Source organism: Lonchura striata, chromosome 1, assembly GCF_046129695.1.
Source record: "Lonchura striata isolate bLonStr1 chromosome 1, bLonStr1.mat, whole genome shotgun sequence".
NCBI lineage: Eukaryota > Metazoa > Chordata > Aves > Passeriformes > Estrildidae > Lonchura > Lonchura striata.
Window position 1 is genome coordinate 17554899 of NC_134603.1, and position 288358 is coordinate 17843256.

Below are 288358 nucleotides of genomic sequence, written 5' to 3' on the forward strand. Positions count from 1 at the left end.
GTCATCCTCATACCTAACTTACTTCTGGACGAGTGCAGTCCTTCATTGTACCTCCCTGTCTACTGAAGAGGCACCATTCAAATTCAGTACACTGAAGAAGGACTACAATCAATTGCACAACATAAAAAGGAAAGCTGAGAAAACATGGAGTCCCATTTGTTAGCTTTATGACAACACAGCTTGGTTGTATCTTTGTGTGCTTCCAGTACATAGGGGAAAAAAAAAGGTAAAGAGAGTAAATAAGTGTTCCTTCTCTCCCTGCTTCCTTCAAACAAATGAACAATTAGGTAAATAAAATTTTTCCCTAAGGCACCATAAGGCAACCTAGAGCTCTGGCTGTGATGGAGCAGTTTATCTAAACACAGTGTAATGATAATTATGAGTGTATAAAGAATTTGCAAAAATAACCTGTTCTATTTCTTTTAATATCAAGACAGAAATGTATGTGCATACATGCAAAGCTACACATATTTGCATAAAACCCCTAAAATAACCAAGCCTTTCATGTATTACAGGATAAAAATATTTAATTAAATCTTTAAGGTTTTCAAAAATATGATTAATTGTATAATACAAATTGTGTTACAATTTTTCCACATGGTGGTTATATAGCCCTGGAAGACCCCTAGCTACAAACATCATATAAATGATGCCAAGTATTATTTTTTTGGATATTATTTATTGTTAAACTTTCACTATAGTGTTTGAGTTAATTTAATGTATTTCTTTTTGTGTATTTTCTAACTAATTCAAGAGAACACAGTTGTCTCCTCCCATTTCAGAAACAGATGATAGCTTGCTACATTACAGGAACAAAAATGAATAGAAATAAGCTGATAAAAATGAACTTGCATTGTTAAGTTTCACCTAGCAGGATGACCTAGCACTACAAGAGAAATAATTCATGACTTGGATTGCATTTATTACTGTAAAATGTATTAGCGCCTCAGATGCTTTTAGATGTCATGAGACATAAGAATGTATCATTATATAAATATACGTGTGCATATCAGCAAAATATCCATAATTTGCAATAAAAAGATAGAAATTTCCTTTCTTACTAAGACAGTTGAAACCCTTGACTGAATTATAAGCTATGCATATATTAACTGGAGGTTAAAATGTTTCAAGCCAGCTGTGTATTAAACCAGGACACTAAATTTCCCAACAAATGAAATTTGATCACCTATTAAACAAATTTTGTGTAATTTTTGAGACATTGTCTCAAACTTCAATATGAAACTCATTGAGGGAAGATAACTAGAGTAAAATCTGTGAAATATGAAAATATTCTCAATGTTTATTTATAATAAGCTTTATTAGCAAAAAAAGAAGTCTCTCATTTTTTATTCAGGATAAGTAGGAATGCCCAAGCACCTTCCTTAAGGGTAGTGGGGTTTTGCACTGTCTTTTGCAATAGATTCTGGATATGTTGCAACACTTGGATCATGTACAATGCTCTGGTGGAAGGCCTCAGGAAAGAGCCTGAGGGCATTTTAGGGTACTTTAATGGTTTTATACACCTTTTAAGACATCAGAGCTGCCTCTCACATCTGCAGTTGAGTCAGTTATGTCCCATCACACCTTTCCCTGGGAGGAGAGAGGAGGAATTTTGCATCTAAGCACTTGTGCAGGGGAGGAAAACAACCATGATAAAAGGTGTCATCCCACTCTGCAGAATTTGCCTCTTGTCAAACATGGCCCCTTCTGTCTTGTGGGAATTGCCAACACACACCCAAAAATTTACCTCTTACCCCTCAGGGATGCAAACCTGACCTCAGCAAAGCCCCCTGGCACCTCCACAATTGTTTTGAGTCATTAACCACTAAGAATGCAGCCTCTCAGAAGGTGGAGGAGTGGCTTGGTGGGCACCTGGCAACCAACCAAGGTAAAACATTCCACATACATAAAATGAGTCAAAGTAATTAATTACTTTGATACTATTAGCAAAACAATAAACGAGCATTTGGCTTTAAACTTCTTGGTCTGTAGTTTCATTGGCAGACTTTGAAAAGTGAAAGCAAAATGAAACAAAATATCTAAAGTTATCTACATAACTATTTTGACAATATAAACCCATCAGACTACTTTTTATCAGATCTCAAGCTTGAATATTGAGGTTGATTGAGACACTAGTCAGAACTGCTTTTAATTATTTATTATTATTTAATAATTTAATTATCATGTTGTTCAGAACCAGTTCTTTCCTTTTTGTGTTTGAGACTTTTTTATAAGAAAGAGGTCCTCTTCTTCTGATAAATAAATAATAAAAAACAAATAATAATAATTATTTCCACACTGATCAGCTTTTGCTGGCCAGGTTCTATTTAGAAAAACTCCGTACCTCACCTGTTCATATTATTTTCCTAAAACTTTGAAGGTGACTAAATTTAGTTTTTGCTTTATAACTATGGAGACAAGGCCATCTGAACAGAAACTACTTTGTAAAGACAGTTATATAATAATTTAAAAACTGTGTTAAAGATGGTTATATAATAATGTAAAACTCTAGCAATGAGTTTATGAGAGAATAACAAAGACAATACAATGGGCTGCAGTGGGACAGTGAGATAATATTTATCAGCATGTCAGGAGGCAGTCTGAGCATATAGATCACCTCACCTTTTAAGATCTCTTTTAAAGGTCACCACAGGAAAATTTTGATGAGGAATTTGAAGGAACATGATGCTGCACCTTTGTAGCTGTTAACCGAAATAAAGAACAAAGGTATTTAATCTAAAAGTGGCCACATCTAAAATGTGTGCTACAGATTTTGTCTTGGACTCTTTTCTTGTGAGATTAACAGATGGTAAATGGGCCAAGTTGTTGCAAAGAAATCAAGTTATTTGTGCTGGATATTAAAAACAGGTAGTAATTTTCCACCTTTTAATCTTTCAGAGGCATTTTTTCCACAAAATTATTGTTTGTACAAATGGGCCTATAGTAGGGCCCATGATGAAAAACAGCAAGAAGGAACTTAGGCTATTGACTCTTCCAAAACCCACTCTCCTGGTAGGACAGTGTCTTATTAATAATTAAATAAGTCATCTTTACTTAAAAAAACCCAAAACCAATTAGTTTAGATTTCGTTGCCTAGGAAATCTGGCAGTGCTATAATACTTGAGGTTACTAGATGAAATACAGATGAAATCCTGTAAAAAGGCACATTACAAGCATGTATGAGGTGATCAGTTGTTACTGTCAAAAAACTTTTTCATTTTTTTGTACTTTTTATGTTGAGCTCTTACTCTTATGTGATGTTTTCTTTTTTTTTCTATAAATTTAAAAGCTTTCATAGCTCAGAAAAATAACTAATTTACTATGATACACCAGGTTAAATATCAATTATTATAATTCTTTATTAGTACAATAAAACATTCAATGTTTTGAAGCTTTGTGCCATCCAAACCAGTAGAAGGACCTAGTTCATGCCTGATTGAGCAAAATTTACATTATGCACCCTAAAAATTATCCAAGGAGCTAAGTAGGTATTGAGTAAGTAACTCTCCCACCAAGTCTGAATAATGAGACCAGCTGCAGTTGGAATGTTTTCTGCTTTGAGGAGATCCTAGGTGTCAAACTTAATACTGGCACATGTACTCCTATTATCCATACTTAGCCCAGGGAAAAATATTTCTGAAAAGTTTTTCTGTGAATGCATCTTTTAAAATTTTAATGAGGGAGAATCCCAGTGTTCCCAGTGTAGGATCCATCTTTGAAAAACAGTTCAATTGAGCTGGGTAGAAATATATTTTATAAATAATTTCCAAGGAGTCAAGACTACCTGCAATTTAGGACACATTCTACATTATTTTAAATGTCTAGGACTATCTTATCTCCAAGGAAAACAATAAGAATTTATGTGTTACCAGGTGGCTGGGAAAGAACATAAAAACAATTTAAATATAGGGTAGTAATTGGCACTCACTGGCACACACTCCATAGTCTCACAATCTTCTTCAACAGGAGATTGCATGCATCCTGGAATGATGAATTGATATACCTATTTTCTATGAATTGGTCTAATCAGTGACCTAATCAAAATTTCAGTCTTCAATACGAGATTCTGGCACAGAATCTCCTTCTTTAATTATGTACTGTGTGAATAATTTTTTTTGTTTGATTATTCCACAGGGTGCCCAACATTTTTTTTGACAAAGAGTAATCATTTCTATATTCACTCTCTCCATACAAATAATGATTTTTTAGATGTGTAGCTTAACCTTTACTTCATTTTTTAAAAAATCCTTTACTGCGTAGTTTATTTTCCCATTGCAGTTATTTCACATCTCAAATCACTTATTTTTTTTGTTCTTTGATTATTTCTACAAACCAATACTATTAACTCCTTTCAAGAACACAAGGCAAAAAAAAAAAAAGTAAAATTTGAGTGTGAGTGATTTACATAGATTTACATAGCTTATTTTATCCACAGTTAATTTCATAGTAATTTATAGTAATATGTTTGTCTTTTTGAAATTCAGCAATGTTTGACTATATATATATTCAGAAAGCTATGATTCTAAAGTGCTAATGTTTTTCTAACTCATAATAGTTTAGGAACTATCTTTGTGCATATGCACAATTACTTTGTTGAAAAATAGGGAATAGTGGTCTGTGGGATTGTCCCATTCCCCTCCCCCACATTTCTTTTTTTTTTTCAATTTGATTTACCTGTCTCTCAATATCAGGAAATTCTTCCAGATCTTGTGTTTTGGTTCTCCTGTAACATGCTATACCAGCATATTTCAATACTCACTGATCACTTTTTCTTCTGAATGATTGAGGTTAAAAGAATATTGGAACTTGTAGAAATAGATGTAGTGGTTTGTAGTCAGAATATTTTTCTTTCTTTTTAAATTAAAAAAAAAAAAAAAACACTTTTACTTATAAATTAACTTATCATTAATTTAGAGGTTGCAGAGTTTTCTACCATCCCTGGTTGAAAATTTGTATTTGTATTCTTATGTGTGTGTAAGTAAGCAATCTAATCTATAATTTAAATGTGAGTACTATGCAAAAAATTCTAATAAAACCTTCATGGAAACAATAAATTAAAGGGCTTATGCCAAGCAAATTTTTGTGCCAAGATATGGACAGAGTTTTAAAATTATTAAAAATTATGGAATTTAATCTTAAATTAGATTTGATTATATAGTCATGTGTGGTCCTAAGAGAAACAGACTGCTCTAATATAACAGGAGTATTCATGAAAACAGGTTTGTTTTCTGTGCATAAATCATGTTTATAAATAATGTAATTAAATCATATTCTATTTGAAAATCCTAGAATTCTCTATCATGGCAATATTGTACTTTGTATAGAGCAAATTTTTACTTCATGTTACTATTCACTAACAAGAGGTAATCTTAAAACAGCTGAATAAATATTGTATTTTCCTCAAAAAAATATGACACATTTTTCTTGAACATTCCAGATCACAAAGTGGTGTCTTTTATTCTTGCTATGTAGTTGATACAAAGAACAGGGACCAAAGTAAAAAAGAAGAGTTATTATTTTCAATGTTTTCTAAATAACTCAGAGCAAATAGGATAAAGAACAGATGTTATCTATGTCAGTAATATAACAGCACTAATTAAGTTTAGCATCCTTAGAAATGTTGTCTTAGCCCTACTTAAAACTAAACAAACCGATTATGCTTGGCTCAGAAAATAGACAACTTGTTTTATAATAAAAAAAGAAACTAAAGCAGCAATCTGTTCAGGTGAAAACATTTCAGCAGTCATGGATGATCAGCCTTAACACAGGCAGCCCAGGACTACCTGAAGGAGTTGTTACTTTTGCTTGTTTCCTGATAGCTATTTTTCTGGCCAAATAAAACTGGCAGAGCAGACAGACTTAAATGACTTCCAGTTTAGAATTGAATAAAGATTACTTGAGCTTTTCATCAATCAAAAGTGAAAATTTTAGATCAGCTCTATTTGTGCTGAGGTAATTTTTCACCTGTCTCTAAACAGATTGTATTTCATGTTCATCCAAAATATATCTTATTCAGTCATAAACAGTCATATCCCATTTTCAATTTTCTCTCTTCATTCTATTAAAAAACATCTCAAACATAAAAATATATTTCGTTGGGGAATATTGATATTCATGCAAAGTCAGATTTCCATTAGTGAAAAAAAGCCACAAAAAAACCCCAAAAACAACAACAACAACAACAAAAAAAAAAAAAAAAAAAAAACTCGAAAGAAAAGCCAACCAATTTCTTCAAAAATTTAATGACCATTTTTACCTCTGTGTCTTTACAATACAGGATGAAAAAGCAGTGTTCTATCTGATACTGTTTTTTTTCTTTTTCTTTTTAAATTTTGTTCTAATTGACTAATGTTGATCAATGGCATAGAATTAGATCTGAAGTTGACTGTTCTTTGAACTGACAGAAGAATTATCAACTATGAATAATGAAACATGAATAATACTAAGTCTGTTTATGATAATTTATGAAGTCTCAATAATTCCATGTAAAACTGATAGGATAAGCCTGAAGGAGGCAATATCTTTTTTCTCCTTGCTGTTATAGTGAGAAAACACAGATCTGAGAAAAAAATTTTACTATAATAAAAATAATGGATAAAAGTAACTTATTAGCTTAAAATGAAGGATTAGAATGGATGGCTGCCCTGAAAAACATGCAGAATATCTTTAGGCATCAACACAAAATATGAAATAAAGGAAGAGATGATTGTACAGATTAATCTGGATGTTAAATTGGTATATCTGTGACTGAGACATTCTCATATCCATTCTTCTTTTCCCTGAAACACTCTGGATCTGAGAGGAAACAAATGAAAATAGAGGAGGTTTTTTTACAAAGAAAAAAAAAACAAAACAAAACAATTAGAAATATTAATTTACTTTGACATAAACATGAAAAAATTGTTCTGAGAATGAAACAACAATTCCAACAATTATGGAAATTGCTTCGAAGAATTTAGATCAAAATGTGCCTTTGTAGAAGCAAATCAGAACAGTTAAAATTGGAAGAGACCAGAGTGGGTCATCAGGTCCAAGCTCTCCTAGAGTACATTCCACAGGATTTTGTCCAGACAGATCTTGAATACCTCCAGAGAGAGTAAGAGAGAAAGAAAGGGAGATCTACAACCACCCTGGACAATCTCTTCCAATGTGTGGCCACCTGCACAATAAAGAAGTTCTTCCTCATAATCAGGTGGAACTTCCCAAAACAAAAAAGGGTTTTCCTATTATTTTATCTAACTACATACCTCATTCATAATCTTAAACTACTGACATATTTTTATACATTGCCAATGAGGTTTTTACTGAAAAATATAGCAACTCTCCCCCCACCATCAACAACTGAACTATATTTTACATCATGCTGCAAGATGAGTATATTTATTTCATTTCAGTGGCTGGTCATATTTCAGAGTTTGTCAATTCAAGCATATAATGCAAATAAGAAAATGTTTATTACAAGTCTTATTGGGAAATTGCGTCAATAAAATAAATTCCTAATAAAAACAAGAATTTGTCTGAAGATTAAAAATTAACTACTGCTGTATATAAGAAACAGAAAAAAACTTGTGTTTAATAACAGACTCTATGTAGTTGGCAAAGGTGTCACTTTGTCATCCTGGCTGGATTCTCCCAGTCTTGCTTCCGGGTCAGCAAAGCCCTAGATTTCTCCTGGGTGGCATCTTGCATGTATAGCCACCCCTGAATCTGTAGAGAAGCATTCAGTGTCTCTGCTTGCTGATCCCTCCTTCCCCTGAGAACCAAGGTATTGCTGCAAGAGGGAAGGCAGCAGCCCCCATCCCCCCTGGGGCTTGCTCAGCCCTTAGCACTGCAGCCAAGAACAGGCTGAAGCAACCTCAGGTAAGTCAGTGGAGATGCAAAGATTTGGAAAGATAAATCTATCCATTGGAGGATTTCAGGAGGTTTTATTATACATTTTCTGATAGATTAGTTGGAGTTGTTTGTATTTTGTTTTGTTCTAAGCTGTTATTTAGTTTTTCTTAAAACCTCTGAAGTCTGTGGGCATCCTAGTGCCTTTCATCTGGAATCTGAGAAAGAAAATGGTAAGCTCCATTAAAGGTTTAGACTGTTTTACTTTACTCCATCCCTGGAATGATTTTAAGACCTCCAAATATAAAACACGTAAGATTAGTTTCATACTTTGTTCATATTTATTTTTTACAGTATTTGAATACAAATTTTAACTTTTCTTTCTTCATCCTTCATAACAAGAGGAACGTTTTATGGGAAAAATTCAAAATTAGAATATGTAAGTAGTAATGTCTAACTATAGTTATCACTTCTGGGTTTATTCTATAATTCTTGGACATCCTAGTAGGTCATTCTCTCCATGACAGATTATTACTTGTGTTACTTTCATGGTTTGGAAAATAGTAGACAAAAATATTTTAGAATGTCTATTTTAGGTATAAAGTACAGGAGATGCGCAGTTTTGAAGAAGTTATTTTTCATCTCTGTGTTTGTGCTCCAAATTGAGGTTGAATATAGCTTGTCCTTTTGATTTATATGCTTTTACATATAAAAAGTTACAGCTGTATACATAGGGACAGAATTAGGTCCACTGGGTTATTACTATACATTGAAAAAAAAAGCAGAAAATCTGCTGGTATTGCAGTCGTCCTAATTTAAAACCTGTTACAAGGGGAAGGTAAGATCCATTTATGGACTTTAACTATATTCTTCTGAAGAAGAATCTTCATTTTTGTCTCTGATGTCATTTAAAGGGCAAGGTGAGAACATATTGAAAGAAAATCATGTATCCTCATTCCTTCAAATAAACATAATGAACTTTTCGTGAAATTTGAAGTAATACGCTTTTCATTAAGTGTTTCATATTGTGTAGTTTTCATCATGTGACTCAGCAATGGGAATAGAATTGTTACTAATGGACAGATACACATTATATCTCTATATAAATGTAAAGTCAAAAAGCTTAAAAACTCGAAGTGTTAGTTTTACTTGAAACATGTCATAGAAGATCATGTGCTGGAATCATGCCACCTTAATTTGAAAAATTAATTCCATAAGCTTATATTTTTGAGGAATTGGAGAAATATTAATTTTCTTTTGTTTTTCCTATCTTAATATCTTAATGACTTTAAAGAATAAATAATTATATAATAGTTTTCACGTGTGAGACTAAAAGGAAATGGAATAGTCTCCAAGGTCAGGCTAATGCAGAAGAAGGAATAAGCAAAGCACAGTTGACAACTAAGCAGGAAAACATGCTTTAGCCACAAGTCAGATCAAATTGTCAAAAAAGAAAACCAAATTTGAATAAAGAAAAAGAAAGTGTTGGCCTATATACACAACCAAGTTACATAAAAATAAATAGACCTTATATCACATGAAGAAATAAAAAGTGAAAATCAATTCTTACAATAAAATATCACAGCTGCACACTAATGAACACATTCCAAAGTGATGGCAAATGCACTCCATGGAATCCTAGCACTTCAAGCAAATTTAAAAAAAAAAAATAAATAAATAACAAAAAGATAAATGAGAGAAAAAACAAAACATTAATGAGAACTCAAGACAAGCTAGTTCTAAGAATAGCACAATATGATTTACTGTATTTACTTTTAATGATTAAAATACAGATAAAAAGGATAGAGTTCCTGCTCTTTTTTTCCATCCCACAAATGACAAAAAACAAGACTGGAAAATTCAGTCTTAAGATGTCTGACTTCATTTCAGATCCCTGAGGAAGTTCTCACAAGTAGACATACCCTCTTTCACATCACATTTTAACCTTAACTAATGAGAACTTGTACTTGAAACTAGAAAAAAGAAATAATCAAATCTCCTTATGTATAGGGAACTCATAAGTAATATAAGCGTATTTTCCAATTTTTCTTGTATTTGCTTCAGAAGAGGCATTTGTCCCCAATAAAGTCTGCAAAAAAAAATAATGCAACAATCCTCTGTCAAATATTGATATGACAGTAGGAAACAAATAACTGATTAACCAAGAACACAATACTCTAGTGACGAATTACTTTATCAGATGATTTTATTAAGCATGTTTATCAAATAACCACACCCTATTACTACCACATCTAGACAGTAAGGTCAATAATTTATGTCCTACTCCAGAAGATAAATGATTTTGCAATCAGACAGTAAGAGAAAAGACCAAAATTTCCCCCAATAAATAAGATAAAAAATATTAAAAAAATATTAATATTATTTATAACTTGATTGAATGTGTATTAAAATGTGTAGTTATCAAGAAGTAGGTATAGAATTTATTTCTGTGTCTAATGTACTTTTTTCTATGGTGCATGTTAAATGAAAGAGGAGAAGTTTCACATATAATTTTTTAACTCAAGTGTTAGATTAGATAATGCTTAGATAGATTAGATAATAGACTATAAAATATTAGAAAACCATAATATTAACAAAAAACACCCCAAAAAAGATAACCAATATTCAAACTGTAACAGATAGTGTTGATTTATTTTCATTTATACTGGGCTTAATTTTGTAAATTCTTGAACAATTCTCTTCAGAAAAAGAAGACAAACCCTTCTAAAATGAAGGAAAAAATCTTTAGATATCTGAGATCAAGTATCTAACTGTGCTTGGAATCACTTCTACTGAAACTAATAAGACCATACATATTTGCCATAAATAAATAAATAAGGAAATAAAAAAGAGAAGGGGCATGTGCATGGCTGAGTAGATTTGGGTTTAAGAACTATTGTCAACATGCAAACAAAGCTATGTACTTCTATATTTAACATTGTCTCTTCTACTGAGCAACAGTTGCTTTAGAGATTACTTCTTAGGGAAAGATTAGGCTAAGAGGATTAGTCACCATGGCTCTAGTTTTTAGTATACATATTTGATAAGATTTCCTATGCACTTCCTCCTATGTTACAACTTAAATTGTATCATTTTATTTCTGCAGTAGAAAGTAAAATTAATAACTGCCAAAATTTACAATACTTCTAAAGCAGAATATAGCCTCCCATTCAAAAAACTAGCCATTCAGAGCTTACTTGCCAAGTTTTCTGTGTTTATATCTGATAAATGTTTATCTTAACAGGCAATGAAAGGAAGAATAAGGAAAAAATATTTCTCACATAGACATCTTGAATCTGAAGATAAAAATATGGAACATAACTGAAGATGGAATATCCTCATCTTCTGTCATCAAAAAGAAGGTCTTCTACTTCCTCTTGTACTCACAGGTCTTACAGCAGAACTTTCAGGTATTGAAGTGAAAAGTAGATCTTTGTTTCAATAGGTAGCCTTGTTCATATACCTCATCCTGTCCTACTGCAAAGAACATCAGATAGGGATTCTCCTTTGTAACACACCATAGGTATTGTGTATATGTGGTTATCACCATAAATTCTTAAACAAATAAATAATCCAAAGCCCCTGACCAAACTGGCAAAAAAACCCAACAAAACTCATTTAAAGCTGCCTTTAAGTCAAACATTGAATAAAATCACAACTTTATTTTATGATTCTATACATGGGTGTTCTCATTTCTTTTGACATTACGTGAGACGATCAACAAAAAGCTTTTGTTGTCTGTAATTGTCCATTTCAGAGCAATATTGAACTGAACATTTTTCCAAAACCCTAGTCACCTATTACATGCTTGAAATATTTCTAGTTGATAAGTGTTTTTTTCTTATTACTTCTTTTAATGTATTGAATAGAATAATTGAAAGAGGTAACGTTTTTTCATTTTTGAGGATTGGTCTTTTACATTCATAAATAAGGAAGTTTCAGTTATGCTATCACTTAAGTTAATTTACCTTCCTTTTGAAAGAGTACAGCTATATTTAACTGATACAAAAGAGGAGTGAGAACATCATAATGAAGATTCTATAATTTTTTCTATTGATTTTGATGGAACCTTTTTCAAGCCAGTATGAAGTGAGACATTGCGGGAAATGTATGAAAGTCCCCAGTTTAACTTCCCAGAAGTGGGTTTATCATTATATTTGTACTAGTGAAGAAACATTAACAGTTTTATGAAACCCTAATCTTGAAAAACTATAAGTAGAACAAATTAAAAATCATGAATGTGAGAGGTTTCTTTTATTTACAATTTATTATTTTATCTGCTAGATGCACTAATGTTTACTTTTCAAGTTTGACTAAAGGGACTAGAAACGTACTGGTTTTAAAATAGAAAGCTTAAATTCTCATAAAAAGATATCAAATCCTGACAGAGTCATCAGGGGTAAAAAAAAAAAAATGCTGCTAAGATTAGAAATAAACTGAGCTGAAGCACTAAATGCAGCAACACTGGAGAAGCAAATGAAATTAGATCACCCATCTCTGAAAAAATTCTATGAACCATCATGAGTTTCAATATATTATAGACATCTGAAACCTTTATCAACTGCTTTTCTATATACATTTCCTAATATGATAGTTAACTATAAATTTGAATACTGAATTTCCTGAGTCCCTTAGTGACTCTTGTATGTTGCTTGTTCATGTAGAAGACAGCAGTTGATTAATCGGTATAAAAATATTCAGGCATGTCAAACATGGCCATTTTGCCAATAAATTTCAATAAGTGAAAAAAAAATCAAAAAATATATGTTTACTGGATTAAGTATAAAGCAGAAGAAACCCTATAGTAGGGTTTCTTTTACTTCAGTTGCAGATTCTGAGTTATGAGGAAGAAACACTTTTTACTATATGACAGTAATCCAGTTGTACAGTGTGTTATTATAAAGTACCAATGGATAATATGAGACTATTTAATAATTTGAAGTTTTGTCTATATATCAACTAAGAAAACTATACCAAAACTACCATTAAGTACTTAGGTTTCTAAAAGTTCTGGCAAAATTAAAGAAAAGTAGAGGACTAATTTCTTCTATATGAGAACTTCTGGGTATAATGCAGTTTGATTTATTAATTAAACATGCATTTAAAAACATGTCCATGTGTATATCCATCCTATCCTAAATGAGCACTAACCTACTTTCCTTTTCAACATGTTAAACTTTGCAAGTCTCTATAAGACTTGTACTTCTCAGCATTTCAAATGTAAAAAAATGTAAAATCAGAAACAGATCCCCAGCTCTGTATTAAATTTTATGTATAAGAAATATTAGAATGAAATAAAATACTCTTCTCCCCCACTAATTTGAATAATAGAATTAATAAATACTATAGGCAAAACTTGTCAAAACTTTCATTCTCAGTTTCAGTTTTCAAATTCACCATGAAAAAGAAATTAAATCAGGGCTGGTTTAGTAATAAGCCAGTATGCTAAAACATTTCTTGAGCAGTACAAAAAATAAATATACATAATTCTATATTTGGTTCAAATGGAATTGTTTGTCAACCATGGGGGTTCTTTTGAAAATACAACAGCCATACTTTCATGCTGGCCTGAAGTGTCCAATATAGGATGTGGAAGTGACAAGAATTTAAATATATGGTGGGCCATTGCATTTCTTGATGATAGAAGATGGTGAGACTTCATGATTCTTTTCCTTAGTCCCCTACCTCATGCACATTCATAATTTATTTGCATACCATATGTTGAAACTTTGAATAGGTGTCAAAGGTTTCACTACAATGTTTCAAATTTAAGGTTTTGCTTGTAAGCTGAAATGATCTACACAACCTGTTTAATACTAAATTAAATAGAAAAAAAATATGGAAAATTATATTATAGCCAAATTGTTTTGCATATTTCCTAAAAGTTATGTGCCCAATGCATATAAAGCAAAAGGTAATGGAACATGAAGTTGTGCATGAGTCAGCAGTGTGTCTCGGTGTCCAAGAAATTCAATGGCATCTTGACCAATCGGATCCTTTATCAAGAATAGTGCAGCCAGTAAGACCAGGGAAGTGATCACCCCCTGTACTCAGCACTCAACACTGGGGACACACCTGGAATGCTGCATTCAGTTCTGGGCCCCTTAGTTAAAAAGGACATTGACGTGCTGGATTGTGTCCAGAAAAACGTTACAAGGTTTGTGATGGGTCTAGGAAACGTGTCATATGAGCTGATGGAGCTGGGTTCATTGTCTAGAGTAGAGGATGCCCAGGAGGAACCTCTTTATACTCTACAAGTACCTCAAAAGGAGGTGACACCTCACCTGTAGTGAGGTGGGGGGCTGGTCTCTACTGCTGTGTCTGCAGTGACAAGACCAGAGGAAATGGTCTTAAGCTGAGACAGGGTAGATTCAGAGTAGATGTCAGAAAAAAATTCACTGTTAGGGTGCTCAGGCATTGAAACAGGTTGCTCAGAGAGATGGTGGAGCCATCATCCATGGAGGTGCTTAAGAGGTGTGTGGGTCTGGCAGTGGGTCATCTGGTTAAGTGGTTTGGGGTGATACTGCTGGGTTTATAGTGGTAGTGCTGGGTGGATGGTTGGTCTCTTTCAAACGATGACTTTATGATTCCATGAAATACATCTGCTCTTATTCATCAATATATTTTAGATCTGCTTCCATATTGCATTAGCAAAATGAAGATATTTTAATTTATTGGGCCACTTCTGTATATTCTGGGGTTTTTTTGTTTAAAAATCCCTCTTTCTCATTATGCTGCAAATAGTAAAATACACTGAGTTTAATAAAAACTGTTTATTTTTTAATAGTTTTAATAGTTTTATTTTTTCATTTCACAAAATATAAATATAAAACTTTCTATAATATTCTAGATTTAATTTGACTCAGTGTGTCTAAAAGATTAGAACTTCAGTGAAATAGAAGTAAAATACACTCTTAAGGGAATAAAAAACCTCAGCATTCCCCACACACTCACTGAAACGTACAAACAAGGAGATATTTCTCTCTAGTGCTTAATCCACAGTATCAGAGAAAGCAGCAAACCATATGATATTACTTTAGTTTTTTCCTGTCAGAAGCTTTATTCCTGAAGCAAAGGCTGTATCAATTAGATGGATTATTTTTATCTTGAGATTCTTTAACTGGCTTCAAGCAAATTGTAATATTTTCCCTCTGTTCTCTTTGTCTGCACAGAGCCTCACCCATGGGAGGCCGTCCTTCATGAGCATCTCCAACGTCAGCAATTCCTATGGGCTGTATTTGTTTATGAACTGCTTCAGCATGAGTCCCCCACAGGGTCACAAGTCCTGCCAGCAAACCTGCTCCATGGTGGGCTCCTCTATGCACAGGGCCACAGGTGCTGCCAGGAGCCGGAGGGTTTCCCTCAGATTCACAGCCTCCTTTGGGACCATCCTTCTGCTGTGGTGTGGGGTGCTCCAGGGTCTGCAGGTGGTTCTCTGCTTCACTGTGCATATCCCGGGGCTGCAGGGCCACAGCTGCCACTCCGTGGTGTGCGCTTCAGGCTGGAGAGAAATCTCTGCTCAGGGCCTGGAGAACCACGTCCCCCTCCTTTCTCATGGATCTTGGTCTCTGCAGAGCAGTTTCTCTCACATATTCTCTGTCTCCAGATGCTCTGTCCCAGAGGCTCCACCGCCACCACTGATGGGCTCATCATTGATTAACAACAGATCTGTCTTGGGCACAACTGGCATTGAGATGCTATACATAGGGGAAGCTTTCAGCAACTTTTTACAAAAACCAACTTCCATCCCACCCATTACCAAAACCTTGCCATGGAAACTCACTCAGTATACTTTCAAACAATTATCCTTTTCTTCACTTTTTTCTATAAAAATAATTTTTAATTGCTTCATTAGAACTGCATAAGAAATACTTTTAGGAAATATGACTAATAGACTCATTCAGCCAAGCTAGAAATCTCCTGGAGTTCACTGGAATAGAATTTTCCTCTTTTTTAAAGTACTGAAATTCTGATGAGAATGTGTAGATGGGTAAAAGGTGATTTTCATAGATACTGAGAATTTTTTGCTCTCTCATTGGTGATGAATCACACTATGAGGAAGACCTGAAGAATTGCAATTTATAGAGACAGAGGAAAGTTAGAAGTAACATGAATTCAAACACAAGAAATGTTAAACTCTATAAAAAGAAATACCCATGTCTTAAAAGAGCATGAATATCCAAAGGAAAAAATTCAAACTGTGTCAGAATATGCACTGAATTGTGTATATCCTTTGAGTGGTTAGACATAGGAAAAAATTAAAGAAAAAAGAGAGAGAGGGGTAAAATTTGTTCTTTTTTTGCTTACAGCTGTAATACTAGACAGTCTTAAATGGAGTTGACTAACATTAACAGAAACAAATTTAGTTTATTATTGCAAGTATCATTTTATTCTGTGTGTTGGTTTTGAGTGGCTTGGTTTTGTTAGTGGGGGGGGCTACAGGGGTGGCTTCTGAGAGAAGCTACTAGAAGCTTCCAGCATGTCCAGCAGAGTCAGTCCTTGGTGACTCCAAAGATGGATGTGACACTGGCTGAGACTAGGCCAATTAGAACTGGTAGTAAAACCTCTGTGATAACAGATTTAAGGAAAAAAAAAATACAAAACATTGTTGCCCAGTTTTAATCACAGCCAGAGAAAAGTGGAGTGAGAACATGTGAGAAGGACAACTATGCAGACACCCAGGTCTTTGAGAAGAAGGGCAGGAGGTGCCCCAGGCACTGGAGCGGAGATTCCCCTGCAGGCTGTGGTGCAGACCATGGTGAAACAGCTGTGCCCCTGCAGCCCGTGGGGATCCACGGGGGATGCAGAAATCCACCCGCAGCCCGTGGGGATCCATGGGGGATGCAGAGATCCACCCGCAGCCTGTGGGGATCCATGGGGGGTGCAGAAATCCACCCACAGCCCATGGGGATCCACGGGGGATGCAGAGATCCACCCACAGCCCGTGGGGATCCATGGGAGATGCAGAGATCCATCTGCAGCCCATGAGAATCCATGGGGGATGCAGAAATCCACCCACAGCCCATGGGGATCCACGGGGGATGCAGAGATCCACCCACAGCCCGTGGGGATCCATGGGGGATGCAGAAATCCACCCACAGCCTGTTGGAGAGCCCCACACTGGAGTAGGTGGATGCCTGGAGGAGGCTGTGATCCTGTGGGACGCTCATGGAGAGAGGGGTCCTGCTGCCCTGTTGGAGCAGCCTGTCCTTGGAGGACTGCACCCCAGAGTGGCCCACACTGAACTGTCTGAGGATTACTGTTGCCTGTGAGATGGGCTTACACTGGAGAAGTTCACAGAGAGCTTTCTCCTGTGAGAGGGACCCCACGGTGCAGCAGGGGAAGGATTCCTCTCCCTGAGCATCAGGAGAAGCCTTGAGTGATGAACATATAATCCTCATTCCCCACCTCCTAGGGCTGCTGGAGTAGGAGGTAGAGCTGGAAGGAGGGAGGATGGGAGGAAGGTGTTTTCAAGGTTTCATTTTACCACACATTATCCTGCTCTGATTTTGTTAGTGTAATAAATTCACTCCCTATTTCTAAGTTGAGCCTATTTTGTCCTTGACAGTATTTGATGAGTGATCTCCCCTGGTCCTTATCTCAATCCATTAATATTAAATTCACAAAATCACTTTTTTTTTTCCTCTGCCCAGCTGCAGAGGGGAGTGAGTGAGTGGCTTTCACGGGTACCTGGCATTTGGCCAGTGTCTACCCACACCACTTGGTTTTGTTAATATGCAAGAAATTATTTCAAGTATCCGACCATGAATATAATGGAAAATCAAAAGTGGTTTTATGTCTACTTTCTGAAACTTTCCTTTATGTTTACAATTTGCCAAGTGGTTTTTGGGTTTCTTTATTGTAGTGTTTCAATAAGTCAAAGAAACTCTTTGGCTGAATGAGTTTTTAGGTAAATAGGAAGGGAAAAAACCCAAACAATCTGGAAACAATGTCAAATCAGTGGTAATAAGAATAACCTATTCTTGGCAAAGTTAGAATTATATTTTTTTTCATAGTTAAGAATGATTCATTTAAGTTTTCTAATACTTAGGATATCAATTGGAATTACTTGGGCTGACCTTTTTTGTAGGGGTGAATGCTTGCCTACACAAAACAAAATTTCACTTTGACTCTTGATACCTATGTCTTAGTATATTTCTTCCAAAGCTGAAAAACTTTTGACTGAATTTATCAAACCAGGTTTTGGGAGTGTTGCTAACATCATAAGTGTCTCCAAATCTACACAGGGAATAAGAAACAAGCAAGGAGACAAGTGGAGCAAAACTACTTTGTAGAATAGCTGTTCTGTATAACAGACCCTAAGATGTTTTTCTTCATACCACACAGACTGGAGAAATGGAGCACAAATTCTTCTTTTAGTCTTTTTGTTTGTTGCTTTGTTTGTTTGTTTTTCTGTATGCTTGTGTTTTCTACCAAAAGAAGCTAGAACTGTAAAGGGACATTGCACCCAATTTCTTGAGACAACCAAGAGATTTCTGGGGATGTGAAATTGGCATAAGCATCTGCACAGACACAACCTTTTAGATCTTGCTATCCTTCCCCTCAATTTTTTCATTATCTCCCTTACTTTGAGTGAAATTCACTCAAGATGTCCCAGAAACCCAGATGTAGCATGCAATTTCAGAAGCATATCTTATACAAATGGGAAAGCAAGCACATGCATAGCAGTATGTCTGCAATTAATACATATTGTGGGAAATGTCCCTGTAATGGCATTATGGAGGTTGCAGCATGGAGAAGCATGACTGGATTTATTTGAGCACTAATCCAAGAATATAGTCTGTAAGAGTTCTGTGGCCTGCATATCCTACTACAGCATATACAACCATCCAGTTAGCACTGCCTTGTTGTAATGAACTGTAATTAATATTGTAATGAAAGTTAAAGAATGTCACATTCCACAGGTGAGTTTGCTTTGCTAGATGGAAATCTCTGGATATGTGTGGCTTATATGGGGTTTGTACTGTATTCAGATGGACCAATTCAGATAGAAATATTTTATCCTTCAATTTCAAAACATGTCCTCTGCTTATCAGTATCAATTTACAGCTTGAGATTCTTCTTGCTTGACTGTCTGTTGTAACATAGGAGTAAATTGGCAACTTTATTGGCAGGCTCTGAAAAATGAAGTGATTATAGTCTTGACAGAGCATTCTGGAAAATGCTGCACTTTCTGTTGTTGATGTGGGAGATTTTGTGCTCTGGGACTACCAAACTAGCATGCTTTAAAACCAGTCACTTCAGTTCATCTGACTGTATTATAAAGAGATATCTGTGAAACACAAAATTATAATCTCAGAAGAATGATAAGATATTAAACAGAAATATTTCAATAACTTAGATATTTTACAACAATAATTTACTTCTAATCATCTTGAAAAAATTTTCAGATACTTATCTATAAAAATAAATTCTAAAACTTGAAAACAAATTCTGTGTCATTGTCAATCATATAGTGTAGCTAGTGATGAGGTTATACATTTTCATGAGTGCAGAAAAGACTTCTAGTGTTTCTTATAAACCAAGAAGTAAATGAATGAGGGAAGGAAAATTAGAGATAATGCATATAAAGCCATTTTAGATTGTTCTACAGGAAGGACAGTCAAAACAAACAGGAAATTACAGGGTTTTAAATGTTAAGATTGGATATGATATTAATACAGGTTTTGAAATCAATAACTGTTGTTCTATAAGTCAGAACTAAAAAAATATGATCAACAGATGTATAATAATTGAAAAACAGAGATACCATTTACTGAATATAAAAGGTTGCATTATTTTTTGTTTTCTATGAGACAGATCTGCCAGGAAGATTTTGGAGTTCTCAGCTGTATTCTTTCCAAATACAGAACACAAGAAAAGTAGAATAGACTGTTAGCCTGCCAGATTACATTTATTTGTGGAAAAAGAAGAAATATAGAAAATGTGGAAATGTGGAAATGTGGAAAAAGAGTGACACTAGGTATTATGTCATGTTAACTGGTTAGATATGTTTTTGGAGAGTATTTAGATATTTTGATAAGAGATCCCTAAGATATACTGCATCATTCCAAGGAATGTATTTTCTGTTCTTTGTACCTAAACTAGTACAAAACTCTCAGTTACTTCTAGGACAAGAGAAAATGGCCTCAAGTTGCACCCAGTGGAGGTTTAGATTGGCCATTAGGAAAAAATTGTCCACTGAAAGGGTTGCCAAACCCTAGAACAAGCTGCTAAGGGAAGTGGTTGAGTCACCATCCCTGGAGGTATGCAAAAACTTTCAGTGGTGAATTTGGCAATGCTGGCTTAAGGGTTGGTCTTTTCCAAATGAAATTATTCATGATCCAATGATCTCATCTGGAAGCATAACTTATTTGCATAATAGCACTGAGAATTTTATTTTTCTAGAGCTCTCTTAGGAGTGTTGACAGCATCTGCTATGCTATAGGTTTGCCAGAGACAAATTTTATCAAGTCTAACATGGTGCTGCAATAAAAGACCAAGGTAGGCATGGTCTCTGAAGCCCAAGAAGCCAAAAAGGCAACATTTTTTACCTGTCTTCAGACAGTTAGTTTTACAACACCATTATATCACTTAGTAGCTATCATTAAAGGAAAACAACAAAACCACTTCTTAGGTCACGTCAGGTTACTGTCCTCAATGATCATAATAATACATTTGAATTTTATTAGACATTATTTTTTAAACAAATCTCCTGCTTTATGAAATAGTCATTTCCTGGATGGATCAATACAGTAAAGATAGGGAAATATACACTGCTTTTTATATTATCATTGGTCAAATGTTTATTTTCTGAATTTCAGTAACATACCATCTATTAAGGATAATTTAAACTATTTTATAATTTTTTACCTTATTCAGTTTTGCATATAAAATTACTTCAAATATATGTGAAAATTTAAAGTCCCAAAGTTGAGTCAGACTTTGCTTGGATTGTCACTCCTTGGAGCCACCAGTCTCAGGTATTACCATCCAGAGTCCCTCATTTTCCTATTCATCCATATGTATCTTCCCCAATTTCACATACTTCTTCCACCTCCATGATATTTTCTCTAGTCAGTAGCTTCACCACTTTTTTTCTAGGTCCCTTCTTTCCAGGGCCATTTCTTTTTGGTGAACACTTATCTTAAGCATTTGTTCCTGGCTTTCCTAATCTATCCAGGCAGTTTTTATGTGCACAATGTATGATCAGTTTCCCAGGTGGAGTTTCTGATTCATGTCTCTTCATTATTTGGAAGATTCAGGAAAAGATACTTGATTTGTCATTATTTATATATTTTTTTCTAAATTCAGTCTTAGTGAATTTTAAACTGGGAAAGGAGAGAAATCCTGCACCCAGGGAGGAACACTAATATGTGCTGGGTGGCAGTTGTATGGAAAGCAAATTGTCAGAAAAAGACCTCGAAGTCCCACTGATCATGTTGAACGTGAGCAAGCAGTGTACCCTTGCAGCCAAGAAGACTCATGGGATCCTGGTCTCCATTAGGAAAAGTGTTGCCACTGGGTTCAATGAGGTGATCCTTTCCCTCGTCTCAGTACAGTGAGGCTGCACCTGGGGTAGTATGTCCAGTTCTTGGCTCCTCAGTCCAAGACAGGCCCATAGGAGAGAGTGGAACCACTAAGATGACTGGGGTACTGCAGCATGTCTCAAATGATGAAAGATCGAGAAAGCTGGGACTGTCCAACCTGGAGAAGGCTTGGAGGGAGCACCTTATAAATATTTGAAGGGAGGGTGCAGAAAAGGTCAGCTAGGCTCTTTTCAGTGGTGCTCAGTGACAGCAAAGGGCATAAATTGAAATACAGGAGGTTCCCTCTGAACATCACAAAATACAGTGGCAGTGACTGATCTCTGACACTCATTAACAGAGGTGTTGTGGAGTTTCCCTCCTTTGAGGTATTTAAAAGCCATCTAGACATGATCCTGGACAATCAGCTCTACATGGTCTTGCTTTAGAAGAGGAGTTGGACAGGTTGACCTTCAGAAGTCTCTTTTAGCATCACTATTTTGTGGCTCTATGATTCTGTGATTTTTCATAATGGCTTTGTGTTTAAAGCTTAATCTATTTTAATTTGAAAAAGAAAAGTAATGTTATTGCATTTTCTATTAAAAAAAAGAGAATAAAAATACTGCAGAAAACAATTCTGAAGCCTTAGGGACAAAAATAGCAAGGACTTTTTTTAAGTTTACTCATTCTTGCAAAGTTTTAGAAAAGATTTTCTAATCAATATTTTAAATAAAAGCCACTGAGATTAAAGGAGAATATTTTAGCTTCCTTAATGTCCAAACTTGTTTCAAGAATCTCAGAATTTATTTTTAAAATTTGGAAAGACCTATGTAGCACTGAAGAGAGAGACTGAGAATATTAGGACTGTTTAAATTATTATATCTGATTAAATTAGAGGGTGAAAGCATTTCCAAAATTTACCATTCATGTTGGAAGGAAAACAAACAAATCAAAGTCTCAGGTATATAGCCTTGGAGAGATCAAACTGACGTGTCTACTCTGAAGCATATTTCATTATTGTCAGACACTGTAAGAAATAGGAAATGAGGAAGACTCTATGCCTTCATCACTCTTTAGCTGGTCTGCTGAGGTGGTGAGGTAGATTATGAAACTGTAGCTTGAGTTTTACAATAGACTCTTGACTCGGTGTATTATAGATGATCCCTGAATGCTCCGTTACTTGACTAATTAATAATTAATAATTCTAAGAAGAAATTGTATCCTACAGGCAAAGTCTCTCATTGAGAAGCTCTCATGGAATTAAACATTTTGATAATTCAGTGTATTCTAAAAAATAACATTTTCTTAGGAAAGTTTCCAACTACCTGCCTAAAACTTACACAGGAGATTTTTTAATTATTATTTGGTCTAGAAAAAAATGAAACACAACAACATAGGAACTGTTCTAAATATTTTTATCTTATATTTTTGTACTTGAAAGAAATCTTAGTCAAAAATCTAGAAAGGCCAGAAAAATAAAAATTACCTAAAAAGAAGACAGGAGTATTTGTCAGCCTCATGAATCATAGCTTTGAAGAAAATAAGGCAGAATTCAGAACTGTATGTTATTTGTGTTTTTCTTTTTCACTGATCTGGAATTCCATTTTTTATTTTCATCTTAATGAAAATAAAAAGTAGTCTTGTATGTGTAAATTGATATAATGCTTGCAAATTTTGACACAGAAATTAAGTAGGGTATGCAAATGCACTTATGAAGAATGAAGATATACTCAACACATTATCACAGAGGGCATTTAAAAAATAGCTATTAGAGTAGCCTTTATTGTCCCATTTGCATTTTCTTATTTTAGGTACTGGGAAATTCTTTCCCACTTTTAGGAGGGAGGTTGGTCCTACAGCCATCCTATCCTGAGACAACAGATCCAGACAAGAAATTCTTTCCAAAACATAAATTATTTCATGCCCTATTACTTCGTAAAATAAGACAAAACACTGACATCTCTTCAGGAAAAGAAGAAGCATTTTTCTGAAGTGTAGAAATAAGGCAAGTCTTTGCTTCCTGAGCAAACATTTTTAGTCTGGAAAGTCAGTGAGTTAGAGTTTCATGAAGATGTAAATTGACTTCCATTCAATATCCTGAATTTCTTTAAAAGGAAGGTTCAGATGTGGAAAAGTCTGTGAAGACAGCTCATTACTATTAGCTTCTTAAAATCTAAAAGTTTCCTTTGAAGAATATAACGTGAAGAATTATTAAAATATTTCATTTTCTTCATCCAGACTTATTTATTATATATTTCTTCATACATGCACAGTCTTTCTGTAGAGACATTTATAGAAGAAGATGGCACAGAGGTACACTGCAAGTTTTTTGCTGCTTCAGGGATGAGTAACAGATGAATTCTGAGAGTGCAACATTTTTCATAAAATCAACAGAAGACTTCAACTGTCAGTTGTTGAACTACAAGATTTAGTAGAATGGGTTAGGAGCCATCATCTGCTGACAGGTCATAGCACCTTTTCAGTTGCCAATATATTTTAGAGCTTTTATGTGCTGTAGCATCTTCTGCAGAGTTGTCAAAAAATGCTAATGCCTGAGCACAGCTCAGGTCACGTAATCTCTACCTCTCATCTTTGTCAAATGAGCCATATACTCTAGCACAGATAAGAAATGTTGAAAAACTAAACCATAAAAAATTCAGATGGGTGATTCATATTTCTGAAGTGCTTTACTACCATCAACAAAAAGGGAGCTCCTCCAGACTGATCATTTCTCAGTATACTGCTACCACTACAGTGTAGAGGCAAAGCTTCCAGTTAAAATAAGCCTGAAGATCTTTTTCTGACACAGTTAAGCTGTACTTCTAAAAAAGAAGCCAAAAGAGTAGAACAAATCTTCAGTGCTCTATTGCCCAAATTTCCCTCTCCTGCAGCCTTTGGCAGCTTTACTTTCAGAAACTTTCATACCTGTATCACATAAGAATGATTGAGTTCAGCATTCAACCAAGATTTTGCATAGTCAATATCCAAAAGTGATTTGTATCTGTGACCATCTTAACATCCTGAAAAAGAAATTCTTGGCTTCTGAATCAGCTAACTACTTTCACAAAAATGTTCTTTCTATGTGAAAACGGATCAAATTTAGTTGAAATCTAGAATGATTTAACAATAATGTCATTGCACACTGTTGTATGATTCAGCATACAGATTTTTTTTTTTGTGAGCTGTACCTAGTGTGTACTTAGTAAGTACTTAGGTGTGTACAAGGGTACAAAGAAACAGCATTAACTTTCTATAAGTTTTTTGCCTAATATGTGTAGAAGTTCCCTATATTCTTTAGTTTTCTATTTTCTAAAAGCAATTCTACATACCTGCAAAGCAAGCAAATAAAGTTTCCATCTCTAGAGACTTTCATAAAACTCCACAGTACAAGTATGGACAGATCTCATTCCTTCAACCTTGCTTGCTCAGCTACCTAACCAAGTAATAATTATGATTAAACAACCTGCTGCAAAGAGTTTTGCTGGGTTTTGGTTTTTCTTTTCTTTTTTGAAAAAGTATCAATTCCCTGAATAACAAATATCTAACCAGAAGTTAGTTATAGTGAACAAGAGAAAGACATAATAGGGTGCCAAAGATTCTAAGGGTTAAAGAAGCCAAAAGATGGGGGAAGATCAAGTTTTTGGTAGTTTTCCCTCTGTGGAACTCTCAATCCTCTGCTAAGTGCCTGAAATTCTTCACTACTTGTTGTTTGCTGTATATGGAAATTTGCTACTGATGCAAGTCATATGACAATCATTTTAAGAATTCAAAAAATTGTGGTGGCATTCTAATATCTTTTGATAAATAGTAAAATGTTTTGTAGAATGTGTGTGTATGTATGATAATGGATTTCCTTACACATTTCTTCAGCTTCTCATTTTATCAGAAAAACAATTGTGTGAATTCCCCAGAAGGGGATTTGAAAAATATTTTAGAAGCTAAATTCAAAATTATTATAACATATATATATGTGTGTACAAAAATGTATTATAAATTACAGTCCATGCTTATCACACCAAATAGAAATTATGAAGCTGATTTCATTTTTCCATACATATATACATATATGTCTGCATATATATATGCACATGGAGGATTGTGTTGTGTCTAAGTGTAAATCCTTAATTATTTTCATTTTAGTAAGGCTAAATAATCTGCTGAAAGGCAGTTTCATTGCATTTCTTTTTGTAGAGTTCTAATTAATTATCTTATTACTGACTTTCTTGAAGAAAAAGATCAGTTGTTAAAGCATGATTGAAGCATAAGGAGAAATGATAAATTTTGAATTAATACATTGTTCAGGATGTTTATGTCCTTTCAAAGTTAATAAATGAAAATCAATCCAAGTTCCATTGTTAAGCAGCTATTTTCCACCCTCAACTGAGCAGCAAATACTTTAGTCAGTAATAATACAAAAACCAATAACATTTTTAAGTGTTAAATTAGACAAGTAGCTTTTCAATTTAGTCACAAAGCTAGAGAGTGATATTTTACATTAGAATGAAAAAAAAAAATTCTTCTCAGTCTGAGAAATCTCAAGAGTCAAGGAAAAAGACATGGGTTCAAGACTAAAAGGTCAAGAGAATGGATACTGACAGAGCTTCCACTAAGAGATGGGTTGGATTTCTCAGTTGGATATTACAGCCCCAAATTATATGACACATGCTGGCATTTTTTTTATTTTGCTTTTCTTGCAAGACTAAATTGACTTTTTAATTTAAAATTATAAATTAAAAATGCATAATAATATTAAGTATTATCTATTCTGTTCTCCACTTATGTGGAACAAGAACAAATGTTTAACTTCTTTGAATAGGTCATGAGATTAGAGCTGGTTAAAAAGTATTGACAGAAATGCAATACTTCAGGGAAATACTAAATCATAACCATATTTCATATGGAAATCAAGAAACCAAATAATTCAGTTTCCTAAGTCTTCCAAATAAATTTAGAGTGATTTTCCCAGGCTCCTACAACTCATTTTACAAATTTCTGCTGCTCCCCATCTGCTGAGTTGTTTGTCTCTCCAATCCTGTGCACACCACAGCTGTTCTTCCCGTGAACCAGCCAAAAAGACTGCAGCACTGGTGAGCAAAGTAACAGAGGTCCCAGGGAGGCAGACAGCAGCATACCCAGGTGTCAGGGCACAAGCTTGACCAGGTTTTTGGGCCAATATTTAGTTAAAAGCATTCCACAGGTGAAAGTTTCAAGGTTTCTTTTGCCACTGTCTCTTTTTTCTCCTGGTCTGCAGAGTTGACAAAGCACCTCCCAAGCTTTCCAGATGGCTGGAGCAATTCCCTTCCAATGCAGCTGCCCACCTCCCTGCCAGGCTCCCTGGACTACCAACATCCCAGGAAGGCAGAAGTAGTTCTCCTGGTAGCAGCTATGCTCTATCAGCAGCTCTAGAAACTACTGTCAGTGCCCCCCTTGCTGACTCATAGAGCTCACTTAGCTAATGTGCTGGTTTGCAGAAACCTTGTAAGGAAGCCATTCATTAAAGAACAGTTGGAGAAATTTGGAAACTCAGTGCAATTCTGTGGAATTTCAGTTCCACTAAACAAAACCCAATATTTTCTAACTTTTCATTGTTTGAATTAGATTGCGGCCATTTGTAAATGTTATACATATTTTGCAGGTCAGACATTTTGTTTCTTAGGCAGCTTATGCAAGCAGAAACTTATTAATGGTTTTGCAGAGCTCTCCTAGGGAGAAAAATAAAAAGAAAAAAACTTCAAAGTTACAGCCCATTTTTTTAGTAGAAGTTATGTAATTAGCTCCTTGCACTGATGAGAGTTACTTTTTTTCATTAGATTCACTTAATGATAATTATGCTCCTTTTTATCAGAAATTCTGGTATGGATTAAGATAAACATCCTAATCCTCACATTTATATTTTCTTCTATCCTCTTCTAGACAATACTTTTGTCTACAAGTCTCACTCTGTTGACATTAAGTAGGATTTACTGTTACTAATACTGATTACCACTGTGTGGTTACTGATACTTTTCCTCTCCCCCCTGGGCTATCAAACTGCTGGATATTCCAATTTTTGCCAGGGGTCTTAGAAGCATTAGCTATACTACTCCAACTGTGAAGCCTCAAGTCTGATGCACTCCGGTCTTAAGTTTAAGTGCCTATATAACTTTATTTAATTAGTTGTCTGAACTCTGTCAACTATCCTAACCTGTCTTTTTATCTGCTACACTTAGTACTGTAACTTCTTTCTGGGAGAGACACCCAGCTGCTTTATCTAGCCATCACTAATCATGAGGTGGTTTCTACAGCCAAGTGGATACATCTAGGGACCATAAACATCTGCTCAAGCATTCTGATAAGCTCAGCCCCTCTTTCCCTGTATTGATTATGACTACTGATAACATTTGCTGAGACGAGTGCTGTGGGCAATAATTTGTCCCAGAGCTCATAGGAGATACAAGTGCAAGATTCACCTTATTGCTTGTACATTAAAGTCTTAATTATTGAATATCTTCCCACTTCGTCCCTCTATTGTTTCCAGTCTTTGTGTTCTCTTGCTAGTCCTTATTATTTCCTACTTCTTCACAAATTGTACTCAATTTAAAGAGACAATAACTTCCTTGGAGTCTTTAGAGTATTTAGCTAAACCCTTTCAATAATTTTTGGAACAAAATAAGGCTGTTAATATTTTAACTTTTAATAGTATGCGTATCCCTAGTTAGTTTCCCAGGATACACTTAGTTTTCATTGTTCCATGCTCACTTGTTTAATTGATTCACTGCTTCACTGACATGACAATGGTCATAGACAGAAACTCCAACAATCCCCTTGTGTCTGAGAAATGAATATATCACTGTATACTTTTGTCTAGTAAAAGAAATGTTCTAACAGAATTTGTATAGCTTTTGTGCAAAATTTTAGGTGATAAAAACCCCACAATATTCAGGCCATGATACTGTAACAAAGATCACAAATTTTATTTTTTGGACTTGCTCCAGAAGTTCCATGTCTCTCTTATTTTGGGGACACCAGAGCCAGCTGCAACACTCCAGGTGGGGTGTCACAAAAGCAGAGTAGAGGGACAGGATCACCTCCCCTGATGTATTGGCCATGTTCCTGTTGATGCATCCCAGAATACAGTTGGCTTTCTGGGCTGCAAGTGCACATTGCCAGCTCCTGTCATTTTCTGTCAACCAAAAGACAACCAAGAAACTAAAAGACAGAGTCAGTAACAATTCTGTGACCCTGGGTCACAAATTGAGCTGCTGAAGCAGAAAGAATATGGGGTACCTAGCAGCACTAGAACACTTTCAGTTCACTAAGTTAGGTGTTAGTCACTCAAGCTAAAATATGAAAGTACAGGCTCCATTTTTCTTGCCTTAGTTTGAAAAATATAGGTAGGAATGCAGAAAGGAAAGAAACAAATAGTTGTATTCTGTTAGCAGCTTGCTGGAAGGTCAAGACAATGGGTAAAGACATTTGGTTATATATCCTATTTAATAGTAAAATATATTTTGTTTCTTTGAGATTATAATACTGTTTAATAGCTGCAGTGTTGTAGTTGACGAGCAAACTGATTTCAATTGATTTCTTTTTGTCTTAAATGCTTGGATGATTTCCTTGCCTAGTTTTATTTTTTTCTTGTGCAGGTGTAAATTGTTTTTTTTTTCAAAATTAGTATGATAAATTTCCAGCTCTGATTAGGAATATTTTATATTTACCCTAAAGAAAAAGAAAACAGGATTCCAATAAGAGTAAAATAACACAGAATCAGGGCCTTCTGGGATACAATGAATTGTAGGACAATTAAGGTCTAATGCTGCACATTATACATGGAAATTGACTCTTTACTAATCTCTCCATGCTTCCAATTAACTAGCTGAACAATGTAAAGAATCCTCTGGAATGAAAAATACAATTTTTTACAAAATTACTGATCTTCCATCAGAAATTAAATAATCATGTCAGTTCACAACATGTTATGGACCTATGAGTAGAAATGCAATAACAGAGAAAACTGATTCCCCAGGTTTCTTCATGAGAAAGGCCAGAATACAGGCAGAAAATGGGCATAAAATCCCCCAGTGACATAAAGTTTTAATCTTAAAGAATTTTCAAGGAAATGATGGAATTTGGCACATTAAATCTATGTCCTGTGCCTTGCCTGTTCTAAAGGACAATTCACTATTGCTATCAGGACACACACACAGAATCTTCTGGCCTAGAGGCTGTCTACAGGCAATCTGAAGACTGATTCCCTTTTTCCACAAAACAGATAAATAACCTGTGATATCACAAATATTTATAATTTCTATATTTTTCTAAGTAGTACCATCTGAGATGAGACTATCTTAATCTAAGAGCACTAAGATATTCTGGTTCTGATTACAATACTGCCTAAATATAAGAAAGCATGAAATATAGTGGGAGATACCACTCACCCTTAAATGACATCTCACGAAGCCAATTCAATTTACTTTGGAGGTTAACCTTCACCTGTGCTAGAGACAAGCTGAGTAAGTCTAAGTCACACTGATTACACAACTAAATATCTGTTGACTATAATGGGAGCTTAAACAGGCAGCTTACCTGCACATGTGGAAACATGGATTTTATTGTCTTAATGTAACATCCCAGAATGGACTTCTGGCAAGGCAAGAAAAGAAAAAACATGCACTTTTTTTTTTTTACCTGACATCACATGATGATTAAGTGTAAAATTAAGAAATTTATTTATATATTAATATATTATATTTATTTCTATTACTTTTATTTTGTTTTATTTAATAATTTATTTGTTCAATACAACTACAACCTTTCATAATTTACTGTAATAGTGCTGAATGCCACTTTGAACGTTTGTCCTGCATTTTTTCATTAAATGAATTAAAGCATAGAAAGCCCATTTTTCGAAGCTACTAAACTGAAACCGCACTAGTAGCTCACAGCAGATTTGAGTAAGATTCTATATCTAAACCCCAATAATTTTCTCACTCTTTTGAAATAATAGTGAAACTAGTACAGGATGTCAAAGGAGAAGTATGGAAACGAGAGAAAATCTATCCTCTAAGGCCTCTGTACTATTTTTATTTCTTTCTGCCAGGGGCTGCAATCAAACAATACACAATGAATATTCATCATGAAGCTGAGTAATCAATTCTATTATTTGCTTTTATACACTTCACAAAACTAAGTTCAGCAGAGAAAGACACATCTGGTTGGATGCTGAAGCAAAGTCTCTCTGACTCTTTCACTTCCAGAATGCTGATGGAGACAGTATTCAGGAAATGAAACATTCCTCAAGTGTTCAAAAACTAACATGAAGGACCATTTTAGCTGTTGTAAATAACTTACTTTTTTTTTTTTTTTTTTTTTTTGCTGACAGCAATATAAATGTGTATATTTATGTTATCAAATGTATGATCCTTAATAATTTGCTTTAAGAGGGACTAAGTTTCATTCTATATGTGGAATATTCTCTCTATAAATCTCCCTGATTTACATAATAATATAAATATAAATCTATATAATAATATAAATCTCCCTGATTTACATAATCTTCAAGTTATTTTTATTTACACTTTCATGTTACTCTTACAAAACAGCTATCACTTCAATGAAAATTTATATGAATTAAACCTTGGAAGGTTTATGAAAAAAAAAGAGTTTAGTAAAAGGTTATATATAAACTGTGTTTCAGTCTGGTGAGAAGCTGAAAGACAGAAAGAGATAATTTTGTTTTATTCCTAGGTTGCATCATTGCTACTATGTGAATGACTTCTTTTTCATGTTCTTGTAGCTGTGAATAAAACTGTCTTGGGAAATCATCTTAAACATTTTGCTTATCCAAATGTACAAAAACTTCTCAAACCTTCTTAGAACTTTACAGGTCTAATGGGACTAGAAATCTTTCAAAATGTTATTTTCCACCTGTGTTCTCTAACTTTTAGAATATTAATCCAAATCCCCATGTGCTTCCATTGCTGCAATGCCAGTGTAATTTTAAAAGCTTTCAATTCAGCATGATTTTCAGTATAAGCTTCCCTCACTGTTTTATGGTATTCACAGTAATAAAGGCAATTTCTGTGGCCCCTTTGTTTAATAGAAAACAGGTATTATTAATTCATGATCTGTAATACTAAGCTGGAACCTTATAAACTCACAACAGAAAAGACCAGTGTTAACAAATAGTTACACTAAAATTATTAGGTGATTCATAACAGTGCATATAGAATTTGATTGGTATTTCCTCCTACAGATAAGGCATCACAGAACACAACTAAGAATACTTAGAAACATCACCTCCACAATTTAAGAATGATTCATGGCATTCTTTTTTTTCTGGAAACAACTTCTGAATATAAATGTCTTAATTTCTGCTTAATCAGCAAACAGTTCTGCAACACACACACACACAATGTTATAGACAGTTTTCAAGTTAATCTCTTAATGAACTCATGTACCTTTGTAGAAAAATCTAGAAAACAATTTGTTGAAAGAAACAATTTAAGTAGTAATATGAATTTCAGAAGAAAATTAATTTCTAAGAATTGACTTTTGTGTTCCCATCACAGAAGTTTGTTTCCTTGTTTGTTTTTCTCCTTTCTTTGAATGCAGACCACTCTTACATGTTCTTAACTTTGGCAGCGGTTACTTTGCAGATGTTTTCAAAATGTGAGCAATGCAGTGTAACCAGTATTTCTCTGTAAGCTTGTCAATAAAATATATGAAATTGGTAGATGGGGAAGAAAGAAAATAGGCAACAGAGACTACATGCTCTGGTTTATTGAGTGGAGTGGGAGCTGTTTTAAAAAAAAACCAAAACAAAACAGATTTTTTTGTGCTAATTTTTCAAGTTTCTCTCTCCTACCAACAGGGAAATACAAAAGTTATTGGAAATGCTATCTCTTGAACAATTGACATGCATTTAGAGTTTAGTCCCCACAGGTAAGTAAGAGATATTTGAGCCTTTTCTCCCATTTTTTATATAGGCAGTGAAATTGTGTGATCAAGACCAAAAGTAATCTTTAACAACATAATACAAAGGATGTAGGCAATTTGGCTCAGTATCAGATAAACATTTACTTTGAGAATCCATGAAAATCAGAGAAATTGCTATTTGTGAGTCTTGGCCCTGGATGTGCTTAATCAGCCAGAATTTTCTATTAATGACTTCTGAATAGTCGTGACAAAACTAATTACTTTAAAGAGTTTTGGCAGGATAAGACATGACATTTTATAATGGTAAATAATATCTCTCCTTCTCAATATGGATCACTGCTGTGCTATGTGCAGTGCATACAAAAAAGGAATGGGCTATGTGTTAAGTTCATCAATTAAGAATCCTAATGAAAGAGTTTTTCACAGTTCTGAGCTCTTCTAGTTATTCTTAACAAGAAATGTATAGGATTGATCTCATAGTCTCATGTTTGGGGATTTTTGCTTCTTTTGTGGCTGGATCTTTTCTTGTTTAGTTAGTTTTTAACTAAAGTAGAGGTGAATTCAAGGAGAACAAAAATGGATTAGAGAATAAAGCACTGTTCAGGATTTTTTGCAAAACGATTACAGGCTGTTCATCTTAGCTTTACCTCTCATTTGGGTCCAAATTCTTCAAGGTCATCTTCTTTGCTTTTAAATGCGACATAAATCAGATTATTAGCCTTGGTATACAAACACATTCCTGAGGATTAGAAAAAAGCATATGGATTGTTTTCCTTAAATCCTCAGTGATTTTTCTCCCTGCCTGTAGTTAAAGGATACCAGCATTTCCTTTATATTATCTAGTCATATTTTAGATTTGAGAGGGGAGTAACCACAAAGGAAAAGGCAGAATTTGAATGGATTTGCAATTTATTATGGTATGACTTTACATTTCCAAGCTATGGAATATTATATATTAAAGAACAGCTATGATAAAAATTATTATTATCCAAATAATTTTTTTTATAAGAACCACAAGTGCTGAGTTCCCTTCCTTGGATTTAAATTGTTATAACATGTTATTTCCTCTTTTGTAATGATAATGGGCATAAAGCAATTTTCATGCTAGAATAATAAAACATTTTAGAACTATACACAGGATATAATTGATGTGAGATAATATAATGTTCTACCAATGTAAATATAGGGAAACCTTTTGTAGGCTGCCATGTAGGTTCCAAGCTAGCCAAAATAAAAGACTTCAACACTTACAGTACTCTTCTTTTGTATTTGTACCTAGAAGAGTGTTGATAACACCACAGTGTCTTGGCTGGTGCTGAGCTGTACTCACAGAGCATCAAGGCTGTGACTCCAACAGCCCCTCCCTGACAAAGAGAGGCTGGGGGTGGAGTGGAGGATGGGAAGGGACACTGCTGAGACAGCTTACCCCAACTGGCCAAAGGGATATTTCATACCTATGAAATCTGCTGTCAGATGTCATACCTAGGACATCTGCTCAGCAATAAAAGACGCAAGAGGGGAAAATGTTATACAGGTGTTTCTTACAAAACAGCCCTAAAGATCCCCTCATTTCCCTTAGCTTCTTTTCAATTACATCCATTGCTTATGTATGATTTTCTTTTTCCTTAGAATTAAATTCATTTGTTCATTTTTTTTGCTAGGTTTTTCAGAAGAGTTTCTACTTCAAAAACAGTCCAAGACACATATAATAGATTCAGCAATATTTAAGTATCTGTCTTCTGAAATCAGTCAAAACTTAGAAGTCTAGGTTGTCCTAATATGATACTTTCAGCAGACTACCTTTATTTTGTGTCTTTCTTAGGAAAAGATGTCTTGACTTGTGTCTGATTGTTCTAAAGTTCTACTCAAATTTATTATTTTGTTGTAGAAGAACATTCAAAATAAAAAATAGCACTACTAAATTCAATGTTGCTGTAATTTTCCCCATTAAAAGGCAGTGTTTTGCCACTGGCCTTTGGAATGTCTAACTATCAACTATTATTAAAAGATCAGTCAATTGCTTGAAATTTATTATGAAAGCATTTTCCAGATGGCATTGTTAATTTAATTTGACATTAGATGTACTTCAGGGTGAGGTAATTAAACTTTGCATGCTATTGACACTGGTTAGTCACATGTATACTTAATTTTCTTTGATAATTTTTATAACTAAATATAACAGTATTTAAACAGTTCTACATATTTAAGACAAGCCCCATTTTTCATTTCACGAATTCTTTTTTCACTTGAATACAAACTCAACTCAAAAGCATTGAATTTACAGTTTTAAACTGGTTCTTTGTTATGTTGTCTAAATGCAAGCTGTCTGATAAAACTTGCTATGGGCCTTCTGACCTAGAACTGTGTCTACATTAAAAAAATAAAAGAAACAAAAATCAAAGAAAAAAAATTATCTGGAAGAGGAAATCTGAGCCTTTCTCATTTTTAGATCCTGGCCCACAAAACAAGACCTTCTGTCCTTTATTTTGCCTGAAGATTTCTTGCATTCTGAAAAGTCTTCCTTTAACATTACAGAATATCACTAAAGATCATTATCTTTCTGATTTGCTTACAAACATGAAAAGTGTTTCCTGATATAATATTTCACATATATTTTCTTCGTCTGAGAGTGACATTGTCTATGACACTGTATGAGAGAATCAAGGATTCATATCAATTTTAGCAACATGAAGGTTGAGTCCTCCTCTAAGCAGTGTTCCTTGGTTCACAAATCCCAGTGGAATGAGAAGAGGACAATGTTTTCTACCCCTCATGCCCAGCAGTAGAACAGGGAACCTCATTCTTCCATGAAACACAGAGGTCACTTCTTCCAGTCCTCTTGTGTTACATTGGAAATCTGTGCCAGGAGTGCCAAGTTAAGCCCATCTGTGGAATCCCAGGTGAAAGAGAGCTGGAAGTACTAGATCCTGTTTGTAAAGAAAGGAATAAATTGAACAAACTAACTTTTGTTCATAAGAGATGTAGCTAGGATGTAGATGTCTTGTTTGTATTGTCCACAGATAAAATGTGAATCTGAAGTGTAATTGCTTTTTAAAGGTAGCACTTCTCTTAACATTTAATAGGTACTATAGTTTATATTCAAAATATTCTGCTCATAAATAATAGTATAAATCTTGCACTGCCTCCTAAGGCCTTTTCTAGTAATTTAAGGGAAAAACTGAAGTACATATTGAATAATCTCACTTTCCCTTCTTTATTTTATTAAAAACTATTTTTCTTCAATTTTTTTTTACTTTATTTTCTGCCTTCTGTGGTTATGTTTGGAGAAGCCCTTATTTATGCTGGAAATTCTCACCACAGTTCTATTTTAGTATAGTTTATTTCTCAAGTTATCCTAAAAAAATGCTCTCACTTATTTTTACAGCTGTCTCATTTTTCTTCTTCCCAAGACTTAGATATGTAATTACAAAATAAAGTTCTATGAAAAGGTACTTGTATTTTAACACCAGTCAAGTACTAGGACAAAAATTAAGTCCATCCCAGGCAAAAGCAGGAGAACAACGTAAAAGAATTATAAATGTTGGGCATTGATATAATACAGCCTACAGTAAATGGTGATGGCAAATACTATTTTAATCTCAGTATAATAACAAAGTAAGGAAGTTATATTGTGTAATTTTGTGGAGACAAATCAGTTGCACATAATGAAACCAATCACAATTTAACAGATCTAGGGATTACGCATTCATAACATCACAACTCTCTTCCCCAACAAATTGGTAGGTATGAATGAATATTCATGTAGTGAATATAAAAGCTCTTTTATTTCCAATTAGAAATCTACAGGTAAGAAGTTGTCCAGTGTAAACTAAAAAATTATTTTTATTTCACTAGGGGTAATTTAAAAAAAAAAAAAAAAAAAAAAAAAAAAAAAACAAACCGCAAACCAAACCCTGTTTTTCTGTAACTTGTAAATTTTAAATTTTCTGAACACTGCACTTGCAGTTTTTAATCAGGAAGAGAAATCTTTTTCTGTGATATTTTAATAATGTCATAATAGTTAAAATTCTACCAGACTTTCAATTGTACATCTCAAATTTCATCTGTTTTTTACTTGGCTCTAGGTTTTTTTTCTCCACTCTAAGTCATATTCTGCCAGGACATAACTCTGGGATGTTCATATGCAGAAATTATAGGTAATAATCTCTTTTGATGTTATGAATGAAAATTTAATTTTCAGTTTAACAGAGATTTAGTTTATGTTTTTAGATGGGATGCATTTTCATAAATTTTTTACCATAGCTGTTGTTCCAGTGATCAGTGACCATGAACATTAACACAATTTTCCCATTGTAATTCTAATATTAAAACACAAAGAATTTCAGTAGGACTAAAAACCCAAATACAGTCAAATAATTTATTAGTATATCAGTAAATTTCATACATTTGCATGCTCACTTTGTCTTGATTTCCTGATGACTCCTCCTGATTAAGGACAAAATAATTTAAAACTTGCCAAAACTTTGTTTTAGTGACACTGACTAGTAGTTGCGAGGAAGTTCACACTCATGGGATGAGCTTTCTGAAACATTTCCTTAGAAAAAGTGCTCACACATTGGACAGCCTCATACACTGGCAGGCCTGAATCAGTTGAGTTTGCAGTGCTCATCTTCTCTTTTAGGGGTGATAATGGCCAGGAATAGTTGAAGAGAAAAATGCTTTTGTGCTATGTATAAGAATAAATTAAACATTAATCTGAGTATAAATTACTTTAAGATTACTTAGACAATCTCTCCAATGTTTTGCTTATCAGAAGTTTCTTATCTGGCTTTTAATTAATCTGATGATTCTCCTCCCTGAAATTTCAGTTCAGTTCAAATTTTGGTTCACTACCATGACATAGTAGTGATGTTTAGTTTCTGATTCTGTGTACTCTCATTTAATCTTTAAACACAGATCACAGAATCACGGAATAAGCTCCATTGGAAGGAACGCTCAAGGGTCGTTGAGTCCTGCATTGGACCATAACCAAGATTCACACCATGTGCCTGAGAGTATTGTCCAAATGTTTCTCTAAGTGTCTCAGGCTTGGTGCTGTGATCACTTCCATGGTGAGGCTGTTCCAGTGCCCAGCCACCCCCTGGGGTGAAAAACATTTTTCTAATATCCAACCTAAACCTCCCCTGGAGAAAATTCAAACCATTCCCTCAGGACCTGTCACTGCTCACCACAGAGAAGAGATCAATTATTTACCACAGATTGCTTCTTACTTCAACAGTTGTAAACAGAACAGCAGTTCTATTAGAAACATGACTAAAAAGCAATTAAAATAACTTACTGTGCAGGTGTGTACTAGGTAAATAATACCTTTTTATCAAGATCACCTTTTTAATAGATACAGAATTTAAATCTTCTGTCAAAAAACTCTTCCACAAAAGTGTACTCCAGAAAACTATAAAGAATTAAGAGTGCAATTCAAATGCAAGCACAATTATTAAGTTTAGAAAGGGATTTTATGAAATTAGTTTTGCGACCCTACTGGTAACATCAGAGAAAAAAATTACTAAGACTGGAATACATGAGGTATGTCAAGGATTTTCCCATTCCAATATTTTGGATCTACATGTTTTACACCAATCAAATTTTGAACTAAGGAAGATCAGACTCAAATCTCAACTAGGAAATTCAAGTGTTTTAACTGAAGGTTTAATACTTTTATCCTTCCTGATTATGAGTGGTATGGCATCTCCAGCCTAGATCATTCACTTTGTGTATGTAGTCATCTGCTGGCTTGGCCCTTTCCTGGGAAGACCAGTCCTTTTCATGAACCATACCCTGGCAAAGATCCCAAGCACTGTGTGGATCTGCAACTCAACTTCCCTACTTTAAAAAAGCTATGCTGCTGAGTTATCAAATTATCTCTGGAAACTGTGTTGCCTCCTTTGGAAGATAAGAGATCTTTGATAAGCAGTTGTGATTATAATGAATATCAAAGTATATATATATTTGTACATGTATATATGTGTGTATTTACTTACATATGTGTAGATAATATGCAGTGATCATTACTGTGATTCTTAATTTTTAGTAATTCATTCAAACACAATAAATGTATAGGAAATGTCTTGGTAAAGATATTTTAGTAGGGAAAATGAATCTCACCTGCTAGAAAAGCTAAAATAAAACAGCAAGCATAATATGAAGCACATAGAAAATGTTCCAGCAATTCTGGCTGGAACTTAAGAAAAGAATCAGTTTAAGTGTGCACACCAAGATGTGTGTGAGCTTAAGCACGAAGTTTTAGAGGATTTAGAAGAGAGTGACAGAGAATTAAATTTTGGGAAGTGGGCAAAGACTTCTAGCAGTGAGATTTGCTGGCATGCATGCTGATCTTCCCAAGCACACAATATTCAGAAACCATTCTCTATACCTGTTCCTTACTTGGAAGTCTGGTCAGATTAACTATGAACTAAAGTTTATGCTCTCAAGCAGCCCCGGAGCTTAGCTTCCAGCAATCCTTTATAGTTAGCACATTAGTCATCTTCAACTGGAGATGAACTTGAAAAATAGCTGAAATATCTTCCAAATACCAGCGAGACGTAGAACTGCCACAGGTTCTACTCATGGGAAAATGTCACTATGTCTCCTAATCAACATTTTATTTCAGCTGAATCTTTTCTGACAACAATGTTTCTGAGAACAGTATTCAGGCATGATATGAGAAACTCAATAGCATCTCACTGCAGGTGTATAGGTTATGCCATGTCATATGTGACCTCAGCCAGCCAAGTGCAACATTTTCATCCTGTGCCTCTCTTTCATAATTTCCAACTTTCTCCAAATGGTTTTGATCTTTCTCTAAATTCCACTTCTTTAGACAGAAATAGTTTTTAGACTTACCTTATCAGTACCCCAATGCATTTGCATGCCAGAAAGAAATAGCATAAAAATAAATTCTATTCCTCAGTGACAGGAAAATATTTTATTTTTATTAGTTTTGACAGGACTTAGTTTGCCATAGGTAATACACATTTAAATACTGTATTTTATTAGCGCATCACAACATGCTACAATGAATTACAATTTGTCACGTAGTATTAATATTATGTTTTATCTGACAGGGCATTGCTTCTATCTAAACACACCAAGAAGTTAGCAAACTTACAGGAATTTTATGTGTTTTTTGCATCTTCTGCTCTTAAAAGTTGACTTGTTGGTCAACTGAACAGATAACTGTTAATGTATGTTTTGGCACCAAGTAGTAAAATCTATTGACTGAAATTTTAGCTTTTTTTTTCTCTGGCTTTTAAAAATTCAATTATTAACAAGCTTTAATGCAACATAGAAACTCCAACATACAGAATCCTCTAGTGGCCTAATCCTGTGCCATTTAAGTAATTAGGGACTTTCACTACCTTCAGCTTTTTGTTCCCTATCTATAAAAGTGCTCAAACTCAACTGCACTTCGATGTATGAAGTGCAATGTATTCTAAAGAGAGTTTGTTCTGTTTGTTTCATGGAGTACCATGATGAGATTGCACTGCTAACTGAAATCTTGTGCATACTGAGGAAAAGGAATTATGAAGGATAAATTAGACATATTTTCAGGAAATGATGGAACCACACTGATCTTATGATTCCTTATACAGTCATTTGCATATTTGAAACAGAGGTAAAATCTCATGAGTTTTATAAGAAATGATTAGTCTATGCAAATATTTATTACAGCATGCATGGGACAGACAAGTATCCAGCAGTATTAGATATTTCTCATTTTAACCTAATAAAAACAGAATTTAAAAAAGTGAAAATAAAAAGTTTTGAAAATAAAAAGTACTAAGAACGTCATTGATTAACATGTGATTAGACACACAATTGAACATTTAAATACTTGCTTAACAAAATCTTTTTTCATAGGTGCAGTTTTCTGATGCTTTAGTAAGAGCTTTAATGAATATATACTTTACAAAATGTGCACCTAGACATGAACTCTGATTCAGAATTATATATTATTTTGTTGCAAGTAGTTGCAATCTAATTAACTACTCCTCAGTATTTCCTATTACCACTTGTTACTAAGGGTTTCATATTGATTTACAATAAAATTTTCCCAGAAAACATTAAATGCACATAAACTATGCATATTGATTTTCTATAAATTATATATATTAAAATCTATACATATAAAGAACATAAAAACGTAATTCTGTCATTCATGAAAATGCCATCAGAATCAAAGCAATTTCACCTGTCTCCATCTAAATAAAAAACTCTTTACATTCATTTTAAGGGATCTTTTTTCATTATGATGCATTATGAATGTCTTGACCCAACACCTAACTGATCTCCACCACCACTATTAAGGTCACAGAAAACTACTAAAGTTCTTTCAGAATAATTTTTGAAGAATGGATTTGACAAATGTTTACCAAGATATATGTCTAAGTGATTTTGTATCAATCTGAATGCCTTGTCAACATTAATTTAATAATTTCATCATGTTCTCTTTTATATTCATGGGGGTATTAAAACCCTGGGTTATTTTTTTTTTCTTGTTAGTGTGATGGGTTGACTTTGGCTGCTAAGTGCCCACTGAGCCACTCTCTGACTCCCCCTCCCCTGCAGGACAGCAGAGAAAATAGGATCAAAAACTCATGGATTAAGATAAAGTCAGTTTAATGAAGAAAAGCAAAGCTACATGAAGAAGTGAAGCAAGGCAAGAAGATTTATTATTTATGTTTAGTGCTCATGCAATATCTAATGTCCAGCCAGTTCCTGGGGAGTAGACACTCTATATGTACCTTGTCATGTTTTATTAGCAAACTGACTAAATCACAGATGTTACTCAGGATTTCTTACATGTTATTCAATGTTTTCTACTTGAATAAAACCTAAATGTTGCAACTTTATTGCTAAAGGGGAAAGGAAAAGAATAAGCCTACCATAATAACCAAAGGAAAAGGGCCTTAAGTCAAAATAATTTTTGTTTTATTATTTTTTATTTTATTTTGAAGGCATATTTTCACTTTTTTTCTATTAACTCTAATCCAAAAAACCCCTTACTTTAGATAGCTGAGGAGTACAAAAATGTCCTATTTCATAAGGCACTGTGAAGCCTTTTTAAAATTAAATTAGGCTAATACAGTACTAGACCTAAAGGTCAAAAATTAATATGTATATATTTCAATACACATAAAATAAACATGAGAAGACTATATAAAGTATCCTCCCCATATTCAATCTGAAACAATTATCCCTAGGAGGAAAGGTGCAAGAATGTTTTTGGGGATTTTTGTATATTTAGGTTGAAAATATAAATATTATAAATTAATTGAGTTTTGTGATTATATTTTTCCCTCTTTTTAAAAAAATAAAAAATATCTTTCATTAAAAGCAAATGTTTATTGGAAGGAAAATCATATAAATAAGATTATACCAGAATATCAGGTACAGCAAAGTCTTGTGGCTCCCAAACAAGTAGGGGGCCATTTGTAAGAATAGTTAATAAACAACTATCACAGAATAGTTAATAAACAATTGACACAGTTAATAACAGCAAAACACACACACACACCTTTCTCATCTGGCTTGCTAACTTTGAGAGAAGAACTTTATACAGAGTTTCTGCTGAGAACCAGAACAATTTTTTGATGCCAGGAATTTACAGAAGCAGTTGTCCTGTGTTTATTTCACATGAATTAAGAAGAATTGATTGATGAAGTGCTTGTTGAGGGTAGCCCTGACTTCAGCTCCTATGAGAAAATGCTGTTTGAGACCCTGAGAAAAATGAGCAAGAAAAATGAGCAAGAAAAAACAACAGATCTACAACCACAAGCCTCTGGAGAGAATCCCAGTTTGTTTAGTGCTCTGCTTGGTGACATCCTGTGGGAGACTGTCCTGAAAAGAAAAATGGCACCAGAGAGCTGGTTGACCTCCAGGGACTATGTCCTCAAAACAAAGATTCATTCTGTCATGCAGGTGAGGCAGAAGGTCGGTGCAGATAAACCAGGAACTCCTGACTGAGCTCAGATGCAGAAAGGAGGTGCAAGGAGGGGTGGAGGCAAGTAGTGGCCACTTGAGTGGTACCAAAGAGACGTTGCTTGTATGTGCTGGGTTGGCGATCCAAAAGCCAAAGCAGCATGAGAGTTAGCACTCAGAAAAGATGTCAAGGGCAGGAGGACAAGCTTATAGAACTTCACTGGCAGGAAAAGGAATGTTGAGTGCACTGCTGTCAACTGCTTACTGGGGAGAGGACCTAGTGATGGTAGACATAGAGAAAGATGAGATACTCAATGGGGTTTTTTGAAAGCTTTATTCCTAGGTCTTTGTGGAAGTCAAAGCCAAGGCTGAGTGAGAGATCACTTGACCCACTTGGTCTGACACAAGCCCACAGCACAGGATGGTTTCCAGTTGCAGGTGCTGATGGAGCTGGCTGATGTCTTTACACCTTTTTCATAAAAGGAAAGAAAGAGTGTGTGGGGAAACTACAGTCTAGGCAGTCACATCTCAGTTTCTGAAATTCAGGTCCAGGCAGTCATGAGATCTGAAATGAGTAATCTGGAGAATTTCGCTGACACTGGTAGCATTTTTGAGATAATTTGAAATTGCTTTTAAAAGGTTTATGTATCAGGCTTTAAGACCTGAATAAGTCATAAAATGCACAAAACCATAAATCAGCTACTTATGTATCAATTAATAGGTCATTGGCACCAGCAGTGACCCTCCCCATCTTGAGTTTTCTATTAATCTTTTCTCTAATTTCTGTTTAGATTTGAGTAATTGGTCTAGCACTGAATGTCTTCTTTTTCAGAAAACTAAAAATTATCTATCATGTAATAGATTTTCAGATAAGAAATAATTTTCATTTGGATAACTGAAAAGTAATTTATTTTGCAAAACCAGATTTTTTTTCATATCTATTCTGTGTCCAATGAAATCCCAATCAATTTGGGTACATTTTTATTTTGTCTTATATAGCTTTACTTAAAAAGAAAGGAAAAAAAAATGTTGCCTTAAATCCATGAAATGTTGATCTGGCACAAAAGTTTCCTTTTTATTTTGCTATCTGTCAGCTTATCTAGAACACCTGACAGTGCTTGGCCTCTGACACAGTCATATATAACATGATGAATTTGTATGTAACACATTGTTTCTTGGATATGCACTTGATAGTCATCTTATAAAAGATCAAATTACTTCAGATTTTTTTAAAGCACTAAAGAAATTGCCTTCAAATTTTATACACAGCAAATAATGTAAAGATATTTACATAAATACATAAAACTGATGCTCCTATAAAATTCACAATGTTAACAGCAGTTATGTTTATTGAGACTGATGATTTTATAACTGAGATTGTTTAAGCTATGAGTGCTAATTTCAATTTAGAAGGTTCAATTAAACAAAAAAAATCAAATCTTTATTACTTTTAAAAAGGGAGTTTTAGTTTTAGTTCAGGTTGACAGACCTCTACTGAATCCCATTCTGTTCTTTATCAGATCCCTTGGTCTATACTTAACCTGCTAAAGAGGAAAAAAGAATCAAAGCAAGAACTCACTAGGCAGAACCTCTTGAGGTAGAGTCCAAACCAATTCATAAGGGAAATCAACACTCCATTTCTATATAGATATAAAAAACCCCCAACCAACCAACCAATCAACCAACCAACCAGAATAACCCCAAACATACCAAAGAAAACCCTCTGAACTGATGTGTGTGATTTTATTGTGTTCTTTGATGCAATATTTTTTATATTTTTTATATATTTTTATAAATTTAGAAACTACAGCTAGCAGCTTCCTGAGGCCAATGACATGGTGTTTCTTTGGTGAAGAGTTCAAGGGAATGAAGATGAGATAAGCTTTATTACTCCTTGTTTATGAAAACTCAAGGAACTCCAGGATGCACAACATCTGCTCAGAAGGACTGCTTGCACAGCAGGTATTGCTTTTCCTAGGTCTGGGAACAGGGGACTTGGCATGTATGTGAGGACAGATGCCTCACTCTGCTTGTCATACACTGTGTAGATCAATTCTGAATAACCTGAATGTGCAGGGACGGGTTCATATGGGGAACTAGTTACTTCTCACACTTAATTGGGCAGAGAGAATTGCCATATAGGACAGGAAAATTGACCATTTTCCTACAGGACAGCACTGTCTCAATGGAATAGCATAATTATTTTACATGGACTGATAGCAATAGGACAACAGGGGGAAATTTTAAACTAAAAAGAGCCATTAGGATTAGATGTTATCAAGAAATTCTGTGCTATGATGGTGCTGATGCCCTGTTCCCTAAGTGTTCAAAGCCACACTGGCTGGGGCTTTAAGCAACCTGATCTAGTGGGAGGTGTCCCTGGGTATGGCAGGGACTTGAACTAGATTATATTTATGATTCCTTCTAAACCAAGCCATTCTATGATTCAATGCATCTATGATGCACTCCTTCATGCCCCAAAATGTGCATGCCTGCTTGGATATAAATACAAATCTTTTTATAACCAGTGTTTCCCTCCCCCTTCCCCTTCCCCTTCCTATTTTCCTAGTCAAATCATTACCCATTTAACTGACCCACCAGTGAGTGTTAGTTCTGGTAAACTAATCTGCCAGACTGATCTTGAACACCTTTCAATGAACCTTCATTCATTAAGGTGTCTTACTGGTTCAATGGACTGGTGGCATAAATAATAGACTGTTAATTTTCCCTCTGTGTTTGTGCAGCTTAAAATCTGGGGGTCTCAGTCTCTCAAAAATAATTATTAATCTAGGAAAATGTAATTAATACATTAGTATTTCTTGAACCTCTGAAATGTTTTCTTTTTAGAATCAAAACACTCCATCAAAACATTTTCACTTCATTCTGTTCACTTTAAGCAGATTCTGAGACATCTGAGCTCATGCCATCAGATTTTCCACTGTTGATGCATACACAGTCCTAGCTAAGAAAAATGTCACCTGGATTCTCTTTGACTCATGAACTCATTTAGTAAAAGGTTTGTGAGCTCTGTGTCTCAGTGCATAAAGCAGCAACTCATTGCATAATTGTTCATTACTGCTACTGGTCTCTAATTTTAACAGAGTGCAGATTTTAATTACAGAGGAATAGCTGCTGCCCTGCTTGGTTTTTCTAGCTGGTTGCATGGCAAAGTTTTGTTGAAGGATATAGGAAGATATATTGAAATCTAAAACATTTATTCTTACAGAAACTTTTGATGAGAAAGCTTATGAATCTCACTCTGCTCATTTAATATTTGCCCAAAACAAATAAAATATTTCCTTAATGTATTCCTCAGTTTCTCTAAGAATAGTTTATAAAATATCTGACATGTAAAAGAGCCCAAATTTCTGAATGTTATTTTTAAGACTGATAGGTATTTACATTACATTCTCTGCTCTTGTAAATTGTATGAAGTGAACAAGGTAATCATCTGCCCTCTATTTTTAATAGTATATTTCATTTAAATATTTTCTTGTAGCTATACCGAAAAGGTGAATCAGCCAGTGAAAACTCTATATAAAATGACAAACAATGTCTTCTGACTTTGCTTCTGGTATTCAGCCTGGGGAACAAAACTACTAGACCAGGTTGCTCAAAGCCCAATCCAAACTGGCCTTGAAAACTTCCATGGATGGGGCATCCATATCTTCTCTGGGCAACCTGTTCCAGTGCCTCACCACCCTCACAGCAAATATTTTTTCCTAATATCTAATAAAATTCTATCTTCTTTCAGTTTAAAGTCAATCCCCCTTGTCGTATCATTACAAACTCTTGTCAAAAGCCCCTTTGCCACTCTCTTGCAGGCCTCCTTCAAGTACTGGAAGATGCTCTAACATCTCCCCAGAGCCTTCTCTTCTCCAGGCTGAACAACACCAACACCCCCAGACTGTCCTCATAGAAGTGCTCCAGCCCTCTGACCCTCTTCTGCCCCTCCTCTGAACTCATTTCAACAGTCCTTCTTATTTTGGGTCTCCCCCACACTCGGGCTCAGCAGCCTGTTCTCAGGATGATCTGAATGTCATAAGGCTCTACACTGCTGTAATACTGCTGTACACTTGTAGTAGAGCTAAAAAGAGATGTGAATTTATTTAGGTTTGGACCACTATCTGGATGAGAGCTTCAGAAAAAAAAAACTACCATAAAGTTCCCTTAAAAATGAAATTTCTTCAAGTTTCATCATGAGACTCTGGTTTAAGGACTGAAGAGATTTTGAACAGAAAATTTCATGAATATTCACTGTCCTAAATTTCCTGGGTTAACCCTGCTGAACAAAATTTCATTAATAATATAATTAAGAACATGCTTTGTGTAACTAATCAGCTATCAGCAACCAGTATTTTTGCCATAGCATTGCAATGATTTCCCTTATGATTTTTTTTTTTTTAAGAAATATCTTTCACCTTTGTTGAAATGTAAAACATTATTTGAAAAAGTATCTGTAGTTTATCTGGATCTGGAGGGACTGTGAATGGAAGTATCCTTAGCACTAAATCTTTTAATATTTTGGTGCCTAAAGCTTATCAAAAGGTCCTGAAAGAAAATAAAAAAAAAAAAAAAAAGAGAAAAAAAAACCCTAGAAATCCCTGAAAATGCATCCTTATATAAACCTCCTTAGATATTTTTCCACATGAAGAAACACCTAATCTATAATTACAATGAAAGAAAGGGATGCCACACTCTGTGCACCTGCATTGATTCCTGATGTTTCATTAGGATTTCTTCCAGACAACCTGAAAAACAAGTGTACCAAAACCAATCATTCAACTGATGTCCTAGTAATACAAAAGGATCTGAGATTACTTAATATTTCATAAGACTTTGCCTTGTGATCAAATGCTCTGATGTCAATGGCACCATCCATACATGGAAGATAAATATAGAGAAGGTTTTTGAGAAATATGATATTGAATACCAGTGCAATAAACATTCTGTTTACATATATCTTAACTGGACAAGAAGAATAGATTCTGGTTTGTACTATATAGACAAAAAATAAGCCTTTAATCAGTTGGTTTATGTTAAGCACCCAACAAATTTCTACTCAGCTAAAGATATACATGCATTCTGATTTAGGCATCAGATGAGATGACATCATTCTTTAGGACAAGGACCATTTCCTCAAATGTTTCCTGAAATAGGTCCAAGCAAAAAGAGAAAGAAAGATATGCAGAGATACAGCAGAAGGAGTTAAGCAAGAGATCTTAAGAGGTCTGAACATTCCATTAACTAAGATCTTTTCCCAGAAAAACAAATAAAATTGGCAAATCTTTCCACTTCTGCTGTAGTCTGAGAGAATTTTTTTTTAAAATGGCAGGATAATGTGCCTTAAATATTTCTCTTTAAGATGCTGACAAAAATAGTAAAGGACTGCTTCAAAATACTGGTAATCATAAAGACTTGCAAGAGGAAAAACATATACTTGAGAAGTCCAGAAAACCGATTTACTTGTTTTTATATGACATCTGTTCCAGTGATATCAGTGATTTTAATTAAAAGTGTATCACAAAGTTCTGTAAAATGACTGCCCGTGGGTTACAAGAATCTATAATACTTATTTCAAAATATTTTACCACTTTTGTTTTTAGATGTCTTCTTTTGTTTTCAGAAGCTCTGCTTTAGAAGAGTCTTTTATTTTGAACCTTACTGTCTCATTAGGAACCAGAGCTGATAATCCTCGGTGTACAACACATTTCCAGAAGACCTATAATTATGTTACTGAAAGAGGATAGAGAGGCTTCTATAATTGTTCTGCATCAACATTCAGTGCTGCAAAACACTAACAAATAAAAGATTTGAGTTTGCTATGGGGTTTACTGCAAGTAGAGTTTGGAAACACAATGTAGATTTTTCTGGCTTACTATTTTATGACATGTTGTTGCAATTAGTAGTAACCATTGAAATGCTTAACCAAAGCAGACCCCTGTAACACTTTAGAAAAGTCTTCATGGTTTAGAATAAGGAGATGGTTTTCTGCATGCAAATTAAGAAGGAAAGGCCAGGTGAAAGAGTGAGCATGAAAGAAGTGGAATTGGTTTTCCGGGCCAGAGCACAGCCATAAAGCAGAGCAGGGTAAGTATTTTGGTATATTTAGGGTCTTTCATTATTATCCTTACTCTGGAGTTAGATGTCTAGTCGACTTCACTGAGAACTGAAGCCTGGTACATTAAATAGTCTTGACTGATCACATCATTGACTCATCTTTTCCTCTAAGCTTGCCTTTTGCATCTGAGTTGATCTTCTCTATCACTTACTGATGGTATGCCTGCCTTTCCTGATGTATGAGCTGACAGACAGATAGAGATTCTGAAAGTTCCTTAGCAAAATCTACCTTTATTTTTAGTGAAAATATTAGCTGACAGAAACAAAGGAAGGTTTGTGCATCATGAAATATTTCATATTAAATAAAAACATAAACATATCAGTGGCACTAAGATGTTTTGTAACTGAATTCTGAGAGCCAATGTTGAAATATTTCAGGTTTCCCTCTCTTTAGACTTGGATTTCTCTCTCCCAGGTTTGGTACTCCTGACAATGTTGGTTTTGCACGGCCTGGTTTTTGGTAGCTGGGGGCCACAGAAGTGCCTTCTATGAGAAGCTTCTGGAAGCTTCCCCCATGTCCAGCAGAGCCAATCCCTGATGGCTCTGAAGATGGACAAGTTGCTGGCTGAGGCTGGGCCAAGTAGAGATGATGGTAACTCCTCTGTGATAACGTATTTAAGAAGAAAATCAAACCAACTTGGTGGTACAGTTTTAATTCCAGCCAGAGAAGAATAGAAGGTGAGAACATGTGAAGGAAAACAACATGGAGACACCCAGGTCAGTGAGAAGGAGGGGCAGGAGGTGCTCCGGGCACTGGAGCCGAGATTGCCCTGCAGGCTGTGGTGCGGACCATGGTGAAACAGCTGTGCCCCTGTGCACCCAGTCATCATTGGGTGATGAACTGAACAAAACCCCCACGCCCTGTTTCCCTGTGCTGTCAGTGGGAAGGAGGTAGGGGTTGGGGAAAAATGTGTTCTTTAAGGATTTATTTTACTTTTCATTAACTTCCTCTGATTTTGTTGGTAATAAACTCACTTTGTATCTCTAAGATAAGCCTCCTTTGGCCTTGGAGTGTTTTCTTCCTGTTCTTATCTCAACTCATGAAACCTTCATCACACTTTTCTCCCCTCTGCTGAGTTGTGGCAGGGGAGAGTGAGAGAGTGACTTTCATGGGTGCCTGGGGTCTGGCCCGTGTCAAACCAGGACACTGAGCTAACCCCCAGGCTGCTGCCAGACACTGCCTGGGGGGTGCTGCTGTACTGCTGACAAAGACCAAAACTGTCAATTTGTAGTTGAGCAAATGATAAAAATAATGGTGTATCAGCACATTTCCTTAGCCTATTTAGTTTACTGTTGCACATATTTCCAAGCAGCCTTCTGTAGGGAAAACAGTGCAGAGATACATGAGCTGGCATAAATTTACTGGGAAAAAAAGCAACCAACAACATATGGAATGCCTTTTTTGGATAAGGCAGAGATATAGCAGAAATAAATTTTGATTAATTAAACTCTTTTTAAAAAATAATGCATAGTGGTCCAGACACTGTGCTGCACTGGTGTATGCAAGTACTTCTTTTGGACTGTAGTCAGCCAATAAAGCAGGGTGTTTTTAAGGTCTCACCTAGCATTCCTCACCACACTGGCATTGACTCGTTTAGATGTGGAACATTATCGATTTGCTTTTCTTCCCTGACAATGGTTTCATGGAAAAGATGGAAAAACTGATTTGTTTATTGGAAAAAAACTTGGGTTTTTTTTGCACAGATACCTGTGCAGTGTGAAAGTGATTGAGTGGGCCATTCCAACTAGTACATTAGCAACACATTACAGGATTAAGGAAAATAAAACCAAATGAAATATGGACATGCAGATAAGACTAAATAACCAAAGTAGGGCAAGTCTTTCATTTTTATGTTGTTTGGTGTAATTCAGGTCATAATGGTATTGATTTAATGCTAGTAAATTATTTTAGCATTACTACAAAGTGAAGTTGCATTATCATATTTTCTTCTTCCATTTCTATTACACACAAACCTTCAATAATTGCTGATTCATCTAGAAGAGTTAAGAACTGAAAGATCAGAACCGAAAAGATATTGATTATGGATTTTTCTTCTCATCTTGGAGATTCAAACTAAATTGGGTTCTGACGAGTAAGCTGAGTAGTATAGGAAACTTCCCTTATCATCTAAATCAGCTTTGCAAGCGTATATGTATAAGCAATTTCTCAGTACCATGATATTACAGTTGCCTACAAATAGGAAGAGAAATTGCATTTAATATGGTATGCTCTAAAGCAATGTAAATGGATCAATAATTAAGTTCCAGAATTTCTAACTGTGAAGAATGCTGTTCTCTTCAATCTTTACCTAGTAAATAGCAGTACTCAGAGGCTTTGAAGCATAATCTACTATGTGGACAGAAGTCAGTAATATATCCAAAAGCCATACTTTCGTTCTTTACACTTGGAACAAAGGAATACCAATATCAAAACATTCTGTTCTTAACAGAATTTTCCATGGTACCTTGTAACTTGAACAGTATATTTAGTGTGACTTCCATAAGAAAAGTCCAATAAAGAATTGTAAGAGCAGCCTTATTTAGGTCACCAAAGGACTGAGAAATTAATCAAACAAAGTTATTTTCTGTTAGTGTTGGCTCAGCAGCAAAATGACACAAAGGCACATCCACACACTCTACTAAAGCTTAATTCATTTGGATACTTGTGATCAAAGGCTTTGAATGATTACAAAGAAATGTCAAGGTTGTGACATTGTGACTAGAATAAATCAGACAGAAAAATAGGACAGAAAAGAAACCAAAAGGAGAACCCCAAAAACAAAATTACATTTCCAAAATTGCTTTTTCCAAGAGGTAAAAAAAAGAAACCTACTTATTTTTCCCCCCAGAAAATGAATTTTCTGAACTATGAAACAAAAGAGTTCCTCTCATTTTTTCTTTCAGGCTTTGTGTGACTGTCACAGTGCAATGGTGGCACCTATTGGTCTAAGATATTTATGAAAATCACACTCTGCAAAGGGCATTTTTTTCTAAATTAATACAGTTCACTCTCTTTCTACATGCTGGGAGCAGCACTAGAATGACAATTTCTGCATTGAGGTGACAGCATGATTCATGGTAATAACTCTGAATTTAGTAATTTCTGATTCATGATTCTTCCCACATGTTGTGGCTATATTCTTCAATTGAAGCAACTGCAACTGAGCTGATCATTTAACAGGGAGTGGGTCTATCAGTTCCCTCCAGAATAACTGGATGGGTGCTCCCTTCTGTGCATGAGTCATTTTTCTGATGTTTCCTCAGAAGACAGAATAAATAAGGGGAGTGTACATGGGAGAATAGGTAATGAGACTCCTGTGTGAATCAAGCTGTGCAAAATGGGGTTTGCTGCTTCTTAATCTGTCAGACAGAAAAGTACAAAGAAAAAGCTGAGGTGGTGTGAGGAAATGACAGGCACAGAGGACAGATGTAGGTTCACAGCTGTCCCTGAGCACACTATCCTGAGCAGAGGTGCTAAGTAAGCACATTGGCGACCTGCAGTTATTTAAGCAAGTATGCAATATGTAGGCAAAAAAAGATTTATTCTCTTTCCTCCAACTTTCTTTTCCCCTGTATTTTCTCCTTAGGATAAAGAGTTTCTCAGAAAAAAAAAAAAAAACAACAGTGACAAACTGAGTTTGTTTTCACTACAAATGTAAGTGATAAATAGTTGAGAATTATAACAGTGATTCAAATAACAAACTAAAAATACAGCAACATATTCTGCTTTGAAGAAGAAATTAATCTCAACAGTAGCTGCCTTCTCATTCCTTGCTTACCCTGCCTTGCTTGTCCTTCCCTCTCTTGCCTTTGCCTTTCTCCTGAATCACTGTAATAAAACTCCAGTATATATTTAATCTTTTTTATAAAGATAAAATAAACTGAATCAGGGTTATTTTTATAGAAAAGTATTTGCAATTTAGGTAATTTTTTTAATTTTAATTCTGTTTTAAAATTAGAGAGTCAACATTTTTCATAAGCTGAGGCCACTACGACTTATTACTGTCTCAGGTAATAATAGCATTCATAGTTAATTCAGAAAGGGATCTTAGTTAAAATATAAATGCTGCACAGGCAAATCTCCAAGAAGCAGAATGGGTAAAATGAAGCGTAAGAGAATCTTTTTGAGACACACCATAATAGAATTTCAGAGCAAAAGTAAAAGGACAAAATAAAACCTTACACAGCAGAATAAAGGGGAAGATTAGAAGTATAATACGGCCTTCAAAAAGTGGAAGTCATCTCCAAACCATGTAAGGAATGGAAAAAAGAAATTTCTGACAAGTAAATAGTAAAACTGTAAAAAATGAGGCCAGAAGATGTAGGAGGAATGTGAAAACTACTAATAAAATCTTCTTCACAGCTCTGTAAGAAACACTTGAGAGAAATTGAGGGCACATGAGTAATTGGTGAAAACGACCATTCAAGGAAATTGGTGAGAAAAACTAAAATCCTTCTTCACCTTGGAGTTTAATACAAACAAGTCAAAGGCAATTTCTTTCCAGAGGCTTTGTTTGTAATGCCATCTTAAGAAATAATATCTTCCTGAAGGTGAGGGTGAGTAAACTGAAAAGTTGGACCAAGCACTATTTAAAAATATAATCAACCTATTTACTCTTGTTCAATAAATACTGTGGACAACAGGAATGGAAGGTCATGCATGCAAATTTTTTAAATTTCTCTGAAGAAGAACTGGAAAATAGAGGGAAAAAAGTGGGATTTTAATAGGAAAATCAGAAAAGTATATAATAAACAGAGAAGACAGTTACATGAAATAGAATCTTTAGAATCTACAAATATTTATTCTAAAAATATTTAGAAAAATATAGGGTTTTTTATTAATTCAAAAATTATTTAGACATTTGAGACATTCAATGAGAATTTAAAGAAGGAATGAAGATGATATTACCATTTCTGGAAAGAATTATTGGAAGTTCTTGTTAAATATTAATCCTCTACATTTTTGGTAAAATTTCAGATTCTTTAAGTAGAGTATAGAAAATATATTCTGATGTCTAAAGCCATGGTATCACCTTAAAATATGCACAAGATGAAACAACGTGGTAAGGTTTTTCAGTAATACAGAATACTTTAAATGTACAGAAAAACAGGATTCTTCAGCTCAAGAAGGAAGTGATTTAGACTCACAAGGTACTATAAAGTTGTAAATAAAAATGAGAAATTAAGAAATAAAAAATAATTTGCTATTTATTGTAGCAGAAACTTAATCTTGAATGAGAAACCAAGTATAAAATAAAAAGTAATAATAAGCATGAGTTTTAACATAATTAAAAAAATACATTATTTTTTCCCTGATAATATTTTGAATACCATAAAAAATACTGATTTGATTCTTACATGCAAGTTATTTTCTGTGCTCCAGAGAGAAAGGAAATCATTATAATTTTTTTATGTATAAATTTTTGCATGAATATGAATTTTTGGTTAGTGCCTAAAACCACATCAGGATGATACACTAGCATTTCAATCACTAGAATTTCTATTGTGCTGAGATTAATGAAACTGTTCTAATCAGCATAAATGTACACCTATTTTTCATGATTATTGACATCAGCTTTAATTTTCTGGGCTTTCCATATTTCAGTGGTTGACTTATATAAAGTTCAGTATTAAAATCAGGGCATATAAACATTTGTTTGAAATGCTCTGGCTTCCTGGTGGCACATACTGGTAATTTCCTGAATTCATACTTTTTGGCCATATCTACTCAGTCTCCATTATGACTGAAGCCTTTGCACTTTTTACATCACATTGTCTGTCAACTCTTAAATATATAATTTGCAATATAATTTTACAGAAAGATGATTCAGTCAAAATTATGGCAAACTTTAAAAACTCGTTTGATTTACTATTAGGTTGGCATGTGTTTAAATCTCCTCAAAAAGTTTAAAATTCTCATTTTCCACAGGAATTTAGTATTTGAAGGTATCACTTGGTCACAAAATTCCCTGTCTCTGAAGACAATCATAACAAGTCATTCCCTTCATAAAATGAACTGAAGCAAAATAAAATTTTGTTTCAAGGGTGTTTGGTATTTTTCCAAAAATATGCTACTTCTTGAGAGATCTATATACAGTTCAGGAGTCCCAGCTATTTTAACATTTTGGTTTTCTAGGCTAAACTCACTGTATGAAAAATCTACAGGTACATATAAATCAGTCTCATTCCCCAATGAAATAGATCACATACAATACATAAAAAAAAAATAAATTGGAAGACTCATGTTTCACTTACCGTGTTCGTATTTCACTACAATGAAGAGCAAATGAACTTCAGTGTGAAAAGAAATCTAATAATCTCAAAATATACACTCTTATCTAGTGGATAGCTTTTATTAGCTACAGATTAGGCAAGGGCCAATATAAGCAGTGTTCAAAGGATTCACTTCTGTCATATGAACCGGTGTTAGTATTCCGTGGGTTTATGAACTTCTAGTAAATTTAAAAAATAATGTTATGTATTTCCCTTTATTCTGAGAATGATCCTTAAGAAGCATAAGCATTCTTCTTTTTTCCATAATATTTTGAACAGATGTGTTTAGTATTGGATCATTCTCTCAGGCACATGGTGTAAGTCTTGGGCCTGTCTCATGTAGGGCCAGGAGTTGGACTTAGATGATCCTTGTGGGTCCCTTCCAACTCAGCATATTCTGTGATTCTGCTAAATAATGAATCAGTCCGTGAAATACCACAGATATCGTTTTGGTCCATTTGATATTCAAACTGACTTGTATTAGACAATGTAAAGGTATGAATTAGAAAACATCTAAATTTTACATCAAAGTATGACTTTGCATCTTTTACTAGTTAAGTCCTCTTAACATCAAGAATATGCTTCTCCTTCCTTTCCAATGACCATCTCATTATAAGAACTAAATAAAAATTGCAAGTAAAAAGCATGTGTAGCATGGCTATATCTTTATTTTGTTCTCTTATTCTCTGATATATTTACTTATGAGAGCAACTCCTTTTTTGTGGTGGTTGTATTGCAAATCTTTTTTTTTTTTTTTTTTTTTAAGGAAGACAAAATGTGTAATTATGCCTTCCTTGCTGTCTTCAAAGATATGTAATGCAGTTTTCTTTTCTTTTTCTTTAATTAGTTTGTAATTCCATCCCTTAAAATCAGTGTATAATGTTTGACTTTTGTTTAAACTCTAAGGATTTCTTGGCCACATTGAATAATATTACATGCCGCCTTGTGGTTCTATTAGTGAATCTACTTTTTTTTTTTGCGAGTCTTGGTAATGTGTATAAATTGTGTAGCATCTGGGACAGAAATAGGAACATATTTGGTTCCAGAACTGTGCTGATAACACAAACAATACAAAGACCTCAGACATGGTCTTGGTCTTGTACCAGACAATGTATTATTATATGGGTTCAAGAGTAGTCTAGTTCTGGTTCCCATTTTTTTTTTTTTTAATACAGTAACCTCAATTTTTTTTTTTTAAATAGTACCATCTATACAAAAAAAAATTACATTCTGCAGAATATTTGTTAATCAGAGTGAAGAAGTCAAAATTTCTCAGTATTGACTAAAACAGAATAAACATTTTGGAAATATTCTTTTAGCATGAAACATTTAATGCTGAAACCTTTTATATATTTAAATGAACAAAGACACAGTGATGAAAAAATTTTCCACTAAGGTACAAGACCTATTTTGTAACAGAAACACTCCCTGCTTGTTGACTGTTAAATTAAAGTAAATCTATTTAATTTATTATATTTTAATTTCATTTGTTCCAGTTACTGGATTATATATATATTTCACATTTTATTACTAATGTAAAACATTATATTAACGTTATCAGAAACAATTCTAATGTAATTGCATTCTAAGCTTCTCCAGCTTGTCAGGGATAAGACGTATTACAGACACTAATGATATCACTTTAACATTCTTTAAATATTCTTCCATATGTTTTTTAATCTTCTGAATTTATGAAGACTATACATATTTTAAAAATTTTATTTACAACAATGAAGTGTATTTTAAAATCTAATTCTCTTAATAACCTTATTCTGATAGCGCTCTATTTTATAATATTACTAAAACAGATACAATACCTAAAATATTATCATCAAATCAATTATTATTTTAACTGTTGCTCATATGAACACAGTGTCACTACACAACCACCTTATAATGAACTTTGGTATTAACAATTAATTGTTATCTTTTCAATATACATTTTAAATTAACAAACTAACTGCATTTGTCAAAAACATAAACCTTTTCTCATGTAGCTACCATATATTTCTGTCCAAGGTCATACATTTGTTTCTGCCATAAGCAACTAATAGGACTTAGGCAAGTAATTAAAAAATATAATTGGTTTATGCTTGTGTAGCCATTTGTATCCATTATGCTGAAAGCTTTCATATAAGCCATACATCAAAATATAAATATATTCAAAATCTATTAATGAAACCAAATTCAAATATACAAAAGGAGTTACTATGTCTTTCTAGTTATTCCTTAATAATAGGAATTAAAATATTGAAAATCAATATAAAAATGAACAAGACAATGTTACTTCTTTTATGGAAGGCTTAACCTGAAAACCTTGCTTTTTTATTTTATTAGATTTTTTTGCCTATCCACCATAGGTTTGAGATTGTCACATTCTCACTTCTTAAAACAACTTTTTTCAGAAGGCTATCACACAGTCTCAATATACATGCGATGTTATCAGCACAGTTCTGGAACCAAAATGGTCTGGATACATTTCTGATTTTCTGCTTTACATACTGTTCTCATACACTTAAATAACAATTTCTATAGACAACCTTTCTTTCTCTTTTACATTCAACTTCTTTGCTCTACCTATCAAACAAGATTGTCTCTATAGTGGCACATCTCTAGGCTGAGATTTTTAATCTATGAAAGCTCCTGATTACTTCTTTCTGTAGATATTGGTCTTGGAATTATAATACTTTAATTCTGCAAAAATTATTTTTTCTATTAAGGTTAAATTTATATTTACCAGCCTTTCAAAAAGACTCTTTTCTTGCTGCACCACAAGGTGCCATTTTGTACTCAACTTGCTGCAGAGAAGACAAGAGAGATTATCATAGTGTTGCCTAAATTTTAATCTCTAAAAGTGAGGTTATTACTATTGCAAGTAGCTATTGTTCTTTGTATGAAAATGTAAAATTCCATACATGTGCTACCAAATCAGTCCTGTGAACTTTGGGATCTTTCAACAGTCAAGCTATACCACTGAAAGAAAAGGAAAATAAATATGACTACTATATATTTTTAATATATAGTGTTTTTCCATAAAGTAAGAATGCCTCTGTGATTTCTTGCTTTAAAAGACCTAAAATTGATTTTTATAATTATGTTTGAAGACATTGAATTGAAAAATGGCACAAAATAGTTTTGAATCCATGTATTTTTAATATGCCTATCTCTAGAATCTAAAGATTAGAAGGAAAATTGCAGTGATTAAACCTAATTTTCACAGTCTGACAAACATGTGAAATGGAATAATTTTATCTTTCTGTCTATCTTGTTATTTGTTTTAACTGCCACAATATATTCTTTTGATAAGCATAAGGTCCAATTCCACCACAATTACTTAAGTATTACACAAAGAAAACTCCACTTAAAAAAATTGCATTCTGGTCAAAGGCTTTAAGACTTTACTTCAGTTGTTGGGATTTCCATTAAAAATATAGTTGATAACTCCTCTCCTCACCCCCAAGATTTGGATTTTCTTTAAACCTTTCAATATTTTCATTTAAAAACAGATGAAGGTTATGAATAAATTTAAAAGCAGAAAGATGTTGTATACGCAGCCACTTTGTTATTTACCACAACCCAATCATACCTCTGTGATGAAATATAGCCATGAATTAGCAAAAGTTAACAACAGCTTTCTACCAATTTAATGCAAACAATAGTGTAAATAATCTAAAAAAAACCCAACCAACTTTGGTTTGGACAGAATATAGTAATAAAGAAATGTTAACATCTCCAATAAGCATATGGGATGAATAGGATAATAATTTTATAATTTTCTCTGTGTGAAGTCAATTGCACCAACTTTGTGTCTTCCTCTCCCTGACCTTAGGTGGCCATCTGATCCTGACTCACAGGGAGAGCCACAGCAGCACCATTGCTGTTTACAGCACTTGGACTTAGCATGATCAAATCAACGTTTTCTTGGCTGTACTTTTCCTCCTAATGATCTTATTAGACTGTGATTAATAATCACTCCAGGGAAGTCGTTGAAACCGTGTCATCAGCATTACTTAAACCTTGTACTCTTCTTAATCATTTTTATTATACCATTGTCTATAAACTCAGGCTAAGATTGGAAATCCCATTGTACTGAGTGCATGGTTAAGTGAAATCCTTGCCTTGAAGAACCTAACATCTAGTTAGATTAGGCAGCTGTGGCAACAATGTTCAAAATGTTGCAACCATTTTTAAAGCCTGACAGAGTTTTTCACCAGTACCACCTCAGGCTTGAACATAAAAAGCCATAAAATAGCAGGACCAGGAATTTCAAAGAAGTATCAGGCTTGTCCACAAAATAGAAAATGGGGTCCTGAAGTGGGATAAATTAGAGTCTAGAAGCCTATAATCACAATTCTTACCCTCTCCTTTTTGATGCTTGCTGCTATTTTCATCTCCAGGAGAATTTGTTTTCTTGACATAAAGCAAATAATGCTTTAACTAACTCTATAATTTAGAAAGACTGACAAGTTTAAGCAATTCTATAAATTAGACACAAACCTGAGGTCATCATAAATAATGCATGGTGTAGTTCTGTCCAAATGCAACCTAAATCCTTACACACACATTTGAAAAGAATCCATATAATGCTTGTATGGTACAAGCATTATTAAAGACACAAAAGACATTGAAACACTGACAACATTTTTTTTAGTGGCTTATCTATTTAGGCAAATTTAACCCCTGGCTCACCGGAGTGTAGAAGGGTCATGCAGTCACACTGACCTGAAAACTCTTAGTTAAATATTCTATACAGTCCATCTCAGTGAGCTCCTCAGTGCTGAGTCACAATACACTCACAGACATTATGTGGAACTACGTATACCACGCTTATCACTGTAGTACCAAACTTGCTTGCAGAGGAGCACTAAGCACTGTGAGAAGTTAATTTCAGGTATGTTTTTTCCTTCTATTTGTCCTTCACTCAAAAAGAAACTTCTATGTGCAGTAGTGTAATAAGGTTTAGTAGCATTATATAATTGTGAGAGACAATGTCAGAGAATGGGGGTAGAGGGTGAACTTTCTTTAGCTCTCTACAGACAGAAGGGTGAAAACATGAATATGCAAGCATTTTCATCTACTTGCTTGAAAAAGGAGAATAAAGTGTACACACCTATAGATTATGCATAATTTACACACAACTCATAAAATATACATAGTATCAATGTATCATCATTTTAATTCTGTATTACTTAACATTGCATATTGCTTTCATCATTATACACTAAGTTGAATTTTCTATGTACTGTTTGTACATTATTATCATCTTACTACATTTAGTATTACATTTCTCTATATGGAGATCAAAGGATTTAGGAAGACCTCATATGACACTCTTCAATTAAACAGAGATATTGCATAGTGGGCTGGGACAGAAGACCAGAATTAGTGTACAGGAGCAGTCTATGCAGCAGAAAGCACTTGTGAGACTTGTAATCAGCCATTTCAGCAATTAAAAATACAGCAAAGCACTCACCCTTTTCAGGCTCCATGGAGAATTTAAACTTCAAACTTTTTTCAGAGTTCAGTTAAGTAAACTACAGTGAGAAAGTCATAAAAGAGAAGATCAAAGAATATTCTTTTTGGCAAGACCTAAAATACATTCATTTTCATCCACGGAAATCTTATGTAGGCTATGATTCTTGTACATTGTTCTCTATTGTTGAAACTATATAAGCTTCAAATTAATTATGAAATATATAAAGATTAAGAAAGAACAGAAGTACACCCTGGTTATCATGAATATCTAGATCCCAATGCAAACATCCTATGACTTTTTATATTTATAATAAAAATCCAAACACTTAAAGAGCTACTCCAAAACATAAATTCAGTAAAATACAGTTCAGTAAACTCTAATAACTGGATACAAAGAAAAATCTTAGGGGGGGTGGGGGAGGGAACCACATTTGTGGCTTTGTCTCTCTCCCTCTCTCACCATTCTACTCTATTTCTAATTAGGAATAAATAAAATTAATTTACCTATGTCAAATTTGTTTTGCCTGGGATTGTAACAAGCAAACAAGATCCCTGTCCTTTTCCCAGTCTAGGAGTTGTTTCATCCTATTTTCTCATCTTGTCCTGTAAGAGAGGAGCGAGAGAGCAACTTCTTAGGGGTCTGGTAGCCAGCCAAGGTAACTTATAAGAAAAGAAAATCTTTATTGGATGTATAGAATGGAATCCGAGAAAGAGCAAAAAGACATGAGACAGAGGATGAAACACTGCCTCATCTTGGAAAAAGAATATGGAATGAATTCATAAGTATAAAGCAGTTTTGTTTATCAATTGGAATCAAATCTTTAAAGCGACTGCTAAAAAAAGATAATTAATACCAAAATTTATGTACACCACACTGCATTCTGAATTTGCCATAAGTATAGAGTTCTTATATTTGAAAAAGAAAAAAAAAGAATAAATATACTAATTGCAAATAAAATGTAATGAAATATAAAAAATATGTGACTACATACATGAAATAGTTTATTCATATCTCAATTGTGTCCCAGTTTATCCTGAAATTCATAAAATGAATATGAGAAACAATAAATTCCATCTTCTTAAAGAGTCATAAGTTAGATCTTCAGACTTCTCTTGTCATGACTTTTGGATTTTTAAATAGTAATAAATACATGCAGTAAACTTGATATTTTTAAAAGGTAGCTTCAAAATAAACCATTTGGAAACAATAGGAAATGCCTTAGATTTTTCCTGGTACTTCTTTTTGATATTGAAGGCATAAGTCTATATGAAACAACATGAAAGACACAGCAAAAAGAGTTAATGGAATGCTCACAGCTTAAAGACATAATTCTACATATTCATAAATGCATTTGGAAAATGCATGTATTTTAAATATGAAACTGCAGATTAAAACATTCATAGACAGCATTATATAAAGTTGTCAAATGCAAATCTTTAAATCATGAAATTCTGAGTAACAACTCACATTTAGAAGTTTCTCATGATTTTGTCTTTAAATTTTTGATTTAATGCAAAAAAATTTGACATTGGCACCATGCTAGCGCCCCCATGAAAATGCAACCTATCAATTGAATGCTGTGAAACGCAGTCGAGAACAGAGCAAAGCAGGCCAAACTTAATAACAAGGGGAAAACTTTATTACACTACTACTTATACTATAAAAGAAAAAAGGAAGAGAAAAAAAAAAAACACACACAAAATTCAAAATTAAAACCTTTCAAAACATTCCTCCTCCCACCACATAACTCCAACAAACCACAGCAAGACACATTTGGACCCTTAACCAAGACTTCACCCTTCCACATAATCAATATTGAGTCCATCAGGGGAGAGAGGAGTCCTCCCCCTTGCACCACAAACCCCCAGGAAACCCAGCTGCCACCTCTTGTGTTTCCATGTCACACATGGCACTGCCCAGACACACCGACCAGTGTGACACTCTGCTCTCCATGGTCACAGTGCTCTCACCACAGTGCATGGACAGAGACTGCTTATAGGGCTCCCTTAAGGATGCTTTGCCAAGGACCAACAGGAACAACAGTCCAGTGTCTCATTTTGGGACTACAGTCCCCCCCATTTTCCCCTGGGGCCAGGGGTCCAAGAACAGAGATTGTCTTCTCTTCTTCTCTGAGGACGGAGGGCATCCTCACACCTTCCTCAGCTTTTTTCTGTTCATTCCTGAACTGGTAGTTGCTGAAGGAGTTTCTTGGTTCACCATTGCATCCCCCTAAAATACAGTCTCTCTTGGAGGAAGGATTGATTCCATCTATGCCTAATAAGAAGACTCCAGCCAACAGCCACTCCATCATCTCCCCCCAACCTTCTTTCCCTAACATCTGAGGTCCCAGGCTGTCTCTCTTTCCTTCAAACTGAGGAGGAGTACTATTTCACAAAGCCTTCATTTCACAGGAAAAAGTTAAAAGTCCCGGACGCCCCAGACAGCTGAAATCTCTCGGCCCAGGACTCCGTCTCCCGTCTCCCATGTTGGGCATTTTTCCCCCGCCATTCTCCTTCTCCTCTGCCGGCAAACTTCCAGGTGTCTGCAGACTCTCTATCTCTTTCCCTCTAGGCTGGGGGGGGGGAACAAAGACATCTCAGACGTTCTCCACCCTTCCGTCCACAGGAGCTGGCCCAGCTCGGCTCCTGATCCTTCACCCCCTGGCCTACCTCCCCAGGCCTCATGGCTCCCCTTCCCCACCCAGCTCGTGGCTGGGCAGGTGAGGTCTGTACCCTCCGATGACCAGAACCAGAGAGAGCGAGTTCTCCTGGGAATTCCGCTTTTAACTCCCCTGTGTTCTCAGAGGTGTGTCCACCTTCAATTGGTCACCCCAAGTGTCAGTATCCAAACCTGACCCCTGACTGGATTGACCTCTTCCTTCCAAAAAAATTATTTTTCCGTGTCAAACCATGACAATTATTTAGTTAGAAAAAGTAATGAATCTTAATCTGAATGAGTACTATTTGAATTACTTGTTTTATTCCAGTTATTTGACACAAGAAAATTAAAGGGAAAGCACCTGAAAAAGCCACAAAATTAATTTTTGATGGTAGAAGCAAGATCCTTTAATAAATCTGATTTGAGCAAAATCCTTTACTAACATTACCAAAAACAAGTAGTGGAACAACCCAAAAACAAGTAGTGCAAGAGCAGCATATGGTAAAAAAATTAATAACCTTGAATTTATAAAATTTAAATTATTATTAAGAAATTTGTGTTTCTGTGATTTTGCTATTTTAGCCTTTATATTCTTGTTGCTTTCACTGCTCTTAATTCTAGTTAATAGATAACTTTGCTCTAATAAAATAAGATAGATATTATAGAAAATCTATGGAGTAACTCCAAAGTCACACACTCCAAAAGTATCCACCTACAGAACTTACTAGTGAACTACTTACCTAAGAAATTTATATTAATATACATTGTTAAACAAGCTGAGCTTTGAGTTATCCTTTAACTAGTGATGGATTAAATGTTTAACAGTAGTTGAAACGGTAAAATGAAAAACTGGGGCTTCACAACAAGAAAGGAGGCTATGGGAAACCTTTATGCTGCAACGTATATAAACCCTGTAAGGTTTTTGTTTCTTTGGACATTCTTGATGAATAAATGGCTGCTTGTCCCCAGTACTGGCTAACCTGTTGAAGTTTGAATCTTTTGTTTCTCTTCTTTGACTCAGTAGTCTGAAGAAATGGTTTCTGATTTTCCTATATGTCAAAGAAAATAATAATCTCATTGCCTGCAGGAGCACTGCAATTCGATGTAGTCTTTTTCTTTGTGAAAAATGGCTTTTTATGAAGCAACAGACAAAAGCTCTTTCAGGATTTAGGTTATTATATTTTCCAAGTTTTAAATAAAAATATCAAGAAATGGAAGAATGCTTGCTTTGGTAGCTTAGTGCAGCTACTGGATACTATCCAGTGAGCAATATTCTCTTTTAGAGAAACAAAAATAAAGGTTTCCTCCTTGCAGTGAGTCTACTGAAAAGAATTCTGTTATAACTGATCTAAAATATGAGAAACAGTACTAAAAATATTTTTCCAAGGCAATACCTCTAACCACCCTCTAAATTAGAAAAATAAGCTGTTCAGTCTTGTCTAGAATATTTTTATATAAGTCCCATCAGTCTCTGAAGTCATTATTTCAGAGTAATTGACCTCAGTCAATTAGATAAATGCATGCCAATAACCAATATGATAGAATAACACATTTATGATTGTGTGGGAACGTGACTGAGGGTAAAAACATAATGGTACAAAAGTTACAGGAAAAAATAAAATTGCTGCTCCCTGGAAGGAACAGGATCAGCACACCCAACATCCCATACACAATAAAATCTAAATGGGACCAAATGGAGGGTGGAACAGAGTGGAGACACTGTTGCCAGGCTCTGTTGAAACCCTTGCAGAGGGAGCTTGGTGGTACTTCATAGATCATAAGCCACAGAGCAGCTGAAAACCAAGGGTGACAAAGGAAGATGTTCTGTTCTTGAATCAGCAAGTCACTGGTGAAGTCGCTCTCCTTGGACTGACACATGAGCCGATCCCAAGGTTGTCTCAGGTACCATGCTGGGACAGCCACCCCTAGGTACAGCCACCCCTCTTTGAGTGTGATGCACAACTAAAGCCACTCATGCTCCACACAAACACATCTTCAAACCTTAATCTGTTACAACTTGATTAATAAAGAATGTTGTTCAGCAAACTGCTTGTGTGAGTCCATCAAGGGTGCTGGCAGTCCCTGGAAGAATGTAAAGGTGTGGAGACCCAGGTGGGGATTTCTCTGTTTGGTGTGTGACCCTGAGGAAGTCAGATGAAGAATCCTCTGATCTAGTGAACTGCTCAGTGAAGGGTCCCTGTAATGGGACAATGACACACTGGCTGGGAAAAAGGGTCTCAGCTTTTCTGGGGTGCTGAATGACAAATCGAACACAGAGGGTTTGAGTAAATCTCCACTTTTCATGTGACAGATGGTATCTCACACATGACAGCTTAACAAATGAATTTAAATGTTGCTTTCAGTTTCAGTTGAATAAAATCAAAACTATTATTTTAAAATTAATTCAGAATGAGCTTGCTGATATTCATAAATACTATTTTGAATGCTTTTAAAATGTATTTTTTAATATATTCAGGGATTCAAACATAGGTATATCAGTCTATGCATGTTCTTCACTGACAATTACTGTACTATGTTTGCTACTTTTCAGTTAAAAGTAGGACTGAGGCTTTCAGGAAGACAGTTCATTAAACCAGAAAGAAAGTTGTAATATTTTCTTTTCTATCCTGCTTATAATCCAAATACAATTTCTAGAAATGAAATACTGGTGGGTTTTGATCTACAATACAGTGCAACTTTAATTAAGTGGTACACATTCTAAATAAGGAAAACAGTTTTATCTCCTGACATTTCAAATGAGAAAATCCTATCACAGGAATAATGAAGCACAGCAATTTTAGATATGTATTTATTTTATTCTTGATCTTCAAAGTCTTATTTCATTAGCCTGCTTGATATTTCAAACTATTCTTCCAGACTGTATATAACTTAAATAAGAACATATATTTATGATAGATAAAGATGTCATCATTCACTTTACTTTATCTCATCCATTGAGAAACTTTATTTTAATGTGATTATATTAAATTCCAGGCCAGCTGACATTTATGCTTTGGTATAGTGAATGCAACCTCTGATTTTGGAGATAAGTCACATTTAAAATAGCTTTCCAATTAGACTATGTAAAATTCAGCTGACACGCAATAATTTATTACAGCTGCCACCAATTAATTAAAGAAAAGGAATACTGGAGTTGATGAAAGTTTTTCCAAATTATCTGTGACATTATCTCAATTTTTTCAGAGAAAATATCAGGGCTCAGTATTCATCTATTTCTTGCAGTGCAAGCTACGACCATGTTTTTTCTCCATGGACTGACTCACTGTCTCCATCTTAGTCTGGTAAGACTGTGTAAAGGATTTAACATCTAGGATTTTAAAAATAATGTCCATTTTTTCTCAAGTACCATAAGCATTCATGTTCTTCCAGTTTCTAATTATGTTTCACTTCACTAGCTTGAACAAGTAATATCTGTGATGGATTTTGTATTTTCTTCCTTTTTATTTTTGCTATCTACACCTTTATGATTGTATTCTATTGTCTGATTTGAGTATTTATCATTCCTGAATTCCATTTATTTTGAAATACTTTTCTAAAATCTATTTTTTTTTTCAATATGGAGTGAATTCTTTGTCCTAATCATGAATAAGCCTTACTATTTAATTTGCTTATTTATAAAAAATGTCCCAGAACAGAAGCCACAGCAATAGTATGTTGTTCTCAATCTTCAAGCAGATATTGACTTTCAAAAGTATTGGACTGTCAGTGAGTAATCTAAGATGATCTTCTCCATCAGAGAAGATGCTCATGCTCTAAACATGTTGCATCTGTATTTTAGGTAACATTTATATAAAACTGACAATACAGCATTTAAAAATTTTAATTTTTTCATGCACAAAAAAAAGTACATTTTATCTTATCATAATAAAAGATATTTTCTAGACTGGGTTTATGCAGGTCATTACTTTATTGGAGGTTTTTAAAACACCTTTCCTTATCCCCACAAAATAGCTGCTTCCTTCCCTCATTCTTTCTCTCATGTTTGTATAGTAGTGGCAAAAAAAAACCTGCTAGAGCTACCATTTTTAATTAACATAAAAAAGTATTTCTATTCTTTCAGGACTGTCTTTTGATTCAAATACATTTAGAGATGATGAGAGGTACCTTTTATAAATCCCTCTTGGGAGGTTATGTGCTCAAGTCATGTTTACTTTAAAGAGATTTGTTTGTGTAACTCCCTATACACCATTTTGAAGATCTGCTTCTTGGAATATGACATTACATTTTATTTGATAGATGTGAAGTCTGGTAAGAATAGCAGAGTGAATTTTGTTGCTTGCTTGTCCTTCAGCTCAAAATTAGCATTTTGAAAATTATTTAACTTAGACTAATAGGCACATAAGAACTGACACTACATAGGCTTTCTAATGCCAGTATTAAAATATTATCATATTTATGAAGCAGTGCTATTTATGATAGCAGTGGAGGTTTGGGATTTTTTAGTACTATGATAAATAATTAATTTTTTTCTTAAATTTATTTTCTTATTTTTTTCCTCAAATTTGTAAGTTTCTGTTATACAAAGAGGAAAAATAAAGAGGTATTACAGATGAAAAAAATATTACATTTAAGAGGAGCTTTGCTGGTAATATATGTGGTTTATATATTTCTACTTCATATAACTCCAACAGATTCTCAAGCCAGGAAACAAATAATCCTCTATTTATAGTCAAAAGGGAAAAATTACAGTGTATCAATTTAGGGTCATCCTGCCCTGGGTCATACTCAAAATAAGAGCAATTCCTGTAATAAACAAAATGTCTTTATGATGCATTTATCTATATAGATATATAGGTAAATATGTAATCTTATCATTACCTGAAACTTAGTCCATCTAAAGAAAATGTGAAGGCTACATCTGAAGTCAACAGGGACAACTGTCTCCTACAGGTTGTACCAAAAGTTTGTTTCTTAATGAAAGGAGGGATTCAAACCATAACCTCTAAATTGATGACACTTCTCAGCATTTTGGGTTGGCTAATTTTGCTGCTTTGTCACTCTTTGGTTATCCTGTTTTTCATATATTTTTTCCACTTTTTAAAGTTACCTTTTCTGTAATCACAAATCATATTGATATTTAATGAAAAAATGCACTGGAAAAATTATTAGGGTGATTAACTTATTAAAACAACTACTCTTTAAGATGAAAAAGCACAACTACTCCATCTTTCTTATTTTTTCCTTATTAATATCTCTATTCATTGAGAAAATACAGATAAAATTTCATTCTTTCAGGAGAGAAAAATAAAAGAAGAATTAATTAGACCAAAATGCAAGTAATTTACAGCTAAATTCATAACAACTTCAAAGGAAATCAGAGTAAGAATTGCTTATTCTACAAGGAAAGATTTTGGAGAGGATAGTGGGAGTTGCATCAGTTTGTTCTGAACAAAAACACTAGTTATAGTTACAACATCTCTGTTAGTATTTTTGATTGATTTTTCCAATTTTTAAATTCAGTCAAGTTTTTTTTATTTGATATAATGAGGTAAAATAAGGAAGAAAAATATTAATGGGATAAATTAGATTATAATCTTTGTGCAACCCTTTGTTTTAATGGTTTGGCTGTTCTGGTAAATACTCATGAACCTTCAAAAACCACTCTTAATTTGCTCATTTTAGAAATATCTGAATAAACACAATGTACTGTTGTTGAGAAAAGCTTAACCACTGCAGCTAGTAGCATCTCTTGTTTAGCATCATATTTGAATTTCTTTCCATTTCTAGTACTGAACAGAAACCCAAGATTCATCCAAAGAAAACAACCTGACAGGAGGCTACTAAAAGCAAAAAACACTGAAGAGCTTTGCTGAAAGTTCTTCATCATGTTCTATCACTGGCAATTCTTGACTCTTAATCCGCCACAATTTTATATTAATAGTGTTATTCTGTAAACTGTGTTGAATCTTTCATGGGCACAAGCAGTCACTGGCAGTAGGTAACACACTCCAAGTGGGAAGACCCAGTGAGGAGTCTCCTTTATGCTGCTGGTGTGTCCCTGGCTCAGCCAGTCTCACCACCCTCTGATCCAGGGCTTTCAGTGAAGGCTCCTGTAATGGACACTGGCAGACTGGCTGGGCACAAGGGCCTCAGCTTTCCTGCAACACTGACAGACAAATAGATTCTAAGTTGTGGAAATCTCCTCTTTTCATGTAACACTGATCCAAGGGACCAGCCAAGAAGAAAATATTTGCAAGGCACTCTGAGTTGAAGGGGAAGAGAATTTACCCACATGGGCATAAACCATATTGTTCCATATTCCCTCAGGCCCAGTGAATGCAGCCTGACCTTTCCCAGTATGTGGGATTAAAGTCAGATTTAGCTGAATTGGAGTGTTTATACATAGACATCTGCACAGAGACATAAACACAGGTGAGTGAAGTTAAATTCAGGTTATGCCATACTCATTCGTGAATTTACATTGTGATACAGTCAGAGGACTGAAACATTAATCAGTACGTGTAAGACCCAAGTTGCAACAAAGAAACATTTTTATTTTATATAACATATTACATTTCGTAAAACTTCAATATTTTGTCCTTAAAACCAACCCAACATTTTCAGAGATTCGAGATTTTCTCCTAAGGAACATAGAGATCTAAATTTTGTGAAAGTTCTGATGTCAAACTCTCAGAAATCATTAAGACCTTAAAGACTCAAGAGACAAAAATCAATGCTTGAGATTTTAGAGGGAAGGAAAAAGTAATTTAGAACTTTCTTCTGTCTTCTTGAGAAGAGATAAACATAATAGCTAAGCAAAGTCTGAGAGCTGCTGGGTGCTTTCCCTTTCAAGCTTTCCTTTTTCTGTTCTATTATTGTATTTTGGCCTCTAAGTGGAATTAAAATTATACTTGTGCATTATTTTGGAGGACATTTTTGCCTCATTAAGGTCTACCACTTTGTATCTGTACTTATTTTAGCTAGATGCTAAATGTTGCATAATGTATGACACATGACACTTTTACTTAACAATTTACTTAACAATTAAGCTTGTAGGAACTTAGATATGTCATTAAACGCAATTTATTTTTTTCGCTTGAAATATTTTCACCCATCTAGATTATCTACTTAGGAAGTTCTTGGTGTTCAAAATGTTAAATTTATTAGTGTCAGTTTTGGTTAACTTGTAGAATATAAAATAGCAATTAAACCAGAAAGAGAGTAGTTATCAACATTTCTGACGTGTATGTGGTGACCTGTGTGATGCTCTATCACTTGTCAAAATGGCACTTGTTTTGTGCTATAGACAATAGAGAATATAGACTAATCTATAAAATCACAGAATCTCATAGTAGTTTGAATTGAAGAAGACCTTTAAAGGTCATCTATTCCAATTTTCCTGAATTGAGCAGGTGTAGTTTTCTTAGCGGGACAAAATCCACCCATTTTCATATCTAGATTAAAACTTCTGTTTTTCCTCTTGTTCACAAGTTATTCCATAATTGTCTGCCTCAGAACTCCTAGCATTATCTTTTGGGAGTATTTGGACCACTGTTTTGTTTTTTGTGCTTTATAAATATTAATATTTATACAATAAATTCTGTCATTTATATGGGTACTATTACTATTATGTAAAATTAATTCCTATACATGGTGTTTCAAACTAGATAGATAGATAGACAGATGATAGATAGACAGACAGATGATACATAGATAGATATATAGATATATAAATAGATAGATAGATAGATAGATGATAGATAGATTAAATAGATAGATAGCTAGATAGATGGATGAGCCATTTTAGATAACTGGGCTAAATATTTTCTTTGGGAGAACCTAGATTCTGAGCTCAGTTCTATGCAGGCTAATGACAAACATGTATGGTAATTATGTTATTTATGTTACTGAGACTGTGCTATGCCAAGATATTGCAATCAAAAACTTGTGGTCCAAGGCATATTTTCTGTGCCATGAACATGTTTTCCTGCTGCATTTTGTTGTTTCCAGACATATTTCCTCTCATTTTAGACTGGTAAACCCTGTTTTTTGTTGTTCTTAAGGCTAAACTATGGAAAAGATCAGTTATTCAAATTCTCTCAGGAAGGTACTTTTGCTAGTCATTCATTGTTGTTTGAGACTTGGTATCTTCAGGTTTTACTAGCATATCCACAGCACCCTAACTGCCTATTTAATACAATAGGGTAAGACATATATTGCAGACTATGTATAGCAAACTATATGCACATAAGTCAGTTAAGACACAGAAAAACAGCTGTCAGACACATTATAAAGTCTAATATATAAAGTTTTTACACTGTAAAGGGCAAGTGGTTTTTCTCATCTTCCTTCTATATAGAAACCAAATTAAATTACTGTACTGTAATTTCTTTGTCAGTTACACACTTTTGTCCACATAAAGTGAGTTCTAGATATAAGTTCACATTCCCAAAAATACCTTAAACAGAGAAAAAATATAAACATTCAACCTCTGTAGCACAGGTTATAGCATGATTATAGTATTCCAGTGTGGAGTTGCGTTTTTAGATTTTATTATATTCTTATTCTGTAATGGTTTGTTCTTATGTACCCCCGCATCCTATGTGGTTTCTCCCTGGGTTTTCCCGCTCTATCTCATGTGTCAGTCACCTAAAAACTGCTTAGACATTCCCCTGTCCCCGCCCAGGTGCCTTGTCCGTCACTCGGTGTCCCTTCCCCTGCCTCTAGAAGCTTCCATCCAGGGCGCCAGGTGATTGGATGAGGACCTGGGCCCCTCCCCAGTCTATCCCTCACTGGTTCCCTCATATGTGGATCCCCACAAGAGCCACTCCCTAATGTCTCCCCGTTGGCTGGTTGGTTCCCCTCCCTCCCTGTATATAACTTGTTGCAGGCACCTCTCCAGTGCTGTTGTTGGCTGGCTAAGTCCGATTGCTGTTGGACCCTTCTGGGTCACAGTAAACTTTGAAGTTTAGCCCCCAGCAAGAGTCTCTCCTTCTTCAACACCGTTGGGATCTGCAGCACCCTCAGAACCCACAAAGCACTCTCCAAAGCCCATCTGGGTGCAACGGAGGGTGCTTCTTGCTGCCCTACTTGCCCCATCGAAAAGCTAGCTGAGGCTATGGGGCTGAGGAATTTGGGCCAAGGATTTGGGGTGAGGACACGGCATTCCAGATACCAGAGACAGAAGTAAGATCCCTGTGTTCACCCGCTATTGACGCCGCGCCCTGTGGCAGAAGAAGGGAGCAGCGCTGGCTGTGAGCGAGCCCAGCCCTGCTCTCCCCGGGTCAGCAGTGACCGGCTACACTCCCTCACCCACAGTCGGGGGACCGAGGCAGAAAAAGAAGGAAGAACCCTTTGCTTGCATCTTGGCACAATCTTTTTTCTTCCCCACGCAGGGGACAGCGGCACAGGTGATGCACAGGTGATGCAGTGTCATGACTCGAAGTAAAGGCAAGGCAAAAGGCACGAAGTAGCAAAACCGGCAGCTCTTAAGCAACAAATCAAGGGCTAGATAGGAGGACTATGGGGTGGATATGTGTAAACATAAAACCAATAGGGAAGGAGAAAGTGCATACATAATGTACCGATGAGTGAAAGAAAATATCATAACTGATGGGGAAGCTTCCAGATAAATGGGTGTAGCAAATAATGACAGACAAGCTGCAGGGGCAGGATTTGGAAGATAGGCAGAGAAGGGTCTGGAAATGAGGGAGATATACTCCACGACTGACATGGGCAAAGGCAGGAAAACAAGTGGAAAACAATTTTGGGGAGAGAGTATTAGGAAAACTGAACAGGGGTAAATAGGAACAAACCATTACAATGATTTTAAATAATTTCTTAAACTTCAAAATCCCACTACTACACACTATCAATAAAATAATGATCTCCACACTATCTGCTAGTCTGCAACACATGGTGCTGGAAGGAAGATCCCATGAGTACAGAGCCTCCGGCTCTGCCCCTGTCCTCTACCTTTCCCTGAGCACATTAAGTGCAATGTTTTTCTTTTCATTGCTCTCCTTTTATCTACTCTTCTAAACCTCTTTGTTCCTCTGTTTGGTTTTCATCTACCCTGAACTCCTGCTGTGGTACTGAATGCTGATGAAGCAATAACTTATTCCTACTCAGAAGGTTATTTTTCAGCTGTATTTCTTAGCAAAACATAGCTATCCTGCATTTGTACAGGGAATCTCTGCATCCATAATAAGAGCAACTAACTCAGCTGTTTGCAAGTACCCTGGATGTGTGAGGAATTGCAGGCGTGGATCAATACCGCAACACAGACAGGCTGATAATGTGACATCCTTTCAACTTGTCACTGATTCTGACTCTCTTCCTGCTGCTCAGTCACAGCTTTGTCATTGTCACTATGCGGGGACATTCCCAATCCCATCTCTCCTCTGTTGGTTTCTCAAACAGTCTGTTGACATTTCCAATTCTTTTCCTTGACCTGAGCTGCCACTTTCAACAGAAATGTATGGTCAGTTACATTAGCTCAAGTTTTTTCAGGTTTTGTTTTCAGAACTGGAAGGAAAAATAATAAAAACCCTAGGACTGAAGTTGCCTTTTGGGGTCACTGAATCCACTTCCCTCCACTTAATGGGACTTGATGACCACAGCAGAGGTGGTCATGTGCATGCTCACATTTGTACCATGAAAGCACAGTATGAAACAACTTTTAACAGTCAGAAAAATAATAAAACACTTAATCAGAGAAAACAATATTGTATTTTGTCAAAGGAAGAAAAAATATCAGGAAATAAAATCTTCTGAGGAAAGATTACAGTTTTTAAACTCATCTCTATTTTTCATCTTAAATGAGAGAATATGAAGGTAGAAGTGCTGAATTTGAACAAAGAAAATAATATAGACATGATGTGTATCTCCATTAAAAGGGACAAAGGTCAAATTTCTTTCACAAGTTTCTTAAGAATTTAGTTTGAAAGAACACAAAATAACTCAAAAAAGATTTTTTAAATTTTTGTTTGGTATCTCTTCTAGAGAATGGCAATAGACAGACTATCTAGATTCTGCATTGCTGTGTAGTATTCTATCACTTCTAAATTATGTTTGAAATCTTTCAAAACAAAAGCTACTTTTTCTTAGTTCCATAATAATTTCTTCTCTGACTGATAAAGATAAAAAAGTGGTTTTTTTCCCCATAGACAGTGTAGACCTCTTGGTTCCCCTTTCCATTTTACAATATTTCATAATGATCCACCTTCTAGAACATACACAAGATGCATTCAGCAATTTTTTCCATCACTGTAACACTTGACAGAATATAGACTGAAAAACAGTTCAGAGAAGGTGAAAGTGATGCTGATCAATCGTTGGAAGCAGCTTGACGAAGTGGGAAAACTGAAGGTTTTTTAAATTGTGTAGTGAGCCATCACAACGCTGCTGATATTCTATGCAGGTACTGACTTTGTCTGCAGAACTGAAAGTTTATTTTTTCTGTAAGAGATACAAACTACTAGGACTACCAGATCTGCTAGTGCTATTGCAACATCAGAGAAGAACATGAAATATATTTATATAAAAATATATGGCTAGTAGCTGAAGATAAGGTTCTTATTCTATTTATTCACATAATATAGAACTTCTGCTTGTAAACCAGATAACTTTATGGAAAAATACACAGGATTTAGCAAGGAAACAGCATAAATTTACAGAAATACTATTTTCCTTACAAAGAGGATTTTATTTGTTCAAAAATGCTGTACATGTAATTCTTATTATAAAAATTTATAAAGAGTTCAATTTTCCCATAAATATCATTTGAACCTAAAGGCAAGTGTAGAGTGATTGCAGCAGGGATGTTTTTTTTTGTTTGGTTGGTTTTTTCTTTGTTTTTGTTTTTTTTTTTTTTTTTTTTTTTCCAGGAAGTGTTTTACAACTGTCTCTTTGGCTTTCATCTGTTCACCTTTAGCTGTGATGCTGTTGTCTAGGTATTCAAGGTGCTTGCTGCTTTGGGAGTAATATCTTGTCATGTAAGACACCCTGGGAATTAGCATCTGCACCAAACAAAGACCAAGGACTGAAGAGAGGTTGCTGTTGATAACCAAAAGGCAGTTCTGCCACTCTCCTGTTAGGCATTGTTTCAATTGTATACCTAGCACCCCCTTACTCTGATTATTTCAATGGACTACTTCTTAGGAGGGTTTTACATAAAGGGTTCACAGATCTTTTATTTCAGACAGGAACAGCAGAGATTTGAGAGCATCTCTGGGCCTGAACCCAATCTCCCAAAAAGTACCAGGAAAATGGAGTAATTGTAAAAGATCTGAAGGGGTAGATCATTGTTTCAGTTTACACTAAGACCACAGCAGGTGCACACACTACAGCCCACAGGAGGCTGCTCATCTGGGTAAGCACATCCTGTAATTCCCTCCCACCTGCCATATCCAAACCCCAACTGCTGCCAGTACTTGAGGATTCACCAAGGAAACTTTGGAAAGTAAAGAATCAATGGTGTTACTACTGTTCAGATGAAAGCATTCTTTGATCCAAAAGACTGGATCCAACAGCACTATATTTTCTGTGAGTTTCTCTAGAAGCCCTTTAAGAATAATAAAGCAGAAAGATGTTTTACCATTCTGTGACTTTAAAGACGAGGAACAGTTTAAGGTGTTATTTCAAATCCAAGTGTTGGCATTTGGATTTTAAATACTCTATGGGTTTTGGGGGGTTTATCTCTTTAATACATTTTATAACTGCAATAGATTGACCTTGGCTGATTGCCAGATGTGCACCCAGGTATCCTTAACCCACTTCGCAATTGGAGTTCCCTGAAAATTGGGTGGAAAACTCATTTCTATAATGAGCAAAACAGGTTTGACATGGGGAAAAATTAGTTTATTACCAGTTAAAAAGAGAGTTAGACAGTGAGAAATGAAGGCACAACAGTATGGTCTCCCTTCCAAGCAACACAGAGGGAGTGGGTGCTACAGCCAGTCTGTAATAACAGTTCCTTTCAGCTACTTTCTCCTCAGACTTTTTCCCGTGCTAAAGCATACACCCTCTTCATGGGCTGCAGTCCTTTTCTACTCCAATGTGGGGACTGCTAGGCTGCAACTTCCTTTAGAATTTATCTAGCTGCTCCAGTGGGAGATTCTCCATGGTCTGGAGTGTGGATATCTGCTAAACTGTGGTCTCTGCTTGAGCACCTGGAACATCTCCTCTTCTTTCTCTAACCTCAGTGTTAGCAGGATTGTTTGTTCCACTTTGTCCTCTTCCTTGCTGTGCAGTGGTTTTTATCATGTCTTACATAAATTCTCCAAGAGAAACCACAGACTCCTCTGCCAAGCTCAGCTGTGTCCTGCAGTGAGTCCATTTTGGAGCCATCTGGAACTGACTGTCCAGCACAGAGAAATCTCTGGCTTCTGCTCACAGAGGCCCTCCCCACATCTCCCATTACCAAAACCTTGTCACTTACATTAAACACCAAGAAGTTATTAGATAAATTATGTTTATTACAAATATATAGAGTCACACATACACTGTTCCAAACCATACTGTGACTTCTGCACTTCTCAAGTTGGTTACAATTGATGAGTTTAACACAAAAGAAAAATTAAGAGTAGAGACAGCTGCAGGGACTGACCAGTGAATTGTGATATTTACTTTTTAAAAATTATTTTCTATTTTCCCTGTATTTTTAGGTTAATATAAAAGAAGGCCAGTTCATGAAGAATAGAGTGGCCTAGCACAGACATCTTTTAAAAGCCAATAAATTTAATCAGTTAAAAGCTGGAGGTGGTCCAGACCTAATATCAAGATGTTTGTGTCTTTTTTGTTTGTTTGTTCTGTTTTGTTTTGTTAGTATTACACTTAGGTATTGATCTGGAACAAACTCCAATAAAAGTACAAGAAGGTAAATTGTGTTCTCATTGGAAATATAAAGCAATGATTACAGCATTGTACTGACACCGTATGAAGCAAACACTCACACTTAGCAGGGAACCAGCCAGTGTGTCAGTGGGAAGTTAAAGATTATAGGAAATTATTGCGGACCTGATAGGGATAGAATCCTAGAATGTATGTTTTTTTTATCCTATTAGAAAAATAGAACAATAGAAATTCTATTCCATATTTACATTAGAAGATAGGAATGCACAGAAAAAACTAGAAATAATGCTTGGCTGAGAATCCATATGAGCATGCCGGTGGGAGAGAACAAAGTGCTCTCTCCATGGTCTGGGGAATAGATCAAGGGCAATTGACTCAAGGGTTGCAAGCACAAATGGGTCTGAAAACCCTCCTGCAGTAGCACCAAGCCTATTTCTTTCACCCTGGTCCTTTTGCTTTGCAGGTGAATTCACAGGTCTGTGAGTGCAAGCACCAGCAGAAGGATGGACAGGGAGCAGCATTTGGGAGGACAGGACCAAAAGCAAGTCTTGAGATGAGTGGCTGAGGGAATTGCTGGTGTTTAGCCTGGAGAAGAGGAGGCTGAATAAAAACGGTATCACTCTCTACGACTACATAAATGTTGGTCCTGGAGGTCCTGGGGGATTGGTCTCTTCTTCCTAGTAACAAGGAACAGGACAAGAAGAAGCACCTCAATTTGTGCCAGGGGAGGTTTAGGCTGGATATTAGGAAAAAAATTCTTCACCAAAAGGCTTTCAGAGCCTTGGAAGAGGCTGCACAGGGAAGTAGATGAGACACCATCGCTGGAGGTGTTTGAAAGACATGCAGAGGTATTGCTTAGAGACATTGGCTGGTGTTGAACTTGTTTAATGGTTAACAGCTGGACTTAATGATCTTGGAAGTCTTTTCCAGCCTAAATGACTCTATAATTCTATGACCTGAATATTTTTTTTTGCTGTGGATTATTAAAATACTTCTCCACTTCTGCTGTTGTATACACAAACTTTGTCCCAGAGCCCTCTTCTGCTTTAAAAGAGCACACAAATGTAGGAGTAATCTATAAACAGTGGAAGGAGTTTTTCAAGAATGGACAGGATATTAATGTGACAGAGCTTCTGATAATCATATATTGTACTATTTGGTTAAGTGGTACAGTTAAGTGCCTCCCCACCAAAAAAAAGTACATAACACTATATTTGTTCTCTTAGCCTGATATTCAAGAATTCTGGAAATGTCCCTTCTCACATTGCTTTTACTCTGAAAGAAAAGAAATATTTTAGTTCAGGAAAAAAGTGAGCTTGTAAGGTGAATTAATATGCAAAAAAATGTTGTGGGAATCTGCAACATTGCAAATTTCTATCCAAATTGTCAATGAAGTGATGGTTTGGCTTTTAGTGATATTAGTAAAATGGCATGAAGAGCTGTATAACCATTTAACTTTATTAGCTATCATAATTACAAATATTTTATAGGTAATGTAAGGGATGGCAAAAAACTTTAAGAGGCTATCTTACTTGCCCATGTCACATTCATACACACATTTTAAGTCATGCTCCTTAATCTCCAAATATTTGATTTTCTTTCAACTTTTCAGGAGTCTAAGCACCATCAGGTGATTGTCACAAAAACGTGACCACTTTAAATTCTTGCTGCTGACAGCATGAATCAGGAAAGCAACATAGATGGTTTACTCTACCATGCCAAGAATCATTATTCAGCAAGATCTCTTCCTTTAATTTCTGACAAGATCAGCAGAACTTAAACAGATATTAGAATACTAGTACAGTCTACACCATTTCTATTAATAGCATTGCCATTTTCTAAAGAATGAATAAGAGCCAATTTACATATATATTTATTCACATATCTATATATTAGCTGTAACAGAAACCTGGGATTTTTTCACATGTCATGTCTCATTCATTTTAGTAATGTGGTGTCAGTACACTGCCAACATTTACAGCAAAAATGTTGCAGATGGTATGTTTAAAATAGAACTGGCAAATTCACTTGCTTCACCTGACATGCACTGAAGTGGTGTTATACTTTATGGAAAAACTGAAAATGTTATTCTAGATTAGGCTAAAATAAATTGGATTAACTCCTCAAATGTGATAATATATATTTTTAGCCATCTGAGGACTTGGAAAGTTATTTCACTTGGGAAAATTAAGGGAGAATTGGACATGTACTTTCTATGGCAATATAAGTATTTTTTTATTTTAAGTTGAAAGAAAACAAACAAATAAATTCTAACTTTAATGTAAAGTTGTGGCTGAGGGGAGTTACAGGTAGGTGAATTTAAAATTATGATTTATTTCACAGGTCAGAAAACTGGTTGTGTAGATGCATCTGCTGCAATTTTGCAAGCTGTTCTTTTAATAGACCTCTGTTAGCAAGGGACTACACATGAGAAGTTAATTCAGTCACAGCCACTGAATGCTTGATTATTTTTTTTTTTTTACTGACATTGAACAATATCAACTGATGTACTGATGATGTAGAGTAGTCTGAGACTAGGCAGTGGAAGAATAATGGACTCTAAAGCACTGTTTCAGGCTAATTTAAATCAATAATAGGATGATAAAGCTTTTACATTCAAGCATCATTTTTCTTACCATAAATATGATAAATATGTTACTGATGTATGAAAGTGTTTTGGTTTCTTATTAACTGAAAAATGAGAGTCTAGTTTTACAGTTATAGATAGGGATCAGGTATATGCTTGTCCTGGTATAGAGTTGCACAGCACAATAGTAACATAGCTAGCACATACATCATTATTTCCGGTAATGTAAAAAATTACTGAAGTAGAATTTTTCTATAATCAATTACTATTACTATAAAAGAGCTGGGGAAAAATCAACAAGGAATTTTGTAAAATCTCCTGATTTAAGTACGCAAGAATATTTTAAAGTTAAGGACTTGCAAATTAAATTCTCTTTTCTTTGCACATCCCTAATCAAATTGTTGCCAAATTTTAGAAACCCTTTAAACAAGGAAAAGAGTCATGTTTTAAAAGGAGACACTGTTTATTCTGTGCAGGGTGCAAGGTGAAAGTTTTCAAAAAATCAAGAACAACAGAGAGCAAAAAGCAAAAGAACTTATACATTAAAAATTACATAAATCTACCTAATACAGAGTTACCACCTACCTAGTTATCTAGCTCATGTAACATTATTCAGTACTTGTTATTGCACATGTCTGTTCTCCTTTGCTTGTCTCTGGTGATCATCTGGGCAGGTGACCCTTACTCAGTTTCAAGCAAATTTGAGCCAGGACCTGTAAAACACAAGATTCTATACCAAGTATGATGTGATTTTTGGAGCCTCATCTAAAACAATTGCCAAGCAGGACAAAGTACAAAAGGTTTCCATAAGCATTAAGCAACACCTATTTAACACACCTGATAAGATCTCTTAACATTCAAAAGTGGGGTTAAGGGTGAGAATGATACCATCACCTTATAATTACAACAAAGATCAAAAGAAGGGACAGAGAATTCTGCTTATAATCAATAAAATCAATTGCTTTGGTTTCTCTTTGTTGTCTTCTGTTGCTGTTCACTCTGCTTCTCACTCCAGCACTGCCAGGCCACATCAAAACTCATAGGTGCAGCTGCTCAGTGATGAGCCACTCATGCCTGGCTGATATAACCCACCACCAGGTGCATAATTGACATTCTTGTGAATAGATCTCTTGGAGCAGATTAGTGTAAAATTACACTGAATCAATGATGTTTATATATATATCTGTGAGAGCTTTATTTTAGAACAATTTGCTTGCACAAGAAAAGGTATGTTGCCATTTTTGTTATTATCTATAGAAATGAAAAATTATAAGAGTATAAAGATATCACTTAAGTAAATATATAAGGAAAAGGTAGAAAGAGAAAGATTAAGAATAGATAGCAGATGGGAAAGACATCACCATCCATGGATCCAGCAATGAGAATTGGTTGTTACAGTTTCTACAGCTGGTGTTCAGAATGTTAGTCTCATTCCTGATCCAACAGGAGTGGGGAAGGTCATACAACATAATGTTCAATGTGTCCAGGTGGAAGCAGCCAGGTACCTCCCTTGGGGCAGAGGGGGTTTACAGTATTTGATATAGCACTGGATCACAGGCGGCATTCTGATGGATGGCCCCAGAAATGAGTCTGGGTGTACCTCAGGGGTCTTTGATGGTTTATAACACCTTCTAAGACATGACAAATGCCTCTCACACAAGCCAGCATAGTTTAGTGAGTTATGTCACATCTGAAGGGATTAATACCTCCAGGCCTATGTATGAATGTGAATGCCTGGACACCTTTTCCAGAGGGTGTAGCAGGGAGCTTTTACACCTGAGCCAGTTGTGTAAAGAAGGACATTAGCATGATAAAGTATTATCCCACCTCCAGGATTTGCTTCTTGCCAGCTTTACCTGGCTCACAACTCAGCCTTTTGCTAATTAAATGTTTGATGAGGCCATCTTCAGTGGTGGAGGTCTTCATCTGGCCTGTTCTCATTCTGATCAGAGGTTTTGCCACCACACACTCAAAAACTCTCCTCCTCCCCTTGGTTTGGATATGTGTGTGTACAAACCTGGCCTCAGCAAAGCACCTGCTGCTTCTGCAAGTAGCTGATTGCTTGAGTCATTAACCCTTGTCATTCCAGTCTCTCCTTGACCCATAGTTTGTCCCTTGCATGCCTCCCCCAGGTCAGATACTCCCTTGCCTGGACAGAAGCTGGATCTGGCCCTGGGGCCATTCTACTTGCTTGGCTGTCCAGGCAATATGATAGCTGCTTGGCTGTCCAGGCAATATGATAGCTTGGCATCATGGCTCTCAGCAGCTGCTGACAAAACCAGCTGTGACACCACAGTTCTGGTCAGTAAGTCATTATATGTTGTATCACACATTCTTCTGTTCCTTATTCTACTCTATCACACATCCTGAATGCAATTTTAAATGTTTATCTGTACACTAAATGTGTATTGATATTCTCATTGTTAGCAGCAACACATTTTGCAATCATTCAACATATCTTTAGATTATGTAGCTTTTGATTTCTCCTTTTATATACTTTCTTCACATAACACTGGTGTTTTCTACAGACGATATGCTTTGGTGTCAGTTACCTAACATAACTAGTTCCATACTATTTCAGTTGCACAGCTACAATGATTTGAGATCAATTCTTTCAGGCTGGCATAACATTTCATTATCTTGGAAAATAATTTTGATTTGCTTTTGAAAAGAGATTTTTTTAGAGTCCTTTTCCCCTTTAAAACAAATAAATAAATGAAGCAGTGCCTCTACTAATGCAGATGTGCTAAATATGGGTCTGTATGTATTAAATAACTAGCTACAAACAGAAGTATGCTATTTTGAAATGTTATTAAAACTGCTTTAAGTTGTCTTCATTCATTGTTGATACAGGAAGAAAAATATGGTTTTATGGTTTTATTCTGAATTCTAGGAAATTTTGAACATTGAGGGTTTTGAGATTCTCTGTGTCTCTCTCCTTAAAGACCTGTGAATCTTCATTAAGTGTTAGTTACTCCCTTTTGTGCCATGTAGTGTTTACTTGTCCTTTCAAAGCACTTTTGCCTTCCTAATATCAAGATCATTTCTATGACTCTGGTAAAAGGTCACTTTTGATCTACAGTTGATCTTATTTAAAGAGGAGCTTAGAACCATAAAGTCTTTACAATGCCAAAGGGAACACCATTTGTTTCAGGAAATTCACATTTAAAAGTGTAAATGCAGTTTAAAGATCTGAATTTTAAGCACACAGGAGAGAGAAGTTTTGTATAACTGCATCCAATCTTCTTTGTGAGTAAAAAAAATGCACCTATTTTACCTATAGTCGTTTTTGCGTTCTTTTATTTTGTATCAATAAGTATTGAAAGCATTTTGGGCTTTTTTCATAAGACAAACATAAATGAAATGTTTTCTAAAAAAAAAAAAAAAAAAAGAGTATACTGCTCTATCACCTACTCTTTATTTGCTTTTAAAATCCTCAGACTGTTAGCTTGAGCTGTAATTCAAGGAAATGTCAAGGAAAAATATTATATGAACTATTAATTTCTTTGTCTGTATTCAATTAAGGATGTCTTGAGTAATCTAACTATAGGAAGTATTTTTTTATTGTAAAATAATGTCCTTCAAGGTGAAGCCTGAATTAATTAGGAATATAATCAAGTTTTATACCTTTTTCACTATTCAGTCTGTAACTCTCTTAGGCTCTACAAACAATTCATTATAATTCAGCAATATGATATAAAAGGTCTTGAAGGCTGTTGAGTTATTTTATTCACCTCCACTATCTTTTAAAGTAAATTCATGTTCATAAAACCTAACAAGTTTCTTACTGTCTCGAATGAAATTCTTCTGACAGTTATTTTAAGAAGAGCTAAAAATGCAATATTAATTTAAAAAATTAAGATCTAATAAAAAAATGGAAAAATCATAGAATGCATAAACATTTGATAAATTAATGTAAACAGCCTTAATGTGGATGAAGAAATAAAAGTTATGCAACATTTCCCTTTTCTTTATGTTGGCATGAATTTAGATCTAATTAACTAATTATGGATTATACTGGATCATATTGATTTTTTCCCCAATTAATACTACTTTAGAGTTAGACAATACTTCAACCATTCCCATTTTAAAAATTACTTGGCTCCTGAAATTTGGATTCAGTGGAAAGTGAAACAGGAAAATTAAAACTTACTCTTCCATTTAACCTTTTTGGACACTAGGAAAAAATCATATCTGATCAGAACATTCTATAGAAAGTGGTTATAATGAACAGTGATATTTTCCCAAAAGGCCTCATTGTTTTATAGCATACCTGATTGTGGTCATTGGCAAAAATACAAAACAAAACAAAAGCAAAAAACTCAAACAAATTGATGATTCCAATGGATATGTTCTGTCTGTCTTATGTGATACTTTGAAACCCCCAGTTTTCTTTAGCCTAAAAGACAAGTCTAGCCCCAGAGCCTGAGAACTGAAGGTCTGATTAGGAGCTTCCAACACTAAAAATCTTACAATTTTATTTTACAACAGCTATTCACTCTAGGAGAGTAACAGAAAATACAGCAGTAGCAGCCTGTATATTCTCAGGTATGAGAAACTTCAAGTCATCAGTGATTCCCTTTGCCTTCTGTGCAATCAGAAACTTCACACCTAAGAGAGGTCAACAGCCTTGCCACAGCTTCTTGGTTAATTGGCAAATTTCCTACTTTTGCCACATCCTTACAGGCTATCTAATGTGAGCTACTGACAAATTTCTGAACAGGAGCAGGGAATCCTGATAATATCCCCTCCTAGGATTGTGAGGCATGCTCAGCTCTCAAAGTTAATTTTAGGGTGTCTGGAGACTCTTATGTATTCAGATGCACTGGCTATATTTGACTTGTGTTTGAAAGCTACTGTTACTTTAAAATAAGAGGAGTTTTTACAGAAATTACAGGATTGGAAGAGCTTTTGTGCTGAGATTTTTTTTTTCTTACATTTGATATGAACATCATGATAAATATATTGCTTTCCCCTTTTGCTTGACCAAATTTATTCATTGATAAATTTAAATAAAATAAAGTATGTATGTTATACTGAATGCATTAACTATTAAAAAACTCCAGCTTCAGTTCAGGATTCTTACAGAAACCACACTTATGCATGTATGGTGTGTATGTATGTGTTATCTGAGGAACTTTGCATTCATCTTTCACTTCTGAATTTTTAATCTTGGTAAATTTCAAATCCAGTTCAGTTTCTTAGAGGAGTAATGATTTCACAGATATAAATTTCCCATATATTTTGAGAAAGTAGTTGACTAATTAATGACGAAAATAGACCCCATAGAAAAAATAATTTTTTAGGTACCTGAAAAAACTCAAGTTGAACTTATTACTGACCAGAGTGAATTTCCAGGAAGAAAAACACCGCATCTGCCAGCCTAGATGAGAAAAACACTAAAGCCAAACCTTCCATTTGCAATGCAATTCTTCACTTCTTAATATGCCTTTTCAAACTGAGCACAGGGTTTCAGAAATGTCTTCAGTTTTGTGACCAATGACAAGACTTGGGGCAACAGCATGAAGCTGAGTCAGGAGAGGTTTAGGTGGGACATCAGGAGAAGGTTCCTCACCCAGATGGTGTTTGGACACTGGAACAGCTCCCCAGGGAAGTGGTCACAGCACCAAGCTTGAAAGAGCTCTCAGATAAATGGTGTGTCTCCTGGGGATGGTGCTCTGCAGGGCTGGGAGTTGAATTCAGTCACCCTGATGGGTCCTTTCTAACTCAGGATATTCCATGATTCTGTGTGGCTGTGAAATGTAACTGAGAACACCACTTAGATCTGACTTGTAGCACCTCATGTAATCTATTTTGGAAAAACTGGAAACTTCATTTCTATCAAGAATAGAAGATGTTTGGCCAAAAATGATTAATGCTGTAAAAGAAATAGTACCAGAATAATGAGCACTGGGATTCCTAACTGCTACACCTTCCTCTAGGGAAAAAAAAAAAAAAAAAAAAAAAAAAAGAAATACCTTTCCCTCTCATGTCCTGCCAGGACAACTCTAACTCTGCCATTGCCTTGGTATTTCCAGCCTCAAACTTCCTCTTGAAGATCATGTTTTCATTTTTTTCTTTAAATATTAGTAACGTCACCAACATTTCTTTTGTCTACACATTAAGTATTTATCTTAAATTCATTTAGAACATTCTTTATTGTACTTTTGTATACTTTGCTAAACACCAAGATGTTTTATTATGATGATCATAATGCACAGAAATTAAACACTTTGATATACTTATAAAAGAAATACATTTTAGTAATAAGATTTTGTCCAAACCCTTTCAGAGTTCCACAGAAATTCCAATCTCTCAGGGACTGTTACTTCCAAAAGAAAAATTTTCAGGAAAAAAGTAGTGAAAGTAAAAAGGTTGAGAGAAGAAAATTGAAATTAAAAGACAAGAAAAGTCTTTAATTCTGTGATTTATAGATATAAAAGATGAGATGTGTGTAAAAAACACAAAAGCTAAACATTCTAATTCCAAAACATTTCAGAGATCTTATCAAAATACAATGCACAGGCCTTACTTAAACAATTCACCTTTTCTTGCTCAGATGGACTAAGGCAATAAAAGGTGTGACATGATCCTTAATTGCTTCAATTTACTTGAATTTCTTATGTTAAAATAAATTAGCTCTGTTTCTAGCTCAAGTTCTCAGAGAAGTTAATTTGAGTAACAAATTATCTTCACAGAAATTCCCAGTGCTTACAGGTAACTTAGATTTGTATATGGGTCTTTTTTTTAATGGGAAAATTTTCCAGACTATTCTGTGAAATACTTTAATCAATTTGCGTATTGCAATTTAAGATTATGTCCTCTACCCCATTATTTCAAAAGGCCACTTGTTTATGACTGTGTGTATACAAGGCACCATTACTGTTACAGTAACTATTAATAATAGTATTTAATCCCATTCAATTTTATGAGTGGAACATTTCTACTAGGCTTTGGCTATCATGCAGGTCTGATCAGCAAGTACTAAAATCATCTTTGTATTTATTTTTGCATTATTGTCCTGTGCTTAGACATTTCCCTCCCCCTACTTCTTCACTTAATTTGTTTATCTTAGAGACTGTTTTACAAAGTAAGTCAGTAATTTCACAATTCTCACTGATCTCGTCTATTAATGGGCCTGCTGTATAATTTTATTTTCATCTACTTTTTTTCCCCAGTTTATTAATAGATTTTTATGCAGTTGGGTATCTGCAAAGCTGTGCAAAATTAGATGACTTTGCTGAATCAAAATGGTATTGTAAAGGACTACTTATAAGTGCAGGACCCTGTTCATAGTTTTGGGAAATGTGTGGGTATTGATGTGAAAACCAAAATAGATATGTTGAAAACCCATATATGAAGCTTCTGAGGGCATTTCTAGAGCCAGGCAAAACATTCCTCAACACTTTCTCTCAAACACAACCAACAACACCACAAAGAACAGTAGCTCTAAAGACAGACACTCCACTGCTGGATATCTATTGAATGATGTGTCTGCTACCACCATCCATTCTCCTGACAATGTACTAGGAATTTGATGCACTGCCTGAAAACCCTCCAGGAAATCTGAGAGGGTTAATTCTTAAATCACATATTTGACGTCTACAGGAGGTGTTGTTTACCCTTCTGGTGAATCTTACCTGGCTTTCTTGCTTGGAGAAGTTCAACACCTCTGCATTCAGCAAATAATTTTCTTTTAAGACTGAAAGATGATTTATGTGTTTCAAATGTTTTACTCAAGCAACAGTTGGAGAAGCATTAGTTTCTTGAGAAGCTGAATTTATCTGATTAAGGCTTTTAAATTTTTATGATGCAAAGGCAAATTTAGTCATCAAGAAGGTCAAAAAATGTCATCAACATTCCAAGTCCTTCAAGGAAATAATGTGTTTAAATTCTATTTTGTTCTATGCTCTGAAAAAAAATTAAAATAACCAGTACTCTGACTAAATTGAATAAGCCTAAACAAATAATCCAAGGTAGTATTCTGCATGATAAGAGCAATTGGCTGCATCATGGTGTAACCTCTGGAATTGTTTCACTCTTTAAATGTAACTTTTATGGGCTTTTTGAACATTAGGCATAGATGGTAAGTCATATAGCTCTGGGAGGTCTTATGAAGCCCCTGTATGAAACAGTCATATTGTTTCAATTATGAAAATGGAGAGTTTATGAACAATAAACAAATTCATTTCAGAAAATATAAAGCTTTTTAGGAAGTAGTGGTAGCTGTTACCAGTGTAAATAAATATAAAGCACTTATCTGTAAAGTTTACATTTTTGTAGATCACACTTTATAACTCCAAGTTTACTGCTCTGTCTTTTGTAGAAAAAGTATAGGCTGTGCACAGCTAAAATTAACAGAATGTAAAAGTATGGAGGTTTTTCTTGATTTGATTGTCTGGGTTTTAAACTTGTTATGTTATAGAGAATTACAGAATGTTATGTACATGTTCTTTAGACAACTGGCCTCAGTTTTACCTACCTCTCATTTATTCTGGAAGATAAATCAAATAATCTGGGGGGAGAAAAGATAATATGGGGGCAGGAAAATGTCTCTTTGCCAATCCAATATAAGTGTTGAAGAATGTCTGCAGCCCAATATAAGAGAGAGGAAAATGGAATTAAAATAACATTAGCTAGATTATATAAAAACACTAGTAGAGACAGAAAAAAGATATTTCATGAGATATTTTAAAATCCTAGTGCTTGCAATCAAAGAAATTTTATAATTGTAATTTTGTTACTATTAAGAAAATTAAACATAAATTACAAATTTTTTAGGCAAATTCTGCTAGACTTAAATAATTAATGACTTCAGAGAACAACAGTTACTTCAATGAAAGGCAGTAAATAGAAATAAATAATATATAAAAAGGGTAAGCTGCACTAGAAAGAGTTCTACATGGATTTCACCTATAAATATGAAATCTCTAAAACTTTAATACTTCCATCAAAACTCCTGAAATGTTTTCTTTCTTGTTTTTCTATTTTCTTTGCTTACAAAAAAATGGAAGATGAAAGGAAGCCATCTTTATAGAAAATTAGTACTTACCATGCAGAGTAATAAGTTTGTGCATTGACAAAACCATGTTAATCAGCTTAATATTGTCCATAGACATAAAATATTAATATAGAATAATATAATGCATTAAAACCAAGGTGTTACTAGAACTACTTGCATATCTTCATTAAGTCCCTTTTTCTTGCTCATTTAGCAAAATAAAAAATTACTTAGAAAGTGAAGCCATCAGGTATTTGTATGCATCCCACATATCCAAACTTCACTTGCTAATGAACTAATGATATTTAACCTGCTCTTTTAGTTACCTTGCCTTTAGGTAGGCATCCAGCTTTTCTAGTGATTTATCTTCCTAGCTCTCCACGATGTCCTGCTGCTACAATGCTGCCTCCTGCTATCACAGGGAATGCACAGAAGCTCTTCCACCTCTCTGAAGATAATTACAGGATTTCAGTCTCCAGAGCAACTAATCAATGTTCTACTAGTTTTCTGAAGAACTCAATTATCTTTAAAAAAAATTAAAAAAGGAAAAATAATTGAAAAGTATAAAAAAGAAGTCTCATTTTATGCAGTCATTTCAAATATCTATACATTTAAAATAACCAGTTTAATAATTCTGGAAAAGCTAATATTGAATATAACGGATTGTTACAGAAAACACTGTGGTTTTCTTAATTGTTTATTACTGCACCGTATGATATAAAATTCCAGACCAACAATATATCTTGATTGTTGTATCTCTCTTATTCAGAAAAAGTCCTATCATTACCTAATTTTTAAATATTAAAATGCAACTCCAAATATTAGTGCTATATCCCCTGCTACAAAATCTGTTCACATTTTTCCTATATATAAAATACCAAATTAAGATATGCTGATTTACCCATTTCCATATAATCACAAGTTTAGTATCTTCCACTATGCATATTTACATGAGTATAGTACTGTAGTGCTTAAGTTCCTGTATAAACACAAGCTAATGCTCAATGCTGGCAGCACCAAATATTACCAATGTCTGTAGAAAACAGATTATTTCAGCTGACTAAACCAGGGATATCCTCTTTCCAGGCCAAAATTTTGAATGGAGCAGAAAATGTAGAATTAAATGAAGCAAAATCATTATATTAGATAAGGCAAGGAAATGCCTCCCGTTCTTGCTTTCCTTATGGATTATCGAATCAGGAATAGCGATGTGCTCTCTTCTCTTTTTCCTTCTCTATTTTTGTGTTATATTTGAGGCAAATCATATCTATTCTATTTATGGCATCAGTGGATATGGGGAATAAGGTGACTAGGTTTGTCTTGGAGGGGACATTGTCAGTTATGGGAAGAGGAGAAATAATGAGGATACTGTGATTTACTCTGTTAGCAAAAGAGACCCTCTGGCTCTCAGATGATCTTAGAAGCCAAAAGTTCCCCAGTTCTGTCGGAAAGGAGCTAAGTAATACAGGTGAAATGGCCAAACTGCTAATGGACATGGTGGAAGATTGTACTTGATAATTTTGGAGGTCTTTTCCAACTCCTGTGATTCTATGTCTTGTCCACCCGCCTGAAGTAAAAAGTGAAAAGTAAATTGTAAAACTGCAATAGATCAAACTTCAGCAAAATTTGTTACAGTTGATGATTCAGTCAGGGATCCATTCAACTGCCTAAAGGAAGATTTCCATGCTGTTTGTGTTTCCCTAAATATCTGAAACAGTTGCATGGGACTCAAATATGGGAAATTCAGTGTTATGGTTTAATACTGGCACAATGCTAGTGCCTTTATGAAAATATAATTTTCTAATTGAATGCTGTGAAACGCGATTGAGAACAGAGTAAAGCAGGCCCAAGCTTAATAACAAGGGAAAAAAAAAAACTTTATTAAGTTCTTATTATTATACTATTATAAAAGGAAAGATAAAAAAAAAAGAAATACATACAAAATTAAAAATTAAAACCTTCTAAAGCATTCTTCTTCTTACTACCCAATTTTAACAAACTACAGCTAGACACAATCTGGATTGTAATTAGGTTTCTGCCTTCTAGACAATTGATACTCAGTCCATCAAGGGAGAGAGGAGCCCCTCCTGTACCACAGACCTTCTAAGAAACACAGCTGCCACATCTTGTGCTTCCATGTCACACATGGCACCACCCAGAGAAAAAAGTTTGCTAATGGTGACCCTCTTCTTTCTACGTACAGTGGTCTTACTACTAATGCATGGATATACAGACTGCTTTTAGGATTTTTCTTTTCAAGGATGCCCTGCCAAGATGGGAAAAAACTAATAGTTCTGTTTTTTATTTTTGGGACCACAGCCCCCCCCCCCCCCCCCCCCATTTTCCCCTGCGGCCGAGGGTCTAAGAACAGAGATCTTCTTCTCTTCTTCTTCTCTAAAGACAGGGGGCACTACCACAAACTTCTCTAACTTTTATCTGTTTGCTCTACTTCTGTCCTTTCTTAGCTGAAGCAGGTCTCTTTGGCTCACCAGCATCCTTCTAAAATACAGTCTCTCTCTTGGAGGAGAAGATCAGTTCAGTCTGTGGCTACTAAGAAAAAGTCCAGCCTAAAGCCACTCTATCATCTCTTCTCACCTAGAATTTCTCCTTCTAACATCCCAGGGTCTAAGCTGTCTCTCTTCCTCTCTTTCAAACCGAGGAGGAGAAAAATTTCACAAGGCTTTCATTTCTCAGGAAGGGTTAAAAGTCCCAACTCCCAGGGATGGTTCACTGCCCATGCTCCAGCTTCCACAGGCAGCTGGGCACCTTGTGGCCCCCCTCGCTCTTCTCCTTCCCCACGGTGAACTGCCGACAAACCTGCCGCTGTCTCTTTTTCTCTCTCAAGAGAGAGAGACTCTGGGGGGGAACGGAGACATCCCAGATTTCTCCACCCTTCCATCTGCAGGGGGTTCCAGTCCCTCCACCCTTGGGCCCACCTCCGTCAGGCCATGGACCTTCCCCTCCCCACCCAGCCATGGCCGGGCAGGGGAGAGGCTGCACTGTGGCTGAGCGGAACCAAAGAGAGCGAGTTCCCCTGGGAATTCTGCTTTTAACCCCTCTGTGTTCTCAGAGGCATGTCTACTTTCAATTGGTCAATATCTAAATTGACCTCTTCCTTCCAGAAAAGATTCTTTTTCTGTGTCAAACCATGACATTCAGATAATTTCAGAGATTAAACAGGATACCTGGGTCATCTCCAAGCAGGATAAATGTTTCCAATCAGGCAAGGGAATCAAGTCCTTAATGCTTAATTGTATGTCTTATAAATCAAGAATTTCAATGGTCTTTTCACACCATCCCCCAGATTCTGAGTCTCCAATTTAAAATATAAATACTATTCCTCTTTTATTACATCAACTTTATATCCAAAACCTCACCAAGTTTGTGTTGAAAACATATTCTCTTCTGCGTTCCATTCCATATACATCAGCACTGTGACTTATATACTTGCTACCTTGGGGGAAGAAATGCTTTTCCTTAGAACACACTTGATTTTAAAAATCTAACTTCAGGCAACTAAATTGTAATTTAAAAAATAATCTCAGTGAAATTTTCTATAACCCATCCCCAAGATACAAACTAGAAGATTCCAATAAGGAATTATTTGAAAAAGTTATTTGAAAAAGGCAGAAACAGATTAGACCCTAAAAATTTTTGTGGAAGAAACCAAGCTTTTTGCAAATTACACAGGTCAAGATATAGAATTGTTTAAATTGAACATTTCGTTACTCCCAAAACTACCTTGTGGACAAAATAAGCACAACAAATACTTGCAGCAGGCAGGATTTTCCCAGGATTCTTGTCAGGAAATGTACTAAGTTCATGGTTCCTCCTCAGTTTTTGTCTTTTTTTAGTGCCCCATGCCTTGCTTCCTTCTTACTGGCTCCCAGCCCTGCTTGTGATGCCACCTTGCCCAGCTCCAGGGGACGTAATGTGTGACTGCCTGTCCTATGGTGACTGCCAAGTTATCTGACTTTATTTATCTGTGACCATCACAGGGGTTCAGCTCAGGCCAGACAATGACCCTGTGGCCAACAGTTTGGTGTTAGAGCAAGCTGGCCCAGGGAGGCTCTGCCACAAGACAAGCACTGCCCTGGCAGCCCAAGTTGATGCCTGCTGCCATTTTAGAGTGTCAGACTTCATTTGCTGGTTTTGGTTACAAATTTGGCCTTGATTTTTCTTTAAATATAGAGCTCTCTGTGTCCAGTTTAATGATGTGTCTCTGAAGGCACATCAACAATAACAAATGTTGGTGCTGCCTGTATGTATTTGCACTGTTCTGACAGAAACTTCATTTTGTAGAAGACTGAACTGATTGCTGACCCCTTCTGTAGTGCTCTGCTGCCTCTCTATTCCTGCCTGCATTGAGCACTTTCTTCTCTAGAAGGATTATTTAAGCCTAACTTGTTACTCATTCTCTTTTTCAAACCAATGGTTTGAGAGTGATTTCAGTATCAACACCACAATGCTGCAGATTAATGAAATGCACAACATTTATTATTGGCCTGTTCACACACAACATGTAGGCTTGTCTGTGGGATACAGATGGCCACACATGTTGAGCTTTAATAATAACACACAAGAATGCAGTGAACTGAGCTATCATATTTATGAGAGGTCCTTTCTCTCTGTTAGACATTTTGAAGGCTTGTGATCATTTAGAATTTTACTAAGAAAGAAACAAGGAAGGATGTGCAAAAACATGTTGTAGAGCAGCTTGTTATTAAAGGTGATGTAAATAGATGCTGTGAAAAGAATATGCATTGCTCTTGAATTTTTAAAATTGCACGCTTATATATATTCATCTTACAAAATGGAGGAAAAGAGATTAAGGAAACTAATGTTTTCCAAGTCAAGTTTCATTTTTTAAAATAATTTGTGAATTCTGTCAATATATATAGAGCAATAAATGAAAATGCCTTGTGCTCTTGCTAATCTGGAATGATGCAAAACCTTGAGAAAAGAGTACAGTATAGTTATTTATATAAAGAATTATATAGAGAAAAGGGGAGGTACTTTATATAATTTATATAGAGAAAATGGGAGGTATTTTACTGAAAGAATGAGCAGCTATTATATAATTTATTGATCAACTATAAATAATTGTTGGTAAGTATTATTACTTTTTTAACCTCTGACATGACCTTAGTTTATGAAAATGTCTGCTGGTCTCCCCTTCTGATACTACTACTGGTCACACAACAAAATAAGAAGCATACTGAAGAAGATAAAAAAGACATGTAGATAGAAATTTAGCATATGCTGATTCCTATATGATATGGATATTAAACTGAGATAGAGTGAGGATCCCTTTTCCTTGAAAATTCCCTAAATAATTTTTCTAACTCTGCTGAAGTAAGAACAGCTCTGTATACATGAGTAAGTGAAGAAGCAAGACAGTGTCTGCCCTGGCTCTCCAAGTAAGCAAAATCCTGAAGATGGAAGTTTGAGGCTGGTCACTTCCAGCATCAATAGGAATGTTTCTGCCTGACTTACCAGCAGTCCTGGTTTACCTGGAGAGGTACCAGTTGACTGTAGGTAGCAAATATAAGGTTGTGGGAATAGTGCCAAAAACTTGCATCTTAACCAAGATTAGAAGAGAATGTTGACCCTAGAGGCTTTGCTAATCTGTCCATGTGATTGAAGGTGCTGTGGGAAAAACTATTTTGGTGGAAAACCCACCATACGTGTGTGTGGCTTATTGTGATCAAATATAATCAAATGCATGGAATGCTTGAGACGCTTTGTGTGTTACTAAATTAGCAGAGGCCCTAGGGACCAATCAGAAGGCACTGGTTTATCTGTAATGAAATTAAAATAGGGGGGAGCTTGCATGGGAAAAAGGAAGAGAAAAAACAACACCTGGAGAGCTCAAAACTATACCACTGCATCACTGTGTCTTTTTTCCCATCATCAACACATTTATTTTTTAACCTTAGAATTTTCTATCTCATCCCCAACATAAGATCCATTTACAGAAGGGTTCTAAGGAGAATCCAGGGAACTACAGGCCTTCCAGCCTGACCTTGCTGCTGGGGAAGGTCATGGAGCTGGTCATCTTGTCTGCCATCACATGGCACATACCAAGGAAACCAAGGGAGCAGGCCAAGCCAGAGTGCATTTATGAAACACAGGTCGTGCTTGGCCCACTTGAAATTAAATAAAAATAAACATTTCTTCATAACCAGAATTGTAACAGGGTGCCCAGGAAAGTGGTGGAGTCACTATCCCTGGAAATGTTAAAAAAATGTGTGTATATGACACATGAGGACATGGCTTAGTGGTGCTAGGTTGATGCTGGACGTTATGATCTTAGAGGTCTTTTCCAAACTTAAAGATTCAATAATTCTGAGACTCCATGACCAATGTGTAAAATTACTCTGAATTACCAATGGTAAAAGAAATTTAATTAGGTCGCCATTATGAATGCTTTACAAGGTTTTTTTAATCAAGACAATATCAATGAAAATATTCTTCAATACATTGGAAAAAGAATAAAAAAATCCCAACAAAATAACAAGCCAAACTTAAAAAATAATTTATAACAAAGATCTAAGGAAGATACCAGTATTGCTACAAGGTAAAATAGAGAGTCAGGATATATCAGTGGGTTTAATTCTATAGGCTTTTGCACATTGTTGTGTTCCATGTGCTGTGGTATTTTTAAAATATGTAACTATTTTACTTCGACATTCAGGTATTGTATTTGGCATCATTGAAATCAGCTGCAAGCTTTTTACAAGCTCTTTTTCAATAAAATCAAATTAAAATAAATTAAACACAAGGACATCGAATACAGGACAGACCTCCAGACTAGGGATTCCCTTTTGGAAAGAGTGCCATTGGAATATCAAGCCTCATCTATCAAAGCAATAAAGATTGCACTGGCCATAAAGAAATGCAAAAATGTCTCACACCACTAATTAAACAAATATTGTGCAAAACTTAGTGGGGATAATTTCTAACTGATGGAGAAAAAAACCCCAATCCTAAACTAAGACAGCAAGTCCTGGATCCAAGCTTGCCATAATTACTATGAATGAACTACTGGAGTTAAGATAGTTAGCTTTGCAAACACTATTTTAGTATATAACTGTTGTTTAAAAAACATTAATAGATTTTTCATTCCTTTGCTAATACTGGAGAAAACATGAATTTTCTATGTTAATCCTGTCTGTGGTCACATGTCATAAGTGATATATTGTAATGGAAAAGTTATCAGTCAAAGGCAGCAAGCAAGACTTCTGTATTAGACATCAGAAAGTAAACTTCGCTCTGTTAAAAAAAAGGATAAATGAGAAGGACTATACGAGAGGTCTAGCAAAAACATATGTCCTGGGAAGATTGTGTGGGTAATGATTATTGTTTCTCTTTTCCAGTATCAGCAGTGGATAAAAGAAGCATGAAAGGTAATCGAAAGCTGCACTCACAAAAAGTCAAAGGACTTGAGATGTCAGGTGACTGAGCTGTGGACCTCAGTGCTAATAGAACTGGCTCTGAAGGAAAGAAAGCTGAGCAACTTTTTGAGGGTTACTAAATGCATAGAAATTGAGTCTCGGACAAGTAAGCCTCAACTGAAACAGGTCAAAAACTGGGGGAGTTTTCAAGGGATTTTTCATATGTGCTTACTCTATTCTTAAATTCTTGTCTAGATATGCACTTTTGGCCATCATCAAATGCTCTTCTAGATTGACCTTTACCCAGTAAAACTGTACTTATTTCTTGTGTATTTATGACGAACAAATGTGATTGCTCTGTGTGGTCCTGCAGTGAAATTATTTTATGCAATTCTTGGCTATCTAAACAGTGGAGGATTGCAATGTGGTAAAAACAGCAGGGATTCTGCGCTTGAACACTGTTGCAGAAGCACTATATATGCATATATATGTAAGAAAAATAGATTGCAAAAGTGAAAAGTCAGAAAAGAATGTATGAAAATCTTTATAGTAATGGATTAAAGAAACTCAGGTGATCCAGGAACAAGATAAAGAAGTCTTCTGACCACTGTCAGCATGTATACATACCAACAGGAAAGATCTTTGATGAGTACTTGTACTGGTTTTATCTGAGATGGAGTTAAATTTCCTCATGTTAGAGCTAGTGGCCTAGTGTGGGTTCTCTGCTTGTTTCTTCTACTTCTGTTGAGGTCGGGATCGAAGGCACATGTGATAGTGTTTCATGTTCAGACTCGGTTGTTTATTATTTCTTATCAGTGAAACAGCCCCACAGCCATAAGTTCTGTAGTCTTTCATTAGTAAGATACAAAATGGCTAACTATTGTTTGTTACAAGGTCTTTTAAAACTAAACTACCCAATTAATAAATGACACCTAGATTATTTTCCCTTTTAACCCAATAACTGATCCCTCAAAGCCTGCAATGTGGACTTTTCTGTCCAATCACAAAATATGTCCAATCAGAAACCACCCAAACCCATGAAGAAAAAGGAAGAAGGCATAAAACAACAACCTTCCTCCACCCTAAAACCTCCATCTTGCTTCATATTTATTTCTATACTCTAAAACCTCAAACTCTAAGTTTTTCACCCTGTGATACTGCACACTTCTAACCAACTACATACTGTAATCCTAGTGCTATTAATCAATTTTGGAAGTCTTCTCCACAGCCTCAGGTCAAATGCAGCACTCTCTTGCAAGTCTGTTCATTTCAGCACAAGAAAGTTTAAAATTCTCAGCATCCAGGGTTCCAAGAGGCTAGGTTCTGCCTTGTGCTGGAGACAGTGTTGATAATTCAGAGATGTATTCGTTATTGTTGAGCAGTGCACAGAGTAAAGACTTTTGCTTCTCACCTCATCCTACAGCAGGTAGGCTGGGGGTGAATGAGATGTTTAGAGAGGACACAGTCAGTGCAGTTGACCCCAACTGACCAAAGAGATATTCCATAACACATGGCATCATGGTCAGCATAAAAATTTGGAGATTTGGAGGCTTTCTAGGCATTGATCTGTTGGTAGTGAGACATTGTTTTCATTTCCATCACTTGTCTTAGAACCACAGAATCATAGAATCATTTAGGTTGGAAAACACCTCCAAGATCATTGAGTCCAACCTTTGATCACCACCTTGCCAACAATGGCACTATGTGCCACAACCAGCCATTCCTTGAATGCCTCCAGGGATGGTGACTCTGCCACATCCTTGGGTACTTCATCCCAACATTTGACTACCCTTTCCACAAAGAAATTCTTTCTGATGTCCAACCTAAACCTCCCCTGGAGCAGCTTGAGTCCATTTTCTCTCCTATTACTAGCTGCCTGGGAGAAGAGGCCAACCCTCAATTTACTATGACCTCCCTTCAGATAGTCTTTCTTGGGTTACGTTACATCTCTCTTTCCTATTTTCCTTTTCATGACAATATTATTACTATTGCTGTTGTTATTAATATATTTTAATTAAATAAATTTAATGAAATAAAACCCACTTTAGAGTGGGTTGAGCAAGTGGCTGTGTGGTACCTAGCTGCCAGCTGGAGTTAAACCAAGACAGTACTAACCTGTTAGTGAATTATCCTCCTCAACTGAAGCACAGCACAAAGCACTAGCTATCTGCCTTGCTAGCTAGTCTTCTGAGACATTAAATATGATCTGTACAGAGACTGTGCAATTACTCTGTATCAAAACTATTAGTTAATTTAACTTCTTTCTAGTTTAAATCATACATATTGTTCAGAAAATAATATATTTCCAGTAAAATGGATTTGGCCAGGCATCAAAAAGCCTTTATTTGTGAAATTTAAATTAAATATGTTAATGTGTTATAAAGGTACAGGAAAAGACAAACTTTGAAAACATGAGAAACAGAGGAGGGAATTGTCAGAATTCTGGTACAAACTTTAAACATATATTTACACTTTCAAAGAACAACTTCTGATTTTAAAAATAATCTCAGAACTGAATTATATTGATATGTTTAAGTTCTTTCACTTTCTAGTCAGTTTGTAAATGTGTGTAGGTTGCTATAAACAAAATCTATGGTATGTAACCCTCTGCGGGTTAATTAACAGATATATGTTAATATCTTGTGATTGGGAGAAATGTAATTTAAAAGAAAAAGAAAATAGCAGTCAGTGCAAAGATGATGCATACCATTATTTATAGAAAATAGTATCACTATTCACTTCTTACTAAAGAGAAGCTACTGTATTTTTTCATTCCAGAAGTAAAACCACTGTATTTTACAATTCAATCTAATGTAATTAAATCCTCCTATCTATACATTGAAACTGCCTATTTATAAGTAGAAGAATTAGTAGAGAAATACATATTTAGAAAGAAACAAATGTGTTAAAAATATAAGTATGCTGAGCCTTACAAAAGACATAAAGGAAATAAATAGTTGGAATAAACATTTAACTTTTGTTCCAAAGCACAACTTAACTTTCTTTGCTCACAAACTGTGTTCTTGATAAGAACAATAAATCTCTTTAGATGGGAGACAAAGTTAATTTTTAAAACTATGCAATTCAATATGGAGCTACCTTGTAAATTACTTGCCTGACAGAACTGAGAAAGGTAAGGTATTTCTTGTAAAAAAAATGGAAACATGAGTAGGATGCATGAGACAATCAGGGGATAATTGTGTAAGAGCTTGTGGGTGGAGACAGTTTAACCAGTATAACAAAAGCTGTGTGTTTAAGCAAAGGAATTAATTCACCCCTTCCCGCGGGCAAGCAGGTGTCCAGACATCCTCAAGAAATCAAGATTACTTGGGAATCACTGAATCGCAAAATCAAGTCCAACTTATCACCCAACACCACCCTGTCCACTAGACCATGTCACTTGGTGCCATGTCCAGTCTTTCCTTACACACCTCCATGTACAGTGACTCCACCACCTCCCTGTGCAGTCCATTTCAATATCTAATTACTCTTCCTCTGAAAAAAATCTTCTTTAAATGTCCCCTGTGCAGCTTGTATCCTCTTGTCCTATTGCTTGTTTCCTGGGAGAAGAGGCTGACCTCCACCTGGCTACACCCTCCTTTCAGGTAGGTGTAGAGAGCAATAAGGTCACTCCTGAGACTCCTCCAGGAAGAGAAATGTCATAGCAGTACATGTCCTCCCTCTTACTTCTTCTACCTCCAGATTTATGTTTTATATTTTGAGTGTGACAGCAGATGGTCTGGGATATCCCTAGGATCATTTGGTGTCATCTGTCCTGGCTGTTTCCCCTCCAAACATATAATTCAGAAAACATGAAGCATAATGTTCATTATTTTTAAAATCCTTTTTATCATTTGTCCCTTTCAGTAAATTTTGATGGTCTACTAGGTATGTAGAGACCAGATGACTACGGAATAAATGTGGGGTGTGGGCAGACAACTTGAAAAGAGGTTGTCTGCAATATAAGACCATATATGCTTATAATAATAGAAAAAGCCTGATTCGGCTTCCCTGGAAGAATCTTCTCTCCCACAAGAATTGAGTTACATCTTCAGCCATCATAGATCTTATTCATAAGGGCAAATTTGGAGAGAAAAGTATAAATTAATCACGAGTGAGGATTTTAGGACTGACTTCAGTAAAAGAGACAGCAATCATCTAGACTACACTATTATCTAAATGCAGCAATCTGGAAAAACAGTGTCATGACAATCTTATTATGGGCAGACATTAAATTAATCTAGTTGAAATTTTATGCAGGAAGAATAATTTTAGTGAAGAATGAAGAATCTTCTCTTGCATACCAGTACCAATACAAAAATAAACTAAGAGTGACTTAACCTGTCAGAAAAGTGTTAGTCAAAGTATCGTGGAATAACTGTTGTCCAATAAGCATTAGTGTTCAGACTTACAGGAGTAATGAAGAAAAATAACTAAGTTTGCTCATGGCAGGATTTTTAAAATTCTTTATCTTATGGTTTGTTTGTTTTAAGTTTGTAGCTCTTTGTGTCTGTGCTTACTGAAACTCAGCTACTGTCATGGACAACACTCAAACACAAAAATTTTCTTGTGAGATTGGTACAAAGCTTGGTGGGTAATAGATGGGGACAAATAGGTATTTTGAGTAACTGGGAAAACAACACCCCAATACAAACCCAAACTAGTTTATGTCTCAGATGACCATGTGTGTAGTTGTGGATAAACAGTTCTTAATATAGATTCACCAGAAAAAAATGTAGATTTCTAATGAACAATTATTTCACCATTTGCACATAGCCAGATGTGGCTGGTCCCACCTGCCATGACAAACACAGCTGAGCCCTTCAGCCAAGCTGGTGGTGATTCTGTGGTAAGACATTTTTATAAAGGCAAAATACCAGGAAGGTCATGCATGAAGGAGGGGGTGGAGGTGCTTCAGGCACAAGGGCAGCAGGTCCCCAGTGGTCCAGGTGAGGACCACACTGGGGCAGCTCTAGCCCATGGAGCTCAGTACACCTGAGCAGGTGGATCTTGCCTGAAAAAATAACTCCCATGAAGAATCCATGCTGGAGCAGGTATTACTTAAGGACCACAGCTGGTGAAGGACCACAGCTGGTGAAGGACCATTTGCAGCACGTTGCATCAGCTTTATCCTGAAGAAGGGCTCCCAACTGGAACAGGATAACAGCCTGAAGAAGGAGAGATTATTTGTTATGAACTGAATGCAATGCCCATTCTTCAACCACCCTCCACCTCTCAGGGAGGATGAGGTGGCAGAGAGTAAGAAATTAAATGGTGAAGAAAAGCTTGAGGGGAAAACAAATGTCTAGAGGAAGGTGCCTTCGCCTTCCAAATCTAGTTGTCAATAAATTAAATTAATTTTCATGATGTCTAGACTGTTCTTCCCTAATGGTAGAAGCATTAATTGATCTCCATATATTTATCTCAGTTACTGACTTTTTAAATTTTATTTTCTCCTCTTGCTCCTCTCTTACTGCAGAAAGGGAGTAAGAATCACTGGGTGGATATCTGGCAGCCAGTGAAGGCAAATCTAGCATAGTAGCATATGAAAATATGGTAGGGTAAGTAATCCTTAAAAGCATTTGGAAATAAATACAGTAAAAAATTACATTTTTTTTAAACCATTTCTTTATAGATTTCACTGTGTATGTGTAGTACTTGCAGGCCTGTTTTCACCCTCACAAGACCTTTCTGACCTTATGTTTCTTATTTACCTGTTACTCTATTAAATAGTCCATATATTTTTAAGTTTCAATGCAGCATGCTCAATTAATTAGCCATTATATGGGTATCAGAAATGGGTAGAAAACAAGCTTGAGTGACCTATGGTAGCTAATTCTTCAGTTTAGGATATCTGAGGGCAAAATGGTGACCTGTACTCTGGGAATTGTTTTACGTCCCAGATAAACTATGTTTTCCTCCAATTAAAATGTATAGCAACTATCTTGTTTATTCAGACATGTGTTCAGAATACATGTAAAAAATATTTTTCTTTTACTTTACATCATCCTGCATATTTGAATGTAAAGTAACAGCACAAGAGAAATCACCTGTTTTCAAAGAATCTACCATTCCTATCATAGTGAGTGGGTTATTCTGTAGGTAATGACTAAACAGATTAAAAAGACAGCAGGAAGTTTTTTGCCAACATCTTTATTAAAGGCAAGAGAATTCATATAGCTTATTCCACTTACTCAAAGTACTCAAACATTGTGCAATTAGCAAGGGAATGTACCAGGGGATACAATTCTGGTTTCATTATGTAATTTTTTCTTCCTTTACTTAGCATCTAAGTAAATTTAAAGATTATAGAAAGGGTTCTTAACACCAACACTCGATACAGAGGTTCAAGATATGTCTATCTCAAATAGCACTAGCTAACTTAATAATAAATAAAACCCCTAATTCCTTTAAAATAGCACTTCATCCACTGTTTACCCAAAGTGGCTAACAAAGTGGCTATAAGATTTTACAATTAAAGGTTATACATTCCTTTTTCCCTGAAAATTTATTAATTTTAATTGGATATTAATAAGAGAGAGAAGCATGTATCCATGAAGTACTTCAAAGATCATATTGATTTCATATTTTATACAAAAAACATCTTCCAGTTTTCCTAAGAGGCCAGACTTTGTGCCTTTAAAATATATAAAGTAATTTTAATAAGAGAATAAAAATACTTATTCTTTACTACAATAATAAAACAAAGTGTAATTTAACAAAGAAAACATTCAATTAGAATGTGGTGGGTTGACCTTGGCATATTTCGAACCACAAATAGACCATCATACCTAGTGGGTGGTGTACCTTGACTCAGAGGTCTAATTCTGAAGGGAAAAGACAGGCAGTTTCAACTATTGGCTAGTAGAAATAGAGTTACAGCTCCAGTCTTAAGCCTTTTTACTTACTCTCTGTCTGATAGTTAGTTCATGATGCAAAAAGGTATTTCTTACAGTATGAGTTTATTTAAAATATAGGTATACAAATTAGGTATAAGATTTGGCAGAATACCATCTTCTCCAAAAACCTGAAGTAACAGACACATAATATAAGGATATTGTGTGGTCTGTGTTTATTTCTTATGTACAATTTTGCTTCACAGATGAGTAAAGTTCTGCCTCAAAAATCTGCAGAGGAACCTTCAAACCTGAATCATTCAGTCATTAACAAAATATTCACACTTTTTTTTTTTCAGAAATAAGCTGTAACTTCATGGCTGGTTTAGGATACTATATGTAATTACACTAAAGAAAACAGTTTTGTACTTTCATGTTTGCTGTTTCATCTCTTTTGCAACAATATTGTTCTTGTACGCAGCATTTTTCTCTTTAAATGAAAATTTGTTTCTAAAAATTCTAAAGCTACCGTTTTGTGTTTTACAAACTTGGTCTTTATTACTGCCACTAGGAGAACAAAACTAGGTTTCATTAGCATTTTTCCTGGCAAGGACCTTCAAACAGCAGTTGAAAGAAACTGGTAGAGTAGGTATGTACAGGTGTATAATATAAGATAAAACACAGCAAACAATAGGATCTTACTGACACTGATCTGGTGCAGCTCTCATTAATGGACCTGTTACTTTCCCTATATTTTTTTTAGTCCATCCCTATTTTAACAAAAAAATGAAATCATTCTCCAATTTATATGGCCAGAATAAAGTAAATCTTAAATTGTGACACTGAATTCTCTAAACCATAAATTATTAAGGGAAAAAAAATTGTCTAGAAGAACAGATTCTAAAGACATCCAATGCAAGAACATATCTAATATCTGCTGCTGAAAAACAATAAATTACTAGCAAATTATAATGGGGTAAAAGATGTTTTTGGTTTCTTCCAGATTTTTACTAAAGACATCATTTTCAACCAATGTACTGAAAACTTTTAGGGAAAAATTAAAACAAATAAAATTAGAAACAGCATGAAAACAGTGGTCATTGAGGCTGAGGAATATAAAATTTTGTCTCACATTTTCAGAATGGAATTATCTTACACTGTATAATAAAACACGATCAATGATGCTAAAGTTCTAGGAAAAATTACTGATAAAACTTAGTTTGCAGCTGAAGGATGAGACTCAAAAAATTGGTTTTCATAACATACCTAATTTTCTAGAGTTTCTGGCTCTAAATACATGCTAAGTGCACAACAGGCAGAAAAAAAACCACCAAAGAAATAGCAAATATTGATCACTATCAGAAAGGAAGACTTTTTTTGGAGGACATGCCATATTTGAAGTTCCTAAATATTTGTAAGTGCAGGATCACTTGAAGGTAAACACTTAAGTTTTATTTCCTTTAAAATACAGTACAAAAAGCTTCAGAGAAACACAGAAAAGCTGAGTGTACATGTTTTGATGTTGCATGACTGTTTAGCACATACTTACCATACCAAACAGGCTGCTCATCTTGCTCAGAGCTGTTGCAGTGTTTAACCTTATTTGCACCTTGTCTCATTAAGGAGTCTCTGTGATGTCTGTAAACCATTTCTGCAGCATGTGAGAAATCAGTTAGCAGGCAGCTTGTGAAGTTTCATACATATGTTTCACATCTGAAGAAAGAGCAAGGCAAAGCTCTTTTCCACCACTTTCTTTTCCCCATGCTTCTCTGCTGTCTTGTACTGATGTTTGGAGCACACACAGCCTTGCAGATGGGAAAGGGACAACATTTCACTAACCAAAAGGCCCGTCTTGACAGGCTTTTTTCAGCCATGTTATCTTTACATTTGCTATAATGTTTTTCATAAATGCATGCACATACACATATATTTGCATATTCATCTCACATTCTTAAAGCAGTTCAGGTGATTTTCCTACTATGCCTTAACATCAGGAACACTGATTTCTTATTGGAAAAAGAAAGTGCCTCTAGTAGCCTTAAGACTGCATTAGTTTTATCTATCTGTAAATGTATTATGGACTCTCAGGATAAATAGTGGCCTTAAATCACTTTTAATGGAAAGTTTCATTAAGAGAAGGAAGTAAAAAGTATATTATTTTAAAATATTTTATAAATAAATGTTAGTGCTTATTATTTTTCTTAAATATTTATCATACACTGAATGAAAATAAGTAAATACAAAAATGATACATCATTATCTTGTAAAATTTTCTATATCAAGGTATGAGAAATGCAAATCTTGCTTCCTGACTTGTGTTTATCCAAAAGATTGGACTAGGACAGGAGTCTTGTATACATTTCAAGTGAAGATGCAACCTGGTCTAGTGGAAGGTTCCCTGACTATGACAGGGCAGTTGGAACTGGATGATCTTTAAAGTCCCTTCCAACCCAAACCATTCTAAGATTCCGTGAAGATGTATAAATACTTTCAACTAATTAAAAATGAAATACTATCATTGTGAGGGCAGGTCATAATTGAAATTTACATATGTGTATCCAGCTATTTTCCCTTAATCTTTTCCAATTTAGTAATAAAGATTCCCCCTTATGCCTTCTCTCCTGCATTTTCTCTTAAAGCCTTGGAATCATGTGCACCACTTGTTTAATTTGCAACCAAGAACATCTTAAAATATATTATAAAGCCAGTGAACTTCTGGTTCTGTAATGATTTCTGTATCTTCACAGTTTTTAAGTAGTTTCTCTGTTCAAAGTCATATATTTGAGAAGACAAATTTGCCACCAGTAACAAAAGCTACAAAGGAGTGAATTATATATAATTTTTGAAGAATATATTTCAACTTTTCTTTGCAAATGTTCTAGGGTTTTGAGGAGAAATTCTTGTGTCAGAAATCACTGAAGAAGAAAGGTGAAAGACAATTTTATCTACTATACACCTGTTCTTTAAAGCCAACAGAAAAACTAACTTTGCAATATTCTTTTTTTTTTTTATATAGTTTGAGGATATGTTTATCTGTGCATGACCTGTAAAATACAATAAGTACTGAACCACAAAAGGCTTACAGGTGATCTGAAATGTCAGTGCTCACTGTAAAAAGCTGGAAAAAACCCAAAACCAACACAGTAGTGAGTGATTAGGAGAATAAAAAGAACAGCAATATAAAATTTTTCACAAGATGAAATTTCTAGTCATACAGAAAAGGGATCAGTTTAGAATATTGCCATTCAGAAAATAAATCTTGAAACATAACAGTTAGTTTTAAAAAATGACAGTTTAATACACAGAAATGTTAAACATAACCTAAAAAATTAAAAACTATTCTACAATCTTAAAAATTAAAGAATGCACAGAGAAGGACATGAAAATATGCAATATTTTTCATGTGAATACAGATTAGTAGTCTAGAAGTTTTTACTTTGGCAAACATAAGAAGCAGAAGATACAACATAGGTCTTTTTTTTTTCAATTAAAAAAAAATGCTGTGATGGCCCATTTTTTTTCATAATTCAAAGATTATCAGGCAGCCAGTAAAATCAGGGAGAGCACTGGAACAAAAGGAAACATTTTCCAAAAAACATCTAATTAATTATGGAATTCATTTGACATAAAATATTCTGGGGATCAAACATGTAAATGTATCCAAAATCAATCAAAATTTTAAATGGAAAAGTTTTCTCTCTTGTTATTTAACAGGATGGTCCAAGTCCTGCCATTGCTGAGACCTTTAAGGAAATGATGAAAGTTTTTATTTTTACATATTTTGCTACTGCATTTTTCCCTAAATGTCTTCAAATGGCTTTCAGGCAGAAGGCCTGAATCATCTTTGGCTTGACCCATAAATCAACTAAATTCTATTAAATTCTTATTTTATTTTTTGCCCTTTTATGTCAAAGATATATGATGAAAATTTCTTAACTCTTTTAGAAGCTTCATTGCAGAGTCTAAGGTTACTTATCAAAATTTAAAATGACTTAATAATAATTAGAGTCTATTTTTTTCTTTTTTTTTTACATTAGGCATATTAACTTAATACTATATTTTAATTATTAAGAAAAGAAAAAAATATTTCCACAGAACTTCCAAAAGATAAGTGGAATAGAATAAATGAATGCTTATTGTATTTTTTTTCTCAATAATAGTTGTATAAAAAGACCTTAATTTGTAGCTACATCTATACATGTGGAATAACACTGACTTCAAATAACTCTTTTTAAGTAAAAAAATATAAGCAACTTCTTTTGGTTATAATAGTTATTTGTTATTTGCTTACTGAGAAAGTATGATTAATTGTAAAATTCACTTTATTTTTCAAATTAATTAAATTTGAGACTGTAATTTAAAAATACAAAAGATAATCAAAGTTTTTAGTGTTCTGCTTCACATTTTAATGATATTTTTGTGTCACAAACAATTATGGGTCTCACTCCTCATGCTGAACCACAGGACGAAATGCTGATGAGGTAGTACAATGTAGAGTCATTCATTGTGACTGCAACACCTCTCAGAAAGTACCATATTTAGAAAGATATTGAGCTTTCCAGAATATTTTTCCATGCAGATTAATTAAACTGCAAATTGACTTTGGCTTCCAATTTTATATATATGCAAATGTAAGGAAAGAGAACAATAAACATGGAAGTGAAAAGAAATTTTTTTGTATAATTTTATGTGCATATGTATCCCTATCCCTTGTCTTCTGCATGCAGTACCTGAATATCTCAGAAGCCATAAAATTGAGAGTAAAAAGTAATGGAAAATCCAGGATAAGTAATTTTATCCTCTATATGGAACCAATATATATCTACACCGTATTTAATACATGTCTGGAGATTTTTTTAAGAGTTGCTGCGATCTCGAGTATGCAAAATGAGCTTTTCACTTCACAAAAGTCAATATTTCAATTCAAATGCAAAATGACGTTCAGAGAAATCCATTGTGACCAATTAATTAGGTTTAGTTAAAGTCTACTGCCTTTCTCTTGCTAGTACAGAGAATGATGAGACATCACTGAATAAATAGGTGAGTGTCAGATAAGAATGACATAGATGTTAAATGAATTCACAACAAAAAAACAAACCTTTCCAAGGATACAAAAACTCTACTGATGCAATGAGTTAATTTGAAGCTGTATTTGTTACAAGACTGCATTTGTACTCTAAAATTATATAAGAGAAAATAAATATCAAAAATAAAACAAAACAAAAATTTACCTTTCCAGTGAGTAAACTTTCTAAGGATTATTTTGAGGAAAGTAAACAGGAACAGCTCATCTAAAATATGATTAAAAAAACCATTGTCAGTCCAACTTCTTCACATGAGTATTAACTATATAAATGATAACTTAAAAAAACTTCCAAATACATGTAAACGCTTTTTACTAGAATAGATCTTTTGCAGCTCAGTGTTCAGAAAGGCATTATAATTTGCTAATATATATATAACACAATATTCTCTTGGTACTGAGAACAATAAAGTATATCAGCACTTCAGTAACCATAAAAAACAGCCAGAATGACATTTCAGGGAGATTTGGCATATAACGTAAAAATGAAAGCAGAAATCACTATTCATATATTTGCTAAATGGAAGCAGTATTAAACTTTCACATCCTTTGGAGCAGAAATCACATGAGGATGTCATTGATTGATTTACTCGTGTTTTCTGGACAAGCAAAGAAGAAATTATATTGTCATGGCACCCTAAAACTCTTCTGATATTGTTATTCAAGAGTTAAAAATTATATACCCATACAAAAAGATTGAGAATATATTCTTCCAGTAAATGATTTAAAGTAAGGATGAAAAGTGAGAAACCATCCCTTCATAATCTGTCACTGACAAGGTAGCAGAACTGGGCCTTTTAGCATTAAAGTCAGGCAGTAATGGGCAGGAGGGTGAGGGGCAGGCAGTAGAAATGGGCCTAGAGATTATTTTCTGGATACAGGAGACTGCACAGCATTGAGAAGATTTCTTGCCTGTAACAGATTGAGCCTCCTGTTTAATGACAGATATATTTGTCTTTAATGACAGATATATTTGTCTCTACAAGCAGAAGATAATAAGGTGAAATGTACAAGTACTTATAGAAAACTGTAAGTATCTTCAGTTTTTAGAAATTTTAGGTTGAACCAATAAGCCAATAAATTTATCTCCCATTGAAAGCTAAATCCAGCAGTCCTTTCTTTGAAAAATTTTGCCCAGAAGACTTGACACAGAACTGAGCTGATTCTCTTACTCTACAGTTCAGTCACTGACATGTAAAAGAATGATAAACTCATACTACAATTTCTTTACATTCTTAGGAAAAAAGTAATGGACAATCTGCAGTAAGACTCTGGACCTGGATTTGGATCTGTAATAAACAGATCAAAGCCTGCTTAAATATGTTGTGATTATTTACATAATTATGTGTTCAGCCATGCCTTGGTGGTAAAATCACAGCAACTTGTGAGGCTTGGTAAGCTAATTTGGTTTGTATGTCCATCTATTTATTTGATTCTGTCCTCAGGACTGCTCTACCAGTAAAATTATTTTAATAATCTAGAAGAAGCAATTTATTCCTAATAGCAGCTATAAAGTATCTTAATAAATATTGCCAAGTATTAGAAAGTCTGAGTCATTACTGAGAATAACTTTGTGTGACCTATGGTAGCAACTTTTAATTAAACTCTCTCCATATTAACAAAATTATCTTGCACCATATTTCTGCCCATATTTTATTTTAATGACTTGTATGAATCATGTTATGCAAATTTATTAGAGATGAAACTTGTAAAGACTAATGAAATGTTCTAACCAATTTTTTTTTTTTTCTGTCTTCTTGCATTAAGGTGATGCCTAAGTCTTCTGCTTTCCATGCTGAACAACCACAAGTCTATCAGTCTTACTCTTTTAGACTACTTTGCTGCATTTGCAAAGGCAAAAAATAAAGTGCAAATGCAGAAAAAAAAAAAATGAGACCTTCAGCTATTCAGAAGAAATATCTGAGGTGAAAGAAATGGCACAGGAAATGTAAAAATGGGATTTCAGATCACCTGAAGTTCATGCACTGCCTGTATCTAAATCTGCAGCTTGTCTCATTCCAGACCAATACAAATATCACTTGGAACTTGTCTTGCAACCATTCCCAGACAGCTTTAAGCCTCATGGAGCAGCCTGATGAGAGAAAAGAAATTTGATCTTGAGGAATTTGAAAAATGTGAAAGATTTCTAAGAAATTTAACACAAATGAGGAGAGTAGACAGAGTGCAAGCATTAACTTACTGAGGTGCTGAAGATAATTTTAATGCACATCACCCTTCCACAAGTTCCAGAATGGGAGGCAGGGTCAAACAGGTTCTGCCCCATAGTGACACATAGTGGTATGGTCATCTTTGTATAGTCAGATAGGGTACAGAGTGATCCTGATAAACTTGATCCATTCAACACCACCACCAAATATGACTATGTTGGGAATTTCTTCTTCAGGATCAAATCAAGTGATACAGGTTCAAGGAGGAACTTAGATTTCAAGAAATCTGAAAACAGTTTTATGCACATCAAGTAGGATAAATAAAAAAATACTTTTTTTAAAGTACATGAGAAATGAGTTTGTAAAGTGCCATAAAATGTTTCCTTGTAATATATACCTGAATCTCTTCTGCAAAAGTACTGAGAGATTTAGAAAATGGTGGCCCAAGTGCACAAAGTAGTGGTAAAGTAAAAAGGCAAAAGGGAAAGATGTCTCTTCTTTGGAGACTATGATGTCTTCCCTTTCAGTGGTGAAAAGCTTTCATTAATAGTTTTTTAATAATAACTGCTGTTCCTTAGCATAGCAAAACATGTTTAATGCCTCTGGTGCTAGTCCTTTGTGTATCACTCTGCCAATAATTTCTCACCATGAGATCTTACACAGGGGAACTAAAAATATTTAACTAACTTTTCCAAGGTTACCAAGCAACACATACATAGTGAAAATTAAAAGTAAGGAAGAAAAGCAATTCAAAATATTTTTAATACAAAATTTGAATGGGTAATGTTGACCTTTTTACCTAGTCAAGTGCACTGTTGTAAGTAATTCAGTGTTGTCATCCATCATTTTGAAGCTTCATATTTTCATACACTATCATTTGCAAAAATTAGTAATTGTTCTATAAAAGTGTGTTTTTTTTTCTTAAAGCTTATTTTTAAAATATTGAATATATTTCTGAAGTATATTCTCCTTGGAGCTGCATTAAGAGATGAAACTTTAAATTTAATATAAAACCATAAATGTATGCAAACCAGAAAATTATTCTCACACTTAAAACTCTTCTTTTTTTTTAACAAAAGACTATGAAAAAACCCATGTACTCAAACTAACCTGTGGAATATTCTTGAAGGATTAGTGATTATTTCCCTCAAATTATCCCTGAAATTCTCATGAGATAGTCACAGAAGCTGCATGAGAAAGCACATCAATTTTAAGAAATTTATATTTAAGGAAGTTAAAAAAAATACATAAGTATGCATAACTGAAGGGTGAATTTCCCCAGTGAGCATAATTTAGAAGAAAGTATAGTCATCATAGAAACTTTATTCTTTCAGCCCCCAGACAGACACCTTTCTGTCAGAGATGTTCTCTGTACTTATAACCAGGAAAGGTAACAGCCATCTTTAACCTACTTACAAGACAATGAGCTTTCAATTTCCCAAAAGCACATTCCAAAGTCCTTTAAAACAATCCTTCAGCCAAAATTAAAGAGGAGGCATGGGGGAACACTAGAACTACAAACACCCATGAGAAGTGACCTGAGGAACAAGCCTCCAATTAGTGAAAACGGGCACAGGTCCCTGAACAGCTGAGCCTTCTCACCCCAAATCCCCTCACACCAGAGGGTGAGCACAGACCCACCTGTCACAACCTACTTTGAGTAAACTCAGCTGTTAAACTCAGGTTTATCAGCTTCGAGTAAACTCAAGTTGATAAACCCCAGCCTATTGTGCACTACACTCAACCCCCAGCAAATATATCTCAAATTATTTTTGAAGTTACTGAGAGAAAGAAACAGCACTCCAGTTAAATTTAACCTTTTCCATGTGAAGACCTTACTAGCAAGACCTTACTTAACTTATGTGTGGAGCACTGAGGTCACCCCTCTCCAGAGGGGATCTGGCCTTGGGAGTGACCATGACACCATGGTCATGCTCCCACTGGAGTTATTAAAGGCTCTGCTACTGGTTTTACACAACATCAAAAATGTGCTCTCGATAAAGAGTTATGTTGTCTACAGTTCAATGAAAACATCTAGGTAAACTGCAGCTGAATATATGTGTGTTTTCCAGATCAGTTCAGTCACCAATTGCGTATTTTCAAGGCATCAGGTTATACACTGAAATATTTGATGTTTACACCAGAGCAAATAGCACAATTTGTTGAGTACTCAAATAATTTTTAAATATTTTATCATCTATCCAGTATAGAAAATCTGAGCAATTCAAAATGCAAATCTCCATGAAACCAGAATCTGAATTAGTCCTAATGGTGGATATTCAGCAGTTTGCTTAACTCCATATTATAACCACATCTTTAGGAAATACACTCAGCTAATGAAGATAAATATAAGAGCTGCATCTTTTCCAATTAAATGATAGTTTCTACTTAATTTTATCATCTGTACAAAGAATCACCTCTCTATAGCAAGGTTTGGCTGTCAAAAAAAAAATCAGCTTTTGTCACAACAAAGGTTAGAAAAAGACATCATATTGCTGTAATTAAAATGAGCTGTGCTTATGTGAGTCTAAGGGTGTTTGAACAATCTCATTTTCCATTTGTTTGTGGTACCTAAGTGAAGTGATAATTAGCTAGGAAATATACAGAAATAAAACTAATCCAGGAAAAGCTTCCATACACAAGGGACACCTTGTATCAGGCTTTATCACTATCACTCACTGTGGTCAAATATTTAACTACAAAATGCCAAATTCTAAAATACATGAGTGACCTTGAACAAACTGTCTTGTCTGGCTAGAATTTTCACCCTGAAAGAATGCTCCTGCAGCTGGAAAAAACATTTGCCCCAAATACATATATTGATACCATGAATCAAGCACTAATATCGCAAAAATATGTTAACTAAGTCTAAAAAAATCATCAGGATTTCAATGGTGTCTTATTCCTCAGCTGATAAGAAAATAAAAGTATTAAGAGAAAAATAGTCAATAAAAATACCTAGAAAGGGACACTTTCATGTTCTATACAAACATCACTAGTTGTTAGTAAGTGCAACAAAGATGATCGTAGTGGAATGTCATATATTCTTCTCCTAAACTTTATAATGAATGCCTAATTATTGCAATGAGAGATAGATTGAAAATATTTATAAGAAGATGACTCTCTGGATGTCTTTTTTGACTAATTTGGGTTGTATCACAGAACTGAAACTCACTGTTCATTTTTAACCCATTTGAGAGCAAGTTAATTAACAAGCCCTGGTTAAGATGAGAATTCTCTACAGCTGCCACAATGAACATATTAGGATGTATAGACACAGACATACAGGCACACACACATATAAAACTGGAGTAAATAATTAAAGCTAAGTTTAATCAAATATGAAAAAAAAAATCCCTCTGAAGAACTTAAACCTTTTGGGACTAAGTTTTGCTTTTGTGCAGAAAGCAATCACTGTCAGAATAAAGTTGGTTTTTATATAGATTGTCTTGAAGGTTTTCTAGCATGTTTAACCTCAATTATAATTTCTTTTGGAATAGTTAAATTTTTTGCAATTAAAGCCATTAGCTCATGATGCTCAGGGGAACACAGTATTATTTCTTTTAAAACTTAATTTCTACTGTAATAAATGTAATCTTTCCCAGGAATTTTACAAAATTTGTTGTAATAAAAAAACTGATTGTTTTTAAAAGCATTTTTATATCACTGTGATGATTTACATTACATTTTAATAATTGTCTCCCTAAGTAAGAAAACTACATCTATTCAGAAACATGGTTTCTTAGTTTTCTTGACTTTCTTTGTTGGCAGCTAATCAATCAGCTACGTTGCAAACTGCTAATTTCTGGCTGGCTGGAAAAAAAAATTCCTCTCTTTCAGTTCTATCTTTTCTTTTCTTGATATTAAACCAAAGAACTTCCAATAAGAACCCATATTTTTTCCCCTTTTTTTTATATATGCTATCTTTATAGTAGAGTTGCTTTTATGTCTACTTACAGATGACCCACTTATGCAAAACTATCACAAAGTTGTTATTCATGTTAAAATGGGCTGATTGTATAATGACATTTCTTGGTTTTCTCTTCATTTAGTCATTTTATATTATTAATATTCATCTTTTTGTTCTGAAACAAAGAATAGTTAATGCATTCAGTGTTTCCTTATTTTGTGGGTTGGGAGATCATGTCAGTTCTTTTGTGCTGCTTGACAGATTCCTTTCCCTCTTTTATCTTTAATTTAAAGATCACTTAACAACACATGTCAGTTTTGCAAGCCTGAGGTCAATGACCCTTTTTTAATTGCACTGAAAGTATTCATACAATGAATACTTTCAGTGCAGTTAAATAATAAGTTTTCATACAATGCTCCAGAAACTGGGTCTCAAGGTTGCTATTGTTTCTTTTACATTTTTCAATAGGAATAAGGCCTATATTTTTCCCAATCCAATTTCCATTTCAACTATTATTATCATCATTATTATTTGTAGATTTTAAAATCACAGTTATTTCAGTATTTGATTACTTGAGAATATTTGAGTTTTCATTTAATGTTGATGGATTATCTTCAAAAGTCCTTATATGTAAATATTGCTAAAGCCCTTACAGTGATGTTGTCTGATTTTATTATGAAACTGAAAAGGTATGGTTGTCTGTTTAAGAGATAAAGTACAGTGCACCAGGAATTCCTAAACCCATTATGAAAGAAGGAATAAAATACTCTGTCTAGAATTATTAAAATCTAGCATTTTTAAACTTTTTATATATCTCAGTTCAGTATAACTGCAAATTAAATACTAGAACTAGTTTGGTCTTTCTTTAAAGTATTTTTCATGAAAGGATGCATGACAATGACAATTAGATTGAAGTAATTGAAAAGTTCCTGGCCCAAACCAACTCTGTGAATGTGAAACACAAGAATTGTGGTAGACAGCAGTATAACCATGGACAAAATAATTTAAACACAATTGCAGAGGAATCTATGTTGTGCTCCTTGTTTCAAAGTTTCCAAGTTTTCCTCAAGTGAACATGACAGTTTGCTGGGGGATCACTCTACAAAAAGCTGGAATCAGAAAGTCATGTAAACAGTGACAAAATAAAGATAACACTCAATTTCTTTCAATGTTTGCCATAAAAAGCCCAGATAAATAAGGACTGAAATGAAAACAAACAAAAAAAACAAACCTTTTAATGAATAGAACACTTCCAGCAGTCTAAATTATTATTTTCAGTGACTGTGTGAAGGAAAAATGAGGAATCAATTAAACTGTAAGAATTGTGCTAAACTTCCATCTAATAAGTGACCATAAAAGATAAACAACCTAAACATAATGTATTACTACCTAATTTCAGGTCGTAAGGAAGGTCATATTTTTTCCTAATTGCAAACAACAGTTTTACAGTTACATCTGTAGTCATCAATCAGAATGACCAAACACAGGAGTGACAAGGGTCTCTAGAGGATGCCAGTGCAGTGCTTATGTACTTCTAGGTAGAAGGATCCCTCAAGTGAGTCAAGGGTGAACATCCAGCAACAGGAAATGAAAAATGACTTGTCAAGATGAAGTCAAAGCAGGACAACAGAGAAGCAAGGCCTGACAGAGTGTAGTGGCAATGACTGCAGGATTTGTTCCTGCATGAATTAGGAAAGAGAAAAAAAAAGAAAAAGAAAAAGAAAAAGAAAAAGAAAAAGAAAAAGAAAAAGAAAAAGAAAAAGAAAAAGAAAAAGAAAAAGAAAAAGAAAAAGAAAAAGAAAAAGAAAAAAAAAGAAAAAGAAAAAAAAAGAAAGAAAAAGGAAAAAACTATCTGTCAATCACAGTAGGGAAGTGTTTGGGCATTTTCCAAATAAGGCAGATTTTTTGCTATCTTATTCTCATTTTAATTGCCAATAAATTAAATTAATTTCTCAAGAAGAGTCTGGTTTGTGCATGTCGATATTCGGTGAGTGATCTCCCTGTCCTTATCTTTACCCATGAGCTTTTCATCTTATTTTCTCCTTGTGTTCTGCTGAGGAAGAAGTCTGAGGGGGCAGCCTGGAGGACACCTGTCAGCCAGCCAAGCTGTACCCATTACATCTGAGAAATCAACACAGAAAAGACTGTTTGCCCTTTTAGCTTGATGTTCAAATCTAAATTAATTAAATTCAGAACCAATTAGTAAATCTGAATAGGGACAGTTTATATATGGCAAATTATGTTATTTGTGCCTTATGGATTCTTAAAGAGCATTAAGCCAACTCTACAAACAGCAATTTAATATAAGTTTTGAAAAGACAAAATTTTTTTCTCTTTTATTTAGTGTGAGCTTTTGAATTACAGCTGGTCTTGTTGATTGTTATCAGCCATGTCACCCTGTTTCATGACCTGTGAATAGTTCAATAGCTTATGTCAGGATATGAAAACACCTTGGCTTGAAAGGTTTGGAATGGAAGGGTTTTATCCACTTACATCATCTCAAAATCCAGAGATAAAGTGACAGTATACAAACTAAAAAATAATAGCTTTGAAGTACCTTTTTAAAGAATCTATTCCTTTTAGTAATGGGATTTTTTTCACTCTCATCTTGTGTTTTATTATATGTCACCTGAGAAAACCACATTCATTCCAGATCCCTAAAGAAAGACTTCTATTGGCACTTGAAAACTGTTGCACCACTAGTTCTCTGAACAATAATATTTTCAGACTTCTTTTATGGTTTTTTATCTTAATTAGATGAAGCATCTTAAATACAGCATGCTTTTCTTACCAAACTGAAGCAAATTTTGTGCTGTTTCTTTGAATCATAGGGTTCAGCTACCTAGACAGGAAAGATTTCTTTCCCAGCAGTACTCTCTAACTGGCAGACAAGATCCTTCAGCAGTTTGTAATAGTAGATCTGGAGCTGCTTTGGTCAGTCATTTGCTTATGCAGCTGATAACTCTTTTGTCTTCTCTAACCTCAAGGAAATATTTTTTTTTTTAATCATTCATTCTTGTGTCCTAGAAGGTACCTTCCTTCCATGTGGCAGCTACATGGATTGGATAGGTGATTATAAAATACGTCTAAAAGCCTATGATATTAGTAATATCAATCAGAGAAAGGCTGTGAATATTAATTTTCAGATCCTCAGAAAAATTAATAGAACTAGATAACAGATATTCTTAGAAATGAAATGCTTTTCTTAAAAGGATTCCCCAGATTTGGACCAACACCATACATCTCCCTATAGGTCTCAATTTGAGTATTTTCTGAAAGCATGGTGTGGTCAAAATATTGCTATGGACAAGCAGAAAAGTAACTACATACAACTGATGCCAAGAATGTATTAATAGTCTAATCAAAATATTTATGGCATAACTAAAACACAAAAAAGTTTATTATTAGGTCAGGTACAGAGATACTAACACTCACAGAGGAAATAATTTGGTCAATATGTATTTGCCTAACAAGATTACATTTCAAAGTTGTTATGCAATAAAAACTGGGGGGTTTGACAGCTCTCCTTTTCCTCTGCTGTGTTTATCACTATGTTTACACTGCTCCCTCAAGTCCTAAGGCTGAGGGATTCTGTCTTGGAATGCCAGGGAAGGGTAACAGTGAGCTGTCATCAGCTGGAAGCCTTCACAGGGAGATTAGCTGTGGGTGTTCCTTCTTCACTTTGCAAGGATTAGCAAGATGTTCATGCTTCCTTCTCATCACCCTAATGTTCCCTTGAGGTCCTATTTTTCTTCTGACATGCTTTGTTCCCTGTCTGCACTAGACCGTAACTCATTTTGCTTTTGATTTTGTTAGGTATCATATGTTGAATATGATTTAGATGTTGGTTATGTATCTTTTGTGTTGCACCCACAACTGAGAGTGTTTTTATTAACTCGGTTTTGTATCCACAATTCACCACTGATTGGTGAATTGCCAAAAGCCTTGACATCTCAGGTATCTTTTAATTATTTTCCTGTTATATGTTGAATGAGCTTTATGTGTTTATTCTCTGTCAGTTGCATACAGTAACTGTTGCTCCTACTATATTACTCCTACTCCTATTGTATGCAAATTATTTGTAGTAAGCATCAAGCATAAAGTAATACCATTTTAAGGAAAAAAGTAGATAAAACCCACATAGATATTAGCTGTTACAGGTAAGCAAACTAAAATGAGCTCAGGCCAAGAAGTCCAGACTAGATGAGCTCCTGCACTGTCAAGTAAACACATACAATACAACAAGCTAGGGGGCCTATATTGATAATAACAAAAAATTCTAGTTACCAGGCTACATTATGTCAGGTTTCTGTTCTAGAAAAGAATACTATCTCAAAAGCAACCTTGGATGAGCAGGCAGCTGTCCAGTGCTTAGTTGCCTGCTGGCGTTAAACCATGACATAGCTATAATTGTGCTTTCCAATTGCTGGTACCCTGTGAAATTATTCAAGCAGTTGAACTTCCTGGATAGAAATATGTTATACTTGTGTTAAGCATATTGTGAATAAAAACAGGGGAAATAACTTTATTTCAAAAAGTCATGAGCAATTCTATCTCCTAGAAATCCAGTAGGTAGATTAGATAATGGAATGTTACATTTGCCCATTCTGTTTAATGGGTGATTTATGGAAGAAGAATAACAATTTCAAACACATTTCTCTGTTGGCTAGGAAATGATTAAAAAAAAAGGCAATAGTAAAATGATATAATTTTGTAAAAAATAAAATATAAATATATGATGCATACTCTAAGCTCTCAGTGTGCATAGAGACATGGTTATATTTTATTATCACTAGACTCGTTGCAAATAAAAAAATTATTACACTTTTTAAATGTTTCAGCTATAATATTTGACATCATAATCTGATGTAGTTAATTCTAAAGGATAGTTTTCCATCCACCCAAAAGTCTATTTATTATTTTTACACTATATATAAGCAAAATATGTGCTAATTCACTTTTATGCATACACATAACTTTAACTAGTTTAGTTTACTGTTATTTATATTTGTCCTTGCCTTCTAAAGTTAAAAAGTTTGAATTTAGAGATTTCTCCTAGCACAGTATGTTTTACGGTATGCTTTAGACTATGCATGAACTCTCTTTGCAAAATCATAAACAACTGTGTTGGTTAGCTTATTTACTTCAGACTGTAATTAGAAAAGATAACCATGTGTAGCCTATCTTCAAATTATCAACAGTGTGAAATTATCAAAACATGATTTTCCCTGAGCTATGAATGACATTTCATAATATGCGTGTTACTAGATCTCTGCATATCCTTACTTAGAAACATAGTGTTAATGTATGAAAACCAAGAGCCAAACATAACCAGTAACACAGATTTAAATATATGCAGTAATATAAAGTAATATGATTTATGTCATAGGTCCTTATTAGTTCTTAGTCAGCAGAAGTTTCTAAAAACATAGTTTATCAAAATTTATATTTAAGTTCATGTCATAGAAGAGATATGACACAAGGCATTCTTCTAATGTAAAATTACAGCAGTGTCTGAAGAAGATTATTTCAATTACTGGGAGAGGTAAAATTATAATTCTCAAATTTCTCTAAGTTTACATCTTCAAATATATTTTATAAATCCAACAATTTTCAGACATTTTTTCACATACCTGTGTTACTCATTCAGCTATTCTGAAGCTAAGACAACATGCAACACAAGCAGTAGTTAAAAACTGCCTGGGTAAGGTTGCTTTTCCAGGTTTATTGACAGATGTATGGGATGACCCTCAAGGCTGACTATGGGGTTTGTCACTTGTGACTGATGTAGCCATTCTGTGCTTATGCTGATAAAACCTTTATTCAACTTTTTACTTTCATGCATTTTTTCTTACCATGTATAAAACCAATGTATCTTTTTGACCAGCTGTCATTCCATTTAGGTAAGACAAATTTTTTGTGCTTCAGCTTTCCATGAAAAAAAAAAAAAGAAGAAAAAAACCAATAGGTAAAAGGAATTATTTGTTCCTTAGAAATTCCAGTTACCAAGAGTGGATGACACACTGTTGAAAGAATTACCCATTGCTGAAACTTGTCACTGTATGACATGTGTTATTCCCAAACATTTTCATGTGAAGTGTCCCACTAAGAAATACCAGGATTATATCTTAAAAATTACTCTGAATACTTCAAGGCATGGCATACCTAGTAATGTATTATTCACACAGGTATTTGAAGCTGTCAGATATTCTTGTAACAATGATATTGTTAGCAAACTAAAGCTGCTTTTCTGTGACTAAGACTGCAAGATATAAATAAATTTGACAGGCCAATGGGGACTTTTGTCTCTGCAAATTTGTGATGTGAATCATCCAGAAATCCAGTCTGCATCTTTTTTTCAAACATCCATCAAAGCTAAATAATGTCACAAAAGAGTTTATTTTGGAAACCTATAATGCATTCTCTGAAAGAATTAAAGACTTAAAAATCTATGTACTCCAATCTTTGCATATCCTTAAATACAGCTATTTTGAAATGCACGACCTGATGTGATTTTATAATTTTTAATTAAAAAATAAAATTCAAGAGTCATGTCAACACTTTCACTAGTTACTAACTCTGAGGTGAGAAAATTACTCCCAAACCTTAAACATGGTGATACTGCTTATATATTTATGTATCATAGCTTCCCTGAGGCTTAATTTGTGCTGAGATAAAACTCTATGAGTGTTCCACGGACAGATGAGAATGAAGAGAGAAGAGTCTGCATAGCGAGGTTGGTTTATTCTGGGAGATAAGAAACCTGTCAAAGAATCCAGATGACTTACTTTTGGATGATGAACATAGGCCTGCAGATCAGATATTTTCTAAATTATATATATATAATGTGGGAAAGAACATCTTTAGCTTACCAATATTCTGATAAATAATTTATCTTGCAACTGAAAAGCTTCTTTATCCCACAAGCTTCTAAACATTCTTCTTACTAACATGGTTTCAGTACTGCTGGCTGAATGCTCTGTAGATAAATATAAAATTTTAAACATTTCCTTTTAATTTTCTTTTTAAATGCTGGTTTAAATTTGTTTTTCAACCAGAAGGCATTCTAAAACTTAACCCAAAGAAAATGTAAGTTTATAATTCAAATATTGCTTGAGGGATCCTTTTGTCAGAGAAGGAGACAGTAGAGAAGGAAACCTTTGAAGCAAGAGAAATTCATGTTATTAAATAATGATATTTTATGTCTTGCATCTGCCGAATAATTTATCTCAGCAGAAGATAAGTAAAAATGCTCAAACTTAACAAACAATCAGGACTGTCCTTTGATAAGTTCCATTGAAATGTTCTCAGGAAAAAAAAAATTAATAGAATTGTCTGAATCAGTCACCAACACTGATGTCCACTACAGAACCTAAAGAAAAGAGTAAAGTACAATTTCTTTATTTTTCCTTTTTCTTTTTTCTTTCATTTTAAATACATTTCAGGATTTTGCTCTCTTGTTTCTGTGCCTTAGCAAACCATGGACATCAAATATTTTAGGTTTACTACTGAGGACCAGAAATTACTCTAGTATAAAGGCTGAGGGGAAATTCATGGTACCTGACGATGACAATACATGATGAAGATGACAATATATGATGAAGAAGATGTGTCAACCACCCATTTCCAGATTCATTAAAAAACACGAAAGCTACAGGGACTCTCCTCCACTGTAATCCATACTTTAGTAAATAACATTATGACTTCTCTTATCATTTAACTTATTACTTAAAAGTTCCCTTCTAATAACTGAGAAACAATGTAATAAAAGTATAAAGAGTATGGACAGGTGTAGATTGATATCAGGTCACTTCATGCAAGTGAAAGAATAAAGTGATTGAAGCAAAAGCACAAAGCAATTCAATGCCAATATTGAACCTCTCAAGACCTCAATCCTCATACAATATTAAAGTGAATCCAAGACAATTTCTGCCAAGAATTTCAGCTAATGAGTTAGATTGCTATCCAATTAGATGCCAAGGCATTGTTAACTGGAAATGTTTTACCCAAGCACTGCATTTTCTATCTGACTCTGACAGTTGGGCATGTTCTTTGGATTTTAGATTAGCTGAGGAAGTTAAGGAATCATGGCTTTTAAATACAGATATTTTAAATACAGATATTCCTTAAATGGGAAAGTTAGTTATTTAAACTAACTTTCCCATTCTGAAATATATCAAATAACTATTATACAGATAACTATTCATACAACTTTATTGCATATGAATATATTTCAATATTAAAATTAAACCACTAGGTAAAATGAAATATCAAAAATTTAGATGTAGTATACTCAGATAACAATAGTTTTTGCCATAATTAAAATATAAAGAAAAATAGTAAAAGTTCAAAAGTTCAAACTGTCATAATGCTGTAAAAAACGCTGATTATCATCAATACATTATCAGCAAGAGTTTATGTTGGTATTTTATTTACAGGTGAAAATTCTGACATTTATAATGAAATTATGGCTGTTAAGTTATTCTAATAAAATCTGTTTCTTCTATACAAATTTAACAGTGGGAGCTACAACAAAAATTTGAAAATTATTCCATTTCTCTGAGATTTTTTTCTTTCACAGAAATAATAAAAAAATTCATAGTTGAAAAAATCATAGTCCATTAGTGCAATAGACCTTCCAAATTAACTGTTTGGCCATTTTCCCTTAATAGTGAACCCTAGTCTTTTATGTATCATTAATCTCAAAAGAATAATTTGCATAACCCAACTTCACCTTAAAAAAAACCTCACAGTGATTCAAACAAAATCACCTAGAACTGTTTTTTAACAGCTTTTACTTTGTCTGAAGTCAAAGAATGAATTTTTGTTTTAACATGATGTGGGGTTATTCTTCTAAATACCTTAATTCTTATCACAAAGTACAAACATCAGGAAACTGACATTTGGAGAACATCAAACTCATTTAAATCTGTCAAAATTAATTCCCATATATTAATAAAGGGTCTACTTCTTTCATCTTAGGACTTAGAAGGCTACATAGTGTTCAACTACTGTCATCTGAATAATTACTAAAGTTTCTGAAAAAGCTAACATATTTGTCCATAGATAAACCTGGTAGAGGGGAATAAAGTAGACAAAATATAAATGTTACTTCCAATCTTTAAAACGTCTAATGCTAAGTAAGGAAGATATGGGTCAAAGCAAGAAGGCTAACCATTGCATTTTTTTAGAGAAAGAAAAGACATTTCATTACCAGTCTGCACACAGAACAGTGATCGACTTGAAATAATTTCATAATGCCAGCATTATTAAAAAGAAACATTTTCACCAAAGCTGGTGTCAAAGAGACTGGCAATATATATTCAAATTCCATTGAGATCAATCTTCACATTCATTCATCAGATACAGGCCCTTGAAGAAAGAAAGCACTCTATGAGATTTTAGGTATAATAGTGATGATTTATAACAGGAAATAATTAAACATTAGTGTAATTTGTGACATTGTTGAACTAAATTAGCAAAATTTAATTTTAAAATTTTAAACAGTCTTGATTTGTCAGTCTTCTAAACACTCCCAAAAACACATATGTTTATTTCTGCATCTGATATATGTAAATGTGTATAAATTAATATTCAGCTTTAATAGTTTTCAATCAAGTGACAGCCATATGATGCAACATTTAAAATAATCATCTTCAAGTGTATATCATAATTTTTTTTAATAAGAAAGGATAACTTTTGCTTTGCATCTGTGTTTATTTTATCTAACAACTGTTCACAGAGAATTTTTTACCCCATCTAAAAATTATACTTAAATAACATTTTTCTCTATCCATAGTGTCATCTTTACTCGTTTGTTTGTTTTACATAGGTCTAGCAATCTATAGGGAACTCATCACCCCACATGGAAGTAGGAAAATATTTCAATTATAATTTAGTTCAATTATCTGTATTTTATTGCACTCATAAGAAATATTTAAGGAAGAAAAAACAAAAGCCACAGGATCCACTCTGAATCAATAATTTTTCCTAACAACAGGTCTTACAAATTTTTCCTTCAGGCTAATCTCAGTTTCTAAAACTTGATGCAATTGGTTTTTGTATTACACTGAGTTAAATGCATCACACTTCATGCTTCATTTACCTGCTCTGTGACTGTAGCCTATATAATAAACACAAAGCTGCATACTAACAATTCTGTCTGAAGAAATTAATTATCTGCATTATTTTCTTCTAGAATCTCCCTTCCTTATCATAGAATCATAGAAAAATTTAGGCTGGAAAAGATCTCTAAATTCATTGAGTCCAGCTGTTAACGCAGCACTCCCAAGTCCACCACTAAACTGCAAGTGCCACATCTACCCCTCTTCCAAATACCTCCAGAGATGGTGACTCAACAACTTCCCCAAGCAGCCTATTCCAGTGTTTAACTACTCTTTCAGCAAGGAAATTTTTCCTAACATCCCACCTAAATCTGCAATGGTGTAACCTGAAGCCGTTTTCTCTTGTCTTATCTTGTTACTTGGGAGATGAGACTGACCCCCACCACCTCACTACAACTTAGTCTCAGGTAATTGTAGAGAGTGATGCGATCCGTGCTTACAATGGATTAGGCCACAGGAAAATGCTGTGAATGCTGTATAGTCTGAAGCCATTGTACTGATAAGATTAGGGTTAGTGGGAACCCTTTAACCTGTAAGTAAATTCTTGATTGAGATGAGAAAATTATTTATTTTGTTATTGTTTCCCTTTATAGTTCACGATTGGTTTATTTTCTTGTGCAAGGTAAAATTCCATCATCTCTCTTCATGCAAAGCAGTGCAGTCTAATAATGTTCATTCCTGCACTACATCAGAAACATATTCATATGGTAATCCATTGAATCTATTAAACTTAAAATCATGATATATTTACTTGCTCAGTGCTGGGCTAGGCAACACAACAAAGAGATCTAGTAAGTACAGCAGCACTAATCTGATGGAGGAAAGAAACTGCAACATCAAATATCTGTTGCAGAGAATGCATATTGCCCAGTCTCTCTCAAGTAAATATCATGGATTCAATCAAGACTTGTAGGCCTATTAACATAAGCAATATGTTTAGACAAGTTCATTTAAATTTCTTCACAAATGGTTATATTATATAATAATTCATAAATATATGGCCTTAAGATCTGCAGAATGTTCAGATTTCCCATCTATACATATTACAACTAAATTATTTAAAAGAATTAATTGAAAAGTTTAGTTTAAAACTAGCATAACATTTCAACCAATAAACATGAGGATATGCAGAATAGATTCCCTAGGCATCTATCTTTACCACTGACCCATGAATGATATGTTGAATAATAATTACAGATTTTTTTTCAGCATGCAATCCCATTGGGCTCTCTCTAGAACCTAGATCTGACCCCTAAAGGGTACATACAATAATAATTTAAATATGTATTACATAATAACATGTATACTTTGTAGAACTTACCTGGAAATGTTTATTAATACAAACAGAGAAAGAACTCGTATTAACCTTAACTTGGTGAGGAAAAATACTATCTATAAGAAAAAAAGCCAAAACAAACAAAACAATCTCTCTGATATGTTAGAAAGTAAACATGTTTTAAAGAAGATAATTAAAAGTTTGTTGATCATCCTGCTTCCAGTTCAGTGAATTAAGACTTTGCAAAAAAACTCCAAACAAATGATAATTTATTTATGAATGTAAATATATATTACAGAATCACAGAATGAGCAAGGTTGGAGGGACCACAGTGGCTCATGTGGTTTAACATCTCTGCACAAGCAGGGTCATGCCAGAGCACATGGCACAAAATTGCATCCAGATGGCTCTTGAATATCACCAGTGAGGGAGACTCTGCAAGCTCTGGACAATCTGTTCTAGTTCATGGTCACCTGCACAGTAAAAAGTTCTTCCTCATATTCAGGCAGAACTTCCTGTGCATCAATTTCTGCCCATTGCTTCTTGTCATACTGCTTGGCACCACCATGAAGAGCCTGGATCCATCCTCTGACACTCTCCCTTCAGAAGCCTCATGCAGTGATAACGATCCCTTTCAGTTGTCTCTCCTTGAAGCTGAACTGGCCCAGCTCCCTCAGCCTGTCCTTGTAAGAGAAATGCTCCAGTCCTTAATCATCACTGTCACCCTCCTCTGGACCCTCTCCAGGATCTCCAGGTCTCTCTCCTACTGAAGACCAGAACTGGACACAGCACTCCAGATGTGCCTCACTAGGGCTGAGCAGAGGGGCAGGATCACCTCCCTTGAACTGCTGGCAATGTTCTTCCTAGTGCACCCCAAGATACCATTGGCCTTCATGGCCACAAGGGCACACCAGCTTTTTGTATAATATTTATTATTACTGAAACCAAAAAGCCACCCAAAATTGTCTTCGCAGTATGTCGCAAACATTTCAAAGGAGATTTTGTTAAGGAGAAAGGGAAAATATTCTGTTTTGTTAAGGAAAATATTGCCAAATAAAAGCAGCATGGTAAAGTTTCTTGTTCTACATATAATCTTTGTGCAAGATGCAGTGTGCATGAGAGAAAAATAAATGTGAATAGCCCTTTGGTAATTTCATATTCTTCTGTTTGAGCTGCATAGTGCTTAAGCAAATCCTGGTTTCTGGAACAGAAGCAAAAAGAAAAAGTAGATAGAACAAGTGGAATGTGAAGTGAGTCTTCTAATAGCAAGAATTGATTCATTGCAAGAAAGTCGAAGTCTTTCCTATGCAGTGAGTATGTATTAAAACCTAGAAGATTTTACCTGTGATTCCCGAATAGACTGGTGAAACAAAGAGGAAACATCCACACTTCTTTATTAGCTACTCTTATATGGCAGGTGCTAGAGAATTAGATTGTAGTGAATGAGGTATAAAATCTGCATTTGTTATGCCTTCTTTGATGAGTATTCTAAGCCTCTTACTGGACTTTATTATATAATATGGCCTGATTGTGGCAGCAGCTCTCTGGCCACAGAGAGCAGGCACAGGCTTTCCCAGGCATTTTCCTGGAGAAGGCTGTGAGAAAATCAGAGAAAAGAATAAGAAACAATTCATATCTCCACTTGTTTCACCTAGTGTTGTGCACATGTGGAATGTGTCATGGATTTGTTTACCAAAGGGTGATTTCTTAATTGGGCACTGGATAGTGTTTGGGTTGATTGACCAGTTAGGTAAAAGCTGTATGGGACTGGCTGTAAGGGTTACTGAGTTTGTGAATAAATATAGTATAATATAGTACAAGATGATGTAATAAAGCAATTGATCAGCCTTCTGCAACCATGGAGTCAATGCTCATTATTATCCAGCTGGGGCTTGTGGTGACACTTATGGCATCACAAATTGTGCAAGTCACATATATTTGTTCTCTCACCAGTTGGAAGCTGGGGATGTATATGTATTTTATTATGTTATATTAATAGGTAACACAATAAAAAGACATATGCAAATACATATATATCAATATCAGGTTTTATGGATACCTGGTGAGTTTCATAATTTAGCTTGGTAAAGATGACATATAAGGAGATCCTGGAAATGTTTACAACTTCCAAGCTTATCCAAAAACTAATTGTTATGCCAAAGATAGACAAAACTTGGCTCTACCTATTTAACACCTCTTCTGTACAGAACAATGTCTGACCAAAAACCTCCTGAATTTAACAGAATGACTCTGAACTGTGGTGAAAGCTCTGCATGGTTAGGCTGACTTACAGTGTTCTGGTCTGTGATCTGAACAACCATTAGGAAATCAATCATCCAAAGCAGAGACAAATGGGTAAAGAAATGGGTATTACTTCATACTGTACTGAATTTGATCCTGAGGAGAAAGCTGTACTCACAGTAATGAATAATGTCAGGGGTTAAGAGCAAGACATTTAATTTTTACTTGGTTCAATTTTAATCTGTTTCATGGAGATATTAACACTACCACACTTAATATTGAACTCCTTAAAATACTGGAAAGGCATTAAATTAACTTTATTTAAAAGGAGTTTCTGGAATGTTATGATTAATCTCTCTATGCCCACCACACATCATTTTTTACAAACTAGGAGAAATAATTCCTCCTGCAGACATAAAAAAAAATTACATAGTGACTTGACACATGCTACAATTGGTTTCCCTGTTTTCATTCCTAAGAATTTTCTTTTCTTGTAAAATACAGTAATTTTTATTTGTTTCTGGCCATTTGCTAACATACAGTTGCTAACATGGGGGAAGCTTCCAGAAGCTTTCCACCCCTGTGACCGCCCACCCCCCCCCCCCCATTTCCAGAAACCAGGCTGTGCAAAACCAATTCACATGCATCTTAAAATCTCAAGATTTTAAAATTTTCCATTTAACAACCAGTACATATCATTTTATTCTCAGAATATTATTATTTATCAAAACCTGAAATCATATAATTTAGAATACCATTTGATCTTCCTTAAATACAACAAGATATGCTACCTTATTTGCATGTTTTCCACCTGCTTGGAAAAAATTTAGCTGTTATTTTTTGGATCTTACTTAGAAACATGCTAAAATAATACAAATACATTTCTTACATTCTGTTTTATTCATGTGAGTGATCAAAAAAATTCAGTTATCACACTCTTCAGAACTCCATAATTATTTTTAAATCTGAGCTCTTTTATGATTTGATTTTTTAAACTCAGTTTTTAGTTTATGAAGAGTATAAAAACATTCTTCATAAGGAAAGAAATACCTAGATATAAATAGGCTATTATCGGTTTTGTTGTGTAAAGTATAATCTTACAAAGAGATTGAAAACAACCTCTTCGTTGTTGGCCAGAGCTAGATCTCCTGTGTCTGAGTAACCAGCATATTCCTAAATAAAGGTTAACCACAGCAAGGAAACCTCAGTGTCTCATGTGAAAGGTCTGATTTTGCTAGCACCTCTTTTCCTTTTCTAGGCAGGTCTCCAAAATTGAGCTCTTATATGATTTGATGCTATATTCTCCTTTTACACCTGAGACAGAGTTCAGACCCAGCTAAGTATCAATCACTTGGTCTTGCATGTGATAGCTTTAAGTGTATGCAAAATCACAACTCTGAAGACTCTGAATTATTTTTACCTTGAAAACAGACACATAAATTGCTTAACAGATAGGCAGGGGTTTTCAACATTATGATGCTGGGTTTGGGCATCATTTATCTAAATATTTGGCATTTGGATACTAAAATATTTTACTGGACAAAAATATTTTAGAAAAAAAATAGGGCAAGAAACTGGCCCTTGTATTGAAGATTCACTGTTATGGAAGCATAGGACTGGGGAGAAATATGCTATTTTTCATTAACCATAACGCCATCACTGGGGACCTCTACGACATTTTTAGTACTCTAAGCAAAAAATTATATACCTTACTCAGGAATGCAGAATTGGTGCCAGGAAGTCTTACCCTGCTTTTCAGCAGCAGACTTGCTGAAAATACTCAGCAAATAACTTGGTTCACCAAACAAGAAAACAAGAGCCCTTTCAATGATAAGAAGCATTTTCATGCCAGGAAGCAGAGTTACTACTACAGACTTGGTAGTCAATATTCAAATATTAAATAACTTCAGAAATATTAATTTAATTAATAAAAATAAATGTTCCTATTAAAAATCCACAAACATTTTCTACACCTTTTCCACCTTTTATCCAAGACTGCTTTCTTACCAAAACCATCAAAGTTTTTGTCCAGCTGCTACAGTGTAATAGACCATATATCAGCTGTACCCATTTCTTCCCATGTGATTTACATGAACTGTAATTCCCAGATAATGTAAATATTGACTCTGATTACTAAGGAAATTGTCACTTATGTTATATCACAGTACGTCTCACCTTTTGTGACACTTACAAAAATTAAAATGTTCTAAAAATTAGATCATAATATGTTCTACCATTCCTGTTATGAAGTACTCCAAAATGGGCTAATTATTAGCTCTGTAAAATGTTTTACTAAATTTCTCAATGTGCTCAAATCACCTTTCATGCTGGAAAAAAAGTTCAGAGGCCACTTGCGCAAAAAAAAAGTCTGTATATCACTTCTTTTAACAAATTTAATTATTGGGGTGGTACACCTGCCCACCTGTTTAAGTCATGTTAAATTCCAGTTGTCATCATAATGACAAAATCTTTTTCTTATGAATAGCAGTGACTTTTAAAAATCTCTTCATTGGTATTTTATTGTAAGCTCAAAACCAAGAGCAAAATATAACTTGGTTGCAAGTATATATTTCCCTTAAATTTAGCTTTTCTTAAGGTATTCAAAGTGGCACTTTTAAAAGACATGTCAAGGTTTGAAACTCAAAAAGGCCACAGTGCCTGATTTGGTGCTACATTCACAGAATAGCTCTTTGGGCTAAATCAGAACCTTTACTAAAATGAAAATATTTTTTTTCCTTTGTAAACACATGATTGACTGGCATATCTGTTACTGAGCAAGTCCTCAATTAATTTGCAAGAAGGCACCATACCAGTCCAGGAGATGAGTAGTAGCCCTGGCAGGATAAACAGTATGCAAGAGTATGTGTAAAGGCATGATTCCCAGCTTGAAATGCTTCTTTACTCATGATTAAGAGGTTGTGTAATCACTAGCCTAGCTCCAAGACCAATTAGCATTGAAAAAAAACATCCACTGTTCAGCCACATATGGTGAGCTTATGACCTTGGTGAATTAAATGGATTAGTGTGCGGTTTCATTCTATGAGCTAAACCTCAGCTTTATCACACTGCATTCAGCTGAAAACAATTCCAGAATAAATCAATAAAAGGTCATTTGTTAGACTAGAGCTTACTCTTAGCAGGAAGCCATGTGAAAGACTTAAGCAAAGAAAATTTATTCATGTATCCCTTCAAATAAGCATAGGTGACTTAGAGACCCTAATCTTCTGGCCATTTATGCAACACTTCCAAATAAAAATTTTTACTTAAAATTACTGAACCATAATGAATGGTGCATTTTTCCATTCCAAAAACCTGTTCTAGGACAGAAGCCTCAATCTTCTCGGAACCTCAGTTAAGCACATGGGGCTTTGTAGGAACTTGCTGATATACTCACAAATGCCATTTCTGGGGTTTTTTGAGAATGATTATCTCCTTTTTTTTGTTCTCTTTTTTCCCCCCATTTTGTTGTATTCTGTTTGAGGACTCTGGCACAAAGCTGAATAATCTTAGGCTAGCTGAGCTGCTGCATGTATCTAAGGGTTCTGAATGAAAATGAGGTGGAATGTACTGACTTGCATATGAATCATTAACATATAAGTAGCTACATTTTCTTGCAAATTTGTGTGACAGCTAACATGCACAAAGTTAGCAGGTATAGTTCAGCTAATTCTTATTAGTGTCTCTGCCAGATACTTAAGCTCTTATTGATTGAATCTTTTCTATAAGGGTTGATGATTTCATCTAAGAAAGATGACAATGAATGGTCTCTTGGAGGATGGGTAAATTTATTCCTTCATATCTTTCATGTTCTACAGGAGGAACTTTTAGCCAGCAATCATAGGCTGTCTGTGACTTTTTGTGCCTGCTTTTGAAATAATTATTCTCAGGAATAGTCCTCGAGCCAGGGGAGAAGCACAGCAGATCTGGTAGCAGCTGCAGCCTATCCATGGATGATATTTTCCATGGGCCCTACTTATATCTGGGTATCACTGCACTCAGGTAAATGGTACTCAGCTGCCTCAAGGCCCCACTACAGGGCAGGAAAAGGGCTATGGTGGTTTGCAGTCATCCTATGATGGTACAAGATATTAAAAGTCCTAACCCATCCAAGATATTAAAAGTCCTAACCCATCTCAAACAGGAGGATGTCATCATAGAATGATGTGGACATGAATTTATTCTCCAAAAATATGCCTGTTTTAACAGAATTTCAGTTAAAATAATCAAGAAAAGTGCATAATTAATGCTGACAATACAGGACAAATGACAAAATTGCTAGCAATGATCCATATCATTACTACTTGTGAGCTCAAGCAGCAAAGTTAGTTTCTTTTTTACAGGTTAACTGTACTAGAAGTAATAGCCATGGGAGGGACTTTATTGGCTACCTTATCATTTACCAAGTGATTTAAGTTAGAAGGTAATTTTGAGCAGAGTGGGTGGAAGTCACTTTAACTGTTTTGGTGGCAGACGATGGCAGGAATATCATCATCAGTATCCTTTTTAAAGCAGTAGATAGAAACTGTGCAATGAGAGAATAGTAGATAAATGTGAGTGGATTAAGTTCTAGAGAGCATTGAAAAGATACATAAGAAACAGTTTCACTAAAAGGTCTCAGAAGTCTGCTGAATGTCACTTCAGTGAGCAAAGGTAAAGTTCTTAGTTGAACCCAAAATCCAGCAATGACAATGCACTTCTGAAGACCTTATAGGACATTACACCAGGCCCTTAGGAAAAGTCTGCTCAATGGCCAGAGAAAATATTAAAATAGACTGCAGAAGGAGTTATTAACTTCATGAGATAATGAAAATGCTATACCACTTAAATTTGCTATCTGAGAAAAACCCCAACTATTCTGATGTAATTTTAGCTGTAAATTAAAAAGATACTTGTTTTCTAAAGCACATTCTACTAGAAGTTCATTAAAATGTCCTGGAAAGGCTGAATTTCATTTTTTGCTCAGGCAGAACTGAGAAAACCATCCTTCAGGTCCTTAATGTTTTATGACCTACCTCTATCTGCTGGAATGTTTTTCAAGCTGTTTTCAATTATTTTGATGAATTAGCTTTTATAAATCTACTTATGCAAAAAGTGTAATTTCATCATGTTTTTTAGCTGTTTTGAACTTAGGGGTGTTCTATTTCTGTCATTCTAGTAGTTATAGACACTTTTAAATTTATTAACATCTGGTGCCAATTCTTTGTTCAGAAATTATGTATGACAATTGAAAGTCCCTAGGCATCCCACAGAAGCTGAAGTGTAGGAGATTGATTTTGGAGTATGCAAAACTATAGTTATTAAAACTGTCAGAAGACGGGGATATATTACTTAGATGCCAATAAGACCTCAGCTTCTTCCCTGCTGTATGTGTCCCCAACTCACAGAGTATTAACAACTTAGCTGACTCCTCCTCTCGCCATAGCAGGTAGAGCTTATTTAGACTAGAGCCACTAGAGAGTGTGACTGCAGCCGCAGCACAGAAGATTTTTCTCACGGGGCCTGTCTGTAAAGTTGTTCAAACTCTCAAGTCACGTCAGTTTTGGCCTGTACAACTGTTGCATTGAGAGTATAGACATTTGGCAGAAAATAAATTCCCTTGTGTTCTGGCTGGTCCTCAGAGAGCAGAGGGGCCAGATGCATCTGGACCTAATTTCTGATTGGAATCAATTTGGCGCTGTAAGCACAGTCAGGTTCAATAAGTATTTTCATGATCACAGACTCCTGAATAATGCAATTTATTGATGCAACAGTCTATAGATTCTTGTTGGATTGCCATATGAATAACTATACCTACAGGATATAAGTGCATGGTGCTATGTGCAAGGGTTTGCTCTGACACAGTCAGAGGTGCAAACTTTACAAAAGAATTGTCACTGCTTAGGAGTGGAGAGAGGAGCAAGCCCATCGACTTGTCTGCAAGGTGATTGCATTCTCTTCCACTGCCACGAAGGATTTCAAATGCCAGATTTATACTTTTAGAAGAAGTGGAGATGAGTCTGTTGTCAAATATCCTGTTGTTGCCATCATAAATGGTTTTAAGGACAGATAGTGAGGAATACGGAGAGGTACAAAGAGGTTACAAAGGCTGTGGATCTTGCACAAGGCTGGAGTGGAACAGTAATGTATTGGTAACACTCACTCTTTCACCTGGCTGATTTCAGTGATTGGTCATCTGGCCTTCAGCCTGATAACCTGCCATCCCCTCGCTGTGCCTCATGCCCATGGTACTCCCTGCACCACAAATCTCATGGCACATCTCATGGCTTTAGCCTCATTCCCACAACATCACTCCAGTTTATTTCAGAGCTGTGTGATCACCACAGCATACAGACCCTACTTCTGAGGGTATATTAGAATTTCAGAAATTGGTTTAATTCTGAAGGAAAACATAATTATCTTTCTTTCTCTCTTTTTCTTTCTTTCTGTATATACATAGGTTTATTTATACACATGCATGTCTGTATGAACATTTTGTCAAGAAAAGAAGTTTTACTTTCAATATATTAGTATATTAAAAAAAAGAATTTCAAATATTTCAAAATATTTTTTTAAAAAATACTCTTTTTTTCAAGGTAACGTTTTTTTTTTTTTTAATCGATCAGAAAAAATTCCTTGACATATGAAAGACATGTACTGCACTTACCAAACAGTCTTCCTAAAATTTTTAGAGTATACTATAGTTGATTGATCAGCCACCTTTGTAGCACTTGTTAAGAATATCATTAAGAATAGTAAATGATGGAATAACTAAAATACTTCTCAATCAAAGCAAGACTCCTGGTAAAGTTGCTGTTAGAACTGTCTTTTTCAATGGCTGTAATTTTTTGCCAGAAAACATGTCTTAAATTAAATGGACTTCTAGACATCAAATATAGTTTACTCTAATGTAGTCTGCCTACATTATACAGAAACGTAACTTTCAGGATTCATATCATACACTGTATTAGTGGGCAACAAGCAAACTGGTGCTCAGATTAACAAGTTGGGATATTGCAGTCCTCATTCAGTCCTTTCCTCATTGAGTATCTTTTCATGAAGGATAAATGGGGATTTTAATTTCAATTTTTACATGAGTGTCATTTTAGCTAGGGAAAAAAACCCAAAAAATAACAATGAAGCAAAACATCTGGTTAACTCATTCTTTTCATCTGTTTGTGCACTGTCAGAGTGTTCAAGCAATAATGCAAATTTTTATAGTGTTTAGAAAATAACTCCTCCTGAGTTGGGAGAAATATTTTTACAAAATTTTATTCAAAGAACAGATTAATTAATTTTTGTTTGGGGTTTTGTGTTGAATTCTTCTGGGTTTCTGTAACTATAAAATTCAGTAAGCTATACATCCCAAACTTTAGCATTTTTTCTTGTGGATAACTGTTAGCTGATAACATTGTAAATTCAGTTTTGTCCTTGCCTACACTGCTTTAAAAGTTTTGATCAACACCAAGTTAGTTAACATTCCTCCAAAGGTTGTACTCTAGTAGCATAAATTCTTGCAGGTCTTTACAAACATTGTGAAGATACAAAGAACAGAGAATAATTCCTCCTAACATTTGGGGAATGTTGATGTGATAAATGACTGTCAAAACTTAATGGGTCTTACAAAAGCTATCTTCACGTGTGTGCTGGATTTTAAATGAAAAATTTATTTTGACATTATTTATAACCATTGTTATTAGCTTCCAAAAATACTTCTCAGCTATTTTTTAATAAGAATGCTGTCTGAAAGTTTTACAAACTTTTAAAATATATATTTGTTCAGAGATCCTTGAAAGAAGACATAGTGTAAACATCTTAAAGTTACTTTGATTTCTTTCTTTTTAGAAATTATATGGTGATGAGAGCAGAGAGTAGAAATAATTTTCAATAATACACTTTGCCTGCTAGTAAATAAATAGCCTTATAATCCCAAGATAATTTTTGTGACCCAAAGCTACAGCACTAATGCACACACTTAAAAAAGGTGATGGTTCACTGTATTACTTTGTGACAAGAGAATATGACCCCTCCTGAAACAAACTGTAATCATCTATAGACTGGAATGGATTAGCATAAAAAGTTTGTTGTCAGTTATGAATAATGTATATGCTTTTGAATTAATCCTTTTCATAAAAAGTTCATAAGGGATAATAAAATAATTCTTCACTACATTCCTTTTTCTTAACATTTCATAGTGTTAACCACTCTTTGCACAGATGTTTCCTCCTCAATAGTGCTTCTTATTATGACAGCATAAGTATAAAAGCCATATGGAGAATTAGAAAATAATGATCTAATTAGTTTGTAGTGCATTTTGTTTCAAATTCCTTATATTGTAATAAAAGTACTTAATTTGAGTGGTGAGGCTAGTTCCTCGAGGGTAGGGAGGCTCTACAGGGAAAACTTGACAGAATCACTGTGCTGAAGACAACTGCTGAGGTTCAGTAAGGCCCACTGCTGGGTCCTGCACTGGGGTTACAGCAGTCCCATGAAGCGCTATGGGCTGGGGAAGAGTGGCTTGAGATCTGCTTGGCAGAAAGGAACTTGGGGGTGATGTTTGACAGCTGGCTCAGTAAGAGCCAGCAGTGTGCCTGGGTGGCCAAGAAGCCCAATGGCATCTGGGCCTCTATCAGGAATAGTGCAGCCAGCAGGGCCAGGGAAGCGCTCGCCCTCTGTACTCGGGACTGGGGAGGGCACACCCGGAGCGCTGCGTTCAGTTTTGGGCCCCTCAGTTTAAAAAGACATGGAGATACTGAAGCCTATCCAGCAAAGGGGAAAAAGGCTCCTGGATGATCTAGGAGACACATCTTATGAGGAATGGCTGCAGGAGATGGGTTTGTTTAGTCTCAAGAAGAGGATGCTCAGGAAGGAGCTCATCACTCTTCAAGTAGCAGAGAAGAGTTTGTAGTGAGGTCAGTCTCTTCTGCTGTCCTGCAGTGAGAGGACCAGAGAAAATAGCCTTAAAATGAGATAGGAGAGATTCAGATTAGGTATCAGAAAAAAGTTTTCACTGTTAGGGTGGTCAGGAACTGGAACAGGTTTGCCAGAGAGGTAGTGGAGTCACCATCCCTGGAAGTGTTTGATCCATCTGATTTTTGCTGTTTTGGGTGTTGTGGTTTAGTGGTTTAGGGATTACAGTGGTAATGCTGGATTGATGTTTGGACTTAATTATCTTAAGGACCTCTTTCAACCTTGATGATGTGATGATGTTTTTTTCAAATCCACTCAGTGTTTGGGGTCTTTTTTCTTGCTGAAAACCAAAGTAAGTATTTATCATCTACATTACTGAGACATTTATTCATTGCATTGATTCAATTGGAAGGACATATTTAATTTCATGATTAACTTCCAGATCAAATGATTCCACAAAAACAATGATCTGTCTGTATTAGACTGACCAGTAAAAATCCATAAATTAACAACAGAGCAAAAACCATGGTGGGTTTGATTTTTTTTTATTTTTTTTTTATTTTTTTTTAATATATATAGCTTTCACATTGATGAAGTTGACCGCAGTACATATGACATAAGGAATAAATCCTTACAGAAATAATGATAAGTCTGCTACTGCATCAAAAAATAATGGTTGGACAAGTGATTAAGTATGTACAGCTTTTGAAGGCAAGTGTTTTGAAACATAATGGCATAGATACAATATAGCTGGGGTGGGGGGTGGGGACGTAGATGTTATTGAACTGAAAAGGTGCAAGTACAAGCAATTTTTTTTTCCTCTTCACAGTGAAAGTTAAGTGTAAGTACAAAGCCAACAGCACTGGGAAACAAATAACTGATTTGATATCTGAGATCTTGAATGTAAAAAACATTAATCTTTGAAAGTATACTTGACACTTATTCCTGTACAGCTGAAGAAGAATTATGTGTTTTACTTCTGGGGCAGGATCATTTAATGTGACATCCAGACAATTTTATTTTATTTATAACTTCTGTGGAGAAACTTCTGAGAAAAAGGTCTGCATGTTTGTGTTGTATTTTTTAAACACCACAACAATACAAAAAATAAAACTGAGAATGCATTAGTGTTCAAATACTGAAAAGAAAACAGCATTATCTTGGGGGAAAAGCGAATGCTTCATTTCAGAAAACAGACATCAAAATTTCTCACCGTTATTTCTGGAATGGATGTTTTCCTTGAGATTTACTATGCCCTCTCAAAGGCATAGTAAATCTCAAGGAAAACTTTCCATTTCTGTGTCTGGTGTCCAGCCTATAAGCAAACACACTAACATGCATGATAAAAGTTTCTTCACCAACACAGAGTTACAAGGTCACTCATTCTAAATCCTTACCACCATCTCTCTCTGCTACCTAATAAATGAGAAAAACAACAAAGCAAGGAAGAAAATAAGGAATGTCTCACAATTTGCATAACACTTTCCCAATGCCTGACAGTGAAGTGCTGAAGAATATATTTCATTATTAAATCAGTGGGCAGAAAGAACAGAAACTATTGTGATAATATTGCAGATATTATGAAAAAAACATTCTGTTACTGGTCTTTTGTGAAAGGGCATATTTGAAGCTACATAAGTTCCTCATCCAGGACAGAATGCCTTCAGCAACCAGTCTCATTCTGAAAACACCTGTATAGAGGAACACAATCTTGATATTATTATGTCACATGAAAGTGAGCTATCCTTGAACCCTTTATGTTTGTTCAATCTGCTAATGCCCCAGGAAAGCCAAAACCCCTGTGACCTATCCACCTGTCAGTATCCTGTTATGGGGACTCCACTGATAGTCCACTCTATCTGGGGGCAATTTGATTGACTTGTTCAAGCACACGTACCAATAGTACATCAGAGCCTAATCTTTTATTACAATTTTGAAAGAGAGACTCCTTAACAGATCTTGCCACTTTTGCTGAGTATGTTATTGACTGCTTATGACTACTAGGGCCCTTGCAGGACTTAGGGAAAACAGTTTACAGAATAACTCACCTAATTAATAGACACTCTGATAATAGAAAATTGTAGCAGGATAAGGTTTGAAAATTGACATTGATAGTAACTGACTTTGCAGTCAGTTATTTAAATGTATTTAAAGCAATATACAGACAAGCTCTAATTACCAATGAAAGTAGCTTGAGATAATAGAACATGCATAGAGTTTCTTACCACATATGCATCCCTACAAGGGAAAAGAAATGCTCAGCCTGTCATCTGAGCCCAGAAGCTAGAGTGGAATAGTCTCTAACTTTTCCCCATCCTTAACTTACCTTTATGCCATTTCTTTGTGTTTAGGTATAGCTTGAGTGACTATAGTCCTATACCTGTGTTACTGCTAAGTAGAAAAATCTGTCACTTCTCTGCTAAAGATATAGTTAATGAAATATAGAGCACACACCCACTGACGAGTGTTTGTACCTTGGAGGTGGGTAGCGTTGGGATGGAGGCATATGTTAATATTAAAATTGGATTATAATGAAGAAATTTTATTTGCAGGAAAATATTTTGCCACAATTACTGATTCATCAGGACATCTCCTATCTGCCTTGGTTGGCAGGTTCTACGCAGTTTATCAGCCACAGTTATGCCATCAAGTTCCAATCCCTGTAAGGATTTCAACAGAGCATGGCTGCAGTGTATCCACTCTGCTCCACCCTCTGTTCCATCCTTCTTACCATGTGCTTAAGGGTGCAGGTTGTGTTGCATGTGGAATCATTGTGCCAAATGCCAAATGCAGTCCATGCAGGAAGTAGCAACTTCAGTTCACCTGTTCACTCCCTATTATCTGTAACGTTATATTCACATTATGTTAGAATGTGAATATAACTTTGCAGATTTCACTAATTTCACCCCCAGTCATCTTCCCACAGCAAGTCTCTGTTTTGCAGATTGTACTTGCAGAGAATTTGTAGTCTGCATTTTTGAAAAACTCGGTAACAAAATATGTTTAACATTCCTCGTTGCAAGGAGACTGTTTAAAAAGCTCTAAAATGATATTTTAGTTTATAGGTTATTTATTGTCAACAAGTTTAGTACTTCAAAACATTTTTCAATACTCCTCTAACAGAGACATATTTTACCATATCATCACAAAATCATTACTCAGTTTTGCATCTCTTTTATTTGAATTCTACATTCTGAAAGAATAGCATGTAAAGAAACCACCTATTTTTGAGAGAAGCGGTGGGACCAATTTAATAAGTGATGGTAGAAATACAGTCAGGAAAAAAATAGAGATGATTCAGCTTGGAAAAGTACAAGGTAATACATCTGGGGAGAAATAACAAAATACAAAATCAAATTCTGTAGAGGAGTACTGTGGATAATTAGAATGCTCAGAAAGACATAAGGACAGTATTATATATATATTATATTACTCTTATTATATATAAGTATTATACAGCAAATCTTTTAAACTTTTTGCATTGAATTAACATAATCAATAAAACAAATATTTTTCCCATATCTGCAAAGTTCAGGAAATGTTTTTTGAGTCTTAATATAGTCTAGTGACAACATACATTCCCAAAATAGTCCTCAGAGAAGCATTTCTGTGATGCAGAGAGCAGTGACATAGACATTGACATTACGCTCTTAACTTTACAGGCTTCTCACATGCAAAAAACAAACAAACAAACAAACAAAAACGATGTCTGGCATCACAATTCCACCAAAGTGGCAACTGTTCAGAAGATACTTTTATCACATACATCACTGGCTGCCTGGATAAGAACATCACAAGTTTTCTGTGGCTTTTAACCAGAGCTGAAAGTGTGGAATAAGCCAACACTAAGGGTGAATGGAATAGGCTATCCAAAGGTTTAACCCCCAAGACATCTACCTGCAAAATGACAAACTCTTAGAAGAGGAATAGTTTTGCACCTGTATTTCCCATATGGTGTTCAGTATTTTTCCACATGTTCTTCATCTTTCTGCAGTATGCTAGCATAGGAGCACATCTGAATCTTCCTCAGAATCTTGCTTTCAATAGATCATTCTTTTCTAAAAAAGAAAAATTTAATGTAAATTCCTGAACAACTTTGCTTTTAAGCTGTTTATATACACAGTAGTATTATGTAGGAAATACATCTTTCTGACAAAATTCTGACATAGGAATAAAACTTTTTCTCCAATAATGGCATGGACATGTATCTTACTATTAAGTGCTGACCAGAGGACCATTTTAGCCACCTTCTCCACCTCCTTTGGTAAATCTCCTCTGACATCTGCATCACTTTCCTAGATGAATATGATTATGGAAGCCATTTAACTTATGTAATATTTTAGGAAATTTAAGGTCTGATTTTAGACATGGACAACACATGGTTATTATTTTTCTTGGTTATATTTTTTCATTAAATTAGTATTAGTTTTCTTATACACTGTCAGGATCCCTTTACCATGGATACTGTGCAAGGATATTTTGCTAAAATTGACAAATGTGGATGTACATAAGCATTAACAGTTTTCACTTAGTTATCTCATTAGTATAGTGAGAATTCAAAACACTTTAATCTGAATGAACAATAAATTTTATCCCAAATCAAAATCACATAGATATACAGTCATGGTTTTATGTGAAAGAAAAAAAAAAGCAGAACTTGATTTTTTTTATTTGATGTACTATTTTAGTTTATTGTTTTGTTTTATGTGATTATATAAATTCTGAAATTTGAAAAGGCTCAATTACTTACAAGTAGAAACTAATGAATATTTGGACACATTAAATACACATAAATAGTTTCTCTATCAGTTGAAGCACATAATGTTCACCATTTTCATGCAACAGTTTTTTGGATAATTTACCACTTTTGCAATTGGCTATATATTAATAATTTCGACATAACCTTGAGGGAGGCAGAAGTGACATGTGGGCAAACAGAGAAAACTTCAAAATTAGTGTCACAGCATCAGGATACCATAACAGCATGACACAGCTAAAATACAATGAATGCCAAATCTCATATCTGAACTCATATCTTTTTGTAACATAAAAATTTACAGTAATATGGATAAAAATACATCTTACTAAATATGATTATTAAATACATATATTTTATGTAATAATATTTTTATTTAATTATCATGCATGCATATGTTTCTGAACTGAAACTAAATTTTAATTGCTTAAAGACAGGCTTGAAAATATTGAAAGAAAAACAGCCGTCTTACCAAACAAAAAGAACTGTACTGCAAATATAGATTGTGTGAAAAAGAAGATGAAGACACAAAACTCCTAAAGGAGAAATCAATACTATTGATACTATAATAAATGGAATGGCAACATTATCCCATTAACAGACAAATTTCCAACAACTTACTACCTAGGAAGTTTATTAATATCAATATTCTCCAAACTTGATTTTTCGAACAGCATTTTCTTGTGATGAATGAGGCAGCTTTCGCTGAGTCTAAGAAAGTTTTATATTTAATAAAAGAGGAAGAAATACAAAAAGAGGCATAATAAAATAATATAGAGGTTAAATTACCTGGAGACACTGAGGTATATGCATCATAACATTGCCTTCTAGATATAGGAAAAGTCAAAAGAAACAGACTCTATAAGGAATAATTCTTTAAAAGATATCAGCACTGAACATATACTTTCAGTGGATAAAAATTAGTCTGAAGCAGACCAAATCAATATTATTTTAATTAGTAAGAAGATACTAATCTCAAAAATGAGATAGATAAGTGTAGAAGAAAGAAAAAGAAGAAAAAAAAAATTTCTGTGTATTGAACCCAATTTGCTGGCCATTTTTCTGCAGCAAAATTTTCACTGATTCCAGCAATTGTTTTGATATAATGAGAATTGCAGCCTATCCTAATATCCAAGAGAGTGACATGAGAAATAAGGAAAGCTGCAACTCCAAGCTCACAGAGTACAAGAAGGGAGATATGAAGCCTTTCCACTTTCAAATTGCTGTTATCACTCCTTTGCTGGGACAGCTTGCTTGCTCTTTTCTAATCTGCTGTTTTCAGACATAATTAGATTCTACTTTTGTTTAATTAAAAACATGTAAAAAGATACACAGAAATGTAATTCAATATATTCAGTCTCATCTGCTTTAAGTAAATCTCAATTAAAATAGTTGGCTCTGATATCCAATTTTAAGCATTATGTCTTCAGTAGATATTGTGATTTACCCTTGTGTTCATTCTTTGCTGTATTCTTCTGAAGCTGAAACATAAAAACTAGTTTATTAGTCTAACTGAACATTTTATCACCAGACATTTCTGTCAAAGCAAATGTTTTTCATGGTTTAGTGATTTCAAGTTTACTAATGCTTATGAGTCATTTAAACCCCAATTGAAACTTGGAAAAAAGTACAATCATAACTCAATATTTGAAAGATATTTTGATATGCTGCATAAAGAAATAAAACATTTAAAACATGCAGGCTGCATACAACCCATGTAACAATGAATCTGCTTAATTTTTTCCATTATCTCAGACTTCTTTTCTTGAATATGCATTTTCATAGAAGACTCTGTGAAAACTTTGCCAAAAGCCCCCTTCACACCAATTATTCAAAAGGCATCTTTACTGTTCATGTCATCTGGAAGAGAAGTCAAATGTCCACTAAGTTGACAGTATCATTACCTAGTTAACTGTGACACAAAAGTGTAATTGGGAGAGGTCTCTTAAGCTCAGAAAAATCATGGTATATCCCTACTTTTCCAGCAATTACAAAAAGCCTTCGAAGCATAGATGGCTCTCTTTAGATAGCATTTCATATTTGCTTTCCCTGAAAGTAAACCCTAAATAAAACTAACAGAGCAATGGCATCCTGGTAGACTAATTGAATGAAAAATCTCCTGTTCTCTGATAATGATAGCTAGCTGGGAGCCATGCTAGAGCACTGCTATCTTTTAAGTCTTCTTTTTCCAAGATCAATATTGCTGCTTTTTAACACTTACTTTTAATTATCAGAGAAGGAAAAAAACTTGTTCCAATTCAACAGCAGAGGTCCCCTCTTAGTCATTCTCCTCAAGGCCAAAGAGGCCCAGCTCCCTCAGCCTTTCCTTACAGGAGGGATGCTCCAGTCCCCTGATGATCTTTGTCACCCTCCACTGGACCCGCTCCAGGGGTTCCACGTCTCCTGTGCTGAGGGGTGCAGTCCCAGACACAGCATTCCAGGTGCAGCCTCACTATTGCTGGTCATACTGGAAGAGCTCATGGAAGGTGTCTCAGTTACAGTGGAATACAGTCATGACAGATGTAATCTGAACAGTTCAATTCAGTGAAATGGTGGGTGCCAAGACTCATTTTTCTCTACTGATTAGCATTGTCCTCTATGGCAAAATTAGAAGTTATATATCTGGCCTGACTTACCTACACAGGTGTACTCTGATGAAAGATAACTTAGGCACTATTTTATGCTAGTCATATGCTCTGATTTATTTTTATAGCTTGATTAGTTGTTCTCTATGAATTGAATTATTAACAATTTAAAACCTCTTAAAATTTTTACTGTCAGGTTTACAGTAGACAGGTAAATACATTTTATGTATGCAATATTTAAGCTTTCAAAGATCATAATTTTGGTAGTTTACAGGGAGGAGAATACTAACACTATTTCAAACATTAGCATTGAAACACTGTTGTATAAATGTTGCTAATCAGCCACCTAATTCTTTGGGAGTTTCACCATTTACTCAGTAAGTTCAGCATTGCTTCCAAGGACTTTGTGCACAAATATAGAATTCTGTGCTGCACCCATGACCTGTAATCTCTGGCTTATTTTTGTATTCTTTTTCTGCTAACTTCATTGATATCTGCAATAAATAGGCATAGACAAGGTGCAAACAGATATGATGCAAAATTTTCAAATAATGCTTTTGTACCCAAAACATCTTTAACCATCTCTTCAGGTTGTATGAAGCTTTTTTTAGTAATATTGCCATCATCAGATAAGAATAACAGGAAATATTTTTTAAGGATTTATGGAACAAAACTACAGTGGAAAAGTGTAACTTGATAGAGACAGAACAAATTAACATACCTGAAATATGTTTGTGCATGAACAAACTGGTCATGGAAAAATATCAATGGATATGTAGCAATTGAAGATAAGTAACACACTAAATTGGTACCTTTCACAACTGTTAATTCCCTGTGAGTGACAAAATTTAGCCAGTGGTTTCTTATGAATATACAGGCAAAAGGAAAAGTGATGTCATAATGGCAAGTTTATCATTATTAATCTGTCAATGATAAATATTTTTTCTTCACACTTTTTGTAGAAAAGGCAAGTGATATAAATATTATTTCTCATGAATATACAGACAAAAGGAAAAGTGATGTCATAATGGCAAGTTTATTATTATTAATCTGTCAATTATAAATATTTTTTCTTCACATTTTTTGTAGAAAAGATAAGTGATATAAATATTGCCCAAGGTTTGGTCAGAAATGTTTCTTGTCACAAAATCAGATACATTTCAAAATCTTGTCAATCAGGTTGAAACCTAATGGGCTTTACATCAACCAGCTCCATGTGGATATCTTAGATAATTTAGGCAGCTTTAAATGTTACTGGATGTGTCTTCCTGGGAAACTGATCTGAGTCCTTGCTGTCTGACAATTTATCACTTAATTTTAAACTTTAGCCCTTTCCAATATTTTGTTACCTTTTTAAAAGGATGTGCTTCTTGTTCAAACATTAATGCTGTTCAGAGTCTCTTTCCTAATTGAATTGCTTTTTGTCTCAGCTTTGGAGGCAGCTAACAAAGCTCAGCTGGAGGTTAAGGTCAACCTCATCATTTGTCATTCCTCAATTTTACGGAAGTTGAATTCTATTAAAGGGACCTTCTCTTGTCTACTCCCTCTAAAAGAAAAGGAAAACTGTCAAATCAATCTTTACTTGAAGCAAGTTCGAGGGGATTATTGTATTATTTCCTAATTTCTAAACTCCTCCTCCAACCTCCACCCCTCCCCCTCCAATGTAGAAACATACTCAGATATGGGTGTAAAAGCTGAAGAAAAAAGTGACAGACCTGGATGTTCTAAGTGTTTCCAACCCATCTTCCTCTGTGTAAAACTAGTCCTCCTTCCTATTGTACAGTGGCTTTAAAATCTTTTGTTAGAGAAGCTCTGAAGAAATGATTTCATTCTTGAAGTGTTCATTTTAACATATTGACTTCTTTATTGAAAAAACTTTTGCTGCTAAAGTGCTTGAATATCTAAAAAACAGATCATACTTGTCTTGTAATTAAATTAAAGTTTAACAATATTAAACATTAATAGAGAGCTTGTATTTTTATTTTGTATAATTTTCTCCCATTTTAAAAAAAAGTGTTTCTTTCTGTAAAATTACTTAATTGGAAGTAAAGCACAGAAACATACAGTTCTACAATAAGACCAGCAATGCCTAATGAATCTGGTAATATAAATCTCTCTGTTAATAGATGAAAAACCTCTTTAGTTGTAACAAGCCTTTAAAAATGAGATAAACTTGCTAAAATAACTTATTATAGAAAACATAATAAAAATAATATGTTGTGCTTAATGCTAGTAAAGCCTTCCTATCTCAAAGCAAATTAATAAAACCTATTCTGCTCAGCAATAAGGTCAGAAAAATAGATATCTCCAATTTGCTGTCAACATTGCAACCTTAGACAACAAACTGCTGAACAGCCAGGAATATAATATTGGAATATTTATGTTTCATGTAAGCAAATTCTGCAACACTATGTTCTTGGTATAAATTTTTTGTAGAAATAACAAGTACATGGCAGTACCTCAAATTCTGGTGTAAGAAAATAATTTTGCAGAACATTACAATAAAGAAGGAACTCGATACATACTGTAAAATATTTGTCAAAAATATCTGGTGTTCTGCTTACTGCATCTCACAGGGTATCACTGTGCTGAGCCCTTTTGGTGGTACCCCAGTCTGACCAAGGACACTATGGAAGTGTAAGCTGTGGACACTGAATGTCATTGTTCACATCACTAGAAAATGGCAGCTGGTTGTGCGCTGGGCTCGAGTGCCACTTATCCTCAGTAAGTTCTCCAAGGAGACCAAGCTGTGTGGTGCAGCTGACAGGCTGGAGGGAAGGGATGCCATCCAGAGGGACCTGGAGAGCCTTAAGAGGTGGGCCCATGGGGTCACCTGGTTGCAGCCTTCCAGTAGGTGAAGCGAACCTACAACAAAGCTGGAGAGCAAGGGCAGGTAGTGATAGGATGAGGTGAAATAGCTTTAAATTGAAAGATTGTAGGTTTAGACTAGATTTTAGGAATAAATTCTTTACTGTGCAGTTAGTGAGACACTAGAACAGGTTGCTCAGAGATGTTTTGGATGTCCCATTCCTGGAAGAGTCCAAAGTCAAGCTGGATGGGACTTAGAATAACCTGCTCTACCCGAAGGTGTCTTTTCCCATGGTAAAGGCCTGGAATTAGATGATCTTTAAAGCCTCTTTCAAACTAAAACACTCTGTGATTCTATGATAAGCTCTGTCCCAGCTTGCAGTGAATGTCTGTTACTTTCGGTCTAGACTTAAGGGTAACATAATTGCTCAATGAAAACATGTAAATTTTCTCTGATGTGATGCAGTCATCATGTTATGTATTGCTCAGTAAATAAATGTTTTTTTGATAGTAAGTTTAATCATCTGCTCTGATGTCTTTGATTAAAAGAGTCTATCAGTAATTCAGTGTGAAAAAAAAATCAATATATTTTGTCATCCTAGTGTAACTGATTCACCTAAACACAAAAGAAATGTCTGAATTTATTTACCTTAAGAAGGGGAGCACATAGTCAAAGAACAGTGACTCATGCAGTTTTCCCCATCTCCATTCCCCTCCTCCAATGCAGTTTCTTTACTGACTTTAATGAAATGCATCTGCACTCCTTCTTTCACTAGCCTTTCTTTCAATCACCCTTCCTTTCAATTGCCCTTTCTTTCAATAACCTCATTACTTTCTTTTTTCAAATTTTAGAACATTTTCAGAGTTTATAATCTCCTTGTAAGCTTTTTACAAACAATAATGGATTTTTATACCTGGGATTTTTTTCCAAATTAACTATTTTTTAAATTGTATATTTAAAAAATAAGGAATTTGATCTGTAAGAGGATGCCAAATAACAAACAAATAAAACCAAAAGGAAAGTGATTAACAGCACCAGGATTTATGCTACTTAAATTTTATCTTTCACTGAAAGACAATCAAGTAATTATATTACAGTTCTATAGTTCCCACACTCTTAACATATTCTTTTTTATCTAGACCTCTACAATGTCTACCATACAGTTTTCCAACTGTGACTAAAGTTTAATTACTACTGCAAAATTCCTGCTGAGTTTGTAATGTTAATCTTGAAGAGTTTAGTTTTATTTGTTAAATTCACTAACACTTCGTCTTTATGAGTGTCAAAGACCCCCTACAAGAAGTGGGAAGGGAATATTAACAAGAATCTTGAAACATACTTTACCATACCTAATGACCTCAGGTATCTCAGTCTGTAATGTGGAAAAAAAAAATGAAAACCTGTCTACTCATTATATTACAAAATATCACAACAGCCACCAATTTACATTCATTGATTACTCAGAGTCACAATTTTAAAGCACTGTGTTTGTCTCAATTTTAATGTTTTTAATTACTTTGTAAATCTACACTGAATTCAGCACATTGTTTGGGATATTGGCAAGTTTATCAGAATTATCTATAGCTTGTGGGCATCTGTGTTCTTTAATCAGCAGATTAGATCTCTAGTGACCAAAACCACTTTTGGCAGCTAAAAGGAAGAATTCTCTGGTGGACTGTGGTTGTTTTTAAATAAGTGAAACACTGCTAGCCTTTGGTATGTTCTAAACAGGTCACAAAAGTACAAATGTTTCCTTGCCAGATTTCCAATTAGACTGCAACCTGAACACACAGCAGTGTAAACCAGATTTGCTAAATAAAACCAACATATCACCATGTAGGTGGCTTGTGACAGACAATATGCACCTGCTCATACTAATCAGGGCTCTCTTCCCACAAACATGCAATAAATCTGTGGCTACTCATCATTCACAGTGTGTCCATGAATAAAAAAAATAAACATTTAGCTGATTACTTATTACTTTCAGCAAAAATCAAATATTTTTAAGCTTTATAATGTAAAAAATAAAGCTTTTGAAAAAGATAAGACATTTTCTTAAAATTAAACTCTGAAATTCTTTTTCTAAATAGCAATTTTAAATTAATTTTCTTGGACCACTATTAACATGGTATGATAGTATTTTGCTACATTCAGTTTTTGCACTTGCATATTCCTTGTTAAGTAAGGTGTAAGCAGTTTAATATCTTCTGGATACTCAATTTACACTAAATATTTAGTTCAAGTATGAGAACCTTGCAAGTTGAAGACTGATGACATGTATTTCGAATGGAAACTCTGGAGATATCGAACTGTTTCTCACCTGTCATTTCTCCTAAAAGAAGACCGAAGTAAATCCAACTAATTTTCAGATTTCTGTGTGATTTGATTGAAGATCTTTCTTCATATCAGCTTTCTTGCCCTTCTTCTCCATAGTTAGTGTCTTCTGCTAGCTTATCTGAATCTATGGGGTTTTCCCCATTCCCACACATCTGCCTCTTCATACGTCACACTTCATTTGGTCACTTCATTTTTGGTACCTTTCTAGATTCCAGCTAAGCCCAGTATTTTGTAATTTTCTCATCTGGACTTGGATCACAGAATCAGTAAGGCTGAAAGGGACCACTGGAGGTCATCTAACCCAACCTCCCTGCTCAAGCAGGGTTCCCTAGATCATTTCACTCAGAATTGTGTCTGGATTGTTTTCAAATAGCTCCAGAGAAGGAAACTTCACAACCTCCTTAGGCAGCCTGTTTCAGTAGTTTGTCATCTGTAAATCATAATGAATTTCAAAACCTGCATGTCTCAGTACACCCAGTGATTTTTTCTATGGCAGCTGGAGAACATTGGAGAACTACTCATAATTAATATAAATACACACATATTTTACTTCAAGATATTTTTCAGTTTTATTCTTTGTCTTTTCATTTGTTCAGGTAATTACTTCAGCTGAAGTCTATTACAGGCAGTTTATAGCATGTTCTGTGACCTTTGATTTAGCAAAAAGCTTCTGAGGTTTGCTGTTATTTCTGATGGTCCTCAGTTGTGCCTAAATTAATATCAAATAGTCATGGCTTGGTTTATTAGAGAAACATTGACAGTCAGACTGAGTCCTAGCAGTTTATTTCAAAGCATGCTGTGATTTATTGAAGACATTGCCTAACTTAAGGAGAGACATGCCCCTATAACCTGTTTATATAATTTTCTTTTTGCAGTCACTGCTGATGGATCAGCAGGACATGACAGCAAAGGCAGTTATTTGTCTCAGCTGCCTACAGTTTTGTCCTTTCTTTAGCACAGTGATGGCAAGTTCTACCATAGGTTTGTTTTTCTTTTATTCTCCAATTCTCCAAAAACACATTCAATTCACATCAAGGCTTTAAATGGGGTAATATTCCCCTTAAATCAATTGTCAATAAACATAATTTCTGGAAGAGCACTAGCGATATTTTCAATGCTACATACATTATGAGTGGTAATATGTAGTTTTCCATATATTAGTTTTCATTAGAACCTGAACAACAATGAATTGAGGTGCAAGTTAAACTGACACAGTTCACAGTAAAATTATACGTTTGGCTATGTAGAGTTCCTTTATGTGCAAATAGTTAAGGCACAAACTGAGAGTATAGTAGGATATGGAATCCTGTGATACCATAGAGTTTTCCCCACCTAGGCTGATAGAGAAGGCTTAACCCATGGTGATCTACAGCACTACTGCCAGTCTTCATCAGATTGCCTCCCCCATTGGCCAGTTGATACTGCCCACCCCAATTATTCATCCCTACAGGTTGCTGCCCTTTGCCCTGCCCTTTGCCCACCCCTGTGCCAATGACTGCGTCCCTGTCATGGTTGCTGACTCCATTCTTAAGTCCTGCAGATCACATGGTTTTTTTATGTTTTGATTCTGGTCCCTTTGGTCTGATGGATGCAATAAAACCTTGCTGGAATATATAATGCAAAGATCCTTCCTGTTTTTCCTCCACTGAGCTCTCTGTGCTGTGTGCAATGTGCATGGACTTGAAATGGCTGTTCTTGTGGCCTTACTCTGAGTGGCCTTCGAAGGAGATATTTCAAAGAAGGTTGCAGCAATTCTACCACCCTACCATGCTGCAACAGTAGAACTGTATTCACTATACTGTCTATCTGTTAAATTCCTAGTACCCAAATGAATTGTCTCAGACATCATATTGTAGAGTATTTGGAAGGCATTTCACTATTTTTCTCACTTGAGGCTGTTTTAATTTAAATATTTATTTTAAATATTAATCAATCTAGTGAAAGAGAATGTAAATGGTGCTAATATCACACTCTCGGTTTTTTTTCTAAGACTTGAGTTCTGAGTTTTTTCCCTACATCAAAAACTTGAATGGGGGGTTTTAGATGACTATTCTACATCTACAATCTGACAGGTATTTATCAGAGGAAACTTTCTGATACGTGTACAGAATTTTTAAACTGGGATAACAGGTCTCCAGATAAGGCCATAGGGAGGTGAGCTATATCAGCACACACCATCCAGACTACCCACTGCATATGAAAACACCGGGCTTATTATGAATGCATGACACAGTCATTCTGCCATTAGTAGGTCTGATGCTTCTCAAAAGTGCCAGATGTCCAACACATTCCCAAAAGACTGCACACATGCACAGCTGACTTGCAAAAAGTATGTTTTCCTAGTTCAGTATTTCCTTAAGAATTTCCTTCAATGTACTTGCCTTAAAATCTGTTTCATCTTTTATACAGAGAAAGTCTTTGGCAGTATCTGCTGCAATGCAAGTTTAAGTACTTCACACAACATGAATCAATGCCAGCAGGAAAATCTGTGAAAACCACTTATCTAGAAATCAAGGGGATTCATGACAAGTTTGATATTCATGAAAGCATAGTAAAGAACTATATCTAGGACTTCTACAGCCTAGGATATTTCTATACATATTTAACTTATATAAAAGTCTTGTTAACTGGGCCATTCTTTTTAACCATTAAAAGATATTACAAAGGAAATTATGTGACACAGAATCTGTAAATAACTTGTGATTTACTAAACACAATTTTTTTTTTCTAGAAAATATTCCAAAAATACTTTATAGATCTATAAAACAGTGAGTTTTTGGTAGGAAGTTATACTCTTTGAAAGTTTGAGAGATATATACCAAATTTCTTGTAACTAATAAAAAAATCTTTCTCAATCTCAGGGAAATTCTGTTGCTTGATCTGTAATAAAATGCTGGACCCTGGAGCTGCCTTCTCTATATACTGTTGCTTCATAGGTAGCCTGTAGATGGAAAGTACAGATTTGTCTCAGCAAAAGTGACATATTTTATTGCACTTACACATGCAATATATGGGTCCTTAAAAAGTGTGCTCCATTAGTATCTGAGACTGTCCCTGCGCCCTAATGCAGGTACCAAGCCAGACCAGTCTTTTGTGTAATTCAGATCTTGTCATCCTCTGCAGACATTGGGAACGTGGGCACAGTGCTACTCTGCAAGATCACTATTAATATATGCTTTAATTCACAAGCATTTACAGGAATAAATGTAAATATTTTTTAGTATTTTTTAGTATTTTTAAATCTTTGAAATTTTAAAAATACTGAACTTCAGTTTTGAAAGCTCTACTTAAACTTCTACATCTTGAAGGATTTCTGAATCTTTACAGAATCTTATGTGTCTGTAATTTTTGCCTCATGTAAGAAAATTGTGAAATTACATGGCAATTTCCCAGACCACAGATCAGAACAGTAGCACAGTAGAGCAGAACTATTATTTGAAGAGAACAAAAAGCTAAAGAGAGGTGCAGTAAATTAAACTAAATAACAAATTATAATTGATTTCTTGTTTCCTGAAAAAAATCTTCCAAAATTTCAAATTACAGTAATTTTCTATACAACTGTTCTCACTACAGTTTATAAAACTGCTAATTGTATTTATGGGTCTTGGCTGAATATAATTAACTCAGCTAAGGAACATTTTGATTAAATTAATCATAATAAAAAATTTATTTTATAACACTGGCATCTGAAAATCATCACATTTTTAATTAATACATTTTGTTGCTTTTACTTGCAAATGCTGAATTATGTCACAATTGAATTTTATCTCTTCAGTTAGTATTATACACAATATTGATAATGTAGCAAATTCAGATAACACCTACTTATAAAATACAGTTATATACCAATTTCTTTGTGAAGGTTGTACATCTTCCCCTAAGACAACAAATGCTCTCACTCGTATGCTACATAAACCAGAGAAATGAGAAATGAAACACTGGATTTAAAACAGCTTTAGGACAAAAGATCCTGAGGTACTTGAGAGTTGAAAGCAGAAACTCTCACAACCACATTGTGGCGCATCATTTTGACAGTTCAAACATAACAGACATGTTCCAGTTTTTCAAGCCCTTGAACCAAAACGAAGAGGAATTCAGTGGTCTGTAGGCATCCATTTGCTACTCATGCACATGAAGGACAAAAATAAGGATGGACCACAAAACTGAGAGGGAACTTCTGTCCTTAAACTGAGCTTTGGGCTGCAGATGGAGTATGTTGTCCCTTGAGAATCCTAGGATTCCTTCTGTTAACCATGGGCTTCACCTGCAATGCCTGAAGGTGTCTCCCCTTGCCCCCAGCTGCGGTGGGAGGAAATTTTATGTCTCTCAGATGCCAGCAATGGGCAGCTGACTTGGATGCTCCTGAGCATCAAAAATGGTGTTGGAGTTTGTGGGTAACCAAGTCAAGTTTCATCAGTTAGCACAGGTTTGTCAATATATGCAAAGTAATTTTTCCAGGAACCAGTTCATGGGGGTTCTGGTCTTTTTTCCTTGATTTAATTATGTTCTGAACTAGAAATTAATCTCAACAATCTGGACCTCTACTGAAGGATTAAAGAGTACATAGAAGTTTTTTGTTTCATTTAATAGTTCCTTATGCCCTCAGAGCTGCCTGGAAGTGGGAAGAGGTCAACTGAACATCTGTGATTCTCAGTCAAACATGGTCAGTCAAACATGTCCAAATTTTATGTGTTATCAAAATCAGTAGATTGCTGTTGCTGACACTGAGGTTCTATTTCTTTTTTTTTTTTATTTCAGAGAATAAAAAGTCTGAATTGTGCATCTTTAAATGAAAACTTTTCCTCCTCTCTATTCCATAGCAAGGAGGTAACAAAAAAGAAAGAAATTGGTCATACTGTCAGAAAACCTGCATTTCATATATAGAGCAATCCTGAGCACAGCTAAGTCAAGCACATTTGTCTTTCCATTTTTTTCCCTTGCTCTCCAGCTCCAGGGAAATACTGTCAAGTTCACAAGAGTTAAATGGCCACCAAACCATAATGTGGCTTATCAATCTCAGTGACAGCACTGCAAGGGATCAAGAATGTTTCATGCTTAGTGCCACAACATCTTCAAAATCAATGTGCATGTCTGAAGAGACAGATTTAGAGTCAAGTCAGGAGAGTACTGAAATTCCTTTATGGATGTACATGAAGCATATACACATTATAGGTTTCCTTCCATTACATTTCATTAGAATCATGTAACTCTAAATAAATATTTTAGAATGAGAGATTTTACATTATTTTCTTACATTCTCACAGATACTTTAAGGTAGGTTTATACTCTTTTTGCTTGCCTTTGGATTAATTGCTATGCAACTTTCAAAATCAAGGTTATGCTATAAAAAAAGAGCAAAGTAATCACAAATATCTTTAATAGGCACATCTCTGTTAAAAGCCAATATACAATTTAAAATATTTTATTTATGATTTGTTTTTTCTTTCATTACAATTTTTATTATTTTTGTTTATTTTTATAAATATGTTGAATGTATGTCTACATATATATATATATATATATACACACATGTATATGTATGCAAGTATTTTCCTTTCACAGAATCACAGAACGTGTCAGGTTGGAAAGGACCACGGTGGCCTGTCTGTTCCAACCTCCCTGCTCAAGCAGGGTCATCCCAGAGCACATGGCACAGGACTGCATCCAGAGGGATCTTGAATATTTCCAGTGAGGGAGATTCTAAAGCCGCTCTTGGCAAACTGTTCCAGTGCATGGACACTGCACATTAAAGAAGTTCTTTCTCATGTTCAGGTGGAACTTCCTGGGCATTGGTTTCTGCACATTGCTTCTTGTCCTATTGCTTGGCTCCACTAAGAAGAGCCTGGATCTATCCTTGGACATCCTTCCTTCAGATATTTATAGACATTGATGAGATCCCTTCTCCAAAGTCTCAAGACTGAACAGTCCCAGCTGCCTCAGCCTGTCCTCATAAGAGAGATTCTCCAGACTCTTCGCCAGCTTAGTAGCTCTCTGCTGGACCTGGTCCAGAATCTCCAGGTCTCTTTTTTTCACTGAGGAGCCCAAAACTGGATGTGCCACACCATGGCTGAGTAGAGGGGCAGGATCACCTGCCTCAGCCTGTTTTGACCTTCTTGGCCACACAGGCACACTGCTGGGCTCGTGGTCAGTTTGTTTTCCACCAGGATCCCCAGGTCCTTCTCCACAGAGCCACATCCCAGCAGGTCAGCCCTGAGACTGTACTGGTCCACATTCCAACTGAAGTTGCTCCTCCCCAGGTGCAGGACCCTGCACTTGCCTTTATTGATTTTCACACAGTTTTTCTCTGTGATCGCTCCAGCCTATCAAGGGCTGCACATCCTGGGATATTGGCCACTTCTCCCACTGATGACTCACATATCATCAGTGAACTTGCTGAGTAGGCATCTGCCCCTTCATCCAAGGCATTGATGGGTCATTTCCATTATGAATTAGCAATTCACTTGCTAACTTGAAGTGAAATCCAGGTTAGCTTCAGATGATGAAAATCTCCAGTGTAAATTCACCTTCTTGTAATTCAAGAAGGATTAAAAATATTTGCAACAGCAGATGAATGAGTGTAGTGTTAATATACATATTTAAAATTAAAGATTTATGCTAGGGGACTATAGCTGATTTTTTTATATATGAAGACTTCATATATAGGTTGTACTTTTTAAGCCTATGATAGTTTGAAAAATAGGTTTGATTTCTTTTATAACAATATAGCACACTTTATTTTTAGCCTCACAGCATCTCAATGTATAAAACAGAAAGAAAATGTTCTTTCACAATCAGTCTTTTGTTCTTTGTCAAAGTGTTACAAAAAATATTCCTTTTGTTTTCACCCAATTCAAAAGAAACCAATTAATAAGAAAACAATTAATTCCATAGATTATGTAGTATGGAATGATAAATTTTAGGATCATAGAATCGTAGAATATCCTGAGATGAAAGAGACCCATAAGGATAATAAGTCCAAATCTTTGCTTCTCACAAGACTATCTAAAACTAAACCACGCAACTAAGAGCATCATCCAAATGCTCCTCAGTCACTGAATTTCTTGTTTGGCATCTAATCCTCTAAACATTTTAGATTCAGTCAAATATCCTGGATTATCTGTTCCTGTCTTCATTTTGTTCTACTTAAAACTTCCCTAAGATTTAAAAATTAAGCTTTAATATGCATTTTCTATATGAACTATACATAATGCATCAAGTCATTAGGCACTTAAATCTAAATTAAACTGCTACATGTGATGGTTGTATGGAACTTTCTTTGTACAGGTAGGTAGCTGTAGCAATTAAGATCTCCCAGAGAATGTGTGCTGCTGTAAACATGCAAATTCACTCATGCATCTGAGCAATGTGGGCAGAGGAGTGCTGTTTAGCTAAAGGTATCCAAGGATATAGTTCTGTCTTTGGACCTAATCTGCTGTATTTAACTGTAGGAAGGGGGATTTCTACTCTGCCTTTCTTTTGCCACATCTTTTTGCAAACTCTTGAGACTGCTCTTTTCACAAGTGCTTTTACAATGAGTTGGATGCAGGGAAGCAAACAAGAAAGCCAAGGAGGTGGGGGAAATGAGCCAGCCAGCATCTGTCAGACATCCACATTTAGTTTATATAAGGCATTATAAGAAACCACATAAATTAATGAAACAGAAAGAAATTCCAACACAGCCATCACAGGAAAAACAAAGAAACAACCGGTACAGTGAGAATATATCCCAAAAATATAAATAACAGAAAAAGTCTAGAAAAATGGCTCTTGGGAGTGACAGCTTTTTGAAAGCACTTTTATTATATGCAGACAAATTGTTCTGTGGTTCATTTCTCCAGAGCTTAGATAAAGAGGATTTTGCATTTTCCTTTACAACTAGTCAGCTGCATCAAAGAAAAATATAACCAATTATCACTTTCTTCACTTAGATGAAACAAATATGTACCCAAAACTCCTGAGAAACTTAACTGCTTTCTTAAACATATGCAAAAGTTGTTGCTAGTGAGATGAATGAATTTAGAATATGTACAATAGATTTTTCACTTATTTTTATTCATCATTTCATGTTATTTTTTTTTAAATACCAGTCTTATCCATTCTTTTCTTTTTTTCCTTTTTGCTGTTTTCTGTTTGTTTGCATTTTGTTTTGTGTTTTTTTAGTTTTCTTTGGTTCTTGGTCAAGCATAGATAGAATCATAAAATCATACAATCATAGAATGTTAAGGGGTTGAAACACACTTTAAATATCTAGTCCCAAACCTCCCTGCCATGGGCAGGAACACTTCTCACTAGACCAGGCTGCTCAAGGTCTTATTCAGCCTGGCTCTGATCATTCCCAGGGTTGGAGCATTCACACCCTTCCTCAGCAACCTATTACACTGTCTAACCCTCTTCCTATTATCTAAAATATATTTCCTCTCTTTCAATTTTTACTCATTACTCCTTGTCTTATCACTACAGTTCCTAACAAAAAGTCCTTCTCAGGCTCCTCTGATGGCCCCCTTCAGATTCTGGAAAGCTGCTATGAGGTCTCCACACAGTCTTTACTTCTCCAGGCTGAGTTCCTCAACTTTCTCAGCCTGTCTTCCTAGGATAGGTGCTCCAGTTCTCTGATCATCTTCATGGAACTCCTCTGGACTTGTTCCAACAGTTGTATATAATTCTTATGTTGGGAAAGGCACTTCACCACCTTTGTTTCCCTCTTTTAGATGCTCTCTAAAAGATTAATTTTTTTCTTATATTGTGGTGCCCAAATCTGCCCCAGCACTCAAGGTGAGGCTGCCCCAGTGCAGAGCAGAGAAGGACGATTGCCTGGCTGGAAATGCCTTATGCTCCCCAGGGCAATGTTGGCTCTCCTGCTTACCAGGGAACTGCTGCCTCATGTTCAATTTGCCATCAATCAAGATCCCAGTTCCTTTCCATGGCACTGCTTTCCAGCATCTCATTCTGTCCACACATCTCAGAATGTCCATGCATCCCAGGTTGCCCCATCCCAGGTGAAGAATCCAGCACTTTCCCTTGCTGAATTTCATGTGCTTGGTGGTTGTACAGGCCTCTAACTTGTCTCTCTACAGGACCTCTCTGCCTTTGAGGGAGCCAACAGCTTCTCACAGCATTCTATCATCTGTGAACTGGCTCAGTATCCCTTCCAGCCCCAGGTCTATGAAAATGTTGAAGATCTCAGGGCCCAAGATGAAGCCCTACAGAATTCCACTGGTTACAGGTCACCAGTGTGATATCACTGTAACCCTTTTGTGCCTCACATTTGAGGCAGCTGTTCACTCATCACATGTTTATCCAGCTGTGTGCTGGACACTTTGTCCAGAAGGAGACTGTGAGAGACAGTGTTGAAAGCTTTACTGAAATTCAAAAAAGATGACATTAACTGGCTTCCCTTGATCAAGTATGTGGGTTTTATAAACAGGATTTTCCCCTCATGAAGCCCTGCTGGCTGTGACCATCGACTGCATTGTGTTTTAGGTGTTTTTCAATACCTCCCAGAGGTATTATCTTTTCCATAACTTTGTCAGGCACTGAAGTGAGACTGACAATCTTGTAGTTTCCAGGGTCCTTTTCCTGACCTTCTTGAAAACTGGGACAAGATTTGCCAGCTTTCAGTCAGCTGGGAATTCTCCAGGTTCCCAAGGCTGCTTCTTCCAGGTGGGGTCTCACAAGACCAGAGCAGAGGAATCACTTCCTTCGTCCTGCTGGCCACACTCCTTTTGATGCAGCCCAGGATCCTCTTGGCTCTCTGGGCTTCAAGCACATACTGCTGATTCATGTTGAGTTTTTCATTAATGCTCACCCCAAGTCTTCTCCACATGGAGAAAGACTATTATGCCTTTATTATGCTATGTAAATAATTTTCTTCAAGAGATATTTCAATTTTTATATTTTTATTATATTTTCATTATAAAATTCTAAATATTTTCTACTGTCTTATACTTAATCTATAAGACATTTGAATTTTAATTTGAGTTTATTCATAATGTTATTCATAATTTAATAGCAAACATAGTCAGTTTGATCCTAACATATATTTGTTCCAGATTGCAACTGAATTTAAAGTTCACAATGATATTCTTAAAATGAGGAAGACATCCCCAAGGTTGTTCAAATTTAAACAATAAAGTGTATGTTGTCATGAAATTATTGTGTGTTTGTATACGTGTTTGCTGTCAAGGTTAAAGTTTTAGCTTCGGTTCTCTTTGTAATTGCATTATTCTATTCTATTGACTGAAGATTGTGATAACTGAAAAAAACCCTAGAACCCAAATGTCATTCAGTGTTGCATGCAATCCAGAGAAACCACAGAAATTTAACAAATACCTGTCCAAACCCGTTTTGATAAGTACCAACGTCAAGGTTGGTTGGTATGGAACACAGTATAATATGTGTTTGTTTGGTCAAGCTTTCAACTCATATCTGGCTACATTAAAGTCTATAGTGACAGCATAGTCCAAAGTAAGTGAAAACCTTTCCAATTTCTTAAATAAATATAAGTAGTTCTGTTTTTTAAGATTTTGATACAATTTGCTTAAATGTAAACAAATTTTTTATATGAAGGGATTTAATATCTGAATATGGGCATGCTAGGTGTTGATCCCAATTCAGCCTCACTAAAAGTCTACAAATACCACTAGTATAAAAGATTTCCTTTAAAAAGGAATCAAGCATTACAACAATCAAAATAAATATCAAATTCTAATTACATAGCAGAAATACATCAAAACAAGGCTTCGGCTAGCAGACCAACATAAGTTAACATAATTTTGCCACTTTTAAAAAAGCATATATTGACTTACTTTTCAAAAATCAGAATATTATTAGAAAACATATTTTTTATCAAGATCACAGAAATGACACTGGAGCAGATAGATGCTACATTAAACAATATATACAAATTGAACAGTTATTTTAAAACACCTGAAACTTTAGATTCACAGTAGAAACCAGAATAATGGGATAATTCCAGAGAAGTTCACTTCTGTAAATTAAATCAGAAGACCACATTTTCATCTCAAGTTCTTTACATACTGAAGAAAGTCCCCAAAATTCATAAAAATAGAGCTAAGGCAGCTGTCAACCAACCCAAAGCAAACTTAGGTCAGGTAAAATTTATGATTGGAAGTCTGTTGATTATTGCAGAATTGTAGCTAAGCTATTGGCAAACTGCAGGCAATAATTGACTAATTTTCATAGAAAGATTAATATATATGACAATAAATTAGAAATGACACATCAATTTATAGGACTGTCAACTAACTATTAATCATGAAAGGAGATTAAAAAGATCAGGATTTTGTGACTTTTTTGAAAAACATCTGTATTGTTCATAAATTCTACCTTTTTTTTTTTTTTTTGAGGATTAGAAAAGCGTGAAACAGAAGAAGTATTCTTCTGTACAGTATTAAAAAGTGCATTATTATTATTTTTATCTACTTTCTGTGAACCGCAAGGTTTTATCTGCTATTCAGTGAACCACAAGGGAAATGGAAATTTAGACAATTATTCTAAAACCCTGTAAATTAAGAGTCTTTTGTTTCATGTAGTTTTGTTTCTTTGTTTCTTGTTCTTCCAAATAATATTACAATTTTTTTTAAATTTTGTACTACACAAATTTTCTTTCTTAGCTCAATAAGTTTTATTTCAGACATGAACAACGTTGATGAAAATGAAACGTATTCATCTCAATCACCATGTCTTCCAGTAACCTTCCAATGGCACTATTTAGAAGAAAAAACAAGAAAAAACAGGCTCATTTGCAAGCACCTTGCACATCCAATCCAAATGGGTTTTTTAATATTTAAAAACATTTATTTTCTTTTTCCTAAATGAAAAAAAGAGTCTTTTAAATGTTGGAATGAGAGTGAGAAAAATCTCACTTCATATATAAGACCCAAACTCCAGCCTTGCTCTTCAAGACATTATTTTCTCATGCATTGTTCAACCTACAAATAAAATACTCCTTTTTGAAAGTAGGACAGTGATGAGGGATCATCATTGAAGACAATGGAAAAAAATAAAATAGTATCTTTAAGTCATGAAATTATTTATTGCTTTATGTAGTTTTATATATTATGGTTTAGTATTTTATGTTTTCATTCTAAATGAAGACTGACAGCTTTCAAGATTTCACTTCTAAACTATATGTGTGACTTTCTGTATTTCTTTTGTTGTAGCCAGGCAAAGAAAAACCCCAAACTTAGGTTTTCTTTTCATCGAGATATGTTTGAATTATTTTCTTCTAGCTATTTTCTAAGTTTTTCGCCAATAGTTTACAATGTTCCAACACATTTCAATAGCTAACTGTGATTAGATAGGTGATAGGAAGCTTCATTTTACTATTTATTTCATCACATTAGGTAGAAAATTATTATCAACATTAAAATTATCTGCCCACCCCCAAAACAGGATCATTTGTTTAGGTCCCTATTTTCTCAGTTAACAGTGCTATCTCTCCAGCCCACTGGCTAATGCTGTACTGTAACTCTCCATCTCTCTTTCCTGAGTCCATATACTGTTGAAAAGAAAAATTACCTTCTCTGCATACTTGATTGATTTGATTTTTTTTTGTTATGTTCTATTTTAAAACTTTGTAAACTATGCTGATGTTCTAGTAAATAGAGAGCATAGATGGGTTTTGTCAATAGTTCACTGGTCTGTGGTGATATTAGTCTTCCACAGAAAGTAGACATCACAAAAAGTTTACCTAGGACTCCTTAATAATGCCTCTTTCAGAAACTGGGGTGGGGGGGTTTGTTGAATAAGGAGAAAGTATCCCATATCAAATGCAAACTCACTTGGCTTCCTATTATTATTTTCCAGGTCTACTTCCAAAAATATAAAAACCCAATTTACTTTAAAATCAGGAATCACTCTTGGTTTTAAATCAGGAATCAGTTAAAGTATTGGTGACTCAAAAGTCATAATTTGCTTCCAGAAACTTAGACTCTGAATAAGCCTTCAGTCATGAAATTTGATTCATGTGTATGTGGTAGGCATTATTAGTTTAAGCAAATGGATGAATATAGCACACATATGGCTTTTACAATCACTCCTCTGTGTTATGCCATAGTTGAAAGCAACTATGGCATAGTTGAAGCAAGTGCAGAACATGGCTTATCTTTTTACAGATATTTATGACAAACAATAGTAAGTTCTGCAACCTTGTGGTATTTTTCCCATTTGTTCATATTCTTTTAATTTTGTGCATATAATGACCATTTTTAAAATTCTGCTATTTCATAGTTAAAGATTAAATATCAATCTTTATAAATTTTTATTTTTGAAAGACCTTATTTTGATGTTGAAAGCTGGATAAATGCAGAAATAATTCCTTTGCACCAAAGGATAAGGTAATATACATTTAGAAATGCCCAGATAAGCTGAATAAACATTACGTTTCCAGAATGCTTCAAACCTGTCTGTTGTTCTTATGCGATAATAGCTTGATCTGCTAATTTCCTAATATATACTTCCATAGAAAGTGGCCTTTTAACATAAAACATATTTATTAATAAAGAAGGGTCCTTCACTGTTTTTCTTCTAAAAGACCTGGGTTAATTTACTTTGTGCATCTATATTTTTGCTATCCTAAGGTTCTCATCTGTAAAGATCTTTGAGGCATGCCTTGATTTTCATGACATATTTCTTCATTTTCTGATGCTGGTCCAAAGCTCTCCACTGTATAAATAAAAACTAATGATAAAACCTATTCTCAGAAAAAGTAGCACACTCTCAGAGAAATTAAAATTAAAAGCCAAACAATGTGTCCTTAGTGAGCTCAGCTCCATCCAAAATCCTAATTTAACATGGAATTATTCTAAATCTGTAACACTGTTGCAGAGTTTGGGATAATAGAGTAAGGAAAATGCATGTAAAATTCAGTTCCTGGGTTAGTTTAAAAAATATTTGTCACACAGGTTTCCAGCTGTTTTCTTGCTCCAAACTGTCTGGTTCTGGCCTCTACTAAGAAAAGTTGAGAACCTCTCTAGGGTTCAGCTAATCTATACATAATCAGACCTGTGATGCATAAACAAAAGCTGTGCTTTGCATAGATATAAATTGTCATTTGACAGGAAATTTATTCTGGGTGAAATGCTTTGCATTTTGCAACTGCAGATATGCCAAATCTTTTAAGTGTAAAGCTCTAAGGCAGAAAATGACCTTATGAGGCTTTCTATTCAGAGCTGTATGACATCCTGAATGAGTTCAGGAACATGCAGATGGCAGCTGCAAAAAGACATCTGATTGTAAAGCTCTTCAAGATTACCATGAAGAACAAATATACAGTCCATTTATTTCAAAAAGTTTAAGAGCATTTTCAATTTATCGGAATGCCTTTTTTATTGTGCCTCAAATAGCAGTGCTATTCCAAGTAAAATATCCTGTCAGGATGCAGAGTAAAATGCTGAAGTAATATGTACTGACATTCTAACTTCAATGTGTAAAGAAAATATGTGAGAATCATAGTAGTGAACATTGTTATTTCACAGCTACCACTGATTTGCTGTGATGGTAGTAATGGCTTTCCCTAGAAATTGCTGATTGTTGTTAACTGCTGTCTCCTTGCACAAGCAAGTGAGAAAAGGTTGAAGTCATCCAGGAAAAGAGGAATATGTACTATGTAAAACTACTGGTGTAAGATTCCTGAGGCATATTTTTAAATATAAAATTTTATTATTAATTTCTTCTTAGTCTACAATACAAACTACTTTTTCAATTCAATGCAGGATTTTGTATAAAATTTTTGTGCAATTTCTAGCATGTATTTGAAGTGGAAGGATTGTTAATCTTTGGTTATTTTAAAGTAAATATGAAAGAATTTTCATAGCAAATGATTTTTAAAACTGTTATCATGACTTTTTATTCTGAAAACCTCATGTTAAATGTATTTTACTGCATGCATAAGCCAATCAACCTATGGGTCAAACTGTAAATGTAAACTCAATAAATTTTCTTATTAGTGAGCTTTAAAATTCAAGAAATGAAGAATTAGAGGGCTATAAGAACGTTTTTCTGTTTTGTAATGGAGTCTACTAACAATAACTATTCTTAGTTTATTTTTATGAATGATGTTTTGTTTTGGTTTGGGTTTTTTTGTTGCTGTTGTTTGTTTTGTTTTGTTTTGGCATTGCAATGTTATAAGGCTTTCTTGGAGATAACAGTTAATAAAAGAAATATTCTTTCTTGTCTTTAAATTTTTTGGAAAAGGGGTATCAACATGGCTTAAACCAAAGATATAAAAGGAAATTACCCTCTTCCTCTAAACACCAATATAGAGATCACATAGGAAAAAATGGTTAAAAAATATGTGAGGTGAGGAGCAAAAAAGGAACTTCAGGGAAGTCAACAATTTACTGCCATTATGTAAAAAATGCATAAGTGAAGCAGAATTAGAAATTAAGACAATTCCTTTAGAAGATTTTGCATCACAAAATCATTACTTTTCCTTAAGTTTACTTAAATGCTTAGAACAGCAGCTTTTTGAAGAGACAATCTCAGGAAACAGAAAAATATAAAGACTGCTTTTTAGGTGAAATGAATATGCTACCAATTTCCCATTTCTAACATTGTGGATAGAAAAGTTTTAAGTAATACATATACTGTGTGTGGGCATTTTAATGTCTATGTCTACTTATAAAAATCTCAAAAAAATGAACTGATGATTTTAAAAAAATAAATTGGTTATGTTCTTTAGATAGTATGTGTGTATTGATAATTCTAATAAAAACTATAATGCCTTCACATATAGAAAAAATACTAAACAGAACAATAAGAAATTCAGAAAAACAGGTGAAGGATCCATATTAGCCTGAGCAAAAATGTATATGTAATTATATCATGTCATCATACACCATATCAATTTCTGGATACAAATAGTTTTGAAGTTCTCTGTTCTTGTATTCCTACTGTACTACCATTTATTTTGACTTGTGAATTGACAAATCCAAAATGCATAACTGTTTTTGCTCATATAATAACTCAATTAGAAAGGGAGAAATAGAGTTGTTAGGTTTTCTTTGTATTACGAAACCCCTAAGTGTAGGTTCAATCTGAAAACATGTAACTGGACGTTTTTACTTCTCTGACCATTTAATGAGATAACATTGCATGGTTTCATAATGAAACCATGTACTTTCAGATTTTTCATTACATTTGTGGCTTTTAGAATACCTTTTATTTAATTTGTTATTTCTTATGCCACTCAGCATAAGGAATGAGCCTCTCTGAAGGAGACTCTGAAGTATTCCCTTTTTAAAAATTATTTATTTTTTTCCACTGCTGCTTGCTGCATTTTCACAATTTATTTGGCATTGATTCATGAATGAGCTTTTAAAAATCCTAGAACCATGGATTTAGATGCTTTTAAAACTGCAGTTTTAGCAAAGGAGGCAATGGGCCATATCTAAATAAAACACTTGGGGCCTTTTCTCTGAAATCTATCATCTAGGATCCATTTCAGTTCATGCAGAGTCAGACCTGTCAGAAGGATATTGAAATCTAACAGCTCACTGATCAGCAACAGAAAAGCAAGGAAAACAGATTTAATTTTTCAGTCTCACTCTCAGAGGGACATCCATGCCTACAAAGATTACAACTCATTGACACAGGTGGAGAATTTTCCTTGAAGCAGAAACTTTTTTTAGGAAAACACAGAAACACAGGAGCAGGAAGAGGACAGGTTTTTGATATTACCTTGTGAAGATCTTGGATGTGGACAGAGCTGTGCATCTAACCACCCATGCTGCAGGATCATGCTTCTCATTCTTCTTCATTCCCTCTCCTGGGCTAATTCTGTCCCGAGTGTTGGATATTCAGCTCTAAAAGAGACTACAGTGCCATAGCAAGGCAGAAGTTGTGATAAGGATAGTAAGATGTGATTTATACAGCCAGGATGAAATCTAGTTACACTGAGCCTGATTTGACCCCACCTATATTAGGAAAAAAAATTGATAAGAATGAATGTGCAAAGACAGAGTTGGAAATGGAGTCACTAACACCTACACTATGTATGTTTTAAGATTATTGCTTTAGATCAGCTCTGGTTTGATCCTGTAGACTGGATGTTCATCAGTATTTCATAGTGAAAGATTTTATTAAGAGTCATTCTAAAGAAATAAACGCCCCTTGTAGGTCCTCTGCTCAAGGCCCCTTACCAGCACAGTGTCAATCCATTGGATTCACTCCAGCTTCTTAACACTCTTCTGGAAATGGACGCAATTATCCCACATGTAACCTTATTAGCACAGGGTAGAGATCAAAAACCACTTCGCTGAATTTCTCCTAATGGAAGTCCAGTTTGTAGTTTGAAATTTGAACTCCAGTACAGCATCCAGTTTTGTTCTTGAAAGGCTTCATAAGTTTTATGCTTGCTCAATCAACTTTATCAAGGTGTCTCAGAACCGCAGATCATTCTTTCATTGTGTGAGTTAGTTATTTTGCTTTATTGTTTCTGCAAATTTCCTATAGCTGCTCTCTGTCATTGTTCACATTGTTCACACTGAGGAAAATAATGGACCACATGGATTCCAGTGTCCCCTTGATGCTATTATCACCAACAGGACACCAGCTCATTCACTCACACCCTTTGAGTTTAGCAATACAACCATTTTTATCACCCAGTATTCTGTTCAAAACATTAGCTCCCAACTAAGAATGCAAGTAAGAGTTGGTGTCACAAGATCTACCTGCATCCAGGAGTGTCACAGTCACCACTCTCCTGTCATCCATAAAAACAGCAATTCCTTTACAGGAGGCAAGAAGACTGAATAAGCATGATCCTTGAAAAATTCATATGACTGCTCCTGATTTCTGTCCTATTTTTTTATGTCAAAACAAACAGATTGATTCCATTACTCCGAGAGGTGAGGTTTACTGGTCACAATTTCCCTTCTTGCTCTTTTGAAGGAAATCTACATTGCATTAACTTTGTTCTGCTTGTCATGAACCCCTTCCAGAAATTCAAGGTTTTCCACCAAGAAAATGTTTTGCTGCAATTCTCTCTGTTTTCATTAAAACTCATCCAGCTTTTTCTCTTCATAGCAAATTCCCAGGTATTCTGATTAGGTGAAATTAGCTGATGTTTGCTCTTCTAAAACCTTTTCTAGCATTTCAACACTCGTATATAAAAATCTACAGAGTCTTCTTTTTTTACTAGCTTCCAACTAGAAGTTGGGAGGTTGCCAAGCAGAAGGGAAGTGGAAGCTGTACTTTCTGTAATGCAGTCAACAGTCCTTAATCAGGCACAGAACCCTGAGGGCTCCGAGGTAATTCATTCCACTCAGCTAAATGGAAAATTATTAAAATAACATCGCATACTTTTATAATGTCTTCTCTCCAGGGTTCTCAAAGTGCTTTGTAATAATTAATTAATTAACTAAGCCTTGTAACATGACTTTGGCATAAAATACTACTGTACTCCAATCTACAAATGAATCTGCTCATAATGAATATGTATGTCAGCTCAAGAAAGGTGGTGTGCCTGTAAGCTCACCTATTCTTTCAGTTAATGTCTAAGAAAAATGAGATTAATTGCTTTTTGTGATGACAGCATTTCTTTATTACCCGGAGAGTAGAGGCAAAGCTTCAGCAAATCCCTTATATCCAGAAAGAAATATTTTGCTAAATATCCATTAATTAAAAGTGTAACCACATATTGTAGCAGGACACTTCAATAAATTCAATGGTAAAGGATACAAAACAAAGGAAAATGAAGTGATGCTGGGATATTTTTTAAAGTATTATCTATAGTTATGATGTAAATTTTCAAGGGGAAATAAATTTCTTTTTTTTTTTTTAATGAAAGCAGCAGGAAGAATAAGCAGATGACTCTGCTCAATTAGGAACTGGAACATACAGATTCTAGGAACTATTCTTCTGGGCAGGAACAAAATCCTGAGACACGGTCCTCCATATTGACCATAATAGGTTGGCTTTTTTGCAGTAACTATTTCAGTTCTGACTGCTGTAATAAAAAGAGTATTTGAAATACAATTTCCTGTGATATATGCACAAAACTCATAGATATGAAAAATCAGGAAAACCAAATGCTGGCTATGAAACTAGGCCCATCCCCTTGATGCAAGAGTTAGTCTATAAAATACAAAATTTGCCTTTTAATAAAAGTATTATATATATATCTATAAAATCCACATTTAGCATTTAGTTCCAAGATTTCATAAATTGATTTTTCCAGCACATATCTTCTCTAATGACATGGGGTAGTGTAAGGTCTAGACCTACAGAAGAATCAGATAAAGGATAAATATAAATGAAGTTTTTTAATGCAAAAAAATTTAGTTGCAGAATAGTTAATTCTACTAAATGAATGTCAAACACACAAACAAAATCAGAGAAGACACCTTATTATCAAATTAATGTAGCATTAAATCTAGTATTACCATATAGATCAATTTAATTTTCATTATGCAAGCCATGACCTTAAGTTGAGATAAACCTACTCAGAGTTTGATATTTTACTCTGTTTCAAATTTTATGTTTTAGAGAAGAACCTTACTCATACTAATTAGTATTAGTGTTACTAATAATACTAAAACTAATTAGTTTTAATATTAATTTACCAATGTTTCTTTTAAGCATAGAGGACAGGGACAATGAATATTCAAATTCTTAATATTCCTTTTATATTCAGTCTGTCATCTGCACATTCAACTCACTCTACTTGCATGAAAATATTTTCAAAAATATTGTTCAGAACTCTTTACATAACTATACTGTTTTAAATGCTTTTATGAACAATATCTGCACACAATATTGTACTGATTCCAAACTAACAGGAATTATCCATAGAATAATACTTAATCTGACAATTAACTAGCTAATCCATATACAGAACAGCTATTTAAAAAATAAATTACCAAATATTGAAAGGCAACTGAAAGCTAAAGTGTGTTTCTATTGAAGTGAAAGTAAAAGCAGCTGCACAATGGAAAAATCAGTAAATCAGTTTCCTTGTTTAAAAATATAGTGTGAGTTTTAGTATTTTATTTTGTGTTCTGCTTTCCAGCCTTTCATGCTATTTCTTACTCATTTTGCTGTTGTTAAGTCTTAGAGTGGTTTTTTTGCAGAATGACTACGTTGTCCAACTATTTTTTTGCATTTCCCAGTATACATTGAATTTTAGCCTCCTATTTGCAGACTTTTTACATTTCAGATTTGTGAACTATTCCAAGTTGTCTTTCAAAGACTGCTGGTTTTAGCAAGCAGAGCTTTTCATGTGGCCCTTATCTGGATTATTGCTGACAACTTAATATCTGTATTTTTCTAGCCTGAATGAGCTCTCATTACTGGTATTTTTCTACAGCTGCACATTTTTTTTCTACTTAAGAGAGTTGCAATGTCATATATTAAGTGCATGGATAGTATTAATGTTGTCTACAAGCAAATGTCAGAAAATTGTCATTTAATGGATAAGATTAAAGTAATAACATTTTCCAAAGGTTTTAATAATTCAATTTTTTATATATGTTGTTTAAGTATGAATTTTAAAGAAAAAAGGGATACATACATAAATATTTAGGAAATAATTAATTTATTAACATAAAACAGACTTAAATTTTTATAGTTACTCTTGAAGGAAAATTTGTGCCACAGGAGTATCAATTATTTTCACAGCTTTCCATTGTGATAAAATGGTAATCTGTATTGGTATTTTTTTTTTTTCTGGAATAAAGAAATTGCAAATAGAAGCAAAGCTGTGGATAATATAGGAATTGAATTAGTGAAAAATTGTAGTGTATAAAGTACAAAATATATTCTCTAGTGACAATTCCACCACCTTGAAAACCACTAAGAACTTGTTCCAACCCTCAGTTAGGAACAATTATGGGAGGTAATAGAGAATACATTAAGAAAAGTCGTGCTTAATGTAAAAAAAGAAACAATTAAAATCCGGCAGTTAGTTTTAAGTGACTAGCAGGAGGTAAATAAGAGGAGAGGAGAGCTGATCATGCAAGAGAAAGGACATAATTAACTAATAAGTAAAGGTTTTGTGGACTGACTTTCACATCCTTGATTTTAGCTAGAATAAATTGCTTCATGCATCTCACCACCTGTCATAGGTGGGAACAATTAATACAATTCACCCCTATTGTAACTGCAAAGGAATATGTGTGGGAACTTGAGAAGGGGGAAAGCAGCATGGTCTGGGAATAGTTTTTGAAACAGGCTATCAACATGTTACCAGAAAACACAGACGACTGCATTCAAAGTTCAAAAAGTTTGTTATGTTTTTCTGCTGTAACAATAGGAGAAGTGAGACTGGCTACAGTGAGACCAAAGATGTCTCTAGAACAGTATGATATCTACAAGTGTGGATGAGAACACATATTTGAGGAAAAACCTAAACACAAGCGTGATAATTTTCCAAATACTCTCACACCTTGGATTTGTGCTGCAGGGACATACTTAATCACACATTACTTCTGTAGTAAGTCATAAGACATTTTTTCTTTTTCTGGTAGCTTACTATACTGCCTTAAGTTTTTATCATACATCACAGCCAGTGTGGGGAAATCCCATTTTTTATGATGGAAGAATATATATTGCATGGTGTGTGCTCCACAGACATCAATGGCAGGAAAGTTCTTCATGTGCAGCTTGGTAAATATCATACCTGGGCATCAAGTTGTGAGGGAAACTGAAGGAAACCAAACCTGTCAGAACACTTCTGAGGTCACAATTTACAGATGCAGAAATATGTTTGGAGGAATTTCAGTGCTCAAAATAAGAGGATACACCAATACACCAATAGTGTCTAAGTGCAGCAGAATATACCACCTGCATCCTAGGATTGTACAAACCAGACCATAAAGCTGCATTTGTAGATGTGTTACAGATGGATAATCTCATGTCAAGGGACAAAATTCTGTGCCCATATTAATGTATCACAGCAAAAAAAAAATTTAAAAAACCAACAAAACAACAGTTCTATCTTCATATACACAAAAAAACTAAGATTCTAAGTTGAGTTCTTTATCCAAAATCCCATCCACTTTTAAAATGAACTTGTATCAATTATTTTACAAGGTGAGTATTTAATCACTGAATTTTTGATTGATTCAACTTCTGTGTGAATACTGACTTCATCAACAAAAATGGGAACTGGGATTAAAGAATATCCAAATATTCCATAGGAAACTTCTAGCAAGGATAGAGCAGAAGCTAGAAAAAATATGTATAGTAAGTCAGGAGCACTTAAATATACAGGGGAACTTTTATATATTGCTGACTCTGTAACAATGAGGGTGTGATGGAACACTTTTTATGAGAGTGATGAGTATCAGAGCACAATCATCCCACAAAAACATTGCAATTTAAACAGTGTTTTGTCTGCATAGTTTTCTTTAGTCTAAGGTGGAGATTCCTGTAAAAATTCAGAAAGAAGTGAGAAGACAAGGAGGAAGAAGCCCCAAAATTTACCATTTTCAGTGAAAGCTTCTGACAGAGTGCATTAAAAATTATTTGGGAAGATTTGATTTCAAGGCATTAAGGAAATGCATTTTGAAACCTCACAAATTAGTATAACATTCCGTTGTTTTCTGGCTAGATCTAATGACAAAGACACTTCAAAAACTGAAGCATATAGGAACTATAGATGAAAATAGAAAATGCATTCATACCTAATAATTCCATATGAACCAGACCAGTTTTCTGTCAGAGTGGTAAGAGACTGAATGTATGTGGTTAACAGAAGCTAATCAAGTGAAAACAAAATCTTGCAAAAGGCTGTTCATACCTTTCCTTAGTTAATTTGGTATTTTCTTAATGAAAATATTAGAGAGTAGGAAGAGCATTGAGTGTGTCTAATTTAAAAAAACCATACCAAATACCAAAAGACAATCCCAGGAGACCAGTACTACCAGATTAATTTATTTACTACAGCCTGTGATCCATTTTACTATCCCTTATTCTTTTTGGCCAGATTCTGATATCAGAGATTGGCTGTTGTTTTGTTATGTGCTGGTTTTTTATTACAAACTGTTTTACTTTTAATCTTGTCTACTTCTGAAGCCTGTTTTTGAAACTCTGTCAGACTTTACCTCATTTTTCATCTTCCACTGTCTCTCCTCAGACTTTGCTTCACCAACTTTTCTTTCTCTAAAAAGAGAAAGTTGTGATATCGCATGTATTGTGTTACTACATATGTGATATTGGTTGGTTATTTTTTAACTGCACGCTCTCTCCTGCCGAAGGTCAAATTTTCAGCAGGTTTCACTTGTCACACAGTCAGAAAATAGTAAGTAGGTGGCATTTCATAGGTATAAAGCCCCAACATTAATCTTTTAAAATGTAGCTTTTGAAAAAGGTCCTTAAAGGGACAGGAGTCATAAAAAGGTAATAGCATTGAAGACACTCCTCCCATTTCACGGGTTTTTCAAAAGACCAGTTTGTTATGCTTGGAAGCAATTAAGTTTAAAAATAGTATGATGTTCTTTTGGCCTATTCTAATTCATGGCAACTAATATTCAAAGTACACATGTCCTGAATTTATATATATATACAGAATTGGTCTCCCAAAAACTCCTGGTAACCAAGATGTTTTTAACAGGAAATGCTGATAGATTTCTTTTTTATTTTGATAAAAAAGTTTTAAGAACAATACGAAATGTTTTTTCCAACCAAAGTTGAAATGAAAGACACCAAAGATGTGTTCAGATTTTCTCTTATGCTAATATTTTGTTTCAACTCCAGATAAACATAGTTTCCATATAATGCAGCTGAAGTGTTTATTAGAGTCTTCTGCAAGAGCAATTTCCTTTCTGATATATTCTTTCACAGATTGCAGTATTAAAGATGGAAGATGAATAGAGAAGAGAGAATCAAGATCACATCTTGATTAATAAAGTAATGGAACTGTCTTCCCAGGGAAGTGGTAGAATCACCATCTCTGGATATGTTTAAAAAAAGACTGGACATGGCACTTGATGCTATAGTCTAGGACTTGTTGATCTTAGACGTCTCTTCCAACCTCATTATTCTGTGATTCTGTGATTTTTAACTGATAGAAAGTGATAACATATTTTTTAAAAAATAGGAATATATGCAATATTTTCACAGCTATTCTAAGCAGTAAGAGCTATATGAAGATGCTGTAAATTCTATTCACAGTAACAGATTCTCAATAGCAGATTTGAAAACATAAAGCTCTAGACAACTCCTTCTGGGTAAGACAAAGACAGAGAAACTATATTTGGCCCAAATTAAGACAGCAGTTTATGTATGACACTAGATTCAAATCAGCAGTAAGCTAAAGCTTCATCATTTAAGCTTTTATGCCTGTTTACACCAAACATAGATCCTTCTTCTGACAGACTCACAAAAAGGTCAAAGCATGGATCTGGAGAAATGGCCTCCAATGAATGCTTTCAAAAGTTATATTATGTTAGAAGAACAAGAATCAAACTCTCTAAATTAAAAATAAACACAATAAAACTTATTGTTAATGTTTCATAGAACAATAATTATCAACAACACTTCCTAAGAGCATTTTTAACACATAAAAGAATAACAGATACTTGCATGGTTGCTGTACTAATCATATTTTAGTGCAAATAAAAAGACTCCTTCAGATAATACTATCAGAGTTCACAGAATATGTGTATTGTGTTTTATATAATTTTCAAAGACAGACAATTGATACAGGTATGGTGTTTAATTTTTTCATCATTCACAATGGGTTAGCTAAGGGCCATGCAATCCACTATCAAATAATCCATTTTGATTCTTGCATGTATAGGATACCCCAAATTGTGTTTATATTTAACTACATATATTAAGAATTAGCCAGATTATCCAAATATCAAAATTCCTAACGGACAATATCTCTCTCCTTTACTTTCCCTTTCAGCCTCCAAGTATGGTGCAAGGAACATTTCAGGGTGCATTTACAATATGCAAAGTGCAAGCAAGCAGCATGTCATCTCACAGGACTTGTTGGTGAAATTAGTACTGTCTGGTACAACCCACTATTGAAAACAATGGACTCAAAGGAATTAAAGATTATTTGACATCTGCAACAAAATATTTTTCAGGGAAGTTGTTTCTTAATTAGGACTATCAAAGCTTACTCCCTACAGGATTCTTCTACATTACTGCTGTTGTAAGTCTATTAAGACACTTCCATACTATTCTCAATTTGGTTCCCTCTCTCAGTCTTTAATTGGCATCTCTCTCTTTCTAATTCCTTGAGTAATGCCAGTTACTGCTCCTCTTTCCTAATTACTGAGTGAGAGAGTAACAATTTTATGCCTGTTTCCAAACTATGCATGCACTAACTGCCCTGCTATGAGCTGAAAAGCGTAAGAGCTTCAGTATTGCCTTGCAAAAAACAGTAATTTTCAAAAAGCTCACAAGACCTTCATATTTCATGTGTTTGCTTCTGCTAATGAATACTTCACAGACAAATGAATAGAGACAGCAACTCCATGAGCTTTTTTCCTGAGGAACCAAGTCCTAGATAGACTTCTTGGCATCAGCCAAGACCTTATCTCCTAGCTTCAACATTTATTCTGGCTTCTAGCCTTAAGTTTTAGTCTGATTTTAATAAGGGTTATATTTTTAATGATCATAATTTTATTCCACATTTTAATTATATTCAGAACAGAGCCAGGTCCACAATATTCCATAACAATCCATGGATTCTGCTGTGTTTTATATGCCACCAGAGAAGTTAATCTTAAGGTAAGCCAAAACAAAAACAAAAACAAAAACAAAAACAAAACAAAAAAAAAACCTATAGTGTCCATATATATGTTTGTACATACATTTTCTGCAGATATTTATAGACTTCCAGTCTTGATTCTGCCACAAAACAAGAAATTATGGCTTGATCTCTCCTATACCCATTATACCCATCAATTTTCTCTGCTAGCAATTATTTCACTCTAATCAGTACTTAGACCAAATTCATCATAGCATACATTTGCAGAATCAGATATCCAGACTGAGTCATAGATATTAGTGCTTACATACAGAAATATGACTGCTAGATTCTAGGGGTTTTTCCTCTTTTTTTAGATAAGCAATCATTTCTGTCTCCCCTATAATGGGCTCAATGTTCAGCTGTCCCTCTGCAGCCAGCAGCATGGAATCGTGCTGTTCTATTGCACAGCTCCAAGACAACAAGGTGGCAAGTGATTAGCATCAGTCAAATAAGGCTGTGAGCAAAAGATTGCCTTGCTTGTGCACTCTGATTCCTGTCTCTGCTTGATACTCGGTTTCATTTTTCCCCAACCCTACTATGTCCTCAAGCCCTCATCTCAAGGAAGAGGTCTTGTTTCTACCAGAGGCTTATGGTCCTAAAATCTGTTCTCTCATTTTCTCTTTGAATGCTTCCAAGATAAGAGGTCACATTACCAGAACACTCAGTCTGAGTCAGAGCAAGCAGCATATTTTCTTAGTCTCTTATTATCTTAAAAGTATTTTCCTAAGTTCCAGGCTACGATACAGTCAGCCGATAAGAGAATAAGAGTGAAGCTTGTAGGTGTAACACATTGCATAGAGCTAGAAGTATTTCTGATTTGAAATTAGGGAGGGCAAAATGATTACAGGAGAGGCACTTTTTAAACAGAAAAAAAAAAAAAAAAAAAAAATTATCAACATGATATTATAGACTGTGAGGGAACTATACTGCCCTGGATGAGTGGGAAGCCAAAATGAGTGTTTTTTTTCCCTGTATTTTTGTTGATGTCTAGTATTTTGCTATCCTTCTTAAAAGTTTTCCTTTTTCACCTTTTGATCATCAACTGAGTATTTTTATGTTTGGTGGTATTAGGTTTTTGGGCTTTTTTTAGTTGGTTGGTTTGTTGGTTTGTGATTTTTTTGTTCTTGTTGTTGTTCATTTATTTTGGAGGGTTTTTTTTGCCAAAGAAAACATTTTTTCATTTCTAAGCAGGGATTTTCATGTTCCTTTAAGAGAGATACCTTTCAAAGAGAAAATGCAGGAAATAATGGCTTATAGGTGTAAGTGATATTATTTACAACAAAAATACACTAAAGCTAACATTTAATAACTTCTGCATTTAAAAATCAGTGAACTAAGGAATTACAAAAAATATTAAAGCCATTCTAAATATCAGTGGACATCTAGAATGAAGTAAAAAGGTTTTCATTGATCCAACATTCAGAAATGTTTATAGGTTCAACTCATAACAGAAAAACTGAAATCTGATTTTGAGCAACAGTGAGCAAAAAAATGACAGGAAAAAGAAAAAAGGTTTCATAAGGTCAATTTTTAAATAAGATAAAGTTTTCCATTATTTTATTCCAAATAAATCCATTGTTCCCTTTAGACATAAATTTAAAATTTATCTCTTTAAAAAAATACAACAATCATAGTTGATTAAATCAAGAAATCCAATATTATAAAAGTCAAGCACTCATGCATTGGGGAGTGGTATTATCATTTGCCAGAAGGCTATTAGGAGTTTTTTAATTTCATTAATTATGTCCAACAGAATCACATTTTAGCAGTTATGTTGCTTTGCATACAGAGAGAATTGCAGTATGTTCTCTTTTTTTTTTCTTTTTAAGTTTTCTTTTGCAGATAATGATTTCTTTTAGATTAGTTTAGATCTAGCATATTTGGTTTACAATTACTTATACACATAATTTTCATAGTGAAAAATCTTTGAAAGAATGCAAATATGAATATGAATTAAAGCAGAAGTCTTTTTATAATTTTTATATTTTGCAAATAAATTCAGCAGAAGCCTGGATGGTGATATCTTTCTAAAGATTTCCTTAAGAGCAAGAGCAATGTAGCTAATATAGTTTATTACATATCCCCTTGAAACAAAGAATTTCTTCAAAGAATTTCTATTCCAATTTTCTTTTTCCTTCTGTTAATTATATATATTAACTAGATAATGCAATGTCTTGTCTGTAAAGACAAATTTTTCAAACTGCAGACTATTAATATGCTCTGAGACAAAATCCGTGAAGGAGAATCTGAATTTTATATTGCCCTAAGATTTCTTTCCCCTTTTCTACAATGAATATTTGCAGAATGGAATTAAGTTCCTGAAAGTGAAAAGTTCAATAAAATCTCATTGAGAGTATACAGTGTGTGAGTTTTTCTATTTGCTTAAGTAGGAAATCTTGTGCTGCAAGTAGACAGCTTAACTTTTTTTCTTTTTCTCCAGGGGGAAGATGGTAGGAAGAAAGAAGCAAGTTCTGCAGAGATTTCATCCCATAGTTAAAATTTGTCATGATGAATATATTCTATTAACATTTCCTGTTATACCATACTTTGGGACTGAATGAAAATTATTTACTGGTAGCACTAAGAAAAGATTTTGGTTTTTGCTTCTTTGGTGGGTGGAAAGGTTGATGTCCTATGTAGAACACAAAGAAAATCAAAGTGTATAAGCACAAGCCCTGAGTACTTTCCTTGGAAATTCTCTGGACATTGCAGGAAATAGTGTTTTGTAAAACAGCATTCAACTCGCTTCCTTTCCATTACCATATTTGATACTGCTGATATGGTTAAAATTGCTCAGTGGTTTTTCAGCCATAGTGACCAGCAGCTTTCAGAAGTTCAGATTCCAGCAACCCATCTACTCAGTAATGAACATGTTTATATGTGTCACAGGCTGACACCCACTCAGATCCACCCCTGAAAGAAAAGGAATCCTTAGCTGCATCCACCCAAAAGACCACTAATTGCCTTTCGATATAGACAAAATAAGGGAGGTTGATCTGGGACTACATGACCAATGAAGCCATTGGCTACTGGTGCCACCCGAGAGAGTTAGAAAGTGACAAATAACTAAAATGTTAGCACCTTAGTGGGAGCACATCCATGTGTGTCCATCACAGAGGAAGGCTGAGTCCCAGCAGGCACTGCTAGGCCACCAGCCAGGGCTGGGACTCAAACAAACGCTGCATCAAAGGGACCATTCTGCACCCCAGTGCTGGCCACAGCCAGAGCAGGACAGCAGGGGCCTGAGCTGGTGGTCAAGTGTATTTTCAGGGCAAATTCTGTTTAACATCATTCTAGTTTAATATTTGCAAGACCCTCAATATTAAAGTCTTTGCTACTATAAACCTTGCAGTGAAATGCAATATTTGTGAGAAAAGACTGCTCTCAAATGCATAATAGGAATGACTGAAAAAGAGTCTGGCTTGACTGTTTTCAGAATAACTTCTTGGTACATCAGGGACCTATGTTTTTGTGCTTAGTAAGGTGTTTAGACTATGGGATGGAAGTCATTAAATAACTCTGGTGCATCTATAAGAAATCTGCTAGTAATGGAAATTTCTTGAGTTTTATGTACCTGATGTTTTCAGGACAATCAGGGGATCAGACCCAGCCAGTATGGGTTTAGGAAAAGCAGGTCCTGCTTACCCAAAATGATTTTCTTTTCAAACCAACCTCTTATGATTTCCTCTTATGACCCAGTGATTCTTTTAGTGGATGAGGGAAAGATTTTAGTCCACCTGGACTTCAGTAAAGCCTTTGGTGTGGGAGGGGGCTTGGGAGATAGTCCCCCTGAGTTGCCACGGGAGGCAACCAACATGTAACTTCCCGCCTCCCCTGTTGTCAGTTTTTAGTGGTACCTTCCCCTCGTTCCTGTCCATCATTATGTAAGCCATCCCCCAGTTCTGGAAAGTTCTTCGTTCTCTGTACCCCCATTGGTTCCTTCCCTGTAACCACTCCTTCCCCTTGTCCCCACTGGTTGTAGCTCCATCACTCACCCTCTACTCCGCCCCTGAACCCTTCCCTCATAGGATGTTTCCTACCCTGACCCTCCTTCCCTGTTGCAGTTATATTCCTCACCCCACCCTCAGCTCGGGGCTCGCAGTGCGAGCTCCCTTCCAGAGAGGTTGTCTGCCGTTGCTCCCCGATCTGTCTTTTCCTACAATAAACCCTCTTGGAAACAATGCCGCCTGAGTGTCATCCCGCCGTCATGAGGAAGCTTTTTTAGTGCTACCCAGCTCCTGAAGACCTGACCCTGTGGCGTGCCCGGTGGTCATAGGACCCAGGTGCCTCACTTTGGTACTTCTCCCACAGCACCCTCCTGGAAAAACCAGCAGCCCATTGCTTGAGCAGATGCACTCTTTGCTGGGAGGGCTGGGCCCAGAGAGTGGTGGCAAGTGGTGACACATCCAGTTGGTAGCTGGTCACTACTGGGGTCCCCAAGGCTCAGTATTGGAGCCAGTGCTGTTTAATAACTTTATCAGTGATTTGGATGAGGGAATGGAGTACATCCTCACTAAGTTTTCAGAAGACACTGAGATGGACAGGAGCATTGATCTGCTGAGTAGGAAGGCTCTGTAGGTCTCAGATTCAGTCAAAGAGAGAAACAGAAAGTTAGGCTACCTAACATTTAGTTCTACATCCTGAACGTTTTCTATGAAGCTTGTGTATTTATAGGTACTATACTGTACCCTGATAATGAAAGATGGAAATTTATCTTTCTTTGTTCATGGGCCTTTTATTCAGTGGTTCAAAATATCACAGGTGCAAAAGAAAAAAAATAGTCTACTTGATCACAACAGCACCAAATTGTTCTAAGTTCAAAAAAATACTCATATCTGTGCAATAAATAAATTACATGTATCAATTATCTATGACAGTGGAAAAAATTGTAGAAATTATTATTACATTGAAAGGGGAAAATATTGCTTTGGAATAAGAATTCAAGGACTCTCATTCTCATAATATAAATTATGAAATATATTTTTAAAAAATCTGACATACACATTTTTATTATCTAGACTCCATATAATCTGTCCTAAAGATTTAAAGGCCAACATTCTGCCTGAAAGTAGTCTTTAGGTATAAGAGAATTTTACATTAAATGATTGAAGTTGAAATGTTTTCTGAATCCAGTGCCAGCTTTGTAGTAATGAACTGAAGAATTTTTGCCACAAAGAAAATAGCATATAATATTTTCATCTCCCTCAACTCCACTTCCCAGATTCCAAGATGCCTAAGAAACTTTGTTTACAATTTTATGCTAACAAAAGTTCATCTGAATATACATTTCAATTAAATTCTACGTCTATTTATATAAAAGGCTATTGACATTCTTGGAAAAAAACCTATAGTATCTACAAGGTGATAAAGAAGATTCTCCTTTTCATTTGGATTATTTTGCTACTCATTACAAGAGAGAGCTGACGTCAGTCTTAGTTTGTTTCTAAGACAAACTATGAAGGTTACTTACATATGACATTCCAGACACTATTTAATCCCATTGCAAAAAAAAAATATATTTCTGGCACAGTACTGTGCAATCTTCTGCCCTTTGACAAAATGTTAGCACTAGGAAGAGCTGATTTTTAAAAATCATTAATTTAGTCTTTTAGCCATGGCAGGAATTCTTGTTTATTTTGACATTTTTTTTAAAGGAAGAACATGCAAGGAGTATTAAGAACAGCTAGTTTTGAGGTGGATTGTAGTCAGTTTGTTCACAACCTTGTTTGTCACTTCTGCACAACATAATTTTGCCTTGAGCAGATGGTCATGTGAAACTACAAGGAGCTTTTTTATTCAGCCAGTACAAGGAGTGGACAGAAACTTCACACTTTTGTCGGTTAAAAACTAGATGAAAGTCCTGGCAGCTTTTTCAAAGCTCTGTTTTGATCATGCTGTACTTCTAAGAGTAGATGTATAACAGACTCAGATGTTGTCTTGGATTGAAGTAGGTAGTACTGAGAGATTTGGGAAAAAGACTAATGCAGAGATGTACTAGACAGTAAAGACAGTAGTTAAGGACAGGATAGTCTCCTGTAAAGGATATAATGTTATACCAGAACTGATGTTTTTCAGAGCTGACAAATGGGAAGAGATAAATCCACTAAAACCCTCTAAGAGCTATGCTCGATATGTCTCAAATGCAGACAGAAGTATTAAAAAAATGAGGAAAGTCTGTGAGGACAAAGTATCAAACAAGAAGGTGTGATGAATCAAACTATGAATGAGTGTGTGAACATGAAATTGAATTAAAAGACCTACCCAGGTAGGAATCATTACCTACAGTCTACTAGGATACCTAAATATAATAAACAAGACAAAAACTAGAAAGCTCAAATAAATGCAAAAGTAAATAGAAATATAAGAACTCTTTTTGAGATTTCTAACAATGATTTTTTTTTTTTATTTGATCAGTAATAAAACTAAAGATTTTACATTTTAAACTGGAGGGATAGTTTAACTTCTACTTCCACCTCTTAGGAGAAATTTGCCATCCCCAAAAATCTAATTTAAATTTCATAAAATGAGCAAAGATAAGAGATTAAACTCAATGTATTTTTTCAAATAAAGTTTTTCATTAAATATAATATTTTTCTTGACTATAATATGTAACCTCTTTCCTATTTTATTTCTGAGCAGTTTTAATAAAAGCAAATGAATATATTAATAATGTGAGTATATACTAGAGCAAATTTTTCAAAAGAGAGGCAATAACTTTGCAGCTTGGTGACCAGAGCACTGAAATTATATCTGCTATAATACTGTTTTATACCAAATGGAGAAAATTAAACAGCAGAAACAGACTACTCCAGAGTCCAGTAGCTCAGAGGCTGCAGTTAAGATCTTGACTTTTACAATTGTTATGATATCTTTGTTAATATGGAAAAAGATATGCATGTTATATAATACCTCTCGGAGCTTCTAGAACTACTTAGGAAGGAGGCTCTCCCTCAATGACTTCACAAGGAGTCACAAAATCTTTTTGTGAAACCATAAAAAAAAAAAAATCCACAAATTTACCTATTTATCATTTTTTACCTTCATGAGGTCTTGGCTACAAAGTACCACACCTGAAATGTTTCTAACAGCAATGCAACAGCATGAGGAACAAACAAGAGGAGCTTGAAGTTTTGGCCCCATCCCAGAGATTTGATATCACTGGCAAAATTGAAACCTGGTGGGATAAATCCAGTGTCTGGAGTGCCCACATGGGTGGTTACAGCTGATCACTGTGTCTCCTTTTTTCTCATCATCCTGAGCTTTTAATTTATCTACTCCACCTAAAACTTCTACACTTGATTTTTGAGGCAGCTGTCTTCACCTGTTTGTTCAGTCTGTTGGGAAGGATGCCCCATTTGACTGGGTCAGGATGAGTCCAGTCTCTCACAAGAAGGTTTTGATCCTTTGAGAGAGCCTCATGGTTGTAGAACCTGAAGCCCTACTCAAACACCAGCTATGCAAACTATTGTTGAGCCATAAAGTCTACTGAGACCTCCTAATGCCCCTTCTCCTCACTGGCAGGAGTCAAACATTATGTGTATGATGTTAAACACTGTCCACAGAGCTCTTTACAAATATTTTGGCAATTCCCAGGTCACCCCAGTCCATATTATTGGTGCCTATGTGGAATAACTATAGAACCACTAGGCTGGACAAGGCATTTGTCCCCTCTCAGGGAGGTCATGAATGCAAGCCCCCAGCAAGATGCAAACCTCTCCAGGAGACAAGCCTGGTCAGCAGGTGAGGGCCCCTGCCCCCTGCATAGTGGTTCACCTGCCACCACCACACACCACTTTCTTTTTGTGGGCCAGAGTGGCTCAGACTCAGCCACCAGGGATGCTGTTTGATAATATTCCCAGTTCCTCATCAGCTACAAGGGAGATGAGCTGATTCTGCAGCTGCAAGTCATCAGAAAAAATCATGGAACAATCCTGCCAAGATTCAGCTGTTAATCAAACTCACATAGAATTGTTCTGCAGAGAATAATTGGGGTCCTTTTGTAAATGGGAGGAGGGAAAAAGAATGAGAGAGATGTTAGCAGCTGATCTGGCTTGGGGTTTGGGCTTTTTTTTTTTTTTTTTTAGGACAGATTGAAACTGAAGTACACAGACAAATCTGTCAGTGCATAAAATGAGGGAAAAGGCTAAAAACAATACATAGATATTTAGATACATAAAGGTACATAGAGATTTATTTCATGTTAATGATCCATTTGCAGATCATGCCTTGATACATATTAAATTGAGAAAAAAATACTACAAAGCCTTGCAGTTACCTTGTTGGTTGCAGCCAGAACAAAGCAGGAACACTTTGTTCTCTGTGATACTGTATTCTATGAACTCCAAGTACTATATACCCATGGTGCTTATAGAACACAATTATGTCTGTCTTATATCTGTTATAAAATTCTAAAATCCACATGAAATAGCAGAAGCTTCAACTATCTAAATACTTGAGATACACTTCAGAAAATGAAAAGGAGACAAAAAAAAATCTGTGAAAAGAGGAGGATTTCATTGCCTTCATCACAATGAAAAGAATTATTTGTTATATTTTTTCACAGTTTTTTTTTTTTAATCTATACTGGTGGCAACCTTAAATGCAACTTTAGGGACTTCCAACCAAGGGGATAAAAGCAATACAATAACCAATATATTCTGGTTTATCACTTGCTTAGATGCAATTAGATTAGAATAGATGTATTCTGGTTTACCACTTGCAATCCTAATGCTAGTGAATAAATAGAGAGGTATGGGAAATTTTAATAAGTAGGGTATTTCAATCTGTTTCTTTTGCCCTATACCTATTCCACCTGGTGTCAAAAATAAAGTGTGAAGAATCTGATACTTCTTTCTGCAAGACGGGGTAAACTACTGGGTTTGGTAAGATGCTTGCAATTCTGAAAGGGGTAAGAGAGAGAAAAATCACACATGGCTATGTGTTTACCACTGCTCTTGAATGGGATTGTTTGCTATAAATATTGTAGCCTTTTATAAATAAAGATTTCAAATTCACTGCACATGTGACCTCAACACTGAAGGCTTGTGTGTCATTTACCAGCAATTTAATATATACCTGCAACTTAGAGGTACTATTGACTACATTAAATTGCATATGTGATATATGATTTCATGTTTCAATATGATGTTAATTTGCAATGGCAAGAAATTTTGGGGATTATTTTATATACTTGAGAGCTTTGCATATTTTTTATCCAGAAGTAAAACATTTCTACTTCTCTGTTTAACTCCTGTGTTTTAAGCTCAACTTCTTATTGATATATTGCTGTATTTGTTTTTTGCTTGCAATTACATGGCCTCAAGTACATTGCTAATATTATTGCATGCCATTGAAACATGATTTTTAGAAATATAATATGCTCATAGCTGTTTAGCCTAATGGTTAGGATCTCAATTTACTAGCAGGAAGAGGTCAGGATAAATTATAGTTTTCCCTGTATTTTGGACCTTAAACATTTTTTGAAATATTTTATGTGACATCTTTTCCTCATGGGGAGATAAATAGAATTATCTAGTTAGAGCTGTGCATTCTGGTTTTCTGGTTTGATTTTTTTTCTATTTTCTAATATGGAACAAGATTTTGTTATTAACTAATGCCTTAAGACATATTTATTTGCTTATACTTCGAATTCCATATGGTTTAAATTTATATCTAGAAATAAAGGGAAACAAATATCTTCCAATTTTTCAAGATATTTTAAAAAAACGTACATAAGGTTCTTTAAGTTTCCTATCAAGGTTAATGCCAACTGCATGTATATTTCCTGAGTAAAACTCATGCCTTTCTAGAGGTTTGAATGTTACATTTGTTCACCTGGGAGATGCTGGCCAGCAGAACTCAACCATCTGAAGTACCAAAAGACTCCATTAAAATGTCCCACTAATTATTTTTAAAAGTTGAAATAAATTACTTATCCTCTCCCTCTGGAAAATAATCATATTTTGTTACCAAGACTAGCCCCAAGTAGCTATCACTTGAGCATTATTATGGTTTTTTGTATTGCATCTCCTGTTGGACCACTCAGTTACTCAACTGCTATAGCAGAGACTGGCAGTTGTTCCACATCTGACAAAAACAGGCATCCAGCTGCATAATTATTTGATTCATAAGTGGTATAACTAGAGCTAAGAAAAAAAGAAGAAAAGGCAGGATATCTGGCACATAGCCACAACTAGTATTGTGTAACTGAGCAGTTGTACAAGAGCTGCTGCAGCTGCAATCTTTAGTATTATTTCTCTTTTCTCTCCGATGTATCCTACAATTCACCAGAGGTATGTGAAGCAATGCAGACACCTATGAAACCATATAAGTGATTTACAAAATCAGGTTTTGTGAAATACCAAGGAGAATTGTGTTTTAAACTTCTAGGAACTACAAATCAATATAGAACAAACCAAAGTAAATTAAAGAAATTCTAACCAGAAATTCAAACCATGTTTTATGACAATTAGTTCATGCTCAGTCCAAAACTGAATTCTGCAAGACACCAGAAAGCTGGTAAGATACATTAATGGTATTTACTTTGCCTGAAGTTTCACCTGATCCAGTCCCCAGTAGCATCACAGCAATAAAACATCATCCATTCCACTACTGCCTTTCATTCACTTCTGCATCTCTCATGTGTGGTTTATTTCTGTGTCTCAGTCCTTTGTTGTCTGCTTGCTCTAACAGTTAATGTAGTGAAATCTGGAATACTTCTTCATTTCTTAAAACTGTGTTGTTTAGAAGCCTCCATTCATTATTTCTGCTTTGTTTTCTTTTACATAATCAAACAGAACTGGACTTCATCTTTCAATACAAAGCAGTTGGTTAGAACTGGTGTAACACAATTAGGACAAATATTAATCTTTATCTGCTGAAAATATATGTAGAGAATTTTGTCCTGCAGGTTAAAAGAAGATATCCATGATACATGACTAATATCAGTACCAAAATATTTAATTCTTCTAACAAACACTTTTGCATTAAAACAGAAAAAGGGAACATTACTATGGAAGATGCAATGGCAAAACTAAGAGCTATGTCTACTCATCTAATTAAGGATTGGATTATTTTTGTGCTAATGATTTACATACAATCACTCTTATAGGAATACAATCTTAAACACAACTGTAAAATTAATAAACCTTTGGAGAACTGCTGATGTTTCTAATGTAACATTTGAGATTACACAAAAAATATATTTTGCCTAAGAATTTAGGGTGATCTTTGCTCTCAGTGACATCCCTTCCTGTGGAAGGAGCATTCTGTTGTACTGGATATGGGTTTAAGATTCAATATGTGGAACCAAATCAGATTAGAGAACTCAGATAATTCAGTGAAATGAAACGTAGCAATTTTATGAGATTCAATAGGTCATAAATAAACCATTCTTTTCTGCTCGCTACTTACACTCAAAAAGAAATTGAAGAATTAAATAGAACATAATTGTGGAATTCTTTGCATTTAAAATTCCTTTCACCAAAAGCTCAGTATTTTAAAACTTCTTTATCATGAGTAACACCTGTATTAAGGATGTATTACTTTTTAAACAATGATAAGAAAAGTATTTTTGAAGAACAACAACAAGTTTGCTGAGAATTTAGGGAAATTGTGACTATCAGACATATTTTTACTGTTTAAACACTTTTTTCAACTTCTGTTAACAGAATGGCAATGGTAATTCATCACATGTAGAAAATGGTGTTGAATGAAAAAAAAAAATCCAAAAATAACCCATAGAAAATATAGAATTATCTGATGGATATTCTGAGTGCCCAGTGCTTGACAATTACAGACTTTCTGAGCCAAAGATTATATTTAGACTATTGTGTTTAGCAGATATTTAATTGTTCTTCAAACTTATTAATATTTTTAATTTCTAGACCATCCTCTGACAAGGTCCTCCTCTGTTTCATTTCTGTTTTTTTTTTCTTTTTTTTTTCCTGTTGCTTATATTGAACTCATCAACATAAAACATGAGTTCTCATTTTATGTATGGTTATTGAAAGATATGAAAAACTTTTTCATACAGCTTAGGAGGAACAGACTCAAACAAAATTTTTTTAAGATGCATACCTTTCAATCCACTGGAAAAAATGTTCTAAATAATAAAGTAAAACAATTAAGTTATATTTATTTCATTTTATCTTCCCCACAAAATTTTAAAAATTAATATAGATAAAAACTTATTAAAGAAATAACATGCTAGATATTATTCTTGATGAGTTTTCAACTGAAACAAACTGCAGAAAACAGGAAAGAGGTTTAGATTTAGGTCTTTTAAGCTCAAAAAATACCTAGAATTAAAAGAAATTCCCTCATTAAAATATTCTGGTACATGAAAAGGAAAATTTAGAACTGATAATTTAATGTCATATAGACTTTTCTCATCCACTCTTATATTTTAAAAAAACATATCCAAGAATATTAAGTGTTAGGATTATTCATGTCTATATTATTCTAATCCTTTATACGTTTTGTACGTCATATGGAAGCCATCATATATTATCATAATAAAGGTTTCCCTACAGAAGTGTGTATTAACAGTCATGCTATGTAAGGGACGTTGATTTTTCTCATCATTTAAGGAGACTAAGTTAAATATTTCTTTGAAATTCATAGCATCAACATTGTTATAAATACAATTCAGGTTATCCTTTGTATTAGAAGGTTTTTTTTTCCTTTTATATGAAATTTTGATGACAATAAATATATATACAAAATTGGTATATGGTATATATATAATTGGTATATGATATCTTAGTTCATCTGAACTGGAATTTCATTTCTGGTAGGAATTGCTACTGGGTAGTAGAGATACAGTGTAAGGATGGGTACATACTGTGCACCTCCAGAGAAGAATAGGTAGTTAGCTCAATTTGATTCTTGGAAATTTTGTTTTGTTCAAGTGTCTCAATGAGGTGGTGCTGAGCATTTGAATGATTATTGTAGATGCATCTTTAGATTTATTAATTTTCCTAGTTTGGATAATTCCAAAAGTATCTTGCACAGTGTTATGGTGGCAAGCAAATTAAATTGACCTTTGCAAATGCAGTGGAGATCTATAGAGACAGGTGGACAAAAACTGAGGTATGGAAGAAGAAAAATATTGGTAAATGAAGATCTGTACCTTCTAAAATTAGGGTCTTGCAGTCAGTCTGTACCTTATCTTATAGGTGTAATTTAGCTTTCCTCAATTTTCTCTAAGGTAGTGTTAGCTCCAAATACTAAGTACCATTGTGCTCCTGTTTATAAGAACCTTACTTGAGAATAAATTCTTTATCCTTTAGACAAAGTTTTGATTCAAATCACAGTTACAACCATTAGAGGTGTTTGCATACATTATTTTTAGATTCTGCTATGGAGAAAAAACTAATATATAGGAAGTTTTGTTGCTTGCAGAGGTCAAATACCATCTATATTTCAATTTTGCTGCATATATTCAATGAAAACAGAAGCACAAGTCTACAGAATATTTTACAGTGCTTGTCTTCTAGAATTTTCTAATGCTGCACTTCTTGTTTTTCTCATTTGCATTATAAGTGTTCACTATGAGGCCAGCACAATAACCTAATTATTTATTAAATAATGCAGAACCCTACCAGAGAAGATACTTGGTACAGGATCACTATTAAATTAACCCATTTTAAGTGACCTTTTATTTGGCAGGCAATGGCTTCCAAGCAAATTAAGAAAAAGAAACCAGGAACAGCACAGTTTCTAGAGCCAATAATGTGGCTTGGGAGCAATAATAGTAAAATAGATATTGCAACTGCTTCAATGAAGTACATCTGACCTTACTCCATTGCACAGGATATTAGTGCTGATATCTGTACTAAAGTTAATTTTAGAGAGAAAAAATTTACAATGTTATTGCTTAGTCCTTTCTGATCCACCAAAAACAATAGTAATTTTGTCCTAAGACTACATCTCACCTGTACTTTGCGGTTCCTGTACAAAAATGCAGAGGTAAATCCTCAGCCATTTTCAGTCATTGCACTCCACTAAAGATAATAAATGAAATTGATGTGGCACGATTGTTGTATTGATAGTAAAAGCCAACAATAAGGCTCTTGGTAAGATGGTTTAATTTGCCACAAAAATAGGCATGTATCTTGCTAGTCATGCGCACTTTGGAGACCCTTGAAGTAACGCAATCTGATGTCATCACTGTTGCATTAGAAAGGTGTGGTACTCTTTCTTGATTAGTGGAATTTTACCAGCTACATTAATGAACAGTAAATTCTGTCCTGTGGCCATTGCATCAAAGAGTTACAAGTCTGTCAGTTTATGACTGTTAACAGTGCCAAGAACATTAATTAAATACAAAAATATGCACAATATCACGATTATTCATTGTCTCTCTTGGCATATTTTTTACTATCTCATCCTGCACAATGTCCTAGTAATAACATACTTTTATCAGCTCTAACCAAATTAGCTTTTGCTGAGGAATAAAAGTACAAAATTGGTTATTCAAAGGACAGGGCTTTGTCTTATTATTCTGGGAGATAGGCAATTGCCAGTGACTTGGGATTTTGCTGATATCCTTGATATGATTTGAAGACTTCCACCTAGAGTATACTCTGACTTTGAAGACACTTTAAGGGTGAAAACATGGGATTCATTTCTGACTTAACAGCAACTCTTTATTAGTGTGGAGTTTGATACATTTCTGAAAAACATATTAGTATCCGAGGCAAAAAATATTGGTAATACTGATATAATTACCTGTGATATAATTTTTAATTAGGTAGCAACTTGATTTAGAGTCAAATCCATTTTTAAAAATGATTTATGAGTTTTATCTAATCTCATTTTCTTACATTTAAAGTTATCTCTTTGTCAATACATGAATCTCATTACTACAGAATATTTTGTGTGAAAAAAAATTAAAAATAAGATTTATTTTGTATAATTATTATTTTTATGTTCTGTTTTTTTTTTTTTGTTTTTTTTTTTTTTCTGGTAAGGAAGCAGTCCATCTGAGAAAATTGCTTCTAGAAATTGTTCAGTTTCAAATATTTAAATATTTTTTGATCACATATTTGCAATTGTGTAACTAATACCTTTAAGTATAGGAATAGCTTTGCTATTAGTTGAGAGTGAAATAAAGCTCTACTCATCTTCCAAAATTAGAAATCTGTATTTCTACAGAGCATTTTATTTAAATATTTAAGGCAGATTTCCTAGCATGTTTCCTAAAATGATCTTGAGTACTTCTATTAAAAAGAGATTTATGTTCAGCAAGAGCATATTTTTGAATAATCCCCACAACTTGTCCTCCATATAGGTATAAGCAAAACTAGCTGACTCTTATTCCAGAATTTGAAAGTCCTTTGCTAACATGTGAAAGACTTGAAAGCCATTGTAACAGATAAATTGTATTGTAGGTGACAAAATGTATGCCATCACCACTGTTAATTAGCAGCCCACCTGGAGCACCGACTTTGCTCAGGTGCTATAAAGGAAACAACTTGTCTGACTCACTGAATGCCTGAAGCTCATTGAGAGAGCCACATTCCCTGCTCTGACATGAGCATGGGTGATACGCCATGGACACTGGAACCATTAAGATGCCAACTGCTGACAAATCACTCAGGACTCACCTGACAACAAAAACAATACTGAGTTATCCATCATCTATTAAATAAAGCAATTACAACTGCTCTGTACTAATTATTCATTCCTGCCCAACTTCAAATATTTAATACTTCCACCCTCATGTCACTCTTTCCTGGCAGATGTTTCCTCAGCAGAAGGCACACATTACCTGTGTTTTGATGTTCACATTGTTCAGTCTATATTGCTTGCAGGCCATTATGTACCTGGTATTATGTGTCACAAAGGGCACAGATAGCTTATGAGACAAAAAACCCCAGATCTATTACTGATGAATTCTTGACAGAACATTAACATTTCAGCAACTAAGAATGCAGATAGAGTAAAAAAATCAGCATTTAATATCTCAAGAGTGGTTTGTGCTAATTGTGGATTATACATGAATAAATTACAGCCTTGAAAAATTCCATTCAATAGAATGGTTCAAATTATATTCAGGGGAACAAAAAACCCAAATTAAATATGGAGAAGAAAAAGTAATCATGATGAATGTCTTTTTCCCACCAAGAAAAGAAAACTAAACTTGCACATCACCAGGATAGATTGGACTGCACGATAGCACAGAAAAAGTTGAACTAGTAATAATTACTAGTTGGGCTACTTGAAGCAGTATTTCTGTAAAATAGTCTTAGCTGGGCCAATAATAGGCAGATGACAGAGGAGTGGAGTGAATCAGGCAAGATAACCTACCCTGTGCTCCAGGCTCCTCAAAGGTCTCTAGTTCCTGGTCTAGAGTCAGCTCAGGGTGGCCAGCCTCCAGACAAGTTGCAACTCACAACAGTTATGGGGTCCTTAGCTACTATTCAGAGGTCTGCCTCAGTGTAATCACTAGCTCCCCCAGGCTCCAAGATGTGGAATGATAAAGCAGGAATCATGGACAGACCATGACAAAAAGCACCAGTTTTATACTACTGTCAGGGCTCCCCATTCCTTGTATCCTGGCTTTGCAGTTTCTTTCTGAGACTTACCAGCATTTATATAAAATTAAGAATAAGAGAGAATGAAGACTGGAAAACATTTTTGCTGCATCTATTTATCTAGCATGTGTTGATTTGTCTCCCTGGTGTCTCTGTGTATTAAAAATTAGATACTACAGAGAGTTTGAGGAGAAAAGGTTATGTGTAACTTTGTGTTGCTATGCAGTAACTAAACTATCCTTTGGTCTGCTTTGAATATAATGAAACCATAGATTTAGTAATTCTGAACATAAACAGCTATTTCATTCACTGTATGAACATGAGTCACTCCTTCATGATCAAATGCATTGGTGCAAATGAGCTGACATTAACAAACATAATATTGATAAAAATGCAGTAGCTCAAATTCTGATTGTATTTATGAAAGATTTGTTGCGTCAATTAGCAAAGTTATATTGAGCAAACCAAATTGACTGTCTAAGAATTGTGGTGTATTGACCTTGGTTGGATGACAGATGCTCACCAAGCTACTCTACCCCTCCCCTCCTCAGCAGGATGGAGCAAGTAGAAAATAAGTTTGAAGAAAATTCATGGGTGAAGATAAATTCAGTTCAATAAAACAGCAGCAAAAGCAAAAGTCATATGTAAAAGTAAAGAAAAACAAGATAATTATTCTCTACTTCCCATAAGGAAACGATGTCCAGGCACACTTTGGGAAGTGGGGCTTCAATGTGCATAATGTGGGTGCTGGAAGACAAACATAGTAATAGTGCCCATCCCCCTTTCTTCTCCTTCTAGTTAGCTTTTATTGCTGATCAGATGAGATATTGTATGGAATAACTCTGCAGTCAGTTTGGGTCTGTGTCCTGCCTATGTCCCCTTCCAAAATGTTGCCCACCCCCCTCCTACTGGCAAGTAGGAATGTTGGAAAACCAACCTTTGTGCTGGGTGAGCGCTGCTCAGCAGTAACTGAAACACTGGTGTGTTATCAGCACCTTTCTAGCTACCAAAGCACACCTCCAAGGGCACTGCTGTGATGAAAATTAGCTTCATCTCAGGCAGACCAAATTCACAACTTATTATTGAAATATTAGAATAGTACATTTCTCTCTGTATATGGTAAAGAAAACAAACAAACAAACAAAAAAAAAGAACTTCTTTTAAATAGACCAGAAGATATTTACTTAAAGCAGAAATTCTTTAACTTCTTCCTGTTGCCCTCATTACCTGTGAATATAAAAAACCCAATAATCTATAGTTTGCCTTTAAAGTATGCACATCAATTTTTATTTAATTTCACTCGGGAATATTATGAAAATAGAATGTTGATGGAGTGCAGATTTAGCTAGATGCTTGATTTTCAAGATAAGATAACTAGTGTTGAGTCTATACCCAGACATGTGTAATGAAAAAGGATTTCTTGAAGGATACAAATGATAGCTCCTAGGCTGGTTAAAGTCAAGCAGTCAGAAATAAAGTGAAGATACTATCCTCATCAAGTCTCATTATGTCTGGTCATTGCATTTCTTATGGTACCTGGGAAGACCCACTGCTCTGAGAGCCCCTGTGGAACTCTAGCAAATCAAGATACACTGTTTTCAATTAAAATAATATTTGAATGCTGAATTCCTTCATCACTTTATATTTATAAACTATAAATTCAGGTTTATTTGGTTTTTTTTTTTTTTTAGATAAGAATGGTATTCTCTGGCCTGTGGGACCAGACAGGATATGAAAATGCTGAGACACAACAGATGTCATTGTGATACTTCTTTCTGTCATACTTCTAGAGAGAAGGAGAGGCCATAATAACAGAAGAAAATATTTTACCTGTCTTCAAAATAGGGCAAGAAATATTAGTGAGGAATGAAGGTGCAACAAGATTGATTAGCTGAACTTCAATCCATAGAAAATTCCAGTTCAGTCTATCCTGGTCACATGATGGAGAGGTAGGTTACTAGGAGCAACCATCATGGGTTTATCAAGAATAAATTCACAAACTTATCAGATTAAGGTGAAATGAGCTATGATAAAATTATTGAATCCATGCATTAATGGAAAGCAGTTGAAATTCTTTACCTTAAATTAGTAAGGCCTTTGACATTTTCTCTTACAATATTCTTGTACTCACGCAAAGATGTCTGAATATCTGGACAATCAGGAATGTCTGGACAACCAGTTATTGTTTTGTTCTATAGCTGGAAAACAATCAAGGGCATTTCCCCAGGGGGTCTGTCCTGGTACCTGTCCTGTTTAATATCTCTAGAGTGACTTGGAAGATAAAATGCACCCTCATAAAATCTGAAGATTATACCAGACATGGAGAATAACATCAGCTGCCAAATTCAGAGAATGGGCTGTAATTCAAAAGAACCCAGACAATCTTATCCAGGAGGATCAGAAAGGAAGTTCAGCAGGGGTATAGGTAAAGTCCTGCATCTACAAAAAAAAAAAAGGACAACAATACAGTTTTGGCACTCATTGGTAGAAGAGCAGATCTGCTGAAAAGATTCTGGAGGTCCTGGCAGACAGGATTTTAACCACAAGGCATCAGTGTGACCTGACAATGGTAAGAGCAACCCGCTCTATCGGTGAGGAGCACAGCAAGGAGATCAAGGGAGTGACTCAGCACTGTATAAACCACATCTGATACTCCGTAAGCATTTATTCTAAAAAGGAACAACTGACTGATGGGACTATTCCCGAATACAGCCTGTAGCATCAGGGTTACACTAAGTATTATGCATCTGTCTAAAAGGGGTCAGTACAAAAGGCACAAAAGGATGATTCAACTGGAATAATTTTGGTTAAAAATGTGAAGTATAAACTAAATTAAATTAAGTACACTCAGAAAAATCTTGCAATCAAGATTTCTCAAAGCTGACTTATTAACACCCAGTCTTAAGTTAGAAGCAGTACATTTAATGAGTTACTTATTAAAAACCTCTACAGATCATATTTCAATTTAAGCTCTTAATGCTGAAAAAGTAGGAAGAGGTATATTTTAATGTTTATTCAGTGCTAGTTTCCCCCTCTATCTCAGTATAACAACATCAATAAAGAAAGCATGCAGGTGAATTTCTTAAGGATTCTATTAATTCACACTTTATTTCATGCATTTAATCATTTGAAGCTGTAGTTTGAAAAGTTTCCCTATTTAAACATTCTTATAATTTTTCTAGGTATTACCATTTTGGTCTTCCAGCAAGTTATCTTCTCTTATCAATGTCCTTTACTTCACCACTTTCCAGTGTGAGTTTCCACAAAGGTGTATGTGTCTCTTGTCCCTGTGGCTTCTAATGAACAAACCTAAAGTGAAATGTAGTTTGGACTTTTAAAGTGCAAAAAAGTTGGACCTTTTTTCCCCCTGACTAAGGAGCAAAAATTTATAAAGACAGAACCAATGAAAGCAAATGATAATATTTTTACTATATACTCAAACACTGAAATTGAAATAATATTACACTGTGCATTTTTTAGTTCACCTGTTAATGAAGTGAAGAACAAGTATAAAAAAGGGACAGTGCTCTCTTGCTCTCAGACCTGGTGCTGTACTACTTTAAGGCCATATGCTCCATTTATTACTCACTAGTTTTATCCTCAGCAGCATTCCCACAAAAGGCAGTCTGTGCAGGTATACTTGTGGGAATTGGTTCCACTGGGATGAGAGCAAAGCCCAAGTTAACTCTTAAACAAAGAAAGAAAGCAGGGAAAAAAACCAACAACAACAACAAAAAAAACACACCAGAAAACTACTGTGTGTAAACATACTAATAAAACTGAATTTCTTATTAATGTGACTGTGGAACCTGACAGAAGTCTGGTACTAAACAAATGCATATCAAACAGCATGGTTATTACTGATGTCTAGCACTTTATATTGATTTATGACTGTTCATGAAGACATACATTTAAGGTAAAAATAATTGCTAGCATTAGCTTAAAAGATCACATTGAACCTGCAAAATCTCTGCAAATCAGTTTTTCTCCTATAAATTAGGTGACTTGTGAAGTCCTTCCCTAATAATGTGCTAGGTGCATATGGTATGCAGTAAGAAGTGTTTATTTGGGCTCTAACAAGGTTTAAAACAAAGTGTAAAAAACACAAAGGGAACATATTTTATGTATAGAGCTAAGAATTTATTGTTAACCAAATTAAAATCTTGATCTGATCAAAGTCTAGCAAACATCTCTCTTTAGTCCTCTTAGAATGATATATATAGTCCAAATATAGAAAAACTTAATTGGTAATATTCTTGCAAACTGTTACTCCTGAGAGCAAACTCTGAGCTGCCTTGTTACTCTGGTGTTGTTCTTGCACTCCCAATATCTCTCTGCTCAACAGCACCAGACTTCTTCACCCAGAGACCATGAGGTGTCAAAGTGAGTTGGCACTCCAAGCTCTGTGCTGAGTGGGTGTTGCCACAGGCCCCCAGCTGGGTAATAATGAACATTGACTCCATGACTGCAGAAAACTGATCAATTGCTTTATCATATTATACTATATTATAGTATACTCATTCAGAAACTCAGTAACTCTTACTGCCATTCCCATACAGCTTTGACCTAATTGGTCAATCAATCCAAACACCATCCAGTGTCCAATTAAGAAATCACCTTTGGTAAACAAATCTCCATGACACATTCCACATGTGGACAACAACAGGTGCAACAAGTGGAGATAAGAATTGTTTCTCATTCTTCCCTCTGATCTTCTCAGAGCCTTCCCCAGGAAAATGCCTGGGAAAGTCTGTGCCTGCTCTCTGTGGCCAGAGATCTGCTGCCACAGGTGGGGAGTGGTGTTCAAGGTGGAATGGGGACATTTCTTTCTTTTCATGATCAGCGCTGTTTTTCCAATGTTCTCACACCTGATTGCCTCTGACTGGCCTCCAGCCCTATTTGGGTCCTGCATCACAAGCTCCCCCAGTCCTGGGAGGCACCACTGGCAACTGGCAGTGAGTGTCTGGTTTGACCAGCTTCATGCACCTCTGGCTGTCACAGAAGTATGACACAGGTCAAGAAATGCTCTTGTGGCCGCCAGATCTTTGTTAGAGCAATCTGGCACCAGCTCGGGCTCAGGCAAGCCCTCCCAAGCACCAAGCACTGCCCAGCTAGGCGCCTGTTGATATTTCAATATAATGTGGCAGAAATCCTCTTGGTTGTGTTACATTTGACTACAGTAAGTAAAATGAAATAGATTGTATTAGTAGAATCTACATAGATCATTAAAACTTACACTTTTCACAGTTCATGCCTGGCAAATACCTCCCACAGCAAGAATAAGAGTCCTAATGTTCAATGGGATTTCCGGTTGTAGAAGATTTGTACTAATGTAATCTATTCATATCATCTGCACAGTCAATATTCTCCTGCAATTAGTTTTAGTTGAACAATAAAAGTGACAAGCAAAGCAGCATCACAGGCACAACTACCAGCTTGGCAGATGTAGCTGGAACTCTAATTATTCAATTGTCACTTACTAATGAATATTGAGAGTAGAAATTAAGATTTCTTACATTAAGAAAAAGTCATAATTTTTGAACTTTATATCCTTTCTTAAAGAAAAGTAAATCGATTATTTGTAAATGATCGTCAGTATTTTGAATTAATTCTATCGCTTTTATGTTCTTGTCTTTTTCAAAAGTCAACCCCTGGGGATTTTTTATTTCTCTGTACTGTTGTGGGCTGGCTATATTTACAGGGAAAAAAAAAAGCATTAAAATTTTTCTTCTTGCTTTTAACACACAAAAATGCCTTCTCTTCCATTTTTCTGTGTGTTTTACCTTTTTTTTTTTTTTGTATTTTTAATTTTTTTAAAGCATTAATAATTATAAAATGGCAAAAACTACCAAAAAAATAAGGGTTGTAGCATCTTTCTAAAAAAGAAAATCATTATAAAAATCTGTTGAAAAATTTATTTGTGAATATACCAAAATCTAAGAATGGACAAAACATGAATTTACCATCTTTTTTAAATTAACTTCTAAGACATATATACTATAAATATTAATAGAAATTAGAATTCAACATAGTATTAAGCACTATTAGATGTTATTTATACTAAGGCATTGTCTCTTTATCATCTTTATTGCATTCACTTTAAAATGATTAAAGTCCTAAACAAGGAAGGGAACAGAGAAATTTACACTTGATGTGACTTTCCAAAAAAAAAAAAAAAAGGAAAATAAATGTGTAACAGTGAATTGCTTAACTGATTTTACTGTATAAATCCCTGCAAATACTCACCTTTTACATGAAAGGAAAAAAGTCACATAATGCAATGATTTGCAGTGCTGCCTACAGCTACACCAAAGCCAACAGATTTTCAAAGGGAGAACAGAAAAGTGAGAATCACTCCCATGAGTAATGGACAGCTAAAGGGAAGAACTGGAAACACTTTCTGTCTGCCACTGTGTTCAGATCTTGAAAGAAATAATCAAGCCTCAAACTATCTTTCAGATGTCTGCAAAGTCTGTCTTGCAGTCAATTCCCTTTTTCCCAAGAGCAAACATTCTTTAGAAGTGGAATGTCTACACTGCCACAAGCAGACTGAGCAAGCAGTAAATTATTTTAGAAGTGAAACTGAATAACATAGACATTTATGTATTATGCTTCTTAAGAACCTTATCTCTCATCACAGGAGTGCTGCAGATCTATGTGGTGTTGTAGACCTGTTGTTTGACAAGACATCAGAGTTCCTTGGCACTTCATGGCCACAGCTGTGCAAATGGTGTGTCTGACAGCATACACGGAGTTGATATTTATTGATAGCTTAATGCCTAATACACATTTGAAAGAGATTTGTTTTACCCCATGTGGCTCCTTCAGACTGTTAGGTCTACAGTTTTTCACCTACATTTTTTGGTAAAAGTAATCCCAAGGAGAGTAAAACTATATTAGGAGCTGAAGGTGACAAGAATAATATTGATTGTAGCAGATCAGTGTGATTCTTATTTCCTGCCCCAGTTTCTGAAGACCAGGGGATCAGTCCACTCAGAAATGCAGTGGAGGCATATAGTCCAAATAAAATCTTCTGCAAACTCCTAGTGATTTTGGTGGACTCCAGATCACCATCATGGACCTTCTGTGGTGTAAATGCTTTTCTTGCAATGTTCCTGTAATTTATTAAAGACAAGATTTGATGAAGGGGAAAAGAAATTTATGGACATAGTAGTAAAAGTTCTTATGAGAAACCATGTTACTTCATGGGCTGGAAATTTTTTTAAATATGATATTCATGCTCTCAAAGGCTAGTTATCAATTACAATTTAAGGGTTTTTTTTAATCCACTGGTGTTTTAGGTCTTTTGTGATTAACAATATGTTTGCAAGACAAAGTTTTATGAAAGCTTACTGGGGAGAAGTTATCCATTACTATACATATATATATATGTATTAAATGCTTCTTTTATATTTATGCAATATTCACACTTGAGCAAAATACTTTTTAAATTTAGTATATAATAAAAATTCAGATTGAGGATTCTGTAGACTGAAGAGTTTTGTATCTGAACCTCTGGGAAGAAAATTAAGGTTGTTCCATAAAATCTTTAATTTTATTGTTTCTGTTTAGAGAAAAGATCTCCTCTGGTCGAGTAGATCAACCTTTTCCAATTATATGGTTTGAAACTTCGCTAGCAGAAGGAAATATAAATTAATAGGATTATTTTAATTTTTGGGAATATCACTTCCATCTTGGATTTATTTTTGTTGAAAGAGGATGAATGGAGAATAGATGAATAGAATAGAATGGAGAATAGAGGATGAAAGAGAATAATAGACTTTTTAAAAGTCTTTGATTTGTATTTTACATTGGTAGAACTATTGTTTACATGCTTCTTCTCTTTAATACTTTCTGGAACATACGTACTCAAATCAACAAATTGATGTAAAGGGATCATTCCATCAGACCAAATTAATTAGTGACATGATTAGTTCTAAACATTGATATATATTACTACATGAGAAACTACCTTCTATGATATACCTCACAGAAAACAAGACAAAAGCTGCTGGGCAAATATATTTACTGTTTTTATACAGCCTCATTTGCAAGGGTAAGGAAGGGTAAATTGTGGCAAGGACAAGTACACAAAGATCAGATGGGGAAAGAGCTCCAAGAGATCCAAATACACTTTTTATGTCTTACTTTCACAATCTGATGTGCTTGTTCTAAATATTCTTAAAGGTGTTTGATTTATAATTTACTGCAATCTCTACAGAGACCCAAATAGGTATTAAATTTCATTATTGTATATTGTGCTATTATAATGCTTATATCATATTAGAGATTCATTTCATACTTTCTAACCAAAGCTTGTTGCTTGTGTCACTCAACAAAAACGTGATGAAGTTTTTAGGAAGTAACACTGGATAGTATAAAATGTCCTAAATCACTGTTATACTTCTCTTAAAGTAATCTTTCCAGGTCCCTGGTTTTCTTCTTTTTTTTTTTTTTTCTCATGAAACTAAAAATATGTTTCTGAAAAATAGTACCAGCTGCATGTTCTAGCTCTGTGCACAACCAGAATTTGTGGATTCTTCTATTTTTCTGTCTACGTACAATAACCAATAAGTGGTTCTGAGAGTATTCTGTGATTCTGTGAACTTTGCAGTCTCTGATGGCTACTGCATAGTTCTATCTAAATGCTACACATTATTTTCTCAGTGTCTATGAAGCAAAATCACTTTAACCCACAACATTTTTTATATAGAGCTGAATTGCTATGGCCAACTTAAAAACCAGTACTTTGCAGTGCTTCTTCTCTGCTAGTATAAAGAGCACACTCCCTTTGATATTTGCCCTGGTAATAAAAATGTTTGGCAAAAAATAAGGCTTCATTTAGCCTGAAGAAATGCAGAAGAAAATGCTTCATTTAAAAGGTTTGCAAATGTCTTCTCCAAATCAAAACTGTTGAGATTTTAAAAATATTTCTAATGAAATCATATTCATCATAATAGACTACACTTAAAAATGGATTTCAGTAAGTCAGGAAATTATTATGAATATCTTAACTATAGTTACTTTACCTTTCAGTCTTTCAATAATTTTTAAAAATCTACCACATAAATACATAATGGAAAGATAAGTAAAGAAATCACAGCTACAGTTCATGTGACCTGAAAGGCTCTCAAAATCAGCCATTTCAGTTGATAACTTAAAGTTTTCTGGATTATTAGAAGCAGTCTATTTATTTTCAAATGTCCAATCATATACTTAATAATAATAATAATAATAATAATAATAATAATAAATGTTTGAAGTAAGCAATAAATAATATATATTGTAATTATAGCAATGAATTATTTGCTTAAGTGAATCATACTGATTAATAAATTGACATTGCCAGGAAGTGATCACCTTTTGTAGAGAAAAAGCCAAAATTATGAAAAAATTCTGGCATACTAATGAAAGCCTCATATTAAAAACTAAACATCTGAATATCTGTATGCAGACTCAATTTTTATATCCTGAGGTTTATAAAGGATATGTTATATTTTAAATAGATCTGATGTCTGTAAGAAGAAATATTTTTTTTTAATCATAATGTAAAACTTCAGGTAGTTCTGAAAACAAGAGTATATAAACCAAAGACAACATTAAGCTTGGTGTTACTCTTACAACAAAGGGGAAAATGCTGGACTGAAATGTACAGTATGTGTAAATACAAAAAGTGCCATAATTCTTCAAGAAAATACATGGGAAATCTGCCCTTTAACTCAACAAAAAATGTCATGATATTTGCAGGTTGGAGAAAATAACCCTTTTGATAAGAGCTACTTGACACATTGCTAAAACATATTGTTTTAATGTTTTTTGCAGTGTCATTTCAATCTCAAGCCATTATTCAACGATGGACAATGCAAGCTAAAGCACTGACTTTCTGGGAACAAGGATATCACGATGACAGTGATGGCACAAACAAAGCACAGTCTCTCTTACCTGCAGTCCAGCCGTCACCTGGTACTAGCCTTTAAAGGATTTGTCACCTTCCAAAATGTTCTGTGCAGATCTTTTATCCTTATGTGCCATAAAATAAATCCTTTGGCCTGAAATAAAAAACTTTCATGGGAAAACTGTCAATGTTTGGAGAAGACTGTCATGATAAAAACAGCCTGTAACTCCTCTGACAGGAGGTGTGATTTAACTTATGATGGAATATACCTATCATATAATATATCTTTTATACCAATGTCAATTTTTTCTCCTCTCTTCTATTTCAATCCAATTTACATTTGGATAGATATAATTCTCTCACACACACACTGCTCTTATACAATACAACGTTCACCAGATTCTTCTTGTCCAAAAAGGGTTTGTTTTCAAGGCTTGCAAAATACTTGGGCTATTCATACAGAAAAATAAAGAAGTAATAGAATTCATGAAACAACAAAAAGAAAAAAATATAATTTATTCTCAGGACAGTATTTCATTTGCACTACTCCTGAAAAATATTTAGCCAATTTGTTTTCAAAGGATGCCCCATCTCTCTGCATTGTTTTACTCCCCTCACTGTCAAAAGTTCTCCCATTTCTACAATATTTTCCATTACATCCTATTGTGGTCACCAAGAATATGCAGAGTATTTCCTGTTGTAAGAAAATTTTTATGGACTTGAAGACCATATTATCTCCTTTTTTGTCTCTCTAACACACATATACATGTATATATGACTCATTCTACCTTTCTTCATGAACCTCCATTTTGCTACCTTTAGATATTCTTGTTAATGTCCATTAGGTTTCTCCTAACTGGTTTATGTAATTCTTTTACTGGAATGCCCAGAATTACACAGATTGCTCTTACTGGAATCTTACAGCTCCCAAGCATCACTGAAACATTATTCACATATTTGTTTGGCATTTACTGCTGCTAACACAATGTGTGCAACACAACATTGATTCTTGCTTCATTTCATGATCAATTTCAACCTTGCTGTAGACCTAGCTATATGGTAAATTATTTCTAGGCATTGGTGTAACTAAGTATTCTAAATATGCTACATGTGCAGTTATGGTTATTGACTGTTTCAACTTTGGGACATTTATTCACGATTGTTTAAGATCTTGGGCTTTTTTTGTTTCCTTCCTGTAACTGTAGACCTTTCCAATTTTTCTTTTAAATAAATTTTAATTGGCATACTTATGTGGTGTCCTTCTGTGTAACTGAATACTGAAGAAGACTAGACCCAAGACAGTAATTTAAAGAACTCTGTTCAACATATCCTTCTCTTCTAAAGCTGTGAAGAGATAATTCATCAGTTCCATGGATGTAAACAGGAACAGAGAGATTTTAAATAGAGTTTATATGCTTATCATCTGAGTAATCTGCCTCACAGCATCTAGAATCTGACATATTGAAAGACTGAGGGTAATTTGAATTAGGACACGCTTTGCTCCCAAAGAGACATGGCAAATTGCAAGATTTAGCAAGGCTACATCATATCAGGCTTCACTGAAATGCCAGATATGTTTAATAAAGTGTGTCATAAACATACTGCATTCTATTCTCCTTCAAACAAATAAATCATAAATCATTCCTCTGTCACTCCACATTCTTATTGCCTATAAGCTCCAAAAGCAAAACTCTGTACATGTCAAATCTGATTTTTGGTTGGCAGTCAGGGGACAAGAACTGCAGTGCATGAGTCTGGCTGAAGTCATATTAGATCATGGTGCCATACCCACAGGAGTAGCAGAGACATGGCCTGACCACATGAAAAGGAAAGAGTTAGTGGCCTGGAATAAGGTGTCAGAGAAACATCCACTCCAGACAAAGTAGCGCTTGAGTGTGCAGCAGGTGTAAAATGATTTTGAATCAAAATGACAGTATTCCACTTTTACTGATTCCTGTGTATGGCAGCTCTGCTCTGGCAATATCCTAAGAATAATATAAGACAAGTAGGAACTACTGTGGAATAGAAAAGAAAAAAATGCATTCATTTAGCAGTCAGCAATGGAGAAGATGGAGATGAAAGGAGAAGAGTTGTGTGGCTCTAAACAGAAACATGCCAGGTGCAAGTGCAGCTCAGAGTCAAATATTTCTGTGCAATATTCTGTGCAGGATAGCAAACTGAAAGCAACAAGGGTAAGTATTGTAAATACTTTAGTCTTATCACAGTATGCTGAGTGTTGCAGAGAATCAGTCCTATTATTGCAATTTTCCTGTCATAACCAACACTATACTGACATTAGTAAAAGAAAAACATTTTATTTTTGAGATTAATCTTCACTGCAGCTATTTTCATAAACAAGAAACCGAAATTCAGGAGCACCCTGACAGTTCCAGGTATAGACCAAGAAAATGACATAGCACCAGATCCTGAATATAACAAAAGGAATCACATGGTGTTTTGCTATCTGAATATTACTTCTTATTAACAGGTATTGACTGATCAAACCTATTTATGCAGCAATTTTCATAGGAGTGGAGAAGCAATTGCAAGCTATCAATTTCATCATCTAGAGTGTATCAGTAGATGAAAGTGTTTACATATATTGCAACTGCCTAGAAATTCTAGGATTTGGTTTAAAAACAACTCCTAACTGAGAATTTAGCAGTAGCTCATATTATGATAATGAAAAACCAGCATGCTGCCTTTGATGGTCACAGGGGCTCAATAACTCAGACCTCATTTGAACTCCCAGCATGACCCTGAGACAGGTATGATACAGTCTAACAGAAGACAGTGCTAAAGTAATACCAACATTTTCTGGACCCTGTTTTGCTCCCCTGGAGGTGATACCGTACCTTCATATATTCTGTTAAGAATATTCAAACTTATTATCTTAGTTGATTCAATATCTATTATGCTTATTTAAAAATTACCAGGTTGTCAGAAACATCTTTATGTCTTCAATTGTTCTCTGCACCAACTGTTTAAAAAGTGTGTCATGGTTTAGGGATGGTACTCCCCAGTCTAGTGTTCCCACTGAGACCCTTCAAGCCTTGCTGCCACTCACTTTCTCCCCCTCTCCCTTTCCCCTGCGGCAGGCTGCATAGGAGAGCTGGAGAAACAAAGGGGAATGATCAAAGGCTGAGAAAAGAACAATTTACTGGAAGCCACAATTAAATAAGAAAATTATCAGTAATAGTAACAATATTAAAAACAAAAGTATACAAGAGAGAGGCAAGTGATTCATATGCAAAATGCTCAGCACTGGTGTTACCCTACCACTCCTCTGTTGCGCTTACTCAAATGGAAGGGAACCTCTTTGCCCAGAAGTGACACCCTTCCCTCTGCCCCAGCAATGACACGAGGTGCTACAGAATAACTTCCAGGGCCTGGCCAAGCCCACTACTGGCTGGAATCAGGACAAGCAAACTCAAAATTCACACAGATCATTACATAACATTGCATGCCTGCTATACCAACTTGATTAAAAATGAATAGCAGACTATAGCCCCTGAAAAACTCTAGCTTTTTTAAGTTCTATACTAGAGCAATTTTATTATTAAATTTTCCCTCCTGAGATACAGATTAATTTTAACTACCTTTCCTTAGCTTCTCAGAGATTTGCTGTTTCTTTCTTTTTTTGGGGGATTGTGTTGATCAATGTAAGAGGGATTCTGGAAAAACCATGTAAGAATTACTACATTTCTTCAGGAAACAGATGTCACTTAACTGGGCATGCAAGTGAGGAAATGTGTGTATTGCTTCTCTCAAGGCTAAGTTTTGGTCTGCAATACCCCTTTTTGGTGAAAAAAAGGGAGGGAGGGAGGGAGGGAGGGAGGGAGGGAGGAAGGAAGGAAGGAAGGAAGGAAGGAAGGAAGGAAGGAAGGAAGGAAGGAAGGAAGGAAGGAAGGAAGGAAGGAAGGAAGGAAGGAAGGAAGGAAGGAAGGAAGGAAGGAAGGAAGGAAGGAAGGAAGGAAGGGCCTAAGCAATACAGAGAACATTTAAGTTGAAAAACAAAAAAAAAACAAGCAAAACCAACAAAACAAAAAAAAAAAAAAAAAAAACCACAAAAAAAAAAAAAAAAAAGAACCAAGAACTAAACAAGAAGAGTGTGAATACAGACATTTCATTGAAAGGAGAAATTTAGCTGTCTGGAACTGGTAAAAGGGTCAGATCCTGATACACAACTGCCTGAAACATTAAAGAATTTCCTTAAAGAAATGATCCTCTTTTCTTATCTTTTTCTTAATTTACCCTCTTAAAAGAAACAAGTCTCTTGTTTTATGATGTGTTGATAGAGGAAGAATAGAGAAAATACATCACAGTACTAAACAAAATTCTCAGATTTTCATATCAAAACACTGTGTTTTTCCTTAGTTTTCATAAATCAGAGACATTCACTTCAAAGACGTAAGAAGAACTTCAGTATATTTCTGTGTTAACACAAAGTACTGAAAACTATACAAAAGTAGGCATAAAGTCAACACCACACAAACTTATTAGAAAGAATGTTAATGTATTCCAAATCTCCCAAAACCCTTAAATCAGTCTCATTCCCCCCTGCAGATAAATGGCAGAAGTGCTCAACCCTTTGTAATTGAACTGTCAGTGTCATTGAACTGATCATCTTTTAAAAAGGTGTGCAGTGCACTAAGAAGTGTTTTTTCAAGGTTTGAGATTCAAAAATGATATTTTTTTATAATGTCTCATCTATACCAAAATAAGGAATGGAAGCTCCATCCATGTGAAACATTCTTCAATATGTAGAATTAGTGATCCAAAAAGTCAATGGATTTAAGTTTCTATCTATATTTCATTGCAACTTTGATGACACAAAAATTAAATCCATTCATTAGAGTAGCTTTCCACATGTATAGTAATACTTCAGGAGATTATACCAATATGTGTCTTAAATTGATCATATCAATATCTATCTTGAATTACTTGCATACCTAAAAATGTCTTATTCTGTAGCAGGGCAACACAGGACAATCCTTATTCTCAGTCACATGGAGTAGCAGTCATGTATCATGTAGTGAACTTCTTTCAGTCAAAAGTTCACATCTGTTACACCTTTGAAATTCTTGTTCCTTCTGCCACTGTCTCCCTAAGGATTTAGAAAGATGCTAGGGCAAGAGCTAGAAGGCACTTTTGTGTTCTCTTTGAAAAGAAAAATAAACTCGTGTATGTAAGATAAATATCAGTTCTGTCCTCCAAATTGTCCATACTTGAAAGCTTCTTTGCTTCTCTTGGGCACTCATGCTCCAGTCGTCACATCTTTCTCCTGCTTGCAGGTTCCTTCAAAGGAAGAGAGGAGTGGGGCCGGGTTACCAATCAGGTACTGTCCTACTGAACTTGTTGAGCAGCAAGAAAATCACAATCAATCTATTCCAACAAGAAAAGTATCACTTTAGATTTTTGTCTTGAATGTGCATTACCTGTAGGAATTGTGTGGGAAATGGTCAAGCCCTGCAACTTTTTTTTTTTTATTTTGACAACATTGGAAAATTTTTACTTTTAGTTCTAAATGTATGTCTACACCATACTGCATTTCTACTGTATGATGTACTCAAGCTGCTTTTAAACCAGCTCATCAGAAGGGTATATGCACATAAACATCTGACAGCAGACAGTAGTCCAAGAGCAGCATGTACTGACATTTTGTGAAACACCTCCTTCCAAAAACAACTGCTTTTCTAAAACGTGTGTAGATTGCTTTAAAATCCGCAGAGATCAGGGGAAACTGTTTACTCCATGTGATCCAAATTTAGAGCAGTTTTAGACACAATTATCCTTTGTAGTAAGATAAAGCCCTACAAAGAACAGCAAACCCCAGTATTTCAGTAGTCTCTATTCATCTTGTCTAAAACCTACAATTTATACGGCTTACCAAATAATCAGTACATTTGCTTTTGGAAGGTATTGTTGGCTATGTTGGCTACTGCCAGTTTTGAGAAATCACTGCTTAAGACATTGTTAAAAGAAGACTTTAAACCAATAGAGTAGGAAGTGCCAGTTGCGTATCAAAGAGAATCAAGAAAACCTTAATTAAGTATAGACACCCAACAGGCACCTTGGGCCTGCAGTGCAAGCCTACACTGTGAATACACCATTTTATAAAAGTAACTCTTCTGTTTGGGTCTGTGCACCCATTCCACATATTTCAGATTTAGTCTACCTGTTCAGACCAATTTTGTACCATGCCTTCCTATCCATGCAGAAAATATAGTATTTCTGTCCAAAAATCAAACATTCGACCTGAGTAAAGCATTTTGTGCCTGAAAGTTAATGTATTCTACTGAACACTTTATCTCAAGCAAATAGCTTAAAAACGTCCACAGCTTTGGTTCTATATCTCTTAGAAAAAAATTCCTGATAATAGAAAATAAAATTGTTAGTTTTTAATGTAATTTCTAAACTACCTACACATGATTCCTGTAGACATGGCAAAAATATTGTCATAGACATTCACTAGATAGTTTTAACTCAATTAGCATTTTGACTTTTCTCCTATGCAATTGTCCTGCTAAACACTGCAAGCCAGAAAGTAAAGGCTCCCCACCTGCTTGAATGAAAAAATTTGTCAAATGTCAAATAAACCCAAATAGATAAATGCAGAAGAAATATACATATTTAAGCTGAAACAGGGGACTTTAATAGTGAAAGAAACCCTTCCATGTTAGACCTAAAATCTCATTATGCCTAGAAAGACACCATACATTGAGCCAAAAATTTAGTATTTGACCAATTAAGTTCTTTACAGAAGAGTTCAAATGCAAAGATTAGTTATAATTTATCCAGTGTTAATGGTGGTAGCACAGCTCAAATGTCATAATTATTTTTAAAAATAATGAATAATTGAATTAATAATTTAGTTAATATTGAATTAATAATTTAATTAATGAGCAGACTACTTATTATTGTTAGATCTTTATCATATATGGTTAAACATTATGTTGCAGAACCTATAGCAGTATAATTGAAAAATTAGAGCTGAGTTCTTTTTGAACTCCAGGTATTTTTACAGTCATAGATTTCACTTTTAACTTGTTTTCAGTTATAACATTTATCTGAAACATTTTTCAAATTCAGCAATTTTGGATTAAGGAAAAGATAGAGGAGGAATAACGAGGAATAATGAAGCAACTGTGATAGTCCTTTAGAGAAGAAACTTTTTTGATTCCTCTTCCACATCCTGGATAACATCAGTCTGAACCTGAGTCTGCATTTTCTTAACCAATGCCACAAGACACCCCCAACTGGACAACATAACCTCTCCACTCATTTCCATAAAATATTGGGAAAAACTCTTTTTTTTTAAATTTCAAATGTGGTCATTAACAGAAGTAGGTAAAGCTCATGAAAACTACAGCAAAAGAACAAAAATTACACATTAGAATCTTTCCTCATTTACTTGCAAAATTCAGTGTATCAAACCAAGGCATGAGACTCCCAAAAAAAGGACAGAGGTCTTCTGAAGTGGGTGGGTTTCTCCAACGACGCTGCAAGCGCACAGTACCTAAGTGAATATAAAATTCTAGGAGTGATGGAGCTCAGGAAATTTATTGCAGCACAAATAATCAAGTTCCACTTTATATTCCCATACTGCTCGCTTCCCAGAACTGGGCTTCCATTGCTCTAATGAAATTTCTCTACTTGAGTTTTACAATGAAATTACTAACATTGATCACTCTGATACAAAAGCTGAAGCAAAACTACACTGTTAGTGAATAATATCACTGCCTCCCCTTTTTTAAAATAAGTTTTACAATAACTTTAGCATATAGTTTATTTTCAGAGTGAGTTCAGAATTTTATTTCTTTATAATATTTCCTTTATTTCATTTTCATCTCTGGAGAAATTAGGTATTTCAAAATCTGTAAAAGCAGTGTTCCAACTTTAGGTATAAAAAAAATTATAGTGTAGTAGTAAATTCTGATATGAAATAAAAGAAAATATCAGTTTCTTCTACAGGTAATAACATAAAGTTAATATTACTGTATTTTAAAAATGATCTAGAACTACTTTGAAAACAGTGTTGCTTATTGTAATGATGAATTAGCATTTAGTAATTTTATTAAACTATATGACTATAATCCAATGACAATATTAAACAATATTTTCTTATTTACACATAAGATGGAACAAGTTTTCTGCACCTCAAAATACTGAGTCACCTTAAAAAAATCCTGATTTAATCTTATTTACAGAGAAATGTGAATTTAAAATCAGCTTACTTTGACAGATATGGAAATCTTGGAAAGCTATGGAGATTATCTATTCCTCTATGCCTGTGTTACATCTATTTCAATGTTCAGGTCTGTATATTAAAAATGGATTAATTTAAATAATTGTAAATCCCATACAGTCTCACTCTAATTTCCAATGAGAACTGGGAAGAAAACAGTGTTTATTATATAATACGTCTTTTTTATAAGGAAAAAGAGGTATTTACTGTCTCCTTCTTTTGTAAATGTGTATCTAAAACAGAAAAGTTTAAGTGCTATACTCTTTTTTTTCCTTCTGACCTCCTACCCACAAATGAACAGCACGGATTTAATATTTTATATTTTCTGTACACTTTCCACTCTAGTAGGGTAGGAAACATAATTCTGAAGACATATTTTAATATTTAATTTCAGCTGAAAGTAAACATAAGAATATAATGAAGTTACCTGCAAAAAAGTCATGCCCCACCATCCCCTTGATTGGCTTGGAGACAATTGGCATTACCTTGCCACACAGAAACTGAGTGGGCTTCTGTGTTTTGATTCAAGACCACAAAGACACAGGGAAAATAAACCAGAACATAAAGAATGCAATGTGCAAACATGTTGGATAAAGCCCTCAGTAACTAAGTTAGTGGCTTCTCAGACACTGACCGCTGAGTGCTTTCTGCTAAACTTAGGATATTCTCTTACAAGTACCATGCTTTGTCCTTTTCCTTCTGCTGCTAGGAGAACATATTTTCTGACCTCAGGGTAGTTTAGAAGGTGCACTCCAACAGATGATACTCATCCTTCATCAGTCCATAAAATGAACTATTGTTATAAATTACTCTGATTCTTTCCTTACCCAGAAGCTTTATCAGAAGTTTGCTGAAATACAGTGAATGTAATGTATAAAAGGTTTCAGCAGCCAGTTCTGTCTTTTTTTCCATAATGCCTTGACACATCAGTAGAGTGGAAAGACAGAATGTCACACAACAAACCTGAACACTGTGAAACAAGAGAATATTTCAGGAAGCAAAGGGATATGAGTAGGAGGAATGAAACATGAGTTAACAGTAAGCATGACTCAGATTCACAATAAATTATATTTGACCTTAAAAAGAAATCATAATTTCAGGTTCTAGTACTCCTTAAATAGGATTAAAAATCTGCTTTTTTATTGTATCTTTTTCTTGTACATGTGTAGCAGTGTGGCTACAGTGACAATCGTGATCCAGGGAGGTCACTACCAGCAGCAGGGAAAACAGACAAGACGAGTCTATTGTTTAGCAGGGGAGTTCATTTTATCCCCACCCATGCCAGGGGGAGCAGAGGGGCAAAGGCCTGGGAGCCTGGGCAAAGCCCAGAGCTGAGAGAAGAGAGGAGAAAGAGAGAGAGCAGACCAGGGCTGTGGGTTTTATCAGGTGTCTCATGGGAGGAGTCTTAAAATCAGATTACAGCCTCCTCAGAAGGGAAAGACTCCACATACATGGTCATATATAATGCAGCTGGCTTACACTGTTTGCTCCGTACAAAGTGCAAATATACTTCTGTATTCTGTACTTGATAATATGTTTCACTGCTTGATATCATATTTTTAGAAGACTAGAAAATATGGTAAGCGCTTCCCAAAAATGCTTCTGGCCACTAATATAATTCCCACAAAATCTTTTAATTCTGTGTACTATTGTTCCAAATATCCCTAGTGAATTACTTTCAAATAAGGCACTTCTAAAAGATCAACACAGAACCATTACAGTAAGGGAAAATATACAGTCCTAAAAGGATTGGAAATCTCACTTGGTTTTGTATATGAACAAATTCACACAGGACTTCTGGGTTATAAAAAAAAAAAAAAAAAAAAAAGTAGAGGACAAAAAATAAATAAACAAATGTATAAAAATAGAAGTAGGTTTCTTGATAAGAACATTCTCTCTTCTATAAAGAGAAATTTAATGACATACAATATTACCTAGCTCTTGAACAAGGAATTTGTTCTTTCTGCAAAGTAAAGAAGATAGAGATAAGGCCTTCTCTCCAGACATGTTTCCCTTTCAGGATGAATAGAGGAAAATAAGTATTTGGTGAGACTTATGCCACCAGTTATAAGTTAAGCACAAATAATTTACTTTATTTTTTGAAAAGAAAAGATTATACAAACTTATTAAAACATCATCAGAAATATATCCTTAGCATATACTCATCACTTTGAAATTAGTTTATTTTAGAATTTAAGCTTCAAGTTAAATAATACTGAATGCACATTATAGGACTTGCAGAGCTTTATAGACACCTTCTTTCCCAGTTTCTGGTGAGATTTACCAAGGCTGCACATGCTTCAAGGCACAGAACATGGTAGACTAGTTGAGTGTCTTCCTAAAGAATTACTGGAACAGACACAGGATTCTACTGAATCACTGGTTGTACCTGAAATTCCAGACAGCATTCAAGCATAGGTATTTTTGAATACAATAGTAGTTGGATACAAGTTTTTAATTTCTCTCAGAATTACAGGTTTTGCAACCACAAACTATGCTTACTATAAAGAAACATCTGTAAATGCAATAATATTTTTTGAGGCATAACATTAGAATGCTTGCCAACTAATATAACTTTGCTCATAATGAAAATCAAAAGCTCCTGTACATTTAACTTCTTTTGGAGAGAGAAATTACCTTCATTTTAATGGTATGTATGCTGCATATTCTGGTTACAGGACCAGGAATATTTGTGAGATCTATAGGTGCAAATAATTTTCTGGCTTTGGTTAGATAATATCAGACCTTAAAAACACCATTATGGTCAAATAGTATCACAGTAAGAGTGCATGAAACAAATTAGGAAGCACACATGAGGAAATTTAGGAAACAAAAAATAGCAAAGAATTTATTCATAATTATAGTACTTCTAAAATAGTGTTTGCTTTTAGGAATTAAAGGAAAAAAATTGAGTACTTCTGCCTCTTTTTCTTTTAGCTGTTTCACCTAATGTGAGTAGTGCTGATCTTAACAGTATGGTTATTCATCTGTGTTAGAGGTTTTCCAAAGGGTTATGGGCCACTATGAAAACCATCCATGAAGTTCCCCACACCTCAAAATAACATGCCAAAAAAATATCTGAGACAATTTTTTTTTTAATGTTTATACTTCAGAATAAGACCACAGAAGCATTAGATTTTGACCATTTTAATGCATAGCACATATTTTGTAAGTGAATGTTTCATATTCTGGTGTTAAAAATATCCAGGGTAAATTCTATTGGCAAATAATTACAATACTAAAATTAATGTTTTAGATAAGCTTTTTCTTGCACACTGACAAGTCCTTTAGAGTTCTGATAAAGAAAAATTGCTACATGATGATACTAGATTTGTTTCTAAGTCATGTTCTACCCTCCAGCTGGATGTAGTAATACTCCCAAAGGCATTCATTTTCCTCAAGGGAGGAGAGATATGCAAAAGAAATCTTTCTACATGCAATTTTTAAAAAATTTATTTTTTATTATATTTATATATTTTATATATTTATTTTTTATTATATTTTTATTCTATTCCTATTTATCATTTATATATATTTAGTACTGAAAAATAAATCATAGGGAAATTATGAGGAATAGTCTATCATAAATGCAATTCTTACCTCTGCATGTGGAAGAGTATCATAGTGCAAAATATCTGAAGAAAATCACAGTTCTTTTACAAAATAATGATTATTCATATATATTTTAAGGATGTAACATTCAAAAATTTCATACTAGAATGAATAGAGAACAGTATTTAATGGTATTTGTTATTTATTAGCTATTTTCCAGAATGAGAAATTACAAAAGTGATATAATTAATTTTACCCACAATATGAAGGGTAATATATTTTTATACAGATATTTTTGAATCTAAAATGAAGATTAGGTTAAGGAATTACCTTTTTTTTGGGCTGCCATAACCATATAACAAAGTTAGGAGTCCATCTGAATAGACAATTATATTAGCAATATGATGAGTAGTATCACTAAAAGAAGCTGTGTTTAGAAAACCACATCACATCCTTACATTTCTATGAATTCATCCCTAAAGTGCATCCTATATCATCATAATGGTGAAACTGCAGCCCTAGAGTAACAAATACATCACTGTGAATGTGTCAGATTTGCTTCAGAAGCAGTTCTACCAAGCATTCTTGGCCTTTACCTCATATACAGCTCACAGTTTCTCTTGTCTAGCTCCAATAATGCCAAAATTTAAATCCACTTGGGGGTGTTTCTCCTTTATGCATATGGACATGTAGTTCTAACACTGATTAATCACTGGTATTGTAAACAATATTTATCAGAAGCACACATAAAAAAAATTACGTGAAATATGCTCAACTTCACAGTTAAACATTAATTATCATCATTGATTTTGAGACCTTGGTAGGTCATTTGGAGAAAAGTTATTAAATCTTTCCTAGCTTGTCTTGGAGTTCTCAAAAGAACCACATTAATTATTAACAAGATTTATTAAAGAAAATTATGAAGAAGTGCATGTAATGATTAATATCACTGCTTAGATGGCAATACTAATGTGCTCAGATGAAATTTGACACCAAAAAAAAGCATTACAGCATCAAGTCAGCATAGTTTTCTATAAATACTGGACTACAAATACTTGTAGGGCAATGAAATAGAGTATTAAAGGTCAACATAAAGAGACTCCTCTAGCTGCTGAATCAAATGTCATCTGTCTAACAAACTAAAGAAATGATTCATCAACATCTCACTTAACTGTAGAATTTATAAGCTCAAAGACAAACTTCTGAAGGTGAATTACACCCCAAAGTACTTTCAAGACTGAACAAAGGAGATTTGTAAGACATCTACTGAAGTTGTCCATCTGAAGAGAAGGTACAGTAAGGCCTTGTACTTGTGAGATCATAAAAGCCTAATGTGTAAGAAATATTGTAGAAGCCAAGGGAAGAGTGCCCTTCCTGTAACCTGACAAATACACCCTTTAGGGTGCATGCACCCCGCTAAAACACAAGCCCCAAACACACATCGGGGGTGGTTTCTGGACAGTGACAGCCCCAAAGGCTGTGACACATTTTATAATGATAGTGGGGTAGTGTCAGAAACTCAGCAGATGCCCATACAGGATAGAGCTATACAGGCTTCTTCTTGCATCAGTGGCATTCATACAAAGAAACCATCTGGATTTCACTAATAAATGTTCTTGAAAATGCTTCTTTACTGTTGAAGTAATGCCCCAGCATATACTTCATTTCTACCACCTATGTCTATTCCAAATAATACATCCATAAGAGGCCAATTAAATATGTTGCTTGCATGTTATCATCTTTCTGATCTTCTTCAGTCCATGCCACTCCCTTTATTTGTCTAAGTTTATAAAAGATGTAGATTGGAAGCATGAGGAGTTCTAAAAGAGGGAAGCCAAGGTCTTCTCTTCTCATCCACTGAGGAATTTATCAGGTTCAAAAGCACTTAAGAGTGCTAGAGATTTCAGTCTGTAGAGTCTTAGTAAGAAACATTTAAACTCTGTCCTATCCATTTCTACTGAAAGCTCTCTCTTAAAGAAATAAGTAGCACAGAGTACTTTGCCTAGTTTCAACATAAAAACCTCAAAGACTTAGATAAAAAAAATCAAAAAGGAATGCTCTCCCAAATTTGGAAATTAAAATATCTATCTAATATCCTGTATTTTCCTTTTTTTCCTTTTCAGAATTGGCAATTTTATACCTAAACACAATCCAAGTTTGAAAAGACTTAATAATTAACAATTGCATTGCTACAATTGCATTGTATATCTAATAAATGTTAGATATGCAATTGTGACTAAGTCACAACTGAGTAGAGATATTTTCAGTCTTTTCATTGTATTCATTCCAATTTCATTAAAGTACTTTGGAATTTCATTGTTATATTTTTTTGAAAAGAGGGTGAGTGCAACATTTAGCAGCCTGAAAGCATGAATTTTTAAAATAAGAAAACACAACTGTGTACCTAAAACTAAAGTAAAAAATATTTTTCTATTAATCTTTTCCTCAACAGCCAAATCTTCTTCTGAGTATAAAGCATACATCTAACATGGAAAAGGGGATAGCTGTCAGTAACAATTACGTCTTTTACAGATTTCTAGATATCCGTGAAAAGCAGGTACATTATTATCCTAATGGGGAAAATCACAAGTCATTACTCAGTTGAAGAATATGAAGCTGTTTGAAAATAAGCTTGATGTAACTTCTCTGTCAAGGGCAAGAGCAAAACCTTCTTCCACTGCGCTTCTTTAGTATAGGTTGAGCACAAGTCCGGATGGGTTGCTTCCAGTGATGCTTAGAGAGCTGGCTGATGGGCTTGCAAGACCATCCTCTCATTTTTAGAAACTTGTGGATATAAGAGTAAATTCCTAAGGATTCAGAAGGAGTACTTACCCTGTGTGGAGAGGATAAAGAGAGAGGGTTTGTTTAGACTGAAGAAGAAACAACTTTACAGCCAACTAGTAGCACGTGCCAGCATCTCTGAGAAGGTCACTTAGAAGGTGGAAGCAGTCTCTTCACAGTGGGAGGAAGAAAAGAAATAGATAAAAGTTGAAATAAGAGAGATTTAAACTGAGTGTAACAAAAACTTTTTTCAGTGTGAGAATAGTCAAACACTGGAAGAGGTTGCCCTGAAAAGTTGTTCAGTCTCCCTTTTTGGAAGTCTTCAAGACACAACAGGATAAAGCTTTGAGCAAATCTGATCTGATCTCTCAGCTGACTTAGCTTGTGTAGGAATTTAAACGTCCTGGGGTCCCTTCCAGCTTGAACTCTCCTATGACACTGTGAAAGTAAATTTTCATTAAGTATCCAGAACCAGTGGAAAGCAGGCGAGGGAGTATTTTTGTTGCACATTTCTAAATCAGCCTTATAGGAAAGGAGATAGACAGAACAGCTCGTAACAGCTATTCCTAAAGTTACAGTATACCTTGAGAAGTATGTTAGGAAATGAATTGCTTTGCTTTCTATTTATAAAAATAAATTTAGAATCTGCAAGAACAAATTGTTCCCCATTGGAAAGCAAAAAGGTCCACACTGTTAAAACAAAGATAGCTCTCCAGAAGACACTGTACATGCTCTTGCATAAAAAGGAGTGTTTGATGAGAAAGATTATGTGTTAAGTTTACTTAGCATGATGGATGGTACATGAGTATTATATCACTTTCTCTAAACTTCAAATTCCTTTGTACTTAGAAGATAATTCAGTATTCACATTTCTTAGCACAGACTAATCTCAAACAAACACTGCAGATTTCCAACTGACATTCAGAATGTTCATTTGACAAATGGGAAAGGAAAAAATTAAGCAAGTAGAGGAAAAGAGAAAAAAAAATCAATATGTGACTATCTGAGTTGGAAATAAAAAGATGCTCTCCCTCTCACTTTTCCCATCTTAACCACAGTTTTAAGATGCCTTAGAATCAACAAAATTATTTGCCCATTTCTCTCTTCATACATATTTTTTACTTCCAGATACTTAAAAATAGAAATTTTCTGCTGTGTTATGTGTACTATTTTATTAAAGTAAAAGGTTTGTAAATGCAGCCTGTAGAATTAGAAGCTACTATATTCCAGGAATATATTAAGTATCTTATGACCCACAAATATTAATGCAATCAATACTATTAGTATGGGAATCCTCTAGGGAAGGTCATTCACAGGAGCTAAGAGAAAATTCAGGAACTGAGAGGTCTGAGGGTTGATTGAAATCATTGCATCAGCTTTATGGTACTATTTTTACTGTTAATCTTTATAATAACTTTACACTGTGAGAAAGGGCCCTTTCTGCTATCACAAAATAATGTTTGCTTCACCATGCAAACCTATTCTGCACATGCTTTTTGTGAAATCATGGCAATTGCAAGTCAAAAACCATGAAGTTTATTATTTCAATACAATAAGAAAGCAATTGTAAATACATGTTTCTTTCCTCAAGCTCAGTTATTAACAATAATTTGTCCTTGCTTAGCTAAAAACACGTTCCAATTTTCAGTTCAACAAGCTCAACACAAACTGTTATATTTTATTCACATATGCACAAGCAAAACCCCCTTTAATTCTCACCATAATTCTTCTTAAACCCCTCTGTAAATTTTATTTGTAATATATTTGGTAAAATTACACCTATGCAACATAAACAGATCATATCATTCCACTGATTCCTATGAGAACATGGTACACCCACAAAGCTTCTTTTTAGGTTTAAGATATGCATTCTGAAAACATACATATTATAAATAATTTGTATAAAAAACAGTTGTAAAATGAAACTGAATGCTTAAACTGAAGACATATGCAATCTTTTTACCATATAGAATAACCATGGATTAAAGACAAAAATGAAGATGAAAAGAAGTAAAGCTAAGTCATCAAAAGGATATTACAAGTAAGAGAATTTCTGTTAAAGAAGTTTCAAGGCTCAGAAATTCAATTGTATTTAAGCTTTGAATTTGATACATAATAAAATAATTCTTTAAAATAATTTTATAGGTAACTCCCCAAAAGACTGTCTTTGGGTCTAGAGGTTGAAATATTCTACTCTTTACTAAAAAATGTCCTTTGATATTAGAGATGGTAGAGATTTTTCAGACTTAATAGGCAAAATAACATCTCAAAGAATTTGTCACAGTTCTGATTTCCCACAACAGACATAAAAAGTGGTGTCATAGAGGAGAAATAAGATACAGCCAGGCCTTTTTATATCTCTGAACACATGCACATTAACCATTCAGTGTAATCTCTCATTAATCTTTAATATTGGACTGACTGTTATGTTCATTGTTCATGATGATTCATAACATTTCTGATTTATCTTCCTCCTACAGTTCTTCAAAGAAATATGAAGCTCCTGTTTCATTTTACAGGAATTCTTTTCTTTCTTTTTTGATATTCCATAAAAATTTTGCATTTTGGATTATCAAGAAAAATAATTTTTTTTCTTAAAATGGGCAAAGAAATTTGGTCCCTTTAAAAATTTAATCTAATAGCTTGACTCACAAAAGCAGATATATATTTGTTTCCTTAATAGTTGTCTTTATAGATAGATAATTAAAAGCAAATGCTAAATGCTTGTACAACTGAGAGAAAAATCTGCTTTTTTGCATCTCCTTTGAGCACATTTTACCATAAAATTTCTATAATTCATTTCAGTCAAAAAAAAAAAAAAATCAGGGATACGAAAGAAATTAATTATGAACCTTTGAAATCCATCAAGGAATGTTTAGCAGAAACTCTAACAATTTTATGTTGTTATTTTAGTTCAACACCTCCCCTAAAACAGAAAAAAAAAAGGCTTAACAGCAAGGCACTCCTAATATTGTGCATATATTTCCTATGTTAATAAGCAGCTTAAATCAAAGGGCATTCAGAGTTCAAGATTATATTGCATTCACATCATAAGGAAGACAAGGCCATAAGAAATATGTATATTAGGGAAACCTGCCAGAGTTGTAAATGCTCTTCTAAAATTTGTGGTTAAGCCTCTCTGGCTCTCACAGCAGCACTACAACTCCACTTACATATAAAAATTGTTTTATAAATGTCAATAAAAATAAATATTTTCTATTGATCTGATATTAAGACAAGGCAACCTGATATTTTGAAAATCTCATTAATTTCTCGATTTCTGCAATACAAGAAGCTAAATACAAAAATATCAGAGACATAGAGATTTTTCTCTTATCTTTGAAATCTAAAATTATGATGATAACATCACAGAAGAATGCACTGGCATAGAGTCTCTCATGCATAACTTAGACTTCTGAACGGCCAAAAAGATGCAGGAGAAAAAAAGTTGGTAACTTCTAAAACTTCTCAATTTTAGCTTTAGCTCAGCATCTTTAGATGTGCAGTCTGAAGTACAAGAGCTTCACAGATGGTGTTACTGTGTCCCTCCAATGCAGCTTCTTCCTGCACAACTAATTTCACACTGACATTGACTGTTTGCACACCTGCACAGACATCTGGTTACATATATTTAAAACATATTTAAGAACTAATATTTTACTTTAAAACAAAATTAACACTTTTTCTGTCTTTGCACAAACCAAATATTATTTAAATTGATGGACAGTTTTCACTGAAAAGAGTATCATTATGAAAAGTATTCAAAGTTGGTTTTGGGTTTTTTTTTTATTACGGTTAGCAATAATGAAGAATTTTATAATTTATGAAATCTAGAAAGAAACATGAAAAAAAATATGCTTCTTCTTCACTAAATGGAAATATCCTGTCCTGGAGGCATGAATATTCATTGCATCTGTGCAATGCAGAACATAGCCAATGTAAAAAATTACCTGGTACAAAGAGTTCCTCAAGGCACAGGTACTCCAGGTTCTCATTTTTCCAGTAAACAAGAGGACTCAAAAAAGGTTTCACTTACTTGACAAGAGTGACACAAACTCAGAAGTATTCAACTGAGTTTCTATGCAGCCTCTTTTGCAAATTGAGAGATGATTCTCTGAACCCTTCATATATTTTTTTCAGATATATTTCAATTTAAAAATACTATGAAAAATAACACGAAAGAAAGAGTAATTTAACTCTGTGGTTCAGATTCTTCTGTATTTTATGAGTCACAAAATAAAGTTACAATTGTTAGCATTTATTTATACATTTTCATCTTTACTAACCTCTGCTTATAATAATGTCTTTAAAGTTTGTTTTCCTTTACTGTAGAACTACAGCCTGTCATAGAGAGAGCTGAGCCTAAATCAATTTTGGTTTTGTGAGCTGCTAAATAGAATCTACATCATTTTCAACTGAAACTTTTTGATCTCTTTGAACTGAAACATTTCATTTGTTGTGGTGGAAGTGACAAACTTAGCTTTGACATAACATGAAAAACTGTCAGGAATCTGTCACCCTGAGCCAGTAGTTCAGCAGGTCAGTATACAGGATGGATAAAATTTTAGCTCATCATCGGCCAGGAAACACCACTGCTGATCACCACCCTTGAAGGACTGGAGTCATGGGTTCACTTGGATATAATCTGTCTATAAACTGTCCCTTAGGCAGCAATAATAAAATAAAGTACCTCAGCTGTAACTCTCTCTCTTAATTCCTAAACAGATGAAAATTTATTATTAAAAAGCATGGAGCTTGACTAGTAGTTTTCCTATTTAGTGCATTCAGTTTTGTAGTAACTGCAACAATAATTTTCTCTGAAGTTCAGAAATTTTCCCTTAGAGAAATTTAGAATTTCCCTTAGAAAATGAAAATATTGAGTCAAAAACAATTTAAAAAAAGAGGGAGAGGATAAAATCTTACAAAATTTGTCGCTTATTTTCAAAAATATTGTGAAAATCTGTGAGTAATTTTTCTAAGATATTTGTCTTTTATCACCTAGGCCTTACTTTACAATACTGCAGAATAGCTCTCCTGCCCAGTGAAAAAGCTTAGCCAGGATATTTTGTGACAAAAGCCATTCAACACATAATCAGTGATTAGAAAATTTCCTTGTACCATAATACCACCTGGACATAAACAATACCCTGTACATCCTAAACCCATGTTACTCTAGAGAAAAAGTCTTAAGACATGCAAGATAACTGAGGGGTACTTGGCAAACTTTATATTAAAAAAAGAGGAAATTTTAAAGATTTATAACTTTTTATATTGTAGGCTACAGTGATTGTTGGTTGTCATCATCCAAGCAGTCTCCAAACATAATGAAGCTATTTGAGTTGCAAGAGTAAGGACATTAAAACTTTTAAGCTTAATAAATTTGCAGGATTGATATTGCCCAGCATGGATATATTCTGCAACTGTACAAAAAAAGCTTCAGCCATGAACTCCTTATTCCACTGAATAAAATGGGCTTTACTAGGAAATGCCTAGACAAAGGGATGAAGAAATTCATCATGCTTTAAGCAAACTCTGTGCTCTCTCTCTCTCCTATTTCTTGATGAACTGTGATCAATAGTGGATCAATAGTAAATCCTCAACATGAGGATTGGCTATGGATAGTAAATTTCTTGTGCACTGGAGGAACTGCATACTGATGATCCTCACTGAGTTCAGTAAATAAATTAATAAACTATTTTGCTCTACAGTGGTGATGTGTGAATTTATGTACTATAAAATACATTGCAATAAGGTATTCCAGTGAATGCTTTCAGGTTGGTTACGCCTCTCAGGGCTGCAGCTGGTAAAAGAGCTCCTATTACATGCTCACTGATGATTGCAAACCTTGATATATAGTCCTGAAATGCCTCATTTTCTAAAGCCTAGCATTATTCCAGAATATTTTATTGATTAATACTAGTTCTTGTCACATAATTCCATGTGTTTCTGATTAACTCATTCTCCTGATTAATTTGATATAAACTTGCTTCTCTCTTTTTTTTAACATTACTAATTAGTGGGCAAAGCAAAAGGTTGTGCTCCCTTAATACTCTTTCCCAGCTATGATATACACTCTGCATCTGGCTTTATCTTGTTAATGCACTTTAGTCAGTCATTCATTGAATATAAGATAAAACATTTTAACTGTTCTAATTACATGTTATTTTGCCTTTCCAGTGTCTTGTGCACTATTTTTCAGTTATTAACAGCAGCTTCTAAACATATTCATTTCCTATATTTGTTGTGGGCTGTAGCCATCTTGCCAAAATCTCAGAAATATCAGCAAATTCAACCTTTTAATAGAATTACCTGGCAAACTTAGATACATTAATTAAGTTTCCAAGCATGGATTAGGTAGCACTGAGGTCCTCAAATGAATCTCTTCAATTGCAAAATCTCCTGCTTAACTTTGTTATATAATACAGAATGTGTCTAAGTAGATGGATGCCTCCCTGCTTGAAATAGTTGCTCCTGGTGTTTTAACTATGGACTGTCTCAGAATTACTCCAGCCTGAGCAGCCCAGTGATTATTGCCTCTCTAAATTTTACTGGTTGCAAATTAACCCAGGCATTTCTCAGAATGTGCTCAAAACTGACATGTACTGGTCTACAAATGTAGAAAATTAAATCTCTTACAAAATATAACTATGACTTTTGTTTGTTCTGAAATTACTAGAGGGAGAGAGCTGTCGCTCATCTTTCTGAAGTGGTAGCTTAGTGATTATTAGCCCTTCCCATGAAATGACACAGTAATTTCCAAATCCTTTTATACTTATATTTCCAAAACACACATCTTCCAAACTGAGAGTGTGAAAACAGATTAAAGGAAAAGCACCTGGTAGGAGAGGGAGGTGAGAAAGCCAACCTGCTTCTCTGTGCTATTTCTGCATGTCATCCTGATACCATCCAACACAACTAGAGAATTAAGCCTATGAGCTTTGAACAACCAGTGTCTAAAACACTAGACTAAAGAGTCAATCGATCTAACAACCTATCCTTGCCCTGTAAACCTTGACTTGTTATCTGCAAATCTTCAGCAAATAAGCAGACTTCAACCCCAGCATAATTTAAAGCCTTTGAGATCAGGGCTTGCATCTTGCTGGCAATATATGTTGATTTTAACTCCCTCATGTTGAATGAAACTTCTGTCTGCTGAGGATTTGTACCAGTGGCCATTATCTAAAAAGTAATAACTTTCCCGCTTGTTTTAAAAGAAAATATTCCTGCTTTGAAATACACATCTCAGGAGAGGCTGCTGTAGTCTCATTATCAAAGATACATAGCCATGCAGCACGTGACCTTGCTCAGGAGAGAGGTGGCATTTCAATACAGTATGCAATTTTTGTTTGTAGGAACATGGTGGAAATTTAGTGCACCACATCCCTCCCAGAAATTGTTTTCTTGCTGAAAAAAACCCAAAGAAACAAATGGTAGTTTCTGATCAACAATATGAAAGAAATCTACAGGAGGAAAAGAAAGCATGACAGTTTTTTGCATCCAGTACTTAAACTGCATCAAGAATCATTCTATTTGCATTAAAACTGGAGGTAAAGTAATATTTAATATACCTTATGTAGAAGATCATAGGGTTGCACTGTGAGGCTATAAGCACATTATTTGACCACTGCCCACGTACTGGCTGAAGATATGCATATTCAGCAGGATGTAGAAGACAACTGGACATGACAGGTAACACACACAGATAGTGCCACAAAAGACATCTGGATCTCCCTGTCAGCTGTCTGCTGTCCTGGCTGCATCTCCTCACAACTTGTTGTGCATCACCAGTCTCCTCCCTGGTATAGTGGAGTGAGGAGCAGAAAAGACCTTGATACTGTGCAAACACTGTTCAGCAATAACAAAAACATCCCTGCGCTATCAATGCTGTTCCAAGCACAGATCCAAAGCACAGCCCCCTTTTCAGCTACTGTGAAGAAAATTAACTTTGTCCCAGCCAAAATCAACAGACTGTATAAAAAATACCTATTTGAATACAGGTATAGCAAATCTGGGATTAAAGGCAAAGGAGTAAATGTTTTATGTTCATGGGAGAGAAAGGGACAGTGTGAGAAAAAGTTACATTAAGGAAACAGAAAGGGGATGCTGAGGCAGACCAGCTCGCTCGCTCGAACCAATGCAAAGCCCCTACATTGGGCGCCACTTGCGGCTTTTGGGGGTCACTTGCTGCTGTCCCCCGTCCCTCCCCGGCCCCCCGGGACCCTCCGGCTAGCTGTCCCCTCCGGGGCCGGGGTTTGCCGCGGTCCTGCTGCCCTGGGCTTACCAGGCAGCGGCTGGGTCAGCACGGTCCGAGCTGCGGCGCTGCCTCAGTCACCGTAAGGGATCGAGATAAAGAGACGAAGAGAGGTCAGTTGTGTGCAGTCCAGAGAGATTGTATTGCCTGAACGGTTGCAGGGACAAAAGACCTTGGGCTACTGCCCAGATACAGTTTTATACAGCAAAATTAAGAGATAAGGTCTAAACAATAGAGACAGTGTTCAGCTTAGGCACATCAGAACCACCCCAGGGGTCAGGTCCAATGGGAACTGCTCAGGGGTGGGGAGAAGGGGGTTTACAGAGGAATGCTGAAGCGTGACTTTTCCCAAAACAATGGGGCATACAGAAATGTATCTTTTCCTCAGTTTCCCATTCCCAAGGCCTTTCTAAAACCCTTCCTCCACACTACCATGCCAACATGATAGCAACAACATTGATGTCATAATTTGCTGGATGTTGTGGATAACTGATCTGCTTAATGTCTCAGCCTAAGCAGGACAGAAACAAAAAACCTAATTACACAACACAAGTTAAATCCATCCTTCATTCAAGAGGATGGTGCAGGGGAGATGTAGAAGTGACAGGCTGAACATCCAGATACCATCAGATTTATAATTGCCCCAGGTCTGTTGACATAATCTTAAAATTGCACAGAAGCAACTGGCAAGGCTGCATCCTGGTCCTATGAGCTCATCACCTTCATGAGGATTCTCAAACACTCCCAGATCATGTGCTATCAGCAGCACCCTGCAGCTAGCTTCATCAGTACCAATTCAATTAACCTTGTGTAAGCATGGAGTAGAAAAGGCATGAATTAAAGCTATGATACGATTTAATTTAGCCATCATGAGCAGTTGGTGATTATCGACTTAATCCTTCACATCTACGACTAATATCAATTTCATAAAAACCACTGGAACAATATCAAAACTTTCATAAACAGAAAGGTAAAACCTTTCTGATATAAGTGAAGCAAAACACTGTGTATACTTTGATCAAATAAAAATCTAAGTAATTGAATTGTGTCCTCTAAAATGGAACATTTTCACAGTCCTGAAACTTTTTCAAGGATAATGAATGAAAAATATTGAATTCCATAGATATTGTCTTCAAATATCTTTCTCCTACTTTTGAAAAGTTCCTTACAAGATATGAACCCTTTCTCCAACATTAGCTCTAACTCCTTTGTTGCACAAAAATTTTATAGTCCACTGACATCAGAACACAGTTACTGAGTTATCTGTAAAACCATTAGATGATGTGATTACAGATAGTCCCACAAGTGGAACTTCAAATTACAGAAAACAAACAAAACACAACCCCAATGCACACAGAAATTATTTGCTGGAATATCCCTGAAATAATTTTGTGTGAACACACTGTTATAACTCCATAAGAATAAAAAATGCATTTTTCAAGTTCTTTTTAGATTCTTTGCTTTAATTTTAGAAAGTTTAATCACTAAAATTCTTCTGAAAAAGTTTTCTTAATGGTTGGATTAAGCCTCATACTCCACATAACTATTTTAACAGTGTTTAACACCTTTTCATTATTCAGATTGGGGTTTTTTAATTCTATTTATATTTTAATTAATTTTTGGAATTTCTACGCTGTAGTCAGTTGGCTCAAGAAGTAAACCCCATGGGGAAGTTAGTGAAATCAGAGACCCAAAATCCTCAGAGAGGACTGGTTCGTACTCATATTATATTGGTGTTATTTTGCTAGTAAGCCTTTACCAACAAAGTTATTCTGACCAGATTTTATGAATACTAATAACAGATAGCATTTTCTTGCTTCAATGTGTTAGCTTAAAATTGGTTTTTGTATGTATCACCACATTCATTGTATTACCCATTGGAGAATACGAAAGGCGTAAATTAAGGTATACATAAAGTGAGAGTAATTTAAGTAAATTTAGCTCTAAATATTTTGCAATACAGTTTTGTAAGTTTTTGCTGAGATGACTTTAAAATATGTATTTTTTTGTTATAAGTGTACATTGGATATTGCATTTATCTTTCTAAATGTAATACAAATCAGAAAAAATAGAGGCTAGCTGTTGTAATTCAACAATATATATGTTCAAATTTTCTTTAGCAGAGCTATTTACTGCAGGGAGAAACAATTCACTGAATGTGTAAAAATATATACATTAGTAAAAGACCATTGCTGTTGTTGCCACAATGACATAGCACAAAATGTGCAGCCTTAGGAGAGGTATTTGGAAACACATTTATGAGTACTCAATCTTCTGTTACATTTGTGATGGATTAAAAACACATACACTCAACAACATCAAAAGGATGACATCTATATATTCATCTGGGTTTGTTTTTTTTTTTTTTTTTTCGAAATAGGAGCTAATAAGAAAAAGAACCTTGTGGATAAGTTTGTGGTATATACAATTTTAACTCATATAACAGACACAGTATGTAGAATATGTAATGTACATACAATAAAGAGAAAGCTATCTCCAGAAATTTTAATCTAAAAATCACTCCAAACATATTAAATTTTTCCATTAAAGATCTCAGAATAGGACTGAACTTAGCCCTTGCCTTGCCCAAAAAGTCATAATGATAGCTCTTTAAGTGTTCCTTTACTGAGCTTAAATCTGCCAGATGAGTGATGGAGAAATTGCTAGTGAAAATTTGCTTAAATTTGCTTTTACTTGATACATGTGAAAAGAGCCTTGGTGCATGTGGCTCATTATGAAGTGCTGGGAAGAGAATTCTGGGATTATGCAATGTTTGTTATGCAATGCTTGAAGGAGAAACTAAGATGGGGAAAGGGAAGAGTTTGAGGAGGAAGAAGTATGGTAAAATAGAGGGAATAGTAGGCAATCTGTCTTGCCTTCCTATAAAATTTCTTTCCTAACAAGCTGTCTGCACATTTGATCACTTGAGGTCTGAGTGCAGCTACTGGAGTCAGGCCATGGGTCAGAGCCCGTGTGTGCCTTTGTGCAGATACTTCAGCAGTGAGCATCAGACCAGACTAGCCAGGGAGTAGAATAAGTTTGGGATCCAGGTTTCAGAGATGTCAAAGATTTCTAAAGCACCAAAGAATGTGAGAGTTGGCTTCAGGAGGAGTGACTAGAGAAGCCAAGACTCTGGGTGTGCCCATAGCTCTGTACCACCTACTGGAAAGGTCCCTTTGCATGTTATTACACGAGGCAGCTGGGGAGACCTGGTGAATCCGAGGCCAGCTGCTGGGCAAAAGTCTAAGGCCAGTTACTGGATGAAACCATATTATCTATACTTCTGTATTTTCTATGTCTGATTTTTATCTTGATCATTTAGAGCAGGATCAAGATTTTTGTGCTTTTATTTTATCAGTGTTTCTCTGGCCATCCATGTGCACACTTAGATCATGTGCAATTGTGTGTCTGTATGCATGTGTACCTAAGGGAGTGTCACAGGGACAGACAAGGGAGCATGTGTTTACCCTCACTACCAGCTGGACTTGGAGGAATTGTGCAGCAGCAGGCTGACCTCTGATGAACCACCTGATTTGGCAGCCCCTAACAGCTCCTACTAACAAGACTACCACACTTTCCCCCTTCATGCATTTAAGGATAAGACTCACAGGACTTAACATTTATTTGGAGAAAAAAAGAGAAACATTTTGAAGAGCTAGAAGTAGATACTACTGATTGCTTTAAGGGACAAACTGTTATTTGGACAGTTCGATAAAAAGCCTAGACACAGAGGACATCAAATGGAAAAAAAGAATGTATTGAGAACTTAGGAGAAGTTGTATTGGAGTAGAAAAAGCAAGAAAGAGGTTTTATTAATCAGTAAAATTTAAATACTGGAGTAGCATAGTTTTAATTGCAAAGAGAATAAAAGATAAAGCTACCATAGAATAGCTGGGAAATGGCTATGATGTGGTAGTGAGCTAAAATGGAGCAAGGCGTGACTATAAAGTGAGATATTGTCAGAAATTTGGTATTTTTTCTGGAATAGCACTAATAATCTAAAGAAAACACTTTTGAGAGCATTAGTCCATACATCTGAATTTCTAAGTAATGAAACAAAAGCATCATCTAAAGCAGTGGAGTTTCTTTCCTAACTCTTAAATCAATAAGCAAAGAAAACTATTATTGATCCCTTCAGGGGAAAAAAGTAGGGAAAACAAACAAACAAACAAAACCCTAAAGTGATGAAAATTCTTCCAAAAATATATGTTGAAAAAATAACTTATTTCAATATATCAAATATCAAAATAATGTATTCAATATCAAAATTTATAGTGAATTAATATTTAATGTCAAAATAATTCATTCTTTCAAATACACAGTAAATTAATGTATTAGAATGGCTTAAGAGTATTTATACTCTACAATTTCCATCTGAATTCTGCAAACTCACGGTTAAAATCCACCAATTAGAATGAGTAAACAGTCTATCAATGGGCTGGACTAAAAAATAATTAAAGAAAAGAACCTGGAAAATCACAAGCTGTTTCAAAGGTGATGTTAAAGGCTTCTCTTTATTTCAGTAAAATAATGGGGCCTTAGAAAATATTAAATTTAATGACCAAGGCATTTTCATTTAACTATTTGGGTTCCACACTCTGGCGATATGAAAAGATGCAAAGGCTTCTGGGACTTTCAAAGATGTATAATAAATTGTTGTATAAAATGGAGAACGTTTTTGTTGAGGCTGTAGCTGGCAGAGTTGTGCCAGCAGAGTGTTTTGCATAGTCTGCAAACTCCTACAATATCGTTGGTGTCTGTTAATCACCCATCTAGAAAGGGACAGCAATTGCCAATGATGGATAATGACTGAAAATAGCTCACCACATCCCAAAGGAAAGATGAAGCAGCCAGAAACAGCCTGTAATATATTATCCTTATGCTGGAAGACTTGAGGCCAATTATTGTTCTTTTGACAGCTACTGCACCCAGCCTTTTTACACTGGGCACCTCAGTATGAGACAGGACAGTCAAGAGCTTGCTGATGTAATGCTAATAATTGCACACTAATAGGCTTCCTTGAAAATTGTGTATAACTCAGAGCTGGACTTCTCTTCAAGAAAAAAATATTAGTATAGGTAGATGCATAAGAGTTGGACAAATTTTACAATAAAACTGGGATAGTAATGTAGCTAAGATACCAAGCTCCATCTAAGTCTCTATTTTCCGAAGGTTAGGAAGAGTTTAGGTTGCACGTAAAAATATGCAATGTAACTGATATTTTCAAATTGTGTAGAAGTGATTGTTAAAAGAAGAATTGTATCTTACTTTTATATTAATAAATATTTATTTTTTTTCCTAAAATGCAAAGTGAAGCTGTTCACTAAGTAAACAAAAACAACAATAAAAAAGTCCCATATAAGTACTAGTCATATCTCTGTAGTCCCTCAAAGTACTATATATAGACAATCTCTATTTTAGACTTTAAAATGGAGGGAGAACAAATGAAATTATATACATTCCATGAAGAAAAAATAATTTGAAGGTCATCAAACTTTTACATTTTGAGTCCTATTTTTCTATTAGCAGCACTCAGCATAATGCAAAAATAATTCTGTCTTATTATACTTTCAGTATAGCATCTTCAGAACAGTAGCAATAATTCACATACAGAAAATTTTTGTACGCATACTGAGAAATTGAAATAGTACTCAGCAGAGGGCTAAATTTAATAAAATTTCTCTCCTCATACCAAAGGTTACTGCATAAGTTATCCAGTTTAAAGAAAATCATTGTACAAGTGAAAGTTCATATACAGTGTGTGTCCTACTGTGATGGCAGACTAAAATGTCCACAAAAAAAGTGAATATGAGGAAACATTTTTCAGAATAGCACTACATTTCACTGTAAATGTCAAGTAGCGCTATTCTGAAAAATGTCACAGCAGTAATTACATGGAAATGGCTCCAGCTAGTGTATACTATGTGGTCATATTCAGTGTATCAGTCAAGAGAAGTTAATATTATAACAGGTTGCTCGAAGAGCCTCTATCTTCTAGATTAACAGCTCCTCTAAAGAAATTTATGCAGTTCTTAAATAGCCAAATATTAAAATTTTACTTATAGAACCTGGACTAAAATGCAATTTCTTTTATATTAACTTCAGAATTTAAAAAATATATGTGCTCTTGGGAACTAAAGGCTATAAGATTTCTGGGTCACTGACTTGAGCTGCTGTTATTGAAGGAAGACATAGTGTATAAGCTTTCTTGTACATTTCTTAATCTTCATCTTAGAAGGTTTTTGAATTTTTTTTGTCCTTCACTGCTCTGAATAAAATGTTGTTTCAATGCTTGATGCTTCTCATGTTTTGAAATTACTAATTAGCAACATAAATTTATTCATGCTCACATTATATTTTTTCCTTCTTTTGAAAACTTTATCCTTTAGCTTTATTAGGCCTCCTCTTGTCTGATTTTTCACGGTCTAAACAAAACATATTGATAGTCTCTCTCTTCTTCCTTCTACTTAAATAAGCCAAAGCATTTTTTTTAAATTTCAACAGGACAAGTTCGATATTTTTATTTTTATTTTTATTTTCCTTTTAACTGGCCTTCCCTATATCAGGTGGCAGATTTTTTCAGTGTAATATCCCAACAAAATTTCAGCTCAGTCCTGTGCAATAACATTCTCAGATCTGCTGGAAATAATTCACATGTTAAAATCTTGGATTTCATTTACTTTTCCCATTCAATTGCCAAATGCTGGAGAGGTTTATAGGCATCCTATGGTAAGTAAGTAATACAACCAAGTTTTAATGGGCTGACTGCACCTCATTGGATGAAAACTTGTCAGTACACAGGACAACTCTGTTTTTCCCAATTTACTAGGTTAACTAAGATTTTCTTTGTCACTCTCTAACTCCTTTATATTGACTGTACTTTTCCATGATTTCTAATCCATCAGTCTTCTGGATTAACACACAGTTACCTTCAAACTGGTATTACTAATACTACGAAGGAGACAATAAAAAGCAATCAAGCAAAAATCTTTTTAAAGTCAGGCACAGCTTCATAAAAATTTGAGTCTATGCCAAAGTTCTTTTCTATTTCCCTGGCTTGTCATGCTGTGTCACAAAAGAATTATTGCCTCTCTAAACCAATAAAGAAGTTCCTAAAATGGATTAGTACAAGTAAAAGCTTTTTTAAAATTTGTCTGACCTATCACAGGTTACCATAGTAGAAATATTTGTATTTAAAAAATGAAATTAAAAGGTGTGAGAGAGAAGAAGAAAGGAAGGGAGAAGCATGAAGACCAACAAAATAAGTATATAGCTTTTAATGTGATATGGGCTGCAGAAAATTTAAATATAAAAGTAGAAAAGCAGAAACTGACATATCCATAGTCAAAACCAAAGATATTGGAATATAATGTTGAAAATACATGCAGTCAATCCAAGGAATAGAACTTGAGCTCTGGTAGAGTAATCCTGTATTGCACTAAGAATATATGGGTAATTTCAAATTTTAGGAGAAGTGATCCCAAGAACAACTTTATCAGTAGTGCTTGCAGCTGAATGAAATGTAACAATGTAGGCAGGATTTAAATCTGGGCCCAGGACTAAGCTGAGCATTGTAAAAATTAGTCAAAACATCAGCTTAGCCACAGTGCTGTTTGGAAAATAATTTTATGCTCCAAAACCTTTCTGCAGTGCAGGGGGACCAGTAGCACCTTGCAGTAAGATCTACAAGACAGGAACACAGTCACAGGCAGTTGATAAAACACACTGAGAATAATGACTGGCCTTTAAGGAGAACTTTCCAAGGTTAACTATAGTCCTTCTATCCAAGTCTAAAACTGACTTGAAAGCAAGATTTTAAAACTCTATTTTTTAAGTATCTGATATCTATTTGGTTTTCAGTTTCTGTATAAATACTAGGTATCCTTTTAAAAAAGCTTACGGTAGGCACATGAAAGGAGATTTTTGCAATGGGTAATCATGTTCAGTGGAGGAAGTTTGCCATCTACAGGATCTATAAAGACTAAGAGATAATTCATTCTAAAGTCTTAGGCGCAGGATAAAAATGTATGGAGTTTGTTTTGGGTGGTTCCAGTAACTCTTCACCAGAAGAAAAGACTGAACATGTAGAGATGAAGAAAGTAGAATTGTTTTCTGGTTCTGCTTGCAGATTCTCTTCTCCATTTAAATATCTGTGCACTTCTATTTTAAAGTGAAACCTTGGGATTTTGAGACATTTTTGTAATAATTTCCTTTCAAGGAAAGGGGGTGAAAATTCCACCAGTTGATTGGGTGATTGAGACCATCATGGTGTTACGCACCACCTCTGAGGCACCTCTGAGGTTCTAGATAAGACATCCTTTGGGGTAGATTAGAGGTGAAACTACCCTGAATGACTGGTGCATATACATATACATATATATTATCTATAGAAAGATCAATATAAAAGAATAAAATATGATCTAGGAAAATTTATAAGGAAAATAAATAAAGACAAAGAAAGTATAAGAATTGACAGTGAAGATGAAAGATATCAATACTTGTGAGTTCAGCGATGAGAAAAGTAGGTGTCTGTTGGTCAAAGTCATGGTCACAGGCCTTGTCCATTTGAGGTGGGGGATGCCCACAAAACAAAGAATTCAACAGGCTGAAGAACATTTAGGTTCATGTGGGAATGCCCAGGTACTTCCACTGGGGAGAGGGTTTTAACACTCTGAGTCATGCACAGTCTTCTGATGAAAGGCCCCAGAAATTTAGCATCTGGAAATAATTCAGTGGTCATTACAGATGTAAACTCTTCCATACCTTGGGGTGATAAATGGGTTGAGAGGTTGCTTCCTTTCTTATGGTTTGCTACAGTGGGAATTTTGTCCAGATGCATTACCCAGGATGTGCTAACCAGATCTTGCAATTTGAACTAATTGCTAACCAGGCCAGCAATTAGTGCCTCCCTGTCATGAATTCCTCCTTTCTGTGCTTATCTCAGGGTGGTTGTGTTGACTCATCCTACGGCAAACTCATTCTGTGATCTTGACAATGTTTGAGACAAGCAACAGTACTTTTTAAGTCCTTACATGTAGGGTCACTCAAAATCACAGCACCCCAGAGTGGTTAAGTGGTTAAGGTTGGAAAGGACCACACTGGGTCATCTGTCCAACCTCTCTTCTCAAGAGATCATCCCATGGCACAGGATTGCATCCAGAAAGTTCATTAATATCTTCAGTAGGAGACACTCCACAACTTCACAGACAATGTGTTCCAGTTCTTGCTCACCCAGTGAAGTTCTTCCTCATGTTCACTGGGAACTTCCTGTGCATCTGTTCCTGCCTGTTGCCTCTTGTTTTACTGGTTGGCACCACCAAGAAGAGCCTGGCTCCATCCTCTTGGCACCCTCCCTTCAAACACTTGTTTATACTCATAAGGTTAAACAGGCTCAGATCCCTCAACCTTTCCTCTTAAGGGAATAGCTCCAGACCCCAAACTGCATTCACTGTGCACTGCTGGACTCACTCCAGGAGCTCCATGCCTGTCTGGTCCTGTGGAGCCAAACCTGGACAACAGCCTCGAGGCCCGCAGCAGCACCATGCAAATGGCACACGGGCCCATTAGTTGCTCCACCCTGATGCTCTGGGTGACTTTCATTTGACACTTTATGCCCTTCTTTTTCCAAGTCCCTCTATAGGGTCTTTCACAGCTCTAGAGAAGGTTAACTCCCTGTGCAGCAAGGATTTAAGGCCCAGCTCTTACACGGCCAAGGTTTGCAACATTAGTAAACACTTCTGAGAAAACATTGAGGAAGGTAAATGTCAGAATCAGGAATTATATGATGGGGGTCAATAGTAGACAAATAAGTATAGGTCCTTAAAGGAAGAAAATAAAGAAGCTCATTAGGTTAGCTCTATGTATATGAGAATACTATACAGCTAAATTTAACTCCACATTTTCAAAAGACACAGTGTGAAAAATCCATTTTTTTATTAAAATGGTCTAAGATACACAAGGAGGAATTAGGCATTTAATTAGATGAAGTGCTAGTTTAAACACCAGACCTGTCAAGACTGGGATGTCTCTAATGATGTGCTGAGACACCATATAATATTTTAAGATTAAAATAAAGAAATAAAAGAATTGAGGCATCTGTAGGGTTGCATGACCATGTAAAAGGGAATATTTTGGATTAAATTTTTCCAGGTCACAGGTCTTTTTTGGAGATGTAATATTAATTCTATATCAAGACAGGCTGACAGAAATGCTTAACCAGCTTCTTGAATGCAGATGGAAGTACTCAAAGTAGACTAATCTAATGCTCAAAAGTGTTATACCAAACAATAAAGAGGAACTTGGCAATACTAGTATTTCCATGCTGATCCTGTTTGCAGTATTCAGCTTTTAGGATGAGGTTTATTGATAGTTTAAGCCAATTTTAACATGGGTTTATGCAAATTTCCTTCACTAATTTGTGCTAGGAATATGCAGTTTTCCAGTTCAGGGAAATAATTTGGCTAAAACATTGTAGCTGTGTATATGGAGGGTAAGGAAAAGAGACAAGAAGGAGTTAGTTTCCTGCTAAATCAATCAATGGAAGGAGGAAGAAGAGGCTGACCATAGAACTATACCCCTGCAAGCCATTAAGATATAATCACTGGAAGAAAAACTCTATTAATAAATTGTTGATTATCTGTTCATTAATATGGTTTAAATAATTTAACATGCCCATAAATAACTATAAAATGGCTTATATAATTTGAGTCTTTGTATTTTTCACACCAAGATAACATAGAGGATTTCTTTAAATAACTCTTCCAATTTTTTTTCTATTCTGTACTCTCAGGTATGTTTCCAGGGTCATAAACAAAAGTGTCTAACAACACTGTTCTTGCCAGCTGGAGTGATACAAATTAATTACAGAGTAGAAGAAGTAAACCAAAAACCAATCAAAACATTCTGCAATTTTGTTAAGCAAATATGCCTGTTCTGATTACTGCTAGTGCTTAACAATGTTTACTATCAGGGACATAAATCTCCAGATTTATATTTTCTTACCGTGATTGCATAGTTTATCTATTGTAAACTTTCTCTTCTATGTTTTTCTATAAAGCTGGGGAGTCTGGGTACCCTATTTCTAGAATTCTGTCCTTATCTAGGGTAAGAATACCTTATTTATTTATCTATCTATCAAGGGTAGCAAGTTGTGTGACTGTCTGCATGTGATTTGTTTTGTTTACTTGCTGTGTTCCTATTTACATAAATGCTTTCTTACCTCCTGTTAATCTGTTTTCCTGTCTGATAAGTCATTTAGTTATTGCTATTATAATTTTATTATTAGATAGATAGACATATTTTCCTGAGTACTTGCAGCACTAGTAACATCATGTATTGGTTGTTTTACCTGTAAATTTTTTCCTCATTTTTATATTTGTATTTTGATTTTCATATTATGTTTCTCTCTTTTGTTCTCTTAAACATAAATATTAATGCAGACCATATGTTGACAAAAACAATGTCAGAAAACTCTATTAAAAGTTTTTACCAATATGAATGTGCATCAGGAAACAAGATTCTTCATCTGGGGTTTTATATGGCATTGTTGGGGCTCCAGATGTTTCCAGTGTTGCTGTTGCATGTTGAAATGCACATACAAGTAACATGTTCCTTCTGTACAACGCCTGTGACAATGCTGCCATTGGGGATGTGCAGGGACTCACTCTTGTCCCCATAAGCCAGTTGGTGCCAGCTGATGGCCATCCTGCCTCATAGTCCCACCAAACATCACGACACACACTCCTTAGCACAACTGAACTTGCTTTGAGCAGAAGACTGGAAAATAGGTGACTTGAAGGTGCCTTCCAATCTAAATTATTCTGTGATTGTGCAATTCAAATTCAAGCAGTGTTCTGACAGTGAATGAATAATTAACAGAGATAGTTTTCAAACAGGTATAAAGCTTCCTCCTTACAAAAGTAAACAAATAGATCTACTTTCCCTTGTTTATGTCAAATAAAAATTCTGAAAACATGTTTTGTTTTCAATCTGTTGCATTCCATAACAGTACATGTGAAAGGGAAAATACTAGATAGGAGACAAAAAGTTTTTGGTAGCTGGTTTCATTAGTTGTGCTGCTTCTGAAGGGAGAACTAAGTTGAATAGAACTTCATTAACTTAAAGAGAGGTGTTCCAAAATCTGGGTGAAAAACAGCTTGCAATGAAAACATCTTTAGATACACCAAGTAAACATTCAGTAGGCTGAGCTATTCAATAAATGTTTAATGAACACAAACATTTAAATCCTGATTCAGTTATTCCTGTGCTGCATCATTCATTCCCTTGGTACCACACAACAAAACAAAGCTTGAGTATAATTTTTTTTCAACTGAAACAGATCTTGTTCCCTGTTTGGTTTTTATTATATAAAGACAAGGATATCATAAACCTGTGTAAAATTATATCTCCAAATAGTTCCTGTATACTCCTGTTCAAGCATTATTTGGGAATGTAAGTCCCGTATCAGTGCCCAGGTGTTTTGGTTTTGTTTTGTTTTATTAGGCAATATGGCACTATAGCAATATCCCCATGGTAATTTTATGCATCACAAAATGGGGAAAAATTTCCTTCAGTCAGTTTTTTTCTGGTCCTAATTCTTTTCTACAGCTGTTATGACTCTCCTACTCAGTCTGGTTTTGTATTTGTTTTTACTGTAATTCTTAGTAGGTCTCTATTGCCTTTATTTGTGCTGGCTTTTGCCAACTAAATACAACCTTTTATTCTCTAATGGCTATATTGAAAGGACATAATTTGTCTAAGTTATCCAAGCAAAAAATATAAAAATCCAAAAACATATGGCTGTTTACCCATTGAAAATCAATTCCTTTCATATAATGAATAATAATTTTCCAGTCATTTGACCACTTGACTATTCCTTGGGGTAACATGGCACTTGTCATCAACAGACCATAAATCTCTTTACAAAGAGGAATAACAAAATTATTGCCCTTTTTAAAGGTCCCAACTGGCAGATTTAGTATGTGGAAGGAGAACCCTCCTTTTTATCTAATTCACGATTATTTAAATATACCATCATGCAAAAGTAACCTCTAGTTCAAGAATGGCTTATTATGCTGAGTTGTCTCATAAATACAATGCATTTTGGAAAAAATAAACATATAAGTGCTCACTAAAATGCCAGCAGCTTTTATACACTTCATGAGTCTTGCTAGACAATTAGACTTCCTTTTGGTTATTTGATTTTTATTTGATTTTTGTAGTTACAGACCCAGCTGCTTCTTTGCACACTAGTCTAGTTATTTCCTAGTATCTTCAACCTGGAAAAAGCAAACACTCAAATTTTATATCAATGGTTCTTTTTTCTATATTCTCAGACTACTTTTCCTGTCATTTACTATCAACAAATCTTCTACACTAACAGAATACCATAGCATCTTCTGTAGCCCACTATGTTCTGTGGCTCATCATGTCCTGTGAAGCCAATCCTCATAAAAAACTTTATGTGAAGGTGAAATTGCATTATCTCTCTCTGTTTCATAACATTTTTTCAGGTACAGAGTTAGATCACATTAGAGATAAAATTTCATTCCCTGGCTTTGATGTGTTTCACTGCAGTTCTGTGTAGCATCTAAAAAAATAATATTTTCATATTTGAGATAACATAAACTTTTCAATATTTGTGCAGCTATATCCAAATATGTTTCAGCTTATATTAGATTTTTCTAGATTGCATTGCTTTCCAGAGATAGTGATATGACCTTACTACAAGTGTTCTCAGTTTACATGCCTTTTGCAATGGACAAATAGTAATTGCATCTTAATCTGGGCACAATTTATTCAGAAATTTTCTTGCGTATGAGATGATGACTGTTTTCAAAAAAGCTCTAAAAATTTCTCAGGATGCATATACTCACATTGTGACTGTCATGATGTTGTCAGTGAGTCCAAGCACTGATGCTTTACAGAGTAGTACTTCAGTGCCATGTCATGAACATTGCCAAGTAATGTTCTTAAATACCAGTTGTCCCAATATATCAGTAAAAGGTGTTTCAAAATGTGCACAAAATTAAATTAGTTTTACCTGTAACCTTCTGTAATACATCTTGTCCTGTGATGCTTACACTGATGATAAAGACTTCTGTCATCTGTCTTGAATCCATGAAACAAGTATATACCCTTCACATTTTTTTTTATTGTATCTGGACTGAATTTGATATTTTTTGCTTCAGTAATGATAACCCTTTTTTTATTGACCAGTTGTATTCTGTCTGATGTTCTTTCTCATCTTCAACTATTTGACTAGTACACATTCCATTCTATTGATTCCACCTTTGAGCTGCAATTCTTTTTTTCCTGACCTTGTGTGAAATTGGAGACAGATCATTAGGCTTTTAATTTTCCATGCAGTGTCCTGAAAATTCATGTTCAAATGGGTTCTCATCAGCTCTGCTGAGAGCTTTCCAAAAACTGTTGTTTTTTTATCTAGAATAACATAGAAACTTATCTCTGTTGTCCTAATAATCTACTAAACTATCTATGAATCAGAGAAATCTAAATTTCACTTCTATTTCTGCTGAGTCCAATCCACTTTAGGTAAATCATTTTTTATTAACTCTGGGTAAAACTCTGAATCTGTCATTGAATGCTACATACTACATTCATTATGCTGTCGTGCTTTTGTGGGGCTGTCACCTCTCATTCCTGCACCAAAGGAAGCACCCAAAATTTGTAGGTCCTCATAGGTAAAAATGAATGGCAAAAATCAAAAGAGTCCAAAGAAGCTCACAAAATTTTATTTTCATACTACACACTCAACATGGAAATTGATATATACTTTACCCCTATCTTCTAATAGCAAGAGGAATAAAAGAATAAAACAAACGAGGGAAGAAAGAGAAAGTGAATATACAATCAGATAGAAGAGAAAAAGGGATCACCAGTCATGGGTCTAACATCCACACCTTGGAGCACTTTATTAAATACTGCAACCCCTGGGAAGGAATCACTTTGGAAAAGTTTATAGAGAGCACGGAGAAGCAGAGGCAATGTATAATAAACTGACCACAGTCCCCATTTCCTGTCACTCTGTGCTGCTGGAGGAAGGAGATAGAGAATTGGAAATAACATTACACTGGGAAGAAGGGAAGAGTTGGGAAAGCTATTCCTAAGATTTGGATTTAATTCTTATTACCCTGCTCTGATTTGTTTGGTAATAAACTCAATAATTTTCCCAAGTCAAGTCTGTTTGTCAGTAAATGGAACCCACAAATCTTTCACTATATTTTCTCTCCCCTGCCCACTTGAGGATGGGCCATAATACAGTGTCTTTTGTCAGCACCTTGTGTCCAAGCAAGAGTAGCCCACCACAATATGCAATATTAAGACTCTATCAGACTTCAGATTATTGTTTATTTTATTTCTTGTTACTGCCTGTGAGTGTTCTGAGTTGATCATACTCATGTTTAGCAAGGAATCTTTGACAGCACTTAAATGACAGCTTACAAACCAATTTTTTATTTTATTCTATTCTTTTTATATGTGATTTTTTATTCAAACATTTTTATCTCTATTTGTCTCATTTGTGTATTTTTGCTTATATGCATTAAGTGAACAATTTTGCCAGTTGCTTAGATAGACCATATTTGCTATGGTTTTAGTGTTAACAGCAATTATCTCCTGTGTGTCAGGCACTTGGTGTAAGACTGAGAGATCCTATGAAAGGTGCTGTCGTGGCTTGTATACAGCTCTTTGCACTGACAGTTCAACACACTTCACCAGGAACCACTCATCACACAGAACAGTAATCACAAAACATTTGAACACTTGCCTCACAGGACTGCTCAAAGGCCAGGGCAGGAAAATAAAAATCAATATTGATGGAACATTCCTATTGATATAGGTAAATTCTTCTTTTGACCAAATGAATCTGTTCCTTTAAAACAGATTTTCAGATCAGGTGCTTTTAACAGAAAGGTATTGCAGTGGAAGACTTTCAACCACTTCTACTTCACAACTTTTAGATGGTTAATGACAGGGCTGTCAAGCTATAATCTCTTTTGGACAGATGGCAGCCTCAGAGGTTTTTCTAGGACTTGTGAAGGGAGTAGACAGTTGATCAGTTATTTTCCTTGTTCATAGCATCTGAAACAGTTTCCATCAGTAAGCGCAGAGATCTGGCAGTTTCTTTGACTTCATCCAGTCCTCTGCTCTTCTCTCAGGCTCCCTGCTGCTTGCCATGCTCCTCCTCTTACCTTGTAATTTAATGAGTTGCAGAGTTCAAAATATCTTCTGCTATAACAGCTGTTCCAAGAGGATTTTGTGCACCCTCAATCATTTCCTGAGCAAAACTGTTAACATTTGGATGAACAAATTTAAAAATTAAAAAAAAAAAAAAAATCCTTGACTTACAGCGTCAGATGATTAATTGGGACCACCTGATGTTGCCATGCTGTTATGTGTTAATCTACTATTTAGGCCAAAAAATACCAAAATATTTCCAAGCCCTTGTAGTTTCAGTAGCTAAAAAACTAACTGAGACTGTCTTGCTTCAACTTTGTTGGATTTTTAAATCTGTTTGAGTTTTTTGTTGGTTCTACAGCTTGTCTGCAATTTTTAGAGGGGCAATATATCAGTGGGTGGAACACAATATTTTGTTCTATTATTGACCAGCATTCTTCCATGATGACCTCTTCATTTCTCTGTTGAGTAGAAGAAACACAATGGCTTACATACTATCTTTTAAACTCAACCTCTGTTTCTGGGAAGTGTAGCATGTTTTAAAGATACTCAGGCTGACTGAAGAATTATGTTTTAGGTTCTCCAAGATGCATCTCAATTTCCTTTTGACTGTTAGCCCAGAAAAATGTAATGTCATTTCTAAATTCCTGGCTTAAGGGTCAATTTTAGTTGTGAAAAACCATCGTCACTTACAGGAATCATTGAAATAGATTTTTATTTTTTAATGATGGCATTTTTATTTCAGGTAAAGGATATTATTTTTAACTGAAAAATTGGATTAGGCTGGCCAAAAATATTCACATGGTATGGTCATGCTGTAGATTTTGGAGTGGGATCATAAATGTGGATTTATGATCAAGAGCTATCTCTAAGAACACTACTCAGGAGATTGATAGATCCGTGGCACTTAGGAAAAGGGGAAAGACATCTTCCCTCAGGTGAATGTAGTTTTGCTTTAACTCACCACATGCTAGAACTGGATCAAAAATTTGATATCATGCATGGGAGGATACAGAGCAGTATCTTGCATCCCTGTAATTAAAGCAAAAATTGTAAAACTGATTTTCCATGTAACAGCAGCCTCCATGCCAATGTTATTTAGACAGAGGATACACATCAGTTCATCAAAAACTTTACTGGGAGGCAATAGCCTTCTCAAAATTACCATTTCATGACAAAGAAGTTACCACAAAATGAGTGCAAGAGCTGTATACTGTTTCCAGTATACAGCATTAAAATATATAGGAAAGAGGTGAAAAAAACCAAGCTTTAAAATTTACCTAATCTTATCAGCCCTCTTATTTCTAGGTGAGCTGTGAACTTAGGTTTTAGTTTCCTATCCAATCACTTGAAAAGTTTCAATTACTGTTTCTTTCTATAGTGTGGTTCAGGTTTAGAAATAATCTCTTTGTTTTCATTTGCTTTTCATTCCATTTCAGCACCATATTCTATACATTAACAATATGCTCCTTCTTTTTCTCTGAACTTCTAAAAACCTCTTATGGTACTAATTGAGGCCTCTGATGGTTTTTTCCTGTAGCTTTTATTTCACCCTGAAGAAGCATATGTAATAGGAAAATGCTACTGATATTAGTTGCAGAAGTGGCTGGTTATTCTTAGTAATTTTTCCATTGTGGTCTATTTTAATCTTTTTGATTGGCAAGCAGATTCACAATGTGTTATCGTGAACAGGAGAAAAAAACTGCATCAATTAACACAAATTACCATCCCTGATGGAAGTTTGCAAAAACACAGGCGTGAATGGGAAGGAACACAGCAAACTCAATCTTCAAACTTCATTTCAATTTGTACTGGTAGAATTAAATGTTACATAGCCTAGAAATCTACACCAAGATCAGCTGCTGCACCGACTTGGTCATTGATTTTGTAACAGATAAACAATAAACTAAGGATGCACTGATCTGTCTCAGCTGTACAAAGCACTGCATGGTCCCTTGCTTTTACATATTTTTCTGAATTCTGGGATCATACCACAGAGGAGAGAGGCATAAAATTAATTAGAAGCTGAATCCAAATTATCTTCTCCAGAGGATACAAAGAGATGAGTTTGTCCAGACAGACATGCTGATAGGTTTTCAGACACCTTTCTCTGTACAGCTCTCTATTTTCCCCCATAACTCTCAGCGTAAATGGTCTCCAATGTAATTTCCTCTATTTATTCTAAAAGAGTAACATTAAAAAAAAACACTTTAAGGGTCAGAGATACATTTATTTACTGGTGCCACTGCTACATGTTGTTCAAAGAACTATTTTGAGCTAATCTCCACTTCCCAGGATTACTACTCTCATCCTGACGCTGGATGTCAAAAGAAACAGCCATAGCTATAAATCTGTCACATGAAGAGGAAGAAGTTTCACTATCTTTTTCAAATGTGGTTTAAGGAAAAAGCCACCAGTGTTTAGAACTTGGAACCTCAGAGAAGATAAAGGAAATCAGATACTTTAAGAGAAGAAGCTGGGAAGACAGCCTAAGCCCAACATTGAGGGGGTACTTCAATATATGGAACTGATTTCCTTGGCTATTTAATTGATGAAATGGATGGATAACAAACATAATCTGGGATACTGAATTTGCTAGAATGAAAGTCAAAGTCAAGGCATGCTAGGAGAAGCCTTGCATTTAGCTCCATCTATAGATACCACAGAGGGTCACACAGGAATTTAAATGCTGGATGGACAGTGGTAGCAATAAAGCAACCATGCATTCATTAGAGGCTATAATTTGTCAAATAAGAAATGGAAGTTTCTCTTTCTGTAAAATAAAGTTATACTTCTTTCTCATTTTAGTAATTTCAAATAGGTATAAATAGTTGCTGAAGCCATCTGTTTATCATTAAATAAAGCACTGTGTAGCATTAATTTAACCCTATGTTTTTAAAGTCTGTATATATTTATTTATTAGTATTGATATGTGAGCACTTTACATGTTCAACAAGACCTGTCAAGAAATGTATCAGCCTTTTCTCTGATTTCAGATTCAGCTCTTTCAGGATTGATGTCATTTGTATAGAATTCAGTTTTGCTTAGTTTCTTGTTATTAGTAATGCAGACTCCACTCAAATTCTTATTTTTATTTTTTAAGCTGTTCACCAGTTTCTGTGTGGTTTATTTTCTATACAAGAAGTATTCTTACAGAAAATATTCTGTAAATTGCAGAATATTTACAGAAAAAAAAAAAATCTGTAGAATTCTTACAGGTGGCAGTTAGTTGCACAAATTGTTTTAATTCTGGATTATAAAATCATGAAGACCAGTAGAATATAATGAAAATCAGAATCCATTTCTTGGATATTGTCTACTCGTATAATTGTCTTATCAGAAAAAAAATTGAAAAATAAAATGACAAGATAATAAAATACCCATCTTTTTCTCAGAAACTGCTGAGCAGACTATGATTCTTCTACATTGCAAAGGAGAAAGTTATGCTGGTATGTATAAAACATTGTGTGACATGGAGACACAAAGCAATTAGAGAGCAATCAAATACCGCTAAGAGGTGAAAAGTTCAAAGCAAGAAAAATTAGATACTTTTTTGCATATTTTTGGGATAGTTCTGCATATATTTTTGGGAATTATGCCACAGAGCTCTGAAAATTTGAAGATTATCAGAAGTTTAAAAGAAATTAGAAAAATTCATGGTCTAAAAGTCCATGAAGGGCCATTTACCTCAAAGCTAAAATAGCTGAATGAAGATGCTGATCTGGGAAATTTAAAATGCTTTTCTTTGAATGCTGTGAATTTATGGAAAGTGGAAAATACACAAAATTTCTGAAAGTAGGTACACAATTAGGACACAACAATAAAAATATTTGGTTTATTTTATTATTTCTGTCTTGCATCTCTAGATTGTGATAAAAAAAACCATACTCATCAAAGTAATTGTCTTTAGGATATCATCTGAACTATAGGAAAATACCTGATTTCCTGAAGAACTGAAAGACAGTATGTGCTTCCCAGCAAGCTGAGCAAAGTGGCTTTGGGTAAGGGATGAATTTCACTGCATCATCCAGCCCCTCCAAACTGTGCCAGTCAATGTGCTACAGCTGGTAGATTAACCCTCCTTTGCAGCTCCAAGAAGGAGAATCAGTTATTCCCTCCACTTCTGTTTCAGAGAGCAGTGCAAGGAAATTGCATCTGTGCCATGTACTGGACACATTCTTCATTGGTTTTTGTTTTGATGAAGAAAAGGATAAGCCAGATAATTTTGCAAGTGGGAAGAGAAATGCTGCTGTACAAAGGCAGAATTCAGGAAAAAGAGTGTTGCTTTGAGGGGGTAAGTAGAAAGGCTGGTTGAGGGACAACTATCATAGGATAAAGAATATATTTGACTTTTTGATATTTTGTTACTTTATTGAATTACATGGCCCTTATAAAATATTTTCAAATGGCTGAAAAATTAAAATCACTTTCAGAACAAAGTATATTCAATATAGAATTCAAATAGTTTCATTGGAGAATAGAAAAGCTTTCCTTGTTTTTTTATTATTATCTCTCTATATTTTTCAATTACCTCTCAATTAAAATTACTAGGGGTGTTAAAACTTTTTCACAAACATTTCAGTGAACTAGGTGGCATTTTAAGTCATCAATAATTTATGAGGCCTAAGTCTTGCTATGTTCATAGAAAATCGGTTTTAGGATAATAGTATTTTAAATAGTTTCATGAAACAAGTTTAGTTGATTAAATTATATTTCAACAGTGAATTGTATATAAGAAAGGCCATCCTGTCAGCCAATAGATAAAATTACTTAGATAACAAGTAGCTATATGAACAGTAGGTTTTGGCAGCGAAAACCAGAATGCATTCTTCTTGCAATGAGTTTGCAGACATGTAATTGCTACAATGCTTAGGTTCATAGAAAAACTCTAAAGAAAGTTTGAGTAGTAAAAAACAGTGAAGAGAATAAATCTATTCAAAAGAAATTAATGAATTGTGAATGAGAAATTTAACTCAGAATAGTTCAACTTAGCTGATTCTCAGTCTCTTACTTTACTATATTGGTCTTCAATTTGCAAATAAGTATTACATATTCACAAATGAAAAATTACAATGTAAAAATTTTGTAAAGAAGAAATTATTGTCACACTCACTAACTAATATTTGTGTTAGCCAGAATAATTAAATGCTTTTGGAAAAAATACAGTGTTGAAACAAATGTACAAATAAAGACTAAGACTTTAATTATGAAGCCTGCAAGTCAATAATTCTTCATAGTAGTTCATGTAAAAGCAATTTTCTAGAAAACCAAAGCTCTATATTTTGTCCTTGTTTCTAAGAGTACTTAGCCCCTTTGAGGTCTTGATTCAAATTTTATCAATGTAGGTAAATGTTTTAGTAAAATCATATTCAAAACTTACATGCAAGCAATATAAATTTTTATACAGTCACGACACGACAAATACTAATTTTCAATGTTGATCGTGCAAGGAGTGCAATCATAAGTTAAAATTATTAACTTGTCAAGTGGTATAACAAAGCCTATTCTATCTTTAATAAATAGGTAGTACTGGATTTGCCTTATTTGCCTTACAATGTCACATGAAACAATGTACTTTGAAAAAATATAGTAATATTAACACATAAATTCAATATTCAAGGAACATTTTTATCTTGTTTTCTTTTATAATATAAAACAAAATCTATTCTCTGGTAAAATGCAAAGTTATGAGAATTAATATTCTGTATCACAACTGATATTTTCCATGAAAAAGATAACAGCCATTGCAGGACCTTACCATACTGGGGCCCAGCTCACAGCACTGTCATAATATTGTTAACTCATTTCACTCAAATTTACCAATGCTTAATATGCTGCAGTAAAGAAAATAATTCTAGAATTCGCTTTAATTACATAATTGTATGTTGTTATTTTTCCCACAAGTCTTAGCCACTTTCTATGCATAGAGGAAAGGTAAAAGAAGCCATATATTTCCAACAAAAAAAGGTACATTCTTATCCCATAAGGATAAAATGGTGCTGTGTTATTATGGAGACGTAACTCGAATTGCAGAGACTTAAATAAAAAAACAACAAAAAGCAACACATTAAAACAATTTATGCTGGATGTGTAGAAGCTCTTTGGTGCCTGGCACAAAGCAGAAGGCCCCTCATTTATGATTTGCATTTACCATTACTTTATGCTGCTCTTGGTGCTTTGTTAAAAGCCACCTCAGTCACTGCCCTCTAGTCCAGGACAGTGTCTTTCCACAGTGACAGAGCAGCTGTAATATCTTTGGTGCTTCAGAGGTGATTAATTGTCTGCAATGGTTCCTTCTCTCTTGTTCGTTTGTCCATTTATCCTTTCCACAGGACAACAGGGCCTCTTTGTACTTTTTTAATATTAGTGGTTGATAATTAAAATCAGTCCAGAGGCACACAGTAAAACTAAATTACCAACATCTTCTTACATGATTCTTGTAGAAAGCGGAGTCAAACCACAGGTTCAAGTGTCTCAAAATAGTTGGAAGATTATACCTCAAATTTATTTTCCTTTGTATACAAGTGCAAATATAATTTTATTTTGGTTTTTTTTATCTTTACAGAAATATAATAAAAGCTGTTTTACTTGTTGCTACAAGAAGCTGCCTAATTCTGTCTAAATTTTCCAAGTGTTGTGCATAAAAGTGAATGGAATAGAAAGTGTTCATGGTATCTCTAATTATAGGCTAATTTGAATATTGTTGAAGGGAAAAGGAATGTCGAAATAGTGAATGACAAAAAAGAACAAGAAAGGTAGGCATATGACCTTGATTGCAATCTAGAGTTGTCACTAAACATTACACAAATCCTTAGGAGCTGTTGTTTCATATATTATTTGTGACAACCTCAATAAATATTGAATTAGATGTCCTGTGGTGTACTTAAAATGAAAGTGTATTTAAAGTAACAAGATAAAATAGTACTTATTATGGCTCTAATAAAACCTCATGTAGCTTTAATATGATACTTTAACTCTATACAGAATTCCCATGGCTCATGTACTGTGTAGATTTCTATTCACTTCACAAGTTTGTTCGCTTTTTGGGATTGCCTTAGTGTGCCCATTTATAAACTTTGAGCTTTTATGAGTTTCTCTTGATTCTTACCTGTCTTCAAATGTTTATAGCTTCACTAATGCTCTTTGTTTAATCTTTTTGTTGTTGTTGTTCAATACCTTCTAGAAAATCCTACAAGTTCCATAATGTGCTTTTTATGTAGCTTCAGAAATAATTCCATAGTTAATGTATTGCTACATGTTGGCCTAAATATATAGACACCATGTGTTTATTCCTGTGTTCCATTTGTGAGAAGAATTGACAATGGAAAGATTCCTCTTTAGGTTTTCCCAGAATCTCTACAATGAGTACTGTACAGGTCTTGTTACAAAATGTTTTTTGAGAATATATTTAATACAATTTTCATGGATGGAAAATTCTGATAAATTAATAAAATTCCAATTTTTAATGTGTTCTTCATTGTGATAATTTGTTTCATACTAGGGTTTGTCACCTTATAATCTTTTAAAGTTCTTTAAAGAAGAACAAAGATCTTTTAATATTTGGTACAAATCATCTCTGTTAGAAGGCTTAAAATTGTGCTGTTTCCCATGTCTCTTGCCTGTTTTGTGGGAAAATATTTGGTTTATTATTCAGCCTTTCATCTCTTTGACATGTTTTACCATGGGAAAATAGGAGTTTTACAAAATAGCTCTGTAAAATGAACATTTTGTAGCATCTGGTCCAACAAAGCTATAATGGATCATATCCAGTTTTCGGTCCATTTCAGGAAACATCTAGCTATTGTCCTTTGCTTTGCTCCAATAACACCTACAGAATAAACAGGTTTTGTGTCGCACTTTATTTTTCAACTTTTTTTTCCAGACAATGAAATTTCTGGTGTTCTTCCAAAACTTCTCTCTTCTTTCAATGGCAACACAAACTCAGAGTTTCTCCATTGAAGCTTGTGCCTAAAACACAGGCTTGGTCTTGCTACCAAAATTTTGAGTGCAAAATCTATTTTGGGTCTATATATTCTCATTCAAAACAAAACCAAAATCAATCAAACAAACCAAACAAGTAAAAACTGTTGTCCAAATCTGGTTATAAAATTCAGACAAGGGAGACTTCCACTTTATAGTAACCTTGCTCCTCTTCCATTCAGCATCTTATATTTACTACTGTTTTCTGCTTTCTAAAGTTTCCTTGAAATTGCCTTTTATCTCCACCTTTCCTCACTAAATGCCTTCTTTTTGAAAAACCAAAGGATGACACAATGTTCTTTCTCACCCTTACCTCCAAAGGCTGGGAGGTATCTCTGTCCCTGAGATTGTAATTTCCTTCTGTCTAAATTCAGGGGAAATCCCTTTTCATGACTGCAGCACTAGATCTAGATGTGAATTTCCCTTTAACTATGAGGTCCCCTCTCCAACACACTGTTTTGCACATTGAACAGATGGCACGAAAAGATGTAAAGGTAAAAAAGACCCTAAATATTTTGGTTTATACTGTTGCCAGTAATGTGGCATGAATTGGGCAGTTTGTTTTTCTAACTGCTGAAAACTGGAAAGGGTTTGAGCAGTAGACATAGCAGGTGCAGTTTTGGCATATTTTGGACTCCAGCTGAATCATTAAAGTAAACCAGAAATACTGAACAGATATTTTCCATTTAATCAAGCAGTAGGAAATATTCAGGTATTGCATTATTCACCACTGACTTTGAACGTCTTGAGCATAATTGAAATTATTTATTTTTCTACTGCTGTTCTGCATCTGTCTGGTCACAAGGATATGATTTAAATTGTTTGACAGGGAGGATTGTTTGACAGGATGGACTGTATTATTTTGAGGTTTAATTCTGAAGAGATAAAGGTGCATTGGGCTAGTAATAGTTAGCAGGTTCCTCAGTAAATGTGCAGTAGTAGAGGTTTCCCCATATCTTCAAACAAAATCAATACATGTTCCCATTGTGTCAGTTGCAAAAATTATGAGTGATCTAGAAAGAGAATGAAAAAAGTCTTCTTTTGACTAAGTGAAATAAGTAAACATCAGAATGTCAGATGAGTTGCCACTTATGTAAATTTTGATATTTATAAACTAGGCTTGCTGAAATGAACCTTATTGAAACAAAGAGACTTTGACCTCCATCCATCATTGAACAGACAGAAATTTACTGCTGCATTTCAGACACTGGCAAAAGAGCAAGAACTCTTCTCATGGAGGATGGATGAGCTGTATTCAGCAAGAGAAAGGCCAGAGAAACTCCTGCTTTATCAACCAACCTTCTGCACCCTGGGGTGTGGGAAGCTGCACACCATGAAACTTCCTCCACCACCTCAGAGAGGGCAGAGTAGCAATTGCAGCACCCTGTTCCATGGATCATTTTATCCTTTTGCATTCAAGGTCCCCAAAAGTTTATGAAGAATAAAGAATAAAACAAAATTGTTAAATACTGCAAAATGCTGTAAATGCTGTGGGGCAGTGGGACTTCCATTTTGTATTGCTGAAGGCTGCTGGGGAATGTGTGTATGGAAGAAGGAGATACACATGTGAAAGCTACAGAGAAGTTGTGGAAATCAGTCTTAAAATGTAGGTTTTGTCTTTAAAGATAAGGCTCTAAGTAGAAAAATTGTTTTAATCCTTTTCTGCTTAAGAAAAGGGGTTGTAAAAAATTACAGATAAAGTCACAGTCCCATCAACTTTTTTGTTGGGTTGTTTCAGTTTTTGTTTAGCAACTGGATCAAATAGGATAATGGAGAACAAGCATCTTACAAATACATTCCTATATATGATTTTTAAAGGTTCTAGACTTAAAAAAAAAAATCATTCTGTTATTACTTGTGTGTAGTGGTTTTGCACATTTTTTTAAGTATCTGCCTTAAAATATCCAGATGTCGGAACAGTGAGAGACGGTGGCAGTTTTGATTCTCACATCTCTTTTTTTCTGCTCCTCCCTCTTGTAAATAAGAAGGTGGGGCAGGGGAGGAGAGGGCGAAAGAATTTTTCTGTAAAAACTAAACTCTCTCAATGGTGCCAGAATCTTCAGTCTGCTAATGGGTTTATGTGCTAATGTTTAAGTCTAGAAAAGGACGAGGATGCATGTTATTAAAATAACTAAGCAAAAGAAAGTGAAAGATATGGCATCAACAGTTCTCATAAATTTGAGATTTCTTTTATACATATTCTCCACTTTCTCAGGCCAGGAGAAGAAAAGCATTGTCAATTTTATCAGAACATTTAAATCCTTGCTTTTTTTTTTTTTTGTTGTTGTTGTTTCTATATAAATACTTTGTAATGTTTATGTAATGCTAAAGAGAAAGAGCTAGTTGTTTTTAACTTATGTAATCTGTATAAAAGAATGCTCTTAAAGTTCATAATTCTTGGAAAAGCAAAATAAAGATTCAGACCCAGTTTTTAGTAATTTGCATAAAAGTTATCTTTTCCTTTTAAAAGCTTATTTTCCTATGAATTTTTTGCTTTCCCACCTTAAGGTAGTGTTCTTTAATACAATGAACAGGTTTTTTTAAGCACAATATTTTATGATGTATTGTCTGTGATCTTTCTCATACACTATTTCAGATGTAATAGAAACATCAGCTTCCCATAGGAAACCTGTTTTCCAGTTTTGCGTTATTCGTTTTGTGTTTTCCTAGCAAGAGCAGATTTTGTGCACAAAATATTTCCATTTTTACTTTGGTTGTAGCACATTGTTACACTTAGCAGTTCACTTAGCAGTTACTCCATTCTTTCATGTCTACAGGGATTGAGCATTGTTTAGAGCCCTGGCTGAATAAAGAAACTACTTGGTTCACAGATGAAAAATCTTTCCTAATTTGCTAAGTTTCTGAAATACATTCTTTTGTTTGAGATATATTTCTTTTACTATATTAGGATTCAAAGAAGAGCTGCTCACTATGAAAGGCCATGTTCTGTGTTTTTTCAGTTTCCATGCTTTTCTTTGGCACCATTCTAAGAGGATCATTAAACAGTCTGTGCAAATATATCACCTTCTTTCTGTTGGAATTGTTGCTTTGAAATGAATACTTGCTGTGAAATTAATAACAGTCAGGTTACCTTCCCAAGACCTCCAACTCTCCAATTAGGCCTCATGTCTTACTTCCCTGGTCTAGAAATATTTTTGTTGCCCTAGAAATCAATTTTCCTTCTAAGATCTCATTCATATATTTTTTTCTTCTGGATTTTTTGGGTATTTTTTTTCGCATTTGCCAGTTACGTATCATCAAGGTGTGGGATAGGCAGCAGGCCTCCCTCAGATTAACAGAACACCTGTTTTCTGGTTTATCAGATTTTTCAGAACATCTTCATTAAATAATTGCATCATTTCCCACAGAAGCATATCACTGCACAAAAATGATAAAAAAGCAAAGATGAAAGTCGGGATGGAGAGGAAGGAGTATAACAGTAAAGCAATAAATCTACTGGCACTTTACATGAGCGGGTACAAATACGGGTGTTGGAGTAGAGATTGCTGCTGCCACCAGCCTCTCCAGTGGAAAAGCAGTGTGTGGCAATGCAGTCAGACCCTCACTCAACGCTCACCGCAGCTGGCTCAGCGATAGAGGCAAGAAAAGCTTTTTTTGCAGGGTTTTATTCCAGCAGAGGATATCACATGTGGCTGAAGGGAACCCAGCAAGGCAAAGTGCCCAAGGACGTAGAGGAGGCAGCTTAGGAAGGGGAAGGGGTGGGGGGCAGAGGGGTTTGGTCTCCAGGGAAAGGAGGGTGGCCACCAGGAATACCTGTCCAGTGAGGGGACAGGGAAAGGAGAAACCAGAGGGAGTTAAACAGGGGAAGGGGACACAGAAGTCCATTTTGGGAGTCTGTTTTTCCCCCCAGGAGGACTGACTCTATGGTGAGTAGTTACTGCCATTGCCAGGGCAGAGGACTTGGGAACTGACTGAGGTGGGAAGAGTTCATGGGATGCTGCAAGAGAGGAGTAAGAGAGACATCACCACTATGCTAAAAAGAGTGCATTAGGCCATTCCATTTAGATGTAGAATAGTTTAGCTTTTATTTGGTCATTATGTTAATAAATATTCCATTTTTAGTACCTTCAACCAGAAGAAAGAAAATTCACCCAAGTTAAGAAAGATAAGTATCTAAGTTAAGAAAATGTACAGTTTTGATTTTAATTTAAGGTGTATAACAGAAGTTTATTTTGAATTTTTGCTTTGAGGACTTGAGTCAAGAAGAGTCAAGAATAATTCTTGACTATTTTCATTATAAAAGAGGGGTTTTGTGATTTAAAAGTATTCCTAAACCATTTTCTGCAACCAAATCAGCATTTGTCTTCTAACCCCATGTCTTGTCATACAGTGGTAAAATTGAAAGACAAATAAATTTGCTATTTAAAAAAAATCTAATTTTTTTCCTTAATAACCAATTGAGAGGTAGAAGTAGAAAAAAAATCTATTTGTGCTGAGATCAGCCTTCTGACTGATGTTAATATTTATTTTTTCAGCTCTCTTTGTCTTCTGACTTTTCCCCTGCATTTGATGGCTATGCTGTGACAGCAATGATTTTTTTGTTCAAATAGCTTTGCTATAACCTTTAACCATATCCAAGAGAGGTCTAGGTATCCAAAATAAAGACCTGTTTTTTTACAGAAGGATGTGACTATGTGGAAATATGTATATACAACTTCAAACAAGCCCCAGTATTCCACTAGCCTACTGTGGATCAATTTTTTTTTTTTTTTGTTTAAATCTGTATGAAATTATCCATGTAACAACAATCTGCACAAGAAAAAAATGTTGGAAAAATAAAGAGATAAAATAGGTTTCAGACAGTGGACACTGTTTTTGTAACATACACAGATTTCTGTTTGTTCTCCCTAAACTCACTAAGGTGTTATTATTTTAGTTCAGGAAGGAAAACAGATGTCAATATCTAATATCCTTGAAAATCACTTTCCCACTGTGCATGACTATATTACTCTCTTCTACTCTCCCCACAGCTCCCATTTCTCTTTACTACATAGATATTATTCTCTTTTTTCTCTCCTGCCCTTATTACATGTCCTTATATACTTACCCAATATTCTTTGTAGATGTCTCAATTTTTTCCTGAATACAGTTTATCTTTTAGGCCTCTCACAGACTGCTATTTCTGATTCTTCATGTTTCATGTAATCATAACTCTGATAAATTACTTATCTTACTTATTATCCATATCTTAGGGATCTGATTCTGAGTTATAACACCATAGGCTATATTTTACTAATTTCAGCAGGGACAGTATTTGTATCATGTCTGCATTCTTTCCTAAGAGAGAGGGGATTATATGTTTAGATATGCATTTGAAAAAAATCAAGTTATTTGGGCCATTCTGTTCTTCAGCTGGAACACAATGCTTAGTTTGATTCAAATTTATTGGAACTTAAGTGTTGTGGTTTCCATGGAAACACGTCAGTCTTTCTGAGCATCAATTATTTTCCTTGTTGTAGACATTAGCTCAGCAAATTGAGCCCACAGTCTAGTGGCGGGCTTGGCAGTGCTGGGTTAATTGTTGGACTTGATAATCTTAAAAGTCTTTTCCAAAATAGGTGATTCTACTGTTCTATAAGTGTAAAAGTAAGATGGCCCTAGATACATTGAAAATCCAGTTTGGTGAGGAAAATGAAAGGGGAAAGGATTGCTTCTTTTTCCATGGTAAATACCCTTGCAACAGTATTGTCTTCAGAGTAGAGGAGAAAGAGTAAGTAATGGAGTAGAGTAGGTAATTCTGTGGTCTGTGCTACAGTAAGTATTGGAGTAGAGTAGGTAAAAAGGAGAAGAGTAGGTAAAAAGGAGTAGAGTAGGTAATTGTGTGGTCTGTGCCACAGACTGTCTGTAGTCACAAAAATGAATTTGAAAAAATCAGTAGTGGTCTTATCTTACATGTGTCATCACCAACTTGATCTACCATGACTTTCTGTCAAATATGAAGAGGAAGGTATTCTAATATTGCAGTCATGATGCATTGTTATTATTTCAGAACTATCTGAAGGGGAGATAGCACTTCTTTTCATTCATCAAATATTGAATGCAGTCTGAGCTTGAATGCAAAGTTCCTCTCTCTCACAAAGCCAGAGAGGTATGTTCTCCACAGAACTGACTTCATGTCATCCAAGTCTCTCAGCTGCATCTACAATTCTGTTAAAAAATCAGACAAGTCAACGTACAGCAACACAACACACTGAATATAGCACTGCATTCCTTCAGTAAAATTTCCAGTGCATTCAATAATAATTAATTCCTTAGTCTGTCGAAGTCCTATTACCATCTAATGACATTAAAGGTCCCAGAAAATGTAGCCACCACAACTATTTCAACACCACTTGACCAGGTGGCTGTATCTCCAAGAGCAAGTGCTAATGACAAAGCATGATGCAAAGCAAATGGGTACCTGTTTCAGTTACTGGTGTTCATTAGGAAATATTAGAGGAAACAATAAATCAATTTTGAGCTGGTGTTTCATACAAATATAAAATTATATTTACTGATCGGGCATAAGAATATGCCCTGAATATTTTGACTAATTAGTTGAGCATACTGAGCAGTTGCCAGTTATCTTGTCCAGCTAAACTGTCATGATTTAACAGTAGAATCTTTATAAATTCTCTTTTTCTCAGTGGGAAAATAATCTTTTAAAAAACTGTTGTTGCATAGGTGTCCATATTTCTATGCATGTTTTTACAAACTAGGTATTGTGCAACCAGTTTTAACATGAGTTGTATTCACAACACTCCCTTGAGAAAGGCTTTCACAATCTGAAATTTAAAAAACAAAAAAGGGAAATCTTACTATTTAAAACTGCTGCTATTTAAATTGTTTTAGAAAGGCATTGCTTTCTTAAGCTCCTTGTCAATACAATCAAACCACTCCACAAGCAGTACAGGTACATAGTCATGTTACTGTGCAGAAAAATGCATTCTTTGGAGATACTGTCTGATAGCTAATAGTGAATAGAGGGAATGAGAAGTCTTTTTTCTAATGTGGAATAAATATTTCAAATACATATATTTAGAATATCCAGGAAAGCAGAAGAAATGCTTGACAAGAATATGTAGCTGTAGAAAGTCAGCAGTGTCTAGACAGGTATACTCTACTAAGTTCAACTTTATTTTGAGGATGAATATGATTTTAATAATTGAATATGTGATTTGGCATGAATTTAACTTACCAAAATGAAAAGAGATGGTTCTAGGACCTTTCTGATCTTACTGTAGTTCAGTGCCTATGCCCAGGGAATCCCAAATAGAGCAGAAATCATCTATTAGTTGTATAAGGGAGACTCATTCCAGCTATGTTAGCCCAAGATAACCCGAATGCAAGAAACTGAATTTCACACTCAAATACCTCAGAGTCAGGCATTTCTTGTAAATCTAAAATATCTGTTTTCACTGAAGTTTATAATTCCACAAGAGCAGGAAAATCAATCTGAAAGTGGTCTTAAGAAGGCTATAGATTCCAGATATAATTAAGAGATTTGGTGGTTTGATTTTAGTGGGTTTTTTTTTAACTGATATGTGTGAACAGGGGCTTCCACTGCTTAAGTCACTGATAGTACTGAGGATTAGAATGAAATGCAGGGAAAGGCTCCTAATTATACATCTGGTACAAGCTGCTGAAGAGGAGTTAGAAGCAAACCTCAAAAAGGAGAATAACGTATTTGTCATAGAATACCTTGATAAAAGTATTTTATTACTTTTGAAAAATATTTTCAAATTATTTACATTTGAAAGCCAGCTGAGTGCTGCTAGAAGGATTATGTTTTGCAAAAGAGAATAAACAAGAATAACATTAAAAGTAATAGAATTTTAAGCCATGCAGAAAGAGTCAAATCAGAGAAAGAATTATTTTTAACATAATTATTTTCATTTCCTTCAAAGTCTGCTGAACCCCCTGACAATATTTTTATGCAGCTATGTTTACATTTTAACTCAAATTACTTTGAGCTACCAGTGTGTCTATAAGTAAAAAACAATGTTATTTCCACTGTGAGGAGGAGAGGTTATTTTCTGTAGCTCAATGTACTTTTATTAATCAGTGACTTACTTTATCATGGGTTAATGATACGTTTCCTTTGACAAGACAGCTGAATTTCTCAGCATGCACACTGCAGGTTCAGTCATCCTTGCCCCACTTGGTTCATACCTTCCAGTCAGTAGCTCAGTCAGCCAATCCTTTTCGCTGATAACATTTCTTTGTCAACTCCAATATGCAGTTTTTTCAATTTTTTTAGTGCACACGCTCACCACTGATTGAAATTTTCAAATCCTTGTTATGCAACTACCACACCTATTTTTTAGGAAATGGATCCAAAGCACATATGGGTTCCATTAATTGTTGCAGCATGGATATATCCGTCAGAACACTTAAAACAGGAAATTAATTCATGTGGTTAATTACATAGTCCTGATAATTGAAGTATGTTAACATTTCTAATAGAGTTAGGATTGAATTACAAAGGCTGTGAGTAGCCAACTCTAACTATTTGTAGGAAAACTAACTCAATCTTTCTGAATGGTGAGAATAGTTCTGAAGTGGTTGTTTGCTCTGATTCTTTTTCCTTCCATTTGTTGGAAGGTTATGTTGTGATGTGGTATACCGTGCAAGCACACTCACAGGATAATAAGCGGGCAGGCTGGAAGGAGAGAGGAAGATATTCATCCATTAGAGAAGGATTGCAAGAGCAGAGGCTGACAGGACTAAGAAAAACAGGTAGAAGATAGTCATGATACAGAACAAGTAAAAAGAAAAAAAGATACTTTCTTTTAGGTGTTCCCTAAAGTTTAGTACAATCTAAAAACTGACAGTTGCTGGCTTGAAAGTAAACTTGAAGAAAAACCCCCTCTGAAAGACTGCTGGAGAAAGAAGACATTTCCTTGCATAGCTCTGACCTCTATTCTGTTCAGATACTCTGAGTTTTCTCCATCTAAATTAATTCATTTTGAAGGTAAAGTTCCAATAAAACACAGTTTTGTTATTTTCTGTGTCCTGTTCTGAAGTAAATGTGCAGGCTGTTGTATCTTTGAACTGTGTACGCTCAAGGTCTTGTCTCAACACATCACAAGCCTGATCAGTACATATCCAAAAGAAATGTGTATGAAGAGAAGAGATTAATAGATTTTGACAGGTTACATGCTGAAAATCATAACTCATAATCTTGCAGCTGGAAAATACCTCTTCTGGTAGCTGTTTATCTAGAAATGCCCCAATACCCTCCTGCATGCCAGAGTGACAATCACAGTTCAAGCTGAGGTCCTGACTCAGGAAAGGCCATGCTTTTCCAGATAGTGACAGAAAAATGTAATTACATTATTTTTGCTGAGGATGTTCTATTCCAAATGTCTTTTCTGCAGCTTCCTTGGGCATATCCTTAGCTTGTTGAACTAGGAGACTATTCTGCAGCGAGTATGTGTAAATTCTTTTAGCCTACATTTTATATATATATATAAATTCAGAGAATTTATGTTTTCATTTCAGCACATGTAAAAATATCAACAAATCACAAGCACAACAATCAATATGAATCAATAGTTAAACTGCTATATTTGTAAAGCTTTTAACTCCTACATAAGTCTAGCTCTCCTTTCATAGAAATACCTTAAATCTTAAAAAAATAAAAAGGAGTTGACTAAAATTTTGCAATTAAAAATTTTGATTTGCTGAATGTTAAAAAAAGCCATTTTATTCAGTCAGTAAATAAGCAAATAGGTTAAAAAAAACCCATATCAACAGGGTGCTACATGATATTTTGATGCTATATATTACAACTTATAGGGTAAGGTGTAATATATATGAGGATTTGTGGTTTTTCTTACATTATGGCTGAAAACTACCATAAAATGATGCATCCCATTTTGAGGAAAGCTTTCATTATAATCTTCCTACACTCTAACCTCAACAGCTACTCATTTTATACAACTGTCATCCTGTATATTTTTGTCTTTAATTTTGAACATGATAACATGCTATTTGTGAGTTATTTTAACTGTTTAGTTCATGTTCATGAATCATTTGCCTTCCAGAAATAACCTGTATACAAATATTTCTGCAAAATCTCAATTAAAAACTTACCTTATTCTGTTTCTTTAGAGAAAGACCTTTTGGGAAAAGTGTTCCATTTTTTTTCTCCTCTTCCAATAATCTGCCTTAGACTCATTGTGTTTGTTAATATTTTAATACGTCAGATTTTATAGATTTTTTTCTTAGTGCATCAACAAAATCTAATACTAATGAAAGGAAATTAAGAAGGGAAATAATATTATTGAAATGCAAGAAAGGGAAATAATACTTTTGTATAATCTAATTTTTAACTGATAGTTTCATATTACTTTTATCCCCAGTATGTTATTTATTTTTCCTAGATTTAATTTCAGTCTGATTTTACTGCATGTTTAGTCTTATTAAATTTCTTTGCATTTAGTATCCAAAAATCAACATCTCTCTTATATTAGAAAAGCATTGATATCTGTTTAGCACATAGAATTTATGCATATAATAGCCATGATGATGAAAAAGTTCGTAATCAGCAAATATATTTTGTTTTGTGTTTTAATTTATAATTTTGTTTTATTTACCACATATTAAAATCTTCAAAGAAAAAAAGCACTGTACCAGATTATTAAAAAATTTACTTGAGAAGTCGTGATAAATCTTCTAATCCCATGTTACATTTATTGTGACGTAATAAAACTGTGATGAAAAGCTGCAGAAAATAGAAAATGATTATTTGGTTAATAATATTCAGAAATTATTCTGAACTGCTCATGAATTTTTTTTTTCTTAATAATCTGAGCTTTAAGACAGCTGAGGTTTCTTTCACCAAAGCTGAAAGGTCATACATGGGAAGAAATCCTGTAAGTGCACTTTTGCAATGGTTAATCATGCTGTCATTGTACAGCATGAGTTATGGGAGTATGGTAATTAACATCCTGAAAGGGAGTTGCTTGTTCCTTGTCTTTAATTATGGAATTTAGTAATTTAGTTTCTTGCATTAGAAAAACTGACAGGACCAGAAGGTTGATAAGGCACCGAAACAGGCTGCCCAGAGAAATCGTGCCTGCCCCACCCCTGGAAGGGTTCAGGGACAGGTTGGGTGGGGCTTGTAGTGACCTGGTCCAGTGGAAAGTGTCCCTGCCCATGGCAGAGGATTGAAACTAGATCATCACTAAAGTCCTTTCCATCCAAACCAAGCTATGATTCCATTAATCTGAAATATTCATTGTCATGAAGTAGTAGGCGTTCTGCATGATGATGAAAAGCAACATCTATAAGAAGTCTTATCAGACTGAAGTTGAAGTAAGAGGACAGTAATTCAATATTTTCTTCTGTAACTATTAACCAGGGATTAATGATTTTCAAAACAAAGCAGAGACTTTTTTCTCTTCTGCAAATATCATTTGATCCTTCTTTTATCATCTCTAAATGATAAGTAGAACCACAAGGGAGAGCCATTTACGTTTGAGATATTGCCTTTGTATTGTCTAAATAACTATGCTGTTATTCCTTTGAGCATATTAGAGATAGTCCTAATCAAGGACTGTCAAGTTATTAAATTTAAATCAAGTTTTAAATAAAATGTTTCATTACAATTAAGATATTAAATCAAGTTTTAAAGGAAATTATTAATGATAATTTAGAAAAAGTCATTTTAAGAAAAGTAATTATGCTGAAAGTTCTTTATTAAAAAATCTTAAAGCAAAATTACTAGGAAAAAAAGTCTAGAAGGGAGGCCTGAATTATATAGTACCCCAGCACAGTAAATGTAAATCTCTCTGTAGTAGTCCATTTGAATCTTCCTATATCAGGGTACAGTTAGGAAGACAGCTATATTACTGTTGTCTGTATCTGGACTCTTGCTCAGCTTACTCTTAAAAAACTGTATTCCTGCTTTCTCAGCCTATACCAAATAATGATAGATACTTTTATTTATTTTTGTTATATACCACTCTCCTTGGTCTTCACTTACCAATACACACCTGTGCTCTTTATTTGGATTTTTTGTACTAATATGAAAAGGCTAGGAAATATATTACTTTATCATCAGATCAAATGGTGTGAAAACCACTATTTCCCTGGCTATATACTCAGGGTAGAATTAAATACAGCAATCACCTGTAGTGTGTTGTGGAATTGTCAGTTTCAGTGACACAAGAAGTGAATGTCTATTCCTCAAATGGTCTTAGCTAAGTTGAGTTATTTACAAGAGAAATTCAGTTTAAAGGAATATGTTCCACTTCATAATCTGTGTTTTCTATATATAAACAGAGACCTGTGAGAATTCATTTAAGTTTTCTATTGACATTGGCAAAGAATATTCAGAGAATATGCTGAGTACATTCAGAGGTCAGTTGCTTTTGGAATTTTATGTTTTACAGTGTGATGAATTAATACTAAGAAATGCAAAGAGGATGAATTAATACTAAGAAATGCAAAATCCTCTTTGGCTGGCTTTATAAATTAGATAAACAAAGTAATAGCTTTGAGGAGCACAGGCTTCTCTGATCTTTCTAAGTGTGTGCCTGTATTCTTATTAAACAATCAGAAGTAAACAGATGGCTGTGGAAAAACAGCTCATCTTCCATGAGTGTGAATGTGCACAACATTGTGTGTGTGTCTCTGTGTGTGATTGTGTTTGTGTGTGTGTGTGTTTGTGTGTGTGTGTGTGTGTGTGTGTGTGTGTGTGTGTGTGTGTGTGTGTGCGCATGCACTCATGTGTGTGTTTTAGTTGTTTTTTATTTAACTGAATACTAAAACATTGTTTTTTTTAGTCAGGTTGGGTTGATCAACACTAGTGTATCTCCACTCTGAAGGAACCTGAGTTATAAAAGTTACTACTGTCCTTTCTGAATTTACCAACAAAAAAGCAACTAAACAACCACAGTCAATAACATGTGACTTAATCTTCCCAAATAATCTGTTTCCATAGCTAAAACTAACAATGTACAAAGATTTCCTTACCCCTGTAGAATTTCTGAACAGTTATTTGTGAAATCAGATAAAATACAAACTGTTTTTATGCTTTGAAAACTTCATATGCAGTAAAGCTATTATCTTGAAATTTTTTTATTTGATTGACTTTTATTTAGAGCTTTTTGTGTGAATTTTCTTACCATGATGTAATAAACCCATCATAGGATGCAGGAGTAGAATTTCTAACAGTCCAAATTACTGTATTGCTCTGTGTAAAAGGTACAATTATTGAATTTTTGAAGAGTAGGGAAATGGTATGTAAGGCTACAATTTTGTCTTTTCTGTTTTCTTCTACATGGTTCTACAGTATATTATTCAGAGTGTAAAAGCAAGTACTCAGAAGCTAGAAAGCCACAGTAGAGTTGCTCTTATACATCTAATTGGGCATTTTGCAAGTGAATTATAAAGGCGATTTTTGATAAAGGATTTCCAACTTCTGAAAAACACATTGAAGAGGAAGGAAGTAGGATGGGTCAAAATTAAAGGGTAAGGCAATCAGGAATAAATTATATTTATAGTTTAATCTGACTAAATTCAGCTTTACAATGGCTTGAAACTCAAGAAATAATCAATCAATTGGGAAATTATGATATTACTAAGGATTAAGACAAACTGCTATAGCATGACAGGAGAAAATCTGGAGGGATAAGGAATGGAATAAACCACTGGAAATAAGGGACAGGAATTAAAAAAAATACGTAAGTATGTTATAAATTGTGACACGACAATTTGAAGTGTCTTAATTCAATAAAGCAATTTTATTTAAAATAGCAAGCGAGTAAGGCAGGCAAAGCACAGCGCTGGGCCGCCGGGAGTCTCCTGCTCCACCAACGGTGCGCAAAAATGTTCTGTCCCAACCTTCCTTTTATCCCCCCCCTTCTCCTTGCAGGCGTGACTCTCCAGATGTAGTCTGAGTCTGGTCGTTGTGATAGCTTCTAAGTCTCTTCTTTTGAGATACAGCAAGCAGACCAGATACACACACCCAGGACTTTAATCTCAACCTCCTTATCACCTTGTAAGCAAATAAGCATTTCAAAGACACACCAGTACATTCTTATGCAAACCAAGGTAAGCAAGCATACCACAGTGAACAAATGATCTTCTACTTATCTCAAGTAAATTAGTAGAATACAACCAAGAAATACCTCTGTGAGGTGTTCAGTGAAAACAGAAGGTTGATGATAGATGACAGGAGTCACAAGTTTTTGAAGCTTTTTTGCTCAGCTTATATTAACATAAGTACTATCAGAAACTCAGTACCACTGACGACATGTATAGTTGTGGGAGCTAATGTGAGAACAGGAATGTTTGGATTTGTTAAAAGTCTCAGATAAAGTGGACCTACACTTTAAGAAACATAAGGAACTGTGTGTTCTTGAACATTAAAAAAATATCAGAAATTGTGAAGGAAGGAAATACAGAGAATTAGAATGTTATAAATGGATATGTTGTCTTTGAAGAAAAAACAATAAGAAAAAAATAAAATGGTCAGGGACTTGTACCTAATTCAGGCTAGCTTTAGTATACCAAAAATGCTCAGAAATCTGGAACAAAATAAACATCTATTTTTAACAGTCAACATTCATCTGTCAAGAGCAAAACAAATCAAAACAGCTTAATGGGCTTTTTTGACAGGAAAAAAGTTGTTGTGTGAGAGAAGAGTAGGAAGTGTCACGGAATTAGAGATAAGAATACCTACAAAATTTTCATCGCAAATTCAGGCAGACATTGTCTAGATGAAACCATAATATAATGGTACATTGACAGTTGAACAATGTTGAATAGTTTCTTTTATCAAGAAAGGCATTCAAAAAGTCCGTTCCAGGTTTCCTACTACTCAGTTTTGTAATTAAACATTTAGACACTCTATGAGAAAAATGTTAACCAGTTTGTAAAGTACATGAAAATTCAAGGAAAAGCACTGAGCATTTGAATGCATTAAATTACTTAGAAACAGTCCAGTGGAGAGTAACAGAGCTGTTCAAAAAAATAATTGGGATTGTTTAAAACAGAGAACTGAGAGGATGACATGATAATGCTATGTTAAAGGCTGTCAGTAGGAAGAAATTACACTGCTGTGTCCACAAGATATAGGACAAAAAGTAATGGTCACAGACCAATCCAAGCACGTATACTTCAAATGATTATATTGATCCCTGCAGTTACAGGCATGCACAGCCAGGATTTAGAGCTCTATCTTTTTCTCACTAATTGAGGAATATAGCACGACACCTGTAAATTTGGTCTGTAATTGTTAGTCACACCGCTGTACTGAAAGTTGGAAAAAACTAGGATATTATCTCATATGTGAGAACATTTCCCTTGTTTTACTCTTTTGGGGTTCTCTAACTATACAGATACAACAAAAACTGCAGGAAAGGAAAACATGAGAAATTTGTGGTTTATGGCTTCATGATACTAAGATTTTTTTGGAAATCATGTATATACACACCTCCATGTATTTCAGAGTAGCTGGTTATTTCCAATATGCTTTAATATACAGATTTATTCATCCTGATGCGCAAGTGAATGTCAAGAAACCCTTATTCTTTCTGTTAGCTTTCACTAATGTAGAAACAATCAATCAGCAGCACTCACTTAATTCCTCATCTAACAGTCTGTTTACCATGGAACATTTGTGATGTTGCCTGTCAGTTCTCATTACCTTTTGATCAGCAGCATTTTAGGAATGGCACTGCCAGAAGCAGTTGACTTTGACAATAGAAGTCTATTTAATCGAGCACTCTTATGTGTAAGTTAGCCATTTCACAGAAGACATAACAAATTATGTTAACATTTAGAGACAATTAAAGCTAGGCAACCTCTAGGGTTCTGTGGTTTAAGCTAGATTTGACCAAAGATAATGAGCATTTAGTATCAAGCCAGACTCAAATGTTGTCAAATGTTATGTTCTGAGAGAAAAAGTACCCTTGTGGTTTCAAAATATGACATACCCTTTTTTTAAAATTTTCTTTAAACCCAAACAATTAAAAAATATTTTTTCTTTGAATACATTCTATCTGGTAGATGCTGAGGTCTAAGCATGGTATCTACACTACTTTTTGAGTCAAGAGAGATACTTTTTTGTGCAGAAATATTGCATTTCTCTCTTCACAGTTGTTTTCTCTTTTTAAAATTTTTTGTCACTGGAAAGATCCTCTCACATCATGCTCCTCTTTACATAAATATTTTAACTTCGTGGAAGTTCATATACATGATTTAAAGAAATCTAGTTTTCCAAAATATTATTATTTTTTTTAAGAAAAGTCGCAGACCACTTACACCAGAGCTAAACAATGAGATCTGTGTCAAAGTAGAAGCATTAAGTGTTCATTGAGTTAACAGGGCAATTCTTCCATAAATGCTCTGTTAAAAGGCTATTTCTGAGGGTAACTGTTGTTGCAGGGACCTTCTGCACACTATTTAGTGTGTGTCAGCCAAGACTGAGAGCACATTACACATATAGTGGCTTAAATATGGGAATTTCAGCTTCCTGACTCACTCCAGCAAATCGACTTCTGACAGTCTTTGTCAATATTTTTAGCTATTTTTATTAATGATGCTCTTATTAATTAATTTTTTTTGTAGTCTTTTGCAAAATGTGATGCAATGGTAGAAGTAAAGAGATGCTACTTGCAAGTTTTTGAAAAAGTGAGATGAAATTAGTGATGTCAGAAAAGAACCAACTTACACCTTAAGGAGATATTAATGATCTATGTAGTTATTAGATAAGGGAGTCATTGAAAACCAGGATCACAACTGTACTTATACGAGGAGTAACTTGTTTGATTTTCCAGATGGTTTACTTTTCATTATACTGAAATTTCACCCAGCTGTTTCTTTGTCTACAAGTAATTTTCTTTTACTTTATTGATTCCAAGTATGTTACAGATGTAAAACAAATTCAGAAAATTGATCCCTTGTTTAAAAAGGAAATAAATCATAAAGAACTCTTCTGAAATTTTTTCTCAGCTTATGGGGCATGCACACTGCAGAATAGTGGCTAACCAGCAGTTATCTGACAGATTACTCCAAAAGCACACAGTTTAGAGTACTAAGGTGAAGTGTAGTACACTTGTTGGGCTGCCTTTCAAATAACCTGTGGCTACCAAAATTGAAGCACTCTAAATAACTGTTTTGCAAAGTGGTTTTGGATATAACTGAAAGTGAGTTTATGACCATGCTCTCATGATTTTGATGGTTTTTGGATTTTGCAATTATTTTTCTTTAGGAAGGCTTTTATATAATTCAGCAGATGATGAACAACTGCATTGTACATCATATGGTTTTCCCTTTTTATTATAATTTTAATTTACTGTTATTATTGTATTTTTACTTTATTTTTGAGTATTAAAATGGTTTAATCTCAGTCTACAGGTTTTACCTTGATCCTCTCCATTCTGCCAGAGTGGCAGGGAGAAGGGGGTATTAAGCAAGCAGATACATGGAATTTGATTTCCAGCTCAACTTAAACCATGACATGGTCATTTAAATAAATGCAAACCTGGAGTTGGTGAAAGTTGATTTTTTGGGTAGCAGAACAAAGAAATAACATATAACATCCATTTTTGGCATATAATGGTCAGTAAATTACTTATCCTAGAAACATGAAAAAACATAAAACCTGTGTTCATTATGAAAGGCTGAGGTTTACAGCAACACTGCAACATGTTCACACCAATATCCAAGAATTGAATTCACATACTGTTGCTCTATATCTAACAAATTAGATTCCAGGCAATCTGTCTTATAATAGTAAGAAGAGAAAGAAAAGCATCTCTTTATGAAGATTTTAATAGATAAATGCAATACCATGAGCACAAACAAAAAAGTAGTGATGCTAAACACATTCAGTGCTGCAGTAGAATAATGCTGTATACAAAAGCCTATCTTTACTGTTGTCTCCTGTTCTTAATATTTTGCTATCACAAAACAACATAAATTTTGCAAAGTAGAGTATTCTGTGCTCTATGTGATTTTCACCGCAAAAATACAGTGTATGATATGTGATCACCACTGAAATAATGCAGTCCTTAATATATTTGTGAGTACGCTTATTTAACATGAATGGAATATTCTGGCATAGTCCTATAAAAATGGCACTGATACTTGTTTAGATACTTTAAACATATAAACTCCTGAACTGTATACAGCTGTTTGCAGCACTACTGGTGTATTCTTGCTTAGATGACCTTGGTGAGTAGAAAATTACTTCAAACCATTAAAACTGTTTGGAGAGAGAAAAACACTTCAATTCATGACAAGCAATAACTTGGACAGAAGCATTAACTGAAAGAGTCAAATAGAGCCTGCCAACAGATTGCCAGATGTCTAGATTAGTTAAAATATGATGACAAAACCTAGATATATTCTGTCAGCCAAATCCTGGGGTCAAAGCCATTTCCCTTGGAAAATAGAATTTCACATTCAAAGGTAATATTCTCTGAGTCCTGGTACTGTTTCTTTGCAGATGTGTTCTTTGTGTAGAGCTACAGCAGCCTAAATCTCTGTTTCAATTGCTTGGAATAGCAAAAAATGAGAGAAATCCTTAACTGCAATAAAAGTAACAACCCTGCAGAAGGTCAATGTAACAGTAAAATAGAAAAGGCATATTTAGGCCACTCTTATATATGTATACTTAAACCTCTCTGATCTGCTTTTGATGCTGATCAGTGAGACACAGCTATTTTTACAGTGCAATTTCCAGCCATTGCAGGTAGTGGCCAATTATACTGTGAAGCAATCTGAATTTCATCTCTGTTGGCTAGGATGGCTCAAGAATTGAAATTAATTTTGAGACAGATAAACTCTGAAATAATGGTGTATATCTGAGAGTCTGAAATATTCTTCCCAATGTAGAAAATGCTGGGTCAGGATTTTAAATACAAGTGTATGTTTTAATCATTGGGGAAGCACCAAATGAATTAATAATATCAAAGGAAAGAAAGAATGCAGCATGGAATATTAGATAAAGGCTCCAGTAACCTCAAAACGAGTAGAGAGGTGTCACATTGTGCCCACAAGTGTATGCTGATTTGTTTGTCTTGGTCTAGAAAAATCACTTCAGTGGAGAATATTTTTGACTGTATCAAAGAAGAAAATACTGCTTGAAGCTGTAAAAGTTTAAATAACAAAATTCAAGAAGATTAAAATTGTCATATCAGATCAGTAGTCTGTCTGTCCCAAAGCCTGTCTTCAACAGGACAGTAGAAAGTGCTTGAAAAAGGAGGAGAATAAGGCAAGTGTTGGTGATTGCTCACTGTTGCAGATGATAGATATGATTGTTCTCTCAGCTAGCCGGATGTCACTTCTGCCCTTGGATGAGTCCTGGGGTGAAATGGACTGTTCCATCCCACCCCCCAAAAGATGCATGGCTCATCCCACACCTCTATACCTGCCCCTAAAACATTAGTGTCTGTAACCCCATTGGCCCATGCCTTATCCCAACCCACCTGGGAGCTCCTGATAAGGGAGCTCCGAGGGGCCATGTGGTCTCTTGGACTTCCTCCCCTGCTTGGAACCTCTCCACCCCTCTTGGACCCTTCCCCCTCTTGGAACCTCTCCCCCCTCTTGGACCTCTCCCCCTCTCTTAGACTTCACCCCCACCGGGGCTTCCCCTCTCCTAAACCCTCCGTTTCTCTCTCCCCTCCCCCGTCCTCCTAAGCCTGGCCAAGTGCTGCGCCTGAGAGCACGGGGCTCGGGCATTCCTGGACCCCCAATAAACCTTTTTCCCCAAGAGCAAGCTTCAGAGATCTCTGCTTCCCTCCACCTACACTGTGCTGGAGCTTGACCCGTCTCACAGCTCACTTTCCTCAAATACCTCTCAGAATAACATGAGTGGTTTTCTTTGTTTAATACTTTCCGATTTTACATTGTCAGCTATGCCTGCAAAGCAATCCTTGATGAAAACTGTTCAAGGTATTAAAGAATGTGTATATGATTTTTTTCCCTTCCTAAACATATGTCACTTGGCAGTGATTGCATCATCTTTAATTTCCATAAAATGTCCCCAGAAATGTTCATCATACCTGCTTCATGTGTTTGTCCCATAATTATTTTGTAGAATCACAAAATATCCTGATTTGGAAGGAACTCCCAGGAATCATCAAAGTCCAACTGCTGGCCCTGCTCTGAACAATCCCAAGAATCACATAATGTGCCTGAGTGTTGTCCAAATGCTGCGTGAACATGTCAGGCTTGGTGCTGTGACCATGGTGGGGAGCCTGACCACCTTCCAGATAAATAACTTTTTCCTAATATCTAACCTCAGTTTCACCTGGAAGAGTTCCCTGCCATTCCCTTGTGTCATATTCCTGTTCAGCAGGGAGATTTATGCCTTCCCTGCCACTTCCCCTGGAATCTTTAGACCACAATGGGGTCTCCCCTCTTCAAGACAAGCGACCTCACACACAAATGCTGTTCCTCACATGGCACCTGCCCCTCATATGATTTCCTACTCCTCAGGAACCTGCAATAAGGTAGGCACACGTTGATCTTTTTGACACATTTCTTCTGGTAAAAATGGCTTGTAAGTGTCCTTAATTTTAATGACATTTGTATGACAATCACTCCCTCCATATATTGGGATTTTGTCAGAGTGAAAATGTTCTCCCAAGAGATTTCATGAGGTTGATAACTCTCCAGAGACACTGCCTAGGTATTCATGATTGTAAAGCTATGTTAACTATGTGCTGAGCTTCCAGTTCCAATCTCAGCCACCATTTTAAAATTTTCCAAAGGATACAGTAGAAGAGGCTGAAATTCCCAGATGGGAAAAAATAGTGCTTCCATTATAATGTAAAGCTGCCTAATGTACTCAATTTTGTACTAGGTATTCTGGAAAGATGTGGTGGTTTTCTATAGGAGAGTCCATGATTTGTTTTGGCACAATCCAATTTGTCATTTATGGTTCAACCTGTTCATTTGTCTTGTATTTCTTTTTTTCCCTTCCTGCTGGAAATATAAGACAACTAGAGAGGAAAGGCATTAAATATTTGCTTGAGAAGATCAATTGCACTTTGATGCACTTCCTTTGCTCATTAAATTGAAAGTTCACATTTTATCAGTTTGACATATGCATAAAAATGAGGTATCCAAAAAAAAAAAAAAAAAAAAACAAAACAAATAAGAAAACCCAAAATCTCATAGAAGCATCGCATTTCTTTTTCAGATTATTACACAAGGGTAGACAAAAAGCAGCAATGGCAATTTTTTGCCAATGACAGAATATGTGGCAGATTAATGATTGTTATTTGAATCTACATTTTAGTTCATTTTCCTTCAGGACAAAAGTTAATAGGATATTGATGGCATTTGAACTCAGAAATACGTGTTCTGTAAACAAAGATTGTGTAAACTCTAATAGGTCATTTTGCCACCTGATCTCTGTACCCAAAAAATGTGGGTATGTTTCCTGAGAACTCATATAGAAAATGGAAATATCTAAAGAAGTTACATGCACTACTGCATGCTTTTTCCACTTCCCAAAGATGAAAGTTCACTCCCTTGTTTAGAGAAACTCAGCCTCAGGTTCTATAAGGACTTAAGTATAACAGTATGTTAACATAACATTGCTTTAGTAGATGTTGAGTTTTTGAGCTTATTTAATTTCTTTTTCAAGTGGACCATTTCATTATAAAAATATTGCTGTCCAGACAACTAGAGTGTCAAGATGACAACTAGTTAGTTAGTTGGTTCTTTTCTTCTTGGAAAAGACTAAAACAGAGAAATCAAAGAAACAAACCCAATATATTTATATTCTTATAAAATACATAACTGTTTTTTAATTAATAAAATCCAAGTTCTGGATATTGGATCACAGTGTCTTTATTTGCAGGGCATATTATCTTCCCCAGGCAGTCAGTACATAGAATAAAAGTACTACTAGTTGCCTTTAACTTCTTATACTCTTAAATGTGTTTGTTCTCTGCAGTTAAAAACAAATAAAATAACACTATTATTTTCACTGACATAACTTACAGAATTAATTAGTATACTATTTGGAAAAATATCATAAACATTTTATTTGTAAAAAAAAAAAAAAAAAGATAATTCCTTTATTTTAAACACTGGTTTAATATTTTTAAGCTGAATATGATATTTAGTGTAACTCTCATACTTTTTCAATGCACAGAAAAGTACATTTATTCAATTTGAAATAGAAAGTCTTAACTGTGGTGTTTATGAGATCATGTTAAGAAAAAATCCCTACTAAATTCTTACAATTAAGATAAAATCACCATTTAGCCCTTCCTGAAATGGCTTCCATTGATGCTTCCTTTACTCTCCTGTATGTCTTTTTTTGTTTTGTTATCTCAATCAAAATCAGTTTAAGAAAAAGTCCAATTCTGTTAATAAGTTTCTCTATTTTTTCAAGGGATTGCAATACTAAACCACATTATTACTTTAACAATTCTTATTTTTCTCAGTTTGTAAAACTCATTGGAGAACTTTTTTTTATCACATTACATAGAAAAGAAAATATAGTATAAGAGCAAGCCACTGCGATATCATTTATTAAAAAACACTTTCTCACATATTTAAGATTCATTGAATTTTCCAAAACTCAAGAGTGCCATTTACAGTCCTGTTGACTTTGTGGGTCATAGACTCATGTGCCTTTTATCATCCATAAATTAAAATAAAAAACTTATAAATATATTTTATGTATATGTCCTTTGGCCCCGTGATGGCTGACATAGGCTAGCCCTGCAATAATATTGTTTATTTATGCTGTACACAGGGGAGGACTTTGTGCAAAAGAAAACTAGAAGAAAAATAGTGCATCACATAAATAAAGATTACAGGAATATACTACTCTTTCAAGATAACATGTTTTAAGATTTTTGAAAAGTAAAATTCAGCTAGAGCTTGAAATTGTAATTGCAGTTGCCTAAGTGTTTAGAGGTGGAGAACAGAACATAAATTAGTAATGGTGATGTCAGAATGCAAAGTTTCAGGTTCAGTCCTTTAGAAAGAAGTGTGGAAAGGATTAAATGATGACATGAAATTATTTAGCTGCTGATTCACTGAGTATATAAAAAACTATGTCAGCTAAATCAGTTTTTTGGGTATCTCAACAACACTAATGGGATGACAGAGACTCGAACACAAGCTTAGCTTGCTTAGAGATCAGACCAGTGGTTTTCACATTCCTAGTTACTTCAGTTTTCCCAGAGGATTTTTCTGTATTGTCTCAAACCTTGTGAAAACACAGTGAATTTTAACTTCTTGAGCTACTGGAAGATGCATAATGGAAACAGGTTTTGATTGTACTAGGGAGTCATAAAAGGCCTAAATTCAACATGTTGATTGAGAATTGCTGCAGGAAAGTACTTAGCTGCCTGTGAAAAATATTGAAATGCTTCTAGCCCAAAGGCAGCAGGACAAAATGTTCTAGGAAGTATCAGTTGGTAGTTTCTCAGACTATCTCTGGACAAATACAGGAACAGGCTATAAGTACTCCTCAGATTCATTTTCCTAAATATAAAAATATATCTACTTGATAATTTATCCTGGACATAGGTTGGTGTCTTCAGTCTTTAGGAGAGCTGAATACATTAGGCACAGGTCAGGAAAACTTACCCATCCTCCCTGCCTTCACTGTCCCAAGGCATGAGAAGGCACAAAGTGACACAAAGGCTGCTGAAATAATTTCTTTTTCTTACCTGTAAAACCTCAGTAGCTAAGCAATTAATGCATTTCAGTCACCCTCTCCAACACAGTTATCTGCCTTTTGGACTACCATATATTTATTATCAATTAGTCTACAAAAAAAAAACCCAAATAACCCTTTCCCCTCTATAAACTGAAAAAAGTATTTTTTAAGATTGTTTAATTCAGATTCCCATTAGTGCTTGCATTTTATTTATGGCAATATATTTCTAATGTGTTAAAAAGGTATTTTTAATGGAAGATAATTAGGTTATCTCTCTGGTTTATAGTACTCTATATTATAGGGTGGGTAATAATTTTAAAATTAACTAGCAACATGTTTTTCAGTGGTTTTTTCTTTGTTGCTTTTTTGTCATTTTTTGAATAGGACTGACAGTGCCTTAGAAGTTTCAGGCAAAAGCTTCTCTGTCTGGTAACTGACATAATGCTTCCTTGTACCTAAGACACTAATGAGGTTATTCAGCTCTGCAGATGGTAAAGATCACCTTTGGGTTAACATTGCTTCCTATATTATAGTAGAGTAGGGGGACAAAAGAAGAGCAAGGCTCTCTCTATATTCTGATTACACTTTCAGCATCTGCAAATCCTTTAAAGATTCAGGAGTTGCAGTTTAAAAAGACACTGATTTCAATTATTCCTCCTTTTGAGCAAAATACAGCTTTTTGCAGTTCTACTAACATTCTTTATTTAACCATGTTGCACAAAAAAAATCATGTTTATATAGACTCATCTCTTAAAAAATAAATTGAGTTCATCTCTTAAATTGAAAATCTGAACTAAAACCTGATGTGGTACTTCAATTCAAGAACTAGACGTCTATAAAAAGTCTTTTTGCAATCCTATTAGGTAGAGACAAATTCATCCTAGATTGTTTTGTTTAAAATTAATTTGACACTTGCAAACATCGCAAAACTAATCTCATTCAGTTCTCTTTGTATCTCCTTATATGTTCAGTATAAATCCCATGAAACTCTGATGCCAGTGAATTTCCTTATTTTGCTTAACCATGATGTGATCAAAATCCATCTTATTTTGATTATTTTCTGAGCAGATGCATCTATGGAAATTGCTGATGAAATTTCCTTTTTCTAATTTGTGTAAAGATTAGATTTTGCTCCTTAAGACAAGAAGCTTGCACCTTGTTAGTTTTGCTTTATATTTCTTTTATTTGGAATCTGGTATTCCATCCAGATAAAGATCGGTGCAAAAGGTTAGTGATACCCATGGGGCAGACTTTTCATAGAACTTATGGGATCATTTCTGAATAAATCCATTGAGTTCATATATTTGCCTGAGTTTTTTAAGTCCAGGGGTTATCTTCTCAGGCAACTCCTTCTTTCCAAGGCTCAGGAGTTGACCTTGGCTGTCTATCAGACCCCTATTCAACTGCTTTCAAATGAGAAAGCATGTCCCCCTCATTAGCAGAACAGGGGGAGAAAATAACATGAAAACCTCATGGCTTGAGAGAAAGGCTCTTTAGTATGTAAAGTGAAAGTTGTGTGCAGAAGCAAAGTTAAAAGAGGAATTTGTTCACTAAACCCTGTTTATGGACAGGTGTCCACACATGTCCTGGGAAGAAGGTTCTGACTATGCATATGGGTTGCTTTAGATGACAAATGCCATTACCTCAAAAGCACACACTCCTCCTCATTTCCTTCAACTTTTATTGCTGAGTGAGACATCATATGATTTGGGGCATCCCTTAGGTTGGTTTGGGTCAGCTGTCCCAGCTGTGTCACCTCCACACATCCAGCCTACTGGCCATCAGGGTAGGGGTTGCAGGGAAAGCCTTGATGCTGAGAGCCCAGCTCAGCAATAGCCAAAACACTGGTGTGGTACCAGCTCAGGTTTATCCACAAAGGCAAAGCACAGCCCTGTGTAGGAAAGTTAACTCCATGCCAGCCAGACTCAGCGCACCGAGGAATGCTGATTCGTATTATTCGTGTGTTGCCCGACCTTTGTTAGACGACCTCTATTCTTTCAAGTTCAAATGAATTTCAAACTGAGGTTGCGGAACTGGGAAAGCTTCAGGGGATAAATTTGCACAGTAAAATATTAAGCTTTACTTAATTAGATGCATTAATGATCAGGCTTTTTGTAAAAAGCAGTAGGGATTGTTTTGCTAATTTTCATCACACAAACAAAATGCCAAAGATCTTGGAAACAATTCAGAGGAGAACTTATTAGGGAGAAAATGAAAAACATTAAAGGGGTACAAGGAGGGTAGAAGAATTAAAAAGAAAAAAAGTTATTGCCTGCTTACTGGCAGTCTTATTTATTTTTTGGATTTTGCATTTTAATTTAATTATTGTAATCCCATTTGAAGTGCAGCATTTTACATAAAAAAATATCCTAATGACTGAGCTTTAAAGAGAGAGAAGGGAAGGAATTAAGCTAAACTGTATTACAGAAGGTTTAGTATTGTATGTTTACTGGCTTTTCAGTGAGCTAAATAATAAGATTAATATTTAATTAATACACATTAAGGATCAACTAGCTATTTGTCACTTAGTGGCTGTGTCTATGTTCAATATACTTGATATTTTTTCTTTCCTTATTGAAAAGATGGAGTGGAAACAGGCCTCTGTTGCAATGCTAAAGTGGCTGATTCTTGAGAAGACACTGCCCTGGTTGAGGTATTTTTTCAGCCTCAATAGTGTTCAAGGTCAAGAGACACATCTACCAACTGCTTTTTTGCTTCACACCTTATTGAATGCAGCATGTGCCAACAGACTTTTGTTTTGCTCTCTATTCCCAGTGTAGAGCAACAATGGTTCAGATTGATTTTGTATTTTCTGAAACAAGGGAATATATGGAAGTTCATGTGTACATGACCACTTACTTGTGTTAAAGTTTTGTTGTGAGGTAGTTATTTCTTAAATAGAGAAATGTGGTGTTTAATGCATCTTTCTACAAAAGTTCAGTTTCTCCTAAAATGTATTTTAATGGAAGAAGTGAAAGAAAAACTTAAAGTTCTTTGAAAATTCAAACATTCAAAAATTATACTCCTAGGAACAGGAAATTTGATTTAGAGATCTCAGTTTTTAAATGGAACTGTTGAAAATCTCCATCATTTGCTGTCATTATTTTTGTATTTGTTTAAAACACATCTGTTTAAAAACTGTTTTCTAAAACCAGAGCAATTATATTACTCTTCAGTGAAAGCTTAGATCTGTATCTAGTTTTCCAGAATCAGAACACTCAATAGGTAAAACAAGAAAATACTCTCAACCTGAGAACTCATAATGAAATTATGAGAGTTAATTTTGATTAAGTACTTCCTTGTGTTGGTTCCTGGGGATTTTTTCCTCTGAATGGCTTCAACAAAGGACACCCAAATTCATCCAGGAGCTGTCAAGTTCTCTTTGAAAAAATACCACAATCAGTCATGCATAATGTTCTATTTAATCTTAGAATCAGAGGACACAAGAATGGAACCACCTTAATCAGATGCTTAATACTGAGTAATTCATGGAAACATATGTTCCAGTATTATGGCTAGATTAAATATTGCAATATTAAACTGCAGTAAATTAAAATTAAAGCAGAGGAATTGACAATATTGCATAAAGGTGTATAACTAATGCAAAACCCCAAAAAACAAATGAATGTTGTTCATTATTGTCTATGATATTTTGGCATTCCAAAGTGACATACAAGAAGAATTACTTTATCAAATTAGTAATACAATATAAACATCCACTTTAAAAAACCCAAATCTTTCAGAACTATACTGGAAATATAAAACTTTATCTGTGACTTATCTGACCTATTTTTATCTGTCATCTCTTCAGAAAGATGTTCCTTTCCTGAAAAAAAAAAAAAAAAAGCAGAAATTATCAAAATAGATAAATATTACAGTATCCCTCCTTCTTGGAAATGTTTTTTTTTTTTTTAATATTCCCAGTGCTAGGCATCTATATTATTAGTGTCTTGAGTATTTTTGACTTGCTCTCCATCTGCAAATACTTAGTTTCACACTGTGATATTTCATTCAGCAATTCATAAAGCTGCAGATGATGTAACACTAATTTGGGAACAGGGGAAGGGAAGGGAAGGGAAGGGAAGGGAAGGGAAGGGAAGGGAAGGGAAGGGAAGGGAAGGGAAGGGAAGGGAAGGGAAGGGAAGGGAAGGGAAGGGAAGGGAAGGGAAGGGAAGGGAAGGGAAGGGAAGGGAAGGGAAGGGAAGGGAAGGGAAGGGAAGGGAAGGGAAGGGAAGGGAAGGGAAGGGAAGGGAAGGGAAGGGAAGGGAAGGGAAGGGAAGGGAAGGGAAGGGAAGGAGAAGTTACAATCTAAATCTACGCTTTTAAAATCAAGAACCTTTTTTCTTTTTTACCTTCTGAATTGACCACACTGTTAGTAGAACCTTATGATTTCCATAGGATGTATGCATAGGACACCAGCATGCAATTGGTGATGCACAGGCATTAGTGCTAGGATGCACCCAAATCCTGTGTTGTCACGGTCGCAATCTTCAGAGCTGTCTTGTACAGATCAGCATAAAAGGATATGACGTAATTTTTCCAGTCATGAGAAGGGCTTAACACTGGTGTTTAAAGTTCTAATGGTTCAAAAGCTCTAACTTCTAAAACAGCATTCCTGAAGGGAAGTTAGAAATAGTCTCCACTATTACTGGAAGACATACACTGTTGAGGTGTTAGCAAGTCCAGGGTCTTCAATGAGACACAAGCAGTTGTGGGTTGTTTATTGCATGAATATAAGGTTGTTTATTGCATGAATACATCAGTCTCAAAGGCAGAGAGTTCAAGGTGTTAAAGTCCATGCAAAAGCTTTCTGGTATAGAGTCCCAGGATCCACGCAGGAACAGAGAGAGCAGCAGCAACAGTTGTTCCCTGGCATTGATTTCACCCATTATAGGGCATTTTATTTATAAAACATCAAATCAGCTAAAAACACAATTCTAAAACACTCTTTCTAAACCAATCTAAACCTGATTCTAATGTGTGAAGTAGTACAAAAGTAGTGTCAGTTCTTACCTAAAATCTATGTATATAATATTATCTATTTACACAAATGTACTGTTTTCTTACTATAAATTTATGTGTATATGTTTAGCTATCAACATGAATAGTTCTATTTATTTATGCATGAAATTTTATCTGTTTTATGTGAATCATTCTATCTATTCTAGTGGCAAGGTTCTGCTATGTTTTTGTAATATCTGGAGCTAAGTTGCTGAACTTTAAACTAGGCCTTAGGGCCTTTACTGGCTGGCACAGTTTCTTAAGGCACTTAAAATGTATCTGTACTTACTTAAAACTATCACTTGCACTTCTACTTACTTAAAGCTTAAACCTACACTTCTATTTCATATCTATATGGCTTAATATATCTTAATTTCTATAAAGGTTTTAATTCATCCCCTGCATTCATCTCCCTCTCTGAGTAACCCAGAGAGGCTTGCATTCCAACAATATACTATTTCTTTAGAGATACCTTGAAAGAAATGTATTATTTCCCTAGTCCTTCCACATTTCATCCACACAGAGTTCTGTTATCAGTATTCCCTTTCTAATATTTTTAGTCACCTTTATATTTAAGGTATATGTATGAACACATTCACAGGGTGTGATTTGAACATTGACATACCATTAACAAAGCTTCATTCATATTCATCTACATATGCAGTATTTGCTCAGTGCTATGAAGCTGTCAGGAAAGGCACGTATTTCACTGGAGATGAAATTTGGGATCATATTAATTAATTCATCACTATAAATCACTGGAAGAGAGCACATCTTGTTAGCTTCAGTTGCTGAGATAGCAATCAGTGGCTCATTAGCTTTAAAAATATCAACCTGGTTGAGGTATCATTGCTCTGCACTGTAGACTGATGAGGCACATTAGAATGAATGCTACATGGCACACAGAAAAATTGCTTTTACCCATTATCCCACCTACATGCACAAAATCATATGGAAAAATCACTGCTAAAGACACTCAGTAAATGACTAAAAAGCACCGTAACTGACCACAGTTTTTGGCCTTAATTTGCTGCTAAGTGCTACTTAGCCTCAGTCCTACATGCCTTGTGCATGCAATGCTCTGATTTGACCTAATCAAGAGGGTTCAGATTAGTTCAGATGTAAATAGTTCAGCCCCATCTATTTTTGGTGTTAGTGAAACATATTTTTCACTCATTCCCAAAGCTTATTTTTATGATACAAGATGTAGAAAATTAATCAAAAGTCCAACAGTAATTCATAATTATAATGCAAAAATTTTAGGAGCATATATATATATATATATATGTGAAAGAACATTTCTGAAGTGAACAATAGCACCTTCAATGTTAAATGAGTCTCTTGTAATTAATATGGTAACATAAATGTGACATTAACTGGTTTGAGCAGCTTTTTGCCCTCCAAAAGGACTACAATTTTACAATGAGATATTATTCAGTCATTTCTGCAGAGGTTTTCAGGTACCTAAATAAATTGAAAGAGAAGAGCACAAGCAGAGTTAAGTAGGGGCTCGGCATACATAAAAGGCACTCTGAAGTGTCAGTTTGCTCAGCCAAATGCAATAGATGTAGTTTCTGAAAGACACAATTATGCCAAGACTGCAAGGGTAGGCATGAGAGCAACAAGCCTTCACTAGTTTCTCAACACTGAGCATCAAGTAGATTTTAACAGCAAACGTCAAAGAAGTGTACACTTGTAAATTCGGGGGGTTTTACACAGTGAAAGATGTAATTAAATATCTGCCTCTGTTCTCACAATTTGCTGACTTGTCAAGCCACAAACTAAGGATGTTTTCTGAGCCTCTACCTCCTGTTTCTTCATGTAGTACCTGGAGTGGAAGGCAGCCTGGAACATGTCATTTGAACAGAAGAAAAAGAAAGTAGTCAGCAGAAATAGAATCTCTGGCAGCAACTTAGTACTGTACACATGTGTGAGTAACATAGCCTGCCCCCAGGCTCAGCCATCAGAAAACTCTGTGTACAGTCTCATCCATCAATTCCTATCTGAAAAATGTCCTTCAAGGCATGAATTTCTCATGTTATGCTTCTATTAACTTAAAAGTCTGTATCTTATAATCAGTATAATTTATACTGCTATCTTTAAGGTGTTATGGATAAATGTTTAATATTCAAACAATTTTACCTGAGATATTAAAAATTTGAAAACATTCACTGATTTTAGTCACCTTTGCAGTGAAGATCTTGGTGCATCTGGTCTTAGAGAAACACTGCAATTTTTCAAGGTAATTATGGCATATTTCTAACAGCTTAAACTACTTTTCAAATTAAATGTAAAGCCACCATCATCAAAATAGATATATCTGCTGACCTGTCTTATAATGCGTGCCAGCAGACTATCACTACTCGTTCTTAATTATCAGATTGATTTTAATTACTAAAATTTATATTTATTATATAAGTGGCAGTGTGAGATGGCATCCAGAGCAGTTTCTAAGAAAAATTGCAATAGTCATGGATATTCACATATGGATTAGTTCTTTCTTTCGTGATTGCATTTTAAAAATTCTAAATGTGTTTCACTTTGATTAGCTCAGTTTGGTGGTGTGTTCCTTTAATCCCAAATATTCAACACTGAACTGTGAAACCTGAAGATAAAAAATGTCTGGGTTAACCTTCTGCAAGGTCAGAGTGCAGGCTGAATGGAGAGTGACACAGACCTTCAGTTTAATGCTTCATGCAAAAGCTGACCTTTTCCTTCTGTAATGCTTTGTTTCCCTATTTCACTATCAGACTAACAGTACTGGTTATTTTTCTCCTAGACTGCAACCTGGCTTTAGATGAAGATAGACACCTGACACTCTTGCTTTCTTCTGAGGATTTTTCAATCTGTAATCATGGCTTTGGATGTCACACAGCTTTCAGGAATGCTACTCTTACTGGCAAAGACTGTCTGTTCTGTGCTTCAGAAAGTGTCCATCTGTGTCTAACACTATACTTTTTATGTGATGTGAACCCAGCCCTTACAAGAAATGTGAGTGAAGTGAAACCAATAGCCATGCAATGATCCCGCACCACTGGAAACATATGAATCACAGCAAGTAGTGGCACCTACCACCTCAAGGACTAAAATATATAGGGAACTTTTTCTGGGTAGCTAGAGTGCTTTAGTTTCCAGTACTTTGATGTGCTTTATGCTTTGAAATGCTGTTCACGATTTTCATGTCATTGCTGTATCTGCCAACTAAAGAAGAGATGATGAAAAAGTGGAAGCAGAAATGTAGATTAATCCTACTTTGACAGCTCTGGAGTGCAGTTTTTTATCTGAATGTTTTTTAAAGATATTTGGGAAAAAAAAAAAAAAAAGAATATTGTTAAGGCACATAAAGCTCATGTCCCATGCACACAGAGAGAGGCAGAGGCAGAGGGCAGCAGGGGAGGCCCAGTGCCCCCATCAGAGACATGAGCCCCTGCTCTGCCCCCCCTCCTCCTAGGGATATCTTGGTGAGCACCATCACCATGGGCCTCTCAGGGTGGGGGTCATTGTTAGATGCAGGAGAAGAGCAGCCTGGGGTTGTGCAAGACTTATTATATAAGAAATCAAAGATGGGGAAAAGGAGGCATTAAAATCAAATGGGGCTGAGGAAGAGTGAGACAACAGAAGAAAAAGGATGCAAAAGGTGTCAGTTGCCTGTAAACAGCTTGCTGGTCAGCATGCTGGTCTGGCCATGTCCTGTGCCTGAACAGCGTGATCTGTCCTGTCTTTTCATTAAATTTCATTAATTCATTAATTAAACTTCATTTCTAGATTTATTCTCTGTGCATGTGTGTTTGGGGTCTGAGTGCAGTAAACTGGAGTCTGCATGTGCTAAGCAGTGAATATCAAACAGGACTAGCCAATGAGTAGAGCAAGAGTTTGAGATTCAGGTATTTAAGAGGGACCCTGGAGAGGTCAGAGGGTCTTTGGGCTGACTATTGGAGAGTCAGGAGATTTCAGCCAGCTTCCAGAGAGATTGTGCAGTCTGGGGATTGATTGTGAGACCATTTGTGCATGTGTGCATGAGGCAGGGGTGGTTAGGGGGAGTGCCAGTTTTAGAGCCCTGCTGCCTGGGGGATCCATGTGTGTGTCTGTGCCCGTGCTGATGTGTGCAGAGGCCTCTCCCAGCAGCCAAAGTGGGGTTGCAGCATTGAAGGCTTCTATGTGCAAGTGCCCCACTGGGAAAACTGGGATCCAGGGGCTGACACTGGGCAGAGTGTCTGAGTCTAGTGCTGGAAGGATCCACGTTGTACAAGTTTATAGATATTTTCCCAATAATGAGCCTCCATCTTGCTCAGCCAGAGTAAGAGGGATCAGTACACTGGCACTGTGTGTGAACATGAGAAAGCTGCATTTCCTTTCTGTGCTGTTCTGTGCTGCCAGCTGTGTGTAAATGCACAGTGTGCATGTATATATATATGTATATATACAGCTGTGTGTATATGCACAGTGTGCATGTGTGCCTGCTCAGCCTTGCTACTGGCTAGACCCAGGGACAAGTGGCAGAAGCTTCACTTCTATCAGGCTATTGGATTTGGCAGCAGCTGACATTAAGTAAATCTGACATATGTGGTGGAAAAGGATGAATGTGTCAGGAGGAAGATTTCAGGCTTTTCTTTTTCCTGTACCTGTACATTAGGCATAAGTCATAAATCTGATATTCTCCACCTGAAAGATAGAGTATCACCTTTGTGAAATCTCTAGGTCCTAATCAGTGAATATGCCTCATGTGATTGCTTGCCACAGCAAAGGGTGCACCTCTAGCAAGCCCAGTGATAGAATCTGGACCTGGCTGCAATCAGCAGTAATACCAAAGTCCCAGAGGAAGCCTCACCTTGGCCCCATTACACTTTTAGAATGTGTGAACATGACAGTATCATCCTCTGTACTGAGACTAAATGGGGTAAAACTACTGCAGTATCAGATTCTATTGCTACACTTTGCTAGAGTAAGTTATTTTGTTTTGCAATGGAATTATTTGAAATTATAATGATGCAGGAAGTATACCCCTGTCAATAGGATTATGCACAATGTTATGGCAGTTAATATGTTTAACCAGGACATTAGAAGAATGGTGTTCTAATGAGATCTTCATGCATCTGCCTTTTATTCTCTCTGCTTATGTGTATTTTGTTACAGAATCATTCCTAATGTATTACTTTATTCTTCATGTAAGACACAGATTTTGTTTCCTGCCTACAATCACACTCTCAATTCACATGAATCCACCAGGTTAAAAGAGGGAGATTCAGGGATTTCTATATCCAGGTTGAATTAATATTTCTGTGAAATATGCATCTTTCATTAGTCTTAGAAGACCAGATGATACATTATTATGACATGGAGTTATTCTATATGATGCTGTCACATGCTCTTCTCCAAGCTACATTTGGCAAAGAGGAGCAAGAAATACCTGTGTGAATATTATTTCAAATACTTGCCACTTTATCATCTTCATCATATTAGAATTTCTTTAAAGCCAGGGCATGCACTTTAATTTATCAGAAATAAAAAGAAAAATTAGTTTAAATATATAAAAGATGAGTAAATAAAAAATAACCTCTGAAAAGAAAGCCAAAATATATTTAAAATATACTGATGAATAGACTTTAAAATATATACAATTATTTGCATTAATTAAGATTTTTAACCTTAAGTCAAAAAGCATGGTAGATAAAAACAGAAAATGAAATGTGTGGTGGAAAGAAAACAGAGCCATTTGCCTGCTTGCTGATGTGAAATAGGCACTTAGAGAGTTAAATGGAATACAACAGTTTACCATTTTTGCTGGGCCTTAAGCAGTTTGAATCAGGCTGTTTCCCTGAGTTCCAGTGGCATCTAATGATATTTTTAGAACTTTTCTAGCTGGACTAAAAATTATATTCAGGTGGTGGTTTATACAGGAATCTCTATTCCTCTCTAGACTGTGAATTCAATTTATAGGAAAAATACAGGGAAAAAATTACATTGCCCAATTAACTAAATATTTCATCAGTTCACTTAGGAGAAATAATTACCATCCCAATACAAAAAGTGCTGTTTCTTTAATCATAAATATTTATAGTTAAACTTTTCTTTAAAAAGGTACCTATGAGAACTAAAATCCATAATCATTACTCTATGCCATTACTTGCAGATTAGGGACACCTAATACTGGCACACTGTAGATCAGCATTAGGTGTGTAAAATTATATCACACCACCTAACTTTAGACTTCTGCAATAGCAGAGATCTGTATGTGAGAGTTATCCAAGCTCCTTTTATAGTCAGAGGAATATAAGAGTGCTTCTAGAGTGATTCATCTGGCCTATTTTAGATGTCAACCTTGGGAAGACATGAATCACAGTATTTGGTTTTTAGTCACTATATAGGGAGTTTCTAGAATTAGCTCAAATTTGGATGTCTCCACTATAAATGCACAAAATTTGAAGTAATGAAGCCTACCTCAAGTCCAGTACTGAGTAGTATCTTCCTTCGTGAATTGTCCTTTTAAAATCATTGGTAAAGAATAAAACAAAAGTACTAATTTGAAGATGCTTTATTTCTGCAAAATTTGCAGGATCTATAAAAATTTTGAATAAATGTACTAAAGCCTCAGGAAGTAGGGGGAAAAATGCAGTTTCTGGGAAACTAGGGAAATCATGGTAAGTAAACAAATAGTTCTATTGAAAGTAGAATTAATGAAGCTTAGGTTCCTATGGATTTGTGTTTCATGCTTGATTTATTTTCTAAGTGAATTTTAATACAGCTGCTGTTGAAATTCACTTCTTATTAGACATCCAAGATTCTTCAGAGGGGAGAACCATCCTGACTACCTCAGCCAGAGGAAAACCTCTAGTGAGAAAATTGGCATTATTGACTCTGGCACAGCCATGTAGGAAAAAACTTGCCTAGAAAATGGATTCTCTGGTGCCTAGCAAGGCACACATGTACTTTGGCTTTGTTCAAGTGGTCTCTCAGCTTTGTTCAAGTTGTCCCTCTTCCTTACCTAGACAGCTACTAACATGAAATATCTGGGGATTTTGAGACCTCTTCTGCTCTATCACGTTTAACTAAAATTTGTCAGAGGACATTCATCAAAAGTAATTGGGATAAACTAACAGAAAGATGTGGGGTTTTGCACCGACACACCTGTGCATTTGCATAAGAAATAAAGGGAAAATAACAGGATGTAATTTGTTTAGGCCATTATAAAGAGCCTTTCAGATATCTAATTGCTAAGGACTTCAGATTTTACATCGTGTTTGGGAGGTCCCCTTCAGTCATTTTATGCCTCTTAAAAACATTCTGAGGTGAATAGTTCAGCACTAACAAAGCAAAGTGCCACCTGCTGCTTTTTAGATATATCAAAGTTGTGAACTCACCTGACCCAAGATGTTTATCTGGAAAAATATTTAACTACTTGGTTTCACAAAGATATGTGAAAAAATATCTTTCTTTCACTTTCATAATTTTGCTGTTCTTAAAATAATTTTCCAACCCAACTTCCTTTGGTTCTGCTTTTGAGAATTCAGATATGTATTTGAAATTTGGGGTTTTTTAATATTTACAAGCTGTTTTCACAGCATCTCATTTAATTAACTGCTGAAGAACAGAAATGGATCCATTTTGTCATTTTTTATTCAATGTTTCTGAGAAAACAGGCTGAATGTAATTTTTTTTCCTCTTCACAGCTCCTCGTTCTCCCATTTCTTTATCAGAGAAACAGCATGTGTGACACAATGGTATTTGTGATACTCTAATTACTGGCATAAATTTAGGATGAAGCTGTTACTCCATGCTGCAACTCTCAGCCTCTGTCAGACTCTGTGACAGTCTATATGATAGAATCCAAACTGCAGGAAATCTCAGGCTAGATGCTCTCACCACCTTCCTCACTTGGTAGCACAGCAGAGTGAAGCAGCAGGGCAAGGAACAGCCCAGAGATGCAAGCATTGGGCAGATTGCTCTCTTGTGATCCATTGAAAGGGAAAAAAATTGAACAACGAAGAAGTCTGAATCCTGCAAAAGCAGGATGTGCAAAGTAAACAATTACCCTGAAACTTATGATTATATAAAATGCTATGATTACTGTATTTGCATGAACTTAGCAAAAGTAGTGAGCAGGAGTGCCACATTATGACCTTTCAGGCCTTAGGCTTATCCTCTGATCTTAAGTAAAATAAGAGAAGGGTCTATAGCATTTGAAAGAAAGTCACTTTGCACACATTTCTGAGGGTAACTGGATCTATGTCTCTGGTAACATATTCAAAGAATAAAGCCAATTTCAACAAATAAAACTCAGTACTTCACAGTCTGTGAAGGCCTTCTGAAAGTGTAAACTACAGTCTACCATCTCCCCTGTCCCTACTTTATGGGGACAATATTATTTTTACATCAGTCTGAAAATCGGTGCAGAATGATTAATCTTTTTCATACATTTGTTATTACCTTTACGTAACTTATTAGGTTTGGTCTGGAATTTGTTTTGTGTTCTACCTTCAGAGTTCATCAGCTGCTGCCTTCTTTGACATTCGAACTCTCTGCTTTTCTTTTTCACTGAAACCCTTATAATAGACTTTATTGAAATGAAATTACTAGATTCTTAGGTTTATGGACCAAGACTGGCACCTTCTGGTGAGTGGATTTAAATTCACTGCAGAAATATGATATTCTAAGACACAATGCTTTTAAGAATTTGCTATTTAGAGGTATTCCAGTATCCTAGATGTTTTTGTGACTTAGTTTAAATATATAAAGCTATCATATTTCACAACACACATACATGAATACAATTAGACATAGATAGAGAAGAATTTCCCTATGAGTTAATCATTTAATTAATGGGCATCAAATGGAACAAATTATTACATATAAATTGATTTTTGATTTTGACACTAGGAAACTGACTAATATGATGGATTTTTAAAGTATAATGGAAGTTATTTGAGCTTATGGAACAACAGAAAGAGGATTTTAACTTGAGAAGCACCATTAGTGGAAAGGTGCACTGTTGAGGTATATTATTGATATGTTCTAAGATAGTAGAGATATGTTTACAAAAGCTGGAATGCTGGTCACTGAGGATCATAAAGCAGAATATTTTTTGCACATATTTTGGACTTGTTTGTTTGAACTGGTGCCATGATTAGAGACATTTATGTTCACAGATTCTCAGCTACCAGATTCTAAGCTAAACTTTGATATTTAGCTGTCCACACCAGAATAATCCATTAAATCTCCTTGAAAGAAAACAGAAAGTCTTCTGCAGAGTTATTTAGATAGATTTTTATTATATAAGTTATAAATGTCACAAGGATGAAAAGAATAAACTTTTTGTTTTGGGGTCAGACAGCTTAGCTTTCCATTTGCAGCAGCCATTGAAAATGGGAGCAAGACACACAGCTAGTCTCTTTGAAAAGTGGTACATATTGTCCAACAGAGCACCTTTCTAACATTTCAGGCACAGATTGATTTATGCCCTTTAATCTGCCCTTACAGTGCTATTCTATAGGCATAAAATGGCCTGAATTAAAAATACGAACTATTTGGGGGGATTTGCAGGATTCTTAGATATACTTGATTTCTTCCTTTTTGTTTATTTGGTTTTTTGGGGGTTTTTTTGTGGTATTGATATTCCTGCATGACCTAGAATGCTGGAAAATATGCACAGTCAATGTCCATTCATTAACTTGCTAATCAAAATTAAGATGGCAGTCAAAGGACATGTGTCACTGTGTTCCTTCTACTCATAGTTTTGCACTTTCCCCTAGCACCAGTAGGAGCCACTCACCTTAAAGGAAATTAACCCAATTCTGATAATTATGTCACTCTAAAACCATTTTATTTTTATCCAATGTTAGTGCTAATTCCACCATTGCTTTTAAACCTCCTGGTAGTTAATTGTACAAAGAAAAGTGTTACCAAGTCCAACAGATTATTTCACATAAGTCAAGAAGCAGCCATCACTTGCCAATTCATGAATACCTACAGACCAAATTAATCAGCCTAAAAGTTTTCATGCCCCATTTTCTTATCCCTGTGTCTTCCAGTCCCACCACATTTCTGCTGAGTTGAATTCCATGCTCACTCAGATGCTCCCTCCTAGCACTTCACATTTCTGCTGTGCCTGCTCCCCACATCTCTTCCTAACTAGGTCAGTATATAGAGAGAAAGAAAACAGTACACCAATTTGTAGTTTTTCAGTCTCAGACAGCACCTGGCTGGATGCCATCCACTTCAGGAATAAGGCAACTTGCTGTCCTTGAAATAATAGCATAAGAGCTGCCAACCAATTGTGCTTGATGGGACATTATCACTGGATAAATTGCTTTCCTACAGCAGTACCATTCACTTTAAGGATTTACTGCAGATAACTATAATGGGAAAGTTGTGATAGTATAGGGGAAGAAGAGTCTCATGGTTCTAATTTGAAATATTTCTATTTTACTAACATAAAAATGCTTGATAGAGATCATACCCTGGACTATGCCATATACCTCAATGTCAAGAACTCTAGCAAAATCAAGCTTTGTTTCTACAGGTGATGAGCTGGGAGATACAGTTTTGTCCACTGTCCTCTTTACCTTTGTCTAATTTTTTTATGATTACTGGTATGAAAGCTTACACCTTGCAACATGTGTGGAACTGTGGAATAGTACACAAAACTTATATTTTACTATCTTAAGAGTAGTCTAAATTTGTTTTTACTTTTGAATTATTATAAATCCATTATTTCAAAGAAGGTATCATTTTATTGTGAAAATATTACTTTGCACATCTTTTTGTATGTTTTATTAAGAGAGCTTCTAGAAATCAAAAATAAATGTCTCCAGAGAGATTTAATGTTCTTAGAAGTTGAAATAACACTGAGTGTTAGGATTTGTTGCCTTCCTAGACTTTGCTTAAGAACTTTGTGCTGTAATTAGCTGCAGCAAGAAAAGCGAGTTGATTTATATTTCTTCAAGCAACAGTCAAACAGAGATACAGGCAAGTTGTTAAGAATTTTTCATAACCAATTAACATCTGTCTTCCTACTTAAGAAATGCTTTAACATTCATAACAGGGAAAGTGGGATGTTTTCAAGATCAATATCTGTTTTGACTATTTCAGCCAATTAACACAAATGCTGGAACATTCTGGCTGCTGTGGGGTATCACAATGCTTTTTTAAAATACTAAAGGAAATAGAACTTGCTTCATGTGTTTCCTCATTAATTCTGACACACAATTAAGAATCCATGTGCAGCCCAGAATATTATGGTTCTCTGTCCACAGATCAAATGCACCAGAGAGCACATGGTTTTTGCATCTTCTCTTGGAGACTCCACACACTGGAGAGAGCAGGAGAGCTGTCCATAGGTGGGACAACATGAGCCAGTGCAAGGGGCATGGGACTGCCAGACCTGATATAAATTTATTGCAACTCCATTACACTTTTCTGTCTCATGCGAGACTACACAAATTTACAGTACTTGAAAACTCATCCAAGAGAGCTAATTTTTTTTTCCTGGAAATACTTTTGAACTGCAGTTTGTGAATTCAGATAGTTCTGTTTGCTATCTAAAAAGAAGATACAGCACTTAGTTAAAAATATGAAAATATATGAAAGGAACTGTGAAAGAAACAGATTAACTTTGCTAGCTAAAGTAAAATGCATTCCTGTCTAACCTATGGATATCTGACATTTTTGTTAGCAAGGAAAAAATGTGAACTTACTTGTACTCCCCTCATACAAATGTAGTGAAACCTCTTATGTTACTGCATCACATTGGGTGTGCCCTGCTGCGGCCTTCTCCATTGCTATCACTATTTTTCCTATCCAAGTGTTGCACAGAGAAGAAGTGTGTCTTAGAATTTTGGAAAACATATTGTGAGTAAGTAGAGTTTGGAACAGATATTTTGTGCATTTTCCTGAGCAAAATATCATTTTTAAAGTTTTTGGCAACTATGAAAGTGGACTGGATTTGATGGCTCAGCAAGTCCTCCAAAACCAAGTTTTTATTTGC